Below are 288358 nucleotides of genomic sequence, written 5' to 3'. Positions count from 1 at the left end.
TACACAGCCAATATTCAAGTTTGTGATAAAAAGCTGCAGATGTGGTGGAGTATAACAAGCTGAGGGTGCAGGATTCCATCGCCATCACATGCGGGGAACACTGTATTTTTTTTATCAGTAAAATGTCAGAGGGTGTTTCGTTTAGAAATTTCTTAAATCTATATTCAAGGGATCTTGTTAACAATGACAGTATAGTTGTGAAATATGTAAAAGATGTAACACAAGGGCGTCGGTCAGACCTGTGAAAACCGAATATGCAGCTTGTCAAAACTGTAAGGGTTTATAACAGATGTGTGCTTAATGTTGAACGTGTAAAATAAAGACATTATATATTTTTTTTTAAAACATGCATTCAGACGGCTGTATGACATTACAACGCGTGTCATTGCAACGCGTGCAGTTACATCGCATGCGTTACAACGCATGCGATGTTACAACGCTATGTCATTACAACGCGTGCAGTTACATCGCATGCGTTACAACGCATGCGATGTTACAACGCTATGCCATTACAACGCAAGTCTTTACATCGACTTGCACTAGATGGCGTGCTAACATTAGAAAAGTGTAATTTACTATTCCAACTCCAGTCCACGTAACAGTAGGGAAGGTGTTGGCATAGTAAACTACACTATTTGTAATGTTAGCACGCCATCAAGCGCAAGTCAATGTAAAGACTTGCGTTGTAATCGCATGCGTTGTAACGCATGCGATGTAAAAGCTGCGCGTGGTAAAAACCGCGTTGTAATGGCTGTTCCCCATTCAGACTCCGTATTTCAATATACATGCACCTTAAATGTTTTAAAAGACGACTGAGACAGATTGAAAAGTTATAACATGTGTTTATTACAAACAGGTTGGTAGGTGGGTCGTTAGTTTGACTATCTTTATTGAAGAAACCTATGAAGAAAAAAAAAAACCCAGACACGTCTATACACATAATACACACAATTATTCAAAAAGTCTGTAGAAACATCAAGGCGTAATCCATGTGAGGGGTTTGGACACTGTCTTTTTGCGAAGTGGCACCGCAGGTGCAGGGGTAGACCATTTAGGGGATAGCCTTCGAACGTCAGAACTTATAGGCGATGGTAGTAGGGGGTCCTTCAAATTTTCTAGCAGTCACCGGTGTTCATTATTACCAACGAGCGTGGAGGGTATATTGAGTTCAGCAGCGGCTCGCAAAAACTGATCCCAACCGCGCAGCGCATTTCGAGGCGTTAGGATTTTGGGGTGCATGAGACCTTTGACTAGATCAAACATGTGTGACCCTGCAACCGGTTGTCCCTTGTAGAGAAATTCGCCTCACTCATTCCAAGAGGTTAGGTCTTTAGAAGCTGCGAGTTTACTCATTATCATCTGCGCAGACCCTCTGTGCCGCTGGCTTATATTTTTTAAGAGATTGACAACAAAGGTATCTGAGGATGGTGCAAGATCGGGAGGCGGCTACAGGGGCTGCGGGCGTTGGCAGGAGCTGTTGGTTGTTCAGAGTCTGGGGTATATAGAGTCAGCATGTTTTTCTCGGTATTCCACTGGGTGTAGTAATTTAAGAATTTTTTGAGAGTGGCAGTGTAAAGGTTAGCCTTGTCGTAGGGATTTAGATCGGTCCTGCTCAAAATTTCTTGAATTTCAGTATCCAGGCGTAGAGTCTCATTTCTACGGATATCCCAGGCGTTGTCCGAGGAAGACCCCATAGGCTCCATTTGCTGCCTAGGAACCAGATACATTTTTGTGGCATGCTCCATCACAGGCCCGAAAGGAGGCTTGTAATTATAGGTATAGCTATGCCCAGCAAGTTACCTATAAAAACCCCAGACTGTTTCACCAGTTTCTTCTTGGTAATGAGCGAGGCCCTTTTATTACTGAGCTTCTTGATAAGACACCTCTTCTTCTTCAGCACCTGTAACTGACGCTTTGATATAGGGACGTTGCCTTTTAGGGTGTTTAGGGCTCTTTCTGAAATGGCAGACACTAAATCGTCAGAAGCTGCACCCAGGATTGCCTTTCTGTGTTGGGGGCTGGCTGTAGCAAGCATTTTCAGGAGAGCTAAATTGCGGCGTAGGCGGGCAGACATGGTCAACACTGCGTGTTATAAGGGTGGGTCTGTAAATGGCTCTAAAAGGCATCAGCACGGCTTTTTATAGGTCCGGGTCTTGGGCATTGGGGTGTAAACTACAGCTAGCTCGGGGGGAAAAATATCAGCCCTCAATCTATAGTCTTCTAGAGTTTCATTTTTTAAGTCTACCAACAGGTAACCGGGGAGTTTTGCTGTAGCGTCGTTAAAGGCCTCCATGAAGAAGTGTGTGTTTCCGGGGTACATCTGTTTAGCTATGACGGTTATTTGCTGTTTGTCACGGGGGTTTTTAAATAAAACAAGGTATGAAGCGTTGAGAGCTATAGACCGACTGTTCTTTCCCTTGTAAAACAAGTTCTGCACAATGTAGCAGATGCTTAGATTGCGATGATGTGAATATTGAGTAAAAGCTCTCTCTAACTCCGGATGATCACCACCTTCACGCATAAGGTCATCGACAATTATCATATTTACAAGGGTCGGGGGCAGTAGCTCATCATCGTTGAGGTTATCCGGTATACCCTCTATAAATTTGATATGAGGGAACCTCCGAGCCAAGTCTGTATAAAGAGGTTGCCAGCATGAATAAAGCCACACAATGTTGTTAGGGGTTTGGGATAAAACAGAGCCGGCATTTTCTAGGAGCTTTTTTATAAAGTAGCTTTTACCGCAGTTTGAGGGCCCTACTAGCACGCAGGAGAATGGATGCTGTAACCTGGTGTCCATGATATGGAGGTTGTCTCTCTAATGGGCCTAATAACGATAAGGCAGTGTTTTATAGTCAGCAGTCAGGACCCTTTTATCAAAAACAACTCGCAATGTTTTATGTAGGGGCTGGGTTGTAATTTCCCACTTCTTTTTGGATCTGACTATGCAGGGCTGGTTCACGACTATGGTTTTAGCATTCTCAGAATTGGCTGTGGTAGCGTATTCATGCACCAGATTCTTCAAACTATCAAAATTGATTTTTAGGGTGTTGCTGACATTTAATGTTATCCCTTTGACCTTCATACACACTTTGTTCTTGTTTGTACGGTGTATGTCTTAGGTCCTGAGGACGTACATTCTAATATATACTCATCCTTATCTAGCTCGCTGGTCAGATTACCTAGATAATCCCCTAGAGAGGGTCTTCATCCCCCGGTTTGCTCAGAAAAATCACAGAGTCTGTATCATGATACAAGCAGCGATCCTGGAGCTTATCCATAACCCCGTAAAGCTCTAGACGAGCGTGGGCTGTCGTGAAGCAGGCTATGAAAATGTTTATGTTGTTACTCGTTGTGGGGTACTCTTGGGTTATTTTCAACACAAAGCAGCGGTATTGTCATCGATACACTCACAGCTGGACACCTCGTAGCATGGGACAAACAGGTACTTGAACAGTTCATCAGGATCTATTATTAAGGTAGTATTTGACAGGTTCGTGCGCTGTGCAAATTTTCCCCATAAGGAGTTGAGACAGAGTTTGGCTAACTGGCGGCGTGCAGGATTGACCTCTATCAGATGGGGGCGTAAACGGATACCCTCGTGAGCGTAGTAGTCAGCGATGTATTTCTGTTTTGCATCCTGACTAGTACACCATTCTGGATACCCTGAGGCCTCCTGTTTGTCTCTGAGAAACAAATTAATGTAGGGGGCAAAGAGTTGTGTTGTAGTGCTCTTCAAATGCCACACTTTGTGTACTCTACCGAGCCTGTACCCTTTCTCTAAGGCAGCTTGTACCTCGATGCTACTCCAGGTCCCTGTGAGCATCCTTTGTTCTTCGGTGTGTCTGCAAACGTCAACCTCTTTAAACATCGCACATGTTCGACAGAGGGGGAACAGCAGCTTACCATCGACTCTGCATGGTAACACCGGAAAGTAAAGCTGCTTAGGAGGATAGATTTCGCATTTGACCAGCCCAAAGTATTCGGCTAGGGGCTTAAAATCTCTATAGATGATGTTGGGGTGACCCACAGGGCACAACTTCATTTTGTTCACAAAAGGGTACAGACTGGTGAAATCATAGTAGTGTATTTTCTCACCCTCACCAGCGGCCTTGTACAGTTGCATGGCATTAGTACGACCCCCGAATAAGGCATCGCGGGGCTCCAGAGGTCTGGGTAAATCACGAGTCTTAAGAAAAGAGCAGAGGCCAGTGTCGGTTTTTAACATGTCTAGCCACTCGTGCTCCCAAAGAACTCTCTTAGCAAAGCCCCGCTTTTCAACATACTGGGCCTTTGTCAGAGTACGTCTGTATAAGTGTTCAAATGTGGCACCCAGCATTTTGTTATACTCGTGGGGTTTGAAACACTTGGGGCAGCCATGGTAAAATAGCCGTTGAATTCAAAGGCCGTCGGCACGCCCTTAATTACAGAGTACCCGTCCAGGTAATAGGGGCCCATTCGGTATTCACCACCCTGTAAGGCATGCTGAATTTGTATGTCTTCCTTCGCAGAGACGTGCATGAGCCATTGGATAGAGGGGGTTGTATAACGTTTCTGTTTACCGTTATAGAGGTCTGGCGGTACTAGAGCGATAGTTTCTGACCTCAAAAACATGTGCTTGTAGATGAACATACACATGGAGGCCAGAGTGACGTTTTGAAACGGGTCTATGTATTCGACCGCTTCTAGCATTTCAGGGGTTTTGGATTTCACGGCCAGACCCTTTTTAGTTAGGGTCTTGGATTTCAAGGCCTTGACTTTCTTAGTCAGTGTCTTAGGTTTCAAGACCTTGACTTTTTTTGTCATAGACACCACAGCATCTCTGAAGAGGTTACAAGCTTGCCGCAGGATCATTACATCAGCCTGACAATAAGCTTTCAACTCTGTTTGAAAATGAAACTCCTTTTCACGGTTTTCAGAGTACCATTGTATAAAGCTCTCTTTCTCATCAGGCATCATGTATTCAACCCCGTACCTGTCAGGAGGAGGCATGGGCCCCACATAATTCTGGTTAGCCCAGGTGTTAAAAAAGTGTTGAAAATAACCTTTACACCCTGGGAACCCAAAGGCCTTTGGCAGCTTGCTCAATTTCATGGGTAGGAAATTCAGGGTGTCTATGAACCGTATTTGTAAAGGGCAAACCGTCAACAGCATCAGTTTAGAACCCTGTGTTATGAGTTCAACTTGTATCTTTTCACGACTCATGTTTTGCAGAATAAAGAAGGAGTCGTAGGCTTTCGAGTTGTGGGCGAGCATGGTATACCCTTGGAATTTGGTTTGAATTAAAGTGCTGAGGAAATCACCAACGCACGTTCGCCCTTCAAACTCCCAGCTATTGTCGGAAGTTAGGTGGTGTGCGTAAATATAGTTAGGCTGGTGTACCCCCGTCTCTTGTGTGCACTCTATATCAAACACTATATAGTCTTCGGTCTTGGTCTGGGGGTGACCTTTAACCATATAACACTGATGGTTGGTGCCGGCCGTGAAAGACACATGGCAACGGGGGCATATCATGCCTTTGCACTTGTGACCCGTTGCCACATACCGACCGCACTCGCGGCAATCCGTTTTAGGGATGCAGTTAAAAGATTTCTTGTGTATGCTCAAGCAGTCTTGCGAGCGACAAAACATCCTACACGTGCCGCACCTCACCTTCAGGGTAGCGTCTTCTATGCACCCGTCCCTCTGACACATCTTACAATGCATTTCACACTGGTGATATGTTCTATTGTTGTATATATGGTCACAGTGGGCTCACACATACTTGACCCCCAGAAAACCTTTAAGGTTCAAGATTCCGTAAAAATGATTTTCGTTGTGAAGGACATATACGGTCTTGTTTCTCACACGTTCACCGGTTGTAAAGTACTGCCAGGAGCCGTTGTGATAAAGAACTTTCACCGTCACTGAGAAATAGTTCTCAAAAAGACCTATGTCACCAAAGCCAACCATGCGGTGAGGAGGTATTTCTAGAACCTCATGGGCTTCAGCCGCTCTAGACAGGATGACAGCGTCAGGGGTCTTGCGATCCATCAACAGCCCCACGATGCTGGCCGCCAGACATGTATTGGAGGCGTCGCTGTTAAAGTTGAGCAGCCACCGTTGTTTCTTACCAATTATCTGACTGTATAGTATGCTCATTAAAGGTCTGGAAACACCCTCCTCAAGCCCCCGTACAATGAGGGCTATGACTCTAAAAGTGCCATAGGCGACTAGTTCAGCCTTACTCTGTAAAAGCCTGGAGAGGTTTTCTAAAAATTGCACAGCGTCAAACACCTCTAGGGCCTTCCGCCTGGTGAACAATGGCCTGTCAAAACCCTGCCCCTGGAAGCGGAGTTGGAAAAAGTAATTAGGTCCCACATCGCGTAACAACCTTTCTATGAGCTCCTGCCCAGCCTGATGTATAGCTAGAATCCCATGATCGGATGATGTTATTTGGTGTAGGTTAACAAATCTAAACTCCTCATAGTGTTCTACGCCGTTAAACCTCTCTACATTGCGACTGTAGCTTTTAACACTCTCTAAAAACAAGGGCTCTGAACCCTCATCAACAGGAGTGTGACTTACGATGTTGTTCTTTGGTTTGTCATTTTGGGGGTTCAGGTCGGGACCTGTCTCTGGGGTCCTTGTAAACCTACGGGTAGCGCATATTCTATCCTTCTTCAGCTATTAAAAGCCGCAGGTGCTTTGCACTATTAACCCACTTTTGTTTTTTTTTACGGGCCCAGGCTTTTCTAGGAATCAAGCCCCAGCCAATCTGAACAGGTGGGTATGTGTCGGTGTACGTCTTGTTCATGGAGGCCTCCACTACAGATCCACCCCTAGGTCCTTCTGAATGTTCCGCGGGTTGAAGTTTTAACGCTCTACCTCCTGACCCCTTCAAATGGCCGACCCTCGGTATGTTAGCTCCTGCACCTATGTATTGGCGGGTGTGTGTGTTGATTTATGTGTTTCAGGCTGTGTTTCAGGCGTTGTTCTTGAAACTATGGTACCTTGTTTGAAGGGTTCCAGGGAAACAGGGTTGTCTTGTTTGAGGGGATTTAGGGAAACAGGGTTGTCTTGTTTGAGGGGATCTAGGGAAACAGGTGGCCGCTGCTTGAGCAGTTGTAAGAAGCGTAAGGACTTTGTCAGTAACCTCTGCACCTTACGGCTATATTTTGATTTTGGAGCACCACAGTCCATGGGACTCTTTAGGGGTTGGCGCTGCCATAGTCACGCCCTTATACCACATATGTCTGCCACAGCCGCCTGATACGTCTGGATGATCACTTTTATACACATATCAACCCTTTGCACGACCTTCTGTTGGGCCGCCCTCTTGAATATGTTACTGGTAATCCCCAGCCCCAATTTTAAGTTAGCGGCGTTCGCCTGGCGTTTTAGTTTTCTAACCGCCAGCTGCATCTCTTTTACATACGCCCCCAATACCGCATGTGTGTTTACAGAATCGTCTTGCGCCTGATTAGGGGGTCCACCTTGCGCTGCCTTATAATGGCTGTAACTCCTCAGGACCCTCTTTCCTGCTAACAGCCTTAGCCCCTTTCTGTAAAGCCTGTGCCTGTAGTGTTTTAGAAATAGGGACCCATGGGGTAATAGGGGACACAGGGTATGAGGATTGTGAGGGGCTGTCGTTCGTCGTAGTAATCAGGGGTCCTAGCGGAAATGTCTGTGTTGTGGTGTGGTGACTGGTTACCAGGGCTCTGTAAACCCCCGTTGTTCGAAGCCCCCTTGTGCCCCGCTTCTGTGGTTCTACCTACGCTGTCTACCATGCCCCCCAACGCATTGAGAACGTCGCTGCTCCCGATATAAGGACCTCCTAAGTGTTGAGTATTATCACATTTTGAGACCCTAGGCTGATCTTGAACGCTTATAGTCTGCTTTGGGGTCTGAGCCGGGGCGTGCACCTCTACACGAACCGTTAGTTTATTTGAAACTGTCTGGGGTTTCAGGACACAAGCTGGATCCTGCGGTGTAATAGGGTTGTTCAGGGGAGCTGCTATCTGTAGCTTCGGGACCCCCGGCTTCATCTTAAGATATTTTCTTGAGAGGCGCGCTGTTTTAGGGGGTTGTGGCGGCGCCATCTCTTCTACACCCTGCGGTACAACTACCACCTCCTTGGAGATCAGGGGTGTATAGACATCATTCATGGGCTTAGCACCCCTTTTTACGGATAGGTCTAAGGGTTTAGATTGTGGCTCAGGACTCCTCGGGTTCTTCTCAGGGCTTAAGGGCCTTGCCTGGACCTCTGGGGGCACCTGCTCCTTCTTCTTGAGGTTTAAGGGTTCGGTTTGGGGCTCTGTGAATACATTGGTGGACTTCTCACGTTTTAAAGGGTAGGGGCGGTTCTCTGAGTCCCTATGTTTCTTCCTAAGGGTTGCCATGCTTGAGACACATTTCCCTTTTGATACCCTCAGAAGGCTCAGACCAGCTGTACCGCTTTTACACAGACCCTGCCCTGTGTTATCTGGGTTTGTAAACATGCCTACAGTGCTGACCCCACCCCTGAGCAGAATAGATTTTTCTATAGGATTGTTCATCGTGTTGGAAGGGGTGTAGTACGTAGAGAGTTTCTCCTGGCGTACACGCCTACTCACGCCTTTTGCGCGGATCTGTTGTTCTGGACGGTTGCTGTTGTGTCCCTTAATGGCTGGGCAGACCTCTCTTCAACATGTTTCTGAGACGCTTCTAGAATATAAAGAGAAAAATATATATTAGAGAGAACATAAAACATCATGTACAATCACCACCATCCTAATTTTCTACACAGCCATCTTTTTATACAGGCGTTGCTACAAGCCTCTGGACCCCTCTGGTTGAGAGTCTGTAACACCTCTAATACTTCTCACACCCTTTTGTAAAAAACACACCTGCTAGAGGTCTTTTTGCAGCTCCTTTCTTTGACGCTTTACTCCCTTTAGAAGTACTTTTCCCAGCTCCTTTCTTTGGCGCAGGTCCCTCTTTACACGTTAAAGCTTTCCTCTTCAAAGGTCTTTCCTTTGAACGTTGCACAGCCTCTTGTACCTTGGCGACGTCCGTGCATAACACAGGGGCCCCTGTAAAGAAAAAATAATACCCGGCCTTAGCCATTTTTCTGCGGAGTCCCCCTATACACCCACTGGGCAGGACTTTGTCCTACCCCAGCTCCCAGCGTCTTAGACAGTTTAAATAACGGCAGCCTTTTTTATTTACATGTAGGAACGGTAGTGTTTTGCACATTGTTCATAGCTCCTTGAGCATCGAGGTACACCATAAGATCTTCAAGAACTTGTTGTAGGTCGGGGTCATAAGCTGTAAAATCATACATACATGAGAACCCCATTAGAAAAAACAGAACTTCTGAGAGATTTGTGTACAAAACTACGTAGAACTACCCAACTCTAAATATATATATATATACCTGTCTAAGGGTCTGTCAATTCTCGGGCGCTGCTAGTTATTTCAGGGGTGTCCAGCGCCTGGGGTACATAGATAACATCTGTTTTTGCAGGGTCTTGCATCTGTATTAAATAAAAAACAACTGTTTTAAAAAACGCCTTTCTTAAACAAAGTATTACAGTTTCAAACAATTCATGTAGGCATTTAAGAAGGCTGTTAGGAGGGTACAACAACCCACATTTTAAAAAAAGCGCTGCATGTGGTGCGCTAAAACATATATTCAAAAATGGCTGCCTGTGCAGCACAGAAGCCTGTACTTTAATAGCTAGGTCATTGGGGCTAGCCTTAGCATACAATGGCCACCACTGCCTCATGTAACGTAACGTTTGTTTTAGTGTTTTGAGCGTGCCATTTATTACAATTGTTTACCTCTACGTGTACTTTGTATTCTTTTGTAACCTGCACACGTTTGCTCTTGATACTTGCACAATTGTCACTATTGCCTCATGTAACGTAACGTTTGCTTTTGTAACATGCTCACTTGTAACTTTTCTCCTCCTGTATCATTACTGTTCCTATTGTGAAGTAGTTCTGACACCTTTGGGTAAAGTCCGCGCTATATAAAAACGCCTTAAATAAATAAATATAAATAAAAACACACACATACACACACACCTGATGTGCAAGGCCCCGCCCCTTCAGTGACTGGATGGTGACATCACTGAAGAGGAGGGTCTTGCACATCAGCCCCGTGGGAGAAGCCCCCAGCTGCCATGCCGCTGATCACGGTGCCAGCCCCTGAACCCCCCGAGCAGCGCCATCCGCAAGCGGGCTCGGGGTTTTTTTTTTTTTTTTTAAACACGGCAATCGGGCCACAGAGCCCCGCTGACCCCTGGAGCCCACCCCCAGACAACCCCGAGCAGCGCCAGCCGCAAGCGGGCTCGGGGTTATTTATTTATTTTTTTTAAACGCGGCAATCGGGCCACAGAGCCCCGATGACCCCTAGAGCCTGCCCCCAGACACCCCGAGCAGCGCCAGCCACAAGAGGGCTCGGGGGGCAATTTTTTTTTTTTAAAAAGCCGGTACACTCATGGCCCAAGTGCCCAACAACACTGAAACCACCGGGCACCCACCATCCTGGCCACGCATACTGAAGGAACCCCCCTGCAGGATCGCCTCCAAGGATACATCCCACTGCTTCTGACCCTCAAATAACAACGGCTTGGTGAGTACAACAATGCATTATTTATTTTGACATGTATGCCTTGTATTTTATTTAAAGGCCCTATGGTAACCTTGCAGTGCAAACGCCTCAAAGCCTCTAACATTTTTGACATTAAACATATCACAACGCCTTAAAGATTAATTAGAGCAGCTTACAAACCCTCACACGTCGTAATATTTAGCATAAACATACAGCATGGCGCCATCCCTTATTTACCTCCATTACAGTGTAGCAGGCGGCGTCAATCTGGGATAAGTGGCTCAGGTCCATTCTTGCCTTAAGTTCCTGGGGTGGCTCTCTGCAGCAGAACAATCCAGGCAAGTTGCTCCCCAAGGGTTTTTGAATGGTTGCTCGGTCAGGAATCCTTAAGGTACAGCAATACAATACAGACCGGTCGCTCCCCAGGGGTTTTTGAATGGGTGTTTGGGCAGGAATCCTTAAGGGGCCTTTTTATAATTGTCCCTGCATGCTAATTTGATGACCCCCCCAACCCTTTATGGCTTGTGGGGGGTTTAGAACAATGTCATGGTGGTCTTTGGGGTGGGAACCTTTTCTATCCTTGTACAGTATAAACAGTACAACACTTTTATTATTTTGACATCTGGTACTGAAACTCAGGGCCTATCCCGGGAAGAGTAGGGTTAGACACCGGTGCTTGGGTGGCAATAGCAAAACTCTCTACACCTTCTTGACACTTTTATAATGGCCCTCAGGTGTTAAAGCTGTTTGGCCCTTCTCCTGGGGATGAGGGATCCATGGATCAGGATCTATCTCCAATCCCAAGCCCCAACACCTGTCACTTTTGCGGCCAGCAGTTTGCGGCCAGACCTGTCACTTTTAGGACCAGCCATACACGTCACCCCTTTTTAAGACCAGGACTGTCACTTTTGCGGCAAGGAATGTCACTTTTGTGGCCAGGAGTTTTGAGATGTGTGAATTACAGCCTGTCAATTGCCACCCTGTTTCAGGTTGTCGGGGGGGCAGCTTTGGTTCTACATGACACCTGTCTTTTTTCACACATCCCTAAAGCTCCTGGGTGGCTGTGGTTTGTTATTTTATAACAGGGCTTGTATTTGCCTATTTTTGAGAATTGTCCAAAGGAAGGTTTGTGAGGGACTTGGGCTGGCTTTTTTTCACTCCTCCTCCCTCAGATCACGCCTGTTACGCTTTACCACTTTGACACCTACATGCCCAAGCCTTCACATGCCCTGGGCTGGGGCCTCAGGACTGCTCCACAGCTGTTCAACCACCAACTGTCTGCAACCCCAGTTTTAAACATGCCCAGACATTTCCCTCCTCCAGGCACGCACTTTTCTATGCACTTTTAAACACATACATACACACATACCTCTGTTTTTGCAGACAGACCTGTCACTTTTGGGACTAGCCCTACATGTCACCCCTTTTTAAAACCAGAGTTATTCCGGCCAGCAGTTTGCGGCCATACCTGTCACTTTTGCAGCCAGAAGTTTGAGGCCAGACCTGTCACTTTTGCGGCCAGCAGTTTATGGCCAGACCTGTCACTTTTGCGGCCAGGGTTTTAGCGGTTGATGGGTGGTGTCCCACCCCACTACTTACCTTTTACCCCACATTTGCACGCCGTCTCTGCACTTACATTATAAGCATATCCCATCCTGCTACTGCCCACCGCGCATAAATAATCGTAAGCAACTAGCTCTGCAATTCTTTTTTCCCCACTTATACCAGGAGTTGTTCTTCTGTATTTGTTCCGACGTTTATTATGTTGCATACTGCATTTTGAATAGCTTTTTAATACAGGCAGCAGATGTCTAGAAACAATGTGTATATACAATGAATGTCTCTAAAACCCTGCAAGTTGCACAAACTGAACTTCAATTCTTTGCATGTTAAAACAGTCAAATATGTGAAACTACTTTTGTTTATATAAAGATATTCAATAAACATTTATATTTTTGAAAAGCAAGAGGGAACATCGAGGCAAAAGTAATTTATAATCATAGCAATAAATATTTTGATTGTATATATTTTATAATATATGGAGAATCACTACTTGACTGTTTTCCAAATCAGTGCTTTCACACATCAACCGATAAATCTTTTGTTGACCTTGTGTAGGCCTTGCATCTTCACCTCAGCCTCTAATAATTAAATCTCGAGGAAAGTATGTCATAATTTCATTAAAGACACTGAGGCTAGTATCATCTACATTAACTACATTGCTGCTGGATGTGTGGCCTTCTCATGTGTTGGGCACACCTTCAGGTCGCAATGCATGGCTTTCTTCTGAGCTGGCTGGCAATCAGTACCTCTGGATTCTGTGAACCTCAAGCTGCTGTCCTATCAGCAATTGTAAATCAGATGAATTGAATTTTGGGGTCACACATTCCTAAGTAAGAATAAGGTAACCTATTTTATAGACCCCCCCATACTTTTAACATGTTTCAAGATGGGGGCCATGATATCTTATAGAGCCATGATCCTACCATCTACAACCCACAAATCGGAAGGTATTATTGTAGTGAGGCTTGCCGGCTTCCTTCACCAAAGACAAATCAGGATCCGAAGACTACATGAAGAGGACACAGTGCGCCCAGGACAATATTATAAAAAGGATCCAGGGTGGCAAGTGTAGGAGAGTAGGGTCTGCAATCCTATGATCACCCAGATTTTTTGCTTTTTGCTTCATTGGTTTACGACTTTCCCTGGCTGTGGGCCTGCCAATCAGACCCACAGCCTAGCTGTTCTCTCTCGAAATAAACACACATGTACATTAGGTGCATCCACTAATTGGAACTGGGCCGCCTTATCGGTCCCTGTATCAGCATACCACAGGTATCCAGGGCATCGGTGTACCCAGGGCCTACCAGGGGCTGCAGCATGTATTATGCCACCCCTGGATGGCCGCCCAAATCTGACACAACTGGCTGCACAACAGCTGGGGCAAGGTGGTGTAATCACCCGTTGCTGTAGGTGTAGTATTCCTATACCTAACCCTAAAATGGACACATGGATTCCTATCAGTCACTCCTATGGCAGGCCTTATCAATCCTGAAGGCAGAGTGCGGGGAATCATGTGGGATGGTGCTCTGGCGCGAGCTGAGCCCGTCAACGGCTTGCGGAACCAAGTCCTAATAGCCGTTCCATGGTGACGCGTGCCAACTACCTTAAAATGCATTATAATCCTCGCGGTTACTTGCTAACTCTGGCATCGCATCACCCACACATGTCGAGTAAGGTGTCATACGAATTGGAATACGAACCCCTCGCCAATTCTGGCGACGGGGTTAGCATTCCCCCCTTTTAGAGGGGCACGACATGGAAGTAACCTTGAACCCCGGTTAAAGTTGACTCAAGCCTCAGCATCACAAAATGGATGCTGCCACCAGACACAAGTCTGACCTCCTGCTGCTGGGAGACCTTCCAGCGAGGGGAGCTTGGTCAAAGGGTTTCCTGTCGAGGGCGGTGTTAGCACCATCCCAGACAGGGTTTGTGTATCCCAGGTAGGCAGGGCTGAAAGGAAGGTGATTGCAAGTGGCACCCCGGTGCTCACTGTGCATAGCCCGACTCAAACCAGTTTCGGGGGCAACCCTGCCCCTGAGCTGGGGCGAAGCCGGACAAAGGATAGGGGTGTAACCACCCCCCTCCTGGCCCCACCCATAGGTAGGACCTAGTGACGGGCCAGCCCCTTCCCAAATTGGATAATTCTGAATCTTGAACTACTTTCCACGAAAGGAACTCTTGACTATTTCTGAAGACTCTCCCTTGTGGCTAAGGAGTAGCCACCCTGCACCAGCAGGCACCACCTAAGCGCTTGCGGTTTGCTGTACGTCTCTCCCACGGATCAAGACTGCCCAGCTCGACGAGACCCGGGTTCCCTGCCATCTCTGACCTCTACCTACATCGTCAGCCCAGCTGAGATTCGTAGGTGTGACGAGACCTGCGGGACCGGCCATCTTCAGAACCTGCACGACGCTTATCTAGCACGCCCACCGAGGGACCCTCGAGTGACTGCACCTAGGGTTTGAGAAGCCCTAACCCTGAGCGGCTCCAGCACCGAAGTCTGCCTCCCCAGCATCCACGAGATCTGCGTGGGGGCCCTTCTGCTCCTTGCTGCTCACCGCGTTGTCTGACCACTCGCCGACCGGCTTGTGGCCCTCTTCACGACGCACCACGACAGTCTTTCATCACTGGTCTGGTTGCTCCAGACTGGCTCTTGCTCCCCTTCAACAGAGGAGTACCTCGGACCCTCCTGGTCCACTCCAGACGCCATCTTGACTCCACCGCGTGGGTTTGCCACTGCCAAGACCTGCTGCCCCACTCCTGGGCCCAGCATCATCGACAGCAGACACCTTCGTGGGACAGCTCGCCCTCCATCCTGGTTGCCGCCACGCCTCCTGGTCCGAGGAACAGCCGAGTCCGACGTCATCCACTCACCTGGTCGAGGTGACTTCATCCGGTACCTTCCTGGTACCCACACGATCGCTGGCTAGCGGTTGAGAACTGAGTCCCCTCTGCTTTCAGGTTTCCTTCATCACCGATCCAGGCTTGGATCTCGCTGAACATCGACACTGGTCGCCTGCCAGCAACTTCTTCTTTCAGGCTCCTGAGACTACAACGAGGACTCCCGACATCTTGCTGAACCCCACGCAGCCGCAGCCTCTGGGCTAGGTAACTCGAGCATCTCGGTGCTCCATCGTAGGTTCACTCTACAAGTGTCCAGTTCCTTTTTCGTTTAGTCCCACTGATCGGATTCCTCCGGAATCAGTAACTTTAAACTTTCTAACCTCTCCCATTCCACTTGCAGTGTAAATGGTTTCGTGCCCTTCGGGCATTTGTGTAAATTGTGCAACCAGAAGTATTTTCCTAAGAGTTTTGTATTGTGCTTAGCTCCCTGACTCATAAAGAGCCAGGGTAGTCTTGTTATAAATAAATATCCTTTATTTTCATAACAACTTGTGTGGTGTCCTTTCACTTGGCGTTCAAGGGGTATATGTGATGGTAAACAGCTGGCTTAACACGCCCTCTAGAGTTTAGCCTGAAGACTGCTCTTGTCCACGCTACTAGGATAGCTGGTCTATAAGGTTGACTTACAACCAATCATCAATAAGGGTCGTTTGGAATGATACACAGTGATCACTAGAATAGTGAGCACTACATATCAGGCCAACTTCTCACATTGGTGAGCAGCGGTTGGGATTTGAGCTTGCTGTTGTTTTACCACACACGTATCCTAAGAACATCAAGTTGAAAGATCACATAAGTACCCAGGTACATATAACTTAACTTAGAATACTCTGAGTTCTACTGAACCAGCTGTTGTAGTGTAACAGGGCTTAGCACACCCTGACTACAACTCTTAGCAAGGGATCAGTAGGTAAACACATAGTGTAGGTAGGTGCATCACTTACACCTCACTAGAAAGCATGTCGGTCCACGGAGAGTCTGCAGAGACTCCCTTAGTGGTCATTGACCCTCCACAGGTCATGTCACGATATGCAGCTCTTAGCTTCACGGAGATGAGACAGCTGTGTGCCTCCAGGAAGCTAAACCAGGGTTCTAACCCTACCATCACATTTCTGATAGGTCTCTTAGAGACTTACGATGCTAGGAGGTCCTCTAACACAGGCCCCCCTAATGCTGATGGGAACATGCCTCCCTTAGAGGGAACCCTTGGTGACCCTGACCTCGACCTCCATGGTGAGGAGGAAGAGGAAGAAGAGTTAGCAGGAGACGAGGCAGACGGAGGTCCCGTAGTAGTCAGTAGGCTCACAAGGACCAACTTAAGCAGGCATGAGAATGGAACTGGGGGAGCCCCGGGCCCACGCTCAAGCAGGCGTAACCTTGGGAACGGACGAGCTGGGTCTCTCTCGAGAGGCTCTAACAGATCTGTTCGAACACATGTTTCTCAGGCATCTTCTCAGAGAGGAATGACGTCCCCTCAGAGAAGGGAGCACGAAGCGAAGATGAGGGAAGTCAATCTGAGGATCGAGCGGGAAGAACTTGCCCTCGCCAAAGAAAGACTTGCCTTGGCCCGAGAGCAGAAATTGAGTGGGTTAGATCCCACTGGTGGCAGCATTCTCATTAGAGAGAAAGACAAGGGTATAGATACTAGACACCTGAGTAAAATAGTGCCCCCCTTTAAACAAGGGGACGACATCCACAAGTGGATAACTGCTTTGGAGAGGGCTTGCACTGTCCAGTGCGTCCCCCCAAGTCAGTGGGCAGCTATACTGTGGCTCTCCTTTGAAGGTAAAGGACGAGACAAGCTCCTCACTACGAGAGCTGAGGATGCTAACAACTACCAAGTCCTGAAGAATACACTGATTGATGGGTTCGGCTTAACCACCGAGCAGTACCGGGTGCTGTTCAGGGACACCCAGAAAATTCAGTCTCAGGATTGGACTGACTTTGTCGATTGTGCCACTAAGGCTTTAGAAGGTTGGTTGCTGGGTAGCAAGGTTACTGATTACACAGGATTGTACAATCTTATCATGAGAGAACAGATTTTAAACAACTGTCAGAACCAATTGTTGCATCAGCACCTTGTCGACTCGGAGCTGACCTCTCCCCAAGAATTGGGAAAGAAGGCAGACAGATGGGTCAGAACAAGGGTCAAGCAGAACCAGACTCAGAACCAGGGTGGTCAGAAGAAAGCAGACCAAAAGGGTAGTAACAAGAACAAACAAAATGACCAGAAGTCTTCGACAGGCCCCCAACAAACCAAAGAGGGTGGGGGTCAGGCTTCACAGCAGAAAAAGAAGACTCCAGAAGGCCAGTCAAAAAGGTGGTGCCAATACTGTAAAAGTAAGACTCACTGGTTTAGTGAGTGCACCAAGAAAGGAGGGCAAACTCCTGCCACTTCAGCCCCTAAGGCACCTGCACCCCCTAGTACAGTCAGCAGTGGTAGTGCGCCTCCCAAGGCATTAGTTGGGTTAACCTTGGGAACTGAGGGGAGTGACGACTTAGTTGGCACGCTCACTCAGGCCGTTCTTGTCTGTACAGGGGATATGGATATGTCCCCTGATGCCAGTCCCAATACTTTGGGCAAATACAGGCAGACGCCTTTGATCAATGGAAAAGTGGCTCAGGCCTACAGGGACACTTGTGCCAGTGTCACCATGGTGACGCCTAACTTTGTGGACCCTGGACAGATCATGCTAGGTACCGATTACCTAGTGACCAATGCCAGCAATGTCACCACCAATCACAGTATGGCAGTTGTTGATTTCTCCTGGGGAGGGGTAAGTGGCCCGAAGAAAGTTGTGGTTAGTTCAGACCTCCCCGTAGAATGTCTGTTGGGCAATGATTTGGAAACGTCACAATGGTCAGAAGTGGAGCAGAGGACTCACATGGAAATGTTAGGCTTGCCAGCACATGTCCTTGCTGTGACCAGGTCACAGGCCAAAAAAAGCCCCACTGAACAGGTGCTGGATCCTGGAAGAACGGACCAGACACCATCCAAGAAAAGTAAGGGTAAGGCCTCGCCTTCCCCCTTGCCCCAGGTCGTGGATCAAGTCTCTGAGGAGGCTGACCTTAAAGAACTAAGGGAAACTGAGCCAAAAGAGCTTGAACCTGGTCAGGTTGAGTTTCTGGGCTCAGGGGGACCCTCCAGGGAAGACCTGGGGAAGGCACAGTTAGACTGCCCCTCACTTGAACCCCTCAGACAGCAGGCTGCTGCTGAGGCTGCAGGGAACGCCACAGGTACCCACAAAGTGTACTGGGACGATGGACTCCTGTACTCCGAGGCAAGAGACCCCAAGCCTGGCGCGACCAGGAGGCTGGTCGTCCCCTTGTCTCTGAGAGGTTTCCTTCTTACCTTGGCCCACGAGATTCCCCTTGCAGGTCACTTAGGCCAGAATAAGACTTGGGACAGAATTGTTCCACACTTTCACTGGCCCCACATGTCCGAAGATACGAAGGAGTTTTGTCGCTCCTGTGTCACTTGCCAAGCCAGTGGTAAGTCAGGTGGCACGACAAAGGCCCCCCTCATACCACTGCCGGTGGTGGGGGTACCCTTTGAACGGGTGGGGATCGACATTGCCGGACCAATGGAACCCCAGACAGCATCACGGCACAAGTTTATACTGGTGGTGGTGGACCACGCCACCAGGTATCCTGAAGCTATTCCCCTTAGGACCACTACAGCACCTGTTGTGGCACGAGCCCTAGTTGGAGCGTTCTCCAGAGTGGGCTTCCCTAAGGAGGTTGTCTCTGACAGAGGTGCAAACTTCATGTCGGGATATCTGACTGCTATGTGGAAGGAGTGTGGTGTCAACTACAAATTCACCACACCCTATCACCCACAATGCAATGGGCTTGTTAAGAGATTCAACAGGACCCTAAAAGGGATGATTCATGGACTACCTGAAAAGCTTCGGCGGAGATGGGATGTCCTGATACCCTGCCTCTTGTTCGCCTACAGAGAGGTCCTGCAGAAGGGGGTTGGCTACAGCCCTTTTGAACTTCTGTTCGGACATCCTGTAAGGGGACCCCTTTGTTTGGTAAAGGAAGGATGGGAGAGACCTCTCAAAAAGCCGGCATCAAACATTGTGGACTATGTGCTCGGTCTCCGCTCGCGGATGGCTGAGTACATGGAAAAGGCATCTAAAAACCTTGAGGCGAGCCAAGAATTACAAAAAGCTTGGCACGACCAAAAGGCTGTCCTGACTATGTATCAGCCTGGACAGAAGGTGTGGGTGCTGGAGCCAGTGGCCCCAGCAGCACTCAAAGACAAATGGTCTGGGCCCCACACAATCATTGAGCAAAAGGGAGAGGTCACCTACTTGGTAGACCTGGGAACTCCCCGGAGCCCCCACCGGGTGCTCCATGTAAACAGGCTCAAGGCATATGTCGACAGGGAGGGCATGGGCTTGCTCATGGCCACAGATGAGGGACAGGAGGAGGAGAGTGACCCTCTCCCGGACCTGCTCTCTCAGAACCCTGACGATGGGTCAGTAGATGGTGTTGTCTTTTGTGGCAGCCTCTCTGGACATCAACAACAGGATTGTAAACAGGTTCTTCAATCCTTTCGACATATGTTCTCTCTGACACCCAGTCAGACCAATTGGTGTACCCATGAGGTCGACACTGGGGACAGTCTGCCCGTAAAGAGTAAAATCTATCGACAGCCTGATCATGTCAGAGACTGCATCAAGACAGAGGTGCAGAAAATGTTGGAGCTGGGAGTCATTGAGCCCTCGGACAGCCCCTGGGCTAGTCCAGTAGTTCTCTTGCCAAAACCTCACACCCAGGGCGGTAAGAAAGAGATGAGGTTTTGCGTGGACTACAGAGGCCTCAATGCAGTCACTAAGACTGACGCCCACCCGATACCAAGAGCAGATGAACTTATAGACCGGTTGGCTTCGGCCAACTACTTAAGTACATTTGACCTGACAGCTGGGTATTGGCAAATCAGGTTAGCTGAGGAGGCCAAGCCCAAAACAGCATTTTCTACCCCGGGTGGGCATTATCAGTTCGTGGTAATGCCCTTTGGTTTGAAAAATGCACCTGCCACCTTCCAAAGGCTGGTGAATCGAGTTCTCACTGGGTTGGACGACTTCTGTGCGGCGTATCTGGACGATATCGCTGTCTTTAGCTCCACCTGGGAGGATCACCTGGTCCACCTGAGGAAAGTGTTAGAGGCCCTGCAAAAGGCAGGCCTCACTATCAAGGCCACTAAGTGCCAGATAGGGCAGACACAGGTTGTATACCTGGGCCACCTTGTAGGTGGAGGCCAGGTTCAGCCATTGACTGGGCTCCTCCAACCACCCAGACTCAGGTTCGAGCTTTCTTGGGCCTGACTGGTTATTACCGGAAATTTGTCAGAAATTATGGATCCATTGTGACCCCGCTAAACGATCTGACAAGTAAAAAGATGCCAAAAAAAGTTCAGTGGACAGCAAGCTGTCAAAAGGCATTCGATGACCTACAGCAGGCCATGTGCACAGCGCCTATCCTAAAGAGTCCAGACTACTCCAAAACATTCATTGTCCAAACAGACGCTTCGGAGTTGGGTGTGGGAGCTGTTCTATCTCAGCTGAATTTTGATGGTCATGACCAGCCCATAGCTTTTATTAGCAGGAGGCTGACCCCCAGAGAGAAGAATTGGTCAGCTATTGAGAGGGAGGCCTTTGCTGTGGTTTGGGCCCTGAAGAAGTTGAGGCCATACTTGTTTGGCACCCACTTCAAGATTCAGACCGACCATAAGCCCCTCTTGTGGCTAAATCAAATGAAGGGTGAAAACCCCAAACTACTTAGGTGGTCCATTTCCCTACAGGGGATGGACTTCACAGTGGAGCATAGACCTGGCACTGATCATGGCAATGCAGATGGGCTCTCCAGGTATTTCCACTTAGAGCAAGAAGACTCACCTGGTCAAGGTTAGCTTACTGTCCCAAAGTTTGGGGGGGGTCATGTAGGAGAGTAGGGTCTGCAATCCTATGATCACCCAGATTTTTTGCTTTTTTGCTTCATTGGTTTACGACTTTCCCTGGCTGTGGGCCTGCCAATCAGACCCACAGCCTAGCTGTTCTCTCTCGAAATTAACACACATGTACATTAGGTGCATCCACTAATTGGAACTGGGCCGCCTTATCAGTCCCTGTATCAGCATACCACAGGTATCCAGGGCATCGGTGTACCCAGGGCCTACCAGGGGCTGCAGCATGTATTATGCCACCCCTGGATGGCCGCCCAAATCTGACACAACTGGCTGCACGACAGCTGGGGCAAGGTGGTGAAATCACCCGTTGCTGTAGGTGTAGTATTCCTATACCTAACCCTAAAATGGACACATGGATTCCTATCAGTCACTCCTTTGGCAGGCCTTATCAATCCTGAAGGCAGAGTGCGGGGAATCATGTGGGATGGTGCTCTGGCGCGAGCTGAGCCCGTCGACGGCTTGCGGAACCAAGTCCTAATAGCCGTTCCATGGTGACGCGTGCCAACTACCTTAAAATGCATTATAATCCTCGCGGTTACTTGCTAACTCTGGCATCGCATCACCCACACATGTCGAGTAAGGTGTCATACGAATTGGAATACGAACCCCTCACCAATTCTGGCGACGGGGTTAGCATTCCCCCCTTTTAGAGGGGCACGACATGGAAGTAACCTTGAACCCCGGTTAAAGTTGACTCAAGCCTCAGCATCACAAAATGGATGCTGCCACCAGACACAAGTCTGACCTCCTGCTGCTGGGAGACCTTCCAGCGAGGGGAGCTTGGAAAAAGGGTTTCCTGTCGAGGGCGGTGTTAGCACCATCCCAGACAGGGTTTGTGTATCCCAGGTAGGCAGGGCTGAAAGGAAGGTGATTGCAAGTGGCACCCCGGTGCTCACTGTGCATAGCCCGGCTCAAACCAGTTTCGGGGGCAACCCTGCCCCTGAGCTAGGGCGAAGCCGGACAAAGGATAGGGGTGTAACCACCCCCCTCCTGGCCCCACCCATAGGTAGGACCTAGTCACGGGCCAGCCCCTTTTCCTAGAATAAAGGTAGGAGCGAGTCCCCTTCCCAAATTGGATAATTCTGAATCTTGAACTACTTTCCACGAAAGGAACTCTTGACTATTTCTGAAGACTCTCCCTTGTGGCCAAGGAGTAGCCACCCTGCACCAGCAGGCACCACCTAAGCGCTTGCGGTTTGCTGTACGTCTCTCCCACGGATCAAGACTGCCCAGCTCGACGAGACCCGGGTTCCCTGCCATCTCTGACCTCTACCTACATCGTCAGCCCAGCTGAGATTCGTAGGTGTGACGAGACCTACGGGACCGGCCATCTTCAGAACCTGCACGACGCTTATCTAGCACGCCCACCGAGGGACCCTCGAGTGAGTGCACCTAGGGTTTGAGAAGCCCTAACCCTGAGCGGCTCCAGCACCGAAGTCTGCCTCCCCAGCATCCACGAGATCTGCGTGGGGGCCCTTCTGCTCCTTGCTGCTCACCACGTTGTCTGACCACTCGCCGACCGGCTTGTGGCCCTCTTCACGACGTACCACGACAGTCTTTCATCACTGGTCTGGTTGCTCCAGACTGGCTCTTGCTCCCCTTCAACAGAGGAGTACCTCGGACCCTCCTGGTCCACTCCAGACGCCATCTTGACTCCACCGCGTGGGTTTGCCACTGCCAAGACCTGCTGCCCCACTCCTGGGCCCAGCATCGTCGACAGCAGACACCTTCGTGGGACAGCTCGCCCTCCATCCTGGTCGCCGCCGCGCCTCCTGGTCCGAGGAACAGCCGAGTCCGACGTCATCCACTCACCTGGTCGAGGTGACTTCATCCGGTACCTTCCTGGTACCCACACGATCGCTGGCTAGCGGTTGAGAACTGAGTCCCCTCTGCTTTCAGGTTTCCTTCATCACCGATCCAGGCTTGGATCTCGCTGAACATCGACACTAGTCGCCTGCCAGCAACTTCTTCTTTCAGGCTCCTGAGACTACAACGAGGACTCCCGACATCTTGCTGAACCCCACGCAGCCGCAGCCTCTGGGCTAGGTAACTCGAGCATCTCGGTGCTCCATCGTAGGTTCACTCTACAAGTGTCCAGTTCCTTTTTCGTTTAGTCCCACTGATCGGATTCCTCCGGAATCAGTAACTTTAAACTTTCTAACCTCTCCCATTCCACTTGCAGTGTAAATGGTTTCGTGCCCTTCGGGCATTTGTGTAAATTGTGCAACCAGAAGTATTTTCCTAAGAGTTTTGTATTGTGCTTAGCTCTCTGACTCATAAAGGGCCAGGGTAGTCTTGTTATAAATAAATATCCTTTATTTTCATAACAACTTGTGTGGTGTCCTTTCACTTGGCGTTCAAGGGGTATATGTGATGGTAAACAGCTGGCTTAACACGCCCTCTAGAGTTTAGCCTGAAGACTGCTCTTGTCCACGCTACTAGGATAGCTGGTCTATAAGGTTGACTTACAACCAATCATCAATAAGGGTCGTTTGGAATGATACACAGTGATCACTAGAATAGTGAGCACTACATATCAGGCCAACTTCTCACAGCAAGGCCTTGGTGGGTTGAAAAAACTGTCATTTGGCACAGATGTTCCCAGAATTTGGCAAGTGAATCAGGCATAGGTAGCTGAACATGTGGCAATTCCTATGAGTCCTGCCTAGGGCTCTTGTCCTGAGCAGCAGCAACCATATGGTCTCCAGTGTCTCAGGCAACATTGTGACTAGACCCACCCCTCGACGGACAGAGAGGCCAACTGTAAGATATCTGATTATTGGTTGATGGGGGAGGAAGCCCCACTCAAACAATAAAAAGTTCAAAAGGGCATTGGTCTGGTGAGGTCAGAGATCCTCAAGTAGCGAGGCTACAGTTAGTGATTTTTAGAAAAATTCAATAATATTTGTTGATATGTGGAACTCAATTAGATCCAAATAAGAAACGTATGCAAGGACACAGATGAGTAGAGGAAGACATCCCATTTTATTCAACATCATAAAATGGAATCGCTTCCGTTTCTACCATTTTTGCATTTAGAGAATATATATTGTGTAAATCCAGTGCTCACACATACATAAGTGAGGGTGCGTGAAGTGAAGTGCTTAGTGACAATAAAAACATTTCATCGCATTGAAAACAGGTCAAAAGAACCCAATTGGTTTAGATAATGTTAGGGAACTTTGAAAGTGTAGTCGACGGCGTTTCGATCTTAGTAAGTCAAGATCATCATCAGGACAATGTAAGTGCGAGCACGTAAGATCCAAATTGGAGGAAAACAATCAATTACTAATGTGTCCTAGATTTAAAATACAACAGAAAATTGTGTTGTAGTGATAGCACAATGAAGGCATGTTGGCATTTAGGAAAGAGGGTTTAAGTGAAGGAAACATCAAGGCAATTAATGTGATGTTAAGGGTATCTAGTGAGGGCAGAGCAGAGCGGTGGCAAAGGTTCAGCCGTGACTGATTCGTAAGGTATTGGTGTACAATACCAATGGCGCGGGAGTAGGTGCAGCTGGCAGTTTAGAAAAAAAGAGAATAAACACGCCATGCAAGAGTAATGCTAAGGAGCGCAAGAAGAGGGGATTCACTAAGTGAATAAGTGACATAATGGGTCCCAAGGCGCATGGTGAGAAGCACCAGTAGAGTAACGGCCCCCAGTAGGGAATAATTGTGGTTGTGAACTGCTCAAATCAGAAGGACCGTGACCGGGTGCCGGGAAGGAATTAGCGCTAAGCACAGACTCGATGATCTCGCAAGGAAGGGAAAAACTTACTGCTTGGAATCGTAGCAAAAGTATCCAGGGTCGGTGGAGTTGGCCGAGGAGCCCAGAGAACCGGGAGAATGCCCGTGTTGAAAGGGGCACGAAGGGAAATCAGCCGTCCCAGGATTGCTAGAGGCGAGAATAGGGGAGAAGGAATAAGTTAAGGAGGGTAGGGGAAGTAAACCCTACGGGCGGCGTAAGTAGTGAGACTTACTTGTATGGCCTTTTTTCTTAACAGAGACACTTCCCCTAACTGGGACACCACGGGCCTACGACCTAAATCTACCTTCAATCCACCTACGGGAATTTTACCACCTGAAGTCCTATCATTCGAACACCTTGTCTTGAAGGATTTGGCTCGCACTTACATTGTCCTGATGATGATCTTGACTTACTAAGATCGAAACGCCGTCGACTACACTTTCAAAGTTCCCTAACATTGTCTAAACCAATTGGGTTCTTTTGACCTGTTTTCAATGCGATTAAATGTTTTTATTGTCACTAAGCACTTCACTTCACGCACCCTCACTTATGTATGTGTGAGCGCTGGATTTACACAATATATATTCTCTAAATGAAAAAATGGTAGAAACGGAAGCGATTCCATTTTATGATGTTGAATAAAATGTGATGTCTTCCTCTACTCCTCTGTGTCCTTGCATACGTTTCTTATTTGGATCTAATTGAGTTCCACATATCAACAAATATAATTGAATTTTTCTAAAAATCACTAACTGTAGCCTCGCTACTTGAGGATCTCTGACCTCACCAGACCAATGTCCTTTTGAACTTTCTATCTACCCCAGGTCACATTTGTGAGGGGTTCCCTTGTTTTTCATACATATCCACTCAAACAATAAGCACAATCCTTGTCAGGGTGAACCACAAAAAGTCACTAAATTAACTTGTGCTTAACCCTCTGGTAGTGCCTCTAAATTAAAGCTGCCTGTTTTGTGCCAATGTACAAAATATTTATGCAGCCACAAACAGTAATAAAATGAAAACACAAGACAAGAAAATCCCAAACCAATTTAGAAACATACAGTAAATTTTAATCAATAAAATGATACATAAATCCAAGAACCGGACATATGCAATTTTAAAGTTTTAGGTAGATATAGCGCCAAAAGGCACAAAGCACCACTCGCAGTCCTCTTGTAGTGATAGACTGGGGAAAGTCACAAGTATAGGTCAACTGTGATAGAGTGCTGGATGGAGTTCCCTTTGTGGTGGGGTAGGCCGCAAGCAACAGGGAGAGCATCACAAGCTGAGCTGAGCTGAGCTGAGCGGCGTGGGTTGTCAACGCTGTAGCGCGAAGAACCAGGCAAGCTATCAGACGGTCTTTGCTGGAGCTTCACAATGACAATCACCACGGGCTGTTATTGCTGTAGCGCGAAGTGCAGATCTCGCTTTGCTGGTCGTCACTGTAGCACAAAGAGTGGGTTTACCTGAGCTTCGCATTGACAGTCTTCGCAGGCAGCAGAGTGTTAGCACAAAAGGGCCCGTTCATGTGTCCCAGGACACTAGCAGAAGGCACAAATGGTTAGGGCAAAAAAGTCCCACCTTTCTAAAAGTTACAACTAAACACTGGCACTCATAGGTATCATTCAAACCGTACATAAAGAATATAAGTGGATAAATGACCAGCTGCTTCTAATGCTATCATCAAAAGTTCATATTTCAGACACCACAATCCTTCTTAAGGATGCTTTATCATATTCTTTCATAAGGATAAATATACAGAACATTCCTCACTATATCTCTCTCAATAAAAACCTTTGCATTAGATTCAGCCGGTTATTTAGCAGTTAGCAGTTACTCACAGGCCTCATGGGTGTATGTGCTGCACTTGTAGCCTAGTAAGAAACTTTTTAAAAGTGTAATTTTTCAAATTGTGACTTATAATCCAACTTCACCATTAAAGAGGATTTGAAATTACAATTCAATTGAGTTTAAACATCATATCTCTATCTGCTACCAATCTAAAGTTATTACTTATTATATGAAGTAAGGTAACTCAGTGTTAGTCAATGGTGGAAATAGGCTTTAAAACATTGAAAAACGACTCTGGTTTTTTTTTTTTTCTCAATGTCAGGACATGTAAAATGTAAGTACACATGTCCTTTGTTTTAAATACAATGCAACCTGCCTTGTGAGCTTTTAGGGCCTACCTTAGGGGTGACTTACAAGTATGAAAAAGAAAGGTTTAGGCTTGGCAAAAGGTCTATTTTGCTAGGTCGAAATTGCAGTTTAAAACTGCACTACAGACTTCAGTGGCAAGTCTGAGACAAGTTTTAAAAGGCTATTTCAGAGGGTGGCACAATGGGTGCTGCAGGCCCACTAGTAGCATTACATGTATAGGCCGTGGGTAAATGTAGTACCATTTACTAGGGACTTATAAGCAAATTAAAAGTGTCAGTTCGGTGAAGGGCAATTTTACCATGTTTGAAGGACAGAGCACAAACACTTTAGCACTATTTAGCAGAGGTAAAAGTGCACAGGATACTAAAGCCAACAAAAACAAGTCCAGCAAAACAGAATAAGTTAAGGCAAAATGTTTGGGCCATTGGTGTCAGGTTTAACACCTACCAGAGGTAGGTGAGTGATGTCTGAACACATTACACCCAGTAGCTAGGGACCCAAAGAAGAGAAATCACCAAGCTCCAGTAATGGACCTGTGCTACCATGTGGTCATTGTTCCTATGGAGGAGTGACCCTAGGTCTCCTTCTCTAGCAGTGGCTCTAGAAGTTTTCGTCCCTTCCAATGCAGGAGGTCCCTACCCCCGAGTGGACAAATAACTAACCCATCACAGCAAACATAGCGAAGCAGAGCACTTTGCAGGAGCTTGTGGATGGGACAAAGGAATGCTGCGCTAGCCCTCTGCTTCAGTGACAGCCAGTGGAGAGACGTACGTGCTGACAGAATATGATAAGTCCTTCCCAAGCTGGAGGCAACGTGACAAGGAAAGTTTTGCATTCTTAAGGTATTTGCAGAGCATTTTGAATGGTAGCTCTGTGTAGATCCCACTGCAACGGTCTTTTTGAGAGAGGGCCTCAGCCAGTATGGGGCAATTTAGTGATGACTCTGTAAATCATAAAGGCTTCCCCGGCTACATTGCAGTTGATGGGAATTGATCTTTACTACAGTTTTTACTTGTGGGTTGCCAAATAAGTCAGGATTGAAGATTAAGCCTTGGTTTCTGACTTTGCTGAGGGGATGGAGAACTTCCTCAGTGGGGTAAAGACAATTTTGGCTCATTCTATTATTTACATATGAGAGGAAAACTTTGTTATAGTTGCTGTTGTCAGTATGTGTATGGACACTAATGTTTAACCGTGTATCATCAGATCAGCTTACAGGTAGCACCCTATTTTGTGGGTGCTGATATTATTATTTTTAAGGGGGTTATGTAGGCATTAAATAAGACTGCTGATAGGGGAGATCCTTGCAAATTGTCACAGCTTATCCATGCAAACTCTAAGAGGACGTAAAGTAATTTTACTGTGTACAATATAAGCTTAATAAGCATTGGCATAGCCAAGAGGTCTCATCTTTGGGACCTTATAAGTGTTTAGCCATGCAGCACCTTATCCTGTGTGATGTGCTGCCAGGGTTTGAAGAGCTATACAGTTACTTCACACTAGATCATGCTGTTTGATTCAGGAATACATGCTTACCTCAGTAAACATTTATGGACACATTCCAAGGCAGAAAGACAAGTGCCTCGATGCAAGTCAACAGCACTATAACATTCTGTGTGAGACTGCATCACTAGAGTATTGAACAGCCTATGAAAAATAGCAGTAAAGTACTTTTCGATTAGTGGAGACGTCACCTCCCTCATCCCCCAGGCCTCTATTCACCAGGCACCATTCTCCAGATAATTCCATGAAAAACACTATCCGTTTACCAGCAAGCTCCCAGTCCCACCCCCTGTCCCCGCACCCTGGGTATAGGAGCATTGGACATTGCAACAACAAAATGCTCCCATTTGTCAGGTAGGTGGGAAATAAAGAATAAACAAGGACGGCGTAGGCCACATCCCATAGAACTGATGACTGACGAAGGCGAAACACTTGTGGACGCGGGAGAGGTGACGGAATGTTTTCGAGCGTACTATGCGGATTTGTATCAGTCTAGGTCCCAGACTACACAAGCGGATATTCTGGAATACCTGGAGTATATTCAATTGCCCTGGCTATTGGACAATCATAGGAAGTACTTGATGAGCCCGCTGGAGGCGTGGGAGATATGGGCGACACTCTCCACGATGCGCTCTAACAGTGCGCCAGGAACCGGATGGACTTACTGTGGGATTCTACAAGGAGTTCCAGGATCTGCTTGTTCCGCACTTGTTGGCACTCTTTGAGGAAATGGCAGAGGAAGGCACTATGCTGCCCACAATGAGAGAGGCGCTTCTGGTAGTTAATCTGAAACCCAGTAAACCTGCACATAGTTGCTCCTCCTACCGCCCACTTTCTTTATTGAATGTGGACACTAAGTTATTCGCCAAAGTATTAGAAAATAGACTTCACCCCTTAATGACGACCCTGGTGGGCGTAGAACAGGCATGCTTTATACCTGAGTGCACTCTTACGTACAATTTACGCACAGTATTTGGTGCTATACAGCATACCGCTCCTCACACCAAGGCTGCGGCAAGAAGCTGAAAAAGCATTTGACTCAGTGGAATGGAAATTCATGATGCTGACCCTGGGGTGCATGGGAATGGGGAGTGTCTTCCTGAGCCTAATTAGCACACTGTATAGGAATCCCACTGCTAGGGTACGGGTAGATGACGTGGTAACTGCACCCCTGGATATAACCAGAGGCACCAGACAGGGTTGCCCCCATCTCCACTCCTGTATACCCTGGTGGCTGAACCACTAGCCTGTGCACTTCGGGAATACCATGACAATAAAGGGATACGCTTCCCAGGATACAACCTGATCGTCTCCTCTTATGCAGACAATACTCTTCTATATGTCAGAAACACGGCCACTAATGTATCTCCAGTCCTGCATGAAATAGTGAGATTTGGTGAGCTCTCTGGTCTTAAGATAAACTGAAATCAGTGATTTTCCCTCTTACCCCGTTGACTACCCCCGAGGAACTAGACTTTCCATTACAGTGGTCTACAGACCCGGTGCGTTATCTGGGGATTCATATACACATGGACCCAGAGCTGGTCTTCCTAGAAAATTATGGCCGCGCCGTCTCTAAATTGGAAGATGATATTGCGCGCTGGATTCGCCTTCCCCTCTCCCTATTGGGTAGGATATCATTAATGAAAATGGTAGTCCTTCCCCGATTTCTTTTCCTTTTTCTTAACATCCCCATGGACTTGCCGGCACAATTTTTTAAACATCTTCGATCGTTGCAAATTAAATTAGCCTGGGCCAACAAGCTGCCCCGAGCGAGCTTGAATCTACTGGTTCTTCCCTATTCTATGGGTGGGCTGGGTGCGCCAGACCTTGACCTCTACTACCGAGCCGCCCAAGCGTCCCATGCATACTTCTGGTTACATCAACAAACGCCCCCTCCACATCTGCATATAGAGTGCCTCACGACAGCTCCACCTCATTTGGCGACCGCTCTGTTACACCCACCAAGTAGAACTACCACCATTCTTGACTCGATTAATGCAATTCATGCCTGGCATAATCTCCTTAACAGACAAGCGGTACACATCTTATACTCACCTATCACCCTTAAAGCCTGGTGCGAATGGTTGCCCACTCTGACTTCCCCAGAAATGAAAGCGGCACTACACACCTTAGAGCTTGACAAGATAGGGGACTTCTTTGACGACAGGAAGGGCAGGGACTGGACAGACCTGGTGGAGACTGACCCGCAACCCTCACCACTAGCTACTTTTCACTACTTTAGAGCCAGGACCGCACTGCGGAAGCTGCTGGGGGACGAACTGCTAGAGCCTCCAGAGGTACATTCCTTCTCCACGCTGATTCGTGCTCCATTCGTGCGCTACCTCCTAGGCGAAGCTGCGTTCAACGCTCGCCAGGTGGTGACTTGTTGGCTATTCCCCGCACTTTGATTCGAAAACTGCTTTTGTCTCTATATTTTAATACTGCTGACTGTTTTAAATGTGATTGCTGCTTTACCTGAATAACGTTTTTATCTGAACAACGTTTAGACTTGTTTTGTTTTAACTCTTTTACTTGGCTGCTCATTTTAATTTGTATCTGCACACAAGCACAGGCACCTTGCACTTACTTCCATCCTCGCTTGCCCAGCAAAGGTTTGGGAACTTGGGCACCGCCATATTTGCGGTTAGCGTTTCAGTCTTTTTTCTCGCTTCCCTTCAAAGCCACACGCTGATGCGACCGCGCAGCGCTACCTCCTAGGCGAAGCTGCGTTCAACGCTCGCCAGGTGGTGACTTGTTGGCTATTCCCTGCACTTTGATTCGAAAACTGCTTTTGTCTCTATATTTTAATACTGCTGACTGTTTTAAATGTGATTGCTGCTTTACCTGAATAACGTTTTCATCTGAACAACGTTTAGACTTGTTTTGTTTTAACTCTTTTACTTGGCTGCTCATTTTAATTTGTATCTGCACACAAGCACAGGCACCTTGCACTTACTTCCATCCTCGCTTGCCCGGCAAAGGTTTGGGAACTTGGGCACCGCCATATTTGCGGTTAGCGTTTCAGTCTTTTTTCTCGCTTCCCTTCAAAGCCACACGCTGACGCGACCGCGCAGTGGACGCGCGCAGCGGGCGCGCCGCCGGCGCGCCGAAGGCAAGCCCGTCTGCGCCCGTCCGCGCTCGGCCCGGGCTCAGGGCATGTCCCCCTGGTCCGTTTGCCACCCATCCGATCAGGTATTCTCGTGACCACCTTCTGGAGATGGCTCATGCTCCCGCAAATATTAGATGCCCCAGATGGGATCTTCACCTGATGGAGGAGACACAGGAGCTACATTGCCCAGGGTGCTCCTTTATCCTGTCGAGCATCTCGACGAAGAGTAGTCCCCTTTATGCCCACACTTTTTTGACCCCATTAGCTCTGCCACCAATTAAATGCCTTCTGCTTAACGCTAGGTCTCTTATTAAACATAGCGTGGAATACGCTTTATTTATGGAGGAAAACGATATTAAGCTGGCCCTGATAACCGAATCCTGGTCCCATGAAGCCTCTGGCCCTGACTTACTCAAAGCTACCCCTTTAGGTTTTCACTGCTTTACCCAAGACAGACCCTCTAGAAGAGGTGGTGGATTGGCAGTCCTTTACCATGACTCTTTTAAACCGAAATTTACCAACGCCTCCAACTCAACTTGTGAAGCCTTACTAATTAACATCCAAATCTCACACCACGAGACCTTTAACTGTGTCCTCCTGTATCGCCCCCCGGGGCCTAGAGGGGCTTTTCTATATTCCATTGGCTCCTTTCTAGAAGAAGGACTAAGCAATACCAATTTCACCGTTTTGGGCGATTTTAACTTTCACTTGGATGATGCGAACGATCCTGATAGTCAAAAACTGCATCAAATATTTAACGGAGGTGATCTTAAACAACTAGTAGATGACCCTACCCACTCTGCAGGCCATACGTTGGATGGAATATTCTCCAACTACCCTAATCTTGTTTACTTAAAATCACTGCCCCTAATTTGGACTGACCACACAGCCATTTTATTTGAACTTAAACGCATTTCACTTAAAAACCCTAAACCTCAGGACAGAACCACCTCAAAATCTAGGTGTTGGAAAAATATCAGCAGCCACATTCTAAATGATCTATTACTTAACTCACTTCCTGTTCCAGTGACCGACATAGATGAGGCAGCTACCACCTATTCAGACTGGGTTGATCGGGCCTGCAGTCAACTAGTTCCAGTTAAAACCTGTACTACTAAGCGGGTACATCCTTCCGCCCCCTGGTATACTGAAAATCTAAAGAACCAAAAATTAGAATGTAAAAAATTTGAACGAGCTTGGAGAAGAGAGTACTGTGACATCAGCAAGGAAGCGTACAAGTTAGCCTTGGCAAAATATAAAAAACTAGTGCAGGAAACAAAAAAGCTTTATTACGGAGAACAGATCAGAGGTGCCAGTTCCTCCTCTAAAGAGCTGTTCAGAACTATCTCCCAATTAACCTCTCTCTCCTGTCCAAAAATTGTAAGCACCCCGGAACTCTGTGAATCACTAGCTGCTTTTTTCCTGCAAAAGGTTGATATTATCTTTTCATCATTTACCTTCGCGCCGTCACCCTCCCTACAACCGGCGCTTATAGGGAATAAAGAGCGTGACAGATGCCGCCCAACTCTCAATCATTTTATTCCTTTGGAACAGCCAGGAGTCATGAAACTCCTCTCTGAAATTCGCTCTGGCTCCCCACTGGACCCCTGCCCAGCTTCTGTTTTGAAGATGGTCCCAGAAATCATTGGGAAAGCTCTTACCCCACTATTCTGCTCCATTTTTGAAGCTGGCTGCTTTCCTGTCCTCTGGAAAATCGCCTCAATTCTCCCTCTTCTAAAAAAACCCAATTTGGATGCCAGCGACCCGAACAACTATAGGCCTATCTCGCGTCTTCCCCTCCCAGCCAAGATGATTGAGAGAGCTATGAATACCCAACTCAGCCAATTCCTGCAAACGAATGCTTCTCTTGATTCCACGCAATTCGGGTTCCGTGCTGAGCACAGCACCGAGCTGGCACTTTTAAAATCCACTGAAGAGATCAGGGAGGCCTTGGATCAGGGAGGCGCTGCCATCCTTATCCTTTTGGACCTCTCGGCCGCATTTGATACGGTCCATCATGACGTCTTGATGGACCGTCTCACAGCGGTCGGGGTCGGAGATAAGGCCTGGGATCTCCTGAAATCCTTTTTGAGCAATAGATCACAAACGGTTGACCTAGGTAAGAACAGTTCTAAGCCCTTTGTTCTGCCATGTGGGGTTCCACAGGGGTCGTCGCTTAGCCCCACTTTGTTTAATGTCTATGTTACCCCACTGTCCACCCTGGTCAGATCTTTCGGCTTTCAACTGTCTTCTTACGCCGACGACACTCAAATTGTGCTGTCGGTCAAAAAGGGGGCAGAGGCAGAAACAGCCTCTAAGTGTCACGACTGCATGAAGGCGATAGCTACCTGGATGGAAGCTAACTGCCTTAAGTTAAACGCTGGAAAGACCGAGGTCATTCTTTTTGGTAATACTACCAACCTTTGGACGACAGACTGGTGGCCGTCATCTATGGGCAGACCTCCTATCCCAGTTTCAAAGGCAAAAAATCTTGGGGTGCTCATTGATGCCAAACTCTCGTACGAAGATCAGATCAGTAGGGTTGTATCTTCCTGCGCCTTTACTCTTAAGCTCCTACGCAAAATCAGTTCCCTCCTTCCAGACGACTGCCTAAAAATCGCAGTAACAGCACTAATCCTATCACGGTTGGATTATTGCAACAGCCTCTATATCAACATTCAAACAAAACAGTTATCGAGACTTCAGACTGTGCAAAACGCCGCAGCCAGATTACTCACCGGTATACCCAGGTTTACATCAGTAAGGGCAGGGCTTAGATCCCTACACTGGTTACCGGTTGCAGCTCGAATTCAATTCAAAGCCCTATGTTTAGTCTTCAAAGCCCTCAATGGCATTGGCCCTGAATTCCTCAAACATTCCATCCAGTGGTATGTGCCAGGGAGAACACTGAGATCTCTGACATCCAAACGCGCCATTCTCCCCCGCTATTACAAACTCAGATGGGGCGGCAGAAGTTTCTGCCACTGTGCCGTTAAGGCCTGGAATAGCCTTCCCACCTATCTCAGGAACTCCTCTGGATTACTCCCATTTAGAAAGGGCCTGAAAACCTGTCTCTTCTCGTGAATTCCCGGCCCTCTGCTTTCTTAGATAGGTAGCGCACAGCGCCAGGACACCCCAGGGTAACAGTGCGCTTTAGAAATCATGATAACATAACATAACATAACTCATAAGTGCCTGGTCGCACGAATATACTCTCGGACACAGGAGCTATGCAGGGACCACTACGTGAAGGATCGGTTAGCGTGGAAGACCGATTTGGACCTCATCATAGATGACGGTATGTGGAAATATTGCTGTGAGGCAACTAAGCGTATATCTTTCTGCATCTTACGTGGCTGTGCCCTCCGATAGCGAACTACTGGATTCAGGTATTCGCTGAACTACAAACAATTACGTAGACGGACCTCAGCCCTGACCTGCTACTAGCTCTTCTAGGTTACTCAAAAAAAATTCAGAAGCCTATCAGATGATTGGTAGACATTGCGCTGTTGGTCGCCAAGCGGGTGATGGCAATACACTGGTCTCGGGGTCCTCCTCCCACACTGAAACAATGGTCTAGGGACATGCTGTACTGCAATACACAAACAGAAACATACAGTGACCTCCTCCCTCCTAGGAATCGCCGGAAGAACTTTTGGGGCCTATATGCCACTTACCTCGAGTCTCGGACTCAGGCACCATCAGTCATACCCCCTCCCGCTGAGGGTACCCCACCGACACAGCAGACATAACTGGTTTCCTTGGTGCATGACTACACAAACTGTAGAAAGTCGCATCCGTTAAGGCAGTGATGAAGCTGGACAGAGGATTGATTGTGCTGTGATGTTAGGTTGTGTATTATTGGTTTGATTATTGTCACTTATAATTTTGGTTATTTTTTTATAATTGTCAGAAGGGTTACTTAAGTTGTTTTTATTTTTATGTTTATGCTGCTGTTTTCTTATTATGATTTTGTTTGTATTGTATTATTGAAAATGGGTAAAATAAAGTAATTTAAAAAAAACAAGGACGGCATAGGCATCACTTAATTTCCGCACACCTAAAAACAAAAATATTAACCTGACCTTGAGTAATGTAAATGATGCCTTTGTAAAGCGCTCCAATACCTTCGGGTCAGTCGAGTTTGCACTCTATAAAAATGCCCCCAAAAATGAATCTGACCTTGTGTAATGTAACTAATGCTCATGTAAAGTAACTAGCGCTCCAACACCTTCAGGTCACTCGAGTTCACATTATATAATGAAAAATGTCTCACAGTCCCTGGGGAGCTGCCGTGAATGTGCTTTAAAATTAGAGCTCTGAGAGGAGGAGAATGACAGGACGAGGCAGTGGGGCAGGTGGAAGCGGAGGATCCTGTTCCCATTTGTCAAGTAGAGGAGAAATAGGGAAGAAACAGGGGCGGCGGCGGCATCACTTAATCTCTGCGCACCTAAAAACAAAAATAACCTGATCTTGTGTAATGTAACTGGCACTTTTGTAAAGTGCTTCAATATATTTGGGGCAGTCAAGTTTGTGCTCTATAAAAATGCTCCCAAAAATTAATCTGACCTTGTGTAATGAACTAGTGCTCATGTAAAGTGCTCAAAAACCTTCGGGTCGCTCGAGTTCACATTATATAAACAAGCGTCAGAGAAACTTTGACGGGATTTGTCGAAGCCTTGCCCATAACGGTGCTGAAAGGTTGGGCTGCTGAAATACTGGTAACCGAGGCTCGCTAAAGCAACAAGCAGTGAAGCGGAAGGGGTTTAGGGGAAATCCTCACACTTTAAAGTCAGAGAAAATTAAAGAGGGGATTTTGAAAACAGCGTCTGACATTTCATCTTGGTATATGAACGGGATGGGGAGATTAAGTGACAGGCGCCGAAGCTGAACCACCGAAAATTGGCAAACAGTGATACAAGCAGGAATCAAAGAAAAAAATAGTCCCCCAAATGAAGTCATAAACACAGAAGAGTAATGTTAACAGTATTTGGGCGATGCTCTATGGTAAGAAACCAAGCACAAAAATGAGGGACAAAGAGGAAGAATTAACCACTAGCAAGCAAGCATTTTTGAGCAATAATCGAACATAACTAATAAAAAGCCAATTGGTGGGCTGTAAGGCCACTGGGCGAAAACAGCTTGTCTAGAAGAGATAACACATGTGTTGCCTAGGCTCGACCTAAAAATGTATACTACTACTGAGCTGTCCATATACTACAAAGTTGGCTCCAGCCAAGCGGTTAGAAAGTCAAGAGCCACTATGTTGGAAATAGCGGCCAGTTGAACAGGTTCATGGTTCAATCTTAGTCCTTGTCCCTTCTAGGTAGTAGCTCTATCAAGGTTTTATCATTATGGCACTGCAGACAATCACTACCCCTTCCCTGTATAGGGAAGTAAGGATATATTTTTCCAATCACCGCTCTTAAAGCTAGAGAAATGTAGAGAGCTAGCCAACATCAAGACATTGAAACAGAAGCACGATCATTAAAGAAATGCAGTATCTCTGAGCTATAGAAATCAGGATTTACAGCCCTGGGCATATAAATACAACAGAAACTGGCATGTAAGACACCCATTTTCAGAGCCATATGCATTGAAAGAAAAGTGGAGGCACTCTGCAACCAGAATGAACTACAATTGGCTGCCGACTGCTGAGTGTTATGGTATTACTATTATTGTGGGTCAGAAGGGTTATATATGAATTGACAATACTATATATTACCCAGGTTAGCCATAGGCTAGCCCCTTTTAACTTACATTGATATAGACATTAGTATGCTGGTTAGGCTTTTCCATATCTGTGTGGTTTAAACTGTTCATTTTACTTGAAGGTGTGATTATCATTCAGGGTTCTATCCCAGCGTTGTGGGATGATGTTGTTATCCTGAAAATAGCCATGTTTTCAACTCTCTTCTGAAGTGTTTTGGCTCTTGAATGCTTCGACTCTTGGCTGGTAGCGAGTTGCAGAATATGGCGGCCTGTACTGAGAAAGCAGTGGCTCCTACTGATTGCTATAGCAAAGCAGTATCATGATCAAAGTGTAAGACTGGAGCGTAGTGTCCTGTTTTGTTTGTATTGCTTGGATTGAATTGTAGGTGTAGGAGAGTAGGGTCTACTTTCTATGTTCACCCCCACTTTTTCCTTTTGCTTCACTGGTTTTCGACTTAGATGTGGCTGTGGGCCTGCTAATCAGACCCACAGCCCAGCTGTTCTCTCTCTAAATTCGTACTATGTACTTTAGGTATATAACCCAATTGGTAAGGATCACCTTCTAGGGCCATGTACAGTGTACCTTAGGTACCATGGGCATAGGTGTACCCTAGGCCTACCAGGGGCTGCAGCATGTATTATGCCACCCCTGGCTGGCCTTCCATTATGACACAACTGGCTGATCGCTCAGCTGGGGCAAGGTCGTGTAATCACCCCTTGCTTAGGTGTAGTATTCCTATACCTACCTTATATATAGACACATGGGTAACCTATCAGTCACTCCTATGGCAGGCCTTAACAATCCTGAAGGCAGAGTGCTTGGTAACATGTGAGATGGTGCTCTAGCATGAGCTGAGCCTGTCTGCAGCTTTCGGAACCATGTCCTTATAGCTGTTCTATGATATCGCCTACCATATACTCTTAAAGTGCCTCATAATCCTCGCGGTTATGGTAACTATGGTTTGGCTTTATCAAAACATGTCGTGTAAGGTGTCTAACACTTTGGAATTCTACCCCCACACCATTTCTGGCGATGAGGATAGTATTCCTCCCTTCTAGAGGGAGAAGACATGTTGAAGACCTACTACCCGGTTAAAGTTAACCAGAGCCCCAGCATCACAAAATGGATGCTGCTGCCACAGACACAAGTCTGACCTCCTGCTGCTGGGAGTCCTTCCAGCGAGGGAGGCTTGGACAATAGGTTTCCTGCCTTGGGAGGTGCTAGCACCACCCTAGACAGGACTTAGTGTATTCGGGCAGGGAGGGATGAAAGAAACGAGACACTGCCTGGGGCACACAAGGTGTCCCATGCATAGTCCGGTTCAAACCGGTGCTGGGGCACTCCAGCCCCAGTCCTGGCGCGAAACTGGACAAAGGGAAGGGGGTGTAACCACCCCCCTCCCTGGTCCCACCCATAGGAGGGACCTAGCAGGTAACCCAGCCCCCCAGATTAGTATAAGAGTGGGAGCTGAGTCCCTAGGACTTTGGATTATCCTGAAAACTGAAACTTGAACAGAAACTCTGGACCTTCGACATTCGACTACGGAAGAAGACTGAAGAATCTCCCTTGTGGCCAAGGAGTGGCCACCCTGTGCAAACAGGCACCATCAAGAGACCTGCCATTTGCTTTGCCAAAGTTCTACGAGGAACCGACTGCAGAGCCCAACCAGCGCCTTGACTTCCAGACTTCTCAGACCCTGATCCACATCCACAGCAAAGCTGAGATCCGTGGAGGCGACGAGAGACGTGGGACCGGCTACCTAGAAAAATTGGCTACTAGCCTCCAGCGCAGCTTCTGAGGCATCCTCTAAGTTGTGCTCTGGGGATTGAGAAGCCCCAACCCCGAGCACTATCTGCACCGAAGACCAGCCCTCCACACTCCACGAGTTCTGCGTGGGGCCCTTCTGCATTTTCCTGCTCAACGCGTCTGTCCGGTTACTTGCCTGCTGGCTAGTAACCTTTGTGATGACGAACCCTTAACTTTTCACCACTGGTTTGGTTCCTCCAGACTGGCCCTTGCTTCCCTGTGAAAGAGAAGCACCTCAGGCCTTCCTGGTCTGCAGCAGAAGCGAATCCTTCATTCTGCGTGGGTTGCGCTTGCCAAGGCTTGTTGGGTCCAAACTCGACATCGATGCCGCCAACAGCAAGAGCCCTTGTGGGACAGCTCACCTCCTGGTTCTGGTCATCCTCGACGCCTCCTTGTACCCGTGGCTGCTGTGACAAGCTTCACCTCTTCACCTGCATCTTCACGACATCGCCTGGTTCCTTACTGGTTCCTTCCCGGCTCCTGGCTGGTGACCTAGACTCTGTCCCCTCTGCTTGCAGGTATCCTCCTTCTTGATTCCATCCTTGGAATCCACCGGACACTCTTCACTGACTGCCTGTCAGCATCTTTTCTTCAGGCATCCATAGGAGTCGACGAAACCCGACGCAAGTTCACACCTATGCACCCGCAGCCTGAGGGCTAGGTAACTTGAGTACTCCGGTGCTCACAAGGGTATTGACTATCCTAGTGTCTAGTTTCCAAGTCTCTAACTCCTAGTTCTTTCCGAAGTGTCCTAAAACTCTTAATTTATAAACATCACTATTTCTATCGACTTTAACGCATTACGCGTGAGTGTTTCCACTCTGCACCTGAATCCCGTGGGCCTCCCACTGCCTAGTAACTGGTAGTATAGTGTAGACCCAGCGATTCCCTAGGCCTAGGCCTAAACTGTGTTCGTGACAGTGGTTCTTATACCACTTACTTAGTATATGGTTTGCGTGGCCCCTAGGGCCTAACTGTATTACTTACCTGTGTGACTTATGTATGCTTAAATAAGACTGTGTTGTACTTACCTCGAATCTCATAAAGAGTGCTGAGGGTATTTTAACTAGAATACATTTGCTTTCTTTTCTATTATTAGTGCTGAGAAGACTACGATGTAAACCCGTAGTGTTGTCTTTCTCTTTTGTTAAGGACAGCTCTGGCTGGTGTCTGCTTTGATTGCCCAACTTGAATTTCTGTGTCTCACAAATATTGTATTATATGGTATTGCAGCATTTATATAGCGCTTACTACCTCCATATGGGACGTTATGCATGTCCCTGCCTACCCCGTACTAATTTAATTTAAATTAATTTAATTGTGGGTTTATATAGCGCTAGAATCGACTCCCGGAGGAGTATCTCCGCGCTTCGACCGCTGGGGAATGCCCAGAGTTGCCGAGTGTGGTCCCTGACTGGAGTAGGCACCGAGGCGAGAATTATCAAGCACGCTGACCCTGGTCCACGACCCTGCCGCGTCGGGAATCGAACACTGGTCTCGGGCGTCCTCTGCTTACGGGTCTGCCGCCTCTAACCAGTGAGCCACACCTCTCCACTAAGCCTTTGGTTTGCTTCAGCTTTTCGACAGCCACGATAGTGGACACCAAAGACTTATTGACAGATCACAGGGTAACAAAAGCCAAATCATTCGCTCATTCAAGACTGTGTGAGCTTTGCCTGCCTATTTTCCAGTTGTTGATTATGGCATTCCGGTATCGTTGTTGTGTATTTGTGCTTTCCTACCTAAGATACACTTGATTTACTAAGATCTATATTGGGTGTCACTGAGTTCTGAGTCTCTAACCCCACACCACCTTTCTGAGTACGCATTGGACTACCTGACCCACTACCCTGAGAGTCAAGCGCTAAAAGATTATACTTGGTGCTCAATTATAAAACCTGATAGAAGGACTGCCCTTGGGCACTAGAGGTAAATTAACTCAAACCCCAAGCCCCAATGCGTGAGGTGCAGGAGAGGCCACAGAATTTTCAAGGTGCTGGAGGAATCGACAGGATGCTCAGTTCACAGGAGGGACCCACAGGGGAGAGCTGCAGGATGCTCAGTGTGTAGGAGGCAGCTTCATAGCTCAGGGCACAGGAGGGAGTCACAGGATGGTCATGCACAGGAGAGACGTGCAAGATGCTCACGGCACAGGGTGGAGAAGGGAAATGCTAATGGTGCACAAGGGAGCCTGGAGATGCCAAGATAGAGCAAGAAGTCACAGAATGCCAAAGCATAGGAAGGAGCTACAAAATGGTCAAGGTAGAGGAGGAAGCTGCAGGATGCTCGGAGTGTAGGAATGAGCTGCAGGATGCAAAGGGCTCACGGGGAGGCACATGAGATTTGGGGTACAAGATGCTGATGCTAGACGCTGAGGGTGAAGGATGCTTGGAGTGCATGAGCTATTCTGGAAACATGGGGCAACCCAGTAACCCAGAGACCTGGGCCAGACAATTATTATCAACAAGGTGGTCCCAACGCGGGAAGTGTAGCCTTGGACTTACACAGCAATAGTATCGTCAAGAGACTTTTTATCAAGTTTCTACAGTTAAGCAGTCAATGCGTTTATTCATTTCATTTAAATTCAAAAACTGCAGAAACGAATTAGGACAAAATGACACATTATTTACATTAGTCAAAAAGACAAGGTGTGCTTATAAAGTGATTGTTCAGTGAGTGACTAAAGTGATAAAACATGTGCGCTTGTTCTAGATGATACAAATATATATACATATGACTGATTGGGATGATAGTTTGTTATTCCAAGCACTCATACTGTGAGTGTCAAAAACCTCAATCAAAGTTTAAAGTCAGTCTATGTTGTCGACGTCTCAGCCCTCTGGTACAATTACTTAAAGCAGGGTCATTATCAGGACAAAAGTAAGGACAGCAGACATCAGAGGATTATGTACAAGGACCCACAACCATAGATGTAGCAGTCTTAGTTGCGTGGGGAAGCTTCTAGCTTCTGCAAACCCTAAGCAAGTAGCAGGGGTTTGGGGTGATTGACATAGGTGTGTCAATCAGAATTACGTCAGAAAACCTCAGCAGACAGACAGCAAGTGCCAAGAGTTGAGGTACAAATTATCCACAATCATTAACGTGTCAGTCCTAGTTGTATGGGAAACCCTCAGCAGACCGTGAACAAGTAGCTTCCAATGATTGCTGGCACGACCGGGATAGGCCCTCCATGGCCGGATAGCTCTGATTTCAGAATGAAATGCACGTAGCGTGCAGGTTGGACACGTCTACTCCTTCGCAGCCTGTAGTAGCTGCTCAATGCTTGGGATGCAGGAAAGAGCTGCTGGATGATCAGACTGCCTATGGCCAGGTACTGCCTGGACCCCCTCCTCCCTTATCAATACTAAGACAGTAACACACTTAGCACAAGGACATTTTTTGGATTAGGGAGTAGTAAACCCCCGGCCGTATTTATTAACGTAAAATTAAATCAACAATTTTATATATAATATTTAAACAATACGTAGAAAAACTGTTACATTGATTACTTGGATAGGTACAGATGTAATTTTGCTAACCTTAACATATCTCTAATACAAAGATATTCCTATCCAAATTTAAACATACAATAATCAATAGTCATAATAATAATATTTCATTTTCTGCGTATCCCTATTTGAGCCTACGGCAAGGTCACTAACTGACGCCAGATCCTTATCAAATTATGCCCGCACTCCGATGGAGTGCGCATGCGCAGGGGGCCTGTTTACTGTGAGGGTATTTCCCCCCCTGATCGCCCCCGTACACACTTATGCCCACACTCCAACCTGAGTGCGCATGCGCAGAGGGCCCGTTCCCCGTGAGGGTACTTCCCCTCCCCCCAGGTCACCCCCGTACGCCCTGTAAATTATCTCCATAAGGGGCCCTTGCAGCTATGCACCATTTACTTGCGCAATTGTGCACGTGCGGGGTGGCCAAGCAGCCTACTGGAAAGCGTGACTTCCCCTCCCCCGCACCCTTGCAGCCAACCGGCTGTAACTACCCCTGGAGTTCTATGAGAGACCACTTGTCCCTCCCCCTTGGGCGACGCCATTCAAGAATGGCACCGCCCTCTAAGGACCTTAAATTTACTGCTCACCAATCATGACCTTACCGCCTAACCAAGGAATCGCACTAAAAATACGACAATAAACATGACCTGTTCAAGGGAACAATCTCCTAACATAATGGGAAAGAAAAAACTATCACACATATGAATAGACATACTATGTCAACTTGAAGGAATAGCACTAAAATACGAAAATAAACATGACCTGTTCAAGGAAACAATCTCCTAAAACAATGGGAAAGAAAATAATCACACATATGATAAAAATAACCATGTCAACCTGAAAATTAAAATTCCTAACAATACACCCTGTAAACCCTGCTTTTAGGGGACGGTGGGTGGGGAAATTACAATACAGCTTCCCAGCGAGGCTGTTGTCCATAAGGGCATGCTGTGGGAGCGGTGAGCAAAGAGGAAGACTCCGCCGCTCCCCAGCCTTTTATTCTAAACCCTAAACAGGCCAGGCCGGTTCTAACCGGCCTAGCGTTGATACGACGCGTGCCCCGGAAGTGATTATAATCACTTCCGGGGCACGTACCAACAACCCGGAGACCAATCATTGGTAGGGTGTGCCTGTCGCGTCACCATTGTGCACGACAGGCCCGCCCCTGTGTGGTCCTCGGGGGCCGGCACGACCGACATATCTGCGGCGTGTCCAATGCGGGCCTCACCTTCCTATATGGCCAGGTACTGCCTAGACCCCCCTCCTCCCTTATCAATACTAAGACAGTAACACGCTTAGCACAAGGTCATTTTTAGGTCTCGCCTGACCCAGCGCATGCGCTGGTCTGGCGAGACTTTTTGAGAGGGCTCCAAAAAGTGCTACCAGGCCAGCCTAGAGCTACAGTGTATGTGCGCGGGCGCGCGCGCCTCGCTTGACCGCAATAACTTTCACTTTCGGGGCAGCATGGCCGCTTTGATGTTTACCGCGATTACTTTCGCGGCCGCATGGCCGCTTGTTTAAATTGCGCTGTCTCCCTTATGAGGAACAATTTTTTTTTAATACTATGCGTGGTTCAACAATCGCATAATTAAAAGACCGCGTTGAATTTCACTGTTCAAACTGTGTACGCCAGTGTGGTTGCTCAGTTGCATGAGCCTCTGTTTATAAACAACCTTACTCTAAATATTTAATCGTCACTCAAAATCTGAGGTTTTCGGTGAGAAGCCTATCCTGTGGAACGCCATGGACACCCGTGGGGATTTGACCTACCTGGTGTTCTTTAAATTGAATGGTGAACCTTTGCTCTTTTGAATTATCATTCCTTATTGCCGTTGTATGCACTTGCATGTTAAGCTGTTGCTTTAGATCTAACCATCGGTGCTTGTGTGAGGCTTTTTGAGGACCAAAATTTCTTTAGAAGGGAGAAAGGTGTTCCGTGTGATAGGTAAAAGTGTTACCTCTCCCTGAATATCCTACATTTTCTGAAATATACAGCACTCTATGCCACTATATTGGTCAACTTTGTGCAAGGTAAGCACTCTTTTCTGCAATATCTTTATTTTCAATTACTCAGTCAGGATTTTATTGGACCCTAAGCATTCTTGGCTCCACCCTTTTCACAATATCTAGAATAAGACTGGCATCCAGTGTCACTGTGGGTCTTGGAGCATGGTGGGAGTAAAAATGTGTTGCCACACCACTTTATTTTCAGCTGAATTAATTTACATGCCTTCTAAATGCTGTGCTGACTACTGAGCTGCCCCTGGTTTAAATATCAAAGCACACTGTTTTTACACTAGTAGTAAATAGCGCCCTAAATCCATCTGCATCCCTTAAAAATGTTATGCCACAAATGTTAAGCACTCTATTCATCTTGACGAATTTGGGAATGTGGATAGTATGTAATTTGTTGTTTGCGGTTGCACTACGTTTTCAAATCTAAATGCGGGAAATAAGTTCAATTTTGTACACTTTTTGCTGCAATGTGAAGCATGTTTTAGGTCGGAAAAACTAGTCCGATCAACATCAGTGATATCTTGCTGTCTCTTTTTTAAGGCTATCTGCCTTTAACAATTATATGATGTGAAATGGCACTGTTTCCAACCATACATGCATTCTGTAAAGGTACTCAACATGGCTGCAGTTGTGAATGTTTCCTAGTCCATGAGCTATGTCAATTTGCATGTGGGTAAAATCATGGGGAGGCACGTGGGTGTACTAGATTCTTGAACCATCTTTGTTGGGTTATGAGTTTATTAGTATTACTATGGATACGTCTAAAAAAATGAATTTTTCCCTTAAATCTGAACACAATCGCACCACATTATGAGAAATCTTAGTTTTTTCCAAACGTACTTCTGAACTTGTCCCTTGTCACGTTTGTTTTTTCTTTTTTGCTACAGAGCATTCTTTTAGAACAGACATTATTTACCCATTTTAAATGAAGGGTCAGAGGGTGCACAACTAAAAAAAAACTGATGTTGAGATCTAGCTCCATTGTAAGCTGTGGTGGTGGTCATCATTGCCTCAAAGATAGGAAGAATACTGCTGACACTGGAGGAGTTCTCCACTTTGCTTGACCCACTCAGCCATGTTCACATGGTAATGTGCTCCATGCTAATATAGTCCACCCTCTTTTAAGCTGGTCTTATCAAGCTGGTTTTAGGACAAGCACTCAGATTTAGGTTTTTCTGTAGTCTGTTCTGGGGTGGACTAGAGTGTCTCCAAGAAACCTGCTGCAGTCGAGTTAGGGCATGATATCCAGTGGGGTCAATGGTCCAGGTTTCATATTGGTCACTTGTGGGTTGGGGATCAGAGTAAACTCCCTCTTCATGGGTATTTAAGGGATTCCACAGAGCCTTTCCATCCAGTAGCGTGAATTCTGCTTGCAATATTTAGTGATGTGCTGAGGGAAAGTGGCCTTTCCGGGTAGTTAATGGACACATTTTTATCACCCACTACTCCCCACCAAAGTCTATCTAGGATACTGTAGTATGGCTCATTGCATGTTCAATATTTTTAGTATTTTTTTGCATTTGTTTTAGAGTTATGTTATCAGCATTTGTAAAGAATGTGTCTACCATTTATATGGCCCCACTGAGCTATGAGAGTCTGGGGAGCAGCCTGTTCTGTACGGGATGTAATTTTTCCTCAGCTAAGTGTTTCGTTAATGAGGTTTGGTTGCTCAATCAGTTGTTTAATAATGGTTAGTATTGGTTAAATTTAACACACAAAATATGCTTGAAAATCTCCTTAGAGTTACTATGTGTAGGTCAGGCCCTCCAGCATTACGCGAATCAACCGCAAAATCGGCTAAGGAGCGCAATTTTAAAATTTTGGCCGCAAAAAAGGCTTCCCAGAAGACCTCAAAAAAATCGTAACTTCTTATTGGCTGTACACACACGTCACTATGTGCCGCCGTACAGCGGTAATAGCTGCTTCTTCCTGCCACATATAGTTTGCCCGAACTGACTCTGGACCAGACAAGCTGATACTAAACCCACTGTATGACTTGTGGCAGACTAAGCTCGACCTATGACACAGAATCCTCATTTACAGCCCTGATGCTTTTGGATCTGGATGAAGGTGGAGCGTGACCGTATTCTGCCTGCTAGACTCCCTTCCTCAGTAGATGCATAAACAAGCATTGGCACAGCCAATAGGTCTCGCCTTTGGGACCTTATAAGTGTTTCGCCATGCAACAGTTGATGTTGTTGTACCAAGGATATTGTGCTGCAAAACTAAATACTTATAAGGTCCCAAAAGCGAGACCTATTGGCTATGCCAATGCTTGTTTGGATTAGGGAGTCGTAAACCCCTGGCCGTATTTATTAACATAATATTAAATCAACAATTTTAGATATAATATTTAAACAATACGCAGAAAAACTGTTACATTGATGCATGTGCGGGATGGCCAAGCAGCCTACTGGAAAGTGTGACTACCCCTCCCCCGCACCCATGCAGCCAACCGGCTGTAACTGCCCCTGGAGTTATATAAGAGACCACTTGTCCCTCCCCCTTGGGCGACGCCATTCAAGAATGGCGCCGCCCTCTAAGGACCTTAAATTTACTGCTCACCAATCATGACCTTACCGCCACAGGCCTGCATAGCTGCCCGACTATCAGGCCCCCCCCAAAAAAAACTCACTGAAAGGTCATGCCCTGTCCCTATAAACAACTAAATAGGCCAGAAGATTCTCCACGAAGATTGCATTCCCTAATTTGGACAAATGGATGCCGTCTTTTTAAGGAGCACGACTCCCTCCAGATGCACCCATGGGCTATAATCTGGAGGTGTAGAGCCCCAGATAGCCTCACCAGTTTGTTAGTAAAACTTTTACCGAGTGGCTCAATGCCCTTGCTGGAGTGAGATTTTCCCTAAGAATCGTATACCTCCTCCATTTTATCATTTTGAATTAAAATGAATAACTGATTAATATTAATAGTATTAATGGTTTGCTGTGTTTGAATAATCAACATTACTAATTAGAAAATACACGTGGGAATCGCATTTGCATGGCCTGATTGATACGTAAACTAATTTTCGTACGCATACTAATGTCAGATATTTAGAATTTGCATGTTATATGTCGCTTTTGTGATGTGATTTGTGAATCGTGCTTTAAATTGTGAGTATAAACCGCAATGCGTGTTGCTTTTGCTAGATAAATACACACACATAAAGGGTTTAGTGAGGGAATAACATTTTAATAGTCATTTCCATGTATTGATTACGTTTTGTGTTTCTTTGCTTAAGTTGACCTTTCTGGAGTGGCCACAAAATGGCTGCCATCCCTATTTTGACGGACAGACGAGATACAGAAGTCACTGAGTGAAGTGCGCCTGCGCTAAAAGATGAGCAACAATAACCTCGTCCTGACCCCAGGCAGACTGTACTCGTGAAGGTCGCACCGGGTGAAGTGCCAATCCTCAGACAATGGACTTCCTTAAATTAAGAACTGTTATAATTGATGACACCATGGACACAAACCCGTATGGGAATCAACATGCCCTGAATGGACTAGAAACTGTTGCAAATTATTAATAAATTGAAAACTACATCTAATGAAACATTGAACGCATGAGAATCAGGAAGACTGATCCTGGTTCCACCAATCGGATTTGTTCTAAAACATGTATTGTAACATTTTGTTGTTGATTTTACTATAAAAGAAGTAGACTAGAGAGGGTCGATAGAATTCCTCATGTCGTGCTTTACCAGATTTCCTGACGTCATGCTGACGGAGAGGACGGTGACACTGCTGGACAGCTGCTTGCCAGAAACTCTGACGGACTGATCAGATGCCCAATTAAATTACGAACTGATTGATCGATATATGGGCATAGAGACGAAAGATCTGAATTTGACATAGAGGTCGCCATTTAGCCTGATTAGGTAAATATGCGAATCAAAATATTGAATGCTTTATGATTTCCTTATGTTTTATTGAGATAAACATTCTAATTCATTTAAGAACTGTGTCGGGTTATTATTTGAAGTGTATTGATGTATATTGTTTAGAAGAATTAAGTGTCGCTCTATCCAGCAACTAAGCTGATCCATGGCCTATAGTATGGGAGGAATTGCTAGGTTAGAAAGTATTGAGACCCTGGTGAGATAGGGATGAATAGGTGAACTTGTTGTTACTCATCAGGTGATTGGTGCAATTTTCCTCCCATTTCCAGCGCATGGAATAGAGAAAGGAATTCCCCTCTCTCGAGGACCATTGATCTAAAAGTAGAATGAATGATTGGTGTTATGGGCCCCACCAGTGAATGAATGAATGAATGTTGGTTGAAGAGGATCTGTGGTCTGTGACGTAGAAAGGGGATTTTGATATTCAGAGCTGGAGCAGTTTTCTGGTAGCAGAATGATGGTTAGCTGTTGTTTTGGGTTTAGTGACGATTGCTTGTAACACTCTATTTTGAGTTGCGTCGAGTTATATGTTGTTTGCACGGCTTCTGGGATGTAGGAAGTCGGAGGTTTGTAACAGTTCCGTAGTAGAGCAGAGGTAGGTGCTGCTCTCGGGAAAGACGGAATTGTTGTAGCCCTGTAGGTACACAGGGGAAACGTGTGACAAGTGAAGTTGCACGGCGCATTGTCTGGGTTCGATTCGGCGGCATCGTCGTGTGTTGCCATTAGAAATATTCTCGGTGTGAGAGAAGTGTGTATGATAGCGAAGGTTACCTGTGAAAATTTGGCCTTTAAGTACCTGGAAACCAATTGGCATACCGATAACGCTTATCACTGAAAAGGTAGCAGGTGTTCTCTGAGCTTGTTAGAAGGACAAAGTAGAGGGAAGCGCTGCTTTGTTAACGAGTGTCATAATTCTGTAGTAGGACAGACTGTTCGCTGTTCTCGGGAAAGACAGGATTCTGTGCGTATGTACTACATTTTCTTGTATGAACGAGTGTGAATGTAATGGCATTCGGGTTGGTTGCGAAACTCTAGGTTTATTTCTAAAATACCAGAGAAACAATTAGCTAATGCTTGCTAGAAGGGTGAAGTAGAGGGACGTGCTACTTTATCAACGAAAGTACTAATTCCGTAGTAAGCGCTGTTCTTGAGAAAGACGGAATTCTCGTGAGAAAGGTCTTTTGCTGTTCTTTGGTTAGCGAATCAGACAAAGGAGATGTTTTAGTGTTGTTACTAACAGAATCGTAAAAGTTACAGTAAGAGTTCACGGAGCGGTCTTGTAAAGGAGGGGTAGACGAGAGCAGAGCAGAGCCGCTGCAGCGGCTGCTAACGTCAGACGGACCGCGCTGGGATTGGACAGTAGATTGGAGGCATAAAACGCTCCGGATTGGTGCGTTAGTGTAAAGCCGTGCTAGGAGTGGAGGAATACAGAGTGACTTAAACGCTCCCTGATTGGAGTGTTAGTGGCGCTGAGATTAGAGGATTGTGATAGTGACGTAGACGCTCCTGATTGGTGCGTTAGTAAGAGTCGCGCTGTGAGTGGACAAAATAGCGGTACCATTGTAAGAAGATTAAGACGGTATACGGAAATTGAGAAAATGTATTACCAACCACCAGAAAAGAAGAAATCATGGTTTGGGAAAATTATAAGGTGGTTCAAGAAAGATATACCACTACAAAAGGGGGACCCCTAAGACAATGGAGGTAGAGCAGCAGGGGATAAATCACAAATAAATACAAAACGATCTGCTATACCTGTAATCATTTAAATGTTGCATATGAGTCAATTTTTGAAAAGAGAAAAACCACTCTATCTAGACCATGCATAAATCATGATACAAAGCAATTAACAATGTTTATCTTTTTTTATTTTGTTTTGTTTTTAGAATTAATTGAAAAAAACTTAATTGATAAATGTGCAAATGAATATTGCAAAGACAATTTAATAAACAAAGGCCGAAATGGTCCTACAAAGTAATGACAAAAATGCCCACGGAAACCCTAAGATATAAAATTATTCAGTGCTCTCATTCATACTCAATCACACCATAATCACATATAAAGCAAACATCCTAAGGGGTAAAAAAGTGAACAATTTAGAGGCCCAACGTGGTAGGCTGGTCTTATAAGGCGTGAAAACACACAAATGGAAAGTTGAACATGAATATTAATACAATCAAAAATATCCAGTAATGGAAAGTAATGAATCTGTGTGAAGAACTTTCAGTTCAAGACGCCGACGCGCGTTTCGGTGTGACACCCCCTTTCCTGGGGTAACACCTTCTTCAGGGCATGAAATTATTCAAATGTGGTTTCCATGGGACCTATCAGGTAATAGACACAAAATATAAACATAGTATACAAATTTTGAATTGTTGCATTGAAGGATCTAACATTTTCAGCACTTAAGACATTTCAATCATCAAAATGAATGGGCACTGGTCTAGGCCATTGAGTGGTTAAAAACATGATGTATGATTTATATTTATTTAAAACGTTGCACACATTGAACAGATAAGTGAAAAAGATAAGAGATAGAACATATGGAGTGGGGTATGTAAAAGAAGCAATAAGAGGACAGTTTATGACAGAGGCCCAAGAATTGTTTAAAGGTTGCTGCTAACTTTCCTATTTCTAAATGCCTAACGATGGCTCAGAAATAAGGTGCAAATTCATGCTCACCAATACACACAGGGAAAAATACTAACTTTCCTATTTCTAAATGCCTAACGATGGCTCAGAAATAAGGTACAAATTCATGCTCACCAATACACACAGGGAAAATGTCCTCTGGTTCAATAGGACAAGTTCAGAATTTCTTGCAGGGGACGTAAATAGCAATCGAATAGAGCTCGTCCTCTAAGTGAGTTAATGAATCTGAGAGCAAGTATGGAAAGAGATTTTGATTAGGTTATGGGGAATGTGATGAGCGGATACTAAATAACATAAGCCGCAAACATAGGATTGGTCTACCTGGGGTTCAGTGAGTCACACAGTATTTTAGGTGGGTGCTTCCAGACAGTTCAGTTGGAATTTTGAGTCTGGAAAGAAGAGTACAAACACTGTCGTTGAGTCGTTCTAAAAAAGACTCCGGAACAAACTAAATTATTGGGGTAAGCTACCTACTTGCTGAACAAAGGAAAAAACTTGATTCCGCTGCTAGGTCCAAAAGGAAAGGCGACTCCGAGGTGGTGGAGTAGATGATGAGAGATATGGCAATTTCTCAAAATCTGTGAGTCAAAAAAACACTTGGTATTAGAAAGTAATAGCAAAGAAAAAACTAAGAACGACGTGGGTATATGGGCACCTCTACTAACACAGTGCCGCCGTTTTTAGCAATTCGCTCACCGTAAGGAAATATCCAGACTAGGTAGTTAGAGAAGAAAAAACCACGTAGCTCGGATTGGATATGTGGATGAGACACTAAAATGGGCTGGTCGCGAAAACTAAAGATAAACAGAGACAAAAAAATGTTGGCATTAACAGAAAAAAAGGGAGATTTAAGAGGGTTCCAACTCGCCTAGTTGCACCAATTGTTAAAGCCGCTTACCGTAAAGAATGTCTCTTGGCACAGTGAAACACCCGTCTCAGCTCACTCGAGCCGGGCAAATCATCGAAGGCACTCTTTCCTCACGAGGGTCTTTCTACACGGAAGAGGCCACGTAGCTCTAATTAGACGGCTGGGTTAGGCAATAACGTGTATTTGCCGCGAGTTCTAAGCATAAACAGAAAACAAATGCTGTTAGCGTTCACGGGGAGCGCAGGGAGTCTAGGAAAGCTTCAACTTAAATTATGCCAACAATTTTTGAGGCCGCTTACCGTGGAACCGTTTCTTAGCTGGATGGAAATCCGTCTAAGCTTACTCGGGCAGCACGGACTGTTGAAAGTATTCCTCCCTCGAAAGGAACTCTCTCCGAGGAAAGAGAAACGAACAGTTTGAGGGCACTCAGCTGTTTAAATATCGTTAGGGGGAGTGCACAAACTACATCGAAAAGTGACATGTAAGAAGTGGCTACGGATCACACCAGAAAGATCGGACCGGATTTCTCAGGACTGATAACAAGGGCTGGTCATTGAGAAGTGCACTGACTGTGCTATTATTGTGCAGAGGCCCAGAGTGGAGCAAGTCAAGTCGCACAATTTATAAAAATGACAGTAAAAAAACCGGAAAAACCATAACTCAGGTCAGAAAAATCTAAGAAAAATATATGGACAATCCAAGAAAGATATGTAAGTGTCCTACAACGTTACAGGAATCTGAGGTTAATGGATCCAAACGCGAAATAGTTTTAGCGTGGGAACTGTGATTAAGGTGGAACAAAATGATGGAGGTAATCTTCAAGAGGCAATAGACTCGCTGTATCAAAAGGATTATATAATTGCGTTTTCCCAGGGTAATTCCTCGTTTAATCCCTTTGTTTTGGAGTCCAGAAGAAAAATCCAAAAAACTTCTCGCTTCTTTCGAATGCGAGCGCTGTCGATGCCCTTTTGTGTTCTAACCCTCTCTAAGATGGTCCAACGCAGTTCTTTCTCTGTATGTTTGGACTCCATCCAGTGTTTAACCAATGGGGCTGCAAGGTTGTTGCGCCTGATGTTGGACTTATGTTCCCCTATGCGTGTTTTGCATTCTCTGCCGGTCTCTCCCACATAGGGGATGTCACAGGGGCATAAGATGACGTATATGCAGTTCGATGTTTTGCAGTTTGTCATCTCTTTAAGGTTGATTGTCCTACCATTGATTACGAAATTGTCACCAATAATGGCATTGGGGCATGCCTGGCAGCTTCCACATTGATAGTGCCCCACAATCGGGGTGCTGCCAGTTATGGATCTCTGTGTCGCAATGTTCCGTTCTGGTAGTTTTGCCCTTACCAACATATTTTTGAGGTTTTTATTCCGTCGGAATGCGAAGAGAGGTTTCGGGATCCTAGTTGTCTGGTTGTCTAGATTGAGCAGATGCCATTGTGAGTTGACAATTTGACGTATTTTGTGGTTTATGGGGGAGTGTTTGATGACACAAACCAGTTTTTCCATCTCGTTTTCTTTCTCTTTGGGGATGAACAGCGTATCCCGATTGTAATATCTCGCTCTCTTGAGAGCATCCCTAACAAGCCTGTTGGGATACCCTCTAAGTATGAATTTCTGTTTCATAAGTTCTGAATGAAAGAGATAATCTTTGACTGAGGTACAGTTTCTACGAAGTCGTAGAAACTGGCTGAATGGTATGCTTGATTTTTGGCTGTTGGGATGAAAGCTCTTGAAGTGGAGCAGGGTGTTCCTAGCGGTGGATTTCGTGAAGAGTGATACCTGAAGTTGATGGTCTTCATGTTTGACATAAACATCCAGGAATTCTAATTTCTCCACACTACTTTGTGCTGTAAAACGGAGATTAGAGTCTGCTAAATTAATCCAAGAAATGAATTCATTAAGGGATTCTTGGTCACCGCTCCAGACAAAAAATATATCGTCGATGAAGCGTGACCAGTGACGGATGTTCTCGTAGAAGGGGGCCACCTCGTTGTAGATGTTTCGATCTTCGAAGTGCCCCATGTATAGACAGGCGACACTGGGCGCACAGGCCGCCCCCATGCTTACTCCCTGTATTTGATGATATATCAAGAAAGATAAAATAGTTGAGACTAGGGAAGGACAGTTACTTCCTCCACCGAAACACCCGCATCTACAATGATTGCGAAATATGGGTATCATGCTTGTATTTGGTTGGATAATTGGGTAAAATACACCAAGGACGATGGAGTACTGGCGTTTCCAGACCATGGTTCCTTTAAGTTGGCTGTTTTGAGAAATCTCCGAGACAAAATGATGGACTTAGAACCAAGACCTAGACCGACGCAGTTTGAGGCATTGACGGAATGGGAAGACGAAATGCATGAACGAGAAAAGCAGAGAAGTGGTAGGGGTTACCGATACATTTTCGGTAGATCATACGGACATGAGACACATGATGACCGGATGAAAAGGTGGCGGAATGCAAGTATGACTGAGGGTATGTATCCTGTGAGAATGGTAGGAGAGAATGAAGGGAGAAAATGCACTGAGAAAAGGCGTAATGTGGATTTGAGTGGGTATGAAGTGAATGAATCAGAAGATGATGTTCTTGATGAGGTGTTTTACAAAAACCCACCACCGTATCGGCCAGAACCAGAGGCATTGTCACCAAGTGCCCAAATGAGAGAAACATTACGAATAATTAAAACAGAGACTATGTCACCAGAATTAGGGAAAAGTAACTCTGCAAGAGAGATAGAAAAACAGACAGAAAGTAGGGTCAATTATGAGAATTCAGTAGAACTGGCCAAAACTACCCTAGAATTAACCGAGAAAATAAGAGAATTGACCAAAAATCTAGAAGCCGTAACAGTTCCAGTAACGATAGGTCCAGTAATGCCCATATTTGAAAAACAAAAAGATACTGAACATTGTTTGACAGTGCCGTACAGAAGCCAAAATCTAATTGAAAATGCTGAACGGAGTCAAATTGACAATCCGTGGGGACCCACAATAAATATGTTTGAACCGAGCGTTTCAAATAATCCATTGGTAAATCAAGGCCCCAGAACAAAATAATGTAGACAACCCAGTAGGGCCTTATGTAGAAGAATTAAGCAAATGGCTCAGAGAGCTACAGAAAAAGGATCAAGAATCCCAGTTAATAGATGTAGCTAAATTACGAATGGTATTAGAAGAATTAATAGTAGGAACTATCCCTACTGAAAAATTGAAGAACTATCAGGATGAGGAATTGTTGTTTCTCTGCAAGGGTGCAACGAGGAGAGCGAAAAACTTGCATGAAAGATTAGAGGAAATTGCAAATGAAATGGGAATAGATTTTGACAAAGTGCAAAAATCTTATCGAGTTGATTTCACTGAGAAGAATATAGAGAATATGAATACTACAGGAAGGATAGGTCAAATTAAGGACATAATCGGTTTGTTGAGAAAATGGGGAGATGTGGACAGATGGAGAAGTAAGTGGTGTAGAAGAAGACAGTTTCAGCATTTCCCGTTAGAGAGAAAGAAAAGGTAACGACAGAATACCCCATGAGAGAGATTCCAGGAGGAGGGTATGTACATGTTCCATGGACAAGACAGGACATTTTGTCTTTCACAAATGATTTCCATCGACTACGCGAAAAGCCCGTCGAGTGGTACCCGCAGGTAGACAGATATGTAAAATTGGTGAAGGTATTATGGATAGATTTGAATAGTCTATTCGATATAATAGTACCAGCAGATGTGTGGACAGAATGCAAGCTGATGATAAATTGGCCCACTCAGGAGTATCCTAGGGACCCTAAGACGGGACCTCCCGACCCAGAAGTAATGAAGAAATATGAGCAGGTTATGGCATTTCTGAAAAATAAGGTACCCCCTAAAGAGGCTGATTGGGTAAAAATTGACAGAACCCAACAGGAAAGCAAGGAGTCAGTACATGCATATTATGAGAGACTAATTCAGGCTTTTAAACAGTTCAGTGGAGATGAGAACCTGAGTGATAAAGATTTGAGTCATTTCGTATACAGGTTTGTATATGGTTTACGCCCAGAAATTGGTGATATGATAAAGCAGCATACAGTTGATTGGCAAAATAAGAAAATAGATGAAGTTTTGAGACATGCAAAATATTTCAGCGATGAGATTGAGGCAAAACAGCAAAAACTGAAAGATAAGGCAATGTGGGCACAGGTAAAGGTAGCCGAACGACAGGAAGCTCAGTTGGTAGAACAAGCGAACAATCCAGGAGTAAGACCAAGATTTGGTACAGGGAAAGGGAAAGGTAATATAGAAGAACCAAAAATAAATTCCCATGTCACAATTGCGGTGAGTTAGGGCATTGGAAATCCGAGTGTAAGAACCCTCCAAATACTAATAATGAAAATCGATCGTTGAATCCACAGGTGCAGAAAGAGGTGGGTGGTCAACTGCAGCAACAGCAGCAGGTGGTTACTTCCCAGAATCAGGTGCCAAAATCACCTTTTCCACAGAACAGAAACTCACAGAAGTATAGTAAGGAATCGGGATTCTACAATGAAGAACTGGTAAATAAACCATCACGCGCTCGCACTGTTTCGCAGTATTGGCTGCAAGATGATGAGAGTGATTCAGAAATGGATTATTGACGGTGCTGAAGGGAGGAAGAAGAGTGCGTACTTGGCGCAACTCTAGAAGTAGACCAGACAGGACCATTTGTAGATGGGAAGATTAATGATGATAACATTACTTTCCTAGTGGACACTGGCGCTACTCGATCTACTGTTAGATCAGCTGATGCTAAGAATCTTCCTCTTTCGGAAGTAGTTGGTGTATCTAACCAACAGTTAAAAACATACCTTACAGAACCCGTAAAGGTTAGTATAGGGAAATTTTCTGAAATGCACCGATTTGTGGTGTGTGACACCAGTCCTGTGAACTTGTTAGGTAGGGACCTGTTGTGCAAGATGAATTGCACTATATTTTGTACTCCAGATGGAATAGCTTTTGAAACACCAGATGAGGATATTGGAACATATGCAGTATTTAATCTAGATGAACTGCCTAAAGAATTGAAACTGTCTGTAAAAGCAGAGGTTTGGGATTTCACCGGAGAAGATGTAGGGCTAATGAGAAACGTAGACCCCGTAAAAATTACTATCAAAGATGGAGTAAGTTATCCAAACATTCCTCAGTATAGATTGACACCTGAAATAATTGAAGGAGTAACTCCAATAATTGAGAAAATCATCAAGCAAGGAATTCTGAGAGAGATAATGAGCAGTCCATGTAACTCACCCTTAATGGGCCTGAAAAAGCCAAATGGGAAATTCAGAATAGTGCAAGACCTGAGAAAGGTAAATCAAATTGTTGTACCATGCTGTGCCATTGTACCAAATCCATCAGTGATTTTGTATCAGATTCCCCATGATGCAGAATGGTATACAGTAATTGATTTCTGCCATGCGTTCTTTTCCATTCCATTGCATCACGACAGTCAGCAAATTTTTGCATTTCGGTTTGGAGACCGGATTTTGGCATGCTGCCGAATCCCACAGGGGTATAAAGAAAGCCCCTCAATATTTAATCAATTGTTGATAAGGTCATTGGAAAGTCTGCAAATGCCCGAGAGTTCAGTATTAGTACAGTATATCGACGACCTCCTTGTGGCGTCGAAAACTCGTGAAGCTTGTGAAGTAGACACTATAGCCTTACTAAATCACCTGGCAGATGGAGGATTAAAAGTGTCCCCAGCCCAACTGCAGTATTGTAAGAAGGAAGTACAGTATTTGGGACATAACATTGAAAAAGGATTGAGGAAAATAACAATAGACAGAATCAGAATCATAAAAGGAATGAGAGCCCCCATGACTCAAAGAGAAGTGAGAATGTTTCTGGGAATGGTAGGGTACTGCCGCCAGTGGATCAGCAACTTTTCGCTGATTGCAAAACCTCTGGTACGGCTAACAAGGAGTGATGTAAAAGATCTCCTTGAATTGAATAAGAAAGAATTAGCAGCATTCAAACGATTGAAAGATGGATTGTGTGAAGCCCCAGCATTAGGTATGCCTGATTATGAAAAAGAATTTGAGTTATATTGCAGTGAAAGAAATGGATGTGCACTTTCTGTGTTAATCCAGAAGCATGGAAGGTTGAGGAGACCAACTGCATATTATTCATCGATGCTTGATCCAGTAGCCGTAGGCTTACCTGGTTGTCCGAAAGCAGTAGCTGCAACATGTCGAAGTTTGGAGCAGAGTGAAGGAATCGTGATGGGATATCCTTTGAAAGTGTTTGTACCTCATGATGTGGCGATTCTTTTAACAAGGAGTCGTACTCAGTATATGACAGATAGTCGGCTGACTAAGTATAAGAAAGTCATATTAGGTGCAACGAATGTGAGCCTTGCAAGATGTGTGAATGTGAATCCAGCAACGTTGTTACCAGATGGTGAGAAAGTGGAAGTGAGAGATGAAGCAGATCATGATTGTTTGGATGTGCTTAAGTATTGTACGAAACCACGACCAGATATAAAAGATGTACCTTTGGCAGAAAATGATTATGTAATGTTTGTTGATGGGTTATGTTTGAGAACAGAAGAAGGGGTGTTGAGTGCAGCATATGCAGTGTGCACGGTTGCAGCAGTGATGGAAGCATCCTATCTAAAAGGAGTAAAATCTGCCCAAGTAGCAGAATTAGTGGCTCTGACTCGAGCATGCAAAATTGGGAACGGTGTGAGAGTGACTGTGTTAACTGACAGCCAGTATGGCTTCAGAGTTGTCCACGATTTTGGCCAATTGTGGCTACAAAGAGGTTTCCTAACCTCAAGTGGAAAGTTGATTGAGGCGATACAGCTGCCTAAACAATTGGCTGTGGTGAAATGTGCTGCCCATAACCAAGGTGAGGATTACGTTACTATCAGGCAACTGATATGCCAATGACATGGCACAGTACTGTGCCAGGAATCAATATTCAGTCAATCGGGCAAAGGAGAAAGAAATGACTTCCTATTCCTTAATGTTTACTAACGTTGTAGGGACATGGGAAGAAGTGAGACAATTGCAGGAGGAAGCAGGAGATGAGGAAACAAGGCAGTGGGTAAAAGCAGGATGTGCACCAAGGGAAAAGGATCATGTGTGGGTCTATCGAGATGGAAGACCAGTCATGCCTGATAGCATGTTGTGACCCTGGCACAGATGTATCATGGCCAGGGTCACATAGGGAGAGATGCTATGATCAGGTCGTTTAAACAGACCTGGTACAACCCAAAATTCAGAATTATATCAGAGAGTCTATGTCAGAGATGTTTAATTTGTCAGCAATACAATCCAGGAAGAAAGACAGTGGTGAGCCTAGGAACTATAGGCCGAGAAGGAGGGCCTTTTACCAGAATGCAGATAGATTTCATTGAGATGCCAACATGTAACAGATTGAGGTACGTTCTGGTCATAGTCTGCCTATTCTCCAGGTGGGTAGAAGCATACCCGACAAGGAGAAATGATGGATTGACTGTAGCAAAGCTGCTTTTGAGAGAATTCATCCCAAGGTTCGGGTTCCCAGTGACCCTTGAATCAGACAGAGGAGGGCATTTCTATAATGAGATTGTAAAATTGGTCAGTGAAGCATTAAATGTACAACAGAAACTGCACTGTGCCTACCGACCAGAGGTTTCTGGTGTGGTTGAGCAAATGAATGGTACAATCAAAAACAGAATTGGAAAAATGTGTTTAGCAACAGGAATGAAATGGCCTGATGTCTTGCCTCTAGTTTTGATGACCATACGTGCAACCCCAGATAGAACTACAGGGTTAAGTCCTCATGGAATAATCATGGGACGTGCAATGAGGCATGCTTACATACCAGTCAACAAACTGATGACGATTTCTGATGACATGGTGTTGGAGTACTGTAAAGGCCTGGCTGACGCAGTTCATTCTGTGTTTCATCAGGTTGGAGCGGATTCCACCACCCTTGAAAAGAAGCCAGCCCATGATCTAAGCCCAGGAGATTGGGTGAGGATAAAGGTCCACAGAAGAAGAAACTGTTTGGTTCCCAGGTGGGGAAAACCAAGACAAGTCATTCTGACCATGACAACAGCTGTGAAGTGTGCTGGACTGAAAAACTGGATCCATGCCGGCCATACCTTGAGAATACCAAATCCAGTGGATTGCAAGGAGAAAGAGTAATATGACGAATCAGAGTCAAGTACTGAATCAGACAACGAAGAACCAAAAACACGAGAAAATCCTGAAAGGGGGGAAAACGAACCAAAACAGATTCTAGTCCCCAGAAGTGTCTCTCTGAGAAGAAGATTGCAGATTTCTGACAGCTCAGACTCTGAAGACGAGCAGAGAAAGAAAGGTCCTAGAAAAGAACCTAAAAAGAAGGAAGGAAAAGAAAAAGAAGAAGCAGTAAAAGAAAGTCAAAGAAAACAAATCCCAGATGAAAAATTGAGAGAAATTCCACCTGAATTAATAGATTTGAATGAAGAAGGGACAGATACAGAGAGAGAGGGACAGATTGCAGAAGACCCCCGAGGAGGTGTAGGGAACTGCAACATCCAGCTAGGTGAAGGGACAAGTAGTCAGCAGGAAGATAGCGTGTCGGAGTCCCGAGGAGGGAAAGAAGTAGGGAAACCAGAACAAGAGGTGGATAAAGAGACTGGTGAAAAGGAAAGGCAAGTTGGGACAGAATCAGAAGGGAGTGAGAACGAAATACCTGAAGGTCGAGTTCTGAGAAAGAGAGCTTGGAGAGAAGAAAAGAATGAAAAGAATGTCAAAGAAAGTAAATTGAAAAGAACTGTACAACCAGAAGTTTGGCCGAACAAAATAAAGAGACTAAGATATCCATTGTCTCGAGTGAAATCACCTAGAGCTGAACAAGTGAATGAAGTCACGAGTCAGGAAAAATCAAAGGAGGAAGAAACAGTTGTAACAAAAGGGTCCGGAAGAACAAGAAAACCTAACCAGAAGTATAAGTCGCCGGAATGGACGTATGTGGCCCTGCCTGAAGAATCCCAAGAGGCAGACAGTCAAGGAAATCCAGAGGAGGCTTTACTGAAGGTGGTTAAAGAAGAAGAAGAATCGAAAATCCTGAGAGATCTCTTGTCCGATATTGGAGAAGAAGAAGCGGAGATTCAGGAAATTCTGTATCCTGATTGGGAGAAGGAGGCAAAGGACGATGAGATGCCAAACTGAATAAAAAAAGAAGCTGTTGATGTGGAGAACGATAATAAAAGAGAAGAAGTAGAAAACTAGTGGAACCAAGTAGAAGCTTAGAAGCTTTGGGGTAGAAACTGGTCACAAAGTAGAAGAGGCTAAGTCAAAAGACACGGTCTATTTAGTAAAAATGGCTAACACAGATGGTAGTAAAAGTAGATGTACATTCATGAAAAGATGGTGTAAAACATGTTGCTGTTGTACAGGATTATTAATGCTTTTATGGAGCATTCTAGCTCTTGTAATATCATTTAAAGTCACAATAGATGCAATAGAAGGACATGGTCAAAACAAAACTAACATAGGTAAAATTTCAAAGGTAGTACCGACTGTAGAAACAAACATTAATTTGCATAAAGATAGGTCTATTAACAATTTTACTAATAATGTATTTTCAAAATTATTGTATGAATATGTAAAGACTATGGATGTAAGGGACTGCTACGTCTGTATGCAGTTACCTGCTTCTGTGGCAGAGGGAGTGACTTATCATCACCTTCCAGCTACTTACGGAATAACATGTAGTGTAATAGCTAGCTTATTTTATGAGATAGGGAAATTAGAGTATTATTTTTCAGATGTAGATATCATTTTTGCATTAGTGCCTGCTAATAATAAGCTAAATAAGGTGAGACCTGCTAAAGATTTAGGTGAATTTTTCCTAGAGACTAGTGAACTAACATTAGAAGTTGTGTTTAAATATAATTTGACATGCAGTTTGCAGAAAGAAGAAAATACATTTTTGAATATGTTTGAGGAAAGAAGGCATAAGATGCACAAAAAGGCATCAGAAGGAAAGGTTGAGAAAACGGCTTGGGACATAGAAATGGAGAAACATCTGACAAAAGGAGAGTCAACACCAACAATAGCTTTAGATAGGCCTCAGAAAGGAAAATTTTGTATAAGAAGGAATCAAACTGCATATGATAATCTTTTTGTAGGTAATAGTGAGTGCCATGATACATACCGAATCATGGGTGGATGGGGATTCAAAGGTGGAAGAGATCCAGTATTTCCTGGAATATATTTTATCTGTGGGAACAGGGCATATTATCGTTTGACAGACCATTGGTATGGCACATGTTATGTAGGCCTGGTATTTCCAAAAATCTTTCAAATGAACAGAGAAGAGGGTGTAAATAGTTTAAATAGTCATTTAGTGAGTAGAAAGAGATAATCTTGGGCAGAAATTGTGGGTGACAACTTTTGTGCATTGATACCGGCAGTGGGAATAACTCTGAATGCAAATAAAATTAGAAGATTGTCTACAGTAGTGGATCGCTTGTCAACAAGCACTGCTCATGGATTCTTATTAGTTAATACTGAAATGGTTGCCATGCGTGCTATGGTAATGCAAAATCGACTTGCCCTTGACATTCTATTGGCAAAAGAGGGTGGAGTCTGTGGAATGCTGAAAGTTCAACATTGTTGCACTTACATTCCAGACAAAAGTAAAGATCTAAAGGTTTACATTAAAAATATTACTGAATTGCACGATGAACTTGTACCACTAGGGTTGAAGATGTATGGACAAGAATGGGAAAGAAAATAGCTGCTATTAAAAATTTCTTAGCTAAAATTGGTAGTACTGTTATAGGTAAAATTATGTTTCCATTAACATGTGTGATAGTTGCAGTATTAGTGATAAGATTAGGGTGTATGTGTTGCAGGAAAAAGAAAATAAATAATAAAATAAAAAGAGATAAACTTAAAAGAAAAGGAAAAGATCCAGAAAAGGATTTAGAAGAAATAGCCTTAGATGAGTGGAAAGACAGTATGTATAAAAAAGTAAAAAGAGATGAATATGAAGAAACTGAATTTTGAGCTATGAGTAAGAAGTCATTTCAAATTTCCGTAAAAGGGTACTAAATTTGGGTGTTTTGTGGTGATAAAATCACCAAAGGGGGGATTGCTGGAGTGAGGGGTTTCCCTAAGAATCGTATACCCCCTCCATTTTATCATTTTGAATTAAAATGAATAACTGATTAATATTAATAGTATTAATGGTTTGCTGTGTTTGAATAATCAACATTACTAATTAGAAAATACACGTAGGAATCGCATTTGCATGGCCTGATTGATACGTAAACTAATTTTCGTACGCATACTAATGTCAGATATTTAGAATTTGCATGTTATATGTTGCTTTTGTGATGTGATTTGTGAATCGTGCTTTAAATTGTGAGTATAAACCGCAATGCGTGTTGCTTTTGCTAGATAAATACACACACATAAAGGGTTTAGTGAGGGAATAACATTTTAATAGTCATTTCCATGTATTAATTACGTTTTGTGTTTATTTGCTTAAGTTGACCTTTCTGGAGTGGCCACAAAATGGCTGCCATCCCTATTTTGACGGACAGACGAGATACAGAAGTCACTGAGTGAAGTGCGCCTGCGCTAAAAGATGAGCAACAATAACCTCGTCCTGACCCCAGGCAGACTGTACTCGTGAAGGTCGCACTGGGAGGTGTGCCAATCCTCAGACAATGGACTTCCTTAAACGAAGAACTGTTATAATTGATGACACCATGGACACAAACCCGTATGGGAATCAACATGCCCTGAATGGACTCGAAACTGTTGCAAATTATTAATAAATTGAAAACTACATCTAATGAAACATTGAACGGATGAGAATCAGGAAGAATGATCCTGGTTCCACCAATCGGATTTGTTCTAAAAGATGTATTGTAACATTTTGTTGTTGATTTTACTATAAAAGAAGTAGACTAGAGAGGGTCGATAGAATTCCTCATGTCGTGCTTTACCAGATTTCCTGACGTTATGCTGACGGAGAGGACGGTGACACTGCTGGACAGCTGCTTGCCAGAGACTCTGACGGACTGATCAGATGCCCAATTAATTTACGAACTGATTGATCGATTTATGGTCATAGAGACGAAAGATCTGAAATTGACATAGAGGACGCCATTTAGCCAGATTAGGTAAATATGCAAACCAAAATATTGAATGCTTTATGATTTCCTTATGTTTTATTTAGATAAACATTCTAATTCATTTAAGAACTGTGTCAGGTTATTATTTGAAGTGTATTGATGTATATTGTTTAGAAGAATTAAGTGTCGCTCTACCCAGCAACTAAGCTGATCCATGGCCTATAGTATGGGAGGAATTGCTAGGTTAGAAAGTATTGAGATCCTGGTGAGGTAGGGATAAATAGGTGAACTTGTTGTTACTCATCAGGTGATTGGTGCAATTTTCCTCCCATTTCCAGCGCATGGAATAGAGAAAGGAATTCCCCTCTCTCGAGGACCATTGATCTAAAAGTAGAATGAATGATTGGTGTTATGGGCCCCACCAGTGAATGAATGGTTGAAGAGGATCTGTGGTCTGTGACGTAGAAAGGGGATTTTGGTATTCAGCGCTGGAGCACCCTCACAGACTCACTTCCTCCCCATTGGAATCTATGCAGTCTCTGTGCCAGGGTGTACCCTGGGCATAGACGTGTCCACCAACCCCACATTAGTGATTAGTGTTTCAACCAGCCCCCCTTCTACCAAGGCGTACCCAGTCATTCTCCCCCAATGTTATCCTTCCATACTCGATCTAAAAGAGAATCAGGGTATCGGCGTGAGGCTCCAGACCTTGGGCCGCCATGCTAAGGTCTCCCCCTTACTCCAGAGGCCTCAGTCCCAGCAGTGGGCCACCCTAGCTTAAGTCGGGTGCTACAGTGCCTAGGACAGGACTGGGTCTCCATTATCTATGAATATATAGGGTCTGCCTTATCCTTCCACCCAAGTGCATGATAATAATGCTAGGGCTGGCTGACTCAGCGTGATAGACACGTTGCCCCAGACAATGATACTCATTGCTGGCGCAACTGCACCATTGGAATGCTACCCAGGGACTGCCCCACAGGCCCCAAGATTTCCCCTAAGCATATCATGGAATCCGCGAACAACCTACACCGGACCACTATGTTCTGGGATAGGCTCTGCGTAAGCTTTTCCCCCTACTACGGAGCATCCCAACACCGCGCAGTGTCCGCTACGATGGCACCTGCGAGCACAGGCGCCGTAATGGCAGAATACCGTTTCACGACAAGGGGTGTTGAGGTGGTGCATCCGCCCATTACCCCCGGGTTTGTTCAAGCTGGCAAGGCATACACCTGTAAAGCAGTGTACTGCTAAAATACCCCGGCTGGCAACAACAAATGGTTGACACCTATACTCAACCAATATAGTGCATGAGCCGCACCATCTCACCCATGCATGCTGGCACCTCTTGAGCTTTTCCATTGATCGCCCATCGCACTTGATGCCGTCGTTTGTCATTTACGTTCCGGATCTTCCGGTCCCATTGCCTTTCCACATCCTGCAGTCATCGTGGTGTGGAGTGCCTCCCTTGCATCACAGTCATGGATTCAGCCATACATAAATGAAAATCAAACACAGAAGATTAGCGCTTTTAGTCTTTGGCCAGCCATACATAACAGATACATTTCCCATGCCAGCCCTATTGACTATATCATGAGACTGTACCCCCCACTTGTCACCCACACCCCCAGCCCATGATGCATAGGTACTGTGTGACACAACACGGATGTATGACCACATAGGCCTCCAAATTCACTAAATGTGCATGAGCCCACGGGGAATAGGTACCGTGTGACAACACAGGAATAGCATGCTTAATTGCACAGGTCCAAGGGCGCGTAGGTAGTGTGTGACCCAACACAGACATCTACTGCATAAGTGTCTAATCACATGGGCGTGACAAACCACAGGCATATAATGCTCGATTGCACAAGCCTAATAAACAAAAAACAAAAACAAATAGATGATCAATGCTCCTAGCATTTGGTAAACCGATAGAAATCACCGCCAACCAACCCAGCGGTGGTAAGTCTGTGATACATTTACCGGCCTACCTATGTGGGTGGCAAAACCAGCTATGATTCCACTACTAGCATTTGCTTCTTCGGCCCTGGCACACACCCTGCACTTTTCTAGATGTTTTGCCAGTAGATCCCCTATGCCACTCATGGTACAACCAATCCCTGTCACCACTTATACAGATGACATATGCCCCACCGGCACTGATCAGTAATGCCCTTGAATCTAAAAGGCGTCTTGCCTCTATCAATGCTGGGCAGAAGGCTGAGACCAACATAAATGTGAGCCCTACAGGTGTCCCTCACCATCTGTTCCTAAGCTGCACATGGTTTGCACCCGAAGCTATACGAAGGGGATTCTGCAGCTACTCACATGACCCTCCCGTCATTTTTGCAACAACCTGGCTTACATTTACTTTCATGTTAATTTTCATTGGTGTCTGCTGCTCAGCCTAGCATTGCTAAGCACCTGCTATGAACAGCTGCAATTGCAATTGGTCATTGCTTTTCTTTAATATATCCAGCATCCTGAAGCAGACACCTGTTAATGAGGCAACGCATATTGCAATTACGCTTGGGTTATCTGGTTAAATTGATAACGGCTGTGTTTACGAGAGTCACCAGCGCATGTGCCCAAACAGCCCGAGATTGGAAGTCTGGCAGGAGGCGTGCGGCTTTCAGCGGTGCCATCAATGCGACAATGAATGAGGGCAGTAAACAGAGGACTGCTGGGTTGTTCAAATTAACGCAGGGAGACCAGGTTTCAGAATAAAAAACCGGCAAGGGACACAAAGGGAGTACATTGACAACGCCAAAATTCTGCATATAACATTGCAACACAGACAGTGAGGCACCGTCGTGTAGAAAAGTACCTTTACGCACAGTATTAACTGTGTTAATTAAGTTGCTTTCTGTAGAGTTTCTAAGTATTCCTGCATTGCAACATGTGAACATATGGCTTCGACTGGTTACAGTTGACCCCTTCTGGGAGTTGGTTGGCACTGTTGAAGATCTTAGGAAGTCTGCCACTGGTTGGCACTTTGATGCAGAAATGTTACTTAAGCCCTCAACTGAACCCCTGAATATCCATCTTTGAGAATTTGTCCACCATATAATCTAACCTGTATTTGCAAAGCTCACGTTCACCAGTGGGCATCTTGGTGCTGAATAACAGATGTTTGTTGTTACCCAACTCAATGGTACTCATTTTTTATCAATCTCAGACTGATAAAAAGGCTGAATGGACCCACCGGGATCTGAAGCTGCGACCATGAGGTCAAACACAGGCACCTATAGTGGACACATTAGTCCCCTAAGCCACCAGGCCCATTTCTATATGTAATACAGCTGCAGCTCATTTATATTGCTGCGAAATACTCTCTTCGACCCCTCCCCTTCTTTTATAGGACATTCCGATTTTGATCAAAAAGAAACTTTTTCCAAATTACTGGCAATCGAGTGCGCCTAGCATAGCACCAGTTGCATTAAGTGAGGAACATTAAAATTACTGGCAATTGAGAGCGCCTAGCATATGCATTTAAATGAGGAACATTAAATTCATTTAGGAACATTCAAATCACTGGTAATCGAGAGCGCCTAGCATAGCACCAGTTGCATTAAGTGAGGAATTTTCAAATTACTGGCAATCGAGTGCGCCTAGCATAGCACCAGTTAAAAAATTTAACCAGTGCACACGTAATCAGACTTCCCATTAAGTGCTTAGCATAGCACCAGTTCATAAAAGAGAATAGAGGTACTAACCTCTTCTTTTTTCTATTCTCTTTAGTTTTAAAATCTGGTTTTAATTTCTTAAGAATGAGACTTTTCTTTAAGAATGTCACCAGCGTTTACAAAGAGATTACCTTTTACAAACAACGGATGATTACATATCATCTCGCATCTCTTATCATGTATTGCTTTTAGGAATACGAGTGTCTTTTTGTTAATATGCGTAAACCTATTTATTTTTAATGAATGGAGCCAGTACAAGATGGCCGCCTCCACTATTTGGATCGCGCGCACACCTTTGGATGCATTTGGTACGCGCAACAGCATTAGAGCAATAATTTAGGACTCAGTGCCAGTTCAATTGATTAAAACACAACAATCACTATCCCTTACTATGTTTGCCCTTAGAAGAACGAGTTACTTGGAGTGAATGATGCTTATAGCTAGCTTTTCATAAAGGGTATAGCTACTATAAGATGGCCGCCTTTTAGAATTGAAACGTAGTCCTTCCTCTGTGACTTACTTCCTTTTGGGTGCGAGTCAGAAGACACTTCCGTGCCAGTGGATGCTTAAAAACAGCATCCGAATCGGGCTCACTGTGGCGGCAGCTTTGAAAGGAGTAGCAGATTACGGAGACAACACAAGATGCCTTGAGGTTAGTATAGTTGTGCGCGTTATAATTTGGTCTGGCTTATTTGGGCACTTAGGCTATTCGCCTAGTCGGGAGACCTTCACTCACTGTGGACCGCAATGTTTTTCGGTGTGGACACATGCCGAATCATGTCCTTTCTCGCACGTTTATATCTTTGTCTTATATGTATGACAAAATCGGAGACTGTGCCGACAGTAGTATTTCACCTTTCTTGTTCGTCTCAAATGTACATTTGAGAATATTGAAAGTTACTTGGACGTCAGTTAAACAACTGCCCCCTCTCTTAAAGTTGGCGTTAAACAACTTATGTTTTTTTGATCATCCCCTAAACAAAGAAGAAAGATGGACATGTTTGAAAGAGAATGTGTTGTAGGAATAAAAACAGAATGTTTTTTACGACCGTTGTCTATGAATCATTAGGGTGATATAGCAGTGACGACCATAGGGAACAGTGACCCGTAACATAGCTCGTATGTCACTTTCAATTAAGCACAGTACAGAGGTATTTTTGTCACAAAGGGATGCCAGAATAGAGAAAGTTAAACTTACATGATGCCACTAACTTATGTGTTAACATAACTGTCTATAGTTTGGAGGTCCGCATTATTATTTTTGCAAAGTAATGGGAATCTACTTATTGGACAGAGTAACATATCCCCCCTCCTTCTCTTCTCTATATTGGGTCTTATCACAGCGCCCTTCTCATCCGAATACTGTTTGACCACGTCACAAGGAATCAGTGTGTTACCGTAAGTGTCCGTATGTACCAATTATGTCTGGTACTCAGTACAATATCTGGATTTCTCAATTACAATGCCCCTTTATTTTTTCTTTTCTTTTCTTAATGACTAGGTTTATACGTCCTTAGAAAATCTTTTGTCTTGGAGGACGAATCTCTTGATTGAAAATGAAATAGGAAAGGAAGGAGCAAACTTATACGTTTTAAGTGAGCATTCAATCTATTTCAATATAGTTAACCATGTTTTTGATTAATTTCTTCTTGAAATTATATTTGACTAACATTACTCGGGATGTGACCTTTACACAGAAAACGTTTAATAATAATAATAATTTTTAAAGCCATTTAATTACTGTTGCGAAAATAATTTCATATTGACTACGCGTCAAGGAAATCTAAATATTTATGTCTATTATATTTTCAAGCTACTGACCGGTTTTTCATATAAGAATACTATTTATCAACGCGACAAGGAATGGTTGAAATTTACTTTAAGTGTCGCATTGCACTAATTATGTATTGACGTCCAAGTACAAAATTTGGACAGAGTGTTTATAATGTTGTCTATTTGAATGACCAGGTACACGGGTTTTTAGAAATTGTCTGGAGGCAAAATCTCTCTTCTCTGGACTGAATAGGAAAGAAGATACGATAACTCATCTTTTAAGTGAGCACCTTTAAATGAATTTTTATAATTCTTAAAAGAGCCTCTCTCTATAAAATAAAATTATATTTGACCCATATTGTTTGAGATGTGACTCTAATATTTACATCTATTACTTCAAGCTACTACGTGCCTTTCCAAGAGGATCCTTCTTTGGGACTATCGAGCCACTGACATCTACAGCATCCATTTTGACCAACCAAGAAGGTCATTTTTAGATCTCGCCTAGCGACGCAGCGCATGCGCGCTGCTCGCCTTGGCGGGACCTATTGTCATCGACTTGGGTTTGGAAGAGGGACAGGACATGTGTGTGCCTGGACAGGCGATGTGCACGCTCATGCCGTCTCTTCTCTGGCGATGTCAGCTTGGGGCCAGCAGCAGATGTGCACGGCGTCTCTTTTGCTCACAGGCTTGTCGTGATTCCCTTCCAGTGTTTGCATAAGGCTGATAGCCGGCGGATACAGGTGACTGCTTGTTCTGAACGGATTCTTGTAAAGGTGAATGGGTGCCATTTGTTATATTTAAAGTCGCTCAGGCTCAACAGGCCTCATGCCGCATGAATTAACAGGCACGTGCTTATCTCGCTCTCAGAAAGCTAAGAAAAGAATGGGAGCCAGAAAAGGACATGTTTGTTTTGTTAAGAGTAACTTCTTAAAGTAATCTCCTTCCCAGCGAGGAGGTTCATTAATCAAATCCAATCCAACACAATTAACACGTTTCATTACATTTCGCAATTGGCAAATTAGACAATTAATTTCCCCGCAGGCTTTCGCGGTGGTAAGCCAGGGCCTGGTATGTGAATGGAATATGAGCTGGGCGGGGACATGATTTAAGGCTGTCTTTGTCTACTGTTTTCCCGAGATAACAGAGATTGCAGGACATAATCAACCCTGATGAGATTCTGATTGTGGTATTATTGGGGGGGTAGGTGCTGACCTCGTCATCACCCTGACAAATTACTACTTTGTGTCTTTTAGTTTATTATCGGTCACGTCATCAGAAACGGTCACATAGACACTCCTGTCTCAGGTTCTGTCCTCAACATTCATGAGCACTTCGGGCGCCGGGGCGGGAAACCAGGATGTTCAGTTTTCCCACACTTGCCATCTCCTTGTGGACGTTCCTCACAATTACATTTGTACTGCCCTGTCCTTATTAAATCAAAATATTCTGGAATGCGCTGTATATATGTGAACTACAGTCCACCTTTGATAAGGTGCAGCTTTGCCGTCTCTTCCACACACATGAATCAATCAATCAGTCATAGCATTTGTAAAGCGCACTACTTACCCATGAGGGTCTCAAGGCACTGGGGGGTGGGGAATGCTGTTACTGCTCAAAAAGCCAGGTCTTGAGGAGTCTTCTAAATGTCAGCAGGTCTTGAGTCTGCCGTAGGTGGATGGGAAGGGTGTTCCAGGTCTTGGCGGCGAGGTGGGTGAGCGATCTGCCGCCGAAGGTCGCTCTTCAGATGTGGGGGACTGTGGCGAGGGCGAGGTCGGCAGAGCGGAGCTGGCGGTGGGGGTGTAGAAGCTGAGTCGTCTGTTGAGGTAAGCTGGTCTGGTGTTGTGGAGTTCCTTGTGTGCGTGGGTGAGGAGCTTGAAGGTTATCCTCTTGTTGATGGGGAGCCAGTGCAGGTCTCTCAGGTGGGGTGTGATGTGGCTGTGGCGAGGGATGTCAAGGATCAGGCGTGCAGAGGCGTTCTGGATGTGTTTAAGCCATTTCAGGAGTTTGGCCGAGGCTCCTGCATAGAGGGCGTTTCCGTAGTTCAGCCGGCTGCTGACGAGCGCCTGGGTGACCGTTCTTCTCGTTTTGGTGGGGATCCACTTGTAGATCTTGCAGAGTGTGTTGAAGCAGGAGGAAGAGACGGCGTTAACCTGCTTAGTCATGGAGAGGGTGGAGTCGAGGATGACCCCTAGGTTGCCTGCGTGGTCGGTGGGTGTTGGAGCTGTTCCCAGTGCTGTCGGCCACCAGGAGTCGTCCCAGGCCGAGGGGGTGGATCCGAGGATGAGAACCTCCGTCTTGTCCGAGTTCAGCTTCAGTCGGCTGTTCCTCACCCATTCAGCGACGGCCTTCATTCCTTCGTGGTGGTTGGTTTTGGCGGTGTTGGGGTCCTTGATGAGGGGGAGGATCAGCTGGGTATCATCGGCGTAAGAGATGATGTTGAGGTCGTGCAGTCGGGCGACGTAGGCGAATGGTGCCATGTAGATGTTAAACAGCGTTGGGCTAAGGGATGAGCCCTGGGGTACGCCGCAGATGATCTCGGTGACTTCGGAGCGGAAGGGGTGGAGGCGGACGCTCTGGGTTCCGGAGAGGAAGGAGGTGGTCCAGTCCAGGGCCTTCTCTTGGATCCCAGCGTCGTGGAGACGTGTGCGTAGTGTGCGGTGGCAGACCGTGTCGAAGGCGGCTGACAGGTCCAGGAGGATGAGGGGAGCAGTTTCTCCGTTGTCTAGCAGGGTCCTGATGTCATCGGTGGCGGCAGTTTCGGTTCTTTGCACCATGTTGTCTTCTGCCTCTTTCATGCACTCGACAGTGAAGTGTGGTTTTGGGTGGGTCACTTTTGATGGCCTGATTGGGGGGTCTCTCTTGCTGATAGCAGTCATGTAGAGGGGGCAGTTTTGAAGGCCTTCATGATGGAATGGGTCACACACGGGTACAATGTTTGTGTGTTGTGAGAAGTTGGCTCGGCATATGCTGGTCACTAGTTATAGTGGCCACCTTGCACCAGTCCAATTCGACTCTTATGGTAGATAGGTTTAAGACAACCTTTTAAAGAAAGCTAACCTAGTGGTAGCTGTGGAGAGCAGCCTTCAGGCTAAGTCTCAGAGGAATGTAAAGCAGCTTGTTTTACCTTATAATCTCTTGAATTACCAAATGAAAGGACACCACACAGGTGTATATATATCAAATATATATGTATTTATTACTAGACACACTCTACTAATCTTTTTATCAGATTAGAAGCCAGATACACATTCAAATGTCAATGTTTCACAATAAATTAAGCACAAATATGGCTGGAGCTCTAGGAGCGTACCAGACCATATACTAAAAAAATGGTATAAGGATGTCAACTTGCAAAATGACAAGGCCTAGGGCCTAGGGAATCGCTGGGCCTTCACTACTGCAGTGTTAGCAGGTAAGTAATAGGCCCACGGGAGACGCGTGCAGTGTGTGAACACAGCCGCGGATTCCCTATTGATTATAATGGTGCAAGTCGCGGTTGGATTTTTAAAGTTCTAGGGTACTTCGAGGAAGTCTACAAGCAAGCCACTTACAAGGTAAGTACTTTGAGGGCCAGCACATACTAGGGCACCAGAGTGCACGAGTTACCTCACCCAGGGAAGCCGGGTGCATTGGTGTCTTTTGGTGTCGGGTCGCGTCGCTGTTTTTTATGGAGACCAAAGAAGACTTGCTGCTTGCGTTGACTGAAGAAGTGTCCGGTGGAATCCAAAGGTGGATTCAAGATGGAGTTGACCTGAAAATTGAAGGGACAGTGTTCAAAGTCACTTGACAGTGACCGGTGGCCAGGAAGATGGCTGACCACGGATGTTGGGTGACTTCAGGTCATCAATGGTGTTTTGACTCTTCGCTCAAAAGGTCCAGGAGAGATTGAGGATGACCAGCGGCTGGGTTTGAAGTGATCCAAAAAGTCTGCAGCTGATGGCGGTGTCGGCACCCAGATAGGAGCCAACAAGCCTTGGCAACTGCAAGTCTTGTGTAGACTGAAGAAAGTCGATGGTGCAGACCAGAAAGATCTGAGGGTCTCACCCAGCAACGGTGAGTGAGGGCAGGCCTAGAGCAACCAGAGGAGCCCTTTGAGTTGATAGGAAAGTCTTCGGGGGACCCACTAGCCAATGGGCAAGTGATCGCAAAGATGCCTCTTCAGGAAATGCTTCACAGGAGCCCACGGTCACTCGGGATGGGGTAGGCCTCTGATTTTCACTGCAAAACCTGCTGGAGGCTTGGGCCTTAAATGGTCCAATGCAAAAGTCCCTAGGACGTCGTGAAGGGTTTGCACTTGACAATAGTGAATGGTCCCTGGGTATTGCTGTTCCTCATCACTCGTGGGGTCCACTCACCACAGCTTTGCTGGGGACTCACAATGGCCGTCGAGAAGTCAGGAAATTCCCTTCTGGGGCAGCAGGGACTTTGAACTCCAGCGGGAGCGGGAAAGTTTGCAACTGTTGATTAAGGTTGTTGGTGCCTGCCAAGCAGGGGAGTCACTCCTTGACTCCAAGGGAGATTCTTCTGTCTTCCAAAGGTAGTGGAACATCGAGGGGCCAGGATTCTTCTTTGTAGAGCGTCGTCCAGGGTCATCTGATTTGCAATGGCAAAGCTTGCTATCTTATAGTGAAGATAGGGGAGGAACTAGCTCTATGACCACTCCTCTAAGAGGGTCAGGGGAGGGGGTGGTTACACCCACTTCCCTTTGTCCAGTTTCATGCCAGAGCAGGGGTAGGTAGCCCCTGAACCGGTTTGAGCTGGCATATGCACAGAGGAGCCTACTGCTCCCCCAGTGCAGAACTTCAAAGCACTCTAGGAGTGCACCCACCCAGCCCCAATACACTAAATCCTGTCTGGAAGGTGGTCACACCTCCCTGTGACAGGATGCCTTATGTTGGGCTTCCTCCACTGCGAGTTTCAGTCAGCAGCAGGAGGGCAGCCCAGTGTCTGTGCTGGTGGCAACTATTTTGTGATGCCAGGGCTCTATAGGATTTCTATTATTTTGCATGTCGTCCCCTCTAGAAGGGTGGGATCATGCTCCCACATCATGGACTGATGTGGGGGTATGATTCCAAGTTGCTTGACACCAAACACGACAAGTTTTGATGCAGTCATTCCAAAGTTAGCATTTTAATGCACTTAAGAGTATATGGTTTAATCACATCCACAAACAGCAATAGAGAATAGACTCTGGTAGCTGCAGAGGGGCCCTGCTCAGGTAGAGGCACCCCCTCACATTGTAAACCAAGCACCCTGCCCTCAGGATTGATAGGGCCTGCCATAGGGGTGGTTGATAGGTTTATATGTGGGTGTAGGGTGAGATATAGAAACCTATATCTCAGTGAGGAGTGCTAACACTACCTCACACAGGCTGCAGTAGCAGGCCTGTGGTGTCAGATTGAGAATGCTTCCCAGGGGTGGCTTAATACATGCTGCAGCCCCGGGTAGGCCTGTGAAGTACCTATGCCCTAGGAACCTAAGGTACCATATACTAGGGGCTCATAAGGTACCACAGTATCCAATCACTAGTGCATCTAATATGCACACCAAGTCGTTTAGAGAGAACAGAGAGACTGGGGCCCTGATTAGCAGGGACCCAGCCTGACTATAGCCAGAAACCAGTGTATACATCAGAAAAAAAGTGGGGGCACCATAAGTGCAGATCCTACTCTCCTACACAACCCCCCCCCCCCCCCCAAATTCAGGGACATTAAACTAACCTTGACCAGTTGAGTCTTCATGTTCTAAGTGGAAATACCTTGAGAGTCCATCTGCATTGGCATGTTGGGTCCCAGGTCTATGTTCCACTATGTAGTCCAACCCCTGTAGGGAAATGGACCACCTGAGCAATTTAGGATTTTCACCTTTCATCTGTTTGAGCCATAGGAGGGGCTTGTGGTCAGTCTGAACTATGAAGTGAGTGCCAAACAAGTATGGCTTCAGCTTCTTCAGGGCCCACACCACAGCAAAGGCCTCCCTCTCTATGGCTGACCAACGTTTCTCTCTAGGGGTCAGCCTTCTGCTTATGAAAGCTACTGGCTGGTCTTGACCTTCATCATTAAGTTGAGACAATACAGCTCCCACACCCAGCTCTGAAGCATCTGTTTGAACAATGAACTTATTTTTGTAATCTTGACTCTGCAAGATGGGGGCAGTGCACATTGCCTGCTTGAGGTCATCAAATGCCTTCTGACAACTAGCTGTCCACTGAACCTTTTTGGCATTTTCTCAGAGGTCAGATCATTTAAGGGGGTCACTATAGATCCATATCCCTTAACAAACCTCCTATAGTACCAAGTCAGGCCTAAAAAGGCTCTAACCTGTGTCTGGGTTGTTGGAGCTACCCATTCCATGATGGTTTGGATTTTGCTTGTTGATCCTGACCTCCACCTACAAGGTGGCCCAGGTACACAACCTGACTCTGCCCTATCTGGCACTTAGTGGCCTTGATAGTGAGGCCTGCTTTTTGCAGGGTCTCCAAAACATTCCTGAGGTGGACCAGGTGATCCTGCCAGGTGGAACTAAAGACAGCAATATCATCAAGATAAGCTGAGCAATAGGTTTCCATACCAGTCAGAACTTTATTCACCAACCTCTGAAAAGTGGCAGGTGCATTCTTCAAGTCAAAGGGCATTACCGCAAAGTGATAGTGCCCACCAGGGGTTGAAAATGCTGTTTTGGCCTTGGCATCATCAGCTAACTTGATTTGCCAGTAGCCAGCTGTTAGGTCAAATGTACTAAGATACTTGGCTGAGGCCAAAGTGTCTCTAAGTTCATCTGCCCTGGACATTGGAGAGGCATCAGTCCTGGTGACTGCATTGGGGCCTCTGTAGTCAACACAAACCCTAATTTCTTTCTTACCACCCTGGGTATGAGGTTTAGGCACATGGACTACTGGGCTAGCCCAAGGGCTATCTGAAGGCTCAATAACAGCTAGTTCCAACATTTTCTGGACTTCAGTCCTGATACAATCCCTGACATGGTCAGGTTGCCTGTGGATTTTACTCTTTACAGGCAGACTGTCTCCAGTGTCCACCTCATGGGTGCACCAGGAAGTCTGCCTTGGGGTCAGGCTAAACAAATGTCTGAACTGTTGCAGAACATGTCTGCATTCAGTTTGTTGATGCTCAGTGAGGCTGCTTGCCAAAGCAACACCATCAACTGACCATCATCAGGGTTCTGTTAGAGCAGGGCAGGGAGAGGGTCACTCTCCTCCTCCTGGTCCTCATCAGTTGCCATGAGCAAGCCCATGTCAGCCCTCTCCACATATGGTTTTAATCTGTTGACATGGAGCACCCTAAGGGGGCTCCTGGGAGTTCCCAAATCCACCAAGTAGGTGACTTCTCCCTTTTTCTCAACAATTGTATGGGGGCCACTCCATTTGTCCTGGAGAGCTGCTGGGGCCACAGGCTCCCACACCCACACTTTCTGGCCTGGCTGGTAAACAGTCAGGACAGCCTATTGGTCATGCCAAGCTTTTTGTAATTCTTGGCTAGCCTCAAGGTTTTTAGTTGCCTTCTTCATGTACTCTGCCATCCGGGAGCGGAGACCAAGTACATAGTCCATCACATCCTGTTTGGGAGGTTTGAGAGGTAACTCCCATCCCTCCTTCACTAAACATAAGGGTCCTCTGACAGGGTGCCCAAACAAAAGTTCAAAAGAGCTGTAGCCAACCCCCTTCTGTGGAACCTCCCTGTATGCAAACAGAAGGCAGGAAAGTAAAAGGTCCCATTTTCGCCTAAGCTTTTCTGGGAGGCCTTTAATCATTCCCTTTAGGGTTTTGTTGAATCTCTCAACTAACCCATTGCATTGTGGGTGATAAGGAGTAGTGAATTTATAATTGACACCACACTTCTTCCACATTGCTTTTAAATATCCTGACATAAAGTGTGTACCTCTGTCAGATATGACCTCCTTAGGGAAACCCACACTGGAGAAAACTCCAATGAGGGCTCTTGCTACCACAGGGGCTGTGGTAGTCCTGAGGGGTATAGCTTCTGGATATCTGGTGGCATGATCCACTACCACCAGTATAAATCTGTGCCCAGATGCAGTTGGAGGGTCAAGGGGACCAACAATGTCAATCCCTACCCTTTCAAAGGGAACCCCCACCACAGGTAGTGGTATCAGGGGGGCCTTTGTTGTGCCACCTGACATGCCACTGGCTTGGCAAGTGACACAGGAGCAACACAACTCCTTGGTGTCCTCAGAAATGTGTGGCCAATGAAAATGAGGGACAAGCCTGTCCCAGGTCTTGTTTTGGCCCAAGTGTCCACCAATGGGATGTCATGTGCTAGGGTCAAGAGGAACCCCCTAAACTTCTGAGGTATTACCAACCTCCTGGTGGCTCCAGGGGTAGGATCTCTAGCCTCAGAATATAGGAGCCCCTCATCCCAATAAACTTTGAGACCCACTAGCACTCCCAGCAGCCTCAGCAGCAGCTTGCTGTCTGAGGGGTTCAAGAGAGGGACAGCACTGTTGCTCCTTACTCAGATCTTCCCTGGAAGGTCCCCCTGCCCCCAAGAACTCAACCTGATCAGGCTCAAGTCCTTCTGGGGCAGTTCCTTCTTCAGGATCTGCTTCTCCTCCCTCAGGAGGGGAATCTGAGATCTGAGACAGAGGGGAAGGCACAACCTTAACCCTACGGCTCCTCCTCTTGGGTAGCATCTGGTCCATAGTTTCAGGATCCAGAGCTGGTTCAGCCTTATGCATTTTGGCTTGTGACCTGGTCACAGCAAATACCTCTGCAGATATGCCCAACATCTCAGCATGAGTTCATAATTCTACTTCAGACCAGGCTGAAGTCTCCAGATCATTGCCCAACAAAGATTCGACAGGGAGGTCTGCACTGACTACTACCTTTTTGAGGCCAGTTACCCCTCCCCAGGAGAAGTTCACAACTGCCAGACTATGGTTGGTCCTGACATTGCTTGCATTGGTCACCTGGTACATTTCACCCAGGATGATCTGTGCAGGGTCCACTAGATCCTCTGCCACCATGGTGACACTAGCACCTGTGTCCCTGAATGCCAAAGCCTGTTTACCATTAATGATAGGCTGCTGTTTGTACTTGCCCATATCAAGGTTTCCCTCACAAACTAGCGATGCCTGTGTTGGTACTCTGACTAGGCCAGAGTCCACATCAGAACCCAGGGTCAACCCTACCACACCCTTATTCTGGTTACCACCTCCACCAATGACTGCACTAGGGGGAACAGCTACATTAGGGGCTGGAGTGGTGGTGGTTTGGTCTTTGGACTTGGTACAATCAGAAGTCCAGTGCCCTTTCTGTTTACAGAATTTGCACCAGGGCTTCGTTTGGCCTTTTCCCTTTGTAGACTGTGAATCCCCACCAGATGCAGATTTTTGGGGCCCTTGTGAAGACTTCTGGTCTTTTGTCTTATCTCCACTTTTATCTGAGCCTTTAGGATCCTGCTTCTTAGTGTCACCCCCTTGGTTCTGGGTTTTCTGCCTCACCCTGGTTCTGACCCATTTGTCTGCCTTCTTTCCCAATTCTTGGGGCGAGGTCAGATCAGAGTCCACCAGGTATTGATGCAACAACTGGTTTTGGCAATTATTAAGGATCTGTTCTCTCATTATAAGATTATACAATCCCTTAACATCAGTAACTCTACTACCAACCAGCCAACCTTCTAGAGCCTTGGTTGCACAATCAACAAAGTCAGTCCAATCCTGAGTCTGTGCTTTCTGGGTATCTCTGAACTTCAACCTGTACTGTTCAGTGGTTAAGCCAAACCCATCTATTAATGCACTCTTGAGGGCTTCATTGTCATTAGCATTCTCTTCTCTAACAGTGAGGAGCTTGTCTCTACCTTTATCAGAAAAGGAGAGCCACAAGATTGCTGCCCACTGTTTCTGGGGGACCTGTTGAACTTTACAGGCCCTCTCCATAGGAGTTATCCATTTGTGGATATCATCCCCACTCTGGTAGGGAGGAACAACCTTGGACAGGTTCCTATGGTCTGGAGTATATTATCTACCTCTAGGGACACTGTTGCTGCCACCAGGGTTATCTAACCCCTCTTTTCTAGAAGCTCTCTGGAGCTCAAAGGCTTCTCTATCTAAGACCAATTACTTGGTTTTGAGGGCAAGCCTAGCTTCCTCATACTGGAGCAACTTGTACCTTCTTTCAGAGGAGGTCTCTCTATGAAAGTATGAGTTCCTCTGGTGGACAGATTCTCTGTTAGAGTGATATGAATGGTCAGATTCCCTTGAAGGGGACCTAGGCCTCTCTCCCACTCTATCAGTCCTCTTAGGGAGGATTCCTCTGTCCTGTTCAGACCTTTCTGGGTCGGGCCCTTCAATCACAGAGTCCTGGTCATCCTGATTTTCATCATCAGACCCAGACACTGTAATGGACCCATCCCCTGGTTCAGACCTGTCAGCTCCTAGACCTGACCTAAGGTAATCTGTTATTAACAGATCTATCAGGTGTAGGGCTGAGGGACTCCGTCCTAGCTTCAGGTGTCTTTCAACACACATGGCCTTCAAGTCAGTGTAGGCCATGTCCTTGTACTGAGGCTGGGTGGACCCACTGGTTCCACCTTTTAAGGACATTCTAGTGTTGTGCAGTGTTGTACTACCTACACTAGTTTGTGGCCTACTGAACCCACCTTGAGCTGTAGCAAGGGTGTGCTATCCCTTCACAAACAGCTCTAAGTTCAGCAGAATTTATTGATACTAAGCTTGACTTTATATGTACCTTGAGTACCTTTAGTTGTTTTCAGTTAGTAATTCAAATAGAGATTTTCTGGTGAAACAATGGCAAGCTGGAATCCCACACGCTGCCCACCAATGTGAGAAGTTGGCTTGGCATATGCTGGTCACTAGTTATAGTGGCCACCTTGCACCAGTCCAATTCGACTCTTATGGTAGATAGGTTTAAGACAACCTTTTAAAGAAAGCTATCCTAGTGGTAGCTGTGGAGAGCAGCCTTCAGGCTAAGTCTCAGAGGAATGTAAAGCAGCTTGTTTTACCTTATAATCTCTTGAATTACCAAATGAAAGGACACCACACAGGTATATATATCAAATATATATGTATTTATTACTAGACACACTCTACTAATCTTTTTATGAGATTAGAAGCCAGATACACATTCAAATGTCAATGTTTCACAATAAATTAAGCACAAATATGGCTGGAGCCCTAGGAGCGTAGCAGACCATATACTAAAAAAAGGGTATAAGGATGTCAACTTGCAAAATGACAAGGCCTAGGGCCTAGGGAATCGCTGGGTCTTCACTACTGCAGTGTTAGCAGGTAAGTAATAGGCCCATGGGAGACGCGTGCAGTGTGTGAACACAGCCGCGGATTCCCTATTGATTATGATGGTGCAAGTCGCGGTTGTTTTTTAAAGTTCTAGGGTACTTCGAGGAAGTCTACAAGCAAGCCACTTGCAAGGTAAGTACTTTGAGGGCCAACACACACTAGGGCACCAGAGTGCACGAGTTACCTCACCTAGGGAAGCCGGGTGCATAGGTGTCTTTTGGTGTCGGGTCGCGTCGCTGTTTTCTATGGAGACCAAAGAAGACTTGCTGCTTGCGTCGACTGAAGAAGTGTCCGGTGGAATCCAAAGGTGGATTCGAGATGGAGTCGATCTGAAAATTGAAGGGACAGTGTTCAAAGTCACTTGCCAGTGACCGGTGGCCAGGAAGATGGCTGACCACGGATGTCGGGTGATTTCAGGTCGTCAATGGTGTTTTGACTCTTCGCTCACTAGGTCAAGGAGAGATCCAGTATGACCAGCGGCTGGATTTGGAGTGTCACACAATGTCTGCAGCTGATGGCACCCAGATTGGAGCCAACAAGCCTTGGCAACTACAAGTCTTGTGTAGACTGATGAAAGTTGATGGTGCAGACCAGCAAGGTCTGAGGGACTCACCCAGCAAGGGTGAGTGAGGGCAGGCCTGGAGAGCCCTTTGAGTTGATAGGAAAGTTTTCAGGGGACCCACTAGCCAATGGGCAAGTGATCGCAAAGATGCCTCTTCAGGAAATACTGCACAGGAGCCCACGGTCACTCTGGACAGGGTAGGCCTCTGATTTTCACTGCAAAACCTGCTGGAGGCTTGGGCCACAAATGGTCCAATGCACAAGTCCGTAGAACATCGTGAAGGGTTTGCACTCGACAATAGTGCATGGTCCCCGGGTATTGGTGTTCCTCGTCACTCTTGGAGTCCACTTGCCACAGCTTTGCTGGGGACTCACAATGGCCATCAGGAAGTCAGGAAATCCACTTCTGGGGCAGCAGGGACTTCGAACTCTGGCGGGAGCGGGAAAGTTTGCAACTGTTGATTAAGGTTTTTGGTGCCCGCCAAGCAGGGGAGTCACTCCTTGACTCCAAGGGAGATTCTTCTGTCTTCCAAAGGTAGTGGAACATCGAAGGGCCAGGATTCTTCTTTGTAGAGCATCGTCCAGGGTTATCTGATTTGCAATGGCAAAGCTTGCTATCTTATAGTTAAGATAGGGGAGGAACTAGCTCTACGACCACTCCTGTAGGAAGGTCAGGGGAGGGGGTGGTTACACCCACTTCCCTTTGTCCAGTTTCGTGCCAGAGCAGGGGCAGGTAGCCCCTGAACCGGTTCGAGCTGGCATATGCACAGAGGAGCCTACTGCTCCCCCAGTGCAGAACTTCAAAGCACTCTAGGAGTGCACCCACCCAGGCCCAATACACTAAATCCTGTCTGGAAGGTGGTGACACCTCCCTGTGACAGGATGCCTTTTGTTGTGCTTCCTCCACTGCGAGTTTCAGTCGGCAGCAGGAGGGCAACCCAGTGTCTGTGCTGGTGGCATCCATTTTGTGATGCCATGGCTCTATAGGATTTCTATCGTTTTGCATGTCGTTCCCTCTAGAAGGGTGGGATCATGCTCCCACATCATGGACTGATGTGGGGGTATGATTCCAAGTTGTTTGACACCAAACACAACATATTTTGATGCAGTCATTCCAAAGTTAGCATTTTAATGCACTTAAGAGTATATGGTTTAACCACATCCACAAACAGCAATAGAGAATAGACTCTGGTAGCTGCAGCGGGGCCCTGCTCAGGTAGAGGCACCCCCTCACATTGTAAACCAAGCATCCTGGCCTCAGGATTGATAGGGCCTTCCATAGGGGTGGCTGATAGGTTTATATGTGTGTGTAGGGTGAGATATAGAAACCTATATCTCAGTGAGGAGTGCTAACACTACCTCACACAGGTTGCAGTAGCAGGCCTGTGGTGTCAGATTGAGAATGCTTCCCAGGGGTGGCGTAATACATGCTTCAGCCCCTGGTAGGCCTGTAAAGTACCTATGCCCTAGGAAACTAAGGTACTATATACTAGGGGCTCATAAGGTACCACAGTATCCAATCACTAGTACATGTAATATGCACACCAAGTCGTTTAGAGAGAACAGAGAGACTGGGGCCCTGATTAGCAGGGACCCAGCCTGACTAGCCTAGAAGCCAGATACCAGTGTATACATCAGAAAAAAAGTGGGGGCAACATAAGTGCAGATCCTACTCTCCTACATGTGTAAAATGTATTTATGTACGATTGAGATTATAAAACAAGCATATAAATGCATGAAATTAACCAAGTACAGGTATAGCTTCAATAAATATATTTGCAGTTTCTAAGGCTTTGTGTCGAAGTAAAGGGACTCAACTCCACGCAAAGCAGCAGGTGGTATTTACTATCCAGGGCCAAGGGTGTTTTGCGCAAAAACTGATTGGTTTTACTTTGAGTCAAAGGGGATTTACAGGGCAGAGCAGCAGAAATACCTATAGGGCTGATGCAAAGCCTGATCAACTAGAGTAACCAGGTCGAGCTTTGCATCAAGAGCTAGCACCTACTTGAAGCAGGCATGAACCATGTGAAACGTTAATTACTTCAAAAACAATGCACTGCATCTGTGCATCAGCGCCCAACACACATCCAGCACGAGGGACTGATCTGAGGTTGTCTTGTCATAGGAATTTGTACTGGAAGAGTGTGCTTCCGGTATAAATCCCATGCTACACAGCGCACACTCCTCTCGGCACCATGTGTGAGTCTGTGCATCGTGTACAGGGAGCCCTGTTACGCCAGCACAGAAGGGGGAAGCAGCAGCACATCAGTATCAGTCAATATGGCCCAGGACTGCTTTGCATGGTAATTTATTAAATCTGGCCCCAGGTTTGTCCTCACAGTTCATAGACACCTTCTCCTCGAAGCTATATCTTGTGGAACTAATGCAACTGAACTTCGATCAGCCAAACACCTGTGCGGGACTGCAGTTAATAGAGATATGGTGCACAGTTTCATCTGTGGGATTGACAAAGTCTATGCTCGTAAAGTACATACATCTAAGCCTCTGTGCTGCGACATAGCTGAGGATGCATGAAAAGAACCCTGTTCTGCGTTTACACTTAGACCACATATTCTTGATGGCTGTGGTGGGATCCAGCGTGACGTCATTCCTCGCACAGTTCATTACATCTGCAGATTTAGTTTTCATGAGTATCATATCTGCCCTGTTAACATGAGGCCTCTTTTACGAGGGCCCAGGAAAAGTGTTCATTCTTTATTGATCCCCCCCCCCCATAACTACTGACAATCCCGAGATTAGCATTCAACATAAGAGCTCCCATATTCAAAGTACAAGTTTAAGCCATTCAAAATGGGGCACAATATGCGGATTTGGGGGCTTTCCGAAAAAAAAAATGAATGTCCTAATATTAATTGGGCATTTTCCATTAGTAAATATTGGCAGGTTTGACCTGCTGACATCTATGTTAGTCTAGTGGCATTACTCTACTCGGGTAGAGTCTCTGAAACCGCAAGTTTTTTTTTAACATATTGGCCCATCACCCAATCAAGAAAGGATTTAAAAAATGAAAACAAGAAATGGGCACATCGATAAGAATAGCAGTAGCTTATCCCTGATAAACGTCTCTTCCGTAGCGGGTGGCTAAGTAGCGCAGGGCGTTCCATAGAATACCCAATGCATTCTTACTTATTACTATTTTACCCTTTATTGCTCATAGGAATCAAAATAAACGCCCAAGTTTTTATCGGTTTGTTTTTTCCCCTTTGTTGCGCCCCCACCACATGATCTGGTAAAATAACTCCTGCCTAAAACAATTGCCTCTTTTCCCTGCCTGTGTGAAGTTAGTTTGCGAGTGTTTACATATATAGGGTATCCAACGCACAACTGCAGTTTAGTCTCAAACGAGCAGTCTTCAAAGTTAATGACAGAGATTTTTACTAGCGCCTAGTGTACTTCTCAGAGACTCAAGTCTAAACTAAATATATAGGTAGATTGACTGCTACGTATCCTTGCATAACGCCAGATTTAATAGGAACACAGAGCTGAAAACTACAATTATTGTACACTTTAGCCCAAGTACATATTAACAGGGATTTAGGTTTTAGTAGGCATGGGCATAATTTCAATTACGTTGGAGTAATCAGAATAATTTTGGTAATTTCACATCAAAGAGTAACCTGGAATTGCCAAAATTACTCTTATTACTTCAGTGTAATTGAAATTATGCCCAGGCTTACTAGAACTGACATCCCTGTTACTCCTGCCCGTGTAATTATGAATAATTTGGGAGGATAAAATCCTACCGCAAGAACACATTTAATTGAGCACAAACAGCTGCTCAGGTTTGTTATTTGTTTCACTGCATTGAATAGGACACGTTACAAAGCAAACTTTTACAACGCATGCCTTTACAACGTGGATTTTACATCGCAACATCCATTACAACGCATGATTTTACAACGCATGCCATCACAACGCATTTTAAGAAACTACACTTACAATGCATTCCATTACAATGCATACCATTACAACGCATAATACTTTTAGGGCAAAAGTAGTGTAAGTGTTGAATAGTGTAGGGGTAAAACGTTACTATTCCCACTCCAGTGAGTGCAACAGTAGGATAAGTGTTGGATAGTGTAGGGGTAAAAAATTCTATTCCCACTCCTGTGAGTGCAACAGTAGGGTAAGTGTTGGATTGTGTAGGGGTAAAAATTACTATTCCCAATTCACTGAGTGCAACAGTAGGGAAAGTGTTGGATAGTGTAGGGGTAAAAATTACTGTTTCCCCTTACTTACCTTATAATGCGCTGTAATAGCATGCGTTGTAGTGGCATGCGTTGTAATGGCATGCGTTGTAGTGACATGCGTTGTAATGGCTGCATTGTAATAGCATGCAATGTTAAGGATGTTGCGATGTAATGACTGCGTTGTAAAGGTAGTGCGTTTTAATGACTGCGTTGTAATGGTTGTTTCACACTGCATTTAGTGGCATTTCTCTGCACAAAATGCATCCTTGTGTGCATTTTGGATGCAAGGGTGGATTTTGCGCTAAGCAAATAGCACTAAATGCTGGGAGTAAGTTGGGGGGGAAATCCTACCCCAAGAGCACATTTAGCCAGCATGACCAGCTCCTGGCACCTGCTATTCGAGTTCTGTTCCATTTAACGCTATTTCATGCCACAAAATCTATTCTCGTGCCCATTGTTGATGCATTTTAGCTCTAAAAAATAGCGATCAATGCAGAATTACTCTTCTCACATAATTAACTGTAATCCTGTGGAATTCTCCAGTAATTATGCATGATTACGCTACTCTGAATTTTGCGAGTCATGCCCACCCCTCACTTTTACACAGTAAAATGAATAGTAGCATGCTATGACAACATTATATCACATTTTCCAGAGGTATAAGACGGCAACCGTGAACAGCTTATGTTATGATGTGTATTCACTTTTTGTTAGTCCTTTATAGGCGAGATTCCCCTAATCCCCGTTGGCCATTTTCACCAGGCAGACCTCCGTGGGCTTCCCTAGAGTTGCAGGTTCTACCGGCTGGCACAATACTTTCTCCTATCCCTTTGCTAACTTCCTCTCTTTTCTTATCAACTCTTGAGACATAAAGAATACCTATTAAGTACTGTCTCTTTACTCATTAAGACATTCCATGGGTCGAGCCCTGAGCCAGCGCGCAAGCGCTGCTCTGGGGATGATCTGTGATAGTTCAGTACGTGAGGGGAAGCCCCGCCCACTCCCCTGATATTTATATTTTTCATGTGTCTTTGTCCTTCGTAAATGCTGCCTTTGGATTCGTTTATAGGCTTGTTAGTCCCTCCTTATGAGGGCCATGTTGTCATTTGTATCCTCCCTTGGCTACTGGCCCCTTTACTTAAGAGTGTTGCAGGTAGGTGTTATTTAGACTTAGAGCACTATTTTCTTTAATGAGGTTCTCCTACTGCCGTCTCTACTCCCCCCTCCTTCCCGATGTCCGTGCCTTCTCCCCCTTCCCCCGACCATACTCCTGTTGTCCTTGACTTCTCCACCCTCCCCTGGCCCGTACTCCCGTTGTCCGTGCCTCCCCCCTCCCTCCCATTTGCAATGTAATAGGTATTCCATATATGCAAGTCCTATTGCATTGCAAATGCTTGTTGTGCATTGCATGCATGCTTTTTAACGGGATGTTTAAGAAACCAGGATACAAGTGTTTAATTTCTGCACATGCTCATTAACGTCAGTCTTTGTGCACGCGCCAGTGAGTAGTGGCTTAGAGCTGCCCTCGCTCTATGGCTCCGGTGTCTCTGAGCATGCCTTGATAGTTAGTGCCCCATGTTTTGAATCCGTAGTTTCCAGACTCTGCTCAGAGGTTGGGTTTGGGCTGGTGTGAGCGGTGCTTGTCAGTGAGGTGCAGGTTTCTGGGAGTGCCACTTGGTCAATGTGCAGAATTTGCGCCGCTGTTGAATAATTGCAAGACTACAAGGAGGGACATGCCCCTACAGGTAATAGAGAAGGTAAGGTCTTGCCACGAAGATTGCTTATAAAGGGACAGTCGTTTTTATCCTAAAATGGGCACGCCAGGTGTGAGAGTTGCGTTCACAGTGGATCCTCGGATGGCAGCTGTGGCTCCTAGGGTGGTTCTATTTCCTCTTTCTGGCCTTGATACAGTGGCCACAAATGAATGCAAGACTCTGCTGCTCTAGGGGTAGAAGTGTAATGCTCTGCACCAACAAGTTGCTGAAGGAGAGAGGTTTGATAGCTACATTAAGTTGCATTAATTTCAGTAGGCCTGAAGCACCCGTGTCCAAACTAGAATTGAAGGTGCATCCAAGCCCCTGTTCTTTCTGTGTCTCTGCATCAAGGTAACAGGCTGCTAATTGTCAGAGGAAGGTCCTGTGCACGTTCGCAGTGAGAAGGTGACACCAACTGCGGATCAACCTGGTCTCTCACTGTGTGTTGTGGATTGTGCAGGATGTGGGAGGACCCACAATAATGTCTCTAAAGGGTACCATGGTCCAGCGGGTCCAAATATTTTGTGCCGGTTAGTCCCACAGTATCTTGCAGGTAACAGGCTGGCCTTGTTTTGTTCTTCCCGTGCTGGGAGCCTGCTCTTCTTCTTGTCCTAAACAGTACAACTTCCTTTCCAGCAGGTTCTAGGATCTGGTCTAAAAACGTAAAGAGCAGTGGATAAGGAACAAAGTAAATACATCCCTGGACTGATGCATAGATTGTTCTCCAAGTTGAGGTGAATTACGAGTTACTGGCTTGATGGAGATTGTGAGTTGTATTTATCTTACTCGGGGGGCACTGGTGGGAGTCCGATAAACTGTCTTAAAAATTCAGACATTTTGCCTACCAGGCACACCTCTTTCTAGTTCTTTGGACGAGCAGCCAGAGGAGAGGCTGGTTTGAATTTCCCTCTTACTTACTTTAACTGAAGGACTAGGGTCTATACTTATTGATCGTTGATATCCTTTAAATTTCCCTCTTACTTTAACTGAAGGACTAGGGTCTATACTTATTGATCGTTGATATCCTTTGAATTTCCCTCTTACTTACTTTAACTGAAGGACTAGGGTCTATACATTTTCTCCTTCTTTTCCTCTCTGTCCTGCTCTGTTCCCCATTTCTTATGGGTCTACAGAACCGGACAGCAGACATATTTTGTCATTGTGACTCTATATCAGTGCACTTAATCGAAATCTCTTGGGCATTTAAGCTTTCAGTTTTCAGAGATATTGAGGTTCAAGATCTGGACTTTACTATCACCTTTACCCTTTTTGTTTTTCTTTATGTCTTGTGACTATTCTTTCTGTTTGTCTTGCTCACTTGGTGTAAAAACGTTCTTTTGCTTAGGAATCTGATTTCCTATGTCGGACTGTTTTATCCTTTAGTGATTGGGCACAAAATTGCAATTAAGCAGCGATTCATATGTCATAAAATTGCTGATGTATTCATATGTATGTATTAACAATTACCTCAACAGCCTTGAGAAAGACACGGTGGTGACGAAACGCGCATTGGCTGTGATCGGTTTTTCTTCACAACAAAGGACTGGACCATCATGCATTTCACTCAATTGAAGAACCAGAACCTTTTGGGCCTGGCGGCGCAGGGTACGCCTTAATCTCCGGGATTCACCTGCCCAGCTACACAGAGACACGGGACACTCTGTCGGCGTTAGAAGATCAGATTTATTAGCTGCAGCTAGTACAGTTATCCCAGAAGTACACAAGGTAGGTTCTCAGGAGACTGCCACTTCACTCTGTGGCGCACAAACTTATATACTATATAGGTAACATATACATTAACCAAATACACTCCCAGTACATACAAGAAAGAGCCAATAAGGAAAGTTGGAAAACATGACAGAACCAATAGGAGAGATTGGAAAACAAAAGTGTCAGATGACTCGAAGAAACCTCTCCTCCAACTATGTTTGTCACCCCTCCCTCAATCTAATTTATTAACGGATTAGTAATTAACTTGCAGGTGGCGAGATACGTCTGTGTGTATTGGAGGATAGTTGTGAAACGAGAAAATGCTAGCAGAAGACAGTGAAGGCCAGACGATAAGATAAAGTCAGAAAAGAATAGTGTGAACCAACAGATAGTTGAGACGGGGATTAGAAAACCAGACGGGGATTAGTGTACTCGGCCAATCCTAACACCAGCTTTGTAAATAGAGGAAGAAAGGCTGTTTTTTAACACGAAGCTGCAGAAAAAGCAGAATAGACTTTGTTCGCCGTGCTGCCTGAGTGATGGCAACACAAAATGGCGGCGGAGCACAAAATGGCGGGTCGATTCGATCGCGATCGGAAAACGAAGTTCCTCACAATAACATGTTGTATGAATGTATTGTATAATATCTATGTGCCAGTCCCTTGTATTTTTCCTTCTTTGTTACTGCAAATAAATCTTAACCCCTTCGCTGCCAGGCCTTTTCCCCTCCTGTGCCACGCCCTTTTTTGGCTATTTGGGGTAGTGCGCGCTGAGGCCCCTGTAACTTTTTGACCACATAAGGTATCCACGCCAAATTTGCGTCCTTTTCTTCCAACATCATGGGGATTCTGAAGGTACTCAGGGTTTGTGGATTCCCTTGGAGGGGTCACAGAAATGAGCCAAAATACAGCAAAATTTCGTTTTTTGGGGGAAAAATGGGAAAAACGTGCTGCAAATGAAAGCTTCTGGGTTTTTCCCTGCAAGTGTTATCAAAAAAGGGTTTGTGGGGCTGAAATCACCATTTTCCCAGCTTTTAGGGGATACCAGAATTTTGTCAGAAACCCAACATTGTTTACACAGTTTTGGCATTTTTCTGGGACATAGCCTATTTTTGCTATTTTTTGTGCTTTCGACCTCCTTCCAGTTAATGGTAGAAATGGGTACAAAAGCAATAATGGATCCTAGAAAGCTATACATTTTAGAGAATTGGACAAAATTCTGAATTCAGCAAGGGGTCATTTGTGTAGATCCATCAAGGTTTCTTTATAAAAACTAACAGTTAAATATAGGATAAATTGAAAATTTGTTGAAAAAAAGCGCTTTTTGTGTCAACGTTTTCACCTGTAACTTCTTGTAATTGTGACAGCTCTTTGAAAGCAATGTACCGTTACATCCGCTGGACATTATTGGTTGTGGGGATATATAGGACTTGTGGGTTCACCAAGAACCCGACGAACCCAGAGCCAAAAACTGAGCAGCAACTTGCAATGGTTTTTTATTATGTACCAGGTATATAGTAATTATTCTGTAAAAATGTGTACATGGAAAAATCGGTATGAAAGACACCTATGTATTTCTGAAATTGGAACAAAATATAGAGTTTAGAAACAGTAGATATTTGCACATTTAAGAATTTGGGAATACTCATACTAGCATGAGAATTATCAGTCATTTTTTAGAATGACTTCTTTTTTACACAATGTCTTTCATTTGGAAGGCAGAAATGCATCGAAAGTCAATAGGTAACAACAGTTCCTTTACAAATCTGAATTACCCTAAGTCTCCCGATAAAAATGGTACCTCACTTGTAGGAAATGGCTCAAAACTCAACGTGAACACACCACATTTTCACAATGCAAAATTATGGACTAACTTTCATGGTTTCCTGAATTGGAGGGACTCTTTCGTCATCCTAGTGTTTGTTGGTGCAAACCAATGTATTACATTTGAATTTATGTAAAAATTTAAGAGTGCCAGGGCTTTTCTCTTGTTATTTACGCTATACAATTTACCTTTGTTTCTTGTATTATTGATACCTTGGATAGTGGGGTATCTGACCCTGAGAGGCACCAAATGTACACTGTACTTTAAAGATAAATTAAACATACTAGCCCATTTTTAGGTCTCACCTAGCGAACGCAGCGCATGCACTGCTTCGCCTTGGCGAGACTCTATTGTCGTCGCTTTCATTCGCGACGCGAGACAAACCATGTGCGCGCCCAGACAGGAGATGTGCGCGCGCATGGCGTCTCCCACCGCGCGCTTGATTTATTACCGCTTGGCCGCTTGCTCCCTCTCTGCACGCACGCTGTTTGCCTGAAACATCATGAAACATCTAGGCGGAGACGAGGCATTCCAAGCAATCACACTGTGGGAACATTCTGCTTAATAAATGTTGTCCTAACAAAACAGTGAGAGTTCATCAGCCGTGTTTAACAGCTAGCTACAGTGACTAACTAGTCTGTCCCACCCACTCCTTTAGCCCAGGGCTGACATTCCGGCATGCAGAGCGCCTGACGCGCAGCTGAGGAATGTGGCCGTGGGGGCTGGAGCCAAGGGGTCGCTGCGACCCAACAGAGCTGGGCTCCTGTGCGTCACTGCCGCCTGCATGCGTACCGGGATGGCTCCCGGAGTGCACCGTCCCGTGGGCTCCGGCTGCGGCAGGCCTCTCAGCTCTGCACCGACGGCGGGGGGCCCAGAGACAGCCTCCCTGCGTCCCACGGAGCATTCATTGTGGTGCCAGCGCCTCTGTGAGTAGTGCCGATGCGGCGCATTTGAAGTGTCCGAGTACGGTAGCTTCCCATCGCTCAGCAGGAAGTGCGCTGTGCAGCCACCGTGCTGCATGCCCCCCCGCAGTGAGAACCAAGGGGGGCAGTGGCTCAATGTGTCACGGAGTTATCACAAGCAGTGGAAGGGGGCCTTACACGCAAGCAAGCCCGAGAATGCAGGTAACACGTCCTGTATCTGTAAATAAGATTACAAAAATAAAATAAAAGAACAAGCTATAGCATTAAAACGGCACAGCTAAACAAAAACAGATGTATTTTAAAATCTAATTAAGGCCGCATGAATTATAAAGATATTGACAGTCTACATATCTTTTTTGTTTCTGTAAAACTCTACACTAGACGTAAACACGACACCTCGCAGGTTTTTTGTTTGGTTTTATGTACACCAAATCAAACCTTTCTTCCAGACTAGGACCATCATTGATCGGCTAAAGTGAAGATGTTAATTCTGAGAAAACACAGCTGGGTGAAAGTTTGCCAGTCAGAAGCATAGTATGTTAACGTTACTACTAAACTGCAAGACTAATGTCAAATTGCATGTAAATTGGTGGTCTACAAATGACAATAAACAAAAACTATAAGGATCACTGTTAAGAGCGTGCCACAAAAGGGGTGTGGCACTTTTCACAAGAGGAACTACATTCTGCTTTATACAAAAACGTCAACCTTAACACTTTGCAGGCGATAGACTTGCAGAGTTGCTCGAAGAAACAAATGCATGAAAATGAATGGAAACGGGCATGCCTAGGTTAGGAAGTGGACTACCAAGGGTGGTTAATGCTAATAAATACTTAACCACCATACTGTAATGTAGAGTACTGAATACAACGAAATGGGGGAGTCGGTGTAAACATAGCACTTGAAAGAAAAAGGCTGCAATTTCTGTTGTGTTTACCGAAGGGCAATCCTGTTGGACAACTCTTCCAACTGCACACATTGCCAGACGTCCCTTTCTGTTCCCCTGAAGCCATCTCCCGCCATTTTTGCAGCTGCCAGTGTGCACTGACTGCACATATTTCACTCTTGTGCCCGTGGCTCCCAAACGTTTGTAGATTGTTAGCCCCAGAACAAGGGGTGACACTAAATGGAGCACAGCCCCTCCCCCGAACTAATCGTCGAGAGCGTGACATGTCTGATCAGTCCCTCTCTATTTTTACACTACGAGGGGCTTGTGGTGTTGGGCCTCAAGGCCACATTACTGTAGTGATGGACACAGACACCAGGAGACATATAGCAGTAACTGGCCACGAGCACGTGCACCCGGGCCTTTTTATTGACGGGGCCACGTCACTCGTGGCACCCGTGATGGATGAGTGTGGGGGTGCAGTGTGTCCAGCCCTCAAGGGAGTGGCTGGGATGACAGCTTCCTGCGGGACACTAGAACGTGTCTCGCAGGACACTACATTCCTCCCCAACTTTATTAAGGAACAAACAAAGTGTTAGTCCAACCTGTGAGGATAAAACAAACAGTTAACTAAATGCCACAGGGTCCATCAGTCTCTCGAGTCAGGTGGCAGGACGACATCAGACATGGGCTGGTGACTTTGCTTACAGCAGAACCTTCTCGTCGGGCACCCGTAGTTTAACCTGAGGGGTTCAGGACACGACTGCCGGCTTGGAGACGTCCGCTGCACACCGTCAGTTCGCGGACAATGACATGTCTTGCATGGCTTCCAATTTGCTGACGTCGGTGATGGTCTGCGGTGAGTTCTAACAGTTCCTTTTAGTGGGTTGCATCATGAGCATGGATGGAGTCCCAAGTGAGAATTCACAGAGGTGTTGCTGGACCGACTGTCGCTGTTGAACTGCTTGGCTGTGACTGGTAACCTGTCGGTGGGGCAATGTCTCTTATCGCTCTCCCGCCTGGGGAGGCCCGTCGTCGGGGTTGCTGCCGGACTGTAGGAGGGCTGCGATGGGGCCTGCATGTGTGCCATCTGGGGGCAGCTGCAGGACCGCTGAGGAGCCGTTACTTGGTCGCACGCACAACCCTCACGGGTGGATGAGTCTTGGTCAAGACTTGCACTCGCTGCCGCAGTTCTGGTGTAGGCCAGGTCTCCAGGTGGCTTCTGATTTCTTTTGGTTGGCGGGTGTGGCAACAGTTTAGGACTCCAGTCACTTGTGCACTGGTAGTGGTGTTTGACGCATGTGCTGATGGCTGGCGTGATGGCGGTTTGCCAGCCATGTGGTGAGTCGGAATGACAGGTGGTGGTGACCTGCTGGGAGAGTTCAGATGTCAGGAGGGACTTAGCAGCCAGGTGTCTCCGCTTTGTTGAGGTTGATCTTCGGTGGTGGCTTGACACGTAGAAGTGTACGGATCCCCTCTTGCCTGTTTTGGGGCCACTGCCGACTCCATCCTGAGGTGGTGTGAGGAAAGGCACTCGGAGCTGATCTTCACCCGTGGCATCTGCGGACAGGAGCAGGGATGCCACTTGACTTAGACTGCCGACGCTCGGGGATGGACGGTCGCCTGGGGAAGCGTTCGGATGAGACGCGGTTGGCGCTTGCTGCGGCTTATGTTCGGTTCACCCATGAGGCTGTATCCAGGAACGTCAGTCCGCCATGGTGACTGTCTGGTGTGTCAGGGTGTACTCTTGGCTTGCTGTGAGTCTTCGGTCTTCTCCTTTTGTTGGTTTGTTCAGCCCAACTATGTTCCTCCATTTTTTTTGGTGGTGACAGGGCTGTAAACTCTTTTCTTTTCTTCGAGGACACTGCGCTTGGACCACGATGCGGCGCTGTCGTGGCACCGGCTTCTGCATTTAATCTGGCACGCTCCTTGCTTGTTGGGCGACGTGACGTCCGGTCCCGTGTAGCTGGTTGTAGGCGCGCATGTTGCTGTGGCGGTCTGCCACGTGGAGTGTGCAACTCCTCTCTTGCCTGTCGTGGGTCGCCGCCGACTCTCTTGAGGCAGTGTAAGGGAGGACACTTTGTGTGGTCTTCGGCCCACAGCGGGGCTTCGCTGGGGTGGTGGAGACGTGGGTGCTCTCCTACCTGCGTTCAGAAGTGCTTCCTTGTGGAGATGTCTCTATCTCTCGGTGCCTGCCCGTGCTGTCAGATTCACTGGCGTGGCCTTCTGTGCGTCTCTGACTTAGTGCGCTCCGCTTTCTTCTGGCACCTGGCGTGCCTGTCCTTCCTCCATGCGGTGGTGGTTGTTCACCGCCAGGGGCGTGTGGCGCTCTCGTCTGGCACAGGCTGTGCCTGAGTTGTAGTGTGCGATTGTGTTGGTTCACCATCATGGAGTAAGTGATGCAATCTCCTCTTTGGCGGTGGCGTTGGGCAGCCACTGGCAGTGTATGCTTCGCACCAGTCTTTCTTGTGCTGGCTGTGCTTTGCAGCCTCAGTTCTCCTTGAGCGAGGAAGGTGCTGAGCTGTAGATGTCCCTGTTCTCACCCGTTAGTTTAGGTGAGGTTGGGTACTCTCCTCTTGGCGTGCTTCCTTTCTTCTTCCTGAGTGCTGCGCTCTCAGGCTGTGCTGTTTTGGGCCTTTGGGCTTCCTGTTGTGGCTGGGCTTCCATTCTTGCTAGTAGGGGCTTGTGTCGCAGTGGTCTTGGTTGAGGTGGAGTCAGGCATCCACCAGTGGTGAGCATTTGGTGCCAGGTTTCCTTGTGTGTCAGGGTATGGCAGTTACCAGGAAACTTTGCTGTGTGGATGCGGTGGTAGGCGGCAGCAGCTGTTGTGAGTTGTGTTGTTGGGCGACGTGGTTATACGTGCTTTCCCTTTTATTAGGATGCCCCAGCAGTCGCTTCCTGCCGGCCAGGCCACAGCGACTCTCTTTTACTGGGGTAGAGTGTTGACGTCGCAGGACCTGTTGCAGGTCACTCAGCATGAGCTGCGTCTGGTGAGGTCGTGGGGTTGCATCTTGAGTGTGGTGAAGGCAGCGCGTGTAGCAGTTTCCACACTGATGTAGGTCAGTGGTGGGGAGTGTGGCCGCCCTTGTTCCTGCCTGCGGGCTGCCAACACTTTAGTGATCCTGACCCCGAGGGCCTCTGGAGAAATGCCAGCTTCTGTGGTATGCTTCCTATTTCTTCGCTGTTGTAGTGGCAGTAGGTGATTGGCGGGGGGGCAGGGCTTTCTCTGCTACCACCCCGGTTTGGCAGTGACAGTCTCAGTCAAGGCATGTGCTTGTCTCCTGGGCCATGGCTGACATGCGGGACAGTGGGCAGATGCTAGGTGACACTGCAGGCCGTCATGGCGGTCTTGGGTACTTTCCTGGCAGGACGGCGTCTCCTACATTAGTAGAGTTGCGGCCGACAGTCCTCTTTGCAAGCTCAGTCCCGGACAGGGCTGCTGCACGCAGAGGTTTGTGGTGTGCAGGTGATGTGGCTGTACAGCCACCAGGTGGCGCTGCAGTGCTGGCTCTTCACCGGTGTCTTTACGGCCTGGGCAGCTTTGGAGCCACAGCAGCTGCTTTCTACTGCGGGCAGTGTTGTGCGGCGCGTGTGCCGGTGCATCGGTCAGCCGGGCTGCATCGGGGGAAGACTCCTTTCTTTTTTTTCTTTTTCTTTTTTGGTGGCAGTCTTTCAGCAGCCACGGAGTACGCTGGGGCAGAGGATGCAACCCGGGGCTCGCGGCGCGGGCAAAAGGGACGCTAGGTGGTGCTGCAGCCACTACTTGTGTCAGGCCGGCTGACGGTCCGTAGAGCGCCTCGCATGTGTTGCGGTTGGGGTCGCGGCAGCTTCCCTTCTTGCTGCGTGCTGCACAGAGTCTTCAACAGGAGGGTGCATCCATCTCCCATACCTCCCCTGGGGGCAGCAAGACTACAGGCAGCAGCTCCTCCCAAACCTGCGCTCTGACCGGCAGGAGCTGCCAAGGTACTGGAGTCAGTCTTCGTCGTCAAAAGAGCACCTCTGGCGGGCCTCTCACTGGCATTCCAACAGGTGGGTGCGAGTGGAGGCGCGAGGCATGACAGGTGCTGTGTCACTACAAGGCCGGGTCGTTGGCTCTCTCAAGGCATAGTGCGAGGGTCGCAGGGGCCTCAGCAACAGAGCATAGCAGTGCCGCAGTTCGTTCGCGGGAGAGGCGGGGTTTGCCTTCGTAGCTCCGACAAACTCCTTTTCTCACTACCCGAGTTTGGCTGCCACATATGGGTTAGATCGTGCTGGTGCTTACTGTGGGTGTCGCCGCAGGCCGGATGCGCTTTCCCTGCCGGAGGGGCTTCGTCCTTCTCTGCCGGCTTCAATTGCGCTCACTGCTGATACCTCTATTTTGGCTGGACGTGCGGGCAGTGGCTGAGGGGTCACTCAGTAGTCTAGCAGCACCTCTCCCTTCCTCTCTCAGGCCCAAATGTGAGTAGGCTGGCAGCGGTAGGTTCATGTCATACAGGCCCACCAGTGCAGGTGCCTCGGGCTACCGATCGTCTCGGGGCAAAACCGGGAAGCAGAAGGTGCACACGCGGGATCAGACCCGCTCGTCGCCAGTGTGGTGTTGGGCCTCAGGCCCACATTACTGTAGTGATGGACACAGACACCAGGAGACGTATAGCAGTAACTGGCCACGAGCATGTGCACCCGGGCCTTTTTATTGACGGGGCCACGTCACTCGTGGCACCCGTGATGGATGAGTGTGGGGGTGAAGTGTGTCCAGCCCTCGAGGGAGTGGCTGGCATGACAGCTTCCTGCGGGACAGTAGAACGTGTCTCGCAGGACACTACAGGGCTGTTCGTCAGTGTTAATCGGGTTTCTGACTTGCTTCTCCTTTCTTCTCAAACTACCAATGTAATCACCGGGACTACAGACTGACACAGTAAACACCGCGCCTCCCCAAACTCCAGCACAGCTCACTGTCGCCTCCAGCTTAACGGTCGACTCCATGTTGAATAGTTTACATTCCTCAGGCAAACCCATAAAAAAACAAGGACAGGACTGGCTGGAGCAGTTGTAGGTTTTCCAGACAACCATCATGTACGTACCTAAAACGTACTTAAACCCAAAACTGTGGAAACTTAAATGCACTATAAGTAAAACAAACATAGAAATAAACGTCCTTTACATTTATTGAATAGCGGCCGCAACTCTAAAGGCTTTCTGTGGATTCAGTCCAACTCCAGGTCCCAAAATGAATGTCTCATTCTGAATCCAGCCCCAAAAACAAACCACCGATTCACAGAAGCACCTAGTGGCCATTCAGTTGGCACTGTGTGGTACACAAGTCAACTCGCTCAGAACCATCAAATTAGTCACTCATTTACCCAACACTTATTCGCTCCCCCACCCACTATTCACTCACACATCTGTCTCACCTACCGACCAATTATTCAATGATACATTCACTCACTGATCCATCGACCCACCTCCTCTCATTTATCTAGCCACTCATTCATGAGCTACCATCTCACCCAACATCTCACTCACTTTCACACACCAACTCACTTATTAATTTTTTCTTACACACTTTTCTGGAGTAGTTTTCCATAAAGGAGTGGGATGGGGCTTGTTCTGAATCAGTCCAAAGAGAAAGTGTGAAATGTGTCTTTTCTTACATAGAAATAGAGACAAGCGTTCAGTGGAAAAATACAAACCCATCTTCTCCATAGAAGTAGACTTATGTGAAGTGCGAGCTGGTATTCGAACACTGCTTGTGTGCAAACAAAAGTCCATAAGCAAATCATTTGGCACAGAGAATCTTCCTCACCTTTCTGTAGTCCTTTGTGAATGTTTATCCAAAGATACTGATGGGCAGTAATGTCTGTTGGACTCAACGTCTGCCCACTCCACTGCACGTTGCACCACTATAGACCCTAAGTTTCCAAGCAGGGTCGGATTGGGACAGAAAAGGCCCCGGCACCAAAATAAAAGTGGACGCTAATAGTGTAGCAGAAAGCTAAAAAAGTGGGTCATGGGTGCAATTTGGGGCAATTCGGAACTTGCAATGCGACTCTGTATATGTGTTTCGCAAGGTATGGATTTACAGGCAGTGTTTTAATATCCGGGAAATTAATAGTAAAAACCGGCCCAGAAGATCATAAAACATGCCCACAAACAGCCAAAACAAGCATTTACAATGCAACAGGTCTCACATTTGCGAGAGTTTAAGCTATTGCCATTGTAAATAACAATGCCTTTGTAGCTTTAAAAAACTATGCATAAACAAAAGGCATTGTCATTTACAATGCCAATAGCTTAAACTCTCCCAAATGCGAGACCTATTGCATTGCAAACGCTTGTTCTGTTAGGATTTGAAGTGCGACTGTGTATCCACCACTATCTCGTCTTTTCTTTTCAAATGCAATTTTCGGTTCGCTGACAGCTGCCTGTCCTCTGACGTCATCCTGTCTGCACGTGCCCCCTTCATTAGCAGGCAGAGAGCCCCCGCTCTCGCGTGCAGGCAGAGAGGCCCCTGCTGCGACGGCAGAGTTTCTGCAAACAGCTGCCTAGATCCGAAGCAGGTTAGTGGGGACCAGTGACCCCTTCCCCCCCCCCCCCCCCGACTCCCACACAGATGCCTCGAATAGCGCCGCGCCCCCAGCAGCGCTCTACTGAGGGGCACCGCTGACTGAGGGGGAGGGGCGGCGATTTGCAGAGCAGGGGAAGAAGGTGGTGGAGTGAGGGAGGGTAGAATGTGTAAATGGTGGAGTGGGAAGGGCAGATTGTGGAGATGATGGAGTGGGAGTAACTGCGGAGCACAGATGGGAAGGCAGCAGGGGGAGGGTTGCCTGCCTCGAGAGGATGAAGGCTGGAATCGGAGATCGTTGAGTGGGACTTCTGGAAAGGGCAGTGTGTGGAGATGGTGTAGTGAGGTCGGCTCCTGCCTGAGGGTGAGTGGGATGCTGATGAGGCGAGTCAACGTGAAGATGGTGCAGTGGGGGGGGGGCTGGGGAAGGGGACAGAATGTTGCGAGGGTGACGAGAGGGGTCAACTGGTGAAGGTTGCAGAGAGGGCAGTAAGCCCCCCATCAAAACATTTCGATTTTCAGTGAACATTTCGGGCCTGGGTTGGGACTTTGCAAAGAGCCCTGGGCTGTGGCCGAGAGAGCGGCTGGACCCTTGTTTCGGAGATCTATTTTATCTCAAGACCATTATATTCACCAGAACTCTCGCTCGCCTCTATGAATGCCTTGTGTCTTTTCACGTTTTAACACTTTTAGCTTGTTTGCTTAAGGTTTAATCAGCTATTTGCAGAGTCCCCTCCCAACTCCAGGCCCCTCTGTACATGGGCGCTGTGCCCGTGAGCTATCCATTGATGCCTCTTGGGTCTGCTTTGTGAGTGTATTATGTGTGTGCGCCCCCGCCCCGGTGGGATGAACCAACAGCTTGTAGGTAATGGGGGCTCTTGACAAAGGACAATTGTCACCGACCGCGTCCCTCCTCTGCTGCCAGGCACCCTCTCCCCTCATCTGTGTGTCTTGTTTTCGTCTGTCAGATGCTTTCTGACAGTCGTGAGTTTTTGGATACCGAGGCGATAGCCTCATTACTCCACATTCATTTTGAGTTTTTTAGTCGCTGTTTAGGTTATCTTATTAATGTGTGATGCTTTGTCACATTTGAGGTTGGATCACAGGGTCAGTGCTGTGATAGGCTGTGGGTTACGGTCAATTGGGTCTGCAGTAGTGTCAGCAAGTTTTATCGCAGAGTCTTGTTTTAGTCTGTCAAATGTCTTCTGACGGTGATGAGATTTTGATGGCTGCAGTGGCGGTTGCCTTCAGACAGTGATGAGTTTTGGGTACCTGCCGGGCGGTTTGCCCTCAGGCAGTGATGAGTTTTTGGATGCTGTGCCGGGCAGCCTCCTTTGCTAGTCAGCCGGAGTAGCTCCTGCGGCTGGTCCGCCCCCAGAAGGCTGGGGCTGGAGGTATATAGGGGTGAAGCGATGTCCCCTGCTGTCCTGCTCACCTCTGTGCTCTCTGCTCCTCCTCTTCTCCATTCATCTCGGTATTTCTGCTCCTCCTTTTGTGCACCCATTCTTCATCCCCTGCTACTCCTCTTCTCCCGTTCATGTCTCATCAATGACACCAGGGCAACTTGTTCCTCCTTTTTTCCATTCCCTTCATTCCTTTTTGCTCCTCATTTTCTTCACTCGTAGCGGTACTTTCTGTAGTGTCCTGAGGAGAGGACACTAGGACCTGGGAGAGGGCGAGGGGCAGCACAGGTCACCGGACACCAGTTCCGGTCAGAGGGTGGCCGAGGGGCAGAGCGCAGGAAGCGATGGTCAAGGGCAGACGCGCAGCATGCTAGCTGCCGATAATAGGAAATAAAGAACACGAACTCACACTGCGTGGTGGTGGTCATTGCAGGGCAAGCGACGCGACAACTGGCGACGAGGCGGGATCGAAATCCACGCATCGCGGCGACTGTCGGAACCCACCCGGTGGCGGAAATCATCTCGGAGCCAGGAGCCCACCCTGGTCCCAAGTGCCCAGCAGAAAAAACATCGTTGCGGGAGCCCACCCCAGCGCTGCCAACACAAGAGCAGCGCGAAACTGAAATTGACGAAGCAGCCAAGAAAGGAAATGAAGACGCTCCCACGCGTGAGTTTTCAACAAACACTCGCGAGAGGAGGCGGCCATTTGGGAGTCAGGCAAATTGGGCCAATGAGCATCCAAGATAGACGGTGGCTATTTTAAAGAGTCAGGCAAAGTCCCAGACAGCGCGAAATCACGAGAGAGTGCGGCGGCCATCTTGGAGTCAGGCAAATTGGGCCAATAACAGCACAGGAAGGCCGGGAGGCCATTTTGAAGTCAGGCTAAAGGAAATAAAGCATTAAAAAGGTCGGAAACAGGAGGAATAAAAGAAAAAACAAAGGTGCTAAAGAAAGAAAATAGCAAGAGAGGAAGAAGAAAGAAGAGTAAAAGAAAAATAAATAAATAAATAAATAATAATAAAATAAAACAAAGGATGGGTGACGAAGACACAAGGAGCACACAAGCTGTGTTCCGCAGACGACGGCCATTTAACATATCCGAACCGCAAGCAGGCATCAGATGGGAGAGATGGCTACGACAACTCGAATGCTACATGCGCGCAACGGACGTCGCAGAGAGCAAACAACTAGATCTGCTGATTAACCTTGCGGGGGACGAGATAGAAGACCTAATGATGACATTCCCGAGTGAAAAAACGGCGGATTACAAAGGCGCGAAAGCGTGCCTCACGGAGAAATTCGACCCCCAACGCAACATCGACTTTGAAAGGTACACGTTCCATACAGCATGCCAACAACCGGAAGAGAGCATGGATGACTTTGCAACAAGATTGCGGAAGTTGGTGACATATTGCGAATTCGAAAAATTCAACAATGAAGAAGCGATACGAACGCGTCTCATTGTAGGGTGTCTGTCAGTAGAGTTCAGGGCACGCATTCTAAAAGAACCAACAACACTTGAGAAAATACTGACGATGGCCCGCACAAAAGCACGGGCCATGGAACATGCCAAACAAATACAAACAGGCAAAGAAAAAGGAATAGCTATGGCGCATCGGATAACGGAAAAGTTTGAAAGAAACGATAACAGGGAGCATCAACATCCCAGGAAACAAGCCGTCACATGCTACAGGTGCGGCCTTGAATTCCCACACATTGGCACCTGCCCAGCAATGGGCCAGAAATGCAGAAAATGCAATAGGGACAACCACTTTGCAAGCACCTGCATGATCCGGCAATTCAGTAATGAGAGGGGACGAACAGCAAGACCAAGGATGATGGGCACAAGACACGCCCGACACATGGAGACGGCGGAAAGAGGCTCGTCCGAAGAGTCGGACGAAATGACGGCGGCCGGGAGGGAAGCACGGCTATACCTCATGTCCGACACATTAAAGGAAGGAAGACAGCAGGAACACGTCCAGCTGGTGGAGAAGCAGCAAATAAAAAAGACGGCCACAGTAGACATCGACGTCGGGCGCCACAGAACAAAATTCGTGCTAGACAGTGGCGCAACATACAACATATGTGCATGTCAGAGTACATGAAGATGAGAGTAAAGCCAACGTTATCGCCATCAACAGTAGAAGTGTTCACATGGGGATCAAAGACACCCGTCGAAAACATGGGCAAATTCACCGAAACTCTGACATTTGACATGCCAAGAAGAGATACACGTGTTGAAAGGGGACATCCCAGCACCCTGCCTGCTGAGCAACGTCACCGCACAAGTCATGGGGCTGTTGGCCATGACATATCTCATGACAGAAAAAGACAACATACTGCAAGAATATCAAGAAATACTGAAAGGGCTGGGGAAACTAAAAGACAAACAGATCACCCTACACATAAATGAAGCTGTGAGGCCAGTGGCACAGCATCACAGGAGAGTGCCTATTCATCTACAACCGTAAGTGAAAGAAGAAATAAACAACTTACTACAGCAAGACATAATTGAGCCTGCAGACGGCCCGACTCCGTGGGTGTCACCGATTGTGGCAGTCCCAAAGAAGAACGCGTCCCAAATACGGATCTGTGTAGACATGAGAATACCGAATACCGCAATATCGAAGGAACGTCATCCGGGACCTCATCTGAACGACATGATCAGCCGGCTGACAGGGGCGTGCCGATTCTCAAAGCTAGATCTGTGCAAAGGATATCACCAACTAGAACTGGACCCCCAGTCAAGGTACATAACGAAGTTCTCCACACACCTAGGACTATTCAGATACAAAAGGCTCAGTTTTGGCATCTCGTCAGCAGCTGAAATATTTCAGGAAACAATAAGACAGGTGATACGACCAGTGCACAACAGTTTCAACTACAGTGACGACATCCTAGTGTTTGGGAAATCGGACGAAGAACACGATGGCGCCCTACGGCAAGTGTGCAAACAGCTGAAGCAGGCCGGGCTAACACTGAGTGGAGAAAAGTGCGAGCTAGGGAGAACAGAACTGATATTCTTCGGGCACATATTCTCGGAAAAAGGGATGAGGCCTGATTCCAGCAAAGTGGAGACGCTGAAGAACACAAGGCCACCGTCAGATGTGGCAGAAATAAGATCATTCCTAGGCTTGGCAAGCTACTGTGCCAGATACATACAAGACTTTGCTACGGTGAGCACGCCGCTGAGAGAACTAACGAAACAAGGCCAGAAATTTGTTTGGTCTCAACAATGCAATGAAGCGTTCGAAGAAATACGGAAGGCCGTGATGACTGTGGAGCACCTCGCATACTTCTACCCTCTGCTCTGCACCGAGCTGACGGTCGATGCCAGCCCAGTGGGGCTAGGAGCGATACTAGCACAACACTTGCCAGGAAAGGAGTCACCAAGGAAGATTGTTTCATTCGCCAGCAAAAGCCTGACAGACATTGAGAAGGCATACTCACAGCCGGAGAAAGAAAGCTTAGCGGTGGTATGGGCATGCGAGCATTACCACATGTTTGTGTACGGGAAGCCGTTCACCATCATCACAGACCACCAAGCACTAGTAACAATTTACGGCAACCCAGCGGCAAAGATGCCGCCCCGCATCGAGCGCTGGGGCATCAGATTGATGGACTACGATTTCAAAATTGTCCACAAACCAGGGAAAGAACATAATCCAGCAGACTACATGTCACGGCATCCACTACCGCATTCAGAGACAAAGGCCTCAATGGCAGAAGAATACTTAAACTTCGTGTTAAAGCAAAGCACGCCTCCACCAGTAACTCTAACAGAAATCGAGAGAGAAACTGAAAAAGATGACCCTTTCCGAGCGGCCAGAGAAATGATGAGGCAACAAAGGTGGAGACATGTCAACAACAACTGCACATGGAAGGGAGGAGTAAACAAGGAGGAGATGCTGGCTTAGCAGAAAATAAGCGCGGAGCTATCAGAGGAAAATAGTGGAATAGTAATGCGGGGCACCAGGATAGTCATTCCAAGCTCACTACGGCGCCAAGTGGTCAGCATTGCACACGAGTCACACAGGGGCATTGTGGCGACAAAGAAGTTGCTGAGAGAAAAAGTGTGGTTCCCCGGTTTAGACAGTCTAGTCGAAGATACGATCGCGGCCTGTCACCTATGTAAACAACAGGTCCGCCAGCAAGACAAGAACCTATGCACATGTCGGAACTGCCAAGGGCTGTATGGACAACAATGGCTGCCGACTTCTTTGGACCTCTAGAAGCGGGAACTTACCTACTGGTCATAATAAATGAATACTCCAGATTCCCCATTGTGAGACAAGTCTCCTCAACGTCAGCAGCAGCAGTGCTACCTGTTCTGGACGACATATTTGCAGCATGGGGCTCGCCAGAAACACTGAAAACTGATAATGGTCCTCCGTTCTCAGGAGAGGAATTCCGAAGGTTCATGGCCTACCTCGGAATACAGCACAGGAAGATAACACCACTATGGCCGCAAGCAAATGGCATGGTCAAAAGATTCATTGGAAACATCAAGAATGCAGTTCAGAGGGCGAAGCTGTCACAGATTTCCCTGGGCCAAGCACTATGCCAAATACTGAGAGACTACAGAAACACGCCCCATGGGTCCACAGGGAAATGCCCGGCCGAGCTGGTACTAGGGAGGACAAGCTGAACGAGGCTGCCGCAGGTAGAAGGACTGACGGCGCCAGGGCACGAGAGCGTGGCAGCCAAAGATGAGGCGGCTAAGAGAAAAATGAAAGAATACGCCGACAGCCGACGACATGCCACCAGATCACATTTCCATGAAGGAGACACTGTAGTAGTCCGCCAGAGACAACAACGAAAGTCGGACAGTTTGTTCGCCCAAGACCCGTTGACGATAACACAAGTAAAAGGAACAATGATAACAGCAGAATCAGACCGCCAACGAATAACAAGAAACAGCTCACATTTCAAAGGCCTAAAGGAAGAAAAGGACGAAGAGCAAGTGACAGGCATCGAAGAGACCACAAAAAGGGAGTGCAATGGAGCAGGTGCAGCAGAAGCAACTAGGCCAAAGGAGGGCCAAGGACTTGTGACGAGGCCGAGAAGAGACATTGTGAGACCAAAGAGACTGATAGAAGAAATGTGAGATGCCGCTCTGGGTAGCACCTCACGGGTCACATCACATCTTGCAACGGACTCTACCTCACCAACTGTCCCATTTCTGATTACGAACTAATGTTACTGTCGTCACGTCTTTGTGACAAAGGGGGAGATGTAGTGTCCTGAGGAGTGGACACTAGGACCTGGGAGAGGGCGAGGGGCAGCACAGGTCACCGGACACCAGTTCCGGTCAGGGGGTGGCCGAGGGGCAGAGCGCAGGAAGCGATGGTCGAGGGCAGACACGCAGCATGCTAGCTGCCGATAATATGAAATAAAGAACACGTACTCACACTGCGTGGTGGTGGTCATTGCAGGGCAAGCGACGCAACACTTTCCGCTTCTTCTTTGACCTCACCGCACTATAGTACTCCATTTACCCCAAGACTATAATCTACTTTTCATTATTCACGCTGATGTGCTACGTCCCCATTTTTGTCTGCTCGTCTTTTTCTTCAGCTGTCAGTATTCACTGCTCCTCATTTTCTCCTCTTGCCTGGCTTCTCTGTCCATCTTTTCAACGCACCTCACTACTCTCTGGTCCTCATTTTCTCTGCTCATTTGAACACTCTACTTCTTTTCTCCTGCAGGGGGTAGTTCCCACAGACTCCAGGCCCCATCATGCCCCCCAAGAAGATTGAACCCAAGAAGGATGCCAAGGCAGCCCCTGCCGCAGCGCCTGCGCCCGCCGCCCCGAGCCCCCGAAGGAGCCAGCATTTGACCCTAAAGACATCACCGTGAGTATCACAAATACATCGAATTGCAGTATTATTCTAGGCTGGCTGTGTGGGAGAGACACATATTTCTTTGGCACTTGTCGAATGTAAGATGTACCGAGTGACATGATGCCTAAAAGCCCTTTTCTTGCATGGATCACTTCCTGCTGTGCACGTGTCTGGGTTGTGGGTGCGCGGGCGGTGCTTTGCCCTCGTATGCATTTCAAGGTTTATGGGTGTCTAACACTGTCACGCACAGTCGCAGTGTTTTCCGAGTCTCACGCCTTTAACCGAGCGGGACCCGTGTTGGGCACCTTTTGGTTGTCACTGTGAGCAGCCTGGGATGCCCAGTGCAGCCTCTGAAGTAGCGCCTAGCTCCTGGTTTCCTCAGACTCGGATGTCGACCTGTTTCGAGCCTGCTTGTGTGTGCCTGTCTCCATCGCGTTCTATGGTCCTGTGGTTGTCACTTCATGTATGCCTGCACTTGGAGGCTCAGGCACACCTGTCTGTCTCCAGTCCATTGTCACTCGCCCTGTTTTGAACGAGCACGCCCGCGTGTGTTCCTGTCTCCAGCCCACAGCCCCGTGCTTGCCCGGTCTTTGCTTGCCTTGTGATGCATAGATGCACCTGTTTCCAGCTCGTGGTCTCTTGCCCTGTATTTGCTTGTTTTTTTCCCTTTCATGGGGCGCCATATGTGTCTGTTTCCAGCCGCAGTCCCCTCCAGCGGCGGCTGGCGAGTTTTGAAAATGGTGAGGTGGAAAAGCTGGGGATGAGTGCAAAGTCGTGAGTGAGCAAAGCAAACAAGCTCAACTGAAAATGTGGAAGTTACCCCACACCCACAAATGTTTGAAAATAAAGAGTGGTAATAGAGAGATGGGAGGAGAGGATGGAGTGTGAAGGGTACATATTGCCAAGAGAATGTGCAGGTACAGGGAGGAGGAGGTGTTAGAAGGAGGGGAATATAAAGGGCAGATGAAGATGGGAGAAAACACATGTGTAAGGAAGAGAGAGGCGTAAGCAGGAAGGAGGGAGAAGTGCAAGTAATAACTTTGCAAGCTCCATGGGCCTAATCTTCCATGGCAGCTGCTACTAATGGTCAAATACTTTTGTGTGGATTCTCTCTTGTGACCAACTGCCACAAGCTGCACCCTCTTACCGCCTTCTTTCTAGACTCCTCAGCCCTCAACCTAACCCTCCTGATGTCAAAATGTACCCCCACGTCAATGCGGTTCTCTGGATTGACCCGGACTGAAGCAGCCCTCGATCCTGAGAAAGGTATTGAAGAGAGAGCAGGATGTTTATAAGACACACAGGCACAATCCACTTCAAATAATAGGTCAGGGTTGACATGGTTTCCTTTCCATTAGGGAGGTATCAAAGTAGGTGTTAGCCAGCACATCAAATGTGACTTCTATATCTGTTGCAGTGCCTTCTCATAGTGCTTACGTGTCTTCCTTTAGCACCGCACTACACAAGAAACCTACTGCCAAGCTCCAATCTGAGCATGAGCTCTGGGTTTTCTTACCTTCAGCTGGCAGATTCCAGGACTCCTCAGAGTGTCTCACTGACCCTTGAAAAAACAACGGAGAATAGAGCATCAAAGCATCCACAGCTGCTCTACTGTCCCAGGGCAATGATATGCAGACATCGCTGTCTTTGCCACAGAAGGGACACCACAGAGTGTAAACTGCTGGCAGCAGACACAAAACATAAGCAGAACAATAGTACGGGCAATTTAAAAATGCTGCCCCTTGTTAAAAAGCATGCACCTTTAATTCCAGCCACATCCGCAACATGTTTAAATGGCCTTTGTAAAGCTATTTGTGAAAGACACACAAGCCCCTAACACAAGTATGTCGATAAACATAAACCTACGGAGGTAAACAAACATTCATCCACACAAACACTATACAGCCACCCACAGAAATGGACAGACACACACGTGTGCCCTACACAGTCCGACTGCCCGTTTGACTTAGCTGCCATGCAACTACTTTTGCTTGCCAGGAGGTATGTCCGCAGGAGATGTGTTAAAACCCGTCCCGCCGGCCCCTGCACACCAAGGCAGGACGGCATAAGCTCCATTAAAGGAGGGAAGGTTCTTAAAGAAGCCGAACAGTGCGGCCTCGTGGCAGATGCGGATGAGATTCTCACAAGGGTAGAGGAACAGCGACAAAGAATAGACAATTTAAGAATGTAAATACATTAACAAAACCAGTCTGTCCGCTGCGTGTAGCGTTCAGCATTAGTCTCATCAATATAACGCACTGTGTAACTATTAACTAAATAAATAACTCACCAATGGAACGTTCTCGCGCCAGGCTCCTCCGTATGACTGGACAGCATGGCGCAAGCCTGGAAGAAACCGGAAAATGCTGGATTTGGATTCCTCCCCCAGACCCCAACTATTGCTGGGTCTTATGGAAGAAGCAGAGGTCACTGACACGCCCCCACTCCTACATTGTTTAAGCTGAGTGCCCTGCCCCCAGCCATTGAAATGAATGTAAGTCTTCCGACTCCTCCCTGGGCTACGTGAATAACGCCCAAACTAAAACACTATTCTGGCAGTGCTATACAGACTGCGCCCACCAGAGTGCCGTCACTGTCCTGCTTTCTGGCTCCAGGTCGAAGAAATCTTCGCCCTTGGAGCCAAGATATACACAGAGCCAAGTGCCATCCTCCCCCACCACGACCCCACCCCCTCAAACAAAACCCAGATTTACATGTTTGTTCACCGAGCAGCCAGCACAATTTATTGCTAGCTGCTCGGTGTTCCATCTCGCATTTTTTACTCCCCCCTAGGGTGGTAGGGCGACGCCCATCACGCCCCTGAACACCAGCCGCCTCCCCTCCTTCTGTGAGGACATTGCTCGCCGGTCTTGGGATTTGCCTGTACCAGCCCATGGCCACTCGCCTGGCATGATATCATTATTTGCCTGTCTTGGGGTGGCCAGGGGTGCCTGTGTGTGCCTGTCATTAACCAACAGTCACTGAATGCATGCATTTGTTTATTGTTTGCCTGTATGAGGATCTCCAGATGTGCGTCTTTGTTCCCTTTCTAATCTTGGTCCCTTGCCCCATATTTCCTTATTATTTGCCAGTCTTGGGATGCCCAGGCGGGCCTTGTATTAATCTTACAGGGCAGTTGTTTTTTATATGCAAGGACGGAGTCTACAATAAAGAATCATCCATGTGATGCCCCCTCCCTCTGTGCATGTTTAGAAATTAGGACCCAGGTCCCTGTACAAGAGGGGCTCTTAGGAGCCATGGAGTCGCTCTTAGTGCACACCATCTGAGTGAGTGCAGCCACCCTGCAAGCGTGCACCGCACACATTTTCACTAAAACCCTCTACCCCGCTGAAAGCTCATAAGAGAGTCCCCTACACGTCAGGAGGCACCGGGCGATGAAGCATGCCACCGGCTGTGGGTGAGGGCAATCGCACTTTATTAATGTCCACCAAGGACTATAGTATCACGCGCTCCTAATCTCAGTCCTCATCGCAATGATCGCAGATTTGTTTGTCATGTCTGAACCATCAATCGGGCACCCTGATAACTTTATATCTTTCACTGTCGTGGGATGTGGCGGGTTCCAGACCATGGCCTCTGGTCTAATATTTAATCATTATTTGCCTGTCCTAAAATGTCCAGATGTCCCACTCTCCGGCTCCTCTCTCGCATTTGCACATTACACCTTAAACTAGGATAATCCTAAATTTCACATTTTGAAAGACTCACGTAGAATGTATAACTTTCTAAAACTAAACATGTCTCTATAGCAAACCCTATGCCAGTGGCCACCTGTCAGACAAGGATGAAACATAAATTAATGAATTAAGAGATTGCTTTAATAACCCATGCACTCCTAATGTAATCATTTATTATTTAAATTCATCATCTTTGGTGTCAGGGATACATAGAACACATGTTTGTGATCATGTTAGGTTTTTATTAGCATCCTGAAGCAGCCTCTTGATTGGTTGAGTCATGTATGATCGAAACCAAGGTTCCAAGGCTTGCTTACTTGGTCTACTGCAGGTCCCTCCAGTTGCTGGTGGCAGGGGGGGCAATGAAGGCAAGAGGAGTCAAGTGGCTTTGAGCCCTGCCGGTAGTGCAGCTGTTCGTGATGGTGCAGGATATCGCCACAGTGGCCCTAGTGCCTGTGTGGCTGGGTCCCGCGCATATTCGTACAACAGGGCTGCAGGGGCAGTGCTTACGCCTTCAGGTGGTGCTCTAGCCAGTAAGACTGTGTCTTAATGATTTCATCTCCTACTCCCTGTTGTTCTTCCGTTTCCTGTGGGATTGCAAGGATTAGCTGTGCTGGGCCTATTCAGGCTGTCATCTTTGACTCTGAAGGACAATTCCCTACACCAACTACATTTCCAACAACATGGACCATTGATCCAGTAGCAGGACCTTGAGCGCTCTCCCATCAGAGGGATATAGTGGTTTTCCACCTTCTCTTATTTGACTTCACACCTGCTTTACCTTTTGCTGCAAAAGTGTTTGCCTGTCTGTGGGCAGGTTTGTTACCATGTGAGTTCTGATCGTGTAGTTTACGGGTGGGCATCCACATCTCACTAGGCTGGTACCATCAAGAGCCGTTGGTCTGAGAAAGTGGGAACTTGGCGGTGGTATTTTCAACTGTTGCTGGGGCTGTTTCACTCTTCAACAGGAAGAGCTTCAGGGGCTATTTCTTTGGACTTTGTAAATATGTACTTATTCTATTTTCATCTGTTTCGTGTCTTGAAACACAACTTGGACTGCTGGAGTTTTTCATATTGGTATTTTTGCTGATTATTAATTTGTTTAAGCAGTGACTTTGGAATGGTAAACCAGTGATACACTACGTACAATACCATTCCAAGGTGGCAGCCATATTTAGACTCAAATGAAGGTCATTTTGTTGTCTATCAGTCAGTCATCAGTGTGTGTATATGTGTAATTATAGGTAGGCTACACTTTTCATAGTAAATGTAGTTTTTGTTTTCCTAATAACATTATCAATGCTTGAGGAATCCGCATGAAACTTTCCAAGAAAAATTCATCAACTTTGGCTCCTTCATTGAATGGTTATCACTGATTCGTCAAGTAGGGCCAACAATAATGGGGGGGAAGGGGCTGCAAGTCCTGAGGCCAAACCTCCTCTGCACCCAGTTTATGTAATCATTGATGTCATCAGTGATGTAATATGTGAAGTCATAAGCAGAGCAACAGGGCACAAGTAATAATTGCTTAACTAAATTATAACTGGCGAATGTAAGTTTTTCATTTTCTTTAATGTTAGTTCGTATATCATTTCAACGCCTAACTATAATGTCACTTTCACCTTTGTTTTTTCATTGAGAATATATATATATATATATATATATATATATAAATAGTATCTACTGGCGGTCGCCAGTAGATAGTTATAGTTAGGATTGTGTTTCCATAGGAAATCTCAAAATTCTATTTTGAATAACTTTGGCGCCCGTTGACGAATCCTCGCGAAATTTTCAAAACTAATGGGGCGCTCCGCTCAGCTCCTAACCTGAAAGTCTCGGGGTGATTCGTCAAGGGGGGGCTGAGAAAAAAGGGGGATCCCAAAACGCGTTTTCCTCATGCATTTTTCCATAGGACCTTTAGTCGAAGGTACAGCCCGAACGGCTGAACAGAATTACTTGAAATTTGGCAGAGAGGTAGTCCTCAGGTCAGGGAAGTGCCTTTTGCAGGTCTGGTGTCAATCTGTTCAGTATTTCCTGAGAAAATAGCATTTAAAAGCATATAAATATCTATATGCGCGCACTGTGCGCGCACGGTGCGCGCACGGTGCCGTGCGCGAGCGTAATTCTGATTGGTTGTTAGATGTCAGTCAACTTTCGAATCGGTCGAAATCAGGAAGTGTCGGCCGCCATTTTGTCTGTCGCACTGAAAAGGAAAGGTGGAAAACGTGAAAAGGGGGCAGGGAAGAGAGTTCCTGACCCCCTAGCCTTTGTCAGGGGGTCACAGAAGGACTCCCAAGGGTGAAAAAAACATTTTTATATTTTTTTTAAAAATCGCGGGGTGCGCGACCGGTGCGCGCACGGTGAAAAACCTTGAAAAAAAAAAAATATTAATAAATACATAACTTAGCATTTAAAAAAACGTACAAATTCACTTAAAAAACCATAGGTTTCACACACGTTATAGTTAGGTGGACATTTCACTCGTAAAAAACCAATGAAATTCCCCTGTTATAGTTAGTTCAGATAACTATAACTCGCGCGACCGCCACTCTATCACAAGGATGATGTCATCAGTGATGTCATCAGTGATGTCATGAGTGATGCCATTGACCATGTCATGAGTGATGTAATGTGTGATGTCATGAGCAGTGGATTGCGGGTGTGCGAGTTATAGTTATCTGAACTAACTATAACGGGGGAATTTCGTTGGTTTTTTACGAGTGAAATGTCCACCTAACTATAACCTGTGTGAAACCTATGGTTTTTTAAGTGAATATATATATAAAACAATACCCTTTCAGGCCTAGAGCTGCACACAAATTATGCAAAAAAGGAAGCAGAGAACTCTTGGTAGTTCCCAGGTTTAAGTGGAGAGCAGCTCCTATATAGAGCACCCTACAACACAAGCGACACTCTGAATCTGCTCACCTCAAATGTCTGCTTTTCAAGTAAAGTTCTTAAGCATAGGATTAGTATAGTGCTATCCACGCCAAGCTAGAAAGAGACAAAGTCTTTTCTCCTTTCTTCAGCAAAGTCTTTAAGCATAGGATTAGTTAGTGTCATCCACGCTCAGCTGTAAAATAACAAAAGCCTTTTGTAGGAGAGTAGGGTCTGCAATCCTATGATCACCCCGATTTTTTGCTTTTGCTTCATTGGTTTACGACTTTCTCCGGCTGTGGGCCTGCCAATCAGACCCACAGCCTAGCTGTTCTCTCTCGAAATTAAAACACATGTACATTAGGTGCATCCACTAATTGGAACTGGGCCGCCTTGTCAGTCCCTGTCTCAGCATACCACAGGTATCCAGGGCATCGGTGTACCCAGGGCCTACCAGGGGCTGAAGCATGTATTATGCCACCCCTGGAATGGCCGCCCAAATCTGACACAACTGGCTGCACGACAGCTGGGGCCACGTGGTGTAATCACCCGTTGCTGTAGGTGTAGTATTCCTACACCTAAACCCTAAAATGGACACATGGATTCCTATCAGTCACTCCTATAGCAGGCCTTATCAATCCTGAAGGCAGAGTGCCGGGAATCATGTGGGACGGTGCTCTGGCGCGAGCTGAGCCCGTCGACGGCTTGCGGAACCAAGTCCTAATAGCCGTTCCATGGTGACGCGGGCCAACTACTTTTAATGCATTATAATCCTTGCGGTTATTTGCTAACTTTGGCATCACATCACCTACACATGTCGAGTAAGGTGTCATACGAATGGGAATACGACCCCCTCGCCAGTCCTGGCGACGGGGTTAGCATTCCCCCCTTTTAGAGGGACACGACATGGAAGTAACCTTGAACCCCGGTTAAAGTTGACTCAAGCCTCAGCATCACAAAATGGATGCTGCCACCAGACACAAGTCTGACCTCCTGCTGCTGGGGGACCTTCCAGCAAGGGGAGCTTGGACAAAGGGTTTCCTGTCGAGGGCGGTGTTAGCACCATCCCAGACAGGGTTTGTGTATCCCAGGTAGGCAGGGCTGAAAGGAAGGTGATTGCAAGTGGCACCCCAGTGCTCACTGTGCATAGCCCGGCTCAAACCAGTTTCGGGGGCATACCAGCCCCTGAGCTGGCGCGAAGCCGGACAAAGGATAGGGGTGTAACCACCCCCCTCCTGGCTCCACCCATAGGTAGAACCTAGTCACGGGCCAGCCCCTTTTCTTAGAGTAAAGGTAGGAGCGAGTCCCCTTCCCAAATTGGATAATCAGATATTCGGATAACTCCGAATCACGAACCACTTTCCACGAAAGGAACTCTTGACTATTTCTGAAGACTCTCCCTTGTGGCTAAGGAGTAGCCACCCTGCACCAGCAGGCACCACCTAAGCGCTTGCGGTTTGCTGTACGTCTCCTACGGATCAAGATGGCCCAGCTCGACGAGACCCGAGTTCCCTGCCATCTCTGACCTTTTACCTACCTCATCAGCCCAGCTGAGAGTCGTAGGTGTGACAAGACCTGCGGGACTGGCTATCTTCAGAACCTGCACGACGCTTATCTAGCACGCCCACCGAGGGACCCTCGAGTGAGTGCACCTAGGGTTTGAGAAGCCCTAAAACCCTGAGCAGCTCCAGCATCGAAGTCTGTCTCCCCAGCATCCACGAGATCTGCGTGGGGGCCCTTCCGCTTCTTGCTGTTCCCCGCGTTGTCCGACCACTTGCCGACCGGCTTGTGGCCCTCTTCACGACGCTCCAAGATTATTTGCATCACCGGTCTGGTTGCTCCAGACTGGCTCTTGCTCCCCTTCAACAGAGGAGTACCACGGACCCTCCTGGTCCACTCCCGACGCCATCTGGACTCCCCCGCTTGGGTTGCCACTGCCAAGATCCGCTGCCCCTTCCTGGGCCCAGCATCATCGACAGCAGACACCTTCGTGGGACAGCTCGCCCTCCATCCTGGTCGCCGCCGCGCCTCCTGGTCCGAGGAACAGCCGAGTCCGACGTCACCCACTCACCTGGTCGAGGTGACTTCAGCCGGTACCCCCCTGGTACTCACACGATCGCTGGCTAGCGGTTGAGAACTGAGTCCCCTCTGCTTTCAGGTTTCCTTCATCACCGATCCAGGCTTGGATCGCTCTGAACATCGTCACTGGTCGCCTGCCAGCAACTTCTTCTTTCAGGCTCCTGAGACTACACGAGGACTCCCGACATCTTGCCGAACTTCACGCAGCCGCAGCCTCCGGGCTAGGTAACTCGAGCATCTCGGTGCTCCATCGCAGGTTCGCTCTACAAGTGTCCAGTTCCTTTTTCGTTTAGTCCCACTGATCGGAACACTCCGGAATCAGTACCTCCAGACTCTAACCATTCGCATTTCACTGTTAGTGTAGATGGTTTCTCGTGCCCCTCGGGCATTTGTGTAAATTGTGCAACTGAAGTATTTTCCTAAGAGTTTTGTAGTGTGCTTAGCTCCCTGACTCATAAAGAGCCAGGGTAGTCTTGTTATAAATAAATATCCTTTTATTTTCATAACAACTTGTGTGGAGTCCTTTCACTTGGTGTTCAAGGGGTATATGTGATGGTAAACAGCTGGCTTAACACGCCCTCTAGAGTTTAGCCTAAGACTGCTCGTATCCACGCTACTAGGATAGCTGGTCTATAAGGTTGACTTACAACCAATCATCAATAAGGGTCGTTTGGAATGATACACAGTGATCACTAGAATAGTGAGCACTACATATCAGGCCAACTTCTCACATTGGTGAGCAGCGGTTGGGATTTGAGCTTGCTGTTGTTTTACCACACACGTATCCTAAGAATATCGCAGTGAAAGATCACATAAGTACCCAGGTACATATAACTTAACTTAGAATACTCCGAGTTCTACTGAGCCGGCTGTTGTAGTGTAACAGGGCTTAGCACACCCTGACTACAACTCTTAGCAAGGGATCAGTAGGTAAACCCATAGTGTAGGTAGGTGCAACACTTACACCCCACTAGAAAAGCATGTCGGTCCACGGAGAGTCTGCAGGGACTCCCTTAGTGGTCAGTGACCCTCCACAGGTCGTGTCACGATATGCAACTCTTAGCTTCAAGGAGATGAGACAACTGTGTGCCTCCAGGAAGCTAAACCAGGGTTCTAACCCTACCATCGCAATACTGATAGGTCTCTTAGAGGCGTACGATGCTAGGAGGTCCTCTAACCCAGGTCCCCCCAGTGCAGATGGGAACATGCCTCCCTTAGAGGGAACCCTCGGTGACCCAGACCTCGACCTCCACACAGAGGAGGAGGACGAGGACGAGTTATCGGGAGACGAGGCAGACAAAGGTCCAGTGGTAGTCGGCAGGCTTACAAGGACCAACTTAAGCAGGCATGAGAATGGAACTGGGGGAGCCCCGGGCCCACGCTCAAGCAGGCTTAACCTTGGGAACGGACGAGCTAGGTCTCTCTCCAGAGGCTCTGGCAGATCGGTTCATACACATGTCTCTCAGGTACCTTCTCAGAGAGGAATGACTTCCCCTCAGAGGAGGGAGCATGAAGCGAAAATGCGGGAGGTCAATCTGAGGATCGAGCGGGAAGAACTTGCCCTCGCCAAAGAAAGACTTGCCTTGGCCCGAGAGCAGAAATTAAGTGGGTTAGACCCCACTGGTGGCAGCATTCTCAATAGAGAGAAAGACAGGGGTATAGACACTAGACACCTGAGTAAAATAGTGCCCCCCTTTAAACAAGGGGACGACATCCACAAGTGGATAACTGCCTTGGAGAGGGCCTGCACTGTCCAGTGCGTCCCCCCAAGTCAGTGGGCAGCTATACTGTGGCTTTCCTTTGAAGGTAAAGGAAGGGACAAGCTCCTCACTACAAGAGCTGAGGATGCTAACAACTACCAAGTCCTGAAGAACACACTGATTGATGGGTTCGGCTTAACCACGGAACAGTACCGGGTGCTGTTCCGGGACACCCAGAAAATTCAGTCTCAGGATTGGGCTGACTTTGTCGATTGTGCCACTAAGGCTTTGGAAGGCTGGTTGCTGGGTAGCAAGGTTACTGATTACACAGGATTGTACAATCTTATCATGCGAGAACAGATTTTAAACAACTGTCAGAACCAATTGTTGCATCAGCACCTTGTCGACTCGGATCTGACCTCTCCCCAAGAATTGGGAAAGAAGGCAGACAGATGGGTCAGAACAAGGGTCAAGCAGAACCAGAATCAGAACCAGGGTGGTCAGAAGAAAGCAGACCAAAAGGGTAACAAGAACGAACAAAATGACCAGAAGTCTTCGACAGGTCCCCAACAAACCAAAGAGGGTGGGGGTCAGGCTTCACAGAAGAAGAAGACTCAAGAAGGCCAGTCAAAAAGGTGGTGCCAATACTGTAAAAGTAAGACTCACTGGTTTAGTGAGTGCACCAAGAAAGGAGGGCAAACTCCTGCCACTGCAGCCCCTAAGGCACCTGCGCCCCCTAGTACAGTCAGCAGTGGTAGTGCGCCTCCCAAGGCATTAGTTGGGTTAACCTTGGGAACCGAGGGGAGTGACGACTTAGTCGGCACGCTCACTCAGGCCGTCCTTGTCTGTACAGGGGATATGGATATGTCCCCTGATGCCAGTCCCAATACTTTGGGCAAATACAGGCAGACGCCTTTGATAAATGGAAAAGTGGCTCAGGCCTACAGGGACACGTGTGCCAGTGTCACCATGGTGACGCCTAACTTCGTGGACCCTGGACAGATCATGCTAGGTACCAGTTACCTAGTGACCAATGCCAGCAACGTCACTACCAATCACAGTATGGCAGTTGTTGATTTCTCCTGGGGAGGGGTAAGTGGCCCGAAAAAGGTTGTGGTTAGTTCAGACCTCCCCGTAGAATGTCTGTTGGGCAATGATTTGGAAACGTCACAATGGTCAGAAGTGGAGCAGAGGACTCACATGGAGATGTTAGGCTTGCCAGCACATGTCCTTGCTGTGACCAGGTCACGGGCCAAAAGATGCCCCACTGAACAGGTGCTGGATCCTGGAAGAACGGACCAGACACCTTCCAAGAAAAGGAGCAGTAAGGGTAAGGCTTCGCCTTCCCCCTTGCCCCAGGTCGTGGATCAAGTCTCCGAGGAGGCTGACCTTAAAGAACTGAGGGAAACTGAGCCGCAAGAGCTTGAACCTGGTCAGGTTGAGTTTCTGGGCTCAGGGGGACCCTCCAGGGAAGACCTGGGGAAGGCACAGTTAGACTGCCCCTCACTTGAACCCCTCAGACAGCAGGCCGCTGCTGAGGCTGCAGGGAACGCCACAGGTACCCACAAAGTGTACTGGGACGATGGACTCCTGTACTCCGAGGCAAGAGACCCCAAACCTGGTGCGACCAGGAGGCTGGTCATCCCCTTGTCTCTGAGAGGTTTCCTTCTCACCTTGGCCCACGAGATTCCCCTTGCAGGTCACTTAGGCCAGAATAAGACTTGGGACAGAATTGTTCCACACTTTCACTGGCCCCACATGTCCGAAGATACGAAGGAGTTTTGCCGCTCCTGTGTCACTTGCCAAGCCAGTGGTAAGTCAGGTGGCACGACAAAGGCCCCCCTCATACCACTACCAGTGGTGGGGGTACCCTTTGAACGCGTGGGGATCGACATTGTCGGACCCATGGAACCCCAGACAGCATCAGGGCACAAGTTTATACTGGTGGTGGTGGACCACGCCACCAGGTATCCTGAAGCTATTCCCCTTAGGACCACTACAGCACCTGTGGTGGCACGGGCCCTACTTGGAGTGTTCTCCAGAGTGGGCTTCCCTAAGGAGGTCGTCTCAGACAGAGGTGCAAACTTCATGTCGGGATATCTGACTGCTATGTGGAAGGAATGTGGTGTCAACTACAAGTTCACCACACCCTATCACCCACAATGCAATGGGCTTGTTGAGAGATTCAATAGGACCCTAAAAGGGATGATTCACGGACTACCTGAAAAGCTTCGGCGGAGATGGGATGTCCTGATACCCTGCCTCTTGTTCGCCTACAGAGAGGTCCCGCAGAAGGGGGTTGGCTACAGCCCTTTTGAGCTTCTGTTCGGACATCCTGTAAGGGGACCCCTTTGTTTGGTAAAGGAAGGATGGGAGAGACCTCTCAGAAAGCCGGCATCAAACATTGTGGACTATGTGCTCGGTCTCCGCTCGCGGATGGCGGAGTACATGGAAAAGGCGTCTAAAAACCTGGAGGCGAGCCAAGAATTACAGAAAGCTTGGCACGACCAAAAGGCTGTCCTGACTGTGTACCAGCCTGGACAGAAGGTGTGGGTGCTGGAGCCAGTGGCCCCAGCAGCACTCAAAGACAAATGGTCTGGGCCCCACACGATCATTGAGCAAAAGGGAGAGGTCACCTACTTGGTAGACCTGGGAACTCCCCGGAGCCCCCACAGGGTGCTCCATGTAAACAGGCTCAAGACATATGTCGACAGGGAGGGCATGGGCTTGCTCATGGCCACAGATGAGGGACAGGAGGAGGAGAGTGACCCTCTCCCAGACCTGCTCTCTCAGAACCCTGACGATGGATCAGTAGATGGTGTTGTCTTTTGCGGCAGCCTCTCTGGACATCAACAAGAGGATTGTAAACAGGTTCTTCAATCCTTTCGACATATGTTCTCTCTGACACCCAGTCAGACCAAGTGGTGTACCCATGAGGTCGACACTGGGGACAGTCTGCCCGTAAAGAGTAAAATCTATCGGCAACCTGATCATGTCAGAGACTGCATCAAGACAGAGGTGCAGAAAATGTTGGAGCTGGGAGTCATTGAACCCTCGGACAGCCCCTGGGCTAGTCCAGTAGTGCTCGTGCCGAAACCTCACACCCAGGGCGGTAAGAAAGAGATGAGGTTTTGCGTGGACTACAGAGGCCTCAATGCGGTCACTAAGACTGACGCCCACCCGATACCAAGAGCAGACGAACTTATCGACCGGTTGGCCTCGGCCAACTACTTAAGTACGTTTGACCTGACAGCTGGGTATTGGCAAATCAGGTTAGCTGAGGAGGCCAAGCCCAAAACAGCATTTTCTACCCCGGGTGGGCATTATCAGTTCGTGGTAATGCCCTTTGGTTTGAAAAATGCACCTGCCACCTTCCAAAGGCTGGTGAATCGAGTTCTCACTGGGTTGGACGACTTCTGTGCGGCGTATCTGGACGATATCGCTGTCTTTAGCTCCACCTGGGAGGATCACCTGGTCCACCTGAGGAAAGTGTTAGAGGCCCTGCAGAAGGCAGGCCTCACTATCAAGGCCACTAAGTGCCAGATAGGGCAGACACAGGTTGTATACCTGGGCCACCTTGTAGGTGGAGGCCAGGTTCAACCATTGGAGAGCAAAATACAGGCCATCCAGGACTGGGCTCCTCCAACCACCCAGACTCAGGTTCGAGCTTTCTTGGGCCTGACTGGTTATTACCGGAAATTTGTCAGAAATTATGGATCCATTGTGACCCCGCTAAACGACCTGACAAGTAGAAAGATGCCAAAAAAAGTTCAGTGGACAGCAAGCTGTCAGAAGGCATTCGATGACCTAAAGCAGGCCATGTGCACAGCACCTATCCTAAAGAGTCCAGACTACTCCAAACCATTCATTGTCCAAACAGACGCTTCGGAGCTGGGTGTGGGAGCTGTTCTATCGCAACTGAATTTTGATGGTCATGACCAGCCCATAGCTTTTATTAGCAGGAGGCTGACCCCCAGAGAGAAGAATTGGTCAGCTATTGAGAGGGAGGCCTTTGCTGTGGTTTGGGCCCTGAAGAAGTTGAGGCCATACTTGTTTGGCACTCACTTCAAGATTCAGACCGACCATAAGCCCCTCTTGTGGCTAAATCAAATGAAGGGTGAAAACCCCAAACTACTTAGGTGGTCCATTTCCCTACAGGGGATGGACTTCACAGTGGAGCATAGACCTGGCACTGATCATGGCAATGCAGATGGGCTCTCCAGGTATTTCCACTTAGAGCAAGAAGACTCACCTGGTCAAGGTTAGCTTATTGTCCCAAAGTTTGGGGGGGGGTCATGTAGGAGAGTAGGGTCTGCAATCCTATGATCACCCCGATTTTTTGCTTTTGCTTCATTGGTTTACGACTTTCTCCGGCTGTGGGCCTGCCAATCAGACCCACAGCCTAGCTGTTCTCTCTCGAAATTAAAACACATGTACATTAGGTGCATCCACTAATTGGAACTGGGCCGCCTTGTCAGTCCCTGTCTCAGCATACCACAGGTATCCAGGGCATCGGTGTACCCAGGGCCTACCAGGGGCTGAAGCATGTATTATGCCACCCCTGGAATGGCCGCCCAAATCTGACACAACTGGCTGCACGACAGCTGGGGCCACGTGGTGTAATCACCCGTTGCTGTAGGTGTAGTATTCCTACACCTAAACCCTAAAATGGACACATGGATTCCTATCAGTCACTCCTATAGCAGGCCTTATCAATCCTGAAGGCAGAGTGCCGGGAATCACGTGGGACGGTGCTCTGGCGCGAGCTGAGCCCGTCGACGGCTTGCGGAACCAAGTCCTAATAGCCGTTCCATGGTGACGCGGGCCAACTACTTTTAATGCATTATAATCCTTGCGGTTATTTGCTAACTTTGGCATCACATCACCTACACATGTCGAGTAAGGTGTCATACGAATGGGAATACGACCCCCTCGCCAGTCCTGGCGACGGGGTTAGCATTCCCCCCTTTTAGAGGGACACGACATGGAAGTAACCTTGAACCCCGGTTAAAGTTGACTCAAGCCTCAGCATCACAAAATGGATGCTGCCACCAGACACAAGTCTGACCTCCTGCTGCTGGGGGACCTTCCAGCAAGGGGAGCTTGGACAAAGGGTTTCCTGTCGAGGGCGGTGTTAGCACCATCCCAGACAGGGTTTGTGTATCCCAGGTAGGCAGGGCTGAAAGGAAGGTGATTGCAAGTGGCACCCCGGTGCTCACTGTGCATAGCCCGGCTCAAACCAGTTTCGGGGGCACACCAGCCCCTGAGCTGGCGCGAAGCCGGACAAAGGATAGGGGTGTAACCACCCCCCTCCTGGCTCCACCCATAGGTAGAACCTAGTCACGGGCCAGCCCCTTTTCTTAGAATAAAGGTAGGAGCGAGTCCCCTTCCCAAATTGGATAATCAGATAATCGGATAACTCCGAATCACGAACCACTTTCCACGAAAGGAACTCTTGACTATTTCTGAAGACTCTCCCTTGTGGCTAAGGAGTAGCTACCCTGCACCAGCAGGCACCACCTAAGCGCTTGCGGTTTGCTGTACGTCTCCTACGGATCAAGACGGCCCAGCTCGACGAGACCCGAGTTCCCTGCCATCTCTGACCTTTTACCTACCTCATCAGCCCAGCTGAGAGTCGTAGGTGTGACGAGACCTGCGGGACCGGCTATCTTCAGAACCTGCACGACGCTTATCTAGCACGCCCACCGAGGGACCCTCGAGTGAGTGCACCTAGGGTTTGAGAAGCCCTAAAACCCTGAGCAGCTCCAGCATCGAAGTCTGTCTCCCCAGCATCCACGAGATCTGCGTGGGGGCCCTTCCGCTTCTTGCTGTTCCCCGAGTTGTCCGACCACTTGCCGACCGGCTTGTGGCCCTCTTCACGACGCTCCAAGATTATTTGCATCACCGGTCTGGTTGCTCCAGACTGGCTCTTGCTCCCCTTCAACAGAGGAGTACCACGGACCCTCCTGGTCCACTCCCGACGCCATCTGGACTCCCCCGCTTGGGTTGCCACTGCCAAGATCCGCTGCCCCTTCCTGGGCCCTGAGACTACACGAGGACTCCCGACATCTTGCCGAACTTCACGCAGCCGCAGCCTCCGGGCTAGGTAACTCGAGCATCTCGGTGCTCCATCGCAGGTTCGCTCTACAAGTGTCCAGTTCCTTTTTCGTTTAGTCCCACTGATCGGAACACTCCGGAATCAGTACCTCCAGACTCTAACCATTCGCATTTCACTGTTAGTGTAGATGGTTTCTCGTGCCCCTCGGGCATTTGTGTAAATTGTGCAACTGAAGTATTTTCCTAAGAGTTTTGTAGTGTGCTTAGCTCCCTGACTCATAAAGAGCCAGGGTAGTCTTGTTATAAATAAATATCCTTTTATTTTCATAACAACTTGTGTGGAGTCCTTTCACTTGGTGTTCAAGGGGTATATGTGATGGTAAACAGCTGGCTTAACACGCCCTCTAGAGTTTAGCCTAAGACTGCTCGTATCCACGCTACTAGGATAGCTGGTCTATAAGGTTGACTTACAACCAATCATCAATAAGGGTCGTTTGGAATGATACACAGTGATCACTAGAATAGTGAGCACTACATATCAGGCCAACTTCTCACACCTTTTACCACTTGAGGCAGAGTATTACAACTTTGGATTGGTAAAATACCATCCAAGCTAACCTGGAATTAATAAAAGCAACCCTTGACATGTGTTTTGCTGTTGTTACAGCTCTTCAGAGAGGTTTAGCTTTGTCCAGACCCAAAGAAGCACCCAGTATAAGTCAAAACAATACCCTTTCAGGCCTAGAGCGCCACACAAATTATGCAAAAAAGACAGCAGAGAACTCTGGGTGGTTCCCAAGTTTAGATGGAGAGCAGCTCCTATATAGAGCACCCTACAACATCACCTCAAATCTATGTTTTTCAAGCAAAGTTTTTAAACATAGGATTAGTATAAAGCCATCCACGCCAAGCTTGAAAGAGACACAGTCCTTTACCATTTCTACAGCAAAGTCTTCAGGCATAGGATTAGCGAGTGCCATCCATGCTCACACTCCTGGATGTGTTTTGCAAAGCTTATTTCGTGGCAACGCGTTTCAACCTTATGGCCTTTCTCACTTTGTAAGTTTCATATACATATCTGAGGCACCTCCCTGTAGGAAAAAGTAAGGCATGGTAGGAGGACAACCTAATCCTTCTTAATGGACTCTGGGAGGCCCATAATCATGCCTTTATGGGTCTTGTTGAACCTTTCAACAAGCCCTTTGGTCAGAGGGTGATAGCGTGTGGAGAACTTGTGCTTCACCCCACACTCATCCCACATTGACTTCATGTAGGCTGACATGATGTTTGTGCCCCTGTCGGACACTACTTCTCTGGGAACCCCACTCAGGTCAACATCCCTATCAAGGCCCTAGCCACTGCAGGTGCAGTTACAGTCCTCGGAGATATGGTTTCTTGGTATGTAGTGGTATGGTCCACCAAAACCAGGATAAACCTGCTGCTTAAGGCAATTTTCGGTCTAGGTGCCCAATAATGTCAATGCTTACCCTTTCAAAGGGGGTGTTAATGACAGGTACAGTAACCAGGCGAGTGGCTTTGAGCATATTGCCTGGCAGCTGGGCCTCTCTAGGACAGTGCGACTTGTGCCACCGCACCGGGTGCTGACTTCAGGCCGTGCAGTGTTTGTGAGTTTATTTTGGTTTTGAATGCACCTGCTACCATGTTCCTTGCCTCCAGCAATTTCCATGCAACAAAAAAAATGTCAAGATAACTCTTGTGATTAATATTCTTCCTGGAGAGTGATCGGAGCTTTGTCTAGTTGAGGTTTACACTGATCATAAAATAGCACAGAGGATCAAAATGCCTGCTACAAAGAACTTGTACAATGCAGATCAAAAAGTGCATACAATGTAAATAGGTAGGCCAGTGGGTTACTGCTTTTCTAAGAGACATCCTTTTGTTACTTGCAGTTTATACGTTGAATTCCGAATATAGAACAGTGAATTATTGACTGTCATCAAAGAACTGCATGCATACTGCAAAGTATAGATTAAAGCATAGATTAATGTTACAAAAAGGGTTCATTTGGGTAGAAATCGATTCTTATTATTGAAAAGAACCTCCAACCATGGCTTTCCGTTTCCAATTCTGAGTTTGTGCTTCTACAGACCAAGCACTATTAAACTATACTGCCTACCACCATGGATGACATGTTACTCTTACACCTTGTAGTCCTCTGGCTTATGTAACATTTCCTATAAGGTGATTTACACACGTATAATTGATTTTATCTGAGAAATGTGTGTGTGATGCAAAGTGCTCTGACTCCCTACACTGGTATGAGTGGTGCTATATAACTAAATGCATCTGAAAGAGAGTGGTTATGGAGACTTGAAGGGGCCTGTTAAAAGGTGGTGGTGAGGCAGTCCATGATGGAGATGGTGAACACCTCCACCATGGATAAGGGGCGCCAACAAACATTGTCGCACCGGGCTCCACAAGCGCTAAAGCCGGCATTGCCTGGTTGTTACACAAAATCACTGAGTGGAACTGAACAAGCACTGCTGCCACCAATGTAGGAAGTAGGATTTTTGATTGAGGCGATGAAGACCCTTCTCAAGCAAAACCACAATCCTTGTGAACCACAAAAGTCACTAAATTAACCTGTACTTAACCCTCTGGTAGCTTGGCACAAAAATAGTTAAGCTCAACTCAGGGGCACTGTGTTAAGTATTTATGCAGCACACAAACAGTAATAAAGCGGAAGCACAACACAAGAAAAACCCCACTCCGCTTTAGAAAAACAGAGTAAATTGTAATGAATAAAATGGTACCAGAACAACAAAAGTCCTATCAGTAGACCCAGAGATATGCAATTTCAAAGTTTCAGGTTAGTTTAGGGCCTAAAACAATAGAGTAAAGGTACTAGGCTGACAAGGGAAACATTCTTACTTGCATCAAAAGAATTTGTTGATTTGTATGTCCCTGAACGGACAATATCTGGACAATGGACTTTAGAATAATCTATCAAGCTCAGTGAGCAAAATTTGTATTTAATCCTGTCTTGCCGTTGATTAATACGCACATATTTATTTGATAGATTCTTCTTCGATTAATGCCACAATGTCACCACTTTAGGGACATACAATTCAACTGATTCTTTTGATTCAAGTAAGAATGATTACCTTGTCAGCATAGTACTCTTAGCTTGGTTTAAGCCAAAGCTCGCAAGGGGTTACTGGGTTGCCCATTTCTTTTTCAATAAAATTATAAAGTGCCGTTCGTGGCCATCTGTTCATGCTAGACTGAGAGAAAGTCACAAGTTCAGGCCGACCGCAATACAGCACAGGCTGGATACAAGGACCAGGTTAGTCCTGCTGAAAACGTTACCTTCTCACAGTCCTGCGCAATGAGTCCAGTTGGCGCTGAAGGAGGCTGCGACGAGCAGGGAGAGCGTTGTGGAACTTTATTGCTGTAGCCTGAAGAGCAGGCATCGTGGTGCAGACAGTTTTCACTGTAGCACTAAGATCCGGTTATGTGTTGTGGACGTTAGTTGCTGGAGCTTTGCGATGGTGGGCATTGCAGGCTGCCATTGCTGTAGTGCAGAAAAGCAGCTCTCGCATTGCCGGTCATCACTGGCGGTCATTGTAGCGCAAAGAGTCTGGTTCATCAGAGCTTTGCATTGTCGGTTATCATGGATGGCAGAGTCCCAGCGCGAAGGGCCCCGTTTGCGGTCGCGAAGAGACAAACACTTTAGGATTTCTCTTTTTCTTAGAGATTCCCTCTCTCCTTCAAACAGTTAGCCAGTCCTCAAGCAGCAGGGTAGTCCTCTGGTAGCAGCAGGCAGTCCTCTGAGAAACAAAGCAGGCCTCTTGCAGTAGGGTAGTCCACTGAGTACAAGGCAATCTTTCTGAATTCTTCCACAGATCCACAAGTGTACTGAAGGATTGGTCTGAGGGTCCAATATGTGCCAGCCTTTGAAGTGGGAGACATGTCTGGTCTCTACCCCCATCTGGTTCTAGAAATGTAATTTCTCCTGGCAAGGGTCCAAGGAGCCTAAGGTGACAAGGGCTGGTGTCAAGTTCTTTGTGAGTCTTCTGGAGGCAGTCCTTTGAAATGGTATTTGGGGCAAGAAACAGGTTTGCCACACCCATCCTGCCAATACCTAGTCCCCCTTTGGCTCACTGTCTGGGAGAAATACACAAAGGCCAATTGCCATTCTATGTTTGAATCTTTTTATTGTCATTTTGAAAAGGTACAGAAAAGACAGAACATAAAGCAAACTAGAACCGTTAATGGTATCAAGATGTCGTCTTTCGAGTCCCACCCTCAGGGAGTAGTTGTACATTGCACAGTGTGGAGATGTGGGACTACTTGGTGCTTTGTGTCTGGTATGGGAAATGCGTAGGATATTGTTGAGGGCTCTGCCTGGCGAAAGGGGGAGGCTGGGACAATGGGGGTTGGTACATATTGTCAGGGAGTCGTGAAGAGGGGGAAACAACAAACCCAACTGCCATTCTAATCACATTCATGTGACCCAGAATACAGGCACCAAATGGTTAGAACAAGAAAATGTCAACTTTCTAAAAGTGGCATTTTCAGAATTGTGACTTAAGATTCAACTGTATCATTAATGAGACTTTGAAATTACAATTCTTTTGAGACCAAGCATGGCATTTCCACCTGCTCCCAATCATAAGTTAACACTTAATAAATGTAATAAGGAAACCCAATGTTATCCAATGGGAGTGGTAGACCTTGAAGCGGTGAAAAACAAATTTAAGAGTTTTTCACTACCATGACATTTATAACTTAAAAGTGCATGTCCAACTCTTTAAATACCCTATAGCCTGTTTAGGGCCTACCTTAGGGGTGACTATATGTAAAAGGGAAAGTTTATCCTTGCCAAAAGGTACCTTATGCCAAGTCAAATTGGCAGTTTAAAACTGCACACAGGTTGCAATGGTAGGCCAGAAACATGTTTCATGCTATTTAAGTGGGTGGCACAATAAGCGCTGCCGGCCCTCTAGTAGCATTTCATTTACAGACACTTGGTACATGTGGTGCCATTTTACTATGGACTTAAATTAAATATGCCAATTGTGTGTAAGCCAATCTTGCCAAAAAGTGGTACAGCTCATCAGATTGAGGCTCAAGCAGCATCTTATGCATGGTAAATTTAATAGGGCTCAGGTGAGATCATGCCCAATCTGATAGGAATGGGGCTTGGACAGTGACATATGCATGATAAGTTTAATGGGACTCATGTGCAGTCTCATCAGAATGAGACTTGAGCAGCATCATGTGCGGTCTCAGCAGAATGGGGCTGTGGCTGCATAATGTCCAGTCTCATCAGATATTAAGCCCAGCTGCCCCCTGCTCCATCCTCCCTGTGTGAATGAGTCTCGTTTCATGGTGCTTACCTTGACACCACATGTCTTTTCTCCCTGGACACTTTCAAGGCTATGGAAGACCATAAATATTAATTGAACCGTGATCCGTAAAATACTATTTACTAATCAGTACCGATCAATGTGAGACACTTCCCACTTACACTTTGGCTCCCAAGTTGGGTTGCATCGTCTTCCATTGAATTGATCAATATCCGTCAATTTTTAAAGACCGGAAAATTATTGTTGATTGTAATGCCAGTTTTATAGGTTAGCCCTAAACCAAATGTTATGGTGAATGGCCATGAATAGCAGGATTGTTAAGCCCAATCATGCGATTCCCAGCACAGTAGACAACGAAACGCCCATGTAAGGTACACAGCGCTGAGAAGGGCCTTTGTTCCGGAGTGGAACAGCACTGACTGAACACTTGTGGCAATTATTAGATGATTGAACTTCAGTACTGCCTCCGGTTATTTTAATGAACCTGTGGGGATAATAGTAACTTACCTTTAATATAGCATTTCTGCCATTACTAAGCGCAGCAAACACTGTAGTACTACTCAATTTAACAGTATTCAGGTACACAAAATGGCTCAGTCTCCTTTCCATCACGGATACATACGCCTACGAAATGATGTGGCTGCATGGCCACATATTCACACTTGGCTGCATGGCCACATATTCACACTTTAGTTTCCTTTTTTTTTGTGGTCGGTGCTGCATCATCAGTAGCAATATTTTTTTCCCTGTGCTGTACAGAATGAACATTGGCAAATCCAATAGGTCCCAAAGGTGAGACCGGTTTGCTTTGCCAATGCATTTTTTTCAAAACATATTTTATTGAGAGTTTTCTTGATGGTCACATTACAGCAGTATATGGGTGGGTCAAACGTTCTTCCCCCCTCAAGAGGAATTAGTACCAGTACAAAACTGAGCGGGTGATGCAGCCCATGCAACAGTCACATATCATAACAAATCAACCAGCATAACCATCGCAAAATCTCCGACCCTATAAATTGGAATGAAGAAAACATCTGTCTGCCCCATTCACATCGTGGATAACAACTACCCGGACATTCCGCCCAAGAAACAGCGAGATCGTGTAAAGGAAACAAGAGGGAGGCAGGGGGAAACCGCGATGACCCATTAGTGTCCCAAGCTGGCTGGGGGGGAGCATCCACCGAGCCCCCCCCCCCCCCACCCACGCCCCAAGGTCACAGCTCCTTGAACAATGTGTGCCAGTATCAGGGCAAGGTGAATACACCTCATTATAACCTTGCGTTTAGCTGGTCTCTGGAACAATCCCAGCAGACAGGCCACAGGTGTTGTGGGCAATGTTTATTCTGTGACTTCATTCACCAGGGCTACTTCCCCCATCCAAACCACCACCAGGTGAGGACAGCTCCACACCATATGGTACACCCCCCCCCCCCCCCCCCCCCCAATTCAGGCCACATCTGGGACACTGCGAGTGAGCAGGTAAGGAAGGCCTTATTAATATAGTAAAAATTAATCAATTTAAACCTCGCGGAACGGGAAATTCGGGGGACCCCCACCAGGAGTTTAGCCTAGTCCGCGTCCACGATAGGGGTGCCGATATCCTCTGCCCTGGTGTCTCTGAGGGCACTAAGGGAAACATTGGTATCCGCCCAGATCGCCGCATATAATCCTGTGATTGCCCGGTGTCTAACCGAGGACATGCATAGTACATGGCAACCCGGTAGGGTGGGCGGCTCCTCCCGCCCCGGCACTACCATCAACGCGCCTTGGAAAAGGAAGTGACGCTCTGCCAAGTCACAAACCACCTGCAGGTCCTCAAAGGACCGCAGGAATCCAGTGTCATACAGATCAGTCTCCAGACCTAGAGGCGACCACTCCTCCAGACGTCGAACTACATCTCCGGAAAAAAACGAGCCAGCCACCGTAAGGGAATAGCAGAGGTATAGGGGGTGGCCACTCGAGCATTTTGTAAGTACTGCACCCAACAATGCTTGGCCACTGGTTACAGGGTGTAATGTGTAATGGGGGCTATATTACAGCTTGGGCCACAGATCTAGAGTGAGGAAAATGATAGGGACAACCACACAGTTCACTGGTCTGGGCGGGGAAGCCCCGAGCGACTTCCGTCTATTTACTTTATACTCTCTGGCCACGCCATACAATGTATGCTAGCCCATCCGGGCTAAAGGTCTGGGGTGCCGATACCTTCTCGGCAACTAGACTGCTACATCCCATCCCAAGTCAGTGTTCAAACATAATTAACAAAGTCGACACATAAAGTCTGTGAGTCGCTGACTTGGTCTTGGGTTGGGTCTCAGGTTGTTTCTTGGGTTACGATCTGCTCGAGTCACTTGGGTGTCGCTTGGTGACGACACACTGGAGGTCGCAGGTGTTTCGACTTCGGTGTCAATGGGCGACGATGTACTCATTGTGGCATGTTTATCAGCAGGTTGAGGTGGCAGACCTTCCACTGTTGTATCTCCACGTTCTTCCTGGCTGGAACAGAATTGTGTCAGGTCAGAGTCCTGCACTTGTTTGAACAAGGATACACTGCGGGTGATAACCTCTTTGCCTTTTTGCGACGTGATAGCTGTTCCGTTGGTCTTCACCACAGTCCATGTCCCAGGTTCATACGTGGTGCGGAACTTTCCTCCGCTGCGGCTGTTCCTTACTAACGCTGTGCATACGGGCACGATGACTTTGGTCTTGGCTCTCCTTTTCTTGCTAGCCCACTTGTTTGTCATTGTTCTTCGTGCTTGAGTGTTAGCGGGGTCATATGGTTCTGGAGTCCATCAGTCAGCAGCTGGTAGGGTGTCCCGCCGGGGCCCTGCTAGCATCAGGGACCAGTGGGACCTTTGGGTCGTGCAGTGTAGTGTGTTGCAGTATTCGCGTAGGAATTTGTGCATTGCCACTTCCGGATCAGCCTGCTCGGATACTGCGATTCGTAGGACTTTATTGAGAGTCCTCATGAAGCGTTCTGCTTTACCTTTAGCTTGTGGCCATTGGGGCGTGATGCGGTGGTGATGTACCCCTAGCCGCTCCACCATGCTCTTGAATTCTGTCCCTTGAAATGGGGGTCCATTGTCGGCCTTGACCTCGTGAGGTAAACCGAAGAGTGCAAATGTTTTCTCTAGCACTGGTTGTAGGTCAGCAAAAGACGTTGATGCAATCACCTCCACTATGGGGTATTTGGAGAAGGGATCGATTACTGCTGCTGTTGCCCGGCCATCTGGGAGACTTCCGAAGTCCAGGCTTATGCATGACCACGGGGACGTGGCGGGATCTTCTGTTATGACAGGCGCTGGGCATTCTTGACTGCTGGTGAACTGACAGGGTCTGCAGTTCCTTACCAGTGTATCAACGGTGGCTTCAAGACCTGGGTACCACACCTTTTCCCTCATGCAAGACTTCATTTGAGTAGTCCCTTGGTGTCCTTCATGGGCTAGGGAGGTGGCTCGTTCCTGAAAACTTGCCGGAATGACTAGTCGAGATCCTCTTAGTACCACTCCACCGGCTGCAGTGCTCAGCTCGTCCCGCACTTTCCAGAATTTTCCTAGTCAGTCTTGGTCCGTTGCGTTCCATCCATTCGCTCTGTGTAGAAAGTCTTCCCACGATCCTTTCTGGAGCGCCTGCGTCAGTGCCGGTCTCTAGCTTGATTTCATCGACAGTGGGATCCCGTGGGCAGGCCCACTGGCATACCATGTCAACATATTCTTCAGTCTTCAGCTCCTGGTCGCCACCGTCTGCCACTGCCTCTGGCGGTTGTCGTGATAGGAAGTCAGCCAGGTTTTTCGCTCCAGGGCGATATACCACCTCCATTCGTTAATGCTGCAACTGTATCGCCCAGTGCTCGATCCGCAGCGGGGGATGAGGTGTGGTGCCTCTGAACAGTGGAACTAGTGGCTGGTGGTTGGACACCACTCGGAAAGGAAGCCCACTGAAGTGGTTATAAGCCCACTTGATAGCTAGCACTTCCCTTTCTATCTAGAAATACCTGGCTTCAGTTGGTGGGAGAGCCTTGCTTGCAAATGCAAGTGGGGTTCATTTTCCAGGTTCTGTCTCTTGAGTCAGGAGCACTCCGAGCCCTACCAGGCTGGCATCCACTATGAGTTCTGTCATCCGTGTGGTGTCAAAGTACGCCATGGCAGTTTTTCCTAGGAGCGCCATCTTGATCTTTTGGAAGGCGTCCTCTTCTTTTTTGCCCCACTTCCAGGCTGCGTCCTTATTTATCAGGGCATGAAGCGGCTCTGCCAATGTGGCCAGGTTCGGTATGTATCGTCCACAATAAGTGGCCATGCCAAGGAAGCTTCGAACCTCTTACGCAGTCATCGGGGCTGGGGCTTGTAGGATGGCTTGTGACTTTTTCGGCTCTACCATGACTCCGTCCTGGCTGAAGACGTATCCGAAAAAGTCGATAGACTGCTGGAAGAATGAACACTTCTCCCAGTGAAGGGTGACCCTGTGTTCGGTCAAGCGATGGAGCGTGGCTTGGAGGTGGCGACAGGTGTTCTTCGATGGTTGCCGAGTGTATCAGAATATCATCACTGACATTTAGCACTCCGGGGAGCCCTGATAGTAGCTCCCGGATGGTATTCTGGAATATTTCTGCCACTGATGAGATCCCAAAGTTCAGTCTTCGGAAGCGGCACAGCCCAATGTGGGTTGGGAAGGTTGTGATGTACCTACTCTCCTCGGCTAGTCTGATGGCATTCCGCATTCAGGTCGAGCTTGGAGAACCAGCGGGATCTATTCAGGTTGGCTAGGATATCATCAACGGTTGTGGTCAAATGCCTTTCGCGTTTAATCGCCTGGGTAGGCAAACGCATGTCAATGCAGAGTCGAAATTTGCCGGGTTGTTTTGGCTTCTCTGCGATTACCATGGGTGATACCCATGGGGTTGGCCCGGTGACCTTCTCAATGACTCCTAGTTGTTCAAGGTGTTGGAGTTCTTTCTAAACGAGTGGCCTGAAATGGAATGGTATCCGTCTATGCCTCAAGGCTACTGGCTTCACGGCCTTGTCAATGTGTAATTTGATCGGGCCTTCTTGATGCACCGAGTCCCTCAAAAAGTTGTGGGAATAATCCAAGGAGATCTTCTGCCTGTAGGTCTTTGACTGAGTTGGCAAACGTGACTAAACCAAGATCCTCGGCCGTGTGGCTCCCTACCAGGATGTCGGCCTCTCTGTCGAGCATGTGAAACGTTGTGGTGACTTCGTGTCCTTCTGCCTTTGCCTGGAATGTCATCTTTCCCTTGAGCGGCAGTGGTGTCTGGCTGCCATATGAGAGAATCCTTACGTGCGACGGGGACAACGCTGGCTTCGGGTTAAGCCGTTTGTACTGCTGGGACCCCATCACATTGACGGATGCACCTGTGTCGATCAGCGCGATGACCTGCGATCCGGCGATGTTGATGGTGATAGAGCGCTATGTGATTCTGAGATTTGTAGGGGTGCATCATATTCACCGTTAGTCGGCACCCGCATATAAACGATCAATGTTTAGAAGCGTCATAGAAATGTATTTGCTATAATCATTTAACATAGAAGTGTTAGACATGTAATAACGTTTTGCGAAGTTTAAGGTTGCAAGTTATCGGGAATGTATTTAGAATAATGTAGATGATTAGGTTTCACAATCAATGTAATGGACTAAATGTGTGCCACATTAGAATTAAAAAGTAGGTTGCTTATTTACGAGATGATTATGTTAAATTAATGCTTAGAATGTGGATTCATAATGCATTTAAATTTGTAAGGCCTAACTGCATATGTAGAAGAGAAGGCCCGTTCATTTCTTATTTTAGCTATATTTTACAGGCTGACAGGGATTTCTTGGTTAAGGCTTGAGTTGCCGTGAAATGTAAAACTTCAAGATGAGAAGAGCTTTCCTTTTCGTTCCCATGTTTCTGTTGCAGGTGCAAGGACATTTAGCTCATTAGTGAGAATAAGTCTTTGTTTTAGGAGTTGAGATACGGCGAGGAGCCTACAGTGGAGTGCATTGGAATGTGCAACTGTAACTCTTAGTATGGAAGGTGCCTGGGACCCAAGGTCAAGCTAACGGACGATGGAAGTTCGACAGCTCTGGATGGAAATTTACCGGAGGAAGACCTGGCTGAAGAGATGTGCCGAAGGGCATGTTCTGCGATTTTGGTGTTTTGTATTAGGGACAGTCTCCCGTGGGTTGAGCAGATGAGGTTTAGGCGGGAAGCTAGAAGGAGCCTCAAAGATCGAGCTCTCACTAAGTGAAGACTTCTTAGGAAGTTTCACTTCTGACACCTTTCCCATGATTCTCTGGTTTGGGAGGGAATGCTAAGTAGGGATGCCACTTTAGAATAGGGTAGGGACAGAGATGTTTTGACTAATGATTCCGAAAATTGAAATCAGTATAACGATTCTTCATTTGATGCTTTTAGAATCTGTAATTCTTTTTATTTTTAGCCGAATGCGAATCCTTCGTAGGTTAGCTTTTGTGTTAGTGCCCATTTATCTTTTGTGCCTTGTATTGAGGTGCCTTTATGTTGAGATGTTTTTGCTCATAATAAAATCTCAAAAACTCTAGATTCTGAGTCCTCTATCCTTTAATGATGTCAAATTGCGGTAGTTATATTCTGATAATTGTGTTTACTCCCTCTACACTATTTGGCAAGTAAAAAGATCCTGGCGACCTGAGAGGGTTCTTGTAGATAATTGGTTAGACAAGAATTGGGCCTTATCAGTTGGTAGCAGAGACGGATGGTTATTTCCGATAGCGAGGGAAGATTTAGATTAGGATAAGTGATCCTGGAGGCCCATAGACGCTAAGTGATGGTGAATCATCAGATGGTGAGCAGCAGACGACGGCGACTGATGGACATCGACGGAGAGTAGCAGTGCGGCAGAAAGCAGCAGTTTAAGGAGTGAGTATGAATAGGGTGAGATGTTGTAGATTGCGGTGTTGATTTGTTGTATGATGTCTTGCGGAGTTGGTGTGAATGTTGAGTGATTGTGAGATCAGGCTGAGAGCGCGCGCAGCCCGGGAAAGTCTTAGGCTCGACGAGTAGCTTACGCGATTGGGTGTAGAAAACACCCGCGGTAGATTTTGTCGACCACCCGAAGGAGATCGTGAGGCGCCATCGATCACCTGGACCGAGATAGGGGGAGCGAATGTGTGAGTGTATGTCAAACCGACACTGGTCGTGGGTTGTTGTATGTGGATTTGAGTATTTGTAACCTATCAGAGGCGATCTGTCTGGCCGGACGGGGACGGACAGTTGCCAACCGAGGTCGACAACTTCGAGAGACTGTGGACGTACAGTCAGAGAAGTAATTTGTTTGGGACAAACGGTTATTTCAGCGTATGAATGGGACAAATTCAAGGCTGAAATGTGAGTTGTGAAGGAGGGGAATTGCTGCAAGTGGAGGAAAAGTGACGTCAGAGGGTGTCGCGCTGCGACAGGTCGGTTGGTGTGAGTCGCGTTGTCATTGGTGGATTGATACCAGGAAGTAAACGGGAAAATTGTGAGCGTTCATAATTTGGTCATTATGAAATGCTTTAAAGTTTTCCGAGAATTGTGTAGAGGTGACAAACATGTGGTTACTCGTGGGGGAGAAGAAGCCCCTCCCGAGCATACTCCGGCACATTACATGGCAAGAAATGTGGGATTGCATACTATAATTTGGCTTGAAAATTGGCATAAGATGACCCAAGACGAAGGAGAATTAGCTTTCCCGAGATATGGTTCATTCAGGTTGGAAGTGTTGTACCAGTTGAAGTCTGTGATGGCGGCTTTACGACCTTTGCCAAGGCCAACACAATTTGAAGCATTGCATGCGTGGATTAGAGCAGCGCATGATAGGAAAAGAGATAGAAACCAGGAAAGGATGAAAAAGTCGATTAAGGCGTTCCAGGATGCCAGATGGGATGCAGAAGAGAAAAGATGGAGAGTACAGGCAGTAGAAGGACACAGGTTGTATCCCTTACTAGTAAAGACTGATAATTCAAAGGAAATTGAGCGGATGATGAGGATGACAGTGATACTGATGATAGCCTATTAGAGAGGTTGTTATCTGAGAGACCACCTCCATACAACCCAGATGCCCCGGAAGGGAGTTCAGCCCAGATGGAAGGGACTGGGGAAGTACCAACCCAGTCAGATGTGAGGGTAGAAGGAAAGATTTCAATAGGAGTTGAGGGTACGAGGAATCAGTCTGTAGCTAGCGCAGAGGTTGGGAGAGATGCGCGGCTACCGGATTCTCTAAAGGTACCGGTCACTATTGGCCCTATTGTTTCTGTTTTGACCCAGATCAAGAGAAGGTTGGAAGCTCAGTACAGTCAGCTGTAGGAGTGAGGAGTGTGACAGAGGGAAGTGGGTTAGTGAGTGGAATGGAGCAGACTCTGAAACCTATAGAATGGAGTACGCCATTGCCAGCCACAGCAGACTCCTCTAGGGGACAGGGAGAGCCGAGACCAGTGAGGCCGAGTCAAGATCAGATTTGCGAATGTGGACACCACCAGTGAGAAACCAGAACAAGAGTGTGTTAACAGCAGAAAGCGAACGAGGCACAATAGTGAATCGCTCTGTTCCTATGAGTATGTCAGAAGACAGTAGGTCACAGGAATGAGAATGTGAGTACAATGAAAGGGATGGTGTAGGTTGTAGATAAGTACTGAAGGGAGCCCTGAAAGGGAGGATGTTAGATGTTGTAAGATTGAAGGCAGAGGTCGATGAGATAATAAGTGAAAATTTACCTCTTGAGAGAATCTTAATGTATGAACACGATGAATTACTCTTTGTAGCGAAGGATGTGACTCGCAAAGCACGAACCGCTCATGAGAAATTGTCGGAATTGGCCAAGCGGTATGATGTGGATTTGTCTATAACTAAATCATTGCAAGGAAGTCATAGTGTTGAAGATTGCATTAATCTCTTAGCATGAGCTGAAAGCCATTTTGTACTTGGCAGCCATTTTAGTTAGCTATGTGCTGGCCATTTGCTGTTTCCCTCTCCCAGAGTCTTGCACATGCTCAGATGGGCCTAGCTAGTAGAATGCACCTGTTCCTAGTATAGAACTGTCAGGCTGTTCTAACTGATGTCAGCAACTTATTACTCCTCCTACTTGTTGACTGTGCAGTTTCTGTATGACCATCTATGTGCATAACTCTTCTCATGTGTACTTGTACTGTCAGTCAGTCATAAGCTTTTATTCGATATGCAAGATATCTTGTAAGCACATAAAAAATACAATAGACACATAAAAATCACAGTTACAAGAAGCCAGTATGAAAAACATAAGAATATAAAAAAGGGCATAAATTTCCCATAATAAATTATCTAAAAAAGAATTAAACAGCTACTGACAATCTCTTGCAGCGAATGAGCCAGGACCACTTTAAAAATTTCGCAATTCCACACACAAAAAGGGGGGAAGTGTCCGTCGTTAAAATGCGCAGGGCCTCAAGGTGACTACGTGTGCCCATATTGCGACAGAGGGGTTTCAACCAGACACCCCTGGGCCTTGCATAATCCGGGCAAGCAAATAAAACGTGTACAATAGTCTCAACCTTGCTAGGGCAACATGCACAATTGGGAGAAATGCGGGGCACAGGTGACCAACTCGATACCAATGCACCTAGGGGGAGGCATCCAACTCTGAATTTGAAATAAAGGGCTCGGTCATAAGGGAGAGTTATCAAGTCCAGGTAGGGTTCAAAAGCCACAGTGTCTTTAATTTGCAAAAAGGCGACAGTCGACTTGCAGTGGTTGGAGGTTGTATTTAGCCGCTCCGCACACCAGTTCCAATAATGCGCCTTGACAACTTCTTTTGTAGGGGCTGAACGTGATGACCAGCAGCCTCCTAGACCGACATTCTCCAAGAGCTTTTTGGTATCTCTAAGCCACTTTATTTTGGCCCAGCCCCCCAGACTCATAATTTCTCCCAAGGCATCAGCATAAGATTTCAATTCTTCACCCCTCCAGATTCTTGTCCATAACAAAAGCGGGCGGAGCTGGGCCTGGTCTTTAATATTTTTGCAGCCCATGTCCAACCGGACAGGTACGGATGGAGTACTCAGGGGAACGGAGATAAGAGATTTCAATAACTTACTCTCCGCTGTCTCTAGATCTTTCAAACAGCAATGGCCCCACAGTTCTGCCCCATACAAGGCTGATGACACTACTTTAGCCTTGTAAATGTCAACTACTGGGGTGAGTGATCTTCTTGGAGAGGCCCTGAACTCACTCATAAGGGCACCTCCCACTCTCCTATGGCTGAGGACCATTTTATCAATATGACTAACCCAGGACATCCTATCCGTAATCCGGATACCCAGGTAGTCAAATTCGGCTACTTTCTCTAGGGGTGTCGAATTTAGAGTCGGGGGGCGGCCCAGTTTCTTAGGAGGATTTAGGACTAGATATTTTGTTATATCCACGTTTATTGTTAATCCTCTTGCATCACAGAACTCCTGAAATCGTGTTAGTAATTTCTGGAGACCTTGAGGGGTCTTCGAAATCAGGAGCGTGTCGTCCGCAAATAGCAGGGTGGGGATCCGGACTCCACCGAGACAGGGGGCGTCGGCTGGTTCTTGCTGGAGATGTTTTACCACCCCATTCACATAAAGTGAAAATAGGGTTGGAGCCAAAACGCAGCCCTGCCTTACGCCCCTAGAGACTGGAATCTTCTCAGTAAGTTCACCGTTTTTACCCCAGCGGACCTGGGCAAAGGTATGGGCGTGAAGGTTGATAAGAAGTGACAAGATGTAAGGGGGTAAGCCCAGCTCGAGAAGTACCCTCCAAAGATCCTCTCGGGGGACTAGGTCAAAGGCAGTCTTCAGGTCTATAAAGGCCAAATAAAGGCTGCCCTTGCCCAGTTCCACCACCTTCCACCCCAGTAATATCAGCCTAAACACCTGCTCAATTGTCCCCATTCCGACCCGAAAACCTGCCTGAAAGTCTGAAAGAATTTTATTCTCCTCCACCCAATGGAGGATCCTTCCGAGGATAGCTTTACCTGCTATCTTTTGGGTGGAGTCGATCAGACTTATGGGTCGGTAATTACCTGGAGCTTCCCTGCACCCTTTTTTATAAACTGGGACCACCACCGCCCCTTTCCAGGATTCAGGTACTGCCCCTCCCATCATGATGTCGTTAAGTAGCGCTGCTATGACCCGTGCCCATTCAGCTGGGTATGCCCTCATAAGGTCTCCCGGGAGGCCATCGGGACCCGCAGCCTTGCGTGGGGCTACCCACCCTATAACCCCCTCAAGTTCTAGCGGAGTAAAGAGGTCGTAGGCATGAGGTTCAATTATATGCGTAAGAGCCATCCCCGCATTACAATCCCCTTCTGGAGGGAGGTATAAAGACCCAAAGTGCTTTACCCAGCTTTGTGGCGGGATGTTACAGGGTCTCATAAGTGCATCGGGGTTTTTCCGTGCACTTATAAGTTTCCAAAATGCCCTTGGGTCTCTACTTTTGCTGGCCTGGAGCAGGTCATCCCAATATTTATCTTCCCACTCCCTCCTGGCTAGTTTAAGAGAGTTATTGTAGGCCCTCCTTGCTTCCTGTATCTCAAGACGGGACTTAGCTTTAATCGCCTCAACTAACTTAGCCTTAAGAACCCTACATGGTTGGGAATACCAACCCTCAGGGGGTTTTTTAGAGAGTTTATTACCCAATTTATTATGATGAAGGGTAAAGACATTAGTCAAGGCATCAGTCAGGGAGACAAAGAGCCCACTCACTCTACCCACACCTTCCGACGATGTTCCAAGGTTTAGTACTGTATGGTTTAGGAGAGATTTTATTTCTTCTACCTTCCCCTCTGATAAAACCAGTTTGGCCCATTTAATTCGCATGCGCATTTCTCGCAAGAAATGCGCATGCGCGGGCTTCCGCGCATGCGCATTTGTCAGAAGAAGTTGGGAATGGAAGAGGGAGCCCCGGAGACGCCGCGCTTCATGGTAAGTTTCTAAATTTTGTATTTATTGTAAATGCGGGGGTTTGATTTAAAAGGAGGGTGAGCGGGAGGCGGGTGGCGCGTAGTGGGGCTACGCGAAGCACGTAGTGTGCGTAGATTTGGGCACACTACGTGCTGCTTCACGTAGCCCCACTACACCCACTACGCCCACCCTTAGTAAAAAGGTACCCTAAAACTGAGATTCTGTCTCTGCAGCCCAGTATATTTCTGGTCTTCCTGATTGGACTCCTCCAACTGCTTACCACTCCTGACTGAGAACATTTTTGGCAAGAGTATTCTAAAAATGACCGTTTGGTCACTCAGAACTTGGCAGTTAGAATCTGGAAACTTGTACTTGGTAAGGTCGTTTGTTACGACGCTTCTTGGATTTGTATGGAAATTGGCCAATATTTGGAATTTGGAAATCTGTAAACTGCAGTTTATGTAGGCAGGTAATGAGAAACTTTTGTAAACTTGAACGGCACACTTTGAGTTCAGTGCTACTTTGTGTATAATATTGTATATGCTGCAATATTTTTGGCATGCCTGTTCGTAGCACACATCGTAAAATGTGTTGCCTTGGTTTGTAGGTACCCTTGGAAGTTGTATCGAATTAGCCGGCTCCCCTAGAGGGGATACTTAACTAGGTTAAGGTATAGAAACTTATTTCTTCCTTGGTGACTAGTACCCCGAGGAACTAAATATGTACGTAGAAAGGATCCTGGTCTGTGCACTTAGTAACATTCATAAGTGGTGATATGCAGAGCATTTTTTTCCTGGTGTTCTGCCAGCCAAATCTAGTGAATATGACTTACAATTAGTATTTACAAATAGTTTGGTTAAAGTACAGTCTGTGGGCTGTCTTTTGTTTCTGTCCTAAGTGTTTATCTGTGGGTTAAATGTGTGTTTAAATGTCTGTGGTTTGTCATTAGTGGTACTTGTATGTAGCGATTGCGCTCTTGGTGCAAGAATGGCTAGCCTTAAGTGCCCTGTATTATGTGTTCTGAGTATATGACACCGTTGTGAAAATGTCTGGAATGAGCTCAATGTTTTTTTTGTCATCATTCTGTTATGCAAAACATCATTAAATTAAAATATATTTTAAAAGAATCCAGCAATGAATTATATAATATATGCTAAATAGCTGCACGCTATCATTAAATTGACAGAGTAAGACACTATACATGTGTGCAAATTGCCACAATGTTAAAGATAAAATTAGAATCCACATTTAATAGGAATAAAAAAGCTTCAAAAGAACGACAGATTTGTGGAAAGGCTGACTTGAAAGGCGTGTGAATATAAAAAATGTTATTTAAAATAGGTGCCTTAAATTCGTTTTTTAATATTTATAATGCCTAATAATGATGCTGTGACCTCTTAGCATCCAAATTGAATTTAAGCCATGCTATACAGCAATAGGGGGTCACTTACATGTGAAATGTCACTGTACCCTGGCATACAAAACTCATTTTTATAACATTATACATTTCTGATGCCACATCTCTGGGATATGTAGAGGACATTCTGGGGATGACTATTATGCAAAAACATTGTAGGATATTCATTTTTAAGTGCCCCAAACATCAAAGTCGAAAATGAGAAAAATTCACTATTTAAATGAGGTTATTCCAATCAGAGCAGCTTTTAAACTGCCTTAGGCTCCAGTAAATGCACATATGTAAGTTTAGAATGAATAGCTGACATCGATACTGCTAGACAAGCACTCAGTACACTGCTTACAAATATAAATATGTACAAAAAACTGGCAAAAGTTATTAAGCTTACCTCTGAATTGATGGTAGACAGGAATGGAGTGGTTTGTTGCGCTCTCAGTCTCCAGGGTCACTTTGAATTGGTAAAAGTAAAACTGCATGAAAACCTTGCACTCAAGATGGAACAGCTGAATAGGTTAAAGGTCGAAGTTCTACATTTAGAAGCAGGGCTCAGCGCAACATTTGCTTTGGCATTTGAAAGACGAAATGGCAGGGCAGGGACAGAAAGAGGTTTTGCTTACTTTTTTTGGCAAAAGCAAGATTTTGTTCACTCATATGAACAGATTGAATAATAATGGTATACGTGAGCTCTTATTAAGACAATGGCTCTGCCATATATACATAGCACTAATGCTTTCAGGGCTGAATTAAGGAAGCAATAGGATTTAGTTTGAATTCATGTGCCCTTGTGTCACACTTGTACATTTGCTAAAGGAATATGTTCTTTAGCTAGCTCAATGTGCTATGTAGCTCCTCAGAGTTTGTTCCTGCCCAGTTGCTACACATTGGGGTTGATAGTGTTGACAGAATTAAACCTGTTACACATTTCCTACTGTCAAAAATGGGGGGAGGAGGCTAGCTCCTCTACAAATTAAGGGTAGGCAAATTTCTGTTTTCTCTCTCATTTTCTCAAATTTCTTTTGAACCTGTCTAAACTGTCTGTGAAATAGCCATGAGACATTTTATTGGCTATTCAGTAATACTGTTTTAAACATTATTAGCATTAATAAAATGAATAAATAAATTTGCCATGTTACTGCCCATCCTGTCTGATGAAATTATGAAAGGATGAGTAGTCTAGATTGTGGTTTCCTTATTTGATCTTTAAGGGGAACTAGCTGTGGGTAGTTTTTGTTCTAAAATTCTCAGGTGATAACACCACTATTTTTTGTTATTCTCATGCTACATACAGTTTTGCAAGGGCATTGCTAGTTTTTATTAGCTAGTCTGTGTAAATAAACTGATAGTCCTTACTAGAGCTGATGTTGCATGGTTTGGATTGTGAAAAACAGAATGCAGGGAAGATGCCCATGTGATCCTTAGCAAACATTTTTGAGGAAAATATTGTTTTATAGGAGTCTGTGTGTCACAAGATGTTCTGCTGGAGAAAATGTACCCATTATGTTGAAGTTTTTAGTTCTTTATGTAATAGGAATCCTTGTTAAATTAGCAGTTTTAGATTTTCCTGTTGCTCCTATAACATGAGAGCATGGTCCTAAGCATACAATGTAGGTGCTTTTATTAAGAGAAATCATTTTAGAAGTGTCTGCAGTCCTGTACAAGTAATGAGTAAAAGTGTAGAACATTTCCTTTTTTCTTGAGGGTCTTTAGATGATTAAGATAGGAATATACAGATGTAAGGATTTGGGGTATGTCTGTATTGTTTTTCTCTTTCCCTCAGAATTTAGTAAATGAACACAGACTTCCTTGGCTGCTTGGGATTGGGTGACGTATTACTCTTGTCAGTTCACCAAAGAGTTCCTTTTATACTTGCCAATAGGTCGAGGCTGTTGTTTTTTTTACTTTCACATAGATGAAAGTGGTTCTTGGGTGCCTTGCTAATATATGGGGCGTCCCTAGACTAGGAAGTATTCTGAGACTAACCTCTCTGTTGATAGATTATTTCTGTGCCTTGTCTAAAGACCTTTTGTTCTGTCCACCAATAGATATTTGCTGCCTTACAACCATTGCCAGAGGGGCCCGGACGTCGGATCTAGCTTGGAGAGTCAGCACCAGTCCAGCTTGAAGTCAAAGTGAAGGTAACCAGCACAGGCATTGCTGGTAACCAGGACCTCAGTGAAGGTAGAAGGCCGGAAGCACTGGGATGTGAAGTGTGTATCCCTGCCACTGTCTTGGGCGAAAGACGGGGTCACAAATCAGAAAGGAGAAATCGTGGATCAAGTTTTTGATGCCCAGCCGAGAGTCACAGACTGACCCGGAAGGCGAGAAAGTTTTTGCTTGAGGTAACCCCCTTTGAAACAAGTGTTGCTTCAGAGATCCTAGCATCAGGCCTCTGAATCCTGGTCCCAAAGTGGCTGTAAAGTCTTCACCTTTGTTGGTCAAGAGATACCTGGGCACACTGAATGCAATCTATGGCCCCAACGAAAGAGCAGTGTGCCAGCAGAGCAATACAGGAGTTAGGGAAGGACTTGAGTTCAGGGTACAGGTTCTGTGTCTCTGGTGCCTGTTAGATTAAAGTGAAGAAAACTGGTGCACTGCCTGAGACACTGGACAGGATCGCTGAGAGCATTTGCCCTGGTGGGTTATTGCCCTATCCTGAAAGAAGAAACTTTTCCCTTGAAACTGGGCCGTGATTCATGAGTTGCGAGTTGTGCAGCTCCACCGTGGGAACAACAAGAGCCTGCCTGTGAGGCTCAAACGGACACAGGGAGAAGACTCCCCTCTGGTTGGTTGTACAGCGGCTTTAATTTCCCAAGGACTTCTTCTTTTTTGCTGAAAATTTACCCCATTGGTCGTCCCATTTTTGAGGAGGAGCAGCCCTTTGCAGCTCTTCGTCCTAATCCTCATGGTCCTGTGTGGTCCTCCTGGTCCTCTGGATCCAGGATCATTTTTGTAATAATATGTCTGACTGCTTTCATAATTGTATTAGGAATAATGTTTATTCTACGAGAGAAAAGTTAATCTGAGCAGTTGACAAATGTTACTTTACCCTTTCCTTGATTGATACTCTAGCCCTGATAAAGGAAACACTGGAAAAGTGTAGCGAAAATGTTTTTATTAGATATGTGCTGTTGGCTATTTTGAAGTTGAAATTGATGGTCACTGAAATGCATAGGAGCCTTGAAAATGTTTTTACTGGATGGTTCTAGGATTTGCTTAGGACTAGAAAGCTAATAGTTCTGTTTCTGATAATAGTAATTACTCTCTCCTGCTATCTGTATGACCCAATGCTCTGTTCCCTTTGTACTCCTGCTTATACCTTATACATACCAGCTTAACAATATTTAGAATGAGAAATGCCCACCTAGCAATGAATATTGATACATTTATGAAAAAAATTAATATGCATATTTCCTACTGGATTATAGGAATGTCTTTAGCTCATGCTAAAAGGACCATCTGTTGAAGATTGCATTAATCTCTTAGCATGAGCTGAAAGCCATTTTGTACTTGGCAGCTATTTTAGTTAGCTATGTGCTGGCCATTTGCTGTTTCCCTCTCCCAGAGTCTTGCACATGCTCAGATGGGCCTAGCTAGTAGAATGCCCCTGTTCCTAGTATAGAACTGTCAGGCTGTTCTAACTGATGTCAGCAACTTATTACTCCTCCTACTTGTTGACTGTGCAGTTTCTGTATGACCATCTATGTGCATAACTCTTCTCATGTGTACTTGTACTGCCTTTTTTCAGCCCCTGTGTGGGTATATAATGCCCCTGTTCTCTGTACTCCTTAGAAATCTCTCCTACAGTGATTTGAGAATTTTGTATGACACATTTTTCCCTCTTTAGAGGTTAAATAATAATAAAGATGTCTTTTATATTACAGCTTCTGTGCCAATCTCTTCTTTGTTGGTTTAAAATGACCAGGTGTATCAGTGAAGCCCCAGATTAGGTTTTGATTTCTACAATAGGTTGCAGTACAGTGATCAGGTCATGGGATTGAGAACCCATATCAAAGATCTAATCATAGCAATGCGTGCATGGATTATGCTTGACAAGTGGGAAGAAAGATGGTCCAAGAAGAAAAGCTCTAAGAAAACAATAGGGGAGACTCCACCTACGGGTGGAGGGATGATGGAGATAGGGAATTACGAGAAGTGCCGAATGGAGGATATGTACATGTACCTTGGAGTAGGGGTGATTTGGCTGCTTTCACAAATGATTTTCCCCGACTTAGGGAGAAACCTGTGGAGTGGTATAAGCAAGTTGATCACTTTGTCAAAATCTCAAAGGTATTGTGGATTGATCTGAACACCTTATTTGACATTGTGGTTCCGAGTGATTTGTGGTTGGCATGTAAAATTGCTGTTGAGTGGCCGACTTCGGAGCCTGACAGGGACCCGATTTCGAATGGTCCGTCGCCTATAGTGATGAAAAAGTTCGAACAAGTGATTACTTGGTTGAAGTCGCAAATCTCACCTCAGGACATCGATTGGGTGAAGATAGATAGGACAGTGCAAGAGCCTAAGGAGACTGTGCATGAGTTTTATGAGAGACTTTTGCAGGCTTTTAAACAGTATAGTGGTCTAGATGTGTTGGATACGGAAGACATGGGACAGTTTGTTTCTAAGTTTGTGTTGGAATTGAGGCCAGATGTTAGTCTCACGATACAGCAGCATTTGATTTGTTGGCAGAACAAGCCTGTAGATGAGATTTTACGGTATGCTAGGTACTGTAGTGATGAGATAGAATCCAAGCATAGGAAGTTGAAAGATAAACTGATGCTTGTGCAGATGCAAACAGCCCAGGGACAGCCTAATGAGGGGACCTTGGGAAGGAAACAGGGAAACAATCAAGGAGGAATTCAGAATGCCCAGGGTCAGGGAAGGCTAAAGTCAATAGACCCTAAGACAGGAATGGATGTGGCGGCATTGATGTCATCTTTGTCACCAGATTGGACACTGGAGACGCGAGTGTCCTTTGAACCCGTTGAACCAGATACAGAAGGAAGGAGAGATAGTCCAGGTTCCTGTGGCGGACGTGGTCCCTACAGTGACTCGACCTAAGATGGTCAAAGGGGGGACGGGTGTTCCGCAGATGCAGGTTCCCCAACCACCCAAGATACAGATTATACAACAGGGAGCTCGGACATATTTACAGATGCCCATGTTTGAAGGGAGTGAGGAAAACGTTCTAGAATTGCTGGCACGACCATGCTCGAGAGGAGAAGAGGATTGTGCACTTGGAGCTGTCTTAGAGGTAGATCAGAGGGGACCCTTTGTGGAAGCAGATATTGACGGTCACCCTACGACCTTTTTGGTTGATATGGGCGATACTCGATCAACTGTAAGATCTGCAGTGGTCCCAGACCTACCCCTTTCTGGACAATCAATCCAAGTCGTTGGCGCGGCAAATAAGAAACTGACTAGTCCATTGACGGAGCCAATCCCAGTCAAGATAGGGAATTTCAGCGATCGACACCAGTTTGTGGTGTGTGATTCTAGTCCAGTTTGCCTGTTAGGTAGAGATCTATTGTGCAAGCTTAACTGCACTATCTATTGTACCCCGAAGGGAGTGGAAGTACAGACAAGGGATGGCGATGCGACCTTTAAGGTTGCGAATCAGCGTATGTGTGTGGAAATGTACCCAGCATTGACGGTGGAGGAACTTCCACTTGATCTGAGGGACTCAGTGTCAATTGACGTATGGGACCTCAGTGGAGAGGAGATCGGATTAGTCAAGGGAGTAGACCCAGTGAAAATCCAGATTAAGCCAAATGTAGAGTTCCCGAGGACGCCCCAGTATAAGTTGTCACCTGAAACTATTGCAGAGATTAAACCTGTAATTGAGTCCATGATCAAGCAGGGAAATCTGAGGGAGGTCATGGGTAGCCCATGCAATTCGCCTATTATGGGACTACAGAAGCCGAGTGGGAAATTCAGGATTGTACAAGATTTGCGAAAAATAAATGAGATAGTCGTTCCATGTTGTCCAGTGGTACCGAATCCATCTGTGATCCTGTTTCAGATCCCATGTGAAGCTGAATGGTTCACAGTGTTTGACTTGTGTCAAGCATTTTTCTCGATTCCTCTGCATGAGGAGAGCCAATTTCTTTTTGCTTTTCGGCTGGAAAATCGCGTGTTAACGTGGTGTCGTATCCCACCGGGGTATACAGAGAGCCCGTCTATCTTTAATCAGATCTTGAAGAAAAATCTCGAAGGTCTTGTGTTGCCACAGAACTCTGTTCTAGTGCAGTACATTGACGATCTGCTTGTTGCGTCAGAAACTGAGGACGCTTGCAGGATCGATACCGTTGCTCTGTTGAATTATCTGGTGGAGAATGGGCATAAAGTGTCTCCGAACAAATTGCAGTACTGTTTGAGTGAAGTACAGTATTTGGGTCACAGAATTGAGAAAGGCAACAGAAAGGTGTCACCACCTGAAGCGAAGCCCTTACAGCGGCTGACGCGTAAGGATGTGAGTGATCCGGTACCATGGGACGAAGACTGTTTAAGGTAATTTTTGCGGCTGAGAGAAGCTTTGTGTTGCGATCCAGCTTTGGGAATGCCTGATTACAACAAGGCATTTGCCTTATTCTGCTGCGAAAGGGAAGGTTGTGCATTGGCAGTTCTAACTCAGACTCATGGAAGTGTCCGTAGACCAGTTGCCTACTTTTCAGCTACTTTAGATCCAGTAGCTTCTGCGTTGCCCGGATGTCTCAAATCCGTTGCCGCAATGGGTGTCAGTATCGAAAGATGTGAGAGCATTGTCATGGGTCATCCGCTTACTGTTTATGTACCACATTCTGTTGAACTGTTGATGACTAGGACTAAAACACAGCACCTCACGAATAATAGGTTGACGCGCTATGAACAAGTCATCCTTGCTGCAGATAACGTGACGCTGAAGAGGTGTTCTGTTTTAAATCCTAAGGCTATTGACTTATTTGAACAACTGGTCAAAAAACATTTGGCATTCATTTATGAAAAAGAATTTCCAAACAGCAATTTATCTAAGAAAGAACAGGCCACACTATGGAACTTGGCCAAAAATCAGCACCTAACGTTCCAGCCTGCAGATAAGGGTGGAGCGCTAGTAGTTATGAACACCACATACTATGAGTCAAAAGTTGATCAGCATGTACAAGATACCAACACCTATATTGCTCTGGACGCAGATCCCACACATAGTTTTCAAACTACTTTACTTCAAATCTTGTCTAAAGCCAAAGATCTTAGGTGGATCAATGACAACACTTACAAAATTTTAATTACAGACTATCCCAAAAGACCCCATATATACATGCTCCCGAAAATGCATAAAGACCCAGTGAACCCTCCGTTCCGCCCTATAGTGGCCGGATGTGGTTCTTTGCATGAACCAGTGGGGAAATTCATAGATCATTTTTTACAACCATTGGTTCAGAAATGGACTGCTTACGTGCAAGACACTACAGACTGTCTTAATAAATTACAGAATGTCACACTTCCAAGTGACAGTGAAGTTCTATTGGGTACCATTGATGTATCTGCACTATACACGTCGATTCCACATGGTGAAGGCATCGAAGCAGTGGAGTGGATGCTGCTTCAACATGATTATGAAGAATCACTTAATGTTTTTCTTCTTGAACTTTTGCAATTCAGTTTGTACCACAGTTATTTTACATGGAAAAATCAATTTTATTTGCAAAACACAGGTACTTCCATGGGTTTTACTGGGGCACCTACATACGCGAACATTTTCATGGCCAAATTCGAGAACACACACATTCTGAGCAATAACTCTTGGACAGACCATCTGCTGCTGTACCTTCGGTACATAGACGATATTTTGTCACTATGGAATGGCACTCAACAGGCATTGGAAAGTGCCATTACCACATTGAATGACTGTCATCCACAAATCAAGTTCACTTACTCAATTGACTCCACAGCCATTAACTATTTAGACATTCTCATCGAGAAAAAAGGCACCAGCTTAACGACACGAGTCTCCAAAAAGCCCACAGACAGGAATAATGCCTTACACTACAATAGTTTTCATTCTCTGGCCCTTAAAAATCATTTACCATTATCTCAATTTATCAGGGTTCGTAGAATTAGTTCAGATGATGCTCAGGGTAAGTTAGACATTGAAATATTGTCACAACAATACTCGGATAGAGGTTATCCTACTGATGTTTTAGATCTGGCCAAACAGAAAGCTTGTAGCATGGATAGATCGCAGCTTTTAAAAAAATCCATGAAACCTGTATCAAAAAGAGAGGTTTGCGTTTTAAAATATTCCACAGCAGCCACGACCATCAAAAGGTGTATTCTAAAACTTTGGGAGATTATTGAACATGAGCACGACTTCAAGGAAGTCTTTCATGGTACACCCATTTTCACATTTTCCAGATCTAAGAACATTAAAGAAATTTTAGGTAAGAAAATCCAACCTATTGGCAAATCCGTTAAACTGGGTATGCGAAAATGCCACAATTGTGGACACTGTGGCAATGTAATGGTTGGGGATAAGTTTGCGCACCCACATACAGGGAAATTAATACAGCTCAAACACACATCTGACTGCAACACTTCCATGGTCATATATGCTATTAAATGTCCTTGTGGACTTGTTTATGTTGGGAGAACCACCAGGAAAATTAAAACAAGAGTGACTGAGCATAAAACTCTAATTCGCACTGCGAACATGAAATCTTGTCTCACAGAACATTGGCTTGAACAAAAACATACCGTACCACAACTACGGTTTACCACATTAGAGCAGGTGTCGGTACCGCCACATGTTGATCCCAATAGGTACTTGGCACAAAGAGAAACTCATTTACTTTTTGTGATCTTATATTTTGTGAATTTATTCATTGTGAAAATTTTTCCCAGCTATTTCAATGATCTATATGCTTTTATGCATGGATTCACTTTATTGTTTTTCTTTATAATTTTCGACTTTTAAAAAACATGCAGAATATTACTAGCACTTGTGCATTGCCACTTTTAGGCCACATTTGGTCGGGTGCACTCTAAGAAATGGGGTACTCGTGAGTTTGTTCATGATTGGAATGTTGTTTTGTTTTACTCAACAGTGTACATTTACTTTTGTTGGCATTACACTTTTGTAAGTGAATTTGGTTCTTGGTGCTTTCACTCGTTTAAAACAGTGCGCAATACTGGTTAAAACTTTATCAAGTTTCATCAGTCTCCTTTCTACCTTTTATTAGATCTGAGTAGTCCGTCTTTTATGTTTAGGGCTAACACACGTGATTCGGGTAGTCCTTTCTTTATATTTATATCTATATTTAGAGCACACTGACGTTGATACACACGCAGACGCTGAGTTTCAGAAACGTTGGCGACCTGGCATTGCTGTCGGAGGAGTATAACCCTTGCACACATGTAGCGACACGGAAGGTAAATGAACATTGGTGGACACACTCGTTATTATAACTTCTTGAGTTTTAGGCTGGATGTAATTTAGGTGTTATTATTAATTTGAGCCATTTTCCACAGAGACATTTACGGCATTGAGGATTGGCATTACCTTGGGAAATAGCGACCTCCGTACATTCGTTCATGCTGTGAGTAGCTTAAACACTAGGGCTGTTTTGGATCTGTTTGGACTCCTTTTTGATTAATCTATCAGTTATACCGATGTGTGCGTGTTTGTTCTCTCCACCTTTTGCAGAGTGGATATCTCTGAAAAACACACACGCAATAGTTCCGCAGTATTGGTTTGAGCATTCATGGAGGTGAGTTCTCTTGAGCTACTGCGCAAGAGATTTATGCATATATGTTGGTTGCACGCATGAGATTTAATGGTGACGTGGTTAAGGTAATTGCGACGCTCACTGAGTTTTGTTGCACGTTTTAAGGTTTTTTGATGTATCTCACACATAAAGTGAAACACGGGGCATTCTTAGAATTTAATTTGTCACATAAATGCATTCTGCATGGTTCTTAAAGGTTTTCTGTTGCAATTATTTTTGTAATTCAAATTTTCATTCATATGGCATTTGACTCAAAATCTCTGGTAAAGTTAACCGGAGTTAAGATCTGACGCCAATTTTGAGCTTGACAATCCATTTGTTCACAGAAAATATCTGAAAAGTATGTGTTTAGTTAGACACACAAAACTTGTTCGATTGGTAATACATTGTATATATGTTTTTGCAGTGTTCCCCTGACGAAGGTACATATACCGAAATGCATTGGGAAACCATGATGCTGTTGGAAAAAAGTTTTTCCCATTAAAAACACAGAAAAGAAAAGAAAGAAGATTTCAGTCATTGGACTGATATATTTGGTTCCTTGCAGTCATTTCTATGTTCACTCATATCTGTTTCGCATTGTTTTCAAGACTAATTTGACTTTTGTAATGACAATCAACTGATGCAAATCGATTGATCGAATGTTTTGATTCATTGTCTTCCAGAATGTATTGATTACTGAACATTGTTGACGGTTCTTTAAAAAAAAAAATTGAAATTGTGTATAAAAAGTCAGTACAACCTTTGCACCTTATTGGGCTAGTGTACAGTGCGCCCTTGAGCCCAAACATTTTTGTTTGAAATCCTGTTGCATTATTAGAGCCTGATGGGGGTTAATCAGGTCACACAAGGGCAGCACCACCTTTAAGCAAGTTTGACTCTGTTTGATTAATTTCGTTACAGTTACTTAAAAACCTTTGGAGTGCAGGTCATCACATTCTAGTCTGTTTTAAATCCTGCCACAATGTTGCCTATTCCAAATGTAGACGATGAAGACTGTGAGGACCATGATTGTCTTGATGTGACTGAATTGTGCACCAAACCGAGACCTGACATTGTCGATGAGCCACTTCCAGAGTCGGATGAAATTTTCTTTGTGGACGGTTCATGCTTAAGAGACAGTGCTGGTCGACTGAAAGCAGCGTTTGCTGTATGTACCCTCACTGGAGTGGTTGAAGCCGCTTATTTAGAAGGAGTATACTCCGCACAAGTGGCTAAACTTATTGCCTTGACCCATGCCTGTTTGGCTGCTGACAAGATTCGTATAACGATTTATATCGATAGTCAGTATGGGTTTGGTGTCGTTCATGACTTCGGACAGCTATGGTCACAGAGAGGGTTTATGACATCTTCTGGTTCACCCATGAGAAACGGGGACTATGTGAGGCAATTGTTGGAAGCATTGCAAAGTCCAGAGGAAATCGCAGTTGTTAAGTGTTCTGCACACTCCAAGGGGAATGATTTTGTGTCATTAAGTAATAACTATGCAGATTAAGTTGCTCGATTTTGTGCAGAACAGGGATGCACAGTCACTGAAAGGCATGTTGAGGGAAGCCAAGAAAGAACCGATTTCAATCTGATGTTAGCCATGGCTGATACATGGGAAGAACTGAAACGGTTGCAGGATGAAGTTTACGATCAAGAACGGGATAGTTGGGTGCGAGCTGGATGTGAGAAGGGAGATGTGGATGTATGGATTTCGAATGATGGAAGAGACGTGTTACCGGAATGTCTGTTGAATCCTATGGCAAGATTGATACATGGTGCTGTACATCTTGGCAGAGATGCGATGGTGCGAGTGTTTCGTCAAGCGTGGTACAATCCGAAGTTTCGTGCAGTAGCAGAAGCTGTGTGTCAGAGATGTGTTACATGTCAACAAATGAATGTAGGGAAAAGGACGGCTGTGACGCTGAGTCATATTGGGAGGTCAGGTGGGCCTTTCAACAGAATGCAGTTGGATTTCATTATTTCATTGAGATGCCAAGGTGCAATGGGTTGAGGTACATATTAGTTGTAGTATGTGTCTTTTCTAGATGGGTGGAGGCTTACCCAACACGTAGGTGTGACACACTCACCGTAGCCAAGTTACTACTGAGAGAGCTTATCCCGAGGTTCAGTTTCCCGACCTCTTTTGAGTCAGACAGAGGAACGCATTTTTATAGTGAGATCATGAAATTGCTTTGTGCTGCCCTGAATGTAGACCAAAGGCTGCATTGCAGTTATCGACCAGAGGCTTCTGGGATTGTGGAACAAGTCAATGGGACTTTGAAAGCCCGGATGGCAAAAGTGTGTTCTTCGACATCTTTGAAATGGCCAGACGCATTACCCTTAGTTCTCATGAGTCTCCGTAGTGTGCCTGATAGGGGGACTGGATTGTCGCCTCATGAGATCCTCATGGGGAGAGCGATGCGTTTGCCAGCAATACCTGCCACTGCTTTGATTAACATCACTGATGATTTGATTCTCGACTACTGTAAAGGCCTGGCTGACGTAGTCCGTTCTGTGTCTCAGCAGGTGCATGCAGCAGCTGTTCCAGCCGCAAGTGACCTGTGCCACGACTTGTGCCCAGGGGATTGGGTACTTGTGCGTAAACACGTGAGGAAGAGTTGCCTGGATGCTCGTTGGCGTGGGCCGTACCAGATAATCCTGGTTACGAATACAGCAGTGAAGTGTGGAGGATTGCCGAACTGGGTGCATGCCTCCCATACCCGTAGAGTTCCAGCACCCTTGGAAGATACAGCCCCTCTCGTGAATGAAAATCCAGCTGAGGTGGCAGGGCCATCTGAGAGGGCAAGTCAAGCTGTGAGGGTTGCTGACGCAGTTGGTGGTGCACTAGACCAAGCTGAAAGGGGATGTGCAAGTCAAAGTCCCGAATTTGACTCAGACGAAGAAAGTGTTGCTGTGGGTGGAGTAGAGTCAAATTCTGCTGAAGAAGGAAGTGGTGCACAGGGCACTCAAAGGGAGAGCAGAAGTGCCACAGAAGCAGAAAGAGTTTGGCCCGTGAGTCAGAGACGGGTAAACTTGCGAGTGGCGCCGGGAAGAGATCTTGATCCAGTTTCCGAAACGTCCGAATCGGAGCAGAGTGACGAAGAGCAAGCGCAAGGTGGTCTGAGAAAGTCGAGGAGAGCAAGAGTGCCGTGTCGAAGGTACGCCTCACCAGAGTGGACATACACTGTGACTGATGCCAGGCATATCGAGCACGGAAAGGCTGAGATCCTTGACACTGGTCAGCAGTTCTCCGAATCTGAAGATAGAAGTGTTGCTGAAAATCCCAGGATTGGAGATCGATGGGATATTGACCCTCAATATTCCGAGTCCACCGCTTCTGAGTAAAGTTTGTGAACTGATTTTGGAAACATTATCCATTCCGACTTTTGTTGTTATACCAGCACCTCAGGAGTTGATGACACTTCGAATTGAAATCTTGCAGGAGGTCCTAGAGCTGTTGGGACCGAATATTGTTCTGGACTGATGGTGAACTTTTGTTTTATATAAGTCTGAAAGAAGATAACCTAGGCCCGAGTGGAAGAAGAATACATTTAGGGATTTTCCATTGGAGAAAACGAAAGAGGGCTAGGGAAGTCTTTTTCTGGACTGCGTAAATAAGGAGCTGAAAATTGTTAGGGGTTTTCCAGTTTCAAACTGGTGACTGAACTGAGTTGACAAGAAATTTTGGATGAGAAAGAGACTTCTATCTGTTGTCATTGAACTGAACTCTGAGAACTTTACGAAGATGGCAGAAGCTGGAAATACTCACCACAGGGCTAAACTAGTGATAGGTACACTTTTAGGGGTAGTGATAGCTGTTATAGTTGCGATAGTTGTAGCCTCATACATAGTGTCACACGAGCAGGAGGGGGAGGTACAGGGGACACCTACACCTACCACTTCCAGCCAAAAAGGGGTTATTATAGGAGCTCAAAGAGCTTTGACACTTGAAGAGAGTCGTAGACTTCATGTAGACCTGTCCAAAGGTGATTTCAAGCTTAATGCTTATGCGAAGCTGTTGTATGAGTATGTTGACGCGATGGATGCAAAGGATTGCTATGTGTGTATGCAGTTGCCTTCTTCTGTAAACGAGGGTATTAGATACCATCACCTTCCACTAACATATGGGATTTCTTGCAGCTTATTGCTAAGCCTGTTCTATGAGAGGAAACAGTTCGAGTATTTCTTTTCTAACTATGATGCAGTACTTCCTGAAGTTCCGGCATATAAGCACTTGAATAAGTATGATTATTATAAGTCAGAAGATAGACTTCGGACTTATTTCATACCGACTATGAATTTAGATACAGCTTATGCTCATCGACATAATTTGACGTGTTTTTTGTCGGAAACTGAAAAGAAGTTCATTGGTCTAATTGAGGATAGATATAGAAAACTAACCCAGACACGAAACACAGGAGAGAGTCCAGTAGATTGGACTGAGGAGGAGAGATTACACAGATCCAAGGGAAGCTATGAACCTATAGCATTAGATCAAGTACAGAAGGGGAATTTGTTCGTAGGACGTCCTCAGACCTATTATGACAAAGTTCCAGTGGGACATAGTATGTGTGACCATACCTTTACTATGGAAGATTCTGCTAAGAACTTTTTGCAGGGTCCGGTGCAAGTGATTTCAACCGTGTATTTTGTATGTGGAAAGAATGCTTATGTGAGAGTGCCTGTGAATTGGTATGGTACATGCTACTTGGCTATCATTTTTCCGAAGATTTATCATACCGAAGATTTAAATTTGTTAGAGACAGGTCTTCATTCTAAAGTGCGAAGAGCTGCGAGTGCAGGAGCAGTGATTGGTGATATCTTTGGAGCAATGATGATACCCGGTTTGGGCGTGGTCTTGAATGACGTGAAAATAAGAAAGCTGGCGACTGTGGTTGATGAATTGTCAATGAACACGGCGAGGTCATTGCTATTGGTTGATGGAGAGATGTTATCGACAAGGACGATGGTTTTGCAAAATCGTCTTGCTTTAGACATGTTATTGGCAAAAGAGGGCGGAGTCTGTAAATTGTTGAAGCTCCAGGAATGCTGTACGTATATTCCAGACAATAGCAAGAATCTGGAGAAATATATAGACAACATCAGCACGATTCACCAGGAGATTGCGGAGTTGACTGAAGAGAATGTGTGGGAAAAGATTGGTAAAGGATTTGGTCGTATTGGAAGTTGGTTTGCAAACTTGGGAAAAGGGTTCCTTCCGATTTGTGCTGAAGCCACTGGTTATTGTTGTGGTTTGTGTGATTTGTTTGTGGGGACTTATTAGAGCCTGTAAGTGGTACAGGGGAAATAAGGTTGAGAGAACTCTCAGAGCGAATGAGAGAAGAATGGCGAGACTGCAGGACAGTCAATATCAGAACCTTAAAAGGATGGAGGGGTTCCGACAGAGTAGAATGGCAACAAGCACTGTTTAGGTCGGTTATTTCTCCAAAGGGAATGAAGTTGTGATGGTGTGATGACAATTGTCATCAAAGGGGGGAACTGATAGAGCGCTATGTGATTCTGAGATTTGTAGGGGTGCATCATATTCACCGTTAGTCAGCACCCGCATTTAATTGATGTATGTTTAGAAGCGTCATAGAAATGTATTTGCTATAATCATTTAACATAGAATTGTTAGACATGTAATAACGTTTTGCAAAGTTTAATGTTGCAAGTTATCGGGAATGTATTTAGAATAATGTAGATGATTAGGTTTCACAATCAATGTAATGGACTAAATGTGTGCCACGTTAGGGTTAAAAAGTAGGTTGCTTATTTACGAGATGATTATGTTGAATTAATGCTTAGAATGTGGATTCATAATGCGTTTACATTTTTAAGGCCTAACTGCATATGTAGAAGAGAAGGCCCATTCATTTCTTATTTTAGCTATATTTTACAGGCTGACAGGGATTTCTTGGTTAAGGCTTGAGTTGCCGTGAAATGTAAAACTTCAAGATGAGAAGAGCTTTCCTTTTCGTTCCCATGTTTCTGTTGCTAGTGCAAGGACATTTAGCTTGTTAGTGAGAATAAGTCTTTGTTTTAGGAGTTGCGATACGGCGAGGAGCCTACAGGGCAGTGCATTGGAATGTGCAACTGTAACTCTTAGTATGGAAGGTGCCTGGGACCCAAGGTCAAGCTAACGGACGATGGAAGTTAGACAGCTCTGGATGGAAATTTGCCAGAGGAAGACCTGGCTGAAGAGGTGTGCCGAAGGGCGTGTACTGCGATTTTAAAGTTTTGTATTAGGGCCAGTCTCCCGTGGGTTGAGCAGATGAGGTTTAGGCGGGAAGCTAGAAGGAGCCTCAAAGATCGAGCTCTCACTAAGTGAAGACTTCTTAGGAAGTTTCACTTCTGAGACCTTTCCCATGATTCTCTGGTTTGGGAGAGAATGCTAAGTAGGGATGCCACTTTAGAATAGGGTAGGGACAGAGATGTTTTGACTAATGATTCCGAAAATTGATATCAGTATAACTATTCTTTATTTGATGCTTTTAAAATCTGTAATTCTTTTTATTTTTAGTCGAATGCGAATCCTTCGTAGGTTAGCTTTTGTGTTAGTGCCCATTTATCTTTTGTGCCTTGTATTGAGGTGCCTTTATGTTCAGATGTTTTTGCTCATAATATAATCTCAAAAACTCTAGATTCTGAGTCCTCTATCCTTTAATGATGTCAAATTGCAGTAGTTATATTCTGATAATTGTGTTTACTCCCTCTACGCTATTTGGCAAGTAAAAAGATCCTGGCGACCTGAGAGGGTTCTTGTAGATAATTGGTTAGACAAGAATTGGGCCTTATCAGTTGGTAGCAGAGACGGATGGTTATTTCCAATAGCGAGGGAAGATTTAGATTAGGATAAGTGATCCGGGAGGACCATAGAAGCTAAGTGATGGTGAATCATCAGATGGTGAGCAGCAGACGACGGCGGCTGATGGACATCGACGGAGAGTAGCAGTGCGGCAGAAAGCAGCAGTTCGAGGAGTGAGTATGAATAGGGTGAGATGTTGTAGATTGTGGTGTTGATTTGTTGTATGATGTCTTGCGGAGTTGGTGTGAATGTTGAGTGATTGTAAGATCAGGCTGTGAGCGCGCGCAGCCCGGGAAAGTCTTAGGCTCGATGAGTAGCTTAAGCGAGTGGGTGTAGAAGACACCCGCGGTAGATTTTGTCGACCACCCGAAGGAGATCGTGAGGCGCCATCGATCACCTGGACCGAGATAGGGGGAGCGAATGTGTGAGTGTATGGCAAACCGACGCTGGTCGTGGGTTGTTGTATGTGTATTTGAGTATTTGTAACCTATCAGAGGCGATCTGGGACGGACAGTTGCCAACCGAGGTCGACAACTTCGAGAGACTGTGGACGTACAGTCAGAGAAGTAACTTGTTTGGGACAAACGGTTATTTCAGCGTATGAATGAGATGAATGCATGGGTGAAACGTGAGCTGTGAAGGAGGGGAATTGCTGCGAGTGGAGGAAAAGTGACGTCAGAGGGTGTCGCGCTGCGACAGGTCGGTTGGTGTGAGTCGCGTTGTCATTGGTGGATTGATACCAGGAAGTAAACGGGAAAATTGTGAGCGTTCAGAATTTGGTCATTATGAAATGCTTTAAAGTTTTTCGAGAATTGTGAGGAGGTGACAAACATGTGGTTACTCATGGGGGAGAAGAAGCCCCTCCCGAGGATACACCGGCACTTTACATGGCAAAAAATGTGGGATTGCATACTATAATTTGGCTTGAAAATTGGCATAAGATGACCCAAGGCGAAGGAGAATTAGCTTTCCCGAGATATGGTTCATTCAGGTTGGAAGTGTTGTACCAGTTGAAGTATGTGATGGCGGCTTTACGACCTTTGCCAAGGCCAACACAATTTGAAGCATTGCATGCGTGGATTAGAGCAGCGCATGATAGGAAAAGAGATAGAAACCAGGAAAGGATGAAAAAGTCGATTAAGGCGTTCCAGGATGCCAGATGGGATGCAGAAGAGAAAAGATGGAGAGTACAGGCAGTAGAAGGACACAGGTTGTATCCCTTACTAGTAAAGACTGATAATTCAAAGGAAAAGAGAGCGGATGATGAGGATGACAGTGATACTGATGATAGCCTATTAGAGAGGTTATTATCTGAGAGACCACCTCCATACAACCCAGATGCCCCGGAAGGGAGGTCAGCCCAGATGGAAGGGACTGGGGGAGCACCAACCCAATCAGATGTGAGGGTAGAAGGAAAGAGTTCAACAGGAGTTGAGGGTACGAGGAATCAGTCTGTAGCTAGCGCAGAGGTTGGGAGAGGTGCGTGGCTACCGGATGCTCTAAAGGTACCGGTCACTATTGGACCTATTGTTTCTGTTTATGACCCAGATCAAGAGAAGATTGGAAGCTCAGTACAGTCAGCTGTAGGAGTGAGGAGTGTGACCGAGGGAAGTGGGTCAGTGAGTGGAATGGAGCAGATTCCGAAGCCTATAGAATGGAGTACGCCATTGCCAGCCACAGCAGACTCCTCTAGGGGACAGGGAGAGCCGAGACCAGTGAGACCGAGGTCAAGATCAGATTTGCGAATGTGGACACCACCAGTGAGAAACCAGAACAAGAGTGTGTTAACAGCAGAAAGCGAACGAGGCACAATAGTGAATCGCTCTGTTCCTATGAGTATGTCAGAAGACAGTAGGTCACAGGAACGAGAATGTGAGTACAATGAAAGGGATGGTGTAGGTTGTACAGAAGTACTGAAGGGAGCCCTGAAAGGGAGGATGTTAGATGTTGTAAGATTGAAGGCAGAGGTGGATGAGATAATAAGTGGAAATTTACCTCTTGAGTAAATCTTAATATACGAACAAGATGAATTACTCATTGTAGCGAAGGATGTGACTCGCAAAGCACGAACCGCTCATGAGAAATTGTCGGAATTGGCCAAGCGGTATGATGTGGATTTGTCTAAAACTAAATCATTGCAAGGAAGTCATAGGTTGCAGTACAGTGATCAGGAACTAGAAGAGAAAAGAGCCATGGGATTGAGAACCCATATCAAAGATCTAATCATAGCAATGCGTGCATGGATTATGCTTGACAAGTGGGAAGAAAGATGGTCCAAGAAGAAAAGCTCTAAGAAAACAATAGGGGAAACTCCACCTCCGGGTGGAGGGATGATGGAGATAGGGAATTACCCTTTACGAGAAGTGCAAAATGGAGGATATGTACATGTACCTTGGAGTAGGGGTGATTTGGCTGCTTTCACAAATGATTTTCTCCGACTTAGGGAGAAACCAGTGGAGTGGTATAAGCAAGTTGATCGCTTTGTCAAAATCTCAACGGTATTGTGGATTGATCTGAACACCTTATTTGACATTGTGGTTCCGACTGATTTGTGGTTGGCATGTAAAATTGCTGTTGAGTGGCCGACTTCGGAGCCTGACAGGGACCCGATTTCGAATGGTCCGTCGCCTATAGTGATGAAAAAGTTCGAACAAGTGATTACTTGGTTGAAGTCGAAAATCTCACCTCAGGACTTCGATTGGGTGAAGATAGATAGGACAGTGCAAGAGCCTAAGGAGACTGTGCATGAGTTTTATGAGAGACTTTTGCAGGCTTTTAATTACAGTATAGTGGTCTAGATGTGTTGGATACGGAAGCCATGGGACAGTTTGTTTCAAAGTTTGTGTTGGGATTGAGGCCAGAGGTTAGTCTCATGATACAGCAGCATTTGATTTGTTGGCAGAACAAGCCTGTAGATGAGATTTCACGGTATGCTAGGTACTGTAGTGATGAGATAGAATCCAAGCATAGGAAGTTGAAAGATAAACTGATGCTTGTGCAGATGCAAACAGCCCAGGGACAGCCTAATGAGGGGACCTTGGGAAGGAAACAGGGAAACAATCAAGGAGGAATTCAGAATGCCCAGGGTCAGGGAAGGCCAAAGTAAATACACCCTAAGACAGGAATGGATGTGGCGACATTGAAAAAGACTACAGCATGTCATCTTTGTCACCAGATTGGACACTGGAGACGCGAGTGTCCTTTGAACCTGTTGAACCAGATACAGCAGGAAGAAGAGATAGTCCAGGTTCCTGTGGCGGACGTGGTCCCTACAGTGACTCGACCTAAGATGGTCAAAGGGGGGATGGGTGTTCCGCAGATGCAGGTTCCCCAACCACCCAAGATACAGAATATACAACAGGGAGCTCGGACATATTTACAGATGCCCATGTTTGAAGGGAGTGAGGAAAACGATCTAGAACTGCTGGCACGACCATGCTCGAGAGGAGAAGAGGATTGTGCGCTTGGAGCTGTCTTAGAGGTAGATCAGAGGGGACCCTTTCTGGAAGCAGATATTGACGGTCACCCTACGACCTTTTTGGTTGATACGGGCGATACGCGATCGACTGTAAGATCTGCAGTGGTCCCAGACATACCCCTTTCTGGACAATCAATCCAAGTCGTTGGCGTGCCAAATAAGAAACTGACTAGTCCATTGACGGAGCCAATCCCAGTCAAGATAGGGAATTTCAGCAATCGACACCAGTTTGTGGTGTGTGATTCTAGTCCAGTTTGCCTGTTAGGTAGAGATCTATTGTGCAAGCTTAACTGCACTATCTATTGTACCCCGAAGGGAGTGGAAGTACAGACAAGGGATGACGATGCGACCTTTAAGGTTGCGAATCAGCGTGTGTGTGTGGAAATGTACCCAGCATTGACGGTGGAGGAACTTCCACTTGATCTGAGGGACTCAGTGTCAATTGACGTATGGGACCTCAGTGGAGAGGAGATCGGATTAGTCAAGGGAGTAGACCCAGTGAAAATCCAGATTAAGCCAAATGTAGAGTTCCCGAGGACGCCCCAGTATAAGTTGTCACCTGAAACTATTGCAGGGATTAAACCTGTAATTGAGTCCATGATCAAGCAGGGAATTCTGAGGGAGATCATGGGTAGCCCATGCAATTCGCCTATTATGGGACTACAGAAGCCGAGTGGGAAATTCAGGATTGCACAAGATTTACGAAAAATAAATTAGATAGTCGTTCCATGTTGTCCAGTGGTACCGAATCCGTCTGTGATCCTGTTTCAGATCCCATGTGAAGCTGAATGGTTCACAGTGATTGACTTGTGTCAAGCATTTTTCTCGATTCCTCTGCATGAGGAGAGCCAATTTCTTTTTGCTTTTCGGCTGAAAAATCGCATGTTAACGTGGTGTCGTATCCCACAGGGGTATACAGAGAGCTCGTCTATCTTTAATCAGATCTTGAAGAAAAATCTCGAAGGTCTTGTGTTGCCACAGAACTCTGGTCTAGTGCAGTACATTGACGATCTGCTTGTTGCATCAGAAACTGAGGACGCTTGCAGGATCGATACCGTTGCTCTGTTGAATTATCTGGCGGAGAATGGGTATAAAGTATCTCCGAACAAATTGCAGTACTGTTTGAGTGAAGTACAGTATTTGGGTCACAGAATTGAGAAAGGCAATAGAAAGGTGTCACCAGATCGCATTGAGGCTATTCTGAAAATGCCTGTTCCCACTACTCAGAGAGAAGTCCGAATGTTCTTGGGAATGGTTGGTTATCGCCAATGGATCCCAAACTTTTCCTTTGAAGCGAAGCCCTTACAGCGGCTGACGCGTAAGGCTGTGAGTGATCCGGTACCATGGGACGAAGACTGTTTAAGGTCATTTTTGAGGCTGAGAGAAGCTTTGTGTTGCGCTCCAGCTTTGGGAATGCCTGATTACAACAAGGCATTTGCCTTATTCTGCTGCAAAAGGGAAGGTTGTGCATTGGCAGTTCTAACTCAGACTCATGGAAGTGTCCGTAGACCAGTTGCCTACTTTTCAGCTACTTTAGAACCAGTAGCTTCTGCGTTGCCCGTATGTCTCAAATCCGTTGCCGCAACGGGTGTCAGTATCGAAAGATGTGAGAGCATTGTCATGGGTCATCCGCTTACTGTTTATGTACCACATTCTGTTGAACTGTTGATGACTAGGACTAAAACACAGCACCTCACGAATAATAGGTTGAGGCGTTATGAACAAGTCATCCTTGCTGCAGATAACGTGACGCTGAAGAGGTGTTCTGTTTTAAATCCTGCCACACTGTTGGCTATTCCAAATGTAGACGATGAAGACTGTGAGGACCATGATTGTCTTGATGTGACTTAATTGTGCACCAAACCGAGACCTGACATTGTCGATGAGCCGCTTCCAGAGTCGGATGAAATTTTCTTTGTGGACGGTTCATGCTTAAGAGACAGTGCTGGTCGACTGAAAGCAGCGTTTGCTGTATGTACCCTCACTGGAGTGGTTGAAACGCTTATTTAGAAGGAGTATACTCCGCACAAGTGGCTGAACTTATTGATTTGACCCGTGCCTGTTTGGCTGCTGACAAGATTCGTATAACGATTTATACCGATAGTCAGTATGGGTTTGGTGTCGTTCATGACTTCGGACAGCTATGGTCACAGAGAGTGTTTATGACATCTTCTGGTTCACCCATTAGAAACGGGGACTATGTGAAGCAATTGTTGGAAGCATTGCAAAGTCCAGAGGAAATCGCAGTTGTTAAGTGTTCTGCACACTCCAAGGGGAATGATTTTGTGTCATTAGGTAATAACTATGCAGATGAAGTTGCTCGATTTTGTGCAGAACAGGGATACACATTCACTGAAAGGCATGTTGAGGGAAGCCAAGAAAGAACCGATTTCAACGTGATGTTAGCAATGGCTGATACATGGGAAGAACTGAAACGGTTGCAGGATGAAGTTTCCGATCAAGAACTGGATAGTTGGGTGCGAGCTGGATGTGAGAAGGGAGATGTGGATGTATGGATTTCGAATGATGGAAGAGCTGTGTTACCGGAATGTCTGTTGAATCCTATAGCAAGATTGATACATGGTGCTGTACATCTTGGCAGAAATGCGATGGTGCGAGTGTTTCGTCAAACGTGGTACAATCCAAAGTTTCGTGCAGTAACTGAAGCTGTGTGTCAGAGATGTGTTACATGTCAACAAATGAATGTAGGGAAAAGGACGGCTGTGACGCTGGGTCATATTGGGAGGTCAGGTGGGCCTTTCAACAGAATGCAGTTGGATTTCATTGAGATGCCAAGGTGCAATGGGTTGAGGTACATATTAGTTGTAGTATGTGTCTTTTCTAGATGGGTGGAGGCTTACCCAACACGTAGGTGTGACACACTCACCGTAGCCAAGTTACTACTGAGAGAGCTTATCCCGAGGTTCGGTTTCCCGACCTCTTTTGAGTCAGACAGAGGAACGAATTTTCATAGTGAGATCATGAATTTGCCTTGTGCTTCCCTGAATGTAGACCAAATGTTGCATTGCAGTTATCGACCAGAGGCTTCTGGGATTGTGGAACAAGTTAATGGGACTTTCAAAGCCCGGATGGCAAAAGTGTGTTCTTCGACATCTTTGAAATGGCCAGACGCATTACCCTTAGTTCTCATGAGTCTCCGTAGTGTGCCTGATAGGGGGACTGGATTGTCGCCTCATGAGATCCTCATGGGGAGAGCGATGCGTTTGCCAGCAATACCTGCCACTGCTTTGATTAACATCACTGATGATTTGATTCTCGACTACTGTAAAGGCCTGGCTGACGTAGTCCGTTCTGTGTCTCAGCAGGTGCAAGCAGCAGCTGTTCCAGCCGCAAGTGACCTGTGCCACGACTTGTTCCCAGGGGATTGGGCACTTGTGCGTAAACACGTGAGGAAGAGTTGCCTGGATGCTCGTTGGCGTGGGCCGTACCAGATAATCCTGGTTACGAATACAGCAGTGAAGTGTGGAGGATTGCCGAACTGGGTGCATGCCTCCCATACCCGTAGAGTTCCAGCACCCTTGGAAGATACAGCCCCTCTCATGAATGAAAATCCAGCTGAGGTGGCAGGGCCATCTGAGAGGGCAAGTCAAGCTGTGAGGGTTACTGACGCAGTTGGTGGTGCACTAGACCAAGCTGAAAGGGGATGTGCAAGTCGAAGTCCCAAATTTGACTCAGACGAAGAAAGTGTTGCTGTGGGTGGAGTAGAGTCAAATTCTGCTGAAGAAGGAAGTGGTGCAAAGGGTACTCAAAGGGAGAGCAGAAGTGCCACAGAAGCAGAAAGAGTTTGGCCCGTGAGTCAAAGATAGGTAAACTTGCGAGTGGCGCCGGGGGGAGATCTTGCCCCAGTTTCCGAAACGTCCAAATCGGAGCAGAGTGACGAAGAGCAAGCTCAAGGTGCTCTGAGAAAGTCGAGGAGAGCAAGAGTGCCGTGTCAAAGGTACGCCTCACCAGAGTGGACATACGCTGTGACTGATGCAGGCATACCGAGCACGGGAAGGCTGAGATCCTTGACACTGTTCAGCAGTTCTCCGAATCTGAAGATAGAAGTGTTGCTGAAAATCCCAGGATTGGAGATCGATGTGATATTGACCCTCAATTTTCCGAGTCCACTGCTTTTGAGTAAAGTTTGTGAACTGATTTTGGAAACATTAGCCTTTCCGACTTTTGTTTTTATACCAGCACCTCAGGAGTTGATGACACTTCGAATTGAAATCTTGCAGGGGGTCCTAGAGCTGTTGGGACCGAGTATTGTTCTGGACTGATGGTGAACTTTTGCTGTATATAAGTCTGAAAGAAGATAACCTAGGCCCGAGTGGAAGAAGAATAAATTTAGGGATTTTCCGTTGGAGAAAACGAAAGAGGGCTAGGGAAGTCTTTTTCTGGACTGTGTAAATAAGGAACTTAAAATTGTTAGGGGTTTTCCAGTTTCAAAGTGGTGACTGAACTGAGTTGACAAGAAATTTTGGATGAGAAAGAGACTTTTATCTGTTGTCATTGAACTGAACTCTGAGAACTTTACGAAGATGGCAGAAGCTGGAAATACTCACCGTAGGGCTAAACTAGTGATAGGTACACTTTTAGGGGTAGTGATAGCTGTTATAGTTGCGATAGTTGTAGCCTCATATATAGTGTCACACGAGCAGGAGGGGGAGGTACAGGGGACACCTACACCTACCACTTCCAGCCAAAAAGGGGTTACCATAGGAGCTCAAAGAGCTTTGACACTTGAAGAGAGTCGTAGACTTCATGTAGACCTGTCTAAAGGTGATTTCAAGCTTAATGCATATGCGAAGCTGTTGTATGAGTATGTTGACGCGATGGATGCGAAGGATTGCTATGTGTGTATGCAGTTGCCTTCTTCTGTAGACGAGGGTATTAGATACCATCACCTTCCACTAACATATGGGATTTCTTGCAGCTTATTGCTTAGCCTGTTCTATGAGAGGAAACAGTTCGAGTATTTCTTTTCTAACTATGATGCAGTACTTCCTGAAGTTCCGGCATATAAGCACGTGAATAAGTATGATTATTATAAGTCAGAAGATAGACTTCGGACTTATTTCATACCGACTATGAATTTAGATACAGCTTATGCTCATCGACATAATTTGACGTCTTTATTGTCGGAAACTGAAAAGAAGTTCATTGGTCTAATTGAGGATAGATATAGAAAACTAACCCAGACACGAAACACAGGAGAGAGTCCAGTAGATTGGACTGAGGAGGAGAGATTACACAGATCCAAGGGAAGCTATGGACCTATAGCATTAGATCAATACAGAAGGGGAATTTGTGCGTAGGACGTCCTCCGACCTATTATGACAAAGTTGCAGTGGGACATAGTATGTGTGACCATACCTTTACTATGGAAGATTCTGCTAAGAACTTTTTGCAGGGTCCGGTGCAAGGGATTCCAACGGTGTATTTTGTATGTGGAAAGATTGCTTACGTGAGATTGCCTGTGAATTGGTATGGTACATGCTACTTGGCTATCATTTTTCCGAAGATTTATCATACCGAAGATTTAAATTTGTTAGAGACAGGACATCATTCTAAAGTGCGAAGAGCTGCGAATGCAGGAGCAGTGATTGGTGATATCTTTGGAGCAATGATACCCGGTTTGGGCGTGGTCTTGGAAGATGTGAAAATAAGAAAGCTGGCGACTATGGTTGATGAATTGTCAATGAACACAGCGAGGTCATTGCTGTTGGTTGATGGAGAGATGTTATCGATAAGAACGATGGTTTTGCAAAATCGTCTTGCTTTAGACGTGTTATTGGCAAAACAGGGCGGAGTCTGTAAATTGTTGAAGGTCCAGGAATGCTGTACGTATATTCCAGACAATAGCAAGAATCTGGAGAAATATATAGACATCAGCACGATTCACCTGGAGATTGCGGAGTTGACTGCAGAGAATTTGTGGGAAAAGATTGGTAAAGGATTTGGTCGTATTGGAAGTTGGTTTGCAAACTTGGGAAAAGGGTTCCTTCGGATTTGTGCTGAAGCCACTGGTTATTGTTGTGGTTTGTGTGATTTGTTTGTGGGGACTTATTAGAGCCTGTAAGTGGTACAGGGGAAACAAGGTTGAGAGAAGAATGGCGAGACTGCAGGACAGTCAATATCAGAACCTTTAAAAGGATGGAGGGGTTCCGACAGAGTAGAATGTCAACAAGCACTGTTTAGGATGGTTCTTTCTCCAAAGGGAATGAAGTTGTGATGGTGTGATGACAATTGTCATCAAAGGGGGGAACTGATAGAGCGCTATGTGATTCTGAGATTTGTAGGGGTGCATCATATTCACCGTTAGTCGGCACCCGCATATAATCGATTTATGTTTAGAAGCGTCATAGAAATGTATTTGCTATAATCATTTAACATAGAAGTGTTAGACATGTAATAACATTTTGCGAAGTTTAACGTTGCAAGTTATCGGGAATGTATTTAGAATAATATAGATGATTAGGTTTCACAATCAATGTAATGGACTAAATGTGTGCCACGTTAGAATTAAAAAGTAGGTTGCTTATTTACGAGATGATTATGTTGAATTAATGCTTAGAATGTGAATTCATAATGCGTTTAAATTTGTAAGGCCTAACTGCATATGTAGAAGAGAAGGCCCGTTCATTTCTTATTTTAGCTATATTTTACAGGCTGACAGGGATTTCTTGGTTAAGGCTTGAGTTGCCGTGAAATGTAAAACTTCAAGATGAGAAGAGCTTTCCTTTTCGTTCCCATGTTTCTGTTGCAGGTGCAAGGACATTTAGCTCGTTAGTGAGAATAAGTCTTTGTTTTAGGAGTTGAGATACGGCGAGGAGCCTACAGGGGAGTGCATTGGAATGTGCAACTGTAACTCTTAGTATGGAAGGTGCCTGGGACCCAATGTCAAGCTAACGGACGATGGAAGTTCGACAGCTCTGGATGGAAATTTGCCGGAGGAAGACCTGGCTGAAGAAGTGTGCCGAAGGGCGTGTTCTGCGATTTTGAAGTTTTGTATTAGGGACAGTCTCCCGTGGGTTGAGCAGATGAGGTTTAGGTGGGAAGCTAGAAGGAGCCTCAAAGATCGAGCTCTCACTAAGTGAAGACTTCTTAGGAAGTTTCACTTCTGACACCTTTCCCATGATTCTCCGGTTTGGGAGGGAATGCTAAGTAGGGATGCCACTTTAGAATAGGGTAGGGACAGAGATGTTTTGACTAATGATTCCGAAAATTGATATCACTATAATGATTTTTTATTTGATGCTTTTAGAATCTGTAATTCTTTTTATTTTTAGTCGAATGCGAATCCTTTGTAGGTTAGCTTTTGTGTTAGTGCCCATTTATCTTTTGTGCCTTGTATTGAGGTGCCTTTATGTTCAGATGTTTTTGCTCATAATAAAATCTCGAAAACTCTCGATTCTGAGTCCTCTATCCTTTAATGATGTCAAATTGCGGTAGTTATATTCTGATAATTGTGTTTACTCCCTCTACGCTATTTGGCAAGTAAAAAGATCCTGGCGACCTGAGAGGGTTCTTGTAGATAATTGGTTAGACAAGAATTGGGCCTTATCAGTGGTGCAGGTGTGCTGCGGGTGTCTCTTCCATTTCAGATCACTGGCGAACGAGATGAGGTAGCACTCGCCTTCCTCATCTGTTGACGAATCTTTAAGATATTGCTTTGGTCGAACGGACATGCGGGTGATCTTTGGGTTTTCAGACACTTCAAGTGAGAGGTGTCTCACCGCCTTTGACGGTGGGCGTCGCCATCTGGCCCCTCGGTTTTGCGATCCTCCTCTGCATGCCACTGCAAAGTGGTTAGGGATTCCGCACTTGTAACATGTTCGCCCTTGCGCCAGGCATTCTGTCTGGGGGTGTTCTTCTCTGCCATAGTGTCCGCAGCATGACCCATGCGTGCTTCTCCCTGGCCTCCGTCCGCGGGTGCTTCGGGTGCGAATGGCATTTGCTCTTTCCGTCTTCACCGTGACTTGTTTCTCCACCTGTTGGGTTAACGTGATATCCATCGCTGTTGATCTGGCATCGGACAGGTCATGTGACCTGGCTAAAATGAGAATGTCCTCTAAATTGATGCCTAGTTGATGCAGGATGAGGGTCCGGAGGTTCTTGTTCCGGCACCCTTGGATCACTTGGGCCCTCACTTCTTCATTCTGGTCGTCGCCCGTACACGTACTTGCTAACTCACGCAGCCGCGCATGGAAGGCATCCATCGACTCCCCTTCTCTCTGACGTTTCTGTCTCAGTTTGAACCTCTCGTAGTCGGGGTTCAGCTGGGGGTCAAAATGCGCATTTAGGGCTGTCACTGCTGTGGTGTAGTCGTTAGGCAAACCAGTGTTTGGTAGATGAGCGAATAGCATGTACATTTCATCACCAGCAAAGTGTAACAGTAAGGACCTCTTCACTGTGCCATCCGTTTCCTGCGTCCCTGTGAAAAAATGATCTAGCTTGCTGACCCAGAGTGTCTGCCTGGGCGATGGTGTGGCCGGGTCAGTGAGTTCGCTAAATGGAGGCAATGCATGGATCTGGGAGTGTTGCGGCACTTGCTGCGCCAGTGGGGGTTCCCGGGTTCTGGACTGGTTGTGCTTGAGGTAGCGCTGTGTGTGCTCCTTGCTCATTCTCTGGTGTGCAGCTGGTGGTAGTCTGGTGTTAGTGTCACGTGCTTGGCCTCTCACCTTGCTCCGTATTGTTGGGCTGTGAGCTGTCTTTCTTGCTTTAACTTGTGCTGTGTGTGGAATTATTGTTCTCTTTGTGAGAAGTTGGCCTGGCATATGCTGGTCACTAGTTATATTGGCCACCTTGCACTAGTCCAATTCGACTCTTATGGTAGATAGGTTTTAAGTTAGTAATTCAAATAGAGATTTTCTGGTAAAACAATGGCAAGCTGGAATCCCACCGCTGCCACCAATGTGAGAAGTTGGCCTGGCATATGCTGGTCACTAGTTATAGTGGCCACCTTGCACCAGTCCAATTCGACTCTCATGGTAGATAGGTTTAAGACAACCTTTTAAAGAAAGCTATCCTACTGGTCTCAGAGGAATGTAAAGCAGCTTGTTTTACCTTATAATCTCTTGAATTACCAAATGAAAGGACACCACACAGGTATATATATCAAATATATATGTATTTATTACTAGACACACTCTACTATTCTCTTTATGAGATTAGAAGCCAGATACACATTCAAATGTCAACGTTTCACAATAAATTAAGCACAAATATGGCTGGAGCCCTAGGGGCGTACCAGACCATATACTAAAAAAATGGTATAAGAATGTCGACTTGCAAAATGACAAGGCCTTGGGCCTGGGGAATCGCTGGGGCTTCACTACTGCAGTGTTAGCAGGTAAGTAACAGGCCCACGGGAGACGCGTGCAGTGTGTGAACACAGCCGCGGGTTCCCTATTGATTATAATGGTGCAAGTCGCGGTTTGATTTTTAAAGTTCTAGGGTACTTCGAGGAAGTCTAGAAGCAAGTCATTTACAGGATAAGTACTTCGAGGGCCAACACACACTAGGGCACCGGAGTGCACGAGTTACCTCACCCAGGGAAGCCGGGTGCATAGGTGTCTTTTGGTGTCGGGTCGCGTCGCTGTTTTCTATGGAGACCAAAGAAGACTTGCTGCTTGCGTCGACTGAAGAAGTGTTCTGTGGAATCCAAGGCTGGATTCTGGATGTAGAAGACCTGAAAATTGATAACCCTGGACGACGCTCAACAAAGAAGAATCCTGGCCCTTCGACGTTTCACTACCTTTGGAAGACAGAAGAATCTCCCTTGGAGTCAAGGAGTGACTCCCCTGCTTGGCAGGCACCAAAAACCTTAATAAACGGTTGCAAACTTTCCCGCTCCCATCGGAGTTCAAAGTCCCTGCTGCCCCAGAAGTGGATTTCCTGACTTCTCGATGGCCATTGTGAGTCCCCAGCAGAGCTGTGGTGAGTGGACCCCAGGAATGACGAGGAACAGCAATACCCGGGGACCGTGCACTATTGTCAAGTGCAAACCCTTCACGACGTCCTACGGACTTGTGCTTCAGACCACTTGTGGCCCAAGCCTCCAGCAGGTTTTGCAGCAAATATCAGAGGCCTACTCCATCCCGAGTGACCGTGGGCTCCTGTGAAGCATTTCCTGAAGAGGCGCCTTTGTGATACTTTGCCCGTTGGCTTGTGGGTCCCCCGAAGAATTTCTTATCAATTACAAGGGCTCCTCTGGTTGCTCCAGGCCTGCCCTCAGTTACCTTCACTGGGTGAGTCCCTTAGACCTTGCTGTTCTGCACCATCGACTTTCTTCAGTCTACATGAGACTTGCAGTTGCCAAGGCTTGTTGGCTCCAATCTGGGTGCCGACACTGCCATCAGCTGTAGATGTCCTGGGACACTCAGAACCCAGCCGCTGGTCATCCTTGATCACTCCTGGACCTCGTGAGCGAAGAGTCAAAACACCATTGATGACCTGAAATCACCCGACATCCGTGGTCATCCATCTTCCTGGCCACCGGTCACTGGCAAGTGACTTTGAACACTGTCCCTTCAGTTTTCAGGTCTTTTACATCTTGAATCCAGCCTTGGATTCCACCGGACACTTCTTCAGTCGACGCAAGCAGCAAGTCTTCTTTGGTCTCTATAGAAAAAAGCGACGCGACCCGACACCAAAAGACACCTATGCATCTGGCTTCCCTGGGTGAGGTAACTCGTGCACTCCGGTGCCCTAGTGTGTGTTGGCCCTCGAAGTACTTACCTTGTAAGTGGCTTGCTTGTAGACTTCCTCGAAGTACCCTAGAACTTTAAAAATCAAACCGCAACTTGCACCATTATAATCAATAGGGAACCCGCAGCTGTGTTCACACACTGCACGTGTCTCCCGTGGTCCTGTTACTTACCTGCTAACACTGCAGTAGTGAAGCCCCAGCGATTCCCCAGGCCCTAGGACTTGTCATCTTGCAAGTCGACATTCTTATACCATTTTTTTAGTATATGGTCTGGTACGCCCCTAGGGCTCCAGCCATATTTGTGCTTAATTTATTGTGAAACGTTGACATTTGAATGTGTATCTGGCTTCTAATCTCATAAAGGGAATAGTAGAGTGTGTCGAGTAATAAATACATATATATTTGATATATATACCTGTGTGGTGTCCTTTCATTTGGTAATTCAAGAGATTATAAGGTAAAACAAGCTGCTTTACATTCCTCTGAGACTTAGCCTGAAGGCTGCTCTCCACAGCTACCACTAGGATAGCTTTCTTTAAAAGGTTGTCTTAAACCTATCTACCATAAGAGTCGAATTGGACTGGTTCAAGGTGACCAATATAACTAGTGACCAGCATAAGCCAAGCCAACTTCTCACACTGTTCCTGTCCCCTGTGCTTTTTTTTCTCCTTTCCTTTCGATTTTACTTCGTGCCTGGTGAATGGCAGGTGTCCACACACTCTGTGTGCTCCTCAGTGCCTCCTGCGCAATGTTCAGGGCAGTGGGATGGCAGTTTGGGCTTTAGAAATACCCAGATGGCAGCCGGCGTGATCCACGTGCGGACGGTGCTCCTGTGTTCAGCAGGTGGCGGTGTGCGCAAGCGTGCACCACCACAAGAGACACCTGCAGAGGGAACTGGGCCTCTCGTACAGGTCTGCTGTGGCGTGCGGTCCTCCCGTAGATACCCAGGGCCAGGTGGGGCGCTGCACTCGCGGTCAGGTAGTGGCGCTGGCGCAAGAGCGTGATGCCGCTGAGGCTCCCACCTTGTCAGATAACTGTGCAGCTGCCCGCCGATCCGCACGGCCTTGGCTTTTTCGCCGCTGCAGTCCGTCGCTGACACGCTGGTGTGGAGGCGCTAGGATTCATACCTCCGCGTCGTCTGGCACCAGACCGGTTTCCTGTTCTCCGACGGGATGAGTACCGCTGTGTGTCGGCGCCGATTGCCCACCCTCGTCGCCAGTGTAACGGGGGCTATGTTACAGGTTGGGCCACAGATCTGGAGCAAGGAAAATGATAGGGACGACCACACTGTTCACTGGTCTGGGAAGCCTCGAGTGACTTCCGCCTGTTTATTTTATACTCTCTGGCCATGCCTGGTCAGAGAGTGATACGATGTATGTTAGCCCATCCGGGCTAACGGTCTGGGGTGCCGATACCTTTTCGGCAAGTACACTGCTACATAAAGCTTAATCCGGACCAATTTGGGCTCCCGTATGAGCTGCGTCAACCAGGCTAGTGCTGGCGTACCTCCCTCAAGGAGCAGATGACCTCAAAGTCTTCCATCCATCCACCTGTTTCCTCACTGCAATTGGCCCGCCGGATAATATGCCTCGAAGTCCAAAGTCACCAAACCACCGTCCCCCAGATGAGATAAGTGAGCAAGGAGTGTATCTTCCAAAACTTGCTGCAGGTGATTATATCAGGGAGAGTGGTGAAATAATACAACAGCCTGGTTAAAGTGACCATTTTGGCGATCGCATCATGCTCCGCCATGGAAATGCGAAGCATCTTTTAAAAGGTATCCGCCCAAGGAGTGCTATAAGCACCCTGCTGAGATTACTATCTAGAAAAGCAGCCTCATTCCGAATCAGGTGTACACCTAAGCAACGAAAAATGGTATCCTCCCACTGCAGCCTCACATGCTGAGGCGGGGCCTCTGGTGTCTCCCTCAAAGTGTAGACACTATTCTTTCGCTAATTTACCCGTAGGCCCAATAGTGCACCGAACTCATCTCGTAGTCGAGTGGCCCGGGAACGTCCATTCTGTGGTCTCGGAGGAAAACAACACGTCGTCAGTATACAGTGCAATATTTTGCATAACACCCCAGCGCATAATGCTGCTGTAGTAGGTGCCGTCCTGCGCTCTACTTGCCAGTGGCTATGCCACTAGGGCGAAGAGCAATAAGGGACAGCCCTGCCTCGTACCCCACACCACCACAAAAGATTAGGATACAAGTCTCCCTGTTCTAACTCTCGCAGTAGAGACCGCATACAGCAACCTGACCAAGACAAGGACCCCTGCTGCAAGGCCTATGCCACAACATACAGATAGTTCCAATGCAGGGTATCGAATGCCTTCTCAATGTCTATCGACATGATCACTGCCTGTGCGTCAATCATGGAGGCAGCAAACAACAGTGCCGGTTACCCTCCTGATATTCAAAGCTATGCTTCTCTCCAGGATGAATCCCGTTTGATTGGCATGTATGAGCTGTAGCATATGGGGTAAGAGTCACATACCCAGCACCAGGCTCATGACTTTATAGTTTATGTTAAGCATTGATAGGGGCTGATATGATGCCATTTCCTACAAGGCACAATCCGGCTTAAGCAGGGGGCTATTGAAACCTCTTTCATAGTAGGAGGCAGCACCTGTGCATCAAGTGCCATTTGATGGCCCTACATCAGGCAAGGAGTTATATTAGCAACGTAAGTGGCATAAAACTCCACCAACAGCCTGTGCAAGCCTGGCACCCTACCCCTTGTCAGGTCCGTAATCGCAGTCGCAATTTTCTCTGCCAAAATATCTGCTACCAACCCATCTGTGGCCTCTGGTGTCAAGGTCGGCAGGGGCAACAGGTCCAAGAAAAGGTTCAAAGAGAGTGGGGTCAGTCGGGGTGGCCAGCATACAAAGCAGTACAGTATGTGTGGAATAACTCATTAATACTAAAAGGATCATAAACCCGGATGCCGTCTCTAGCCACTCACTTCAATATCTGGGAACCCCATTTAGTGGAATTCGCCAGCCAAGCAAGCAATGCTCCTGCTTTGTCTTGCTGCACGTGGGCCCTAACCATGTATTCCCAGTAGTAAAAACCGCGTAGCTTTTCCACCAGAGCCGCTAGTTTCGCTTTCTCAATCAACAAGGCACATGCACCGAAGGGTCTGTGTGTCAGTGGCGTTCCACCGCACACAGCACAAACTCCTGTTTCCGCTTCTCCACATGCAATGTCCACTGCACTCCACTAGTCCAAGCACTGCGGCGCCCCCGAAAAACCGTCTTCAAAGCCCCCCTCTCAATATTGTGGACCCCACGTTTTTGTTAAAGTAATTCCATATTTCACCCCTCCCCCCCAGCGTCTCACTGAATACTTTTTACTCTAAGTTTTCACAACGAAGGCGCCAAATAGGGATAAAGATGCGAGCAGGTGTCCATGCTAGGCTTACAAGGAGTGGATTACGATTAGACAGTGTTCTGACCAGATATTCTGAGTGTCTTATCTGCACATGTATGACCAGAGAACAGAGAAAAATGTGCAGAGGCAAATGCAACTCATGGAAATGCGAATAAAAAGAGTAATCCCTGTCATCTGGATGCCGTGAGCACCAGGAGTCCATCTATCCCCCTATGGGTCCAGTCGGTAGGGTAAGGCCTAACCAAGGAGGCCTATATAAGGAGGGATCAGCTACACAATTTAAATTCCCTCCAATAGAATGGGGGCAGTCAAAAAGTGTACCAGAGCTACGGACAACTCCACTAGGAATTTGACCTGGACAGGGTTGGGGGCATAAATGTTGACTAACGTCAAGTGCTTCCCCCCCAGGTTCACACCTATCACCCCAAAGCACCCCCCTTTAGCCACCTTCTCTTCTAACACCTGAAGTGTAGCCCAGGGCGAACCCAGATGAGAAGCCCTCACGCAAAAGATGAGTATGTGGTATAAGATAGGTGCTCCCGCCAGCGCCTCTGCAGCTCAATAACCTCAGAGGCTGTGAGCTGTGTCTCCTGTAGGAAAGCGATATGGGCCCCTCGTCTCCTGAGATATGCCTGAACTTTATACTGCTAGATCATGCTATTAAGACCCCGGACATTACAGGAGATCACTTTACAATCAGTCAATGTAGAAGCAATTGCGACCTGCAAGCACAGGTAACACACCCCGATACTGGGATTTCCCCTGATCACCTCCCTCCCAACCCTCGCCCCAAAATGCATTCAGATGACCCCTCAGACACAAGCAACAATACCGACCCACCCACCCCAGACAGAGAGGGAACAGTTGCCCCATCCAAGCACTACAAACCAAACCAAAGAAAAAAAAAGAGACTATCTGCGGATCACACAGTGAACAGCTGTGGGGTGGTGGTGGTCTCCAAAGAAGGGGAGCCCCCGGGCCTCAGCACACCACGATGGCCATAGAGGGTACTGCCCAAAAAGCAAACAAACAGGCTGCCCAATCAATCCCTGCCCCCATACAGTTACCAAATGTTCAATGTCCACAGTCCACGGGGCTCCCAGGTCATCAACTGCAAGAGGTGTGATCTGCGGCATCTCAGCATCAGAGGTCAGGTGTATCGTAGAATCAAATTTGGCATCTGAATCTGAAGCATGGGAGACTGTTCTGTCATCCACAGAGCCAAGATCCAAGTAAGGCCCTCAAGACTCATCACCGCCGCCCCTGCTTTCAATCGACTTCTCAAGGTCTGTTCCTGGGAGGGGCAGCTAGGTGATGTAGGGCCAGGTCGTTTCCTTCACCGCTACCCTCCCGTAGGGTACCCAGCCATGCCAGGCACCCCCGTTCCTCAGCTGTGCCTCAATCCAGCCCCAGACGTCCTTTGTATGTGTGACAAACTACGCTCCAGAGCCACTGTGGAATTTTTGGAAGGCAGTTAAGGATATGAAATCTATGGGTAATACCCCCACACCAATTGCTTGTAATATTTTGAGTGAATCTTGGGGGGATCATTTTAGTAAGATTTATGCTGCCCCAATTTCCAATAATCCCAAAAAAGAATATATATACACTGGTGGGATATTGATTGAACTATATGAGGTCGAAGAAGCAATAACTCAAAGCCTGGGGGGCAAAGCCCCCGGACCAGACGGTCTTCCTATCGACCTTATTAAAAGTAAACCTGATTTTTGGGCGCCACTTCTTACGAATGTTTTTAACAATCTCACCAACTCATCTATCCTAGACACTTGCTCACTTAGTACCATTGTTCCCATTTTTAAGAAAGGAGACCGATCCAACCCGAGCTGTTATAGGCCAATCTCATTGATTGATAACACCCTAAAAATTCTGGGACGGGTGTTATTTAATAGAATTAATTCATGGGCTGAAGATAACAAGGTCCTGCATCCGTCCCAATTGGGTTTTAGGAGTAAGGTCGGCACTGTCGAACAATGCCTGAATCTTCATCTGATTGTCAGTAAATACACCGTAGCCAAGAAAACACCAATGTATCTGGCATTCATGGACCTTACCTCAGCCTTTGATTTTGTTAACAGATCCCAGCTGTGGCAAACCCTTTTAACTCTCGGCCTTGATGACTCATTAGTCTCCTTTTTAGCATATATACACAGAGACCTGAAAGCCAGGGTTCGCATTGGAAGGAACGGTGAGGTCTCTAAGCCAATTGAAATTGGCAGGGGGGTCAGACAGGGTTGTGTCTTGGCCCCCCTCCTATTTATTTTATACATCAATGACTTATCTAAATCTCTACTGCCCCTAACTGAGGACGTCCATAGCATCGACGGGAATAAAATCCCCGCGCTGCTTTATGCAGACGATGCTGTGCTAATGGGGCGTACCCCTAATGCCCTGAGAGCTTTGGTCAATGGTTTTGTGGAATTTATGGCAACATTAGATCTCTGTACTAATTTTAAGAAATCATTTTTAATGTCATGTGGGACTAAGAAGTATTTTAACCTTTCCATCGTATCTAACTCTATCAGATTGTCTAGCACCAGCACTTTTCCGTATCTGGGCCAGGTTTTTGCATCTAACGGTTTATGGAATGATCACATTGCCCACTGTAATAGGACATTTATTAATTCCATTAATACAATTCTCAGGCTACCCAAACCCAAAAACACAGAGGTAGTGCCTGCTATTGTCAAAATCTACAGACAACAATGTATTCCAACCGTTACGTACGGTGCAGAGGTATGGGGGAACACTGCCAGCTCACCTATCCAACGAGAAGAGAACAGGTTTTGTCGCAAAATATTGGGTGCCCCATTTTCCTCATCTACATATGCTTGCCATAGCGAGCTCCATTTATCTTATATAGAGGACTTTATTAAGGCACGCCTGACATTATTCTGGCTTAGGATCTGGAAGAACCCGGCTGCACAACTGACTAGGGAAATTATCTTGGATTGTTTAAAATGTGACAGAGGGCTGGTCATATCATGGTTGGCCGGAGTCCACAAAAGCTTAATTAGCCTGAACTTGGAACACCTTTTTATAAACCCTTTAGCCCACAACCCTCTAAGCATTAAAACTGTGGAAAAACTACTCTATGCATCCTATAAAGAAACTAGGCTAGCAGCTGAATGTAATAAAACCTCCGTTGCTAGATATATGCGAATAGAGCATCTATCCACAGTTATGCCGAAATATCTTTTAAAACCTGTTGGCTGTTGGGAACGGGGTTTATTCTTCAGGCTAAGGACCGACACCATGAAATATTTACTGTCTTTTCCAACTGGCTATTCTTTGAACCTTGATCATACCCCCTGTCCATGTACCCACAATCTGAAACAATCAATGTTACATTTCTCATTCTTTTGTTCCTTTTATTTACCGCTCACGAAAAAATTTCTGATTCCGTATTTTAAATCCCGAGGCGTAACTGATTATAAAATAGCCTATGAGTTGAAGCTTGCAATTGATAATGATGAATTATGTTTCCGAGTTGGATCTCTTTTAAAAATGGCTGTACGTTTTCGTAATTCTATGAATTCGGACTAATTTCCTTTATGTTTAATTGTAAATAATGTATTTTTAACTGCACTTTTATGGATATGCTGTTTTTATCCGAATAAAGTTCATATTGATTGATTGATTGACTGTGGACCTTAAATTTAGCCAGGAATAACATGGCATCCTTCAGCCATAGCTGTCGGAGTCTTGTCTTTACAGCCAGGAAAGAAGAATTTTGATGCTGTATCACCAGCATATATTCTGTGAATATCATCAACCGATGGTTCTCATTGTAGATGTCCCCTTTGTCCCAGGCCCTTTGGAGGATGTAGTCTATGTCCCTGAAATGTAACAAGTGGGCTACCACCATCTGTGGCAGAGCACCAGGGGGCAGGGGGTGCCGAGCCAGCACCCGATGCGCCTGCAATTATGGGAAGAAGGGGGAAAGAGCAGCAGGCACTATCTCTGTCTGGAGCCACTACTCTAGGATAGAAACTACATACTGTCTCTCAATCCGCTCTGGGATACCCAAGAGGCGGATGTTGTTCTAGTGTGCTCTACCCTCTGCATCCTCCGCTCTGCACTCTATGGCATGGATCCGCCCCCAGCACCATGGCCACCTGAGACATCAGATCCCCCACCACAGGGTGCACTTCAGCAACAGTACGCTCCATCGTTGTAAATCGCTTCGCCAGTTTCTGATGGGCATCTCTGAGGATGCCCATTGATTCTGTTCAGGGGATTGCCTTTTAAGGGAGTTACTGTGATCTAACGGTTAAGGTCTGAGACTCATTACTCTCACAGGTTACAGGTTCCATTCCCATTGATTTTGTTCGGGCAGATTTCACACCCGCTTTGTTTGTTTGCTGCACCTGGCTTCTTGGAGAGGTTGGGAATCGCGTGCTTTGCTGCTGGGGGTATTTTTAAAAATCAGCTGTGGCCTAATAACAGGACAGTAGTGGTGTTTGTTAGGCGCTAATCACTAGGAGCATTGGTACACTTGCGCAACCTTACCGGGGGTGATCTTGGTGTGTGGTGTTTTTTAGTGTTGGGCAACTGTTGAACTACTGAGCCAGTTCTTTCCTATAGAGCCGGGTGTTAGCAGTTGTATTGCGAATCATTGTAACATTGTACAGTATACAAGGGTCGGAGTGTGTTTTGGGTGACGTTCTTTCCTTCCAATGGCGGGGAAAGCCAGGAGGGGGGACCAAGGTTCTCGCATGGAGAAGCTAATGGTGGATATGATGCGGAAGGTGACCGAGATGGGGCAGGACCTGGCTAACCTCAGGGAAAAGGTGGAGGGTCAGGGTGAGCGGCCTAGGTGCCCCAATGTGCCCCCGAAGGCTGCCTTTCCGCCAGTCCCCAAAAGGGTGAGAGCCAGGAAGAGGGTAGGAAAGGGTGTAACCCCCCCATGCCACAGGCCCCTAGCGATACCCCCGCACCTTTCAGTCCGGTTCCATTGCCGGGCCCGGAGATCCCGCCAGCGGCCCCCCCTCCATTAGCGCCGATTCAGGATCCTCAGGCCTTACCTCAGATTCCTGAGTCACCGGCGGTCCCTCTGCCAGTATTAGCGCCACTGGCACCGCTAACTGTTCCAGTAGTCCCGGTGCCCCAGCCGGCTTCCCCGGGAGGGCCTATACCTACCAAGGAGAGCCCGCTTGGTGGGGGGGGGGGATCTGCCTCAAGAGATAGTGTCGCATTTAGCGGCGATTTTGCCATGGTTAGGGAAGGCAGGCATCCTCTCCCCGACAGTGGGGGTAAGGAGCTGGGAACTGATGCTGTGGCAGAGGCAATGCGTATCGTCTCTACTTTTAATGCAGGACCCAAAGAATTGATCCCTGCGGGGCCAGTAGCGGCGTTACCTATCATTACAGGGGGCGGATCCGGCGTGAAGGAGAACGGGGGTTTGCCAGTCCCCGGTGCAGCAGGGATCCCGCTCGAGGTTGCAGGGCCGGCAGGAACAGGTAAACTACCAGCATTACCAATGTTGGGCGTGGGGAGACCAATTCTGAGCGTGAGTTCCTAGGCAGACATGTATCTGCGGATTTAAAAAATCGAATATGGGCTGGCGAATATATCGACATGTTTTCATTATTGATCTCTGAAAGAGAGAGGGAGGAATCCAGAAAGAAGAAGGATTATATGCTCCTGAGGGAATGGCAGAATGAGATGTGGAAGTACAGAGTGGAAGAGAATCTAATGAATTGGATCAGGGCATTCTCCATATTTATGGCAGTTACGGCAGAGCGTCTCCCTAACTTACAAGCACAAATGGCTTGTTATCAGAACGGGATAGTGTTGGCCCATGATAAATTTGCGGGCGGAGGGTGGTTGGAATATGATAGGAATTTCAGGATGGCAAAGGCATCCAACCCTTCGTTGTCTTGGGACCGAATTTGCACTATTGCTTGGTTGGATCTGTTTGGAGGGGAGGGCTAGGTTACTACAAAGAGTCAGGCCCCACACACGGCGTAGCCCTTTCAGCCCTTTCGGTCCCAGGGGAGTACCAGTTTTACCACTGGGGCAAGCGGCAATGGTGGGAGGAAAGGGACGTGTTGGGATTTCAATAGACGGACATGCACCAGACCACAGGGTCAATGTAAATTCAAGCACGCATGTTCCATTTGTGCCAACCCTTCCCACCCTGAGTCCAAGTGCCTCAAGAGATCTAAAGATAAGGGTAGAAAAAAGCAGGAGTAGGATGTTGTCGCCACTCAAGGCACGGTCCCCCATTGATGTGATTGCTATGACCCCTTGGTTTAACAGATACCCGTGCCACCTTACGGCGAGAACACTGCTAGAAGGCTTCAGAGATGGTTTAGGATTCCAGCCCCTAATTATAGAGGGTCCTCTGAGTGCCGGAATCAACTCTCTGCCAGGTATAATCCAGAGGTTGTCTCCTCAAAGATTGCCAAGGAGTTACGCCTAGGGAGGGTGGCGGGCCCTTTCTCGTCAGTGCCGGTGGAGAATTTTGTCTGTTCACCGTTGGGTGTAGTCCCCAAGAAGGTTGAGGGGGAATTCAGATTAATTCACAACTTGTCAGCACCCAGGGGAAATTCACTTAATGAAACAATTAACGATGAGTTCTGTAGCGTTAAATACGCGTCCTTTGACCAAGCAGTTGAAATCCTCAGGGATTTGGGCCCTGGGGCTCTGATGGCAAAATCGGACATAGAATCAGCCTTTCGGTTACTTCCATTACACCCCGATGATTATCACCTGCTGGGTTTTAAATTCCAAGGGAATTTCTTTATGGATATGTGTATGCCAATGGGTTGCTCTGTCTCATGTGCATATTTTGAGAAGTTCAGTTCATTCTTGGAATGGGTTTTCAGAGAAAAGACAGGGCACCGATGGGTCATGCATTACCTGGACGACTTTCTCATCCTGGGGACGCGGGGATCCTCCGAATGTGGGTGGGCGCTGCACGAATTTTGCGCGCTCATGCGGGATTTGGGGGTCCCTTTGGCTCCCGGTAAGACAGTTGGGCCCTCATCTACGATAGAGTTTTTAGGCATTGAGCTTGATTCTGTTCAGAAATGTTTTAGGCTTCCCATGGACAAGGTTAATAAATTCAGGGCCGCCTTACAGTTGTGCTTGGACAAACAAAAGGTTACGTTACAACAGCTACAGCAGACAGTAGGGCAACTGAACTTTGCTTTGAGGGTCATCCCAATGGCTAGACCATTTTCCAGATCCATCTCCCAAGCCATGGCGGGCCTCAAAGAGAAGCATCACCACACAAGGCTGTCAGCAGAAGTTCGGCAGGACATGCGTATTTGGATGGCATTCCTGCAGGATTTTAATGGCAGAGTCGTGTGGCCCGGTCCCCCCACTGCGTCCGCGGAATTGGGTTTATGGACTGACGCTGCGGGCAGTGAGGGGTTCGGTGCCATACTCGGTACCGAGTGTGTGGCGCAACGTTGCCCAACATGGTGGGTAGAATGTGACCTAACGGGTAACATTGGTTTCCTTGAGCTTTTCCCCATATGGGTGGCTTTGACGGTCTGGCCAGAACAAATGCGTGATCAGTCAGTAGTGTTCTGGTCAGACAACATGACCGTGGTGGAATGTATCAACCAGCAAGCGGCCCGGTGTAAAATGATTCTGCGTCTCTTGAAGGAGATTGTTCTCACATGTATGAAATTGAATGTGCAGTTTAGGGCTAAACACGTGCCTGGTGTCCTTAATCATGCTGCTGATGCCCTTTCTCGCTTTAAGATGCAGGTGTTCAGGGCTCACCTCCCAACAGCGGCAGAGTATGCCACCCCCTTCCCAGAACGGCTGTGGCACATTGGTGCCCCCACCTACCGGACCTCGTGGCAGCCAGCCTAGCTCCCAGGACCAGGACAGCTATACGAAGGGGCGTTTTGGCAATATTGTTCGTTCTTGGGTGCAGGGTGGGCGGAGCGGTGGCATGATTCTGGGGCTCTCATATCATACTTAGGTTGTTTAAGGCTTAACGGGCGTACGGCAGCGGCAGTGAAGAAACAGGTGGCGGCAATTTCCTTTTTCGCTCAGATTAGTAACAAGGGCGACCCCACTAACAGTTTCATAGTGAGGAAGGCTCTGAAGGGGTGGCAACGCCTACAAGGGTCAGCCCCAGACAAGAGACACCCGATTGGGGTGGAGCTTCTAAAGGCAATATTGGCAGCCCTCCCCGCAACTTGCAACTCGTCAGGGGAAGTCCTGTTATTCGCTGCGGCCTTTTCATTGGCTTTTTACGGCGCGTTCTGAATTGGGGAGCTGGTGGCCCGAAGCAAAATAGACATACATGGCGGTTTGCAGTTTGAATCCATTAAGATCAGGGCCGATACCTTATTAATAACGGTCCGGAAGTCCAAGACCGATCAGGAGGCCCGGGGGGAAGGGGTGGTTCTCCATCGGGCTCAAGGTAACCCATGCTGCCCGGTATCTCACATGGAGAGCTACTTACAGGTTAGACCGTTTAAAGAGGGGGTTCCTTTTCTGATACATGGGGATGGGGTTCCGCTGACCCGCTTCCAATTCAAAAGGGACATGGACATGGCAATTCTGCAGTCAGGTCAGAATCCTGACAGTTTTGGTACCCACTCCTTTAGGATAGGGGCGGCCACTGAAGCAGCAGCAAGGGGCCTATCAGGCAGTGATGTACAAAGAATAGGGAGATGGGTGTCCAACTGTTACAAACGTTACGTGCGCCTACACATGTTGTGACTGTAATTGCCGTACTACGCTGATGCTTGGCCCTTTGCTTCCATTACAGTTTTTCAAGCCTGTCACGCAGGGGGGAGACTTTGGACACGGCATCAGCCCCACCCGGCTACACGGACATCACCTTCACGAGAGAAAAATTTGCAGATTGTGTGGATATTAGGACATTCTTATGTAAGGCGTCTGTCTAACATTTTTTCTACAGGTGGCTATAAAGAAAGAGCGAGGCAAGCGGGCTTTGAGATAGAATGCCATGGCAGAGGGGGGCTATGTTTTGATCAGTTCAGGGGCTTCGTACTGGACCTGTTAAAGGAAAGGGGTCCACCTCCTATTATAATCATACTGCACTTGGGGAAGTACCCCCACGGTGAACGGGCCCTCTGCGCATGCGCACTCCGGCTGGAGGGCGTGGTTTAGAATTTGAGAAGGATCTGACGCCAGGTAGTGACCTTGCCGTAGGCCCGATTAGGTAGGCAGAAAATAAAGTTTGTACAGATTAATAAAGATATGTTTTAGATATGGATAGGAAACCTTTGTATTAGAGTTATGTTAAGGTGAGCCATCGGATATTGGTACAATGTCAACTGTAATCCGTGTAAAGTGTATTTTCTGCTGCATTTGTGTAAACTATGGAATATGATTAAATGTTTATTAATTGTATATAATAAAATACGGCCGGGGGGGTGTCACACCCCCGCATCCAAAGAATTTCTCTCCTGTCACGGGTCTTGATTGTGGAGGAGGGGGTGTAGGTAGTACCTGGACATACATATTTTGTTAACGCTAACAAATAGTCACATGTTTAGCCAGTTAGTCAGTCAAAAACGTTATTTCGGCTGCAAACGTAACCATAAAATTGTGTCGAAAATCACATCAATGATATATACATTTTGTTTATTTGAACAAAACAAAGCATATAAAAACAGTCAGGCCAGACAAAACAAGCTCGATGGAGAGTAAATTGTAAAAGACCTCAATAATCCAGCTGCATCAGTAAGACCAAACCAAGCCTAGTCAGGGCCCTCTTTCTGTTTACTGCCAGGCAAAATAAGGGCAGATAAAATATACATATGCAGAAAAGGGACAGTTAACCAAGCCACATAAAAGGATGATAAATAAACAGTGCAGGAGCATAAAAATTAATGATGCCCACATATAAACATTACATAAAGAAAAGAGCATCCTTAGCAGGTCCCAAAATTGCTAATAATCAGAATAACATAAGTTGTCCTTTATTAACTGCACTTTCTAAAAAACAGATCAAAAATTAACAAAGATGGACGAGGAGTTTAGTTGTTGCAAATAGACCTGGGATGCTCCATATCTCTTAATTCCCCATTCCCTTATGAATGGAATTACATTTTATTTTAGTAAAACAGAGTAAAATTGACCCCCAAAAAATGCAGCAGACTCTGAGGGGAGATTTAATCTGATGGACATATTAAAACTCTAGATGGACCAAACTGCCCATGGGGGAAACCGAGATGCCATCTCACAAAGCCTAGTCTAAACCAAATTAAGAGAAATCTGTCTCAGTTTATCCACCCACTCAAGATACGGCTCCAAGGCTGGTGAGGTTTGTAACATAACATACTCCCTAATAGTAGTTTTTGAGATTTCGGGTTTCTCCCTTTGGCAGTGCCACAATGCTTTAAAAAAATAATTTGCCCAGACTATATCTGATTTAGTCATGGCGGTTGGATTAGAGAAGAGGGCCAGCCTTTCCAGATTCGTCAGTTCCAGCTTGATATATTTAAGTCAGGGAATCTTCAATCCTTTTTAATATACCAATCTAGTGTACTGATCTTTTTTTGCAGTGGCTCCCTCCATGTTAGGAACTAGCTTTCGCTTAGCCATCCAATAATGCTAGCGGGCAGAAAACAAGATAAGCTAGGGTGCTTTTATTAGACAATTACAGCTGATTAAAGTCGCAGGTCACGCTCATTACAGGCTTGTAGTCCGAAATTACAATTCCCCTAGCTGCAAAACCAATGGCGATGGCCCAGCCCAGCCTCTTTCAGGCGCAAACAGGTCAGCTTTTGGCCCGGTCTTTGCCTGGGAGTATCCTGCGCAGCGGGTGAAAGATCCATTGTTTATGCACCTGACTGGTGCAAATTTCAGGACCCTGCTTTCTGGCCTCTAGTGTGCTGGTGCGGGCTGAAGCTTGCAGTCCTGCCCCCTCAAAATATGGTGTGTCAGACACTTCAGCAACTACAGCAAAGAGCAACAAAGAAAGCACATGAGAAAACAACAAAAACAAGTGTGAGATCTAAGTAAAAGGCCAGAACTTGACGGACAAGATGGCTCCTCGGGTTTTAGGGGAAAACAATGTAATAATTCTGCTTTCAGGTGGCACTATTACGAGATAACCAAAATTAATAGGTAGTGTGGTACAAACATGAAAATTTACACCTTCATGTCAAAGGGTGGCAATGCCAGCTGTAGGAATCAGAGGAGATACAAAAAAGCTGGTAAAAAAAAACTGCAGAAGAAAGTTTACGTTTCTAAACAAATTGTTGAAGTTCCTAATCAAACAAAGTAAAATATCAGAATATCCAAGAAATAACATACGCTTAAGTGACACAAAACTGTGCTCACTCAAACCTTTACGATGCTATTGCACACTTCTGCATACTGTACCATAAAGTAGAAAATATACACTTAGAGAACTATATGCTCTTTGACAAACTTCTAAGTGTCTATCCAACGCTTGCCATAAAGCAGTTGAAAATAAATTAAACAATACCTAGTATTGAGGTGTTCGATCTCGGTGCCCTTTTCTTTCTGAAGTTTGCAGTATACTTCTCTGTGTGTCTTGAAATCCTCTTCCACAGCTTGCTTTGCCCTAATCTTTTGATCTTCAATAGTTTTTCTAGTTCCTGAACTCTGTAAATACAAAAACAACAATAGATGGACAGAATGCAGAACAATGTCATACATTCACCCCAGTACAGAGATCTGGGCCTAAATCCATCGTTTTTTTGCTCACCATGCCATTCCAGTTTGAACCCAGCCATATGCAAATCAGTCTTGACCCTGTGCCCCATGGGAACAGTCCAGCCCGAACTGCCAAGCCAGGTCCTCCCTGGACTGGAAACAAGCATCCTAGGACCGGTTTCGGGCTTTCAGCCCTCGTCAGCCAGGATAGCTTGATTCCAGTGGCATGGAGAGCAAGGGACTCACGTCTGAGCATACCCTTCCCACTCGGGGTGACAAATGCAAAAACAACAATAGATGGACAGAATGCAGAACAATGTCATACATTCACCCCAGTACAGAGATCTGGGCCTAAATCCATCGTTTTTTTGCTCACCATGCCATTCCAGTTTGAACCCAGCCATATGCAAATCAGTCTTGACCCTGTGCCCCATGGGAACAGTCCAGCCCGAACTGCCAAGCCAGGTCCTCCCTGGACTGGAAACAAGCATCCTAGGACCGGTTTCGGGCTTTCAGCCCTCGTCAGCCAGGATAGCTTGATTCCAGTGGCATGGAGAGCAAGGGACTCACGTCTGAGCATACCCTTCCCACTCGGGGTGACAAATGCAAAAACAATAGATGGACAGAATGCAGAACAATGTCATACATTCACCCCAGTACAGAGATCTGGGCCTAAATCCATCGTTTTTTTGCTCACCATGCCATTCCAGTTTGAACCCAGCCATATGCAAATCAGTCTTGACCCTGTGCCCCATGGGAACAGTCCAGCCCGAACTGCCAAGCCAGGTCCTCCCTGGACTGGAAACAAGCATCCTAGGACCGGTTTCGGGCTTTCAGCCCTCGTCAGCCAGGATAGCTTGATTCCAGTGGCATGGAGAGCAAGGGACTCACGTCTGAGCATACCCTTCCCACTCGGGGTGACAAATGCAAAAACAACAATAGATGGACAGAATGCAGAACAATGTCATACATTCACCCCAGTACAGAGATCTGGGCCTAAATCCATCGTTTTTTTGCTCACCATGCCATTCCAGTTTGAACCCAGCCATATGCAAATCAGTCTTGACCCTGTGCCCCATGGGAACAGTCCAGCCCGAACTGCCAAGCCAGGTCCTCCCTGGACTGGAAACAAGCATCCTAGGACCGGTTTCGGGCTTTCAGCCCTCGTCAGCCAGGATAGCTTGATTCCAGTGGCATGGAGAGCAAGGGACTCACGTCTGAGCATACCCTTCCCACTCGGGGTGACAAATGCAAAAACAACAATAGATGGACAGAATGCAGAACAATGTCATACATTCACCCCAGTACAGAGATCTGGGCCTAAATCCATCGTTTTTTTGCTCACCATGCCATTCCAGTTTGAACCCAGCCATATGCAAATCAGTCTTGACCCTGTGCCCCATGGGAACAGTCCAGCCCGAACTGCCAAGCCAGGTCCTCCCTGGACTGGAAACAAGCATCCTAGGACCGGTTTCGGGCTTTCAGCCCTCGTCAGCCAGGATAGCTTGATTCCAGTGGCATGGAGAGCAAGGGACTCACGTCTGAGCATACCCTTCCCACTCGGGGTGACAAATGCAAAAACAACAATAGATGGACAGAATGCAGAACAATGTCATACATTCACCCCAGTACAGAGATCTGGGCCTAAATCCATCGTTTTTTTGCTCACCATGCCATTCCAGTTTGAACCCAGCCATATGCAAATCAGTCTTGACCCTGTGCCCCATGGGAACAGTCCAGCCCGAACTGCCAAGCCAGGTCCTCCCTGGACTGGAAACAAGCATCCTAGGACCGGTTTCGGGCTTTCAGCCCTCGTCAGCCAGGATAGCTTGATTCCAGTGGCATGGAGAGCAAGGGACTCACGTCTGAGCATACCCTTCCCACTCGGGGTGACAAATGCAAAAACAACAATAGATGGACAGAATGCAGAACAATGTCATACATTCACCCCAGTACAGAGATCTGGGCCTAAATCCATCGTTTTTTTGCTCACCATGCCATTCCAGTTTGAACCCAGCCATATGCAAATCAGTCTTGACCCTGTGCCCCATGGGAACAGTCCAGCCCGAACTGCCAAGCCAGGTCCTCCCTGGACTGGAAACAAGCATCCTAGGACCGGTTTCGGGCTTTCAGCCCTCGTCAGCCAGGATAGCTTGATTCCAGTGGCATGGAGAGCAAGGGACTCACGTCTGAGCATACCCTTCCCACTCGGGGTGACAAATGCAAAAACAACAATAGATGGACAGAATGCAGAACAATGTCATACATTCACCCCAGTACAGAGATCTGGGCCTAAATCCATCGTTTTTTTGCTCACCATGCCATTCCAGTTTGAACCCAGCCATATGCAAATCAGTCTTGACCCTGTGCCCCATGGGAACAGTCCAGCTCGAACTGCCAAGCCAGGTCCTCCCTGGACTGGAAACAAGCATCCTAGGACCGGTTTCGGGCTTTCAGCCCTCGTCAGCCAGGATAGCTTGATTCCAGTGGCATGGAGAGCAAGGGACTCACGTCTGAGCATACCCTTCCCACTCGGGGTGACAAATGCAAAAACAACAATAGATGGACAGAATGCAGAACAATGTCATACATTCACCCCAGTACAGAGATCTGGGCCTAAATCCATCGTTTTTTTGCTCACCATGCCATTCCAGTTTGAACCCAGCCATATGCAAATCAGTCTTGACCCTGTGCCCCATAGGAACAGTCCAGCCCGAACTGCCAAGCCAGGTCCTCCCTGGACTGGAAACAAGCATCCTAGGACCGGTTTCGGGCTTTCAGCCCTCGTCAGCCAGGATAGCTTGATTCCAGTGGCATGGAGAGCAAGGGACTCACGTCTGAGCATACCCTTCCCACTCGGGGTGACAAATGCAAAAACAACAATAGATGGACAGAATGCAGAACAATGTCATACATTCACCCCAGTACAGAGATCTGGGCCTAAATCCATCGTTTTTTTGCTCACCATGCCATTCCAGTTTGAACCCAGCCATATGCAAATCAGTCTTGACCCTGTGCCCCATGGGAACAGTCCAGCCCGAACTGCCAAGCCAGGTCCTCCCTGGACTGGAAACAAGCATCCTAGGACCGGTTTCGGGCTTTCAGCCCTCGTCAGCCAGGATAGCTTGATTCCAGTGGCATGGAGAGCAAGGGACTCACGTCTGAGCATACCCTTCCCACTCGGGGTGACAAATGCAAAAACAACAATAGATGGACAGAATGCAGAACAATGTCATACATTCACCCCAGTACAGAGATCTGGGCCTAAATCCATCGTTTTTTTGCTCACCATGCCATTCCAGTTTGAACCCAGCCATATGCAAATCAGTCTTGACCCTGTGCCCCATGGGAACAGTCCAGCCCGAACTGCCAAGCCAGGTCCTCCCTGGACTGGAAACAAGCATCCTAGGACCGGTTTCGGGCTTTCAGCCCTCGTCAGCCAGGATAGCTTGATTCCAGTGGCATGGAGAGCAAGGGACTCACGTCTGAGCATACCCTTCCCACTCGGGGTGACAAATGCAAAAACAACAATAGATGGACAGAATGCAGAACAATGTCATACATTCACCCCAGTACAGAGATCTGGGCCTAAATCCATCGTTTTTTTGCTCACCATGCCATTCCAGTTTGAACCCAGCCATATGCAAATCAGTCTTGACCCTGTGCCCCATGGGAACAGTCCAGCTCGAACTGCCAAGCCAGGTCCTCCCTGGACTGGAAACAAGCATCCTAGGACCGGTTTCGGGCTTTCAGCCCTCGTCAGCCAGGATAGCTTGATTCCAGTGGCATGGAGAGCAAGGGACTCACGTCTGAGCATACCCTTCCCACTCGGGGTGACAAATGCAAAAACAACAATAGATGGACAGAATGCAGAACAATGTCATACATTCACCCCAGTACAGAGATCTGGGCCTAAATCCATCGTTTTTTTGCTCACCATGCCATTCCAGTTTGAACCCAGCCATATGCAAATCAGTCTTGACCCTGTGCCCCATGGGAACAGTCCAGCCCGAACTGCCAAGCCAGGTCCTCCCTGGACTGGAAACAAGCATCCTAGGACCGGTTTCGGGCTTTCAGCCCTCGTCAGCCAGGATAGCTTGATTCCAGTGGCATGGAGAGCAAGGGACTCACGTCTGAGCATACCCTTCCCACTCGGGGTGACAAATGCAAAAACAACAATAGATGGACAGAATGCAGAACAATGTCATACATTCACCCCAGTACAGAGATCTGGGCCTAAATCCATCGTTTTTTTGCTCACCATGCCATTCCAGTTTGAACCCAGCCATATGCAAATCAGTCTTGACCCTGTGCCCCATGGGAACAGTCCAGCCCGAACTGCCAAGCCAGGTCCTCCCTGGACTGGAAACAAGCATCCTAGGACCGGTTTCGGGCTTTCAGCCCTCGTCAGCCAGGATAGCTTGATTCCAGTGGCATGGAGAGCAAGGGACTCACGTCTGAGCATACCCTTCCCACTCGGGGTGACAAATGCAAAAACAACAATAGATGGACAGAATGCAGAACAATGTCATACATTCACCCCAGTACAGAGATCTGGGCCTAAATCCATCGTTTTTTTGCTCACCATGCCATTCCAGTTTGAACCCAGCCATATGCAAATCAGTCTTGACCCTGTGCCCCATGGGAACAGTCCAGCCCGAACTGCCAAGCCAGGTCCTCCCTGGACTGGAAACAAGCATCCTAGGACCGGTTTCGGGCTTTCAGCCCTCGTCAGCCAGGATAGCTTGATTCCAGTGGCATGGAGAGCAAGGGACTCACGTCTGAGCATACCCTTCCCACTCGGGGTGACAAATGCAAAAACAACAATAGATGGACAGAATGCAGAACAATGTCATACATTCACCCCAGTACAGAGATCTGGGCCTAAATCCATCGTTTTTTTGCTCACCATGCCATTCCAGTTTGAACCCAGCCATATGCAAATCAGTCTTGACCCTGTGCCCCATGGGAACAGTCCAGCCCGAACTGCCAAGCCAGGTCCTCCCTGGACTGGAAACAAGCATCCTAGGACCGGTTTCGGGCTTTCAGCCCTCGTCAGCCAGAATAGCTTGATTCCAGTGGCATGGAGAGCAGGGGACTCACGTCTGAGCATACCCTTCCCACTCGGGGTGACAAATGCAAAAACAACAATAGATGGACAGAATGCAGAACAATGTCATACATTCACCCCAGTACAGAGATCTGGGCCTAAATCCATCGTTTTTTTGCTCACCATGCCATTCCAGTTTGAACCCAGCCATATGCAAATCAGTCTTGACCCTGTGCCCCATGGGAACAGTCCAGCCCGAACTGCCAAGCCAGGTCCTCCCTGGACTGGAAACAAGCATCCTAGGACCGGTTTCGGGCTTTCAGCCCTCGTCAGCCAGGATAGCTTGATTCCAGTGGCATGGAGAGCAAGGGACTCACGTCTGAGCATACCCTTCCCACTCGGGGTGACAAATGCAAAAACAACAATAGATGGACAGAATGCAGAACAATGTCATACATTCACCCCAGTACAGAGATCTGGGCCTAAATCCATCGTTTTTTTGCTCACCATGCCATTCCAGTTTGAACCCAGCCATATGCAAATCCCATGAGGCACAGGGTCAGACTGATTTGCATATGGCCATGTCTGAACTGGGGTGGCAGAGTGGGCCAAAGAACGGTGATGGATCAAACCCAGATCTGCTGACTGGGTGTGAGTGTTTGATTGGTTCTGATGCTCCGTCCATCACCACCCCCTTTTGTACCGCTTTGTTCGCCATAAGTTGGCAGGGTATGCTCAGACGTGAGTCCCTTGCTCACTTTGACACTGGATTCAAGCAAGCCTGGCTGACGACGGCTGAAATGCCAGAAACCGGTCCTAGGAAGCTTGTTTCCGGTCCAGGGAAGGCATGGCTTGGCAGTTCGGGCTGGACTGTTCCCATGAGGCACAGGGTCAGACTGATTTGCATATGGCCATGTCTGAACTGGGGTGGCAGAGTGGGCCAAAGAACGGTGATGGATCAAACCCAGATCTGCTGACTGGGTGTGAGTGTTTGATTGGTTCTGATGCTCCGTCCATCACCACCCCCTTTTGTACCGCTTTGTTCGCCATAAGTTGGCAGGGTATGCTCAGACGTGAGTCCCTTGCTCACTTTGCCACTGGATTCAAGCAAGCCTGGCTGACGACGGATGAAAAAAAAAGAAACCGGTCCTAGGAAGCTTGTTTCCGGTCCAGGGAAGGCATGGCTTGGCAGTTCGGGCTGGACTGTTCCCATGAGGCACAGGGTCAGACTGATTTGCATATGGCCATGTCTGAACTGGGGTGGCAGAGTGGGCCAAAGAACGGTGATGGATCAAACCCAGATCTGCTGACTGGGTGTGAGTGTTTGATTGGTTCTGATGCTCCGTCCATCACCACCCCCTTTTGTACCGCTTTGTTCGCCATAAGTTGGCAGGGTATGCTCAGACGTGAGTCCCTTGCTCACTTTGCCACTGGATTCAAGCAAGCCTGGCTGACGACGGCTGAAATGCCAGAAACCGGTCCTAGGAAGCTTGTTTCCGGTCCAGGGAAGGCATGGCTTGGCAGTTCGGGCTGGACTGTTCCCATGAGGCACAGGGTCAGACTGATTTGCATATGGCCATGTCTGAACTGGGGTGGCAGAGTGGGCCAAAGAACGGTGATGGATCAAACCCAGATCTGCTGACTGGGTGTGAGTGTTTGATTGGTTCTGATGCTCCGTCCATCACCACCCCCTTTTGTACCGCTCTGTAAATATCCTGTCATGAGGAAGCTCCAAGAATCCCAGCAATTAACGCCTCCCGAGCAGCCTTTCAATTTGCCACTTAACCATTTACACACATTTGCATTTCTTTGGGGAAGCAGACACCGTGGGCCTGTTTCTTTTAGCCGTCTGCCCCTCCCTCCGGAATGCAGCACAGGAGACTCCCTTGCATATCAGCTGGGAAATCTAAATTGTGGAAATCAACTTTTGTTATTTATCTGAGATGCTAAAATTACGGACAAATGCCGTCCGTTAAGACATTCGTCATGGACAACGGACAAAAGCCCTAATTTACCGACTGTCCGTGAAATTTACGGATGGTTGGTCACCCTAGGCAACCCAGAGGCAATGAGGGAGCTTTCTCATTTTCACTTCCAGCCATGCCCAAAACAAAGGCCTGATTTAAAGACTATCAGCCCTTCTTTTGGTCAAGTGTCATCTTGGCTGGGAGTTATCTTGAATCTAACAGCTAGACACTAATGCAACAGAAGGAAACAGAGACAGGCATCTTATCACTTCACAAGTAAATAGAGAAACTGTGACTTGGAGGCAGGTGTCTTGACTTTACTCAACTTCCAACTTGAGGGCAGGTGTTTTTACTTTGTTCAACCTCCCAATGGAACATATATGCCTTGCTAGAATGCAAGATTAATCTGTGTGTATGAGTAATTGCACAAATAAGGATTTAAATGGCATCTACTAATATATTTTTTATTTAATTATTTTATAATGTTACTTGTCCCAGTGTAGGGTGTCAGAGCTCTTTACATCACACATAGAGACACAATAAATCATACAAGTTTGTAAATTAATATACCAGAAATGTTACATAAGACAATGAGGGTTATAAGGTGTAAGAAACACATATCGTCCATACTTGCAGACATTATATGTTAAGAGTGAATGGTCGGGATATAAAACGTAACACAGTGATTGGGGTTGTCCGTCCTAACAGGACATTTTTAATTCCCTAACGAACCCTTCTTTGCAAGGTATGGGAGACTGCATGCATTTGTGCTTGCTGAAGTCAATGTTTGTAATACTATCAGAGAAATCAAAAGTAAAAAACGTTCCACCGGACCATAAAAAAAACAGCCACAAAACCGACCCACATACTACTAACCTGTCTGACAACCCTTACTGGAGCTGCTAGATTGCCCAATAGGCCAGTAAGATCCTGATTCGACGTAGGCTATATGCTTCTCTTAAATGTAAATAAAAAAAAATATGGGCAGGCAGTTTCCAGCCTCTTTATGCTTCATACTGGCTAGGATCACTAGAGCTTTTTTTTAAAAAGGACTAGTGATCCGAAAATGCTACCTATCAAATGCGCAAGTGCCATCATCCTGTCTACCAGAACGACCAAATGATTACTCTTTCACACATCTCGTTTCTATATTGCTTCTTCATTACCTAATTCAGGATCACAGGAAGAGATTTTTTTCCAAACACATCAAAATTCTGTATTTCTGTAGGCATACAGAGGGGATTGATTTTTCCAAGCATTACAACTCTTAAAATGTGCTCTATTTTTTTCTTCTAACAGGCACAACAGTGTTTTTATTTTCTATCATTTCCACTGATCATCTTGCCTGGTTGACAGAGATGTTCTGGTATCTAAGAATGTCACTGGATGTAGAACCTTGCTATAGTGGAATGTGGAATGTTCGAGAGAGATGAGAAGGTACATCATAGCAGTTGGATGTATGAGGAATGTGTTCCTTCTTACAATAAACCTGCTTAAGAAAACTCTATGAGCTTCTTCTCTATTTACTGGGAGAACTGTGAATTTCATATTTACGACGAACGTGGTAAACACCCATTAAAGGGCCATGTCTAAAAATACGGCGAACTTTGTGGAAAATAACCTCTTGGTCACCCCTGGATATTCTTCTAAATGAAGGAAAGGTTAGGATTAATTATTGGTGGTCTGGAATGGATTTATATGTGGAGACAATGGTGAGAGATGTAATCCAATATGCTAGGGTTGATATTGTTTTGTAACCTCAGGGCATATTTATCAAATGTCATGCAGCGCAGCAAGACACTTTGCTGAGCTGCATTGCGTGACAGAGAAAGTGTAGGAATGTGCCATATTTACCATTAACTCATCTGCCAAGAACTCTCCTGCTTTATCTGTACCACCTCTGTGTGCCAGCTGTGCCTGCTCTCAGCTGTCCCTGACTCACAGGTGGAGAGGGAAAGCATGCCCTGCAAAACCCCAAAGCTAAAGCCACACAATTGAAATCAATACACCACAAGCTAAAATTGCAAAGATCATTTAATATCGGAATCTTCCAGTGATGCCTTTCCAGAAGAATAGAGCATCCAACGCATCACTTTTAAATCCCTAATATGCAATGGCTCCATCAACTAGTAATTACAAAATGTAGGCAGGAATTCAGAATGGCTTCCATTTATGATGCTGAGTTCAACCAGGCCAACTATTGCCTGCTCTCTTGGTAAGGCTTCCTGGTAAGGGGTCTGTTCAGCTGCTTCTGGATGGACTAGGATGACTCTAATAAAATCATATCCATGCCTCAAATGCACAGTGCAACGATGCATGCCCTCGAGTCCAATCAAACAAAGCACAAAGAGGCACTGACATTGCATTGTGCAACTGTCACATATTTGAAAGCTTGTGTTGTGCACGTATTGTGCTTTATTGAGATTTAATAATAAATAGGCTGGGCAGTCACTGTTGCCTGTGATCAAGTCATCTTCTCCCAAAGTCACCAAAAGCTTATGGGTGACCGTATGGTTTCCAGTGTATCCCATTTCTGTTTACAAGCGCAAGCAATTCCAGTGAATGAGATGAGAGTAGAATTCAGCATAATATCGAGTTGGGTCTCAATAACAACAAAAAAGTTGAATTGGTATTTGTCCGCTGGTTGAGCTCCATTTGATATCATAGCTTGGATCAAGAATGACCTTACTAGTAAACTGTTCCATCCTTACACCGGTAATCATCAGCCAGACTTCCTAATGCTTAAAGTTTCAGTCTGTTCATATCGTAGGAGCTTGTATCTCACAAGACTGATGATCCCTTACGCTCCAGCACTACCTTTGTTGGGCACCCCCATGAGCCAGTGTCCACGGTGTCCACCGAGTTGTCTGGGTGGTGGGCAGCTGGACTCCACACGATAGGTGACCTCTACAGAGATGGAGTTTTGCTGCCCTTTGACACGCTGGTAGATGAGGATGGGCTACACCCGGGCAGTTTTTGTTATACACAGCTGTACACAGGTATGATTAGCGCCCTACGAAACCGATGGGGAGATGTCATGCGAACACCAGACTCATCTCACACTTCAGTACCTCCACATGATGGAAATGGGCAGGCACCTCACCAGATGGTTTGCGGCCTCGTTGCGGCAGGACACAGTGACGCCGCTCCTTTCCCTGCAGCAGCGATGGGAGACAGATCTGTCCTGCCCATGTTCACACAGAGAGTAGGGTGCAATACTGGAAAGTCCCATCAGGGTTCCCTGGAATGCACGGTTCCGCCTAATCCAGTACTACATCACCCAGAGAACACATCTAACCACAGACAAGATTAACCGATATTTCCAACGTACTTATGTGACTTGACCCAGATGTCAGGCTGTAAACGCAGACCTGCTGCACATGTTATGGTCCTGCTCAGCCTCGCATCATACTGGCAGTCTGTCATGACTTCACTGGCCAGCTGTACAGAACGCGTCGTGCCAGGCACCTACGAGGAATGCTTATTACACCTGTTCTCTAGAAGTAAGCGACAGAGGGTGACCACACGTTTTTAGGTCTCGCTGAGACAGCGAAAGCTGTCTCTTTGATTAGGTCTCGCTGAGACAGCGAAAGCTGTCTCTTTGAGACATTTTGTAAGTGGGTTTTCAAAAGTGCTACCCACATGGTTTTGCTGGCCTAGAGCTTGAGTGCACGATGGCGTGCACGTGCACAGCTGCTCCTTGCATTCCCCCCTCCCTTCTCACCCAGCCCTTTGATGCTCTGATTGCATCTTCATTCTCATCCTCTTTTTCTCACTTGTATTCTGGCTTCTCACATTCCCCCCTCCCTTCTTGCCCAGCCCTTCTTGTTCACGCTGTAGCCTGTGCCTGTAACTGGAGACTTTCATGTACTCTCTGTCAGTCAGCTGGCTCCAGTCTGCCTCTCAGCAGAGCCATGTGGACGGATGGAGAGGGAGGGTTGTGCTGCAGTATATCTCTCCATTTCACTCTGGCGCTCTGATGCCTTACAGTTCCCATCCTCGGAAACACTCAGTTTTCTCCCAGTAACCAGACACCCTTCTCAAATCCCTACCTAGAGCGAGGCAGAAAGGGCAGCGGCACGGGCGGAGAGCTGGGTCACTGACCAGGAGGTCAGAGGTCCTGCCCTCTATATTTAAATTAACGTTCATAAAAACAAATAAGGTACATATAGAGGACTGTGAATGTAAATCATTCAATACTGTATGTTTGACACCGATAACTATGCGAAAGCTTAAATGCGCTACAAAATAAAATCCAACCTGCCGTCCACTCTAGACGGAGCTGCAAGCATGCCATCCCTGCTCCATAATTTCTCCATTTGTAGCAGGACCACCTATATTTTAGGCGCGGAAGCAAATGTAGTGGTCGCTTTTACGGTGATCCTCTCAATAGACCGCATGAAGCGATTCAAGAATCTGGAAAGAATGCTGCAAAAATGCCATGCAATTTGCAATACATATCGAAAATAAAGCTCTATCTATAATATTCATCTTTTATTTACAGCATCTGTCCAAAGACGTACTTTAATTGTTTGGGACTCATTTCTCTGTCAATGCTCTTCATTTATTAAGCCACGATATTACCAATTTTATTACTTTGTTTTTTCCGGTGGTGAGAGGCAAAAGGGACTTTCCTCTTCCGGGTCAGTGACGGCAGAGTAATTTTCCTCATCCGCAAAAGCATGGAACGCTGCATTTCTGTAGAGGTATTTATACCCGTCGTAGCCCGCTCTTAAAGGAAGTGGTGTTCCACGGCCTTCTTTTTAAATTAATCTTATAAATAGTACCAATGTAATGAGTTTGTCAGGAGTGAGAACATTTCTAGAATGGGTTTTGTGTTATCTCAACAGATTTGCTCGTTGCAGGTTTTTATGTGCGAGTTTGCACACTAATGAACCGTACGTCGTCCGGTAAGCAAAGGGCACCACCAGGCCGTCTACTGGGAAGTGCTGTTGATTATCCGATTTCCTCCTCAAAGCCTCTGCGGTTTGGGCGCAATAAAACCTCATTGCATGGCTTGTTGGGTGAAATGATAAATAGTTTTACTGTGGCAATAGGAGAAATGCCCTCCAGCATAGATGGTGTCAACCCGTAAGTCAGCTGCGCTTACCTCCCGAATAACCAACAACAACCTGTGCGTCCACTGCTTAAGAGAGACCGTAAGTAGCCTATTGGCAGGGAGATTATTAAACCAGTGGTTTAACGTGTGGCGGGCTGCTGATAGGATTGCAGCATTTGTGGACGTGAGCTCAGGTTGGTGACAGAAAGTATGATCTGCAGCCATAGTGTTTCATTGAGAAGTCTGTTTTTAAAGCAGAGATTCAGGGCATGTTAAGCACCCGGGAGAAAATTATGATTTGTATTTATTAGCAGGTAAACATGCATACTTTCTACAGAGGTATAGTATTTGTATCTGTTCACATGCTTCGTTCATATTGTCATACGCAGGGCTTTAAAGTGGGGCGGGTCCTACAGGTGCTCAGCATTGGCATTTCTAAACAAGCATTGAAAGCGCGAGTCATCGTGATCGCTCTGAAAGCGAAAGTGATCGCGATCACTTTCAGAGCGATCGCGATGACGCACGCTTTCAATGCTTGTCTGTCTCTCCCTCCCATGCTCGTGTTCTTGTTCTCTGTTAGTATATCTCTCCATTTCACTCAGGCGCTCTGATGCCTTACAGTTCCCATCCTCGGAAACACTCAGTTTTCTCCCAGTAACCAAACACCCTTAGAGTGGTCGCGAGATATATCAGTTTCATACTAAGAAAGCCAAAAGCCATCAGGAGCCTGTGAGGGGAAATAGAGTGTAGTGTCGCGGTCTAGTTGACGCGCACTACGTCAGGGGGCAGGAATGCGCGTAGCGGCCATATTGGACGCTACTGCGCATGCGCGTTAGTCAGCGTGGCGCGAGAGCAGCGAACGGAGCTTGTAGCCCGGCGCTCTCTCGGTGAAGTGAATAAATGGTTGAATAAAGGCTTTTCTCAACGTACAACAAGTCTCCTGCGTATCCTTGGGTAGCACCAGCCCCCTACTGAGAGAGGTAACATTACAGTGGCGACGAGGCTCGGACAGAGCGGACCCGGTGACCCTCAGTGAAGGAGGTGCCCCCCAACCAGCACATAGAAGGTAGTCCTACGCAGGGGGACGACACAACACGTGGAGAGCAGATCCAGGAGGTCGAGGACAGTCTCCAACGCACCGAGAGAGCGCGGCAGCGGCGGACGGACGCCAGAGGAAGGCACGAGAGCAGTAAGTGTGCCGTCCACGTGGTAGAAGACAGCCAGGGGCGAACGGGTGCGGCAGCAGAGACCTTGGCGGAATCGGGCGGAGACGGCGCAGGCGGCTCCAACGAGATCCCAGCGACCCGAAGAAGAGGGAAAGGACAGAAGCGCCAGGTAGCCCGAGGAAACAAGCGGACGTCAAGATGAGTCCGCAGGCATCAGCATTAACGACGCCGGTTCCGTTCCTCCCAAGGCCAGGAGAACCCCAAATGAAATGGGAAGACTGGAGGGAGTACTTCAAGAATTACCTAGAAGTGCTGGAAGATGAGAACGAGGAGGCGTTCTCCAGCGCCAGAAGGAAGAGGATACTCTTGCGCAACCTGGGACCAGAAGGCATACGGGTATTCCAAAACCTGACACCGGTCGCCAGGCAGGCAGCGGACACCGACGTGTTCAAACACGCCCTGGAAGATTTGGATAACCACTATCGTCCTGCAGTTTGTACCTCCATCGACCGCTACAACTTCCAGCAGAGGAAGCAAGAAGCGGGGGAAACAATAGACGATTATGTGGCGGCACTGAGGAAACTTGCGATAACATGCAAATACGGAGTTTTACAAGACGAATTCATCAAAGACCAAATCGTGATGCATACGACAAGCAAATCAGTGCAAGATAAATTGTGGGCGAGTGGAGACGCGACGCTGAAAGACGTGATCGCCATAGTGAAGAGGGCAGAGCTGACCAAGCGCTGCGCAGAAGCAGCAAAGAGAGATCAAGCCCCAAGACTCACGATAAACAAGGTAGACGACGCGGACCAGTATGGAAGAGGAAAACCGGCGCCTGGAGACTACAGAGGATCATACAAGGTGAAAGGAAAACCGGGACAGCCGTGGAAGCCAGACAAAGGAGAAACGGCGAGATGCTACAGATGCTGGAGCCGGGGCCACGCGGCACATGACAAACGGTGCCCCGCCTTCAGAGCCAAATGTGCATTTTGCGGCCTGGTCGGCCACTACGAGAAGGTGTGCAGAAGGAAAGGGAAACAACGCGCGGTGAAATTCGTGGCGCAGGACATAGGTGAAGAAGAAGACGGCCAGGAGGAAGACGACGAAGTCCTGTGCGTGGAAGACCAGGTACTGGGCATCGAGGGAAAAAGAGCGTGCAAGCCCCAGTGCGACATGCTCATCGGAGGTGTAGGAATCACCATAGTGGCGGATTCGGGGTCCCCTTACACGATTGTCCAAAGATCGGTATGGAACGAGAGGTTCGAACCCACACTGGGCCCACGCCTGGATCCACCCGACATACGACCAGTCACCTACACAGGGGAACCCATCCCGATGGTAGGATTCAGGAGACTGCCATTCCAGTTCAAAGAACGCAGCACCCACTGTAAACTATATGTCGCGGAGAAGGGACCATCAGTCCTCGGGTGGATGGACCAAGGAGAGTTGGGCATACAGCTGAACCCAGGAGGGGACATCCAAGTGCTGGTGACTTTGGACGGAGAAGAGTTGACAGCAGCGAAATGGCGGAGCAGACACCCGAAAGTGTTCGGCGGCAAGATTGGTAAACTTGAGAAGTTTACCCACAAGATCGTCCTCAAGGAGAATGCCAGCCCGGTGGCGCATAGAGTAAGGAACATACCGATCACAGTGAGAGAGGCAGTACAACAGGAACTACACCGACTGGAAGACGGGGGAATCATCGAACCGATCGACAGCGCGGAGTGGTTGGCGCCACTGGTGGTGGCCATGAAACCGTCAGGCAAGGTGCGCTTATGTGTGGATCTCCGTTAATTAAACAAATGCATCGTGGTAGAAAAATACCCCTTGCCGCGCATAGAGGAAATGTTGGCCCGCACGAAAGGTGTGAAATGGTTCTCCACCATCGACCTGCAACCGGCATACCACCAGGTGGTGCTGCATCCCGCGAGCAAGAAACTGACATCATTCATAACGCCGTTCAATTCTGTCGCATGCCCTTCGGACTAGCGTCCGCAGCAGCAGTGTTCCAAAAGCTGATGGCCCGCCTATTCAAGGGTATAGAGGGAGTGCAATACTTCCAGGATGATATCCTAGTAATGGGGAAGGAGCTAGAAGACCACGACGAGAAGTTGGAAGTGGTGTTAAAGATCTTGGAGGAACACGGACTGACGGCGGAGTGGGCGAAGTGTCATTTCGGAATGACATCAGTCACATACCTGGGGCATGTGATAGGAGAACATGGGATAACACCGAAGAAAGGGAACGTGAAGGCCATCTGTGATGCGCCCCCGCCCACATCCAAGGAAGAAGTAAGGTCCTTTCTGGGAATGGCGGAATACTACAGCAAGTTTGTCCACCATTTCGCCACGAAAACACACAACATGAGACAACTCACGAGGGACAAGACGGTGTTTGCATGGACGGAAGAGGAGCAAGAAGAATTTGACACAGTGAAACGCGAAATCAGCCAGGCGATCCCGCTGCATGGGTACGACCCCTGGGGAAGATCTATACTGATGACGGACGCAAGCGAAAAAGGGCTAGGAGCGGTACTCATGCAGGAAAGGCCAGAAGGTGGAACGGAGACGATCAGCTTCGCGTCCAGAACATTGACGTCTCCTGAACAAAAGTTCAGCGTAATCGAAAAAGAGATGCTAGCCGTGGTCTGGGCCATGGGAAAGTACCGCCAGTTCCTGTGGGGCACACGTTTTCAAGTGAAGACAGACCACAAACTCCTAGTGTAGGTTTTGACGTCCTGCGGCCATGCTAGCGCCACACCCCGGATTGCAAAAATGACGCTGAAACTCCTGGAGTACAGGTACGACGTGGAGTACATTCCGGGCTCGAGGAACAAGATAGCAGATTACCTCAGCAGGGCGTCAGCAATGGAAAGGGCCACCAGCGGCACAGAGGAAGAAGACGAGATGGTAGCCCTGATGGACGACCCGGAAAAGACCATCAGTAAACAGGAGTGGGCAGACGCGTATGCAGCAGACGGTGATCTGGGCGACATCAAGGAGTACATCATACAAGGGTGGCCGGAGAGGAGACGACAGAAGCCCAAGGTCCGGCAGTTCTATGAGGTTCGAGAGGAGCTGTCGGTGGGGAACGACGGAGTGTTCGTGTACAGAGGGAACAGAGTGGTACCACCGGAGAATATAATACCGGACCTGCTATCCATATTACACGAAGGACACCTGGGTATTGTGAAGACGAAGGCCAGGACCAAACAAACGTATTGGTGGCCGGGGATGGACATGCAAATAGAAAGGCACGTGAGAGACTGCGCGCAGTGCCAAGGAGCGGACAAAATACTAAAGCCAATGAGGCCGGCGCTAGGGAAATTCGCGATTCCCAGCAACCCATGGGAAGAGGTGGCAGTGGACATCTTAGGACCCATACTGGACGATCAGGGGATACCGAAATACCTATGCGTATTGGTGGACAAGTACTCAAAGTGGCCAGAGGTACACACCCAAGAGGTCATGGACACAGACACAATATTGCGCTTCCTCAAGGAGGTGTTCCTCAGGGAAGGCATCCCCAGAACGATAATCAGTGACAATGGTCCCCAATTCACCTCGGACAAATGGTCCAAATTTGCTGAAAGGAACGGCATAATACTCAGGCACACGTCGATTTATCATCCGGCCAGTAACGGACAAGTAGAGAGGTTCAATAGGGTACTCATGGGCTCTATACAGGCCGCCATCATGAGGGGCAAAGACTGGGAAAAGGAAGTACAAAGCACCATCTGGGCATACCGCATCACCCCCACTGGTACGGGGTACAGCCCCTTCCAAATCCTACGAGGAAGGCAACCATTCACCAGAGACAATGTTGCTTGGCAAGAGAAGACAATCACCAGCAAGTGGTCTCCAGCGGTTGTACAACACAATCTGGAACAGGCACAACGCATTTACACGGAACACTACAACCGCAACAGAAAGGTGAAGGAGGCAAAGTTGGAAAAAGGGGAGTGGGTCAGAGTGAAGCTGGCAACCCTAAAGCGAAAGGGAGAAAACAAGTACTCCCCACCCCTAAGAGTGGAAGAAGTGTACGACCGAGCAGCGTTGCTCAGTGACGGAAACGTGTGGTCCCATGACCGCATGGCTAAGTGCAACAAAATCTTACAATGGCCCCGGGAGGACGCGGAAGGGGCGACACCATCAGAAGGCACGACAAGGGGAGCAGGAGCTCCTAAGGGAGAATGCGGAGAGAACAGGAGAGAAGAACAAGACGGAGAGAGAGACATACAGGATGGAGGGGCCCCAGAGGAAAGAGCCCGGGAAGACGAGGAGGATGGAGAAAGAGAGAGCCAGGGCACTCCGGAAGGCAGAAGAGGGAGCCCGGTCGCAGAAGGAGGTCAAGAAGGACATACCACCCCGGTAAGACACACCCGGGTTGGGCGAGCTGTGGTGAGACCAGCCAAGTTCAGAGACTATGAAATGGACTGACCACCAGAGTAGGCATATTGTGTTGTGTGGTATAAAAGGGGGAGATATGTAGTGTCGCGGTCTAGTTAACGCGCACTATGTCAGGGGGCAGGAACGCGCGTAGCGGCCATATTGGACGCTACTGCGCATGCGCGTTAGTCAGCGCGGCGCGAGAGCAGCGAACGGAGCTTGTAGCCCGGCACTCTCTCGGTGAAGTGAATAAATGGTTGAATAAAGGCTTTTCTCAACGTACAACAAGTCTCCTGCGTATCCTTGGGTAGCACCAGCCCCCTACTGAGAGAGGTAACATTACATAGAGCGGCCGTCTGAGGCCTGCTCTCCGGCTGCGACAACCGGAGGTCCGACCTATGGACAATTGACTTTCTCCGTCTTAAACGCTAAGTCTGTTTACCTTCTTAGTCCGACAATTTCTGGGCCATTAAAGTTAAGAGGCTTAGCATCATATTTCTGGCAAAATGTGCCTTTATTTCAGTAAACACTACTTTCCCTCAGAGAGAGGATTACATGGAAGAAGAAAGCCTGCAAGGAAGGCCTGGCTTCTGACTGGATCCTGGGAGCATTCAGTCTCCGCTCGTGAGATAAAAGCCCTGATGCACAAGATATCACCGCCCGGCTGCCACAGCCCCCGCAACCATCGCCGCACCCCAAGCGTGGACACCCACTGCTGCACCCCAAGCGTGGATACCCACCTCTGCTGGAGCACACAGCACTCAGCCCCTCTCCTGTCACGTGAGTAAAAGGTGGCAGAGACCTAGCCACGCGCTGTCTGTTGGCAGTGGCTTGGTGGGAGCAGAAGTCCCTGGTGATGTAGGCAGGGAGGCGTGTGGAGCAGGTAGACGTACACCGCGTGAATGCACGTTTTAAATGGTGGTGTGATGTACCGTGCACACGACACTAGACTATACCACATTTAATCACCCTTTCGACTACACCACACATACTCCTTGCCACGGCATCACATATAATCGTATCCACTACATCACTTCTCATTATATCTATTATACCACACCTAAATTTAACAACTTCACAGCTTCCCAGTTTAGCCACAGGACTTCCCACTAACGTTCACCCGAAGGCAACCACTGGAGCACAGGTACACACCGTGTCAAACCCCTCACTGAAGTGATCACCCCCAATGTTGCCACTAGTCCATGCTGCTTCTCAGCCACTGAACATCTCTTATCTGGGCCACTAAAGAACATCTGTACACCTCAACATAACCACTGCAGCACCTCCCAGTCAGACCACACGTTAACCTGGGCACTGGGCCATATCACACTTTAACCTCTGGAGCGCATTTCAACCTTACACTGGCACACATCTCAACCTAGACCCTGGACATCGTCCCTGCAATGCACCACATCTCAAATTAACTACAGCGCATTTCACCTAACACTGGCACACATCTCAACCTAGACCCTGGGCATCATCCCTGCAGCGCACCACATATCAAATTAACTACTGGAGCGCATTTCAACCTAACACTGGCACACATCTCAACCTATACCTTGGGCATCTTCCTTGCAACGCACCGCATCTCAAATTAACTACTTTAGCATATTTCAGCCTAACATGCACACTTGCACTGCACTACTCATTTTACCATCCTCAGAAGGATGAAAGGCTGAGCGTTCCGAAACGGCAACTAAACTGTAAAAATTATGTCAAATACAGATCCGTGCACTGGATGCCCAGGTCCACGGAGTGTCCAGCCTCGCCAAGTGTCCCTTTAGCTGGATCTGAATGTAACCACTGGAGGGCATATCTGCTTCCCTGGGCACTGGCCAACGCCCTTATTTCACCGAAAGAAGTAAACCTCTTACATTGGATGGCAAAGGCGCAGATGGCGAGTAGCAGGGCCAGCTGGCGAGGTGTGGCACCGGCGGTGAGCATGACTAGCTGTGCACAAGATGGCGTCCCTGGTGACTGCGCGTGCACCCTGGATAAACAAGCATTGGCATAGCCAATAGGTCTCACCTTTGGGACCTTATAAGTGTTTAGTCATGCAACAGTTGCATAACTAAATACTTATAAGGTCCCAAAAGCGAGACCTATTGGCTATGCCAATGCTTGTTTAGATTTGGGGCTGGTGGATGCCAAACGCCTGATCACGAAAAGGTGGAGATCACTGGACCCTCCTCCTCCGCTAGCCTGGCGCCGGTCATTGCTGGTATAGGCCAAGTCTGAAAGCATTGCACTACGCCGGGAAGAGACACTAGGGCTCCTCAAATTACCAATTGCAACCGATTGGGACAAGATATTACATGATTTTCAAGTGGAATCCCTGGGCATAGATATTCCCCTGCGGAATGCGGACTCCCCGGCGAGAGAGGATAAAACCCCTGATAGGAGGTGCCCCCTCCTTAGAAAGTACTGCGCCTTTTACACACTACACTGGGCATCCAATGCATCATGCACATCACTAGATAAATGCTGCAAATGAACACCCTTATGGGATAGTGTCCACGTGCTTCAGATAGGATGGGGCTGAGGCGGTAGCAAACAAGCTGAGTTTACCTTGTTCCTTATGATTTGCCCCACTTCCTTCTCCTTCCACCTCCAACTCCCTGTGGTGCCACTATGACAAATGATATATCGCCCTAACCCGCTGGTTGCTTGTGAATATCCAATCTTTGTCACCCCATTTAACTTATAGGGATAACGGCATGCTTTATCAATAGCACACTTTGGGACACCTCGCCCCCTGCATCGGGATGCTGCGTATCAGACACACACAAAAGTACCTGCATGGTTACCTGAATGTTGTAATTGGAGACGGAAGGCGGCACCACGAGTTTCCGTTTTACTGATAGGGGGGCTTAATCTGGCTTGCGGGCACGTGGACGAAAACTCACAGGGATGCACACAGGTCTTTGGTATTCCAGTTGCTTTGTGCTTGGTTAATATAACGCTTGAATCTGACCCCACTGCCAAATGTATGTCTATGTGCGATGCTTTCTCACACTGCTAGTTGCATTTGGGAACCACTGGGCAGAACCTGGGTTCGGTCTGAAGTTATAAACATATTAAATGGCAAACAGGTTTCTATGACACAAAGCATGGACAGTCACTGTCTTGCATGATTGACTGATGGGTAGCTGTTCCGGCAGCCGCTGTACAATACAGATATCGCCAGTCATTTATAGATTCTCACTGCTGTAGTATATCAAACTCGCTGCTGTGATACCTGTCATCTGCATTGCAAAAGTGATATATGTCTAAAAACATAAACTTTAATAAACAGATTCAAACAAAAAAATAATGAGCTTACTTGTGGACCATATGCCCAATATGTTTGATTTTGTTATATTTGGTTGAAGAGTCTAAACCTTGATTATGTTCTTAGTGATATGACAGTAACGCCATTGATGTTCAAATGATCTCTGAGGAAAATGCTCACATCATTGTCAGGCAGTACAAAAGGGGGTGGTGATGGACAGAGCATCAGAACCAATCAAACACTCACACCCAGTCAACAGATCTGGGTTTGATCCATCACCGTTCTTTAGCCCACTCTGCCACCCCAGTTCAGACATGGCCATATGCAAATCAGTCTGACCCTGTGCCTCATGGGAACAGTCCAGCCCGAACTGCCAAGCCATGCCTTCCCTGGACCGGAAACAAGCTTCTTAGGGCCGGTTTCTGGCATTTCAGCCGTCTTCAGCCAGGCTTGCTTGAATCCAGTGGCAAAGTGAGCAAGGGACTCACGTCTGAGCATACCCTGCCAACTTATGGCGAACAAAGCGGTACAAAAGGGGGTGGTGATGGACAGAGCATCAGAACCAATCAAACACTCACACCCAATCAACAGATCTGGGTTTGATCCATCACCGTTCTTTAGCCCACTCTGCCACCCCAGTTCAGACATGGCCATATGCAAATCAGTCTGACCCTGTGCCTCATGGGAACAGTCCAGCCCGAACTGCCAAGCCATGCCTTCCCTGGACCGGAAACAAGCTTCCTAGGACCGGTTTCTGGCATTTCAGCCGTCTTCAGCCAGGCTTGCTTGAATCCAGTGGCAAAGTGAGCAAGGGACTCACGTCTGAGCATACCCTTCCAACTTATGGCGAACAAAGTGGTACAAAAGGGGGTGGTGATGGACGGAGCATCAGAACCAATCAAACACTCACACCCAGTCAACAGATCTGGTACAGTTGATTTCTAAAGCAAGTAAGCAAAACCAGCTTATGTTAATTATTGTATCTTTTATGATAGTAAAGATCATTCCAAGATTTATGACCACTTCAGTGAGCTCACAAACAGATTGGACATGTTCGTACGTCTAGGGCGTAACTCTACTCTAGTTGTCATGGGTGGCCGGAGGACTATTGATCACATCTGTAGGTTCTATGGAGACATCGTAAATGTCTTGGATCATTCACCGTCTGACTTTGTTGCCACACAACTGAGTGTAGCATTGAGGTAAACATCATGTTCCTACAGGAGATTTTGGTGCTATCGGTCTACTGTGGATTCTGACAAGCAATAAATATACAATTGTTTTGTATCTTTCTTTCTAAAATGTGATTAAATGTATAATAATTTACTACTGTGATATACAATATCTTCAGCCTGAAAGTCTACTAATAATAATTATAATAATAATAATGCCTGAAGACTCTTGAAATTCAGACCACCTGTCCCTGATCTCTCGTTCTCTTCATCTAGATCGAGTACACACCAGACCAGATAGAAGGTAAGACATCTCCAACATCCTTTTAACTAATTGTTGAGTCTGCTGCTCAGTACCAGGACAGAAATGTGTAAAATGATTTGTTTACAGTGCATGTGTGTACACGCATGCAACCAATTTAGACAAACTGTGACTGAGGTGTACTAGCAGAGTGTACACCGCTTGCACAGCTCAGTCTGTGTGCCACATTAATGCCCTAAGAACTGCTCATTGCAGTTGGAGATAGATTTGCTTGCACTGGACTTCAGTACTAGAGTACAGCACAATTGCAACAGAAACTAGAACAAGAGTACCCAGTGTCTATGATAAAGATGGCTGCCATCAATGAAGCAAGTGCTACTGTACACCTGATGTACACCAGCATGCACCTACGCCCACCCCACCTGAACATAAATCCTTCCAGAACAAATGCATTCTGGGAGCAAGACTTATTTTGGGGGCCCTTGCTCACAACAATTTTGCACTTTAATGCCCATTTTCTACAATTTTAAGATTGCATGATGTCAACCAATATTGAATTATATGTTTACATTTCTGTAATGGGTCACAGAAAAACAACTGAAAGATGTGTTGCCCAGGGCCTTAATAATGTATGAGAGAGAGAGAGAGAGAGAGAGAGAGAGAGAGAGAGAGAATAGAGCGGCTGCAATTGAGAAATAGACAGACATGGGCCAGACAGAGAGACTGTTTAGTGACGGCAGAGTGTGTCTTCTAATACCGCATCATTAGTGTACCAACATATTCAAGGGAAACTAATCAATATACCAATCCCCTTGTGACCAATAAAATTGAGGGGTAGGCTTAGACGACAGGGAGAGCCCAATTTAGAGAGAGAGAGAGACTGGGTGGGGGGTGGTAGACTGTTGAACCAAGTCCAAGAAAACACAACACACCAACTTGTGTGATCCTGGGAAAATCATTAACATCCCTGTCCCTCAGCTGCAGTGGCTTCACAAACTGGAAACACTAGTACAGTACAAGAAGTGGTTTAACAACTTCCCATTTACATTAGGTACTGTACCCTTCTTTCATTTATTTATTTACGATGGTACTTCTCCGAAAAATTAAAACCTCCCAGCACCTGTACGTTTCTTGCAGGATTGAAAGGTCACCCTCCAGACTCAAAACGTAATGCATCTCCTGGACATATAGAGACAAGCCAAACTCTCTTGTGGGCTCCAATTTCTACCCCCTACACCAAACTAGCCTAGGACGTTAGTAACGTTAAGTGATTACAGAGGTAGGGGCCCTGACTGGGGCACTTTGTAAGAAGAGCTTGGTGTTAGCCAAGTTCTTTATGAGAAAGTGTTCATGGTAATGAAAGGAGTAGCCAGAAGATATCACCCACTTGAACCATACCTCTAACCATACCAAGCTTGTGAAGAGCAAACCTGAATCTCCTTAAAAGAGTTCCTTTAACCCTTTCGTCAATCTTCCATCATTTATCATCCACCCATACTTTCATTCTTCTAACTAGTCGGTCATCCATCCCACCCATCCATCTACCCACAAATCTGACCCATCCATCTGTCTGCCCATTTACCCACCCTTTCATTTATACACCAATTCGTTCAGTATATCCACGTATCCATCCTTACTTTCACTCATCCATACTTTTATTCTTCCTTCTTCCATCCTCTTAAACACCAGTCCAGTATACCATCCTTTCTACCCTTTTACCCATTGATCCTTTCATCCTTCCACCCATTCTTTCAACATTCTATCTTCTTTTCTCCCTTCTATCTTTTCATCCTTTCACTGTTCGTCTATACGTTCTTTCAACACTCCTTTCATTCATTATTTCACCTTTCCTTCATTTTACACTTCCATCCTCACCTTCTCATTCTTCTTTCCTTTCGCCCTTCCTTCTTCCTGCCACTCTATTTTGCCATTCCAATCCATTCATCATTTTTCTCTCAGCCTTACGTATTTGTCTTACCTTTCTCACTCATGCTCACTTTTTCTATGTGCCCCCCTCTCTCTTTTTTTCCCCTCTAGTTTCACCAATTCTCTTTCTCAGTATCCTTCACTGTACATGTCAGCCCACATCCCTCTGTAATGGTATACCTTAAAAGTGTTATTTATGAGTACTTTGTCTACAGAATTGCAGGCAGAGGAATTCGATAAACAACTAATTTAAGATTTAGTGGGACCCAGTTTACCGTCCTTCAGGCCGAGTTGCAGGCCCTGCTTATACTGCTAGAGTGGGGGTTAACGACACCACTGATTGTGATGCAAAGGATCATGTCAAATATATGGCAGCGTCTCTTCACCAAATTCTGTATGTTGGAGGCAGGGAACAGTATGCCGATTTACTTTGTGGGACATGAATATCATCTACTCATGCATCTAATCACCCCCAGTGTTTGCGGTGTGAACCTTACTCTGCAGCATCTCCAAAAAGGCTTTTAGTGTGAGTTAGAAACATGAATAACTCCCAGTAGGGCCACTGACAAGCATGGATTTTCAGCAGGTGATCATTAAAAATGTTGACTGGTAAATGGCCATGATATGGGACTCCTCTAATGCTAACATGAGAGGGTTAAATTACAGGAGCTGCGAGCCACCATGGGCGATCATCATGGAATAATCAGATTGATGCAGGTTAAAATTCTTCTGACTTGCTCTGTTCCCATACAGCCTTAACTGATGAAGGAGTTTTCTGACTCTTGGTCTTTACCCCTTCGCAGAGTTCAAGGAAGCCTTCAAGTTGTTTGACCGGACGCCCACAGGCCAGATGAAGATCACCTATGGCCAATGCGGTGATGTTATGCGTGCCTCAGGACAGAATCCAACAAATGCTGAGGTCTTGAAGGTGCTGGGAAGACCCAAGCCAGAAGGTAACTACTGAGACAATCTCCATCCCTTCACTTCATTGGTGCTTTAAGGGCTTCTCCACGTGTCGTAACACTAGTGATATGCAGGTCATGAGTTATAATCCTCCAAGGTCACCTTCCTTCTTTGGTAGGTAAATTGTTTGTATGTTGTTTCAATACTTTATTCGATAGATATTTATCATAAAAGTACAAACATGCAAAATACATAAAAACAATCCATCCATAGTACTACAATTACATCCAGAACAGCAAATAGCGAATTAAAAAGGGACAAAAGATAAAAACAGAGTTTAAAACAATGCTTTCTTCAGTCATGAGAATTTATATATTACCCAGCAGCCTAGAGCGGATTAACCAGGCACCCGCGAGGTATTTAGCAACCCCACAGATGGTATACATAGAAACAGTATTGGTTAAAATAATACGCATGGCTGATCTGTGATCCCTTACCCCCAGCTCCCTGCATACAGGTTTCAACCATTTAGCCCTAACGAACTTGTAGGCTGAACAAGCAAATAAAAAATGGCCAAGGGTTTCCTCTGGACATTGGCAACCTGGGCAATTTAGATCAAGCCCCCCCTTGGCCTTCCACCTTTCCCAAAAAATTTTAAGGGGAAGAGTGCCATATCTTAGTTTCAAGAACAAAGTTCTATCTCTAGGTAGTTGGATAAAATCTAAAAAGGGTTTCAACTTCATAGATGGTTGATGGTCAAGAAAGTTCATCGTTAAAGTTCCCAGGTTTGAGTTATTGTTAACCTTGGCCTCAACCCAGTCCCAGTATAATTTCTTTACAATTTGTTTTACAGGGGGGACTTGTGTGGCCCAGGACTCCCCCAGGCCTATTGATACTACCAGTTTCTTAAGGTTGTTGAGCCACTTTATTTGGTGAGAAACATTTAAGGATATTAACTCGTCCAACACTCGAGCATATCCGGCTAATTCCTGGGTTCTTCTAAGGCGCACCCAAAATAACAGCGGCCTTAGTTGAACTTTGTCCGAGATTGATTTTTTACCCATATCAAAAAATAATGGTAACAGAGGGGTTGAAACTGGAAGTGAGACTAGATCTCTGATAAACTTATTTTCTGCAGTTGCCAGGACCTTAGTGTTTTCAGCACCCCATAATTCGGAGCCATAGACTGCCGAGGCTAAAGCCTTCCCTTCATAGACTACCAAGGCAGGGGCAACCGGTCTACTAATAGAGAGGCGCTGATTCTTTAGTATGGCACCGGAAACCCTTTTGAGGTTTAGTACCATTTTTGATATATGGGAATCCCAGCTCATGTTGTTGGACAACCTAACCCCTAGATAATCAAATTCATTCACCACCTCTAAAGGGGACCCATACAAAGTAAGACAAACCTTCCTAACCTTTCTATTTGGAGATAAAACCATTAACTTTGTCTTCGAAGTGTTGACCGTTAACCCACGGTCGTTACAGAAGAGGGAGAAGCGGTCAAGCAATTTTTGGAGACCCTTGGGGGTCATGGACATCAGGAGGGTATCGTCCGCAAAAAGAAGTGTGGGGGTTTTCTCCCCAGCAAGGACGGGGGCATCCGCAGGGTCCTCCCTCAAATGGTCCACCACCCCATTTATAAAGAGGGAGAACAGTGTCGGAGCCATCACACATCCCTGCCGCACCCCCCTGTTGACTGATACCCTCCCTGTCAATTGGCCCTGGCGCCCCCATCGTATCCTTGCATAGTTATCCTCATGGAGTTTGATAACAAATTGCAGCAGGGAAACCCCATGGCTAATAAAACCTCCCATAGCTTGGCGCGTGGGATAACATCAAACGCGGTTTTCAGGTCTATGAAAGCCAAGTAAAGACAACCCTTAATAATTGATACTGACTTCCAATAGACCGCACAAAACCGGAAGACTTGATCCATTGCACCAACATTCCGCCTAAACCCAGCCTGGAAATGGGTTAGAATATCATTATCCATTAGCCATGTCTCAACTCGATTTATAATGACCTTGCCAACTACCTTTTGAATGGTGTCAATTAAACTAATTGGTCTGTAGTTGGCAGGGTCCTCTCTATCACCTTTCTTATAAATCGTGATCACCTCCGCCCCTTTCCATGATTCCGGGACGGGATGGCCTCGCTGGATGAGATTCATTAGATTTGCTATATAGTCTGCCCAAATTTGGGGGTCATGGAGTAGAAGATCCCCGGGCAGGCCATCTGGACCAGCCGCTTTGCCTGGAAGGATATTTAAAATAGCGACCTTGACTTCTCGCGGGGAGAATACGTTTTCATTACTGGGCAACTCCAAACTAAGGTTGCGCTTATTGCACACTGCTAATGGCAGTGGAGGGACTTGATCGCCTTCCTCACAATACAATTTTAAAAAATGGGCGTGCCATTGCTGTTCATTAATATGATTTAAAATGGGGTCAACTCCCCTACGGTCTAAAGCATTGATCAATTTCCAGAAAATAATAGAATTCTTCCCGCTGGCAGCGATCTTAAGCTGCTGCCAATGCTCCTCCTCCCAATTTTTCTTGGCTGAGGCTATTGAACTACACTACTCCTTTCTAGCCAGTTTCACTGCTGTTGGGTCCTTCAATTTTATCGCCAAACTAATGGCTTTCCTCTTTTTCCTACATTCCACTGTATACCACGCGTTTGCCTTCAGGGGTCTAAGATCCACTGGGGGGTTCCCTTGGGTGTTTTTGAGGAAATACTTTCCTATTTTATCTATGAAATTTTGGTACTGGCCCAATAATTTGGGCCCCAGAGAGTGAACCTCTCCCAGATCCACCGCTGCGAGGCTGGAGGTTTCTGCTTTAACTAAGTCCCCAATACTATTCATTTTCCCCTCTTCACATTTTACCACGTCCCATCTAAGTTTCCGGTTACAATTAGAGGGGAGGACGTCCTTGGTAATCAGCTCCAGCCCCCTGTTATTACTAATCCCATTAGCCCAGTTGATTTCCATACATAATGGGTTATGATCGCTATCTGAAGACTGCCTGACCTCCATATCAACTAAACTAGCCCATGAATGAACATCTAAAAAGATGTAATCGATACGTGATGGGCAGCCTATCCTATTATAGGTCATTGCCCCGTTGCGATCAGAAGTGGTCCGGCCATTTAATGCCCGTAGATTATGTTCCAAAGCCAGTGCGTTCAACTGTATAGCTATGGCAGACCACTTCTTAATAGGGGCCAGTACTAAAGGGGGTATAGTCTGTCTCCAGTCCTCTGAGTTCAAACCCAATACATCCTCGTCATCCAGGGGTTCAAATGTACAGTTAAAATCACCCCCCCCAACAGGATTTTGGACCTAGGTGGAAGGTCAGACAATTTTACATCAAGCAACTCAATTGTTTGCGAGGTTAAACCACCCTGTACCCCTCTTGCATAAACACAAAACAAATGAACAATACCCCCGTGTGGGCTTTTCAGGGAAATGTGCAAGATATCATTGGATTGGACCTTGTGTGTGATAACAGTACAATTCAAATTCACCTTTACCCAGATGAGCAGACCACCTGAGGGGCGGCCTTTTCCTATGGAAACTGCTGGGACAAAGTATGTAGAGTACCCATTTTTATATTGCGGGGACAAACTCCAAGTTTCCTGAAACATACAAATATGGAAGGAGTCAATGAAGTCATTCCATTCCGGATTTTCAAGATTTTTCCTGAGCCCTGCTATGTTCCAAGAAAGGATGTTAATCGAAGAGAGTACTACAGTTGGTGCAATGGGTGTGGCTGTTGGACTACAATCCAATTCGCCCCTGCTAGGGCAAACATTATCCACAAACACTTGAACCCTCTTTCCAATTGGAGTTACAGCCCGTGGTAACCCTACCTCCTCCCTCATAACCTCTTGGCCAGAGTGCTGGATCGAATGTCAATCAACTGCTTCCAGGCCACTGAAGCGATTGAAACAGGGTAATGGAGGGGGGTTATGCTGATGACCATGCCATTCCCCTTGAAACTGAGTAGAACCAATAGGGGGCCTACCTACTCTCCTGTGTACTGTGCTCCACCCTCCATCTTCACCCGCATCCCACTGGTTAGAATTATAATCCATAAAAGGCTCCTCTCTCATCCCCCTTCTTGTATAATTGTGAGCTCTTAACCAGCTCCACCTATTACTGCGGTGATCTGCAAGCATATAGAAATAGGAGAGGGGTTTAACTAAGATTGAAGAGTTGTTATTACATGGATATATTCCACCGTACGTGGGTCCTCAAATGTTACAACAACACAGTCGCCCTGGAGATTTTTTTTATTCTCACCCACCCATGGTGCTCTCTCCACCATAAGCAAATTACTGCGAATGTTAGGTGGAAGTGGGTAGTTTCAATCTAACCAGTGGCAAACTTTGTTTTTGAGAGCCCAAAAGGATTCTGTTGATGAGGGGGCAAGCTCGGGGACACCTGTTAGAACTATTACAAAGGAGTGGGCGTCAGGAGGTAAATTAATATTCCGGCGTATCTTAGGATTCGCTGGATGGGATAAAGGGGGTTTGGGAGCAGGAATAATGGGACCATTTACTTTCTGAGATTTACTGGGTGCCTTGGAAGGCAACTTAGTAGTACTAATTGTATTACCCTTAGGTGTAGGTATTTTGGGTAGACACTTTGGAGGGGAAGGGTTCTTCCCTGCTGGTTGTTTAATAGACAGAGGCAGTTTGATGCCAGCCAGTGCTGCCCCACCAGTTGCCTTTTGGGCAGAAACTTTGGGTCTGGCTTTTAACTCCAGATTTAGAGCCTGTAGTTGATGTTCAATACCCTGTAGTCTGGTCTCCAGGGGAGACAGTAAGGATTTAATGAGCTCAGATATGGAGCTCATAAATATACCATTCCTGGGGACTTGCTAGACTAGAAATTGAGGCTGTATCGTCGGGAATACCCAATGGTAGCAGGTGTGAAGCACGATGCGCCTCAGCTCTTCCTCCACTATCATCTATGGTATCCACATTAGCCCTACCCACCTCTGGCCCACAAAAAGTGCTAACAGAGTCATTGGGGCCTCCTGCCCCATCAACTATAACTACTAAATCAGCACTGTCCTTACTAGATATTTGGGAGCATTTGGGAATGGCACCCTCCCTTAAACCCCTTTGTGCAAGTGTTTTATCATGGTCGTCGATAGCTAACGAGGAAGCCATGGGAGAGGTAAGAGGGGCTACTGGTGGAGGCATCAAAAGAGCAGAGTCCAGGAGTACAGATTGACTGGTAGTGATGGAATGGGTTGCAGGTATAGACTGAATGGGGTTTGGTTGGAGAGTGCATTGGGCTTTACTTGGTGTGCGCGCAGAGGCTATAAGGCCTAGAGATGATCTTCTCGCTTGTGCGAGATCCTGTGACACTCTTCTTTCCATGAGGGCAATCCCCTCATCAATTAGAGTGTTTGTACGCACAATAAAGTTATCTAATGTGCCTGTCAGCTTCGAAGCGCCAGCCGCAGCCTTGCTTCGAGTTTCACGTGTGCACATCACTATGACCGGGGGTTACTGACTAGCTAAAACAATATACAACCACAATTACAACGTCAGAATACCAGCAAATAATATAAGGGTAGGCAGAGTTACTCACAACAAATATACCCAAGGCAGCTAAACAAGAATCAAAATACAGTGGGGTGAGCAAAACCAAGAGCTATGGCCCAGACCAGACCCTACAGGCCTCGGAGGGCCACAGAGGGCCCGCCCTTGTCCCGGGACGCTCCCGCGCGCTCCCGCGCGCTCCCGCGCTGCGGCCGTGCGTCCTTCTAAAATAACAAAAAAGGAGTGATGGGCGGGGGGGGGCGGGGCCAGCAGGGAGAGCAGCCCAGGTGAAGCAGATTGGGCTCGCAGGGACTCCTGGGTGATGGAGTCCCTGCTAACGTGCTCGCAGCCCTGCCAGCAACAACACGCCCCAAGTCTTTACACAGGAGACAGCCCCTCTCCCAGCAGCAGCTCTCGCTGATGGTAAATGCGCTGCGGGACCCGCGAAGCGGGTCCGGCGTGTTGCTGGTGGTTTCTGGTGGTTGCTGGTGGTTTCCAAGGCCAGAGGACGAAGAGGCAGCAATAGCAGTCCGGTGGCAGGTCCAAACAAACAGCCGGTAAGGGTCCCACAAACAAAGTCCTGAAGCCCGCTTTTACTCCGTGGGCGGGGGGGCGGGGCCAGCAGGGAGAGCAGCCCAGGTGAAGCAGATTGGGCTCGCAGGGACTCCTGGGTGATGGAGTCCCTGCTAACGTGCTCGCAGCCCTGCCAGCAACAACACGCCCCAAGTCTTTACACAGGAGACAGCCCCTCTCCCAGCAGCAGCTCTTGCTGATGATATATGCGCTGCGGGACCCGCGAAGCGGGTCCGGCGTGTTGCTGGTGGTTTCTGGTGGTTGCTGGTGGTTTCCAAGGCCAGAGGGCGAAGAGGCAGCAACAGCAGTCCGGTGGCAGGTCCAAACAAACAGCCGGTAAGGGTCCCCTTCAAGTTGTTTGACCGGACGCCCACAGGCCAGATGAAGATCACCTATGGCCAATGCGGTGATGTGATGCGTGCCTTAGGACAGAATCCAACAAATGCTGAGGTCTTGAAGGTGCTGGGAAGACCCAAGCCAGAAGGTAACTACTGAGACAATCTCCATCCCTTCACTTCATTGGTGCTTTAAGGGCTTCTCCACGTGTCGTAACACTAGTGATATGCAGGTCATGAGTTATAATCCTCCAAGGTCACCTTCCTTCTCTGGTAGGTAAATTAAGAACGCTTAGAAAAGGCAGAAGTTGTAGCACAAAGCTCTATACAAAACTGTTTCTATGTATTATTTTTATTACATTACAGCAATGGGAGTTCCTCTTGTGAGAGTTCTATAGAACTACAGTGCTCTTAGGTTCTTTGAAGGTCACTCTAGATCTCTGACCCTCAGTGTCTTGTTTCAGACTATAACACACCTATCACCGAGTCCCAAACCATTTCCAGGCCCCACAGGTATCACAAAACCTCCTCATTTACTATTTTTGTCTGTTGCACTCACTACTGCTCACAGGAAAGAAACAATGCAGCCAAAATAACTTTTGATGATCTCATGTGATCGACCCACCACGATCAAGTATGCCATCTTAATCAGGGGAGGTTCCCAATTTCCTGCCAGCCCGAATAAAAGAGACAAATGGCTAGATCTTCATAGCTTCCCTCACTTCCTTCCTCAAACGTCAGGTAGTCGATATATTACAACAATTCTCAGTTGACTTTACACACAATAACCAAGTGTGCCAAAGCTTTCTTATTCCAGTGATATTTTCAAGGAGATCCAGAACAATTTATGCAAGTTTCTGTATGCCAGACTTTGCTTCTACTGGTCATAGGCAAATTCTGTCGAAATGTGATTGTGATTTGTTTATTTTGTCCTCCTTGTATTGAGGAACGCCGTGTTTTACCAAATGAGTTAGGCCTCTTAGATGGGAGGTAGAGTGTTTGGCCTAAGGTCACAAACTGCATCTTGAGGAACTTTTAGTTGGTCTCAAGAGTCCAGAATCCGAAGCCAAGTCTCTGGGTGTTGGATTTAGGTTGGAAATTGGCCTCATAACGAATATAAGCAAATATAACCTACCTTGTTTAGATATCAGTTAACGTTCAAGAATTCTATTAAAATGGCAGGGAAAGAATATTTTTGAACCCACCTCAAAGAAATGATACCTACCTGGGACAGTCTTGCCGAAGGAGCCCACACCTACAAGTTTTTTCCATAAAATTATCGATTCTTGTCTGTAGTTTTATTTATGCCTCAAGAGGAGCCTCACATGCCACTGCTAACCCCTCTCTGGCAAAGCTTTCGCACACCTGGGCAGTCCTCAAGAATGATGTTGTGTCTTTGCACGCTGATCATAGTGCAGCAGCCACTTAAGATCTCCACCTTAAAGGTAAACGCTAAATCCCGAGAAATAATCTGCATTTTGAAAGGCCACTGTAAGCATCATAGTGTAGCCATTTCCTTATATTGAGTGCCGACAGTAACTCTATGTGATGTTATGACTCACTGGACCACTACATAAACTTCTAGCTATGTCAGAACTTTCAACTGTACCAGTAAAAAGTAGAAAATCATAGAAGAACTTTTAAAACTGGCAAAGTCAAATATTTAGGGAAATCTCAGTATGTCAGTACGGTGCTAAAGGACCCCGCCCAAGCTTTCCCTCATTTTGTTCATTGTCGGCCCCAGTGCAAAGGCACTAGGGCAGTATTGGCCCTTATAACCCAGAGTCCCTGGTAGATTAGCAAGATAACCACTGACTGTATAAATAATTTTCACATTTGGAGTTAATGTGTGTCAGTTTCTCACATGGCGATATCTTTTTTTATTTATTGTTTTTTTTATTGAATTCAACCTGCAAAAGTCACAGAACATCAGTATGCATATGTCTGAGTATTTTACATCATTTAGTTATGGCAAGAGAGTGCATATTCAATCAGTCCAGCGATCCGGATAAATGTCCATTGTGCCTTTGCATTTCCAGTTGGGGATATACACAAGTCACCCCTGTGCCCATTCCACCCTTCCAATTTGTTATCCCATTTCTTGGGGCATTCTCTAGATTTATGCACTTCTTTTTCAGCAATCATGCACTTATCCATTTCAGCCGCCCAAATCCTAGTCGATGGTCTGTCTGCTGCCCCCCATTTCATTGTGATCGCTCTGTTGACTAACATGTACCTTAGTGTGGCAAACTGCTGTTCTACTTCTGTGAGATCAGTCCCTTCCCAAAAATTAAGGAGCCCCAGCGGTGGTGTAAGTGTTAGCTATTTCCCAGTTGCATCTTGCATGTGTGTCGTTGCCCCATCGCATATATAGCGTATGTGTGGGCAGTCCCAACATGGGGATATCTTGAAGATCTGTCATGGAACTTACCTCGTGGACCAACATTGGATACCCCTACTCCAGAAGAGGTCACGTTGAGATACCAGTTGCAGCATCATCAGTAAGCTTACGAAAGTCCCATCTAAGTCCTCTTTACTTTGAAACCAGTTGTAGATCTGTCGACCCCCTGTCTGATTGGCAGATGAAGCTCCTGACTGGATGAAACATGACTGGCTGAAAGTGAACCTACACAAGCTTGAGTTTCACATAGAAGAATCCGAATGGTAGCTGAACATATAACACCATTTGGGCGACCTACTATCAGAATTGTGCTAGTCAGAATACCAAAGACAGGAAAGACACTGGAACTCACAAGAGGGTGGACACAGCACCAATTCAAAGGATTCTATAATGGATGGATGTGGTAGAGTATGCAGTGTCCACAATATACGGATCTTACCTTCAGAAACAAGCGTCCTAGTTAAGTAGGCAGAGCTGCCATTAGGCAGGAGAGATGCCATGTTGAAGGTTGCATTTACCATTAGGTATCTCCGGCTTAAAGGCACCCCTGATCGTATGCACAGTAGGGTATGACAGTGCAGTGTATGGCTGGTTTGGAAGCGCACTCAGGGTTGGAAAAAGAATGCAAGAGAATAGTATTTGGTTCCATTACATGCAGTTCTTTGACAGATTTGTGCTTACCATTTCTAGACATTTCAAAATGAATGCAATATTAACTATGGGGCTTCTTTTTTCTCACCTGTCTTTCATCTGTTGTTTCCCTTTTTCAATACCCACTTCACTTCTCTATTTTCCAAACTCTCTCTTTGCTACTACTCTTCCACCCTTTCCCTTTCCCTTGTCTCTCTTTTGCACTTAATTCTTAACATTGTTGCCCTTCTGTATCTCTGTACCTCTTCTTGTGCCTCATATTCCTTACTTCTTTCTTTCATGTTCCCTTCCCCATCTCTTTAATACAATCGTAATCTATGTTCTCCCTTCTGCTCTTCCAAACACTGCCATTTCTCCTCTCCCTTCAAACTTTTCTCCTTTCTGTCTTTCTCGTCCCTTGTGTTTTTTTTTTTCTACTCTTACTATATGGAAAATATTATTTTCCATCATCTTTAATTTGTTCCTGCATTTTGCTTCTTTTCTCTACTCGCCTCCTTTTATCTTTGTTTATTTTATCCAATTTTTTCTTTTGTCTTTTTTCTCTCATCCGTTTTCTTTCATTTTACTTTTTCACCCACATCTTCTCATCGTATGACCTGGTTACTTCCTTGATTTCACCCGTGTTTTTATCACCTGCCACCTTTCCGACCTTGTGTTCCTCCTTCCTTTTATCCATCAGACCTTTCCCTTTCTGATGATGTATATGACGGCTGAAGACCTGAGCTCGAAGTTGCTGGATTTTGAAACCTTCCTACCTATGCTTCAACATATCTCTAAGTCCAAGGACCAGGGTACCTTTGAGGACTTTGTAGAAGGGTTGCATGTGTTTGACAAGGAGAGCAATGGCACAGTTATGGGAGCCGAGCTTCGTCACGTACTTGCTACATTAGGTGAGCCAATGATTTTAACAACCTAAAAGCTTGTGGAACAAACCAGGGGGAGCCCTTTGATATTTTATGCAATAGAAACATTGTTCATTAATCAAATATTAATTTTTAAAACATCATCGAAGTGTATCAAGTCCTTGACAATCCAGGCCTATACTATCCAGGAGCTAAAGCAACTGGCATTTGAATATGGAAATTAATTTGAAATTTGTCTCTTAACCTATAATGTTATGTTTGAAATCTGAAAGTGATATAGGTCAGTATTATTTTGGGGGAGATTGGGAATTTTAAAAATGGCTTCCAACCAACTCACGTAAATTGCCTAAAATTAAAGGCTACAACTATGTCTAAATCATGAGCATCACTTCGGTCATAGACCATATATTGAGGTTTCAGATTCTTCTTTTCCCAATCAAAAAGACCTACAATAAAAACCTAGATACGGTGTAATGGATGCTACTGGGTGAGAAAGATTAATCTACTTTGCAAATCATTCTTTGAGACTTACAGGCCATCGATATTGGTACTGCACAACATAGGCATGATTTTAGTTAAAAAACGAAACTTTCAGAAGACCCTAAATTGCCCCAAAAATAAGCGTGTGATTAAACATTTATAGGGAGGCGAAATATGGTGGCTGAATTCTGGCACAACTTTTTCTTTGCCACTAGAAAATATTACTGTTCTATGCGAGCAAGGTTACCATCCAGCAGTGGCTCCTATTCCAGCACAATGCCTCTCAATCCTTGTTTGTAGGTTGCCAACTGTGGCTTTTGTGATAAACTGTTCCACTGTTTAATCTTCTAGGGGAGAAGATGACAGAAAATGAGGTGGAGCAGCTGCTGAGCGGCCAGGAAGATGCCAATGGATGTATCAACTATGAAGGTATTTAAATCCAGATTCCTTTCCCAATCCAGGGGAGCTTTGTCCCACGCATTGGATGTCGCTGGTGGCGATATCAATTGCGCTGCCAAAGATAACCCTTTTCTTGTGGAGGACAAATCTCTTAGCAACGTCTGTCTGTTGTTGCCAATGCTTCTCAATGGGTGCCATTTAGCTCTACCCGAGAAGCAGCACTGTTGTGGTGGAAAACTCGTTTTCAATATTTTTATAAAATACATATCTTTACCATTCTTTCAACTTTCTTCCAAGCTGATTATATATAAAATGGCGCAAGAGATTTGTGGATTACTTAATTACAAAACATTTTCCAGGATATAATTTTTGATGTTTTTAGTAGTCGTCAGTTTCCTGGTTTTGACTTGGATTTATGGCTCACGTTATTTATAATCTAGGTTACAACAAATTATTTGTTCCAGTAGATAGATTCATATTTTTTTTTTAACCATCGTAATGATGTGGTCATGTGTTATATAATTCCCCAGGCAAGTCTAATAGATTATAGGCTTTTGGTTAGGTGTAGTATTAGTAATCATAAAAATTATAGTAAAATATATGTCAATGCGCAGCACAGTATTCTTCCTATGGTCTAAAAATATGGAGGTCCCATCAAGTTCAATTTCATAAAGGTCCATTCAGCGTATTACTGTTGCTCTTTCATTGTATCAATTCATGCACTGTAATTATAATTTTTTTTATATAAAGCTGCTTATCACAGTGTTTGTCGCTAAAGGCTGCAAATAACAGGTTTTACTATAGGCTAATATAATGCACTCAATTCATCAACCTTGGAAGGCTGGAATGCTGAGTTGGCCTAGCGGGCATTCCTCCTCATGACCTGTAGGTAACCGTAGTTATCTGTGATGAGTGTTTATGTCAATTAGCCATCTTGCAGACTTGCCAACTTCCTGTCTTTATTCGTAAATATGCTCCACGCTTTTCTAAAATTAAACATTGATATTTAGGCGCTTAGTAAACTGCCTCGTTGTAGTAACTGAGTACAGTTATGGTAGAGTTTAACAACAAGGCACTCACGTTTTGGGATTATTGACTAGTTTTCCTAGAATAATTTAATATAGATATAGTATGGTAAAACCAAGATCAGACTCATCCTGTCTTAACAAACACGAAGTACTTTGTCATAAATCTTCAAAAATCCAGTCCCATCATAAAAATCTTGGTAAACTGTACAGTTAGCGTTAATGGAGAGGCCTGATTATAGCCGTAAATGTACTCAAATACAATGTCATTGCACACCCTTCGAGCCACTACGATTTCATAGAGTTTTAACCTCCTATCTTAACTCCTCTTTAGTCCAGGCTCCAGTTTACTGCTGGGGAGCTAAAACAAGGCAAAAAACTACACAGCATTCTTTCCCCTCTAAGACAGACCTGGGGTGTGCAAAAGTCAAGTCAGAGTTACAGTTGCAACCCTTGGCTTCCTCTAATTAATGTGTAGCCCTCCAAATGGGCCATGCATTGATGTGGAAGAATAGATTATAAATTGAGATGGGAACTGCTTTAGTGAAGTGATATCTTAAGAAGGTATGAGTGATTATATTGACTATTAGAGGATGGCAATGTCATATGCTGAATATTTATTTTGTGGTTCCGCCTTTCTGATATCATTGTCCTTTTTTTCTTTCTGATCAGCATTCGTCAAGCATATCATGTCTGGTTGAAGCAGCAACACACCCTCCTGAGTAAGCATGCTACATTTTTGAATTTGTAACGGAATGCTTGGTGTAGAAAGTTCAAATGACGGTAGTAGGACATTATGTTAGATTTCGAATAGATGAGTTACAAGTCAACACTGGTGAGATGTTTCTGAGTTTTGAACACAAGCTCCTGTGGAGTACCGGTTTCTCTGTGCTTTGATGCTACCTGTGAAAGTCAGTCAAGTCTCAGAACCGATCGGAACATGTATTCCTTAATTCTGTCTATTTTTCACAGTCGGGCTTCAACAATGAAACACAAACATGTCCTAGAAAACATAGAAGTGTCACTGGTGCTGTTTCTCAAGTTGATGGTTGGCTCAAAGCCTTCTTTGAGTGTTACAGAACATACTCAGTTTAGCACAGTGGTTCAAACCCAACTGGAACACTATTGCTGTTAATTTTTGGTCACCTGACTGTTCCGGTTTTAGGTGATTTAAAAACTCCTCAAGCAAAGCAACTTTAAATTGTAGTTGTTTGCCACCAGTGAGAGCAGATAGGCTATGATGAAATTAAGCAAAGTCATACCCTCCTAACAGCCAGTGCTCTTCTGTGCACTGCAAAGAAATGCAGACTGTAGCAGTAAACTAACAGACATCTACTCCAATCCAGCCTCATTACCCAACAATGAAATGCCAACTAACATCACCAAAATACTGATTAGAGATTCAAAACCCATTTTAGCCGCTGAGTTGTCATAGTCTTATCTAAAGAATACCAATCTGGAGATGGGAAGGACATGTGGCTAGTGAAGAAGTAAATGGATTAGACTTCAGCAGGGGCAGGGTCATGATGCAGTCACAGGTTTGGGTGCAGTTTAGTGCATCCAGCAGAGTCCACCAGCATTACTGTTGTGAGAGTTTAGTGCATCCAGCAGAGTCCACCAGCATTACTGTTGTGAGATGCTGTATGAGTAGATGTGTAGACAGAGAAAAGTGCCCTGGGCCTGTCATGGTTTTATTAATGCCAGAAATAAGCAGGTTTTTGGTACACCTTTGGCATGCCAAAGTCATACTCATGATACATTCCTGACATGCCCCCTGCAGCTTGTGGAGATTTTCCAAAAGTTGCACCCTTTAAAGGTCACTGGAACAGAGAAGATGGCGACCATCTGGCCTGGAAGAATGTCTGGTGCACAGGAGAATAGGAGACATGGGGAGAGCCCAGTTTCATGATGCATGGGTGGTGTTGTCTAGCCCCTGGAAAGAGTCAGGATCACTGGCTCTTTCCTGTAGGCACTTTCATTCTTTCAGTGTGCGCACCTGAGAACATATCTGCCAATGTTCAAGTGGCCTGTGCTGTTAGCAGGATGCCAGCCAGCCTAAGATGGAGTGGTGCAGACTACCTTAGTAACAAGGTTGACAAGTGAGAAAATGTTACACTCAGTTTCATGCCAGTTCCACATAGGCACCTCTGAGACTACAGACCATTTGCCTTGGTATCACTATCAATTTGTGCTCTGGCAGGAAAAACGGTATTTGTATTGGAAATGTGCCTATGCTAAAGCAAAGTGGAGCTATGCACTACTTTGCGTTAAGGGGGCATTCCATGAGTGCTACATGGGCGTTCTCATGCAACCATCGATGTGTTTGACTCAAATCAAACAGAACAAGATGATGGACAAAGTGCTGAAACTATTCAAATACTCACCCTCAGTCACAGGGTTTGGGTTAAATCCATCGGTCTTTCGCTCACCATGCCACCCCCCCCCCCCGCCCCTGTTTGGACCCAGCCATCTGCAAATCATTCTTGACCCTGCTCCTCATAGGAATAGTCCAGCCCAAACTGCCGGGCCAGTTTCAGCACTCTATCCATCATCTTGTTGAGTTTGCTATGTTTGACTGAAATCCTCATCTACTAACATTGATAGACATGGATTTGCACCAAGAGCATACTCCTCCTTAAGGCAGGCGTAAAGTTTGGGAAAAGTTTTCTTTTCTCAAAACTTTTCAAACTTTGCATGTGCACAGCACACTACAAAGCACACTACAAAGTCGGAAAGTAATAAAGCATAGTTGTTGTACTAGACTAGAACAGCTAGTAACAGTTGTTGTACAAGAAGAAGCCCCTTCCACTACAAAACCCTCTGCTACAGAAGATGCACACCCTTGCCCTGTGTTGCAGGGGTGAGTGTGTTGGTGTATGGCAAACAGAAGTACACCAGTGCTGGGGAAGAGAAAAACAGCACCATATCTTAGTAAATATAGTATTCTTTTTATCTCTCACCTTTTGACACAATGCAGCAACAAACGTTTCTTAGAAAATCCGCCCCTTAGAGTGCAAGGACCCTAAGATATTGAACTTATCATGTGTTAGTGATTCTCCTGGTGTGAGGCCAGAAACACCAGTGATATGCTTATAAACACTTTAAACCTTTTACAGTGTCTCCCCCAAATGTTTAATTGGTTAATTAGCCAAACTAACCCTAAATAATAGATACCAAACGAATACCATAAAAGGGCTTTACATTGAGAGCATTGCAAATCAGTTTCACTTAGATGCCACTTAGTGGTAAAACAAATCGTTTATTTATTGGGAGCAGTTACTCACAGAATCCGTTTATGATATTTCAAGAAGAGTTAAACTGCAGTCACATGCTGGACTAACATAGAAGGTCACATCCCGTCTTTAACCCCTTCGCTGCTAGGCCTTTTCCCCTCCTGTGCTAAGCCTTTTTTGGGCTATTTGGGGTAGTGCGCGCTTAGGCCTTTGTAACTTTTTGACCACATTAGGTATCCACGCCAAATTTGCGTCCTTTTCTTCCAACATCTTGGGGATTCTAAAGGTACCCAGGGTTTGTGGATTCTCCTAGAGGGTTCCCAGAAATTAGTCAAAATACAGCAATTTTTTTTTTTGTTGTGAAAAATGGGAAAAACGGGCTGCAAATGAAAGCTTCTGGGTTTTTCTCTGCAAATGGTATCAAAAAAGGGTTTGTGGGGCTGAAATCACCATTTCTCCAGCTTTTAGGGAATGACAGAATTTTGTTAGAAAACCAACATTTTTTACACAGTTTTGGCATTTTTCTGGGACATACCCTATTTTTGCTATTTTTTGTGCTTTCAACCTCCTTCCAGTTAACGGTAGAAATGGGTACAAAAACAATAATGGATCCTGGAAAGCTATACATTTTTGAAAAGTAGACAAAATTCTGAATTCAGCAAGGGGTCATTGTGTAGATCCATCAGGTAAATATAGGAAAAATTAAAAATTTGTTGAAAAAAGCAGCCTTTTGAGTCAACGTTTTCACCTGTAACTTCTTCGAATTATGACATCTCTTTGAAAGCAATGTACCGTTACATCCGGTAGACCTTCCTGGTTGTGGAGACATATAGGACTTGTAGGTTCACCAAGAGCCCAACAAACCCAGAGTAGAAAACTGAGCAGCATTTTGTAATGTTTTTTTTTTTTGGTCCGGGTATATAGCAATTATTGTGGGAAAATGTATACATGGAAAAATCGGTATGAAAGTCACCTATGTATTTCTGAAATGGGAACAAATTACAGAGTTTAGAAACAGTGCATATTTGCACATTTTCGAAATTGGGAATACTCATATTTGCATGACAATTATTGGTCATTTTTCAAAATGACTTTTTTTTTACACAATGTCTTTCATTTGGAAGGGAGAAATGCATCAAAAATCAATAGGTAATAACAGTTGCTTTACAAATTTGAACTACCCTAAGTCTCCCGATAAAAATGGTACCTCACTTGTGTGGGTAGGCATAGTGCCCACGACAGGAAGTGGCTCAAAACCTAAGGTGAACGCACCACATTTTCACACTGAAAATTTACACTTTATTTGCGAAGAGTCTAGCTGTAGTTTTTGAACCCTAGCCCTGCCGGCACCTATGGAAACCTAGCAAACCTATACATTTTTGAAAACTAGACACCCAGGGGAATCCAGGATGGGGTGACTTGACTGCCTCCCACCATGGTCTGTTACCCAGAATCCCTTGCAAACGTAAAAAATTGACAAAAAAAACACATTTTCCCCACATTTCTGTGATGGAAAGTTCTGGAATCTGCGTGGATCCACAAATTTCCACCCACCCCGCGTTCCCTAAAGTCCTACAAAAAAAATGGTACCTCACTTGTGCGGGTCGGCATAGTGCCCGCGACAGGAAACGGCGCAAAACACAACGTGGTTTTGCAGTGAAAAATGACCCTTTTTTTGGCAAAGTGACTAGCTGTAGATTTTGAACCCTAGCCCTGCCGGCACCTAGGGAAACCTAGCAAACCTATACATTTTTGAAAACTAGACACCCAGGGGAATCCAGGATGGGGTGACTTGACTGCCTCCCACCATGGTCTGTTACCCAGAATCCCTTGCAAACGTAAAAAATTGACAAAAAAAACACATTTTCCCCACATTTCTGTGATGGAAAGTTCTGGAATCTGCGTGGATCCACAAATTTCCACCCACCCCGCGTTCCCCAAAGTCCTACGAGAAAAATGGTACCTCACTTGTACGGGTCGGCATAGTGCCCGCGACAGGAAACGGCGCAAAACGCAACGTGGTTTTGCAGTGAAAAATGACCCTTTTTTTGGCAAAGTGACTAGCTGTAGATTTTGAACCCTAGCCCTGCCGGCACCTAGGGAAACCTAGCAAACCTATACATTTTTGAAAACTAGACACCCAGGGGAATCCAGGATGGGGTGACTTGACTGCCTCCCACCATGGTCTGTTACCCAGAATCCCTTGCAAACGTAAAAAATTGACAAAAAAAACACATTTTCCCCACATTTCTGTGATGGAAAGTTCTGGAATCTGCGTGGATCCACAAATTTCCACCCACCCCGCGTTCCCCAAAGTCCTACGAGAAAAATGGTACCTCACTTGTGCGGGTCGGCATAGTGCCCGCGACAGGAAACGGCGCAAAACGCAACGTGGTTTTGCAGTGAAAAATGACCCTTTTTTTGGCAAAATGACTAGCTGTAGATTTTGAACCCTAGCCCTGCCGGCACCTAAGGAAACCTAGCAAACCTATACATTTTTGAAAACTAGACACCCAGGGGAATCTAGGATGGGGTGACTTGACTGCCTCCCACCATGGTCTGTTACCCAGAATCCCTTGCAAACGTAAAAAATTGACAAAAAAAACACATTTTCCCCACATTTCTGTGATGGAAAGTTCTGGAATCTGCGTGGATCCACAAATTTCCACCCACCCCGCGTTCCCCAAAGTCCTACGAGAAAAATGGTACCTCACTTGTGCGGGTCGGCCTATTGCCCACGACAGGAAACGGCGCAAAACGCAACGTGGTTTTGCAGCGAAAAATGACCCTTTTTTTGGCAAAAAGACTAGTTGTAGATTTTGAACCCTAGCCCTGCCGGCACCTAGGGAAACCTAGCAAACCTATACATTTTTGAAAACTAGACACGCAGGGGAATCCAGGATGGGGTGACTTGACTGCCTCCCACCATGGTCTGTTACCCAGAATCCCTTGCAAACGTAAAAAATTGACAAAAAAAACACATTTTCCCCACATTTCTGTGATGGAAAGTTCTGGAATCTGCGTGGATCCACAAATTTCCACCCACCCCGCATTCCCCAAAGTCCTACAAGAAAAATGGTACCTCACTTGTGCGGGTCGGCCTAGTGCCCGCGACAGGAAACGGCGCAAAACGCAACGTGGTTTTGCAGCGAAAAATGACCCTTTTTTTGGCAAAGTGACTAGCTGTAGATTTTGAACCCTAGCCCTGCCGGCACCTAGGGAAACCTACCAAACCCACGCATTTCTGAAAACTAGACACCCGGCGGCTTCCAGGGAGGTATGGCTTGCGTGGATCCCCCAACGTTTCCTTACCCAGAATCCCCTGCAAACCTCTGTTTTTGCTCAAAAAATCACTTTTTTCACACGTTTTGGGGTGGGAAAGTAGTGGCATCACCGGGCTCACACAAATTTACCACCACCCAGCCTTCCCCCAGGTCTCCCGGTAAAAATGGTGCCTCACTTGTGTGGGAGGCCCAAGTACCCGCGGCAGGCAAGGGCCCAAAACGTAGTGAGGTGACATCAAAATGGCCTATCGCAAAACCACCTGGTTTTGCAAGGGGGGTCACTTTGGTTTTTGGCCCGGTGCTCGGCGGCCATCTAGGGAAACCTACCAAACACACGCATTTCTGAAAACTAGACACCCGGCGGCTTCCAGGGAGGTATGGCTTGCGTGGATCCCCCAACGTTTCCTTACCCAGAATCCCCTGCAAACCTCAGTTTTAGCTCAAAAAATCACGTTTTTCACACATTTTGGGGTGGGAAAGTAGTGGCATCACCGGGCTCACACAAATTTACCACCACCCAGCGTTCCCCCAGGTCTCCCGGTAAAAATGGTGCCTCACTTGTGTGGGAGGCCCAAGTACCCGCGGCAGGCAAGGGCCCAAAACGTAGTGAGGCGACATCAAAATGGCCTATCGCCAAACCACCTGGTTTTGCAAGGGGGTCACTTTGGTTTTTGGCCCGGTGCGGGGCGGCCATCTAGGGAAACCTACCAAACCCACGCATTTCTGAAAACTAGACACCCGGCGGCTTCCAGGGAGGTATGGCTTGCGTGGATCCCCCAACGTTTCCTTACCCAGAATCCCCTGCAAACCTCAGTTTTTGCTCAAAAAATCACTTTTTTCACACATTTTGGGGTGGGAAAGTAGTGGCATCACCGGGCTCACACAAATTTACCACCACCCAGCGTTCCCCCAGGTCTCCCGGTAAAAATGGTGCCTCACTTGTGTGGGAGGCCCAAGTACCCGCGGCAGTCAAGGGCCCAAAACGTAGTGAGGCGACATCAAAATGGCCTATCGCCAAACCACCTGGTTTTGCAAGGGGGGTCACTTTGGTTTTTGGCCCGGTGCGCGGCAGCCATCTAGGGAAACCTACCAAACCCATGCATTTCTGAAAACTAGACAACCGGCGGCTTCCAGGGAGGTATGGATTGCGTGGATCCCCCAACGTTTCCTTACCCAGAATCCCCTGCAAACCTCAATTTTTGCTCAAAAAAATCACTTTTTTCACACATTTTGGGGTGGGAAAGTAGTGGCATCACCGGGCTCACACAAATTTACCACCACCCAGCGTTCCCCCAGGTCTCCCGGTAAAAATGGTGCCTCACTTGTGTGGGAGGCCCAAGTACCCACGGCAGGCAAGGGTCCAAAACGTAGTGAGGCGACATCAAAATGGCCTATCGGCAAACCACCTGGTTTTGCAAGGGGGGTCACTTTGGTTTTTGGCCCGGTGCGCGGTGGCCATCTAGGGAAACCTACCAAACCCATGCATTTCTGAAAACTAGACACCCGGCGGCTTCCAGGGAGGTATGGCTTGCGTGGATCCCCCAACGTTTCCTTACCCAGAATCCCCTGCAAACCTCAATTTTTGCTCAAAAAATCACTTTTTTCATTCATTTTGGGGTGGGAAAGTAGTGGCATCACCGGGCTCACACAAATTTACCACCACCCAGCGTTCCCCCAGGTCTCCCGGTAAAAATGGTGCCTCACTTGTGTGGGAGGCCCAAGTACCCGCGGCAGGCAAGGACAACAAACGTAGTGAGGCGACATCAAAATGGCCTATCGCCAAACCACCTGGTTTTGCAAGGAGGGTCACTTTGGTTTTTGGCCCGGTGTGCGGCGGCCATCTAGGGAAACCTACCAAACCCACGCATTTCTGAAAACTAGACACCCGGCGGCTTCCAGGGAGGTATGGCTTGCGTGGATCCCCCAACGTTTCCTTACCCAGAATTCCCTGCAAACCTCAATTTTTGCTCAAAAAATCACTTTTTTCATACATTTTGGGGTGGGAAAGTAGTGGCATCACCGGGCTCACACAAATTTACCACCACCCAGCGTTCCCCCAGGTCTCCCGGTAAAAATGGTGCCTCACTTGTGTGGGAGGCCCAAGTACCCGCGGCAGGCAAGGGCCCAAAACGTAGTGAGGCGACATCAAAATGGCCTATCGCCAAACCACCTGGTTTTGCAAGGGGGGTCACTTTGGTTTTTGGCCCGGTGCGTGGCGGCCATCTAGGGAAACCTACCAAACACACACATTTCTGAAAACTAGACACCCGGCGGCTTCCAGGGAGGTATGGCTTGCGTGGATCCCCCAACGTTTCCTTACCCAGAATCCCCTGCAAACCTCAATTTTTGCCCAAAAAATCACTTTTTTCACACATTTTGGGGTGGGAAAGTAGTGGCATCACCGGGCTCACACAAATTTACCACCACCCAGCGTTCCCCCAGGTCTCCCGGTAAAAATGGTGCCTCACTTGTGTGGGAGGCCCAAGTACCCGCGGCAGGCAAGGACAACAAACGTAGTGAGGCGACATCAAAATGGCCTATCGCCAAACCACCTGGTTTTGCAAGGGGGGTCACTTTGGTTTTTGGCCCGGTGCGCGGCGGCCATCTAGGGAAACCTACCAAACCCACGCATTTCTGAAAACTAGACACCTGGCGGCTTCCAGGGAGGTATGGCTTGCGTGGATCCCCCAACGTTTCCTTACCCAGAATCCCCTGCAAACCTCAATTTTTGCCCAAAAAATCACTTTTTTCACACATTTTGGGGTGGGAAAGTAGTGGCATCACCGGGCTCACACAAATTTTCCACCAACCAGCGTTCCCCCAGGTCTCCCGGTAAAAATGGTGCCTCACTTGTGTGGGAGGCCCAAGTACCCGCGGTAGGCAAGGACAACAAACGTAGTGAGGCGACATCAACATTGCCTATCCCAAATGTCGCCTCACTACGTTTGTTGTCCTTGCCTGCCGCGGGTACTTGGGCCTCCCACACAAGTGAGGCACCATTTTTACCGGGAGACCTGGGGGAACGCTGGGTGGTGGTAAATTTGTGTGAGCCCGGTGATGCCACTACTTTCCCACCCCAAAATGTGTGAAAAAAGTTATTTTTTGGGCACAAATGGAGGTTTGCAGGGGATTCTGGGTAAGGAAACGTTGGGGGATCCACGCAAGCCATACCTCCCTGGAAGCCACCGGGTGTCTAGTTTTTAGAAATGCATGGGTTTGGTAGGTTTCCCTAGATGGCCGCCGCGCACCGGGCCAAAAACCAAAGTGACCCCCCTTGCAAAACCAGGTGGTTTGGCGATAGGCCATTTTGATGTCGCCTCACTACGTTTGTTGTCCTTGCCTGCCGCGGGTACTTGGGCCTCCCACACAAGTGAGGCACCATTTTTACCGGGAGACCTGGGGGAACGCTGGGTGGTGGTAAATTTGTGTGAGCCCGGTGATGCCACTTCTTTCCCACCCCAAAATGTGTGAAAAAAGTGATTTTTTGGGCAAAAATTGAGGTTTGCAGGGGATTCTGGGTAAGGAAACGTTGGGGGATCCATGCAAGCCATACCTCCCTGGAAGCCGCCGGGTGTCTAGTTTTCAGAAATGCGTGGGTTTGGTAGGTTTCCCTAGATGGCCGCCGCGCACCGGGCCAAAAACCAAAGTGACCCCCCTTGCAAAACCAGGTGGTTTGGCGATAGGCCATTTTGATGTCGCCTCACTACGTTTGTTGTCCTTGCCTGCCGCGGGTACTTGGGCCTCCCACACAAGTGAGGCACCATTTTTACCGGGAGACCTGGGGGAACGCTGGGTGGTGGTAAATTTGTGTGAGCCCGGTGATGCCACTACTTTCCCACCCCAAAATGTGTGAAAAAAGTGATTTTTTGGGCAAAAATTGAGGTTTGCAGGGGATTCTGGGTAAGGAAACGTTGGGGGATCCACGCAAGCCATACCTCCCTGGAAGCCGCCGGGTGTCTAGTTTTCAGAAATGCGTGGGTTTGGTAGGTTTCCCTAGATGGCCGCCGCGCACCGGGCCAAAAACCAAAGTGACCCCCCTTGCAAAACCAGGTGGTTTGGCGATAGGCCATCTTGATGTCGCCTCACTATGTTTGTTGTCCTTGCCTGCCGCGGGTACTTGGGCCTCCCACACAAGTGAGGCACCATTTTTACCGGGAGACCTGGGGGAACGCTGGGTGGTGGAAAATTTGTGTGAGCCCGGTGATGCCACTACTTTCCCACCCCAAAATGTGTGAAAAAAGTGATTTTTTGAGCAAACATTGAGGTTTGCAGGGGATTCTGGGTAAGGAAACGTTGGGGGATTCACGCAAGCCATACCTCCCTGGAAGCCGCCGGGTGTCTAGTTTTCAGAAATGCGTGGGTTTGCTAGGTTTCCCTAGATGGCCGCCGCGCACCGGGCCAAAAACCAAAGTGACCCCCCTTGCAAAACCAGGTGGTTTGGCGATAGGCCATTTTGATGTCGCCTCACTACGTTTGTTGTCCTTGCCTGCCGCGGGTACTTGGGCCTCCCACACAAGTGAGGCACCATTTTTACCGGGAGACCTGGGGGAACGCTGGGTGGTGGTAAATTTGTGTGAGCCCGGTGATGCCACTACTTTCCCACCCCAAAATGTGTGAAAAAAGTGATTTTTTGGGCAAAAATTGAGGTTTGCAGGGGATTCTGGGTGAGGAAACGTTGGGGGATCCACGCAAGCCATACCTCCCTGGAAGCCGCCGGGTGTCTAGTTTTCAGAAATGCATGGGTTTGGTAGGTTTCCCTAGATGGCCGCCGCGCACCGGGCCAAAAACCAAAGTGACCCCCCTTGCAAAACCAGGTGGTTTGGCGATAGGCCATTTTGATGTCGCCTCACTATGTTTGTTGTCCTTGCCTGCCGCGGGTACTTGGGCCTCCCACACAAGTGAGGCACCATTTTTACCAGGAGACCTGGGGGAACGCTGGGTGGTGGTAAATTTGTGTGAGCCCGGTGATGCCACTACTTTCCCACCCCAAAATGTGTGAAAAAAGTGATTTTTTGGGCAAAAATTGAGGTTTGCAGGGGATTCTGGGTAAGGAAACGTTGGGGGATCCACGCAAGCCATACCTCCCTGGAAGCCGCCGGGTGTCTAGTTTTCAGAAATGCATGGGTTTGGTAGGTTTCCCTAGATGGCCGCCGCGCACCGGGCCAAAAACCAAAGTGACCCCCCTTGCAAAACCAGGTGGTTTGGCGATAGGCCATTTTGATGTCGCCTCACTACGTTTGTTGTCCTTGCCTGCCGCGGGTACTTGGGCCTCCCACACAAGTGAGGCACCATTTTTACCGGGCGACCTGGGGGAACGCTGGGTGGTGGTAAATTTGTGTGAGCCCGGTGATGCCACTACTTTCCCACCCCAAAATGTGTGAAAAAAGTGATTTTTTGGGAAAAAATTGAGGTTTGCAGGGAATTCTGGGTAAGGAAACGTTGGGGGATCCACGCAAGCCATACCTCCCTGGAAGCCGCCGGGTGTCTAGTTTTCAGAAATGCGTGGGTTTGGTAGGTTTCCCTAGATGGCCGCCGCGCACCGGGCCAAAAACCAAAGTAACCCCCCTTGCAAAACCAGGTGGTTTGGCGATAGGCCATTTTGATGTCGCCTCACTACGTTTGTTGTCCTTGCCTGCCGCGGGTACTTGGGCCTCCCACACAAGTGAGGCACCATTTTTACCGGGAGACCTGGGGGAACGCTGGGTGGTGGAAAATTTGTGTGAGCCCGGTGATGCTACTACTTTCCCACCCCAAAATGTGTGAAAAAAGTGATTTTTTGAGCAAACATTGAGGTTTGCAGGGGATTCTGGGTAAGGAAACGTTGGGGGATCCACACAAGCCATACCTCCCTGGAAGCCGCCAGGTGTCTAGTTTTCAGAAATGCGTGGGTTTGCTAGGTTTCCCTAGATGGCCGCCGCGCACCGGGCCAAAAACCAAAGTGACCCCCCTTGCAAAACCAGGTGGTTTGGCGATAGGCCATTTTGATGTCGCCTCACTACGTTTGTTGTCCTTGCCTGCCGCGGGGACTTGGGCCTCCCACACAAGTGAGGCACCATTTTTACCGGGAGACCTGGGGGAACGCTGGGTGGTGGTAAATTTGTGTGAGCCCGGTGATGCCACTACTTTCCCACCCCAAAATGTGTGAAAAAAGTGATTGTTTGGGCAAAAATTGAGGTTTGCAGGGGATTCTGGGTAAGGAAACGTTGGGGGATCCACGCAAGCCATACCTCCCTGGAAGCCGCCGGGTGTCTAGTTTTCAGAAATGCGTGGGTTTGGTAGGTTTCCCTAGATGGCCGCCGCGCACCGGGCCAAAAACCAAAGTGACCCCCCTTGCAAAACCAGGTGGTTTGGCGATAGGCCATTTTGATGTCGCCTCACTACGTTTGTTGTCCTTGCCTGCCGCGGGTACTTGGGCCTCCCACACAAGTGAGGCACCATTTTTACCGGGAGACCTGGGGGAACGCTGGTTGGTGGAAAATTTGTGTGAGCCCGGTGATGCCACTACTTTCCCACCCCAAAATGTGTGAAAAAAGTGATTTTTTGAGCAAACATTGAGGTTTGCAGGGGATTCTGGGTAAGGAAACGTTGGGGGATCCACGCAAGCCATACCTCCCTGGAAGCCGCCGGGTGTCTAGTTTTCAGAAATGCGTGGGTTTGCTAGGTTTCCCTAGATGGCCGCCGCGCACCGGGCCAAAAACCAAAGTGACCCCCCTTGCAAAACCAGGTGGTTTGGCGATAGGCCATTTTGATGTCGCCTCACTACGTTTGTTGTCCTTGCCTGCCGCGGGTACTTGGGCCTCCCACACAAGTGAGGCACCATTTTTACCGGGAGACCTGGGGGAACGCTGGGTGGTGGTAAATTTGTGTGAGCCCGGTGATGCCACTACTTTCCCACCCCAAAATGTGTGAAAAAAGTGATTTTTTGAGCAAAAATTGAGGTTTACAGGGGATTCTGGGTAAGGAAACGTTGGGGGATCCACGCAAGCCATACCTCCCTGGAAGCCGCCGGGTGTCTAGTTTTCAGAAATGCGTGGGTTTGGTAGGTTTCCCTAGATGGCCGCCGCACACCGGGCCAAAAACCAAAGTGACCCCCCTTGCAAAACCAGGTGGTTTGGCGATAGGCCATTTTGATGTCGCCTCACTAAGTTTTGGGCCCTTGCCTGCCGCGGGTACTTGGGCCTCCCACACAAGTGAGGCACCATTTTTACCAGGAGACCTGGGGGAACGCTGGGTGGTGGTAAATTTGTGTGAGCCCGGTGATGCCACTACTTTCCCACCCCAAAATGTGTGAAAAAAGTGATTTTTTGAGCAAACATTGAGGTTTGCAGGGGATTCTGGGTAAGGAAACGTTGGGGGATCCACGCAAGCCATACCTCCCTGGAAGCCGCCGGGTGTCTAGTTTTCAGAAATGCGTGGGTTTGCTAGGTTTCCCTAGATGGCCGCCGCGCACCGGGCCAAAAACCAAAGTGACCCCCCTTGCAAAACCAGGTGGTTTGGCGATAGGCCATTTTGATGTCGCCTCACTAAGTTTTGGGCCCTTGCCTGCCGCGGGTACTTGGGCCTCCCACACAAGTGAGGCACCATTTTTACCAGGAGACCTGGGGGAACGCTGGGTGGTGGTAAATTTGTGTGAGCCCGGTGATGCCACTACTTTCCCACCCCAAAATGTGTGAAAAAAGTGATTTTTTGAGCAAAAATTGAGGTTTACAGGGGATTCTGGGTAAGGAAACGTTGGGGGATCCACGCAAGCCATACCTCCCTGGAACACGCCGGGTGTCTAGTTTTCAGAAATGCGTGGGTTTGGTAGGTTTCCCTAGATGGCCGCCGCGCACCGGGCCAAAAACCAAAGTGACCCCCCTTGCAAAACCAGGTGGTTTGGCGATAGGCCATTTTGATGTCGCCTCACTACGTTTTGGGCCCTTGCCTGCCGCGGGTACTTGGGCCTCCCACACAAGTGAGGCATCATTTTTACCGGGAGACCTGGGGGAATGCTGGGTGGTGGTAAATTTGTGTGAGCCCGGTGATGCCACTACTTTCCCATCCCAAAATGTGTGAAAAAAGTGATTTTTTGAGCAAAAATTGAGGTTTGCAGGGGATTCTGGGTAAGGAAACGTTGGGGGATCCACGCAAGCCATACCTCCCTGGAAGCCGCCGGGTGTCTAGTTTTCAGAAATGCGTGGGTTTGCTAGGTTTCCCTAGATGGCCGCCACGCACCGGGCCAAAAACCAAAGTGACCCCCCTTGCAAAACCAGGTGGTTTGGCGATAGGCCATTTTGATGTCGCCTCACTACGTTTGTTGTCCTTGCCTGCCGCGGGTACTTGGGCCTCCCACACAAGTGAGGCACCATTTTTACCGGGAGACCTGGGGGAACGCTGGGTGGTGGTAAATTTGTGTGAGCCCGGTGATGCCACCACTTTCCCACCCCAAAATGTGTGAAAAAAATGATTTTTTGGGCAAAAATTGAGGTTTGCAGGGGATTCTGGGTAAGGAAACGTTGGGGGATCCACGCAAGCCATACCTCCCTGGAAGCCGCCGGGTGTCTAGTTTTCAGAAATGCGTGGGTTTGGAAGGTTTCCCTAGATGGCCGCCGAGCCCTGGGCAAAAAACCAAAGTAACCCCCCTTGCAAAACCAGATTAACTATTGTTACTACAGCGTGAGAATTTAGGAATAATACTGCAAAGAAAATGTGGCAGACAGTTTGAGGTTTACAGGACAATGGGGATAAAAAATATTTTTCAATTCACTAGAGAGACATCACCATGAACTCCCAAGGGTTTTCGACAATATCTACAGTTGGTGGGTTATTCTTACATGGAAAGTGTACCTTGGCAGAGAAACTAAAGACAAAGATTCCTGCACAACCATCTATTCCTCAAACACACACACATACTGGTTGGATTTGGCACGAGGGCGAGTCATGGTTCAGTGTATTAAATTTTATTAACAAGAGATTTCACAAAAATGAAATGCACTGTCAATAATTAAATTCACAAAAAACCAAACCAATGACTCGCAGCTCGTGAGCTGTAAAGCCACGTCAAGGCACCAACCACTTTACAGGCCATTCACACACCTTTCATACGTGATACAAACAAGACCATTCGCACCACCAGGTACAAAAGCAACACAGTACAAAAATCACCAAAAAGGGACAAGGTACACCCTGCTTCAGAAAGACAAATATTACTGCACAGCCATCTAACCCGCAAGCACACACACATACTGGTTGGATTTGGCACGAGGTTTGAGTGATGGTTCAGTAGATAAAATTGTATTAGCAAGTGATTTCACAAAACATGAAATGCACTGGTAATAATTGAAAGGGCGAGAAACTGAACCATTGACTCACAGCTCGTGAGCTGTAAAGCCACGACAAGGCACCAACCTCTTTACAGGCCATTCATACACCTTTCATACGTGTGAGACATACAAAACCATTCACACCGTCAGCCGCAGGCCCATCACATAACAAAACTCACACCAGCACACAGCGCCATTCAAGGGCCCATCACTTTCACACGCCCACAATCCAGACACAGCAACTACACAGGCTGAAGGATTGCGTGGAGTGGCACTCAGCTAGCATTATGTGTAGTGACCAGCAGAAAGTCACTACTCACACACAGCCAGCCAAGCACCAGTCGACACACACCGCTAGCCAAACGCCAGTCCACGCACACCGCTAGCCAAGCGCCAGTCCAGGCACACCGCCATCCAATCGCCAGTCCAGGCACACCGGCAGCCAATCGCCAATCCACCTACACCGCCAGCCAAGCTCCAGTCCACGGACACCACCAGCCAAGCACCAGTCCGCACACACCACCAGTCCACGCACACCGCCAGCCAAGTACCAGTCCACGCACACCACCAGCCAAGCACCATTCCACGCACACCGCCAGCCAAGCTCCAGTCCACGCACACCACCAGACAAGCTCCAGTCCACGGACACCACCAGCCAAGCTCCAGTCCACGGACACCACCAGCCAAACACCAGTCCGCACACACCACCAGTCCACACACACCGCCAGCCAAGTACCAATCCACGCACACCGCCAGCCAAGCACCATTCCACGCACACCGCCAGCCAAGCACCATTCCACGCACACCGTCAGCCAAGCACCATTCCACGCACACCACCAGCCACGCACCAGTCCACGCACACCGCCAGTCCATGCACACCGCCAGTCCACGCACACCTTCAGCCAAGCACCATTCCACGCACACCACCAACCAAGTGCCAGTCCACACACACCAACAGCCAAGCGCAAGCCTACACACATCGCCATCACATTTTGGATTTTTTTAGAAAAAAAAAAAAACACAAACAAATTGCAAATAGATACAAATCTTCTAACAGAAAATCAGCAACTAAATACATTGCACTAACACCAACCTTGAAACAGAATCATATTTTCCAAAGAATACAGACCAGGCAGTTCACTTTACCACTCATGAATGTTCCCAGAAATTTTTACGCGTGTGGTACGCTCTGAAACAAGCAGGGAGACACAGTGCAGGATGAGAGGGACAATCGGGGCAGTACATACGACTCTCCTTCCGCAAACCTCTTCGCCAACAGACTCTACATCTCCTACTGGGAAAATCTTTTGCGGGTGTGGGAGGAATGTGATCTGGAAAGTGGCGTTCTTTCAATCTAGCAACATCCTCCACCAGTCCAACTCTAGGAACACTTGCCTGTTCCACTACAACAAGGCTGCCTATTACAGACTCCTGAAACTTAGCAAAAGTCATCTTTGACTCAGGGCAAGAATCCTGGAACACAACAAAAGCATTAAACATTGCCAAGTGGAAAAGATGGATAGCCAACTTCTTGTACCAAATGTAAGCCTTACGAAGAGCAGCGTAAGGTTCCAACCTCTGATCTACTCTGTAAACACCACCCATGTGCCTATTATAGTCTAAAATGCACACAGGTTTGCGCACTTCAGCGACCTGACCCCAAACAGTCACAGGTGCAGTGCTTTCATCATGGATGGAAGTCAGCATGTAGACATCTCTCCTGTCTGTAAACTTCACAGCAAGAAGCTCCTGGCAACGCAACGCACTGCACTGTCCCCGCACAAGCTTTTGAGAAACAAGTTCTTTCGGAAAACCTTTACGGTTACAGCGGATTGTGCCACAAGCAAAAGTGTCCACTTTGGCCAATTCCCTGAACAACCGCACACCAGTGTAGAAGTTATCTACATATAAATGGTGGCCTTTGTTAAAAAATCCTCTAACAAGTTCCCAAACAATTTTCTCAGTCACTCCAAAAGTGGACGGACAACCAGGGAGGTTAAACCTAGATTCCTTTCCGGTGTACACCCTGAAATTAGAGACATATCCAGTCCTACTGTCACACAGCATATACAGCTTTATTCCATAGCGTGCCCTCTTACTAGGAATGTATTGCCTAAAAACCAAGCGGCCCTTGAACAACACCAAAGACTCATCCACTGCAATTTCTCTACCAGGGGCATAAATCTCAGAAAATCGATCAACAAAGTGATCAAGGACAGGCCTAATCTTAAAAAGACGGTCACAATCAGGGTGATCTCGTGGCAACGCTAAACCATTATCAACAAAGTGCATCATCCGAAGCAGAAGCAAATACCTGTCACGACTCATGACTGCCGGAAAAATAGACGTTGCCATCAAGGGACTGCTAGACCAATATGAAGCCAATGATGGCTTCCTTAGCAAGCCCATCAAAAAAGTTAAACCCAAGAACTTCTTCATCTCTTCAACATTTGTGGGAGTCCACCGGGTAGCTCTAGAGTGTGGCTTAAGACTGGCACTGTTGTCCCTCAAAAACTGTTCGGCATACAAATTAGTCTGCTCAACAATCTCTGCCAAAAACACATCGTCCATAAACAACTGAAAAAAATTTACAGGCAAAAAGTTCTCAGTATTCACTCTAGACCCTGGAACACCAGTAAACTCTGGAAATTCCGGCTGCACCATGCCAGGGGCAACCCAGAGGTCATCACTTTCAACGGGAAGACTTGCAGCCCCAGCCTGCAGCCCAGATGCCTCTTGCCGCACTACACCAACGGGAAGGCTTGCAGCCCCAGCCTGCAGCCCAGATGCCTCTTGCCGCACTACACCAACGGGAAGCCTTGCAGCCCCAGCCTGCAGCCCAGATGTCTCTTGCCGCACTACACCAACGGGAAGCCTTGCAGCCGCAGGCTGCAGCCCAGATGCCTCTTGCCGCACTATCGGCACATCAGTCTCCTCCTCTAACACAGGCACTTCATCCGCACTAAGAGTATCTTCATCATCCGATGACCCCATACGGAGAGAAAACTCACTGCCAGAATCGTCCCCTGCCTCCTCTCCCTCAGAAGCAGAGTCAGTCTCTGACCCAATATCAGAGGAAGACTCAAACAGCAAACCAACAACCTGCTGAGCAGTCATCCTGCGGCTAGCCATTATACTTACTAAGAAAGAAGACTGCACAAACAAGTCAACAACAACCAACAATGTGCAAACCAAGTAAGTAAAGAAATGTGTACCTTTTATCACAAAGATCAATGTACTCAAAAACTATACAATCCAATTACAAGAGACAGCTGCACTCACCAGAAACAAACTCTGCAGTGACACAGCAAAGACCAACGATATCAAACTAGAAAGAAGAAAAAAAAACAAATTACTCACAAGACAACAAAATACACATCGAGCACCAATGCAAAAAGTTTTTGACACTCAAAAACCAAACATACTGCTATTATTACACCATTTGCAAAAAAAAAACAGGCAGAGAAATCAAACACATTTACATTGTACAAAAAAACAGTCTCTTACCAAACTACACAAACATCAGAACCACCAGTACCAAAACGTCAACGTGAAAAGAAGAAAAGCCTTCACCTAGAACAAAAAAGTAAACAAAAAAAAAAACATTACAATTGGAAATCACAAAAAATATAACAATAAACATTATAACATGCCATGTCACTACCCAAATGGTCAATCGGGTTGTGTGCCAGGTGGGGCAGAAAACAGCAGGAAAAAAAAGGCTACTCAGTCCCGGGGCGGGTGAGCCAAATACATATAACAAATTGCACCCTGGAAGCGAGGGGTCACTTCAATTTCTAATTGAACTAATTCCCTGGTGTCTAGTGGGCTTTTCTGCCCCCAATGGGAGCAGAAACGGCAAAAAAATAAAACCGATCTGCCCCAGGCAGAAAAGTCTTCAAAAAATTTAGGGGCCCAAGGAAGCGACCCTTGCCCAAGGGGTCGCTTCCTACAATAATATTTATATCCCTGGTGTCTAGTGGGCTTTTCTGCCCCCCCCCTAGGAGCAGAAACGGACAGAAAGACGACCAATCTGCCCCCAGGGGGGGCAGAAAAGTCTTCTAAATAATTAGGCCGCAAAGGAAGCGACCCTTGCCCAAGGGGTCACTTCCTACATAACATAAAAGACATCCCTGGTGTCTAGTGGGCTTTTCTGCCCCCCCTGGGGGCATAAACGGGCAGAAAGAAGACCGATATGCCCCCAGGGGGGGCAGAAAAGTCTTTGAATTATTTTGCCCCCCAAGGAAGCGACCCTTGCCCAAGGGGTCGCTTCCTACATAACGAAATAGACATCCCTGGTGTCTAGTGGGCTTTTCTGCCCCCCCTGGGGGCAGAAACGGGCAGAAAGAAGACCGATCTGCCCCCAGGGGGGGCAGAAAAGTCTTCGAATTATTTGGCCCCCCAAGGAAGCGACCCTTGCCTAAGGGGTCGCTTCCTACATAACATAAACGACATCCCTGGTGTCTAGTGGGCTTTTCTGCCCCCCCTGGGGGCAGAAACGCGCAGAAAGCAGACCGATCTGCCCCCAGGGGGGGCAGAAAAGACTTCGAAAAATTTTGCCCCCAAGGAAGCGACCCTTGCCTAAGGGGTCGCTTCCCAAATTCAAAAAAACAAATCCCTGGTGTCTAGTGGGGCATCCCTACTCCACGATCGCGACGCTGTGCGCGATCGTGGAGCAGGAATGCCCTGTATTGAGACATCGGGGGAGAGGAAATACTCTTTCCTCTCCCCCGATGCCTCAATACAAAATAAATCACCCCCGCGGCCCCCACCGGACAAGGGAACCTACCTGTTGCTGCCTTGGACGCGCTGGAAGAAATGGATTCCAGCGCGTCCAACGCTTCCTGATGACGCCGGCGCGCGCTGTGCGCGCTGACGTCATCAGAAAGCGTGGGGGGGCTCGGGGGTGGCAGCGGAAGCTCTTCCGCTGCCACCCCCGTAAAGGGGGGCAAGATCGATGCGCAAGGGGGGGAGCGCCAGCGCTTTCCCCAGGGGCTGTCCTCATGACGGAACGGTTCCGTCATGAGCACAGCCCAACCGATGCTCATGACGGAACCGTTCCGTCATGAGCATCGAAGGGGTTAACATCAATCTGTCTCTGCTATGGATACATATCATCTTTATAATAAGGGTTATCCAATCCTGCCATGTAGCCAGTGTGATGAGAACATTAGTCTAGCCTATCACTACTCTTTCTGACCACACTCCTAAGAGGCATCCTTTATCCCTCTTTCATGCATACTTCATATCTAATGCTGTCAGTAATGGTGACTCAACAGCCTCAGGTACTGTTACCCTCCGAGTGTCTAAGTCACACACACACACATGCACGCGTGTGCATGCACATACGCACACACACACACACACACACACACACACACACACACACACACAATGAACTCACATGTACGTGCACACACACACACACACATGCACACACATCTGGTGTGTTGAGTCATTCTCTCAAGAATGCAAGGCAGAGTTGGGTTGCAACAATGTCCTTCTGAAAGCTGCACTGGCCATGGTTCTTCCATTCTATAAAGAGAAAGGCCCCAGGCTAGCTCTATCCAAGGAGCCAGGGGGACTTGTCAGATGGACCCCTTATAGCACTGGATTCAAATCAGCACCTCGATGAAGAAGCCTGCCATCAGTCCTGTAGAGGGAAGTGCCTTTGCCAAGGAAATGGTGCATGCCAGGTGCTGCAGCCTGCAGGGGGCGGTACAGTGCAGTGCAGTTACTGGTCTCCGCAGACTGCTGCTGGGCCTGCTAAATAGAATGCTTCCTTAGTATCACAACTACTTATACTATTCTCCTCAGATGGGATACCCAGTCACATCGAGCTCTATCACACACAGACTTGACCACCTATGCACGCTAGTTTTTTAGGTCTCGCCTACGCAGCGCGCATGTGCTGCATAGGAGACCTTTAGCTGTAGTACAGCTCTTTTTCCAAGCACATACTCGTGCTTGCGGCGGCATACAGCTTGCGGGACTGCGCAGCAGAGCGCCACAAGCACGAGTGTGTGCTTTGAAAAAGAGCAAACAGCTGCTGCTCAGAGCGCGTGTGCACGTCCCCCACCCCTGCTACTTGTTTACCTCTTCTGAGAATCAGGCTGCCAGACATTCTAACTTACCTACACATTTACACATTCGAAAATGATGCAAGGTTGTTTTTCTGTAGCTACATGGCTTGAACCAGCATCCCCCTAGGCAGCAAACAGACTTTTGCAGCACATGTCTATTTTGACCTTTTATTCCCCGTCATACTAGTAACTAAGACTTCTACAGGACACCAACCATGCATTGGACTGCTAAGTACTGAAATATTCATCAAGCATACAAATGCAATATGCGCTTGTATCTTGATATATAGACTTCCATAAGCACTCACAGTGTGTTTAATCCGACTTGTATGTGTCCCCATGCTGAGACTGATGCACTCTCGTTTGTATCTTAGTGAACTTTTATCCTGATCAACGTGATTCACCACTATCTCGGTACATAAAATAAGTAGAGTTCTCTTAAATGATTCGTATCATGAAATGGAGATTTGTAGATTGTAAAGTGTACCACCACTTTGATTTAAGCAGGGCCCTTACAATGCTACTATTTAGATCTAAACCATGTAATACTGTCCCAGTAATGGCATATCAAAAGTGCTCTTTCATTGCAGGTCTACCTCAACATGCACAGCTATTGTCCTAGCACAGACACATTGACAATGAAGCACCCCTTTCCTGACTTTGTGTGTACTAGTACCTCAGTACGAAGACGTCTATAGAGCTCCGAGAGAGTACCTGTCTGTAGCTTGGCTTATGTGCACACCCTAAGTACACTCTTAAAAATACAAATATTCGCTTGCATTTTAAGGGTTAAACCAAATGACGGTCGTTTCTCTTTAGAGATAGTTGATGACCCAACTATTTGGGTATTTGATGTTTGTCTTCATACTTCTCTGCTATACTTTTTAAAACTGGGCACTTTCCCTACTCCCCACAGATGTAGATTGCAGGTATTTTTCTGTTGCTCTTGTGTTCTTGAATTTTGATTCTTCATGTTCCTTTTCCCTATCGATTAATATGTAGAATGTCAAATCGGCGAGACATGCCACAGGTAAAATTACACCTTTTCACAATCTTAATTAACGTGTTCCTTTTTTTCAGGAATGACAGTTCCTCCTTAGACATCCCTGTGGTATTATAGCAGGTCTATTACACCATAGAGTCGCTGTTTTGTACGTAAGAAAGTTCAGATTCAGTACATTGTTTTTATTAAAATATGAAGTTAGCAGAACTAAAAAACGCAAGCCAATCACCACATGTACAATATTTCTTTTCAGTTCAGGGTTAATCTGCAGGCACAACTTTGTAGAAAGAAAGTTTTCTGGCTACAACTGTCTTCTCTTGACTAACCAGAATTGATTGGGTTAATCATGGAGGAAGGCCAGTCCATCTTTTAATATCTTCTCATTACTCTTTTCTGGATAGGGTGGGAAACCTATAAAAATATATTTTAGTCCTCAAGCGGAAACCTTAATGAGCGGGTCATTGTCATTCTTTTCTAAGACTCTTAGTGAATTCTTCCCTTCCAATCCTGTAAGATTTTTTTTTTTTCTGTGAGCTTTCTTTTGGGTAATAGTAACAGTTGCACTACTGTTAGTCGACGGTGTGGCCTTGTTAAGGGTAAAATAAGCTGACGCTCCACTGCCGAAACTACCAAATTTGGAATTTCAGTCTTCCCCATCACCAAAAACCTATCAATCTCGATACCTACCTTAAGAATTGAATGTCTTGTAGGCTTCAACAACAACCATGATTTCTTTTTGTTTGCTATTCCTGGGAGATGTGAGTATTTTTGGTATGAAAATAAATATTAACAAGCATTGGCATAGCCAATAGGTCTCGCCTTTGGGACCTTATAAGTGTTTAGCCATGCAACAGTTGATGTTGTTGCAGTAAGGATATTGTGCTGCATAACTAAATACTTATAAGGTCCCATAGGCGAGACCTATTGGCTATGCCAATGCTTGTTCTAGCATATGCTAGTGCATTCCATTTATCACTCATTTCTTGAAGCCAGGTTTGTGCTGAATGAATGCTCCAAATAAAAATACAAATATTCTAAAATTCTAATGCCTTCAGGTGCATGCTGAACGTTACACAATGCTACACAACACCAGCTAGACTGCTATCTATTGCCAGGCTTTCATTACAGCATTTACTCTCAAGGTGCAGTCAAACATGGCTACCACAAGCCATCTCCGAGTCTCAGGATCCTGGAATGGCAGTGATTTTACCTCTGCACCCTTCATTTGTATAATATGTTTTTCACAGTACGGACCTGAGCAGGGGCATAAACTAGGCCCTTGAGGCACAGGGGGTGGGGCCCAAACCATTCAAAGGGGCCTTATTCCACTCAAGGCCAGTAAATATCTGTGAAGTTTTCCAGACTCAGGGATCTCTCCTCACATTCTGCAGGAGGATGGATGATGGGCCATCATTTTGCGTTATGCTGTTGGACCTGAGAACCCAGCAAAAGCTGTTTTGGTGACTGAGTTACATACTACAATTATCTCCAGTGCAGCGAAAGGTGGTGGGGAACATATTTCGTTTGTTTTAGTAAGTGAACACAGCGCTTTGCAAGGAACTATAGTTGGTCACTCAGCACAATTTAATTTAAACAAATACAATTGACAGTGTGTCCAGGGGAAGTCTTCGCTATATTGGTGGGGTAGGAGTGCGTCCTAGAAGGTTAATTTCACTTAAGCACATTAGTTATCTTTTGATTGGAATGTCAGATTCCTGATTTCATAGCTATGGTGTACATTTATTTTTCAGATCAATGTGGATTTCCTGAACAAATACACACTTTCTGCCTGCCAAATTGGTATTTTGTAGGGGTGGGCGGAATTTGCAAATTATCGCGAAAATGTTAAAAATCTCCGCAAACACGCGGAAATATCGCGAAGATGCAGAAGTTTTTTTCCCGCCCGTTTGTGGTATTTTCTGCGTGGTCGCGGCTCGCCAACTTACCCATGCGGTTGCTCGCGGGCGCGGCCATCTTGTTTTCACTTGTCTCGCGGTGCATGATCGCGAGAAGAAAGACATGATCGCGCGACGAATGACGTTACTGCGTGCGCGAACTGTCGCGAGACTGCGCAAATGGCTACCAACAATCCAACATCTCGTGAGGAACGCGACCGGATCGGGAAAACTTGTCGGCGAACGCGGGGATTCAGGTAAGGCGATCGCGCGCACGCGAGAATGTATTATTTTACAGCGCGAGCAAGCAATACATTTCCGGTAAAATGCGGATTGCGGAAATTTTGACATTTTTCGCGCTCTCCGCGGAACACGAAAATGTCAAATTATCGCAATTTCCGCGAGCGGAACGGAATTTTAGCCCAGGCCTAGTATTTTGCAGGAAGGGGCCTTGTGAAGCAGCTTGGATCTGTCCGGTGTCCTAGACGAAACAAACCATATCATTGTAGCTAAAGAGTACAAGTGGTGAGGCAATCCACATTCTTTCATCCAGGATCCCATTGGCTTCTATCTGTACAAGGACTGACGTTTGCCCTGAGCTTCCATTGTCTAACGTATTGATATGTTATTTTTTCTTTGGCGTTTCACCTAATAAATTTCACAATAAAAGCCGTGTTAATTGCTTCTTTTCAAGAAGTTACTGAAAGAGCTGGTGACAACAGACTTCGTGCTTTTTAACAAGACATGTGAAGTGTTCACACGCTAAGCTAGCTAGCACGAGTTCAAACTTTGAACTAGACACACTCCCAAGCAAGGCATGTGTTAACAGCCCAATGAGGAACGTTCAAGAGTTGTGATCCATCATCCCTAATACTAATAAAAAGGAATTTGAGTAGAACTGAATTCTAAGAATGTTATCAGAAATGATGTCTCCAGAGTACAGACTCTGTAATCTTGGTTTTCCAAATCTTGATTGACGATTGGCTTTTCCATGCTTTGCCATGGGATTTTATGGCCCTCCATCATCGACGTTTCTAAAGTTTAAAATACTTTATTTAATCCAGTGTATAAAGTGAAACAAATATAACATAATTTAATATCACCAATTAACATGCTGTATTAAAAATCTAAGAAACAACCATTAAAGTCTGTGCAATTTTATGAGGTAGGAAGGGAAAGAAGGAAGGGGAATAGGGGAAAAAACAAAAAAATGAGAAAAGTGAACATCACATATTATATCATAAAAATAATGGCAAAGAATAACACCATTTTCATCTAAAATTTACCCTGTCAAACTAAACAGTAGGTCTATACAAAAAGCAATAAAATAACACTTGAATATAAAAGAAGGACAGAGAGAAAATAATCAAGGAGGAGAGAAGTTTTCAGACAATATGGGTACAGTGCTGGAAATATCACTCAACTTGGTTAAGAAATGCAGTAAGAGGTAACCATAACAGCTGCACATTATGAGAAGATAAACATTGCATAGCATAAATAGGGCCATATTCTCAAGGAGCTATCGCAGAGTTAACGGCACTTTAGCGCAGCCAAAGTCGCAATAAATCTATCACCCCATCACAAGTTGGTGCCAACATCCCATAGCACCAGTTTACCTGCGATAGCAGCCGCAAAAAACATGGCCACAGATGACCCCGGCAACTATCGCTAATGAGATTCAGAAAAGGCGTTCCCCTGCAAAAAGCCGCGACAACACCACTCCACAACTTTCTCAACGACCAGCCAGACCAGCGATAAGATCACAAAACATGCAATAAGGGTGTTAGCAGTAGGAAATTAACACCTGCTCTGACCTGGTGCAAAGTCGGACAACAACCGGCAACAGACAAGGGAACACAGCCCAGAGCCAAACATGAAGAACAACAGATGCACCCGGGCAACTGAACATGCAGGCTGGAGCCCTAATAGGGCAACAACACCCACCGCCACCACCCCCAGGCCCCCCCTGACTCCCCCCACCCGGACCAACACTGAGGCAGCACAGACAAAGACAGCGACCTGCTGAAAACTCACCAATCTCACAGACCCAACAACTGGGAACGTCATTGCCGACCACAGGCTCAAAAGGGCAACCATCCTACACATCCTGACCACCATTGTCCACAGGCCGATGGTACCAACACAGCGGACAACCAACATCCCTCCGCAGACAAAGCTGCTGGCTGTGCCTCACCTGTTGGCCTCTGGAACCTGCCAACCAACAACCGTCAGAGTAGTCTCACAGCCAGTCACATCCAAGCCCCCCCCCAACTGTCTTGGATGCCATCATCAGCTTGGTACCACACTACCTATCCTTACCCCACACTGCACAGGAACAGCTGTAGACCAAGCAAGGCGTCAAAGCCATAGCTGGATTCCCTCGAATGTCAGGAGGCAATTGAATGCACACATGACCTACTTGTGCCCCCTGGTGACACTGCACACAATGTCCGCAACCGAAAGCACACGCATACCATCACTTTGCAGGCAATAGTGGACCACCTGGGAATCTCCACCAACCTCGACGCCAACCACCCATTCCGAGTGCATAAGTCCCTGCATCTTCCGACAGTCCATCATCACCCGGCGCTTCCTGGCTGGCATCTACGTAAATGCGCTGCTCGTTGGCAAGTACTAAATTAACACACCACACACCTCAACTCCACAACCATGCAACTCACAACACTGGGAATGCACACGTCACAAACTCACATACAACATGCCAAACAACATGCCCACCCACCAGACACGAAAGCACAACTCACCCTGGCAACCTGGGCCAGCCATGCACATAAGCCATCAACTGCATGGCACCTCAGCCACACAATAGCGGAAGAGGTGGGGATCAGGCATGTGCGAAGGAGGCAAATGACCAATGAATGACAATGTACACAATGCAAAGTGTGGCGTCGAAGCGATGGCCAGACTGCAGTATGCAGACCACACACATATCCATGTCGACATACACCGCTGGTGTATGGAGTGCAGTGGACAGCGGACGCAACCATGTCACCCCAGCCAGTGGGGAAGATCCTGGAAATGTAGCTTGTTACGTCCCCTCTGTAAGCGTGAGCGGAGTGGGCTGGCACGTGTATGCTGGGCACGAGTAGGGGTGTGAACAAAAAGCACATAGCTCTGGACGTGCTCCTCTTTCAGAATGCCCAACGACTCTGCCAGGGCGACACCCCCACCCCGACACGAGGCCGACGCTGTCGCCGTGAGCGGTGTTGCCTGCGTTCCTGTGTGCCTGCTGCACCTTGGGACGCAGGGCCCTGTACCAGTCCTGCCAGGCCCGGCACACCCAGGCCTCAATCCACACCTGCCGACACCGGCGCGTGTCGATGAGTGCCCACCACGTGCCGGTGCAAGCTCCAAGCCAGAGTGCCGCAAACCTGTCAGCCTCCTCAGACCATCATGGCCTCCGCGACACGGGCACGCTGAACTCCCTTCTCGTTGATGTACTCCACTGGCATGCACAGCAGAAAAGTAGGTCACACATTTGGAACTAAGTCTTGATTACTCTATGGCAGAGGACATCAATTATGGCATATTTTATCTCACTATACTCCTATCGATGTGGTGCCACCAAGTCTGTGCATAGCAGTCCATCCACAGGTGTCCGTGGGCCCACACGGACTACTGCCCTCGGGCCACGCTGCGTTCGAGTCGTGCGCACATGTGGGACTGAGTCTTGATTTGTCAATGGCAGAGTACATATCATTGCACAAAAGGAGAGGTGTAAGAGGATGACGCGTTTCAGTCCGGAGGGTAAAAGGATCATCGTTACAGAGCTGATCGAACACTACCGACAACTGCTCTGGTGTCAGTAACTGTGCATCGCGAGCCAATGACACGTGGCTGTGGGCCACTGCTGACAGCTGCCTCCGGCCTACACTGCAGTCCAGTAGGTCACACAGTTGAAACTGAGTCTTGATTACACTATGGCCGAGAACATCAAGAATGGCAGATTTAACTCACTATACTCCCTTCGATGTGGTGACACCAAGTCTCTGCCTGGCATCCCAACCACACATGTCTGTGGGCCCTTAATGACTACACTGTCGGCATACACTGCGGTCCAGCAGGCCTCACACCAATCCAATCCAGTCCGTACCAGGCTGGACACGTCATCGTCGCTGACTGAACACCTGCTCGGCTCTGGTGCTTTTGCCTCCGTCAACCACAAGTCACCCCCAAATGTCATGTCAACGTCGTGTGTTAGAGTTCCAGGAGGAGCTCGCTGAACCACGTCTGGCCCGTGCTGACCGCTGCCTTAGGCCTCCACTGCGGTCGGGTAGGTCACACTATTCGAATTCAGTCTTGATGTATTTATGGCTGACATGATGTCATTGTACAGGCCTCAACGCAGACTGCATCCCTTTTCAGCCCCAGTCCCACTAAGTCTGTTCCCCGAGACCCATGGACACTTTCTGGTTGAACTTTGGTGGCGACTGAGTCCATGGACTTGGGGTTGTCATCGCCATCGGTGATACTGACTTTGTGGCTAAAATGATGCCGTGGCATTCCACTCCTCCATTTGCTGCTTCCGGACAGCTTCCACCCTCTGCCTCATGCCCTGGAGGACACCTTCCACTGTCCACCGCACACCTCCACCACATACACCTCGGACATTGATGAGGACCCGCTCAGATCACGTGGCCCATCTGACTGTACCACAAGTCACCGTCCTGTGGCGGGGTGCCTGTGCCGGCCGCAATGCATCCGGGGCCACTAACTCTGTGCTGATCAGGTCTGGGACCCCTTCTTCCGAGATGTTGGATGGCCTCTGAGGCAATGGCCTTGGGGTCATCAACGCCATGTGTCTGTGGCCCTGCACTGTCCACTGCCTCCGGCCTCAAATGGGGCCCACCAGGGCTCACACATCAAATCGAGGCCTGACCAGCCCGGACGTCGCATCACCGCAGGTGGCACACGCCACCAACTCCAATCGCCAACTGCCAGTGTCGAAATGGTCATACTGGCAGACTGACAGAGTTGTCCGCACCACCTGTCGTGGATGCCATCTTCTGCCTGATCCCCTGCTCAGCAATCCAGGTGCCATTAGCTCTGTGCACCATGAATCATCGTCCATTACTGTTTTGGTTATGTGCTGTGGAGAGCTCACGAAGCAATGTCACCTCAGGCAGTGTGGGAGACCTGGGACGGCGATGAGGAAGATGATGCAGGTGTGACACCCCCCCCACTGCAGCTGCATCAGGAATGTCCGGAAGGGACACAATCCTAGACAATTTTCTTCACATGAGCACGCTCAGCTCTGGGGACCCAACCGCAGCGCACTGAAACTCACGGACACTTCTGTTTGTATGTTGGGTGACCTCTGTACTTGCTCCGGCTCCCTCCATGTTGCTCAGCAGTTGACTCTGTTATGCAGGTGTTTTCTGTTGCCATTGCTCTGGTGTCCACTGTTCAAGTTGTTGCCAGCACCAAGCACTCCGTGTGGGCTGCCTTATACTCACCCCACACACATCCAGCACAGGCGTCACTGTATATGTGGCCCTGACAATAAAGGGGCCGGGCGCACGTGCCCGTAGCCAGTTCAACATAATATCTGCGTGTGTCCCTGTCGTCTTGTTGTATGCATGAGGGCCCTGGGCCCTACGACATGACATTGTGCTGTGTACAGCGGATGCAGCAATGTCACCGCAGGCAGCGGGTTAGATCTTGGACATGTAACTTTGTCGTCACCCACACAATTCGTAAGGGCAGTAGACTGTGCCATCGTACGCAGAGCCAACGTGGGTGTGTGACTGATATGTGCGTGCCCCTGGGTGTGGTTCTGTCCTGGGAATGTGCATCTGCATGTGTCTCTATGGCAGTGTGGCTCTCCTTTGTGGGGTGTAGGTGGTCCCTGAAGGGTAATTGACACCCACGTATGTGATCTAGTTCGCCTTCCATGGGTTCGAAACACACCCGCACCTGTCGGGCCACCTCCTTTTGGCGTTCTGACACTTGGCATTGGGGTGCCATGTGTGGGTCGGTGAAGTGTTGTGAGCCTGCCGTGCTTTCTGGTGATTCATGCTATGTGGTCTGTTGCAGGGGCTGGGTTCCCCTCTTAGTAGCTGGGCTGCCCTGGTTCTGGTGGTGGGTTGCGTGGGATGTCCATGGGCTGTTGTAGGGCATCGGTTTCGAAGGTGTGGTGGTCCTCTCAGGCATCACTGATGTGTGATCTTCTGTGCTCTGCTGGAGATTTTGTGTGTCCCTCTGCAATGTGAATGGGAGATGCATGTTGACATTGTGCTGACATGTGTGTTGGCACATTGTTCTTGTTTACATGCAGACTGTATGACAATGTACATTGTGACTGTTTTGGAGGTGCAGGATTTAGATGCGGTACAGTGTACATTTGGACTACATGACGGGTGTGAGGTTGTACGCGTACATTTCCATTTCACAGTTTCCAGCTCTGTCAGATGTAGGGGGCCTGTTTCTGCGCTTGTGCGGAGCCAGTTGTGTCCTCTGTTCTGCAATGTCGGGGTTTCACATTGTAACACATTGTCGTCAATGCGGATGTGCTATTATTGCTATGTGTGTGTGCTGCAGTGCGCCACGGGGATGGGAGACATGATCCAGGGTCATTATGGGTGTGCAGTGTGCGCTGCTTATTTGAGCATGTGTGCCATTGTGCCCATCTCCCCCCGTCCCCCCAGTCCCTGGTCTTTACTCACCCTGTTGATGTTGTGTCAGGTCCTCCTGAGCTGTGTCCACACTCCCGACTCCTTGCACCGTCTCCGCACTGTTGACTGTGGCGTCTGTTTCCCCCAGCTCCTCCTGTGGCGCAGGACTCCCACCTTCTGTCGCTGTTGCTGCCTTCCTGTTGGTGGCATCTTTGGGCCTGGTTTAGATTTTCACTTCATGCCAGCACCTCTTGGCCTCCTCCATTGGCCTCCTCGACACTCCGACTGCAATCAAGGTAGTCTGATTGTGGGTCAGTTGCTGGTTGTGTTCTGTCACCTCCGTGATGCTGGTCTTGTTTTCCTGCGGACTGCTCCCCGTCTTCCTCTCCCTCTTCTCCTTGGCCTTCCCCGACCCCGTTGTTCCTTGCTGGTGGTCTGTGGGGCTTGTGGGGTTCGCGTTGGCCTCTGCGCTCGGTCAGGGTGCATCCATGCTGCTACGCACTTTGGCGTCTTTCTGGTGTGTTGTTATTGTAGCTTTTATAGTGCATTTTCCCGCCAGACGCGTGGGATTTGCAGGCCTGCTGCTGGTTTTCGCTGCTTTTTGTATCGCGATTGCCCTCATCGCAGCTTTTTTGGCGTTCGTGTTTCGGATTTTGGTGGCGTGGCGTTGATTTTAATGCTGTCAGTTGACACGTTATCTGGTGCTTATCGCATGGTATCGCCGTGTTGTGAATACCTGGTTAACACGGCGTAAATTTCCCGCGATGTACTGCGATTTTGAGGGTTGAATTAAGTAACTTGTGCAATGGTTATCACACGTTCTTGAGAATATGCCCCATAGTATCTAACTGAGAGCCTACAAAATCCCACCATACCTTATACGATAACTTAGATGACATTTTCCAATATGCTGAAAAGCAAGTGCTAATAAAATATCTAACAATTTATCTTTTGGAGGCCCGAGGTTGCAATGTTTCTCTCATAGGTGAATATAGATAGGCCGGTGGTCCACCTACCGCAAGACCTTTTTTTGTAGATCTCTGTCATTCTTAGGAACTGTATTGTGCGTATCTATTGTGTCTGCCTTGTTGCCAATGAATTTGTTGCTGTCCTTTAAATACAATAAATTTGATTATCAAAAAAAAACTATTTATCTTTTGGAAATGATGGAATAAGAGAACTAGTTAATGTTCCTAAAAAATATAAAGAATATTAAAAGAGTAACTCAAATTAAAAATCGTTTTGATTCAAGACCATACCTTGTGCCAGAAAGAAAGTGTATTTGGGCAATGAAACAATATATGTACAAAATCTGCTGCAGGAAACGGGCAAGACGAACATTTAGCAGAAGGGTATAAGGGGAATTTGTGGCATTGCAAAGGAGTAAAATAAAGCCAATGTTAATTAAAAAATAAAGACCGTGTAACACTCGCAGACCTGGAAATTTCATATATATACATAATAATACTGATATTTGTAGAGCGCGAACAGCTACCTCACGAGGAGGTGTCCCGGCGCTATAGACTGCTGGGGAACCCGTCCTGGCTATCCCTGTGAGATGGTCCCTTTCTGGGTATCTCCAAGGTGAAACCAGGCATCCCCAGCGTCTGTGGGGGGCCGTTGTAGAGATGAGGCAAGCTTAATGCCCAGAGTTGCCGAGTGTGTTTCTGGTTAGAGTAGGTACCGAGGCGAGAATTATCGCATCCGTTTTGACCCTGGTCCACGACCCTGCCGCGTCGGGAATTGAACCCTGGTCCCTGGCCAATTCTCTGCTTACGGGTCTGCCGCCTCTAACCAGTGAGCCACACCTCTCTACATGCCCACACTTTATTCCGAAAAGGAATAGTCCAAGAAACCTCTAGATCCTTTTCCCATAAGAGTTCAGACTTGGATTTGGTTTGAGAGGGATCTGGAAGGGAAATGCATTCATAAATGGCTGATGCTTTAGGGCTTGTTTTCAGAAATTCAGTAATCCTGGAAGAAAAAGGAATTAATCTGGAGGAGTCTGGGCAGGAAAAATAAACATCAAGAACCACATTCATCAATGCCAAAAATGCTTATAAAAAGATTGAGGACAGTGATACATAAGACAGAATTGAGGAAAAGAGATAGGAGAATCATAAAAAATGCCCACATAAGACTCTTTTGCTCCAAGTACGCCAAAAACATGTCTATTATTAATCTCAATAAGGGAATTATACCTTATCGGCATTTTCAAAAACAAAAACTAAATCGGAGTAAGTGAAAGGAATGTAGATCGAAGTATCGCAACAGTATTCTGTAAAAGAGGAGAATGAAGAAATGAATTAGTGGAAGAAAGAGATGACACTTCTTCACTTATGATAACCATAAAAATGTGGAAAATCAACTCCCCCCTGCCAATTTTGACTTGACTAACGCTATTCTGGGCCTTTTATTTTTCAAAAGAAATTTAAGAAGCAATGAATTAATTAAAAATATATATATTTGGGAATCTGAACGGATAACACAGAAAGGAGATATAACAACAAAGGGCAAATCATAATTTGAAGCGAATCCAAACGACCCCATCAAGATAAAAATAAAGGATTCCAAGAGGAAAGAATATTATCAGTCTTGATATGAAGTTCTTTAAAGTTAATTCTGATAGTATCTAGAATAGAATTTGTAAACCAAACACCTAAATATTTGATTTTAGCAGATGTAGACCACTGATAACCAGTAATAGAATAAGAATGCCTCATTAAACGGAATAACCTCTGTTTTGTCCTTATTAATTTTATATCCCGAAACATTCTGAAACAAAGAAATTTCATCTAAAAGAGGAGGCAAGGAACTTTCAGGAGAAGAAATAAATAGAAGAATATCATCTGCATAAGCAGCAAATTTCAGATGACGGTCACCATAAGAAAAACCAGAAATAAAAGAATTAAGACGAATCCGAGAGAGAAAGGGTTCAAGAGCTAACACAAATAATAAAGGAGAAAAGGGGCAACCTCGCCTTACTCCCCTATAAAGCGGAAAATATGAGGATATCAACCCATTCACCAGTATGGATGCTCGGGCATGATATGAAAGGGAAATAAGCGCAATAAATGTAAGGCTGAATCCATGCTATGTTAAGGAATGAAACAAAAACTCCAAATTAATTAAATCAAATGCCTTTTCCGCATCTATTATAATTGCAGCAAGGGAAGATTTAAATGAAGGAGATTTGCTCAAAATATTAAGAAATAATTTAACATTATCAGATAGGTCTCCCTTTAACAAACCCTGATTGCCCTTTCCCTATGAGATGAAGAAGAAAGGATTCCAAACGAAGAGCTAAGAGCTTAGAAAAAATGTTATAGTCAACATTCAACAAAGAGATAGGTAGATAATTTTTACATCGTTAAGGCTCTTTACCATCCTTGTGAATACAACAATTTATGGCTTCTTGAAAGGTACCAGAAGTGGAAGAGGACACTATGAAATGATGAAACAAACAATATAAATAAGGAAGGAGAATATTAGAAAAGTGAAGATAAAACTCTACTGTGAAGCCACCAGGGCCTGATGTTTTCTCCAACTTCAACATTCGTAAGGCTGAAGCAATTTCTTCAGAAGTAAGGTCATTCTCTAAGGAGTCAAAATCCAGATTTGGGAGAATAGGATGAGGAATCTGATCTAAATAATCTACAATCGCTGAGGAATTCGAAGCTGATTCAGGGGTATAAAGAGATTTATAAATTCTTATAAAACAGCCTGATGTTTAGTAGTGTCTCTTCTTTTTTCCCTTAAGATAATTTGCCAATACTTTGCCAGCCGTCTTCCGTCCACCATAACACTGTGCATTAGTCTCAAGAAGGATAGAATCAGCTTCCTCAGTAGAAATGGTATCAAATTGCAGTTTGGCTTGAAGCAAAGTTCGAAGATCAGAAGACAATTTGGAAGTGAAATATTTATTTTCCAAAGACTTAATTCTTGAGAACTACCTAGTAGGTTCTCTTAAGTGACTCTTCTTTCTCTTGGACACATAATTTTAAATAAAATCTCGCGCTGAGGCTTTGAATGTATCCCAGAGTAATGAAAGAGAAACATCCATGACATCATTAAACGAAAAAAATTCTGAGGCAAAAGAAATAAACGCATTTGAAAACTGAGCATCCTGCAAGAAAGAATTATTTAATCGCCATCTATGCGAAGGGGAACGAGAGGGAACCAAATCCAAGTCTGTAATAACCATAGCATGATCAGTAAGCACAATTGGAGTTAAATGAGACTGTATAATATATTGTGCAAGTGATTTAGAAAGAAATATGTGGTCTAATCTTGAAAGCGTACCATTGGAAGTTGAATAAAAGGTATAGTCTCGGGCCTTAGGGTTAGACAATCTCCAGAAATCTACCAAGGCTCCTTTAGAAATAGCAGAATGAAATAGTTCATACATTTTACTTGACACACATTGAACCGAAGATTGTCTATCTAAAAACGGGTCCATAATTTGATTGCAAGTACGTTCCTAGGATAAAATATGTATCATGAAATTGTGTGAATTTCTGCGCAATGGAGGGACAAAAAGTAAAATCTGGTTGCGTAGGTGCATAAACATTCATTATAGTAAGAGAAACATTGTCAATAATAAGATTCACAATAATCCATCTTCCCATATCATGAATTTCTTGAGACACCATAATAACCTGAGGGATTTGTTGCACAGTATGACAACTCCATTCTTTTTATTCAGAGAAGGGGAAACAAACACCTGACCCACCCAAGCCTGCTTACATTTTAAGGCCTCAGCATGAACAAGGTGGGTTTCCTGAAGAAGCACAAGCAGTCTTTTTTGAAGAAAGGATCGAGAAGTCCTCCAACTCTTCGAAAGAGTTGTTCAAGATTGTAAAGTCTCTTACGATAGTTTTATCAGGCACCCACATTCCCCAATCTTCAAAGGAGAGATGTAATAGTTTAGCCACCTTCTTCAAGAGTAAGGTGGAAAATATCTACAACTCCCTACACTCAAACACAAGCCAAACTTTTGTGGCAACCAAAGATTCTATGGTCACCCCAGAATTCCCTAGTGGTCTCGATAGCAGAAACTTTTAACTCCAACCATCGGCAACTAATCCCTTGCCTGGGAAAAATAGGAACCTGGATGGCTGATTGCAGCCTAAAGCTTAATGGGGATAAAACTAAGATTATGATCTTGGGTAACAGTCCAAGCCCACGCACCGAGATTACCTGGCCAGTAAATTGGGGACCCCCTCCCACCGTGAAAACCTCCATAAAAAAATCTGGGGAGGTGGCTTGACCAGAACTTAACCATGGAAACGCAAGCCAAAAAATTGGCGGGGACCTGTTTTGGGATCCTTCGGATGGTTCAGATAATTCAGAGTCTACTTCCAGAGAAATCAAGAAGGACGGTGGTACAAGCCTTGGTAGTCTCGAGGCTTGACTATGGCAACTCGTTATACCTCGGCTCCCCCAAATATGTCACTGATAGGCTACACGTGGTGCCGAATGCGGCAACTAGACTGCTTCTCAAGATACCCAGGCACCAGTCAGTAAGATCGTCCTTGAGGGAGCTACATTGGCTGCCAGTTCAGGCCAGGATTAAATTCAAGGCCCTCTGCCAGGCTCACAGAGCCATGCATGGGAGAGGCCCTAATATGTTGCGTACCTTGGTTTGCCACTATTCCCCCTCCGATGTCTCAGGTGAGGAGCGAATTTTCTGATGAAGACTACTAAATTCAAGAGATCAAGGTGGGGTGGAAGATTGTTTTCACATCTGGTTCCCAAAATCTGGAACAGTATGGATTAGATTTACATAGATGAGTTAGTACTCTCTGTCTTTTTACAGGATTAAGAGATCCTTTAATATCCTTTAATATTCCAGGATATTACTCAGAATTATTCACAATAAAGAGATAATAATCATTTAAGAGCTATAAGCCACACAAGAAAAAGCCAGCAGTATAAGAAAGGAAAAGCATAAGGGAGGATGGAGAAAAGGGAGAGAAAAATACGAGAGAAGGAAAAAGACAAGGAAGGAAGGTAAAAAGGAAAGTATGAAAAGGAGACAATGAGCAAGAAGAAGAGACAGTACATGTCCAAACAAAATGACTGAGAAGGCATTCCTAAGAAGAGGAACAAAAAGGGAATGGGGTGGTGATTACACAAGAACAGATGACACACCCGAAAGGAAGGAGTCCACACAATGCCAGGACAATATACATTCAGGAGAGATGTTACAATGTCCAGACGAACAAGACGATTCTGTGAAAAGAAAAGAGGAATAATATAATAAATTACATTATAAAATATAACAATATGACAAAAGATAAAGAGCAACGAAAACGTAATAGAACAGTTAAAGACCATATTGGAAGAATAGTTCAACTCAAAGGTGAACCCATTGTGACCACAAAAACCAACATACAAGATTCCAGAAAGAGGTCAGATCAACTAGACAAAACAATATCAAAGGAAAAATCAGGGTAGAGAAGGTCCACCAGTATCCATGGTATCCGATGTATGAACTTATATAATTCTTTTGAGCTCTGCTGGGTCTTCAAATAGAGTAGTGTTGTTTTAATATGTCACTTTAAAAATGCAGGGATGAAATAAATCGTATCTGGCACCTAAAGTCCTTAACGAAAGTCGGAGATTAAGGAATTCTTTTCTCCTGGCTGCAGTGGCAGCAGAAACATTCTGAGACAAAAAAAACTTATGACCCAACCAGGACACTTGCCTCTTAGCTTTAGTCTTAGCAGCAACCAAGAGCAAATCTGTAAATTGTAAAAAGAATATGATGACCTCTCTTGGTTTCGTGGGTGACATAGAAGAAGCAAGACGAGGACCTAACCTATGCGCTCTCTAGATGTTGGGCGAATTGGAAGATGGCATATCCAATAGTTTTGGAAGGAAACAGGATCATCCGCTTCAAGTGCCTCATGAAGACCATAAATACAGAGGTTGTTCCGCCAATTCTTGTTTTCCAAATCTTCTGAATGCTTTTTAAGCTACGCAACTTCTGTTTCCAAACAAAGGATTTTAGGTGTTTCATCATTTAATTTTACCACCTGCTCTTCTACCAAAGAAACACGATGTTCCATTAATGACCAGTTATCATCCAGATTTTGTATACGTTTTTTAGTCTCCTCAACAAAGGGACTCAACCCCCGAATTTCTTCCAGCAATAATTTCAAAGAAATCGAAGATGAAGACTTTTCAGGTAAAGTAGGGTCTTGTTTTAACCTCTTAGTAGCTGAAGCGGGTGACTGAGCTTTACTGGAGGAGGACTGCATGGAGGTGGCACGTGGAGCAGTAGGAGTAGCCATCTCTCCAGAGGGAGTGAGCTGTGCCAACAGTATCGTGTCCGCAATAGAACTACTATTGGGGAGAGTTGTAGACTTTGTTTTAGATGAAAAGACAAACTGAAACTTTTTTTATCTGCCCATAAAGGAGGGATTTAAAGAACACAAAGCCAGCAAGCACCATATATCAGCAGCCAGGACTCCAGAGAATATTCACATGTGCCAGGTGATAAGGTGCCAGAAAATGCAAGCACAATATCATATAAATAAAGGGAAAACCCGTAAAGACATAGGAGTAGAATATCCTGCGTTATGAAGCTGCCAAAATAAGAAAGAAATAAAAAAAGGGGAAAAAAGGTGCCAGTCAATTCTATGTCAGGACTGGAGGCGAGGACTATGCCTTCTTTCTTCACTTTATTTATACAGCAGCATTGAAAGAACTAAACAAAGACTACGTTTCCCATGAACCATAGGGAAAAAAAGTAGTCATTCACATTGTGTTAACAACCAATCAAAGAAAAAGGACAGCGTCCAATCAGGACCTCTCTAGCTCCATATAGTCCTTTGTTAGTGTCCTGATCTCCTCTTTCTTCGCTGCTGCACAGCCAGTTAAGTCTCCTCAGAGTCTTATGCTGTTTGGGGGGGCTTTGTTATGCTAATTTGTACCTATTTTGTGCTGTTTTCCTTGTATCCCGCTATATTTATAGCGCGTTGCTTATTTACATTTAGCTGTCACTCATCGCGAGCACCGCGATTCTTCTGTAGAAATGTTTGCTGTTTTCGCCTGCTTTCACGCGCGGGGTTAATTCTTGCTTAATTTCTGCTTTATATGCATTGCTGACTGTGCTGCTGATTCCGCGGGAACGCTCCTACGCGGTAGTGGCTGGCGCGCTCCGGTCCTCCCGCCGCCTGGGGGCGCAAGAGGCTGTGGCAGACGCGACGCGTCTCTGGTTTTTCAACATCTTTCCAGAGACGCGCGTGCGTTCTGCTTACACAGGGGCACTGGGGCTGAGAAGTACGCCGTTTTACGGTCTGTATAAGACCCGCGAGCCTGTCACTTCGCTCGCGGGCTTTTTTCAAGATAATTGACGCTCGTTTCCCTGCTGCACATACATTAGTAAAGGGATTCGGGTCTGTTATAGCACGCTAGCGCTGACGCCTCCCTGGGAGGTCTGTACCGGCCATTAGGCCTTCATTTGGGGACAGTTCCAGCAAAGTTCAACTGCAATAATTTAAATTGGATTTCGGCCAGCTTTTGTCCCCTCAGGGCCTGTCACCCTGCTAAAAATTGTGTTTTCTGCCACCTGTGAATATTCCAAGCTGACACCCAGCTTCTGTTAATTGTTTGCGGTTGCAGCCCAAAGGTTTACACTTGCCCTTCCTCTGCCGTAGAGGATTATCACAAAGAGGAGGAAGACCCCTGGCGGACATGCCATGGGGTGACGCATTCTATGAGGTGGTGGACACCTCTATTTATAGGGCAGTGGACCAAGCCATTTCTCCTTTAGAGGATAGGCTGAAAATAGAACAAGCGTTCTTGCGTCTACAGCGTAGATCGACTCTGACTTCTAGTGCCCAGGAAATCCCGGGCCCACCTCCTCCTAAACGCCCCTGTGCCCCGGGGGTAGATGTGGACGCTTTTGAGCGCCTCAAGCAGGCTTTTATTGATAGCCAACCTATTAGAGGTTCAGGTGACCCCTCTCTCTTAACCCTGCTCTCTCCTCAGGGTTACCAGGTCCTTCGGGGATCCTGACTCCAGCCCGTCCAGGTCTTGGCTCCCGCCGTCCCGGCCCTCGCAAGTCCCTCAGATCCCTTCAGTGCCCTCTGACTTGCAACCGCCTCCAACGCCTTCAGACATGTTGGACCCTAATTACATTGTCCACCCACGCTCTTCAGACTGGGTCCCAGCTGAGAAAGTCGCGACGTATGTCGCGGAACATATCAGACGCCCGCTTGAAAAGGAAGCTCGCAATTGTCTCCGAGCTGAATGTCCCCACCCTTCCCTAGAGGGAAAAGTCGGCCGTACCCCGGATATTGACCCGAGAATGTCCACGTTCTTGCAGAAATTTATTAGAGACCCCAAAAAGGGCATTGACAGGTCTTGGAGGGCGTGCCAAGATAAGCTCTTGGACGTCCTTGGGCCCGCCACAAAAATTCTGGATATGGCGGAGGAAGCCAAAGCTTCGGGATCTATGATTTCACCCGAGACGCTATCCGGCTGGGCTCAGTGGGTAGTGATATTTCTAGGCAACGCTAACTGCGCTCTCTCCACCGAGCGGTGGAGGTCCCCCCTTATTAAGATTGATCCGAAACTCGGTGACTTGGCGGATTCAGAGGCGGGGCCATTGCCCAAGGGGGACTCTTTGGAGAACCCTTCATTAAAGAGCTGGGCAAATTTGTAAACACCTTTACTTCATTGGACAGGGCACAATCCACTATTAAAAAAGTGTTTCCTCGTGTTTTTCGAGGGGCCGGTCGAGGCAGGGGTCGCTCGACCGGTCGGCAAAATCATCAAGCCAATCAGAGAGGCTCCGGTCAGTACCAAGACCAGTCGAAGTTTGGGAATTTCTACCCCACAAGAGAACGCCGTGGCAAAGGCAGAGGACACAGGGGAGGAGCGTCTAACACAAACTCTGGTGAGTGTTCTCCCTTTTTCCCCACAAAACATAGGGGGGCGCCTGGCAGGTTGTTACGGGACATGGTTATCTATCACCCGCGATGCCTGGGTACTTCAGACGGTGAGGGGGTTCCACATAGAGTATTTCGGAAACCCAGTTCAACAAGTTCCTCCGCGACCCATTCAGTTTTCGGTTCACGATGCAACCCTGGTGGACGAGGAGGTGGCTTCCCTTCTTCGCAAAGGCGCCATCTCGCTTACAACGCTCCACCCGCGGGGGTTCCTCAGCAATATCTTTTTGGTCGACAAGTCCGACGGAGGCAAGTGCCCGGTCATAAACTCAGCGAGTTCAACGGGTGGTTGGTTTACCGCCATTTAAAATGGAGGGTATTCACCTCCTTCAAGATGTTCTCCTTCCTCACGACTGGATGGTTTGTTTGGATCTGAAGGACGCTTATCTGGTGATCCCAATTTTTCAACCACACCGCCGGTTTCTTCAGTTCGCTTGGCGTCATCGGATCTACGAGTTCACTTCTCTCCCTTTCGGGCTCTCTTCCGCGCCCTGGTGCTTCACCAAGGTGCTCAAACCGGTGGTGGAGTTCCTGAGGGCTCGTGGGGTCAGGTTGATCGTTTATCTAGACTGTAGGAGAGTAGGGTCTGCTATCCTATGGTCACCCCAAATTTTTGCTTTTTGCTTCACTGGTTTTTGACATATTGAGGCTGTGGGCCTGCCAATCAGACCCCCAGCCTGCTGTTCTCTCTACTAAATTTACACTATGCACCCTAGGTGCATAACCAATTGGAAGTGGATCACCCTGTCAGCCCCTGTACCAGTGTACACTAGGTACCCAGGGCATTGGTGTACCCAAGGCCTGCCAGGGGCTGAAGCATGTATCATGCCACCCCAGGCTTGGCCTAACAATCTGACACAACTGGCTGATCACTCAGCTGGGGTAAGTTGGTGTAATCACCTCTTACTTAGGTGTAGTATACCTATACCTAACCTTAAATGGGACACCTGGTAACCTATAAGTCACTCCTATGGCAGGCCTTAACAATCCTGAAGGCAGAGTGCTTGGTTCCATGTGAGATGGTGCTCTGGCATGAGCTGAGCCTGTCTGCAGTGGTCGGAACAACTTCCTTCTACTGTTTCCAGATATCGTCATACCATATACTCTTAAGTGCATTATGAACCTCGCGGTTAAATGCTATCTTTGGTTTGGCTTTATCAAAACATGTCGAGTAAGGTGTCATACGAATTGGAATACTAACCCCTCGCCAATTCTGGCGAAGGGGTTAGCATTCCACCCTTCTAGAGGGACACGACATGTACAGTACCTGAAACCCGGGTAAAATCAGACATAGCCTCAGCTCCACAAAATGGATGCTGCCACCACAGACACAAGTCTGCCCTCCTGCTGCTGGGAGTCCTTCCAGCTTGGGAGGTGTGGACAAAGGGTTTCCTGCCAGGGGAGGTGCATGCACGACCCCAGACAGGATTTTGTGTATTGGTCAGGTAGGGCTTGAAAGAAACCAGACATGCCTGGGCTCACAAGGAGCCTCGGTGCATATGCCAGTTCAAACCGGTCCTGGGGCACACCAGTCCCGGGCCTGGGGCGAGCTGGACAAAGGATTGGGGGTGTAACCACCCCCCTTCCTGGTCCCACCCATAGGGAGGGACCTAGCAGGTAGTCCGGCCCCTAGAATCCGCTTAAAGGTAGGAGCTGTGTCCTAAGACTTCAGACATACTGGAATCAACTTGAAACTAAGAAGAAGACGGGAACTTCGACATTCTGCTGCACAGAAGACTGAAGGAAATCTCCCCTGTGGTCAGGGAGTGACCACCTTGCTAACGCAAGCACCATCCAGCGAATCAACGTCTGCTTTGCCGCCGCCTCCCGCCGGAGCCCGAGCCCAGAGACTGACAAGACCTGGACCTCCAGACCTCTCACCACCCGATCCACAGTCCCTGAAAAGAGGAGACCCGTGGAGGCACCGAAACACGTGGAGCCAGCCATCTTGGAACGACGACAACAAGCTGCAAGCGCAACAACCGAGGCTCCCTCCAAGTTGTGCTTTGGGATCTGAGAAGCCCAACCCTCGAGCAGCATCTGCACCAAAGGTGAGCCCTCCAGCATCTCCACGATCTGCGTGGGGCCCTTCTGCATTTTGCCACTCGACGCGCCTAACTGGTTGCTGGCCCGCTGGCTAGTAGCCATCTTGGCGACGAACTTCACGAAATACACTGCTGGTCTGGTTGCTCCAGACTGGCCCTTGCTCCCCTCCAAAGGAGAAGTCCTTCTGACCTTGCTGGTCAGAACCATCAGCTTATTTCATCTCCTACAACAATTGCTTTTGCCAAGGCTTGTTTGCTTCGATCAAGTCGCCGACACCGCCGACAGCGAGAGCCTGTGTGGGACAGCTCGTGAACTGACTCCTGGACGTCGTCGACCTCCAGGGACCACGTGGCTGCAGAGACAAGCTACACCTTTCTTCCTGTTTGCACCCGACATTGCCTGGTACCCACCTGGTGCCACGCTGGTCACTGGCTAGTGACTGTGAACACTGTCCCCTCTGCTTACAGGTCTTCAACATCTCCGATCCACTCTTGGATCCACCGCATCTCTCCCGGACCGACCGCCTGCAGCATCTTTGTCTTCAGGCTCCACGGAACAGATAGAAGAAACCCAACGCACTTCGAGGCCTATGCACCCGCTTCCTGTGGGTGAGGTAAAGCTGGCACTCCTGTGCCCAAGTGTAGTATTACATCTCTAGTGCCTGTGTTCCAAATCTTGAGTTCCTAGTCCATCCGGAAGATCCTCTTTGCAGTAACTTTGTACTTTTTACGCACCCATTGAAACCTATGGGAGCACGCGTGTGACTATTTGCTCTGCACACGCCACCCGTGGACCTCCTGGTCACTAACTGAAGTTAGCTCCTTGTAGGCCAGCGATTCTAGAGGCCCTAGGCCTTTTCCCTTTTCTGTTCGTGGTACTTATACCACTATTTTAGTATATGGTTCGAGCGGCCACCAGGGCCTATCCATATAAAGTGCAACTTCTGTGTATTCTACTGTAATCTTGTTTGACGATTTGTGCTCCTGTGCTCATAAAGAGACTAGGGGTTACTTTGAGAAATAAATACATATATATTTTGAATATATATCTGTGTGGTGTCTTTTCATTGGTATAAAAGGGGGTTGCATTTGGTAAAACAGCTGGCTTAACACGCTTCACGAGTTTAGCCTCAAAGACTGCTTAGCCTACGCTACCACTAGGGCAGCTAGTCCGAAAAGGTTGACTTACAACCACACCATAAGGGTTGCTTGGCATGGTACAAGGTGATCACTTTAACTAGTGAGCATCATATACCAGGCCAACTTCTCACATTGGTGAGCAGCGGTTGGATTTGAGCTTGCTGTGTTTTACCATTGTAATCTCTTGGTTACCAATTGAAAGATCACATAGGTACCTGTAGGTACATATAAAACAAGATTAAATATACATAAGTTCTACTGAACTTAGTTGTTGTAGAGCAAAGGGAGTAGCACACCCTGACTACAACTACTAGATAGGTTTAGTAGGTAAACCCAAGTGTAGGCAGATTGCAACACATCCACCCACACTTAAGAGCAATGGCTGGGGCAGAGGGGTCCAATGTACCTATCTCTGTTGAGAGTGACCCCCAGAGGGCACCATCCATCTTTGCTACCCTTAATCAGAATGAGCTCAGGCATTTGGCAACTCTTAGAGGCCTTAAACAGCCCAAGAACCCTACCTCTGCTGAGCTCAGAGAACTCTTGCAAAATGATGAAAATCAGAGAGAGCTCAAGAAAGCTTCCCAGTTAGCCCCCTTAGGGTCAGGAACAGGAGGCCCCCCTTCTGAAGATGCTACAGAAGTACCCCTTTCCAATAGCCATCCCTTAGATGAGAACCATACTACAGAGGAGGAAAGTGGAGAGGATACAGAGAGTAGTGATGATGAAGGGAGAACTAGCCCAGTGCCAAGTGTTATACTTGGCCCAGCTAAACTAAGGCTATTGGGGACTGACAATGGGATCATCCCATTGGATCTCCCCAGTGGACTTAACCAGGGGCTTGGGAGGCAAAGGAATCGCTCAGGTGACTCTAATGCTTCTCATGCCTCTAGAGGCTCTCAAGGTCACTCCAGGAAAAGGATGACCACCCCTCAGAGGAGGGAACATGAGGCCAGAATGCAGGAAGCCCAGCTGAGGATCAGGAAGCAGGAGCTAGAGGTAGCCCTGATGGAAGAGAAACTGAACAAGGCTAGGCAACCTAGAGAGAGTGGGTCTATACCCACTGGTGGCAGCATTGTCCCTAAGGACAAAGATAGGGTCTTTGATAATAGGAACCTGTCTAAGGTTGTGCCCCCCTCCAAAAGTGGGGATGACATCCACAAATGGATAACTGCTCTTGAGAGAGCCTGCAAAGTACAGCAGGTTCCTGAAGACCAGTGGGCAGCAATCCTCTGGCTCTCCTATGAAGGAAGAGGCAGAGACAGACTCCTCACTGTTAGAGAAGAGGATGTCAGAAATTACAGAGTCCTGAAGAGTGTTCTGGTTGATGGGTTAGGCTTAACCACTGAACAGTACAGGTTAATGTTCAGAGACACCCAAAAGACACAGACTCAGGACTGGTCTGAATACATTGAATGTGCCACTAAGGCTTTGGAGGGTTGGTTGCTGGGAAGTAAGGTATCTGATTTTACAGGATTGTATAATTTGATGATGAGAGAACAGATTTTAAATAACTGTCAAAACCAGCAACTGCATCAACACTTGGTTGACTCTGATCTGACCTCTCCCCAAGAATTGGGAAAGAAGGCATACAAATGGGTCAGAACCAGGGTTAAGCAAAAGAACCAGAACCAGGGCCAAGGGGGTGATCAGAAGAAAACAGACCAAAAGGGTGGAGATCAGAAATCTAAAGACCAGAAGTCTTCAACAGGGCCCCAAACTACTGCTAAGGAGGGTGGGTCCCAACAACAATCCAAGGGAAAGAAGAAAGAAGGTCAAAAGAAACCCTGGTGCAATCATTGCAAGAATACAACTCACTGGACTAGTGATTGTAAGAAGGGTGGAGCCCCCAACACTGTTGCCCCTAAGGCACCTGCTCCCAGTACTACTGTTAGCAGTGTTGGTCCCCAGACAAAGGGTGTAGTGGGAATCACTATGGGAACTGAAGGAGATTCTGACTTAGACAGAACCCTGACACAGGCAGTCTTGATCTGTGATGGGGACATTGATTTGTCCCTGACTGTGAGCCCCAGTAACCTGGGCAAGTACAGACAGACTCCTTTAATTAACGAAAAAGTGGCTCAAGCCTACAGGGACACATGTGCCAGTGTCACTATGGTGACACCAGGCTTTGTGGACCCTGGACAGTACATACCAGGTGAGAATTACCTGGTGACCAATGCCAGCAATGCCACTACTTCACATAGTGTGGCAGTTGTTAACTTCTCATGGGGAGGGGTAACTGGCCTCAAAAGGGTTGTGGTTAGTGCAGACCTCCCAGTAGAATGTTTGTTGGGCAATGACCTAGAGAGTTCTCTATGGTCAGAAGTGGAGTACAGGACTCATGCAGAGATGTTAGGTATATCATCACATGTCCTTGCTGTGACCAGGTCACAGGCCAAAAAGTGCCTCACTGAACCTCAGGTCTTGGATCCTGGAACAATGGACCAAGCACCTACCAAGAAGAAGAACAGGAGGGTCAAGGCTGTGCCTTCTCCCCTGCCTCAGAGTGATGATCAGCCTTCCCAGGAAGCTGATCTAGAGGACCCTGAAGGAACTGTCCCTGAAGAGCTTGAACCTGATCAGGTTGAGTTTCTGGGGACAGGGGGACCTTCAAGGGCTGACTTGAGGCAGGCTCAGTTATCCTGTCCCTCTCTTGAACCCCTCAGACAGCTGGCTGCTGCTGAGGCTGCTGGGAATGCTCAAGGTACCCATAAAGTGTATTGGGATGAAGGGCTCCTTTATTCAGAGGCTAGAGACCCCAAGCCTGGTGCTACCAGGAGGTTGGTTATACCTCTGCAATTTATGGGCTTCCTTCTTACCTTGGCCCATGATATTCCTTTAGCAGGACACTTAGGCCAGAACAAGACTTGGGACAGGCTTGTCCCTCACTTTCACTGGCCTCACATGAATGAAGATACAAAGGAGTTTTGTCGCTCCTGTGTGACCTGCCAAGCCAGTGGCAAATCAGGTGGCACAACAAAGGCCCCCCTAATACCACTACCTGTGGTGGGGGTCCCCTTTGAAAGAGTGGGAATAGACATAGTGGGTCCCATGGATCCTCCCACTGCATCTGGGCACAGATTTATACTGGTGGTAGTGGATCATGCCACCAGGTATCCAGAGGCAATTCCCCTTAGGACCACTACAGCTCCTGTTGTGGCCAGGGCCCTGCTGGGAGTATTCTCCAGAGTGGGGTTTCCTAAGGAGGTAGTATCTGACAGAGGTACCAACTTTATGTCAGGATACTTGACAGCTATGTGGAAGGAATGTGGTGTCAACTACAAGTTCACCACCCCTTATCACCCACAATGCAATGGGCTTGTTGAGAGATTCAACAAGACCCTAAAGGGTATGATCAAAGGATTACCTGAAAAGCTCAGGCGAAGATGGGACATCCTTCTACCCTGCCTTCTGTTTGCTTACAGAGAGGTCCCACAAAAAGGAGTTGGCTACAGCCCCTTTGAATTGTTGTTTGGGCACCCTGTAAGAGGCCCACTGTGTTTGGTGAAGGAAGGATGGGAGTTACCTCTCAAAAAGCCTAAGCAAGACATAGTGGACTATGTACTTGGTCTCCGCTCCAGGATGGCTGAGTATATGGAGAAGGCATCCAAAAACCTTGAGGCAAGCCAGGCCTTACAGAAAGCTTGGCATGACCAAAAGGCTGTCTTGGTTGAGTTTCAGCCAGGACAGAAGGTATGGGTGTTGGAGCCAGTGGCCCAAGCAGCACTCCAAGACAAATGGTCTGGACCCCATACAATCCTGGAAAAGAAGGGAGAGGTCACCTACTTGGTAGACCTAGGAACTCCCAGGAGTCCCCACAGGGTACTCCATGTTAACAGGCTTAAAGCATATGTTGACAGGGCAGACATGGGCTTGCTCATGGCTACAGATGAGGGACAGGAGGAAGAGAGTGACCCTCTCCCAGACCTGTTGTCTCAGAACCCTGAAGATGGCTCAGTTGAAGGAGTGACCCTTGGAGGCAACCTCACTGCCCATCAGCAGACTGAATGTAGACAGGTTCTACAATCATTTTCACATATGTTTTCCTTAATACCTAGTCAAACTGACTGGTGTACCCATGTGGTGGACACTGGTGACAGTCTGCCTGTAAAGAACAAGCTTTACAGACAACCTGTCCACGTCAGGGACTGTATAAAGGCTGAGGTACATAAAATGCTGGAATTAGGTGTCATTGAACCCTCGGAGAGCCCCTGGGCTAGCCCAGTGGTTCTGGTCCCCAAACCTCACACCAAAGATGGCAAGAGAGAGATGAGGTTCTGTGTGGACTACAGGGGTCTCAATGCTGTCACCAGGACAGATGCACACCCTATTCCAAGGGCAGATGAGCTCATAGACAAACTAGCTTCTGCAAAGTTTTTGAGCACATTTGACTTGACAGCTGGCTATTGGCAAATCAGATTAGCTGAGGAGTCTAAGGCCAAAACAGCATTCTGAACCCCAGGTGGGCACTACCAATTTGTGGTGATGCCCTTTGGTCTGAAGAATGCACCTGCCACCTTCCAAAGGCTGGTGAACCAAGTCCTTACTGGGTTGGATGACTTTTGCGCAGCATATCTTGATGACATTGCTGTCTTTAGCTCCACCTGGGAGGATCACCTGATCCACCTGAAGAAGGCTCTTGAGGCTCTGCAAAGGGCAGGCCTCACTATCAAGGCTACTAAGTGCCAGATAGGGCAGAGTAAGGTTGTATATTTGGGCCACCTTGTAGGTGGAGGCCAAGTTCAACCACTGGAGAGTAAGATACAATCCATCAAGGACTGGTCCCCTCCAACCACCCAGACTCAAGTTCGAGCTTTCTTGGGCTTGACTGGGTACTACAGGAAGTTTGTTAAGAACTATGGGTCCATTGTGACTCCTCTTAATGATCTGACATCCAAGAAGATGCCCAAAAAGGTTCAGTGGACAGTAAGCTGTCAAAAGGCATTTGATGACCTGAAGGAGGCCATGTGCTCTGCACCTATCCTGAAAAGTCCTGACTACTCCAAAGAGTTTATTGTCCAAACAGATGCTTCTGAGTTGGGTGTGGGAGCTGTGCTGTCACAACTTAATGTAGATGGTCAAGACCAACCCATTGCTTTTATTAGCAGAAGGTTGACCCCCAGAGAGAAGAATTGGTCAGCTATTGAGAGGGAGGCCTTTGCTGTGGTGTGGGCCCTGAAGAAGCTGAGGCCATACTTGTTTGGCACTCACTTCAAGATTCAGACCGACCATAAGCCCCTCTTGTGGCTAAATCAGGTGAAGGGTGAAAACCCCAAACTGCTTAGGTGGTCCATTTCCCTACAGGGGATGGACTTTACAGTGGAGCACCGGCCAGGTACTGACCATGGGAATGCAGATGGTCTCTCCAGGTACTTCCACTTAGGACATGAAGACGAGACTGGTCAAGGCTAGTTTAATGTCCCAGCGTTTGGGGGGGGTTGTGTAGGAGAGTAGGGTCTGCTATCCTATGGTCACCCCAAATTTTTGCTTTTTGCTTCACTGGTTTTTGACATATTGAGGCTGTGGGCCTGCCAATCAGACCCCCAGCTTGCTGTTCTCTCTACTAAATTTACACTATGCACCCTAGGTGCATAACCAATTGGAAGTGGATCACCCTGTCAGCCCCTGTACCAGTGTACACTAGGTACCCAGTGCATTGGTGTACCCAAGGCCTGCCAGGGGCTGAAGCATGTATTATGCCACCCCAGGCTTGGCCTAACAATCTGACACAACTGGCTGATCACTCAGCTGGGGTAAGTTGGTGTAATCACCTCTTACTTAGGTGTAGTATACCTATACCTAACCTTAAATGGGACACCTGGTAACCTATAAGTCACTCCTATGGCAGGCCTTAACAATCCTGAAGGCAGAGTGCTTGGTTCCATGTGAGATGGTGCTCTGGCATGAGCTGAGCCTGTCTGCAGTGGTCGGAACAACTTCCTTCTACTGTTAACAGATATCGTCATACCATATACTCTTAAGTGCATTATGAACCTCGCGGTTAAATGCTATCTTTGGTTTGGCTTTATCAAAACATGTCGAGTAAGGTGTCATACGAATTGGAATACTAACCCCTCGCCAATTCTGGCGACGGGGTTAGCATTCCACCCTTCTAGAGGGACACGACATGTACAGTACCTGAAACCCGGGTAAAATCAGACATAGCCTCAGCTCCACAAAATGGATGCTGCCACCACAGACACAAGTCTGCCCTCCTGCTGCTGGGAGTCCTTCCAGCTTGGGAGGTGTGGACAAAGGGTTTCCTGCCAGGGGAGGTGCATGCACCACCCCAGACAGGATTTTGTGTATTGGTCAGGTAGGGCTTGAAAGAAACCAGACATGCCTGTGGCTCACAAGGAGCCTCGGTGCATATGCCAGTTCAAACCGGTCCTGGGGCACACCAGTCCCGGGCCTGGGGCGAGCTGGACAAAGGATTGGGGGTGTAACCACCCCCCTTCCTGGTCCCACCCATAGGGAGGGACCTAGCAGGTAGTCCGGCCCCTAGAATCCGCTTAAAGGTAGGAGCTGTGTCCTAAGACTTCAGACATACTGGAATCAACTTGAAACTAAGAAGAAGACGGGAACTTCGACATTCTGCTGCACAGAAGACTGAAGGAAATCTCCCCTGTGGTCAGGGAGTGACCACCTTGCTAACGCAAGCACCATCCAGCGAATCAACGTCTGCTTTGCCGCCGCCTCCCACCGGAGCCCGAGCCCAGAGACTGACAAGACCTGGACCTCCAGACCTCTCACCGCCCGATCCACAGTCCCTGAAAAGAGGAGACCCGTGGAGGCACCGAGACACGTGGAGTCAGCCATCTTGGAACGACGATGACAAGCTGCAAGCGCAACAACCGAGGCTCCCTCCAAGTTGTGCTGTGGGATCTGAGAAGCCCAACCCTCGAGCAGCATCTGCACCAAAGGTGAGCCCTCCAGCATCTCCACGATCTGCGTGGGGCCCTTCTGCATTTTGCCACTCGACGCGCCTAACCGGTTGCTGGCCCGCTGGCTAGTAGCCATCTTGGCGACGAACTTCACGAAATACACTGCTGGTCTGGTCGCTCCAGACTGGCCCTTGCTCCCCTCCAAAGGAGCAGTCCTTCTGACCTTGCTGGTCAGAACCATCAGCTTATTTCATCTCCTACAACAATTGCTTTTGCCAAGGCTTGTTTGCTTCGATCAAGTCGCCGACACCGCCGACAGCGAGAGCCTGTGTGGGACAGCTCGTGAACTGACTCCTGGACGTCGTCGACCTCCAGGGACCACGTGGCTGCAGAGACAAGCTACACCTTTCTTCCTGTTTGCACCCGACATTGCCTGGTACCCACCTGGTGCCACGCTGGTCACTGGCTAGTGACTGTGAACACTGTCCCCTCTGCTTACAGGTCTTCAACATCTCCGATCCACTCTTGGATCCACCGCATCTCTCCCGGACCGACCGCCTGCATCATCTTTGTCTTCAGGCTCCACGGAACAGATAGAAGAAACCCGACGCACTTCGAGGCCTATGCACCCGCTTCCTGTGGGTGAGGTAAAGCTGGCACTCCTGTGCCCAAGTGTAGTATTACATCTCTAGTGCCTGTGTTCCAAATCTTGAGTTCCTAGTCCATCCGGAAGATCCTCTTTGCAGTAACTTTGTACTTTTTACGCACCCATTGAAACCTATGGGAGCACGCGTGTGACTATTTGCTCTGCACACGCCACCCGTGGACCTCCTGGTCACTAACTGAAGTTAGCTCCTTGTAGGCCAGCGATTCTAGAGGCCCTAGGCCTTTTCCCTTTTCTGTTCGTGGTACTTATACCACTATTTTAGTATATGGTTCGAGCGGCCACCAGGGCCTATCCATATAAAGTGCAACTTCTGTGTATTCTACTGTAATCTTGTTTGACGATTTGTGCTCCTGTGCTCATAAAGAGACTAGGGGTTACTTTGAGAAATAAATACATATATATTTTGAATATATATCTGTGTGGTGTCCTTTCATTGGTATAAAAGGGGGTTGCATTTGGTAAAACAGCTGGCTTAACACGCTTCACGAGTTTAGCCTCAAAGACTGCTTAGCCTACGCTACCACTAGGGCAGCTAGTCCGAAAAGGTTGACTTACAACCACACCATAAGGGTTGCTTGGCATGGTACAAGGTGATCACTTTAACTAGTGAGCATCATATACCAGGCCAACTTCTCACATAGACGACCTCCTCTTGATGGCTTCCTGTCCCCGTCTTTTGACGGATCATCTCCAGATGACAGTGACTCTGCTTCAGGATCTCGGATTTGTGATCATTGGGAAAAAGTCCCTCCTTCAGCCGGCACAGTCCGTTACCTTTTTGGGGTTCGTCATCGACTCCATTGCCTCCACTCTAAGTCTGCCGACCCGAAAACTTGCAAAGATTCGCCACGAGTTGCATCGGGTTCTGGCTCAACAGCGCGTGTCTCTTCGCCAGCTGGCCCGTGTGGTAGGGCTTCTGTCAGCTTCTATCCAGGTGATTTTTTCGGGTCCACTCCACTACAGGGCCCTTCAACGCCTCAAGGTGTATTTTCTTCGGAAAGGGTTTTCGTATTCCCACAAGATCCGCTTATCCGACGAAGCTCGGAGCGAGATCCAATGGTGGCTAACGCACATGGAGGCATGGAACGGAAGAGCGATCTTCGGTTCCGTTCCGGATTTGGTTATCGAATCGGACGCCAGCAGGCTTGGTTGGGGCGCTTGTTGCGGAGATCTTTCCACGGGGAGGCTTGTGGTCTCCCGACGAACAGAAATTACATATACATTGTCTCGAGCTTCTGGCCGGCTCGTTTGCCGTACAGTCATGTGTACTTTTAAAAATGGACAACGTGTCGGCTGTCCGTTATATCAACTATCTTGGAGGCACCAAGTCGAAGGCTCTCTCGGACCTAGCGGCGAGCTTCTGGCAGTATTGCCTGGGCAGTCAGGTGTCGGTCACAGCGGAGTATCTGCCTGGCCGGGACAATGTGGAGGCGGATTTCCAATCGCGCCACTTCCGAGACTCCAGCCTTTGGAAGTTGGATCATTCGGTCTTTGCCTCCCTCAGCGATCTTTGGGGTCCATTTACGGTGGATCTGTTTGCATCCCGTCTGGACCACCAGCTTCCCAGATTTTTCAGCTGGAGGCCCGATCCTCGGGCAGTGGCCACGGATGCGTTTCTCCAAGATTGGAGCAAGGATCGCGGCTATGCGTTTCCTCCTTTTGCGATGATTACCCGGACAATGGCTCAAGTCCGCAGTCAGCAAGCAGACTTGGTTCTAATCACCCCTCTGTGGAGGTCTCAAGTGTGGTTTCCAGTTCTGCTGGAACTTTCATGGGATTTTCCAATCCTACTCCCCCGGGTACCGGATCTCCTCAAGGATCCGTACGGCACTCCTCATCCTCTAGTGTCCACGAACTCACTGTGGCTCATGGCGTGGAGGATTTCTGGGGTAGATGGCAAGCCCCGGGCCTTTCGCGAACAGCTGAAGAGCTCATCTCCAAAGCCTGGGCGGATAGCACGTTAAAAGATACAAATCTGCGTGGGGCAGATGGTCCCGTTGATGTTTGCGACGGGATTTCAATCCCGTGGTCGCGGATGTGGTCCACGTTGTGAATTTTCTGGCGCATTTGGCATCCAACGGCTTGGCCAATCGGTCTATTAACACTTTCAGGTCCGCCATTTCCTCGGGTCATGTCCTGGTTGGAGGCTCTGCCGTGGGGGAACACCCTTTGGTTTGCAGGCTCCTAAGGGGTATTCGACTCTCCTTACCGCCGGAACCGAGGTATTCGGCTTTATGGGATGTTAATCAGGTCTTGAATCTTTTCCTTTCATGGCAACCCAATAGGTTTCTATCCCGTAAGGAGTTGTCAGCAAAACTTGCAATGCTCCTGTGCTTGGTGTCTTGCCGTCGGGTGTCGGATGTGCGCGCTCTGGATATCTCGGGTCGGATGTTCACTCCGGATGGGGTGATGTTTACCCTTTCACGTCGTACAAAGTGCCATACGAGAGTCATCTCTTACCCGGAATTCTCGGATTCTCCGAAACTCTGTGTGGTCCGTTGCCTCAAGGCATATGAGGAAATGACGGAAGACTACCGTCCCCCGGGAGAGCGTCAGCTTCTCATTGCGCTCCGGAGGCCCTTTAAGGCGGTTTCCTCACCCACCATCGCAAGATGGGTTCATTGGGTGATGCAAGAGGCTGGCATTAGCCTCAGACACTTTGGGGCGCACTCTACAAGAGGAGCTATGGCTTCCAAGTCGTTTGGTCTGGGTGCCCGCTTGGAGGATATCCTCAATGCTGCGAACTGGTCCTCAGATTCCACCTTCAAACGGTTTTACTTCAAGCCAATCCTAAATATGGCTCATCTGGTTGTGGGCAAGCTTTAAACAAGCATAATCCTCGCCTCCAGTCCTGACATAGAATGAAAAATTTCCTAGCTATCGTAACGGAAAGTTTCAATTCTATTAAGGACTCGGAGGCGAGGATTATCCCGCCCTATGCTCTCAGAGGAGATCCCTCCCCGTATGGAAGTAAGTATGTTCTTTCCTTCATTCTTATGTCGGACGAAGTTGTGCTTGACTGTTCCCATGTATTGATGAAATGGATTACCTATTCCGTATTTTTCTTTTTATAAATGATACCTAGGGTTGTGTTTTTCCCTGGTAATGCTACCTTGTTTGTTGCAGGTTCGGATACCCACAAACAGGATTCCTGAAGTTGATGGCTTGGCTGTCTTCGCGCACCGAAAGAGGATACCAGGACACTAACAAAGGACTATATGGAGCTGGAGAGGCCCTGATTGGACGCTGTCCTTTTTCTTTGATTGGTTGTTAACACAATGTGAATGACTACTTTTTTTCTCTATGGTTCATGGGAAACGTAGTCTTTGTTTAGTTCATTCAATGCTGCTGTATAAATAAAGTGAAGAAAGAAGGCATAATCCTCGCCTCCGAGTCCTTAATAGAATTGAAACTTTCCGTTACAATAGCTAGGAAATTTTTCATTCACACCTGTAAGAAACTGGCTCTATATATACTACACCAAAATGAGGTATAGTGTGTATAGAGTCCAAGTGTCCCCAGAGGTAGGCAGAGGTTCAAGTTAGATAGAACCTTACTCTCTAATAGTGGTAGCTTGGTCGAGCCGTAAGGCAGTGTCAGAGGACAGTGTTAAGCATTTGATGTAAACCCTCAATCAGCAAATTAATTCACACACTCAAGAACTGAACTCTAGGCCAATTGTTGTGGTATAACAATATACTGTTGTTTTTTTTAAGAACCAAGCAAGACTGGTACAGGTAAGCATTAAATACTTTTCAGTAATAAGTTACCGGATATAGAACAGTTGAAAAATGCAATAGGAATTGTACTTTGTTTGATTTACAGGGAAGCAGTAGTATGCAACACTTAGCAAATACAGTACATTGGAATGCCAAGTCAGTGGGCGTCGTCCTCTTGTTAGCTCTGCACGGCTCTTCGGTCCTTCTTCTTATCTTCTTTTCTTGTTGTTTCTAATCTGAGCAAGCAAGGTTCAGGGTGCCCCTAAATACTAAATTTAGGGGCGTTACAGGTAGGTAAAGGGCAGGGACCAATGGGTCCCTTTCTTTGGATGGGTACACCCACTATTCTGCAACTCTCCTGTGGGAGGGGGGCAGGAGCCTGTCCCTGGTTGGCTGGGGCCCTCCCATCCTCAAGATGGCGGGGACTCGAGGTTGTGCTTCACCTCACCTCCCCCACCTGAGGGGTGGAATTGGCAGAGGTGGGCACACCTCCATTCCCCACTTGTTTTTCCCGCCCAAAGTGGGGGGTAGAACCAGTGGGGACCAGTTGCTGAAAGCAGCAAATTGTCTGGAGAGGCTCACAAAGGTGGCATGTCTTTGAAGCCTCTTCTTCGTGAACCCTGTCCATCCTGGGGGAGGAGGCTTGGAACCTCGTCCCAGGATGTGCATTGTTTCAGGCCCCCGAGAGCAGTAGGCTCTCGACCCAGGGGTCCAGAAACATGTCTGGTGGTGGCAGCCTACGCAGCCACTCAGTCAGGTCACTAGTAGTTGGTCGGATTTCAGGGGGCATCTCTAAGATGCCCTCTGTCGTGCATTTTACATTAAATCCCACACTGGCATCAGTGTGGGTTTAATGTGCTGAGAAATTTGATACAGTACTTCTCAGTCTTCAGTGTAGCCATTATGGTGTTCTGGAGTTCATAATGACAAACTCCCAGCACCATATACTCTTAATGGCGACACTGCACTTACAGGGCCAAGGAATGGACTTGGACACTGTAGGGGTACAGGGCTCATGCACCTGTACCCCCACCACTGGCATAGGGCACCCAGCTAGAGGGGTGACTGATGTATGCCAAGGCAGTGGTTTGTGGGCATGGCACACAGGGATGTGTGCCATGTCGACTCTTTGTTTTGTTCTGCACCAAGACAAGCAGCCTGCAAAGGCAGTGTGTGAGTGTCAGGGTACAGGGCCTCTAAGGGTGGCACAATAAGTGCTGCAGCCCTTAGAGGCCTTCTCTGGTCACAGTGCCCTGGGTACCTGTGGTACAATTTACCAGGGGCTGACATGTGGCCAGAGATGCCAATTGGGTTTAGGCTTCAATGCAGGTTTAGGGAAGGAACACAGGCCCTGGGTACCTGATTGGCAGGAGCCCAGGGCACACTCAGTCAAAGTACATCAGCAATTCAGCAAGAAGTGGGGGCATACCATGCAAGAAAGAGGGCACTTTCTCACAAGACCACATCCTTTATGCAAAAAGCGACAGCCTAGAACCTTCCAAGATGGTGGCCGTTTCTGAGGAAACAGCCGCGACGGCAATATCAAGCTCGATATTGCTTGGTGTTTAATGGCAAGCAAGAGCGGAGCATCCCGCCATCTTCCGCCCACTCCTCCTACAAGGACAACCATCCACACAGCTTCAGGAAGACCAAAAGGTCCTTAGGCAGCCATATTGTTCAACGCCGAAGCCACGCTCCCAATCATCGTCATTTCTGACCCAACTTTGCCCACGCTATGCAAATCCTAGTCTTTGAAGTGTTGTGTAGTCAGAGATGTATTTCTCTTTAATGAAGGTCAGTGGTCAATAGCAGACATTATTGTGAACAAGGCAGGGGTAATTTGTTATTTATCAAAAAGTCATTAATTTGTGACAATGGTTGGAATCAGCACTTGTTTTTTGGGACCAAGACTTATTTTTTTATCCAGGGACTTTGACCCAGAGTAAGAAAGAGAAAGGCAGAAAAGAGAGAAAGAAGGAAGGAAGGAAAAGACAGCAAAATAGTAACGAAGGGGGAAGACAGAGATGGAGAAGGACCTACAAGACTGAGCCAGAGAACTGAAGTGTAGGCTGGTGGAAGAAAGGTCTGAGACAGAATCAAGACTAGACAGGTTTGGTATTCAGCAGCCCCGGCACTTTTACAAGTCTGTTATCTTGAAAACTCCACATTCTCAGAAGTGTGGGTGGCAGAGTATACCTATGTTCAACACTGTAAAAGCTGGCAGAACTCAAGTACCCACCAGGATGGGTGAAGGTAAATCTATTGGTAAAATAACATTTATCATCAGTGAAGTTTTTTTACCATTTTAAAATATAAAACATCCATATGTGCATAGAAATTACAATGAGGTATAGTTTCTTGTGAATCCTTTATTAATGAAATAAAACAAGATGGAGTAAATGGAGCAAAAATGCAATGGCATAAACAGTATAAACAATTCTGAATGTACCCTTATCAAAGACAATGAGACATACACCAGACAAAAGGCAAAATCAACACAAAAGTGCCGCCAAGTGGGAGTACACTTCACACTAGCTTTCAGTGGATAATAGTGAGCAATGCAAATATATGCTCATTATTTTCTTAGAAACGGATCTCCAAATATTTCAATACATTGTCTTTTCAAATGACATGGATATACACAAGCCTTCAAACCATGAGTCAAGATTGTGCCAAAAGCTACATTTTCATGATCTACAAATACATCTATTTGGGATCATCTATGGTGTTTGCAACAAGTCAATCTATTCCTTATGAAATTAGTATATTTTCTTGGAATACATAAGGAATGCAGACTAGCAAAGCTTTTAATCAGATTTCACAAGATTAAATAAATAATTTCAACGCATCAGTCTAGATTGCACCATCATCTCACTTGTGTTAGATACTCAATTTTCTAGATGCTGACAATTATATACATGACAACCCTGCTGATTTAGACATGTGACCCAATATGGTTTACCTTAGCTTTCTCCTACTTAAAATGTATTCCATTCCAATGTAGGTTCATGGTGAAAATGACACCTATTTATTTTTCTAAATATCCCTTTTATATGTTCTCCATTATAAACAATTATGCACTATTTTAGCGATAATTGGCTTCGTACTCTAAGGCTCAGAGTGGGAGAATTTTTATTTTTTAAATGAAGGATATGTAAGAGCAGTCTTCAGGAGGTTGTACTGTCCTCTTTTTATTCCTGAACTAAAGATACCCGAAGCAAACCATATGAACATAAACTAAGAGTTGACAAAGCAAGAGAAAATCCTAGCCTATACCAACCTCTTTCAGTAGAACCTTCCCCTCTTTCAGGACTACCTTAGCTGTAACTAGTGGAAGAGAATGCTAATGGAGAATGGGCATCTAGGCATGTTGTACACACAAGTCCCTAAAGACAATGACCAATTGCATACAGGCTATAGATGTGTAGAATGTTGAGGTGCAACAACAAATTAAATGGCTGATCAGCAGCATAATGGGCTCACTCCTGGCCTATTATGGCTCACCCTAATTAATATGTGGATGTTGACTGATATAGTTGTCTTGCTTTAGTAACCGTTTTTCATCTTTATTTTACCTATTCCTAGTTTCAGTACTTAGGTGATGTGACCTACTGTGATGTCCTCATAGTCAAAGGTCCCATGATTTTACGTTCTGTGAGGAAATCTGCACCAAAAGTCATGTGATATCAGTTACTTTGAAAATAGGGGAAGAAGGTTAGACGGCACAATATGTATTTTCCAATACCCATGGCATTTTGGAGCATAAACACGGATAAATATAAGGTGATGAGAGACGTACTATAAGAAACGGACTCGGTCAAGAAGGTAATCCCTATAAAACTGGGTTAATCCCAGACTTAATAATCTACCCTGCTATCTTCCATTGGCATAGCATTGCTCTGCACTGCTCTTCCCCTGGGAGAGAAGTTTGAATTTAGGGCTCATCAGCATTCATCTACGATCAATCAGGCGATCATACATGTGTCCAGAAATCTATATATATTGAAGAATGCCAATTTGAAAGTATGTCAATTCAACAAATGTGGCAGCGCAAAGTGCAGTTTGAGCTGTATTAATGGTCACAAGTGTAATTGTCACCGACTGCACTTTTCTTAGGGCTCATGCAAAGCGGCTGCTGGGCCATTTGACAGTGGATGGATCAGCAGAGGCTGTTATTTTATTCACAAATAGGATTTAGGGACAGAGCCCTATCCATGAGGCGACGCTGCTTGCAATGATGACTCTTAGGCCCGAGGGGGCAACAGCACCCTAGTACTCTGTGACATATTCTACAGCATTTGATAAGGTAAATTGAACCATACCGAGGAAGTAACTATACGACTGAGGTATTAGATGGGCTGTTAATTTTGGCAAAGGCTCTTTATATTAATACCTGAATTTGCATTTATTTAAGGGACGTCAGTCCCTCAGAGAAGATGATAACGGTGAGTGAGGTCAAATAAGGAAACTCTCCTGCTACGGAGGTGCAAAACGTACACTCTTTTAAATCCATTAGTAAAACATCTTTATCATAGAGTTGAGTCTACTGAGCACAGAAAAGCCTCTGTTGGCAGCTTACTGTAAGTTTGAAGGATTCATTTCAATACGATCAAATTCTGTCTAGGTGTTACTCAAAGAAGATACAACAGCAACTCTCGGCTTGAAAAAATCCATCACTTGATGAAGCAATAGACATAGCTAAAAGTATAGAGAGTTCTCGGCAAGATGCAAAACAATTAGAAACAGAAAGTTCATGTTTTAGTAGCAAATATTAGTTCTCAGGGTAATTCCCAATCAAATTTTCAAACCAAGTCGCTATCCTCTGTTGATAGTTCCAGCAGAGGGAGAGGTGTTATCTGTTCCTCATCAAAACCTATGTGCTATAGGTGTGGCTGTATGGTGCACTTGTCGAATTTCAGAAATTGTCCAGTGATTGCATAAGAGTACTGGAAATGTAAGAAAGTGGGGCAGTTTAGCAAAGTTTGCAGAGGTGGTAAACATATGGCTATAAGAAGTGTCCAGGAACAGAATGTGTGTGATGGTTTGGAAGATATTGATAAAAAAGTGGAAGAACTGGTACGTTCAGTGGTTAGTGTGAAATTAGTAGTGTGCATAGTGAGAAAAAGTATAGTGACCCTCATATACACAAAGATTTATGGTATTTCCATTCCTCTTTTTCTTGACTCTGGTGCAAGGATAACCATTATTTCCATTGATGAATACTAAGAGAGGTGGTCTGGTAAAGGAATGTCATCCCCAGGTGTCATCATCACTGCCTTTGAAGGTAGTAGAATAGATCAAGTTGGATATTTTTAGGAAGATATCTGTTTTGAAGATAAAACAATCAAAAGAAAAATGTATGTGGCTTACAGTGACATAAATATACTAGTATGGTGGCACAAAGCTGATTTTGATATGATAAGTAGACAAGGTCAGAAGTGTCTGGTTCCCTGATCAACTCTGTCACAGATTATATGTGGAAAGAAAAATGTAAAATAGTGTTTCAAAATAGAGTGGAACAGACCAGGGGGCAGATTTATGTTTCCTGGCGCATCCCTGCAAATCAGCAGGGATGCGCCAGGAAAGATGCGTCACGCAAGTTTACCCTTGCACCAACACAGTTGCGCCGCATTTACAATGCAGCGCATCGTGGCGCAAGGATAAATAGATGCGTGATGCATCTGATGGCGTAAGGGTGGCGCATTGCTGGAGTCGCGTCGCAAGCGCGACGCAGCTCCAGCAATGCTCTGGGGGGCCCTATCTGTACTATGCTGCGTCAATCCTTACACCTGCTTCAAGCAGGCGCAGGGTTTTGACGCAGCATGGGCCTAAAAGTGACTGAGTGAAATCTTGTAGATTTCACTCAGCCATTTTTAGGAGGCGTTCCTGCACCGGAACGCCCCCACCTGCCCTGGAACGCCTACATGTGGCGCAGGGCTTTACAACGTGACGCATCTCCCAGAGGGGGGGGGGAGGCGTGGTCTGGTGGTCAAAGTGCTTGGATTGTACTTTCACGAGGCAGGTTCCACTGATTCCCTGTGTGTTCTTGGGCAGATGGCTTCCCCTGTCAGAGAATTTCCCATAGTTTCCCAGTCAGAGACTAGCCAGGGTTTGAAAGTTCCATAGAGCTAGGGAAGAATGTGTCAAACCAGATGTTTGTCTCTGAAATGTAGATGGGGCTGGGGCCGGGTCAATCATGTCAGGCTTTTCCTAGCGAAGTCCAAAAGCGCTGGGGCACAGACAGTATGTCATGTTGATTTAGTGGCGTAGCTGGGGGAGGGGGTCCAGCTCAAGTAGCACTCTTTTTGGGGGCAGCGAAGGTGAGCAAGTTGTCTGTCGACTACCACCCCCTTACCCTCCCCCTACGCCAGACAGCCCCACAATGTCTGGCGCATCCCTGCAAATCAGCAGGGATGCGCCAGAACAGATGCGACACGCAATTACCCCCTTGCGCCACCACGGATGCATCGCATTTACAGTGCGGCGCACTGTGGCGCAAGGATGGGCAGATGCGTGTCGCATCTTGTGGCGTAAGGGCGGCGCATTGCTGGGGTCGAGTCGCAAGCGCGATGCAACTCCAGCAATGCACAGGGGCCGCCCATAACTAACGTGGTGCGTCACTCCTTACGCCTGCTTCAAGCAGGCATAAGGGTTTGACGCAGTGGCGTCGTAAAACTGACTCAGTGAAATCTTGTAGGTTTCACTGCGTCAGTTTTACGGGGCTTTCCTGCGACGGAACGCCCACATGAAACCGGACGCAGATTTCATGTGACGCAGGGCTTTACAACGTGACGTATCTGCCTAGATGCGTCACGTTGTAAATAGGTCGCAACGTGGTGCATGGTTTACGCTGCCGCTGTGTCACAAAAGTGACGCAACGGCGGCGCAAATGTGTCGCAAGGGGCTTGTAAATCTGCCCCTTTGAACATTGGAAACACCATTCTTCCTATTAAACATAGATTCCACAACGTGCAACATCGGATAAGAAGTAAATTTGAAAGAAAATGCAAGATAATGGTATTGTTGAACCTGTAGATGCTACTTTGCGGCTTTCACAAGTTGTTTTAGCCAAGAACAAATCTGATGAATTGCATTCATGAATTAATTGTAGATCTCTTAATAATGCCATCTGGGTGGAGAATTTTCCTTTACCATGTATTGAAGATTTGATCACAGTCATAAGTCAGTCCAAATGATTCAGTCTTTGAGCGGCTTACCATCAGGTGGTTTTAGAAGAACCGCCTGTCATCTCACGCCTTTTGTTACACCTGATGTTACATTTCAATTTTGCCACATGCCATTTGATCTGGCTTTGGCTGCTTCTGTTTTTCAGAAGGTCATGACCAAGACGTTTGAAAATTTACAAAATGTATAAAATGTTGTTTTATGGATATAAAAGAGATACATGACAGTACTGTGGAGATGGTTTTATTTATCTTACAAGCCAATTGAGTTATTATCAGGGAGAACAAATGTATATTTTGTTTGAATGAGATCGAGTATCTAAGTCATGTTCTCTTAGGGGAAGGATTGAAGCCAAAACCTAGTATTGTGGATGTTATTGTCAATGCTCCTCATCCTGTTGATAAGGATCAATTAGGGTTGTTTATTTCTCAAGCGTATCTTGGTGGCACTGAAAAATTGTACTGCTAG

The 288358-nt window shown here is 46.8% G+C and overlaps 1 protein-coding gene across 3 annotated transcripts; it reads left to right on the top strand.

Annotated features, from left to right (window-relative positions):
- Nucleotides 1-68331: 68331 nt before the first annotated feature.
- Nucleotides 68332-280360, top strand: LOC146871101 (myosin light chain 4-like). 3 transcript variants are annotated; one of them, XM_085650267.1, is made up of 8 exons: nucleotides 68332-68447; nucleotides 106388-106534; nucleotides 209747-209774; nucleotides 212462-212611; nucleotides 222800-222973; nucleotides 223778-223855; nucleotides 225523-225572; nucleotides 280113-280360. In XM_085650267.1, the coding sequence occupies exons 4-7, from the start codon at nucleotides 212509-212511 to the stop codon at nucleotides 225549-225551; spliced, it is 384 nt and encodes a 127-aa protein (XP_085506393.1). In that variant the 5' UTR covers nucleotides 68332-68447; nucleotides 106388-106534; nucleotides 209747-209774; nucleotides 212462-212508; the 3' UTR covers nucleotides 225552-225572; nucleotides 280113-280360. The 3 variants fall into 3 exon arrangements, with proteins under 3 accessions (XP_085506393.1, XP_085506394.1, XP_085506395.1); XM_085650268.1 differs by having other exon boundaries at nucleotides 222763-222973; XM_085650269.1 differs by lacking the exons at nucleotides 68332-68447; nucleotides 106388-106534; nucleotides 209747-209774; nucleotides 212462-212611 and adding an exon at nucleotides 219049-219180 and having other exon boundaries at nucleotides 222763-222973.
- The last annotated feature ends 7998 nt before the right edge of the window (nucleotides 280361-288358 follow it).

The sequence above is a fragment of the Triturus cristatus genome, chromosome 1_1, assembly GCF_964204655.1.
Source record: "Triturus cristatus chromosome 1_1, aTriCri1.1, whole genome shotgun sequence".
Lineage (NCBI taxonomy): Eukaryota > Metazoa > Chordata > Amphibia > Caudata > Salamandridae > Triturus > Triturus cristatus.
Note: the sequence above shows the minus strand (reverse complement) of the source record. Positions and strands in the feature narration are given on the sequence as shown.

What these genes read in the sequence shown, in the direction of transcription:
- LOC146871101 (XM_085650267.1), top strand. Translation starts at nt 212,509, where the DNA reads ATGAAGATCACCTATGGCCAATGCGGTGATGTTATGCGTGCCTCAGGA. An exon ending in GGGAAGACCCAAGCCAGAAG is followed by an intron (nt 212,612 to 222,799) that starts GTAACTACTGAG and finishes TGACGGCTGAAG; the next exon opens with ACCTGAGCTCGAAGTTGCTG. An exon ending in TCACGTACTTGCTACATTAG is followed by an intron (nt 222,974 to 223,777) that starts GTGAGCCAATGA and finishes TTAATCTTCTAG; the next exon opens with GGGAGAAGATGACAGAAAAT.